General features: G+C 43.2%; 4 protein-coding genes, 5 long non-coding RNA genes and 1 pseudogene across 9 annotated transcripts; 3 read left to right on the plus strand and 7 right to left on the minus strand.

The window, feature by feature from the left end:
* Positions 1–21,432: 21,432 nt before the first annotated feature.
* LOC120812490 (cadherin-13-like) lies at positions 21,433–171,688 on the plus strand. Its single transcript, XM_078097984.1, has 11 exons — positions 21,433–21,447; positions 21,896–22,048; positions 35,539–35,683; positions 70,188–70,366; positions 97,154–97,294; positions 116,860–117,042; positions 117,128–117,381; positions 127,144–127,286; positions 144,600–144,833; positions 147,539–147,757; positions 170,171–171,688. Exons 1-11 carry the CDS (start codon positions 21,433–21,435, stop codon positions 170,176–170,178), a joined length of 1,674 nt encoding a protein of 557 aa, XP_077954110.1. The 3' UTR covers positions 170,179–171,688.
* LOC144391036 (uncharacterized) lies at positions 40,002–40,885 on the minus strand. Its single transcript, XR_013454897.1, has 4 exons — positions 40,817–40,885; positions 40,635–40,712; positions 40,422–40,536; positions 40,002–40,322 (listed from the first exon to the last, which is right to left on the minus strand). It is a non-coding gene; the product is annotated as an uncharacterized LOC144391036 (long non-coding RNA).
* Positions 105,808–109,602, minus strand: LOC144391329 (uncharacterized). The gene is made up of 2 exons (XM_078097952.1): positions 106,031–109,602; positions 105,808–105,880 (listed from the first exon to the last, which is right to left on the minus strand). The coding sequence occupies exon 1, from the start codon at positions 109,514–109,516 to the stop codon at positions 106,595–106,597; it is 2,922 nt and encodes a 973-aa protein (XP_077954078.1). The 5' UTR covers positions 109,517–109,602; the 3' UTR covers positions 105,808–105,880; positions 106,031–106,594.
* Positions 111,044–113,389, minus strand: LOC144391338 (uncharacterized). The gene is made up of 2 exons (XM_078097958.1): positions 113,150–113,389; positions 111,044–112,999 (listed from the first exon to the last, which is right to left on the minus strand). Exon 2 carries the CDS (start codon positions 112,340–112,342, stop codon positions 111,044–111,046), a length of 1,299 nt encoding a protein of 432 aa, XP_077954084.1. The 5' UTR covers positions 112,343–112,999; positions 113,150–113,389.
* Positions 159,995–160,875, minus strand: LOC144391339 (general transcription factor II-I repeat domain-containing protein 2B-like; annotated as a pseudogene).
* A 22,664-nt stretch (positions 171,689–194,352) lies between the features above and the next one.
* On the plus strand, positions 194,353–202,926 carry LOC120812562 (uncharacterized). Its single transcript, XR_005710662.2, has 2 exons — positions 194,353–201,544; positions 202,681–202,926. It is a non-coding gene; the product is annotated as an uncharacterized LOC120812562 (long non-coding RNA).
* Positions 202,927–203,845: 919 nt separating this feature from the next.
* On the minus strand, positions 203,846–204,167 carry LOC144391039 (uncharacterized). Its single transcript, XR_013454902.1, has 2 exons — positions 204,122–204,167; positions 203,846–203,993 (listed from the first exon to the last, which is right to left on the minus strand). It is a non-coding gene; the product is annotated as an uncharacterized LOC144391039 (long non-coding RNA).
* Positions 204,168–205,025: 858 nt separating this feature from the next.
* LOC144391040 (uncharacterized) lies at positions 205,026–205,406 on the minus strand. The gene is made up of 2 exons (XR_013454903.1): positions 205,310–205,406; positions 205,026–205,171 (listed from the first exon to the last, which is right to left on the minus strand). It is a non-coding gene; the product is annotated as an uncharacterized LOC144391040 (long non-coding RNA).
* Positions 205,407–245,122: 39,716 nt separating this feature from the next.
* Positions 245,123–255,902, minus strand: LOC120812502 (malonyl-CoA decarboxylase, mitochondrial-like). The gene is made up of 9 exons (XM_040168578.2): positions 255,310–255,902; positions 253,151–253,263; positions 252,551–252,707; positions 251,987–252,139; positions 247,638–249,903; positions 247,140–247,289; positions 246,885–247,040; positions 246,605–246,700; positions 245,123–246,270 (listed from the first exon to the last, which is right to left on the minus strand). The coding sequence occupies exons 1-5, from the start codon at positions 255,853–255,855 to the stop codon at positions 249,358–249,360; spliced, it is 1,515 nt and encodes a 504-aa protein (XP_040024512.2). The 5' UTR covers positions 255,856–255,902; the 3' UTR covers positions 245,123–246,270; positions 246,605–246,700; positions 246,885–247,040; positions 247,140–247,289; positions 247,638–249,357.
* A 4,235-nt stretch (positions 255,903–260,137) lies between these two features.
* On the plus strand, positions 260,138–268,703 carry LOC144391042 (uncharacterized). Its single transcript, XR_013454904.1, has 2 exons — positions 260,138–265,322; positions 265,529–268,703. It is a non-coding gene; the product is annotated as an uncharacterized LOC144391042 (long non-coding RNA).
* The last annotated feature ends 15,376 nt before the right edge of the window (positions 268,704–284,079 follow it).

Consider the following 284,079-nt stretch of genomic DNA (forward strand, 5'->3'; position numbering starts at 1 on the left):
ACCTCTAATCCCATGTCATGCTGATAATCTTGTAAACAACTTTAATTCCAAAATTTTGAATGTTATAGATGACATTGCACCTGTTACGGTTAAAACCAGTTCTAGTAAGCAAAAGGCACCTTGGAGAAAAGCTGCTGCTGTAACAGCCCAGAGAAGAGAGTGCAGGAAGGCTGAACGAATCTGGCGGAATACAAAACTTCATATTCACCATGACATCTATAAAGAGCGCCTCCGGGCCTACAATTTAGACTTAAAAAGTGCTAGGGAAACATTCTTCTCCAACATCATTAACAACAACACTAATAAGGCAAAAACCCTATTTGGAACTGTTGACAGACTGACCAACCCCCCAACACAAATACCACCTGAACTCCATTCCACACAGAAATGCAATGGGTTTGCGTTCTTTTATACTGATAAAATTGAAGGCATCAGACGCGCCATTAATATCTCAAACAAAAATGTTGGATCACCACCCTATTTAGGCAAAAGTAACACAGCAATGATGACAAGCTTTAATGCCATAGACTCTCAAACTCTAGTGGAAACGGTGACAAATTTAAAACCATCCACCTGCTGTCTTGATGCTCTACCTACCAACTTCTTTAAGAATGTTTTTGACTGCCTAGCAACAGACGTATTGCAAATAGTTAATAACTATTCAGACAGGCCATTTCCCAAAAGCTTTCAAAACTGCAGTTATTAAACCTCTCCTAAAAAAGCGGAGCCTAGATGCCTCTATTATCATCAAAGACAGACCAATTTCAAATCTACCTTTCATAAGTAAAATACAACAGCTTAATCACTTCCTGGCTTTAACTGGCTGCCACGACAATTTCCAGTCAGGATTTCGACCTCTTCATAGCACCGAGACGGCCCTTATTAAAGTTGTAAATGACATCTGTCTTAACACAGACTCTGGCAAAACTTCAATATTAATGCTATTAGACCTCAGTGCTGCATTTGATACTGTCGACCACTCAATACTATTGGACAGGTTGGAAATCTGGTTGGGGCTCTCAGGCACAGTCTTAAGCTGGTTCAGGTCATATCTACAAGACAGGAAGTATTTTGTTTCCATTGGTGACTTCGTATCAGAAACAACCGACGTAACGTGTGGAGTCCCCCAAGGTTCGATCTTAGGGCCGACTTTATTCAACATCTACATGCTCCCACTAGGACAAATCATGCAAAGAAATAAAATTGACCACCATTGCTACGCTGATGACACCCAAATCTATGTAGCGCTATCACCAAACGACTATCGCCCCATAGATCTTCTGTGCCAGTGCATTGAGCAAATCAAAGACTGGATGTGTCAAAATTTCCTACAACTAAATGAAGACAAAACTGAGATCATTGTATTTGGTGCTGAAAAAGAAAGGTTTAAAGTAACCCAACACCTTCACTCTCTGTCCCTGAAAACATCAAATAAAGCCAGAAATCTGGGGGTTATTATGGATTCAGATTTACACTTGGAGAGTTACATCAAATCAGTAACAAAATCGGCCTACTACCACCTCAAAAATGTAGCACGACTTAGAGGGCTCATGTCAGCTCAGGACTTGAAACACTTGTACATGCCTTTATAACTAGTAGGCTAGACTATTATAATGGTCTCCTTGCAGGTCTTCCAAAAAAAACTGTCAGGCAGCTCCAGCTTGTTCAGAACGCTGCTGCTAGAGTTCTAACAAAGACCAAAAAATGTGAGCACATTACACCAATTCTTAAATCCTTCCATTGGCTCCCAGTATGTCAGAGAATTAATTTCAAAATCCTACTGCTCACATATAAATCACTACATGGTTTAGGGCCAAAGTATATCACTGATATGCTTCCACTACATAAGCCTTCAAGATCACTAAGATCTTCTGACACCAATCTGTTAGTGATTCCTGCAGTAAATACAAATCATGGGAAAGCATCATTTAGTTACTACGCAACAAACAGCTGGAATAAACTTCCTGAAGATTTAAGACTTGCCCCAACTCTGACCACGTTTTAAAACAAGACTGAAAACTTTTATGTTCAGCTTCGCCTTCTGCTAAATTTGACCTACATTGCACTTTTAACCTCTGCCTTTAATTAAACAATTTAAATAAGATTTTAATTTATAATTTTAATTTGCTGTTTTGAATTGTCTTTTAATTCCTGCATTTTATTTCACTTTATTGTATGTGAAGCACTTTGAATCTGACTTGTGTATGAAAAGCGCTATACAAATAAAATTGCCTTGCCCTGCCTTGAGGGATGTTGATCGTCATACCCACTAGTGATCAATGAGGTCTGGACTTTTATTAACAGTGCCAAGATATAACTAAGTTGAATTTTGTGCAGTAAAATATACAGTATTGTGGTGACCCACAAGTAACGCTGGAGAGACATTCACCAAGGGACTGTACCTTTAAGGGAAAGTGTTTTTGATGTGAGGTTTTAACGTGCGTGACCACGGTAGTTCTCACGTGTTGCGAGTTGATATGTATTATTGAAGTGGAGACTAAAGTGGACTCAACGCAACGACTCCGTCTCCTGTCTCGTCACTTTTCACTCTCCACATTTTGGTGACCCCGACGCTTGAACACGGCTGATCACGTCGAACAACGACGGTGGTGAGAATGCTGCTGCTGCGGTGCCGGCCGCTGTTAGCGGCGCGGCTAATGTCGGCGCTATCTACGCAGCCACCATCAAGCTACCGGACTTTTGGCAGTGCAACTTGCGGCCGTGGTTTCAACACATCAAGGCTCAGTTCCAGCTGAGAGGAATTACGCAGGATGTTACTAAGTATTTCCACGTTGTTTCGGCCTTGGATGCCTCGACGACGGCCAGGGCTATGGCACTGTTGGAGCCTCCTCCAGCTAACGGCAAGTACGACGCACTCAAAACATTCCTGTTAAAACTCTTTGAACTGTTTGAGCCGGAGAAAGCAGACCGTCTGCTGTCCCTGAATAGCCTTGGTGACGGCAAGCCGTCCGAGTTGATGGAGAGGATGCTGGCTGGGCTGGGCGCCGCGGATCCCTCGTTCCTCTTCGCCCACATATTCCTGCGGCAGCTTCCAGCGCCCGTGCGCACCGCGCTGGCCTGCTCCGCCGTCACTTCCTCCATGGACTATCAGGCGCTGGCTTTGGAGGCAGACAGGATTTTCCTCGCCAACCGGCAGAAGTTTGTCCACGCGCTGCTACCCCCCCCAGCACACGTCTGTTTCGATCCACCCCCGGAGGACGGCCTGGACACTGCAGCGTCTGTAACGGCCCGCCAACAGCGGGAGGACGGGTGGTGTTATTACCATTCCAGGTTTGGGGCCATGGCCAAGCAGTGTCGCCAGCCTTGCAGTTTTGGGGCCCAGGAAAAAGCCAGGGCCGGCGCTTATAAGCAGTTATGGGCGCTGGCCGTGACTGCAAGCTGTTATTCGTCGCTGACACCTTGTCCGGCCGGCGGCTGCTGGTCGATTCGGGGGCTCAGCGCAGCATCCTGCCGGCGAAGCCTGTGGACACCATGGCTGGCGGGCATGGCCCCCCGATGGACGCCGCCAACGGCACGCCCATTCGTACCTACGGCACGAGGTATGTGGAAGTGTGTTTACAAGATTTCTCCGCCCACCTAGCTGGTGCCACAATCTTTTCGAAGGTGGACCTGGTGCGCGGTTACCACCAGGTGCCCGTCCGCCTGCAGGATGTTCCCAAGACGGCAGTCATCACGCCCTTTGGCCTTTTCAAATTCCTACGGATGCCTTTCGGCCTCAAGGGTGCGGCGCAGACTTTTCAGCGCCTCATGGACTCTGTGCTACGGGACATGCCGTTCCTGTTTGTTTACTTGGACGACATTCTTGTGGCCAGCGCGTCCGCAGACGACCACCTGACGCATCTCCGGAAGCTGTTTGGCCGGCTCAGTGAGCATGGTCTCATCATCAATCCGGCCAAGTGCGAGTTTGGCCAGTCGTCCATCACTTTTCTCGGCAACCACGTCACCCCGCAGGGAGCCGTACCCCTCCCGGCCAAGGTGGAGGCCGTCGCCGGTTTCCCACGCCCGCGCACTGTGAAGTCCCTGCAGGAGTTCCTGGGCATGGTGAATTTCTACAACCGTTTCCTTCCCCATGCGGCACAACTCATGCGACCATTGTATGACGCCTTGCGGGGTCGGAGGCCGGCGGAGGTGTTGGATTGGTCCGCAGGGATGGCTGCTGCTTTTGATGCTGCCAAAACCGCGCTGGCCAACGCTGCTCTGCTGGCACATCCGTCTCCTACCGCCCCAGTTGCTCTTACGCTGTGGGGGCTGTGTGTGAACAGTGGGTAGGCGGAGACTGCCAGCCGCTGGCCTTTTTCAGCAGGAAGCTCCGTGACAACGAGAGGAAATACAGCTCCTTCGACAGGAATCAGGAATCAGGATCAGGAATCAGGAAACATTTATTTGCCAAAATATGCTAAACATACAAGGAATTTGTCTTGGCGGTTAGTGCGCGACAGTAGACAGACAAGACAACAGTGCACAAGTAATAAAATAAAGTAGAATGAAATGCTAATGCAATGGGTTAGTAGAATAAGGCTATGGGTTAGTATAAAACAAGGGAATAAAGTTAAAAATGTTAAATATTAAAAAAGTTGAAAAGAAAAATATTAACGAACGAACAAGTAACAGACAAGTAACAAAGTGACGAGTGACGACAAAGTGATGAATGGCAGTTAAAGTGGCATGTGCAGTGTGGAGGGGAGTGACCGGTGGAATGTTATAGTCAGTCAGTGGGGGACCGGGCAGATTGCAGCCGATCACCCTCTCTGCAGAGCGGATGACACGCTGCAGCCTTCCCTTGTCCTTGCCTGTGGCTGCAGCATACCAGACGGTGATGGAGGAGCAGAGGATGGACTCGATGATGGCCGTTGTAAGAATACGTGTTCAAGATTTGGAGCCTGGTCGGGGTTATCAAAAATTCAGCCGAATGACTTCTCTCGTTCTGGGAAATTTATTTGTCAGATCACAGGTCAAGTATCAGCGCTGCGTTTGCAAAGGCAGGAGCAGTTCAGGCAGCACACAGGCCGGAAGAACAACTAACTAAAATCAGCAAGAACATCATGTTTTATAACCCTTGAAAGACAGAGAAGGAAAGATTTCTATTGGCCCTAAACTGGCGTAGAGGAGGACCTTCCACCTCCCGCATCTAAGATCCGGTCACATCCAATGTCCAGACTCCTGACTTAACGTAAACATCGTAAACAGAGTGTGTATGTTGAATAGTGTTGGTGTGTCTCTAACCCCCCTTTGGCTGGTAAATCTGCTAGTTGACCCGCAGACCTTACATTCCTCAGCCAGGACATAAACTGACTCCCCATCCTGTCAGACTCGTGTCTGCCTGCTTGGCAGATCCTGCTTCCACCTTACCTAACTCTTAAATCAAGACAAGACAGCGAACCCCCAACTAAGCCCATGAAAAGAACTTGATTATCACCGTGTAGAAGTGGACCATCATCGTCTTTGGCAGGTTGAATTTCTTCAGCTGCCTCAGGAAGAACAACCTCTGCTGAGCCTTCTTGGTGATGGAGCTGATGTTCAGCTCCCACTTGAGGTCCTGGGTGATGATGGAGCCCAGGAAACGGAAGGAATCCACAATAGTGACGGGGGAGTCACACAGGGTGATGGGGGAGGGTGGGGCTCTGTTCCGCCGGAAATCCACAACCATTTCCACTGTCTTTAGAGCGTTGAGCTCCAGGTTGTTCTAACTGCACCACGACACCAGATGGTCAGACTCCCACCTGTAGGCGGACTCATCACCACCAGAGATTAGTCCAATGAGGGTGGTGTCGTCCGCAAACTTCAGGAGCTTGACGGACTGGTGACTGGAGGTGCAGCTGTTGGTGTACAGGGAGAAGAGCAGAGGGGAAAGAACGCAGCCTTGGGGGGAACCGGTGCTGATGGTCCGAGAGGCTGAGACATGTTTCCCCAGCTTCACGTGCTGCTTCCTGTCAGACAGGAAGTCTGTGATCCACTTGCAGGTGGAGTCGGGCACGTGCAGCTAGGAGAGTTTGTCCTGCAGCAGAGACGGGATGATGGTGTTGAAGGCAGAGCTGAAGTCCACAAACAGGATCCTGGCGTAGGTTCCTGGGGAGTCCAGATGCTGGCGGATGAAGTGGAGGGCCATGTTTACAGCATCATCCACAGACCTGTTGGCTCTGTAGGCGAACTGCAGGGGGTCCAGGAGGGGGTCGGTGAGGAACTTCAGGTGGGTCAGGACTAGCCGTTCAAAAGACTTCATGACTACAGAGGTCAGGGCGACGGGCCTGTAGTCATTGAGTCCTGTGATCCTGGGCTTCTTGGGGATGATGGTGGAGGCCTTGAAGCAGGCTGGTACGTGGCATGTCTCCAGGGAGGTGTTGAAGATGTCAGTGAACACCGGAGACAGCTGGTCAGCACAATGCTTCAGGGTGTGAGGGGAGACCGGCTGCCTTACAGGGATTTAGTCTTCTAAAGAAGACGGTTAACGTCTCTCTCCAGAAAAGAGAGGGTCGTTGCTGGTGGGGGAGGGGAAGGTGATATAGATGAAGAGGCGTGAGCACCTGATGGGCTGGGGGAGGGAGGGTGGGGGACTGCAGCAGGTTGGTGGAGCTGTGGGGGATGGGATCAGGACATTGTCTTTCAAATCTGCAGTAGAACTCATTCAGCTCGTCTGCCAGGCGGAGGTCATTCATGGAGCGGGGGGTTTTTGGCTTGTAGTTTGTGAGGTGTTTGAGGCCTCTCCAAACCGAAGCAGAGTCACTTGCTGAGAACTGTTGTTGGAGTTTCTCAGAGTACAGTTGTTTAGCATCTCTCACCGCCTTGCTAAACTTGTATTTTGCCTCTGTGTACAAGTCTTTGTCCCCACTCCTAAATGCCTGATCCTTTTGCAGGCGTAGTGTTCTGAGTTCTGCTGTGAACCAGTTTGTCGTTGTTGTAACTCACCCTGGTGCATGATGGTACACAGCTGTCCTCACAGAAGCCGATGTAGGAAGTTACAGCCTCTGTGAACTCATCCAGACTGTCAGTAGCAGTCCTGAAAACATCCCAGTCTGTGCAGTCACGCCCGAACATCCTCCAGCGCCTCACTGGTCCACTTCTTGAATTCCCTCACCACAGGTTTGCAGAGCTTTAGTTTCTGCCTGTATGCAGGAATCAGATGGACCATGACGTGGTCAGAGTGTCCCAGGGAAGCACGAGGGACGGCGTGATAAGCCCTGCTTACTGTGGTGTAACAGTGATCCAGTGTGTTCTCCTCTCTGGTGGGGCATTTAATAAACTGTCTGTATTTAGGAAGTTCATGGGTGAGATTTCCTTTGTTAAAGTCCCCGAGGACAATAACTAAAGAGTCCGGGTTGGTCCGCTCCACACGCCGTATCTGGTCGTGACATTCAGCATGTGGCAGGCAAAGACAATTTCGTCGCCGATTGCCTCTCCCGAGCCATCACTGGGTCCGTCCACTTGGGCCTTGACTGCGGGGCCATGGCTGAGGATCTGGCCGCGGACTTTGAGGTGCAGGCCTACAGGACGGCCCCCACGGCGCTGGTCATGGAAGATGTGGTGTTCGACACAGCAAACGCTACACTCCTCTGCGACATCTCCACTGGCCTACCGCGCCCCATGGTACCGGCTGGCTGAAGGCGTAAGGTTTTTGACGCCATACACGGGCTTTCCCACCCGGGGGAGAGAGCCTCTACCAAGCTAGTGGGGGCTAAATTCGTCTGGCCAGGCCTGCGGAAGGACGTCAAGGTCTGGGCTGCGGCCTGTGTGGCGTGCCAGCGTGCGAAAGTGACTCGTCATACGAGGGCCCCTTTGGCACCTTTCAAAGTGCCTGAGAGGCGTTTTGATCATGTGAACGTGGACCTGGTGGGGCCACTTCCCCCCTCCCGTGGTTACACCTACCTCCTCACCATGGTGGACAGGACCACCAGGTGGCCAGAAGTGGTTCCCCTGTTCTCCACTACAGCAACTGAGGTGGCCCGGGCGTTCGTTATGGCTTGGGTGGCCCGTTTCGGCACACCGTCCGACCTCTCCTCGGACAGGGGTCCGCAGTTTACATCGGAGCTTAGGACTGCGGTCGCCGAGGTCCTGGGGGTAAAGGTCCACCGTACCACGGCCTATAACCCACAGAGCAACGGACTTTGCGAGCGGTTTCATCGTGACATGAAGGCAGCGCTCAGGGCCAGCCTTACGGGCGTCGACTGGGCTGACCGCATCTCGTGGATCATGCTTGGCCTTCGCTCTGCCCCCAAGGAAGATCTTCAAGCCTCATCGGCCGAGCTGGTGTATGGCCAGCCGCTGCATGTCACGGGGGAGTTTCTTCCGGATGCCACGGCCCCATTGTCAGTTACCTCCCATCTTGCTGTGTCCCGGGACGTTGCCGACGCTTTCGTTCCTATTCCGACGTCTCGCCATGGCCTCCCCCAGTCCTATGTTCCCAAGGATTTGCCGTCGGCAAAGTATGTCTTCATCCGCCACGATGGCCATCGTGCCCCGCTGCAGCCCCCTTACGATGGGCCCTTCCGTGTCCTGGTGGGAGGCTCTAAGAACTTTGTTGTGGATATGGGGGGTAGGCCTGAGCGGGTACCTATAGACCGTCTCAAACCTGCTCATGTGGATATTGGCGAACCGCTTCAGCTGGCCCGGCCCCCACGCCGAGGGCGGCCCCCGGCGGCGGTCTCGGCCCCTGCTCCTGCCCTGCCCCCCGCCCTTTGCCCTTCTCCTGTTAAGCGCAGTCGTCATGCCCGCCTGGTCCGCCCCCCTATACGTTGACCTTCTTTGGAACTGTTATGAGCTGGACTGTTCTGCGCTAGCAAGTAGTGTCCTATGTTCTCTGTGTGATACCTGTTCGGTCTGGGCCTGTGGTTATGGAATTCTGGGGGACCCTGTGTGGTGACCCACAGGTAACGCTGAAGAGACATTCACCAAGGGACTGTAAGTGTTTCTGATGTGAGGCTTTAACATGCGTGGCCGCGGTAGTTCTCACGTGTTGCAAGTTGATATGTATTATTGAAGTGGAGAGTAAAGCTGACTCAACGCATCTCCGTCTCCTGTCTCGTCACTTTTCACTCTCCACAGTATCATCCTATGATTTTCACCACCGGGTACAAATTCCTCCAAAAATTAGGGTTTGTGTAATTTTTGTTAGTCTTCATTTCATGTGTGATGAGCGGGACCAATGACTCAAGAGCAGATGTTACAAATCAGGGAATATGTGCCAAAATTCCAGGTTGAATTGAGTCCCAAACGCCAGCCTTTAGCGGAAAATATATACGACGACTGGTGTCAAAAAACCAAAAAGGCTGGAAAACCTGAGAAGCACAAACCAAAAAGAGGCATCCAGCGTAATACACGCAAGAAAAAAAGCCTGAACAAAACTAGAAACCACGCTCGGGGGTTCAACAAAAAACGATTCAAGGAAGCACAGGGGACAGAAACTGATTAATTGCTCCTCTATGGTGATAAATGAAAAATCTGGCGTGTGATTGGGGGACAGCTGGAGTTCAAATACAGGTGAGGTCTGATGAGCAAATGGAGAAGCGATGTTAGAAAAGAACAGGCAGGGAAATAAACAAAGGCAGGATGATTAACTTAGGACAACACCTGCAGGGAAAGTAGAAGTATAACCGAGAACCAACTAAACCAAACCCAAGACTGACAATATGTGTATTTTATGTGGGAGAATGTTTTCACACATGCTAGTTACATGTCCATACTCACACTAAGGTGAATCCTCATGTAGGAATGAAAGCTATTAAACCAACGTGTTGCACAAAGGCTACGCGCCATTAAGAGCAACACCTCAGTGGCTCATATGTTTCAATATACAATGAGATTCCTCTCTAGGTTATTTTTTTTTCATTTTAATATTATTCTAGCAAAGACTGATACACACATATCATCTGACCAAGAAACACGGAAATGGAAAGAGTCTTGATAATCAAAGCACAGCTCTGGGATAGAAGAGATAAGTGACAACATGAAACTGGGCTTAAGGCTGCGCCTGCAGCCGGACGGGGCATTTAAAAGCCGGACTGTCCGGCCTAAAGCCAGACGAATGGCCACCCTATTGATAGGTGGAGCCGTCGATTAATACTTCTCAATCAACCTGTCAAATTAAGTGATCCAATTCCATGTGCTGCAGAAGATATGTTTTCCCTTTGAGTACAGCGTTTACCCGTCTACATGTTGAAATTGTCAATCTACAAAACAAGACCATTTAAAAACCCAGTGAAGCAGTGTTCTTCCCTGTTTAAGGTGCAGTGGTGAGATCCGAAGCTCCAGTCATAAAAACATCTAATGACTGAAGTATAGATGGTGTTTCTTGCCTATAAATATTACAGCAGTCGAATACATTTGGGATTGTGTTGCCTTCTGAATTGAAGAAACGTTATAGCTCTCATTTTTATTTTTAGTCATGAGTTGATGTTCACCCCAGGCATTCAGCGTTATGGAAAAAACAGCTGACAGCATGGATTTCATTTAATAGCAGTTAAAGATAATGAGAGCCTGTCGGATCTTGTCATCTGCCACGGGATTGGAGTTTGTTAAGTATTCAGCGAGAGTTATTTAGATCGAGAAGCATGAGTCCCAGAACAGCCATCATATCCCCGTAATAAGGTGCAATCACTAGTGTAGCTCCAACAGCCAGTGCGCAATCGTGTGATGAATAAGTGGTATGTAACGGCGTTTCATTATTAACAATACAAAAAAGTTAACTGCATTTCATTTCCATTCAGAACATTTTTGTAAGTGGCCATTTTGAAGGAAAATAACTACACTAAATAATATCTCACTGTGCTGTTTAAAAAAATGCTGTTTCAATAATAAACAAAAGAAGGACACACGGTTTTAAAGGTTCCGTTAGACGCCCATGAAGTAATACATTTTCTATACGTCATGTATTGTTGCAGATGATGGATGATGAAACACTGATTTCCCACACAAAAATTTGAGGTTGAGAAATATCAGGGAATCTGGGTACAACTACAATGACCTTTTTCAGAGACTTTTTTCTTGAATGCCCCCTCGGTTCATAATAATAATAATGCCTATTGCCTTATCTATTTAAAAAAAAAGTATCTTTTTACTTTTTACGGAACCTTATCACTTGGTCCACTTGTTTCGATGAAAGACCAAACCTTTTGTTACAGATGAATATACATGTTTTTGTTTTCGAACATCTAAATCATCGAGTAATAAGCGGTTACAGCTGATGGCTCCCTCTGTCTGTCGCCATGTCTAAGGCTCTGTTGAGGCCGTAGATTTTTAGGACAAAAAGCTGTACCGTTAGATGAAAATAATAGTTCCCAATGGAGATGAAGCTCTTATTCTCAGTTTAGCTGATCAAAGTCTGACAAGAGGAAATGTACATCAGTTCTCCCATTTGAAGATAAAAGTTGCATCTCAGTTTGTGTGTTTTTGTCCCATTCTCTCTGCAAGGATTTATTAATTGTTTTGTCACTGTTGACGGATTTTACTTGTCCAGTTTGGCTCCTGTTGAATTTGTGACAAAAATAATAGCAGTAATGGCAGATAATACATTTTGTGTGCTTACATAACGCACAGAACTTCTCTTACAACTCTTCAGTGAATCTCCTCTCAAACAAAAGAAGCATTTTCTGCGGTGAGAAGTGTCTGTAGCAAGTAGATCACGTCACCACCATCGTCAAATGGTCAGACAACAACCGTACACTTTGGACCCCGTGGGCTCCACATTTATGGTACTCTGGGTTGCGAGGCTTTGATGCATCCCTTTGTGTCAAGCAGCTTTGTTCTAGATAAGCCTCGGCACTACACGAGATCAACCACATCTCTCTACGCCCGCAGAGAATAACATCAAGATACATGTTCCGCGCAGAGCCCCGCACACAATGGATAATTGATCCCTGGAGATCAGGACGGCAGTGTAGAGCCCGGGGATCCTCGACCCGGTCCGCGTGTGAAGTAAGACCATGGCCTCGGGACACCGGTTTGGCTCTGAAGGACAGTGGAACCGAGTGTGCATGTGTCTAACCATTAGGTGGCGTTTTCGGGGGGAGTAACGTGTTCCATGGTGGGAGGCGGGAGGAGGGTGTTGTACTGCAGGGAGATGACAGAAAAGACAACAGTCAGGAGAAGCGCGTGGTCCATAAGGGAAACCAATTTACTTTTTGAATATATTCATATGAGGAATTCGACGTGGGCCTGTGGTACCCACATGCGGTGAATTATTTATTTCTCTCCATTCATTGTTCTACAGAAAATTTAATCCTTCCTCTTATCACGGTATCCTTCCATCCTCCCTCCCCCTCTACCTCCACATCCAGCTTTGCATGAGAAGACAGGCTAATGTGGGATATTTTACCCAATGGAGGCTATACGTCAGCGACTTGGTTAAATTGATTTTCCACACTAACGGCTCTTCTGTTCTTAGTAACCTACAATTTCCATATGGCAGCCCCTCATTTTCCCATGCCCCCTCCTCCCCTCTCAGAGATAAGCGGTAGGGAGCCGGGGAGAGGTGAGATTGCGGGGCTAGGTTTAACATTTATGTGTGTGCGTTTGTACCCTGCGTGGGGTGACGGTGGGTTTGGCTGTCAGCGGGACCCACAGGGTCGGGGTAAGAACCTGCTTCTTTATGTCACACCTCCTGCCAGGAATTGTTTTGATACCGAGGTTTTTCCCTTAGGGTGGGGGGGCTCACAACAAAACGGCTCACAACAACTCGCACAGCGTCTGGAGCACCCGATGAGATAGATTTGCTTAATGCTGGTACGCTCAGTCACAGCTGATAGGACTGTTTTTTTATGCTATTCATGTATTGGGGAGGCTAAATTAATCATAGCTCAAGTAAAATGAGAAGCTATATCTGAGGCGGCAATCCTTTCATCAAATTCAAATCACAGTAGTCCAAATGTTTGAAGAAAGAAATGGTGAAAAATGTAGGAAATGATTATTCCTCCCAGCTGTTTCGCTGAAGTCTGCGATTATTTATGAGCTCAATTTGAGACGGGATGTTGAGGGAGCTCAGTTTTCAAGGCGTAATTTGACCTTCTCAATACCTTTCAGGGATTCTGCATAATCAATCTGAGGTATCGTGATTGCGTCGTTCTCTGACGGTGGACTTTTATCATCAATGCAATAAGAGAACAGAAAACAAAGTCTTTAGAAGGCGCTGCATATATTACAATAAGCATTGCTCACCAGGCTCTTTTTCAGGGTTTGAAGTTCAGAAGTTCCAAGTGGCCATCCATTACACTCATTAAGAAACTGCCTAGCTGTTTTTTCCTAAACATATGGCGGCAGGGAGTTGGCTTTTCGTATCCCAGAAGTTGTGAGCGAAGAAAATGTTGAAAGGAAACTGTATAAGTTATCTTTGTAGAAAGTTTCGGACTGCACCTTTTCCCAGTGTCAATGTTCTTTGGCACCCGTTTGATTGTTTAATGACAAGCCATCGGCTGGCTAGCATTTTAAACAGTTTCTTCATCTAATTTCATGAGCTTTCAAATAGCAATCGTCCCAATGTCAAGTAAACTAAGATTCTATTCAATCTTGTGACAGACCAATCACAGGTGATGACCAAAGAGTGATGGTATGACAGAAAGCTGTCAGAACATATTTATACCATGAATATTTTAGTTTTTTGACGCGTTTCATTAAAACCGGCCGCAGATTCACCTCATTGCAGCCAGAAAATACAGTAGTGAAAAGTTTTTCTGAACCGAAGCCTTAATCATATAAACTTTAAACATATAAGCAAAATTGATCATTTCTCAAACTGAGCCAAAATAAGTTGCCAGAGGAAATGAACTGCTGTCCAGCAGATTGGGGTCACTTTGGACTTTGGACGGTTTGGTGTGGTGGCTCAGTGAAAGTGCTCTATCGTCAAAGTGAAAAGGTTGTAACACCAGACACAAGATAAAATGCAAACCTGACAGAACACCTCTTTGTGGGGGTTCCTGCTAACAAATAGTGGAAGCAGAACCACTTATGAATATGTGGTTGTCAATGCGTGTTAGCCGTGTGATGGACTGCTGAACCACCAATCATCAATCCTTAATCTCTCACTCATCTGGAGAGTTTTATGTAGAGGGCCGCAAGCTCATTGGCGAAATGAAAAATAAATTATTTTCAGACAGCACTCATATATTCTGTGCGCTGTTAATTACGCCGTTGCTGACAAATCTATAACGCATTTCCTCGCAGTGAATTTAAGTTCACATAGTGAGCAGTGGTGCAGCAGATATCTTTGAAATGATTCCATGTCTTTATTGGATGTTTATCCATCAAATAACAAACGGAAACCTCGGATGTGTCCGTGTGGAATCTCAAACCGCTTCCCATGCTTTACATTACATTACCTTACATGTCATTTAGCGGACGCTTTTATCCAAAGCGACGTACAATAAGTGCATTCAACCATAGGGTACAAACTCAGGAGAACAAGAAACAAGAAAGTGCAATTTCCTCAAATAAGCCAATTTACAATTTGCTATAGATGAGTGACGTTACAAGTACAATTTAAGTGCTACAATTTGTTAGTCTTTAGTCGAGGTAGAGTGTGAAGAGGTGTGTCTTTAGTTTGCGGCAGAAGATGTGAAGGCTCTCTGCGGTCCTGATGTCTTCAGAGAGCTCGTTCCACCATTTCGGCGCAAGGACAGCGAAGAGTCAAGATCTAGTCGAGTGATTTGCTCTTAGTGGGGGAGGGACGAGTAGTTTTGCAGATGCAGAGCGGAGAGTGCGGGTCGGGATGTAGGGTTTGACCATGTCCTGGATGTAAGCTGGACCCGATCCATTTACAGCATGGTACGTAAGCAATGTTTTGAACTGGATGCGGGCGGCCACCGGTAGCCAGTGAAGAGAGCGGAAGAGTGGAGTAGTGTGGGAGAATTTCGGAAGGTTGAAGACCAGTCGAGCTGCTGCATTCTGAATGAGCTGCAGAGGTCGAATGGCGGTGGCAGGGAGACCTGCCAGGAGGGAGTTGTAGTAGTCCAGGCGAGAGATGACAAGAGCCTGAATCAGTACCTGTGCTGCCTTCTGAGTGAGAAGGGGACGTATTCTCCTGATGTTGTAGAGCGTGTATCTACAGGATCGCGTTGTCGCGGTGATGTTGGGAGTCAGGGAGAGTTGGCGTTAGTACAGAGTTCCCAAAGTTGACTGTCAGGTCCTGGGTAAGCGAATCTTTTCCGGGAAAGAGAAGTAGTTCAGTCTTGTCGGGGTTGATTTTCAGATGGTGGGCGGACATCCAATGAGAGATGTCAGTTAGACAGGCAGAGATCCGAGCCGCCACCTGGGTGTCCGAGTGAGGGAAGGAGAGAATTATTTGGGTGTCATTGGCATAGCTGTGGTAAGAGAAGCCATGCCAGTGAATGACAGCGCCAAGAGAGTTGGTGTAAAGCGAAAACAGGAGGGGACCCAGCACGGAACCCTGAGGAACTCCAGTAGTAAGAGGACAAGGTTCCGACACAGATCCTCGCCAGGTTACCCGGTAGGTGCGGCCGTCGAGGTAGGACGAGAGAAGGGAGAGAGCAGCGCCTGTGACACCAAGTTCCTGAAGGGAGGAAATAAGGATCTGGTGGTTGACCGTGTCAAATGCAGCAGAGAGGTCCAGAAGGATGAGGACAGAGGAGAGAGAGGCGGCTCTAGCAGTGTGGAGTTGCTCTGAGACAGCAAGGAGAGCAGTCTCTGTGGAGTGGCCTGCCTTGAAACCCTTGAAGGAGGTTGTTACAGTGGAGATAAGAGGAGAGTTGATTAAAGATAGCACGTTCAAGGGTTTTGGACAAAAAGGGAAGAAGAGAGACCGGTCTGTAGTTGTTTTCTTCAGAAGGGTTGAGGGTGGGTTTCTTCAGGAGAGGGTTGACTCTTGCCTCCTTCAGAGAATTGGGAAAACAGCCAGATGACAGAGCGTTGTTGATGAGACAGGTTAGGAACGGAAGAAGGTCAGGTGCGATAGATTGTAGAAGATGTGATGGAATGGGGTCAAGAGGGCAGGTGGTCGGACGGGCAGAGGTTACTAGGGTAAGAATTTGGTTAGGAGAGAGGGCGGTGAAAGAGGAAAGTGAGGGCGAAAGAGGTGAGGTCGGTGGGACGCGAGAAGTAGGAGGTGGGTTTGAGAAGGAGGAGCGTATGTCAGCTATTTTCTTGGTGAAGTAGTTGACATAGTCTCCCGGAAGAAGGGTGGAGGGGGGAGGAGGGGTAGGGGGTTCGAGGAGATTGGAGAAGATCGAGAAGAGTTTTTTGGGGTTAGAGAATGAGGATTCGATTTTGGATTGGTAGAAAGAGCTTTTGGCAGCAGCGATAGAAGCAGAAAACGAGGAGAGGAGAGATTGAAATTCAAGCAGGTCGTCAGGTTGTTTATATTTACGCCATCTCCTTTCCGACGCTCGCATGGTGGCTCTCATGGTGGCTCTCATGGCACGGACCGGTTGAGACAGCCACGGAGCTGGAGGGGATTTGCCAGTCCGTTGTGTCGTAAGAGGGCAGAGAGAGTCTAGAGAGGAGGAAAGAGTTGAGAGGAGAGTCTCTGCAGCAGCGTTCGGATGCAAGAGTGAGCAGGAATCAGTTGAAGAGAGAGCTGATAGAACAGAGGATGCCAGCGAGGAGGGAGAGAGGGAGCGAATATTGCGACGAGCCGGTATAGAGTTAGTCAATGACGGAGGTTTGTTAGTTATAGAGAGTGGAAGGGAGTAAGAGATGAAGAAGTGATTAGACACATGAAGTGGAGTTACAGAGAGGTTAGTGGTAGAGCAGTTTCTAGTAAAGATGTAGTCAAGATGATTGCCGGCTTTGTGAGTAGGAGGAGAGGGACTGAGTGACAGAGCGAAGGAAGAAAGTAGGTGTAAGAGGTCAGATGACTTCTCTGTCTGGATGTTGAAGTCACCCAGGAGGATGAGCGGAGGTCCATTTTCGGGGAAATTAGACAGGAGAATGTCCAGTTCTTCCAAGAAATGACCTAAGGAGCCTGGCGGACGGTAGAGAACAATGATGGTTAATTGTACAGGGTGAGTGATTGTTACAGCATGGAATTCAAAAGACAATGGGGTGGATGGTGGTAGAGGGTAGAGAGAAAAGCTCCATTTGGGTGAAATGAGTAGACCTGTGCCACCACCCCTACCAGTGGGCCTGGGAGTGTGGCTGAAGGAGAAGGCGGAGGAGAGAGTGGCTGGGGTGGATGTGTTCTCAGGTGTGATCCAGGTCTCGGTGAGAGCGAGGAAGTCGAGTGACTGCTGGATCGAGAAGCCGGAGATGAAGTCAGCCTTGCGAGTCGCTGACTGGCAGTTCCAGAGACCTCCTGTGACGAGGTGCTGGACATGTGTGGAGCGGGTGGGATAGGTGAGAGAGGAGAGGTTACGATAGAGAGCATATCTAGCCCGAGGCCTGTAGTATCTGCGGGAAGAGATTCGAACAGGCACGGGTAAAGGGGTCAAACACATTATTAAAAATAGCAGAAGAAGGCGCCGCATTCAGCCGCCCGAAAGACTCCACGAAAGACTCCCTTGTCTTTGTTCTGCTCGTCTTCGTGCTGCAAGGATAAGCAAACGCTGAAGCTAACGCTTCCCACGATTTCTAGTTAAATACTCCCTCGTTAGTGGAAGTCGGCTGCGGCTGCGCTGGCCGCTCCCCCGTCGTTTAGGAGACAAAAGGTCGATTGGCCTCGACAGAAACTCCTCAAAATGCAAAGCACCAATAGCTTGACACCCTAATCAGGGGACAATCACCATGTGGTGTTTTGACAAAATGAGAGTTTAAGGATACAAGTCTTATTTGCTTCAGAAAACAAGGCAAAACAGACTTAGATCAGGTCAAAACCTAGCAGAGTTAGGAGGGCATACTGGCAGTTAACTTAATAGTAGAATATAGAACACAAACTGGCACTAAAAGACTGAAAGAGCTTGAGCAAACTAGCAACCAAGATAACTTCAAACAAAGAGAACTGGCCATGAGACGACAAAAACTAAAGCAAATCAGCAATCATATTAACTGCTGCACCTGTGTTGATCCTTCCTTTTCCCCCTAAAAGGTCATCACAAAGTGTCCGACTTGACATGACAGCTCCAATAAAGTGCTGCCGCTGAGAGGAATGAGGGCCAGGCTTCGCTGTGGCTCCAGTTAATGTAGTGAGGGAAATAGACATGTCAGGCACCTTTTGTTTCAATCCCGAGCGCTCTGAGATTTCCTCCGTCTGCTCCACCGTCTCCGCCGTCTCCCGTCTCCGTCTCGCTGCCCTCCGCCTGGTGTCCGTCAACTTTCTTTTCCCTTCCCATGTGACTGTGTTCCTACGGCTTTATTCTCACCCTCCCGCCTTTATCCATCCCTGTCTTGTTGCATTGCTCCTTTTCTCATGAAAACGGGACAGGGGGTGGGGATCAGGAGCTTCAAGCAGGAAGTGAGCAATCTGTGTTTGCAGACGTTACACCATTAGAAAGCACGGTGCCCGGGGGCCTCGTTATTTCGTCTAATTGATTCTCTTAATTGTCTCGCTCACTGTCTTTCTTTCAGCATGTTAATCATGCCCGTTTGTGGCAAATGCGCGTTGCCGTTGAGTTCAAGCCGTATTGACGGAACTCCCTAATTATGCCCGGACCCATTGACGCATCAAACAGATGTCTTTCAAAGCCGATCAAAGCATATGTGGCTTTTTTTGTGACGGGTCGCCGTTTTAAATGGAGAGTTCCAGAAGGAGGGTGACTATCAGTACAAACATTCAGGCAGAACATTGAAATGAAAGTTGACATTCTTTTGTAGTGAATACCCAAGTTGTCATAGACAAGCAGGACTGAATCAAAGCTCCTTTTCAGAAGCATCATTTCCATCCGCACCAGCCCCTGCTGACCCTGTTTACACACTCTATCCACTTAATGACCCTCCTCTCTTCCTGTTGTTTTTTGGACCAGGGTCCTTCCTGATAGTTGCCCCTCTCAGGCTTGCGGTGATTGGCTCATCACAATGATTAGGCCGCCCAATCAAAGCCAGTTAATTAGCGATATGGCTATCCAATTGTCCCATGATGAGAACTCCTTTCTTTCTTTCCCTGTCTTCACCAGGCGTTTCCACCTCGCCGCTTCCCTCTCATTTATAGGCTGGAGTGGCGGCACAATCGCACAATCTCTCTCTCTCTCTGCTGTGTGTGTATATACAAATATAATCAATTAGTGTCTTGATATTTTCTTTGCAGGTGCCTGCGTGCACGCACTTGTGCGTAACTGTGTTGCTGCTCTGCGGGTATTTGTTTGTTGTGGGCCTCATGACAACTGACAGGAACACAAACGGCAGGCGATGCTATCAAACCCTAAGGGGCCGATGCATGATTCTGGTGCTCATTCGCTCTGCATGCTCGGAGGTATTTGGTGTTGTGGAGCTGCGCCACACCTCCTGTCATCCTTCCCGCTGTATCACGAGCACCACGGTCTTTTATGCAGATGGAACGAGGTGAGACTCCCCCATCAGTCCTCCTACACACACAGGAGGAGACAGAACTCAGCAGAGACAAAGCCACTGGGTGCACGTTTCCATGCCAGCATGCACGCAGATCGGAGTGTGTGTGTGTGTGTGATGCAGATTATCACACTTCTCCTGTCAACACAAAACTTCTCCCAACTCTTTGTTTACTGTCTTCATCAGCAATCTTTAAATCTCCCTTTCTCGTTCAGCGAGAATCCAACTAATGCATTAGTTGTCCTGTCTGCTATTGCACCCGTAAAAGTGTGTGAGCGTGTGTGTGTGTTCAATGTACATGTCCGGATAACAAGATGTGGAAAATAAGTATACTTACTCCATGAATGGGTCTACGCTATCATAGCTGGTAATAAGGGAAACAAAATCTGTTACAAGGAAAAGAACAAGGCTGGGGAAGACGGAAGAGGATGAGGGAAGGAGAAAGATTAAGAGCCAGAGAGGAAAGAAGAAGAAGAAGAGGAGGAGGATATTTTCCTTGCATGCTAATTACTCCGAAATGACTGCTTTTGCTGTCCTTTTGACATTTCTTACTCTTATCGTTTGTGGCGGCAAAACAAAAAGAGCCACCAGAGGATACAGTACAGAGAAGCGGAAGATGATGAATGGAGAACGAGATGCGGATGCTTAGCAGAAGAGGGTGGACATATTGCAGAAAGTAACAAGCACGCAGAACAAGGAGCCCGAGAGGGAACGGAGGAGGAAAAGATGAAGCGGGGCAGCGAGATAAATTGCCACAGCGCTTTGGAGGGGCTACAAGGGCTCGAGCTCCGTCTGGCATTAGGTTGTAACACTCCAGTCTCATATCTCATGCTCTTTCAAGTGGGGGAGAAGAAAGGCCGTGGTTTCAGCTGCCACTCCGTGGAAGCGCGCTCTCATTAAAGGTGACCTCGTGGCAGCGGCCCCGACGGCAGCCGCGCAGGTTAACTGCCTGCTTCCTTTGCGCACGGATGCCGTGCTGAGGCCCGGCAGGGCGTGGGGAACGGGGACCACACTGTGCGTCTTCATGTGGGTGCTGATGAAAACCTGAGTAGAGTTTGAAATGTATTGACTTTCGGCTTCAGTTTGAGACCGCTCACATGCAGAAGTGGGAAAAGGAACACCTGAAATCGGCGCGCACTTCTGTGTGAATCTTACATGCTTATCTTCAGGCTCAAAAATAAGTTGTCAGCTATAATCCTGAAGAAAGTTGTGATTTTATTTCCACCTTGAAGAAATCATTCGTCATTCATTCATGTTTTAGCCATGAAGATGAGAGAAATGATATCGCTGTCAGGTCAACAACCAGCTATCTCAGCTACAGCTTGGTCTTCATCAAAGGTGCAGAAGTAGTCAGGACATAACCTTCATTTTTTTGGAAAGATTAAATAAACAAAAGAGGAAATGGAAGTCAGTGAGCTTTGAAGGAGGAGTTAGGCAATTTTCCTTAATAAGCGTTGGACAAACACAGGCTTTCTACTTTTTCTAATCTTTAAGCTGTAGCCATATAACGTCACTAGCATATTTACTCAGCAGGCATTGGAGTATAAATCACAGCTTCATTAAACTCTCAATCAGAGAGTTAAACCGATAAATATATATCCCCAAAAGCAATCTATTTCTTTAAAGCATGCACATTGTTTTGTTCTGAACCGCTTACTCCTCACTTTGCAGAAAAGACAAAGTGTCGAAGGATAAGAAGAATATCTTATCAATATCTTCAAAACATGAAAACTACCTATATGCTGTGAATGTGTATTTAGGCATTATGTATAAAGTAATACACGTTGTTAGCGTTTTTGCAGTTTTGGTTGACACCAAAGATTTACATGGTCAAAGACTGTCATTGCTTCTTTCATTTGCTGTAATGGGAACCTAACACACTGTGTTGTGGGTCTGTTTCTCTTTCCAATCTCCTGTCGCTGGATTACCTGTGGATGCTGCTGGCCGCTGCAGTCTCATGTGAGTATATCCATCCACAATGTCCCTAGTCCTGATCACTCCTGTTGGCCGACTGACTTGGCAGCATTCCTTTAAGCAATGTTTCAGCAGTGGGTACTGAGTCTACATAACATTTACACCTAATTATTAAGGAATATTTTTAATATTTATTTAACTGTTCCACTTTCCTTATCTGAGAGGATTCCCACCGAGCATTAACAAGTCGTGACAGCAGGGATCCAACGCTCTGGGAAATTATGGTAACTTTGTTGCCAACCGATGAAATTCAATCAAAGTCTTTTCTCAATACATATTTAATTGCTGGCTATCAGGGATTTGCATCACCATTTTGAGTCGGAGTGAACTCCTTTTGCTGAGATGCGTTTTCACAAATTCTACAATAAGTGTTTTCCTGTGTGCTGAGCTCGGGTAAAGGAAAAAGAAATGGAAGCAGTAATTCGGCAGTTCTGTGCCTCGGGAAATAAGCTTGCTCAGAATGAAATGGGAAAAGCTTGCAACTGTTGTTGATGCTGTTAATGTATGTGTATGTGTGTGTCTGCAGGTGATTTCAACAGAGAGGTTGGGGAGCCACATCTTCCGTCTGACAGGCCCCGGTGCCGACCAGGATCCCAAAGGTCTCTTCACCATTGACATAGACACGGGAGAAGTGTCAGTCAGCCGATCACTGGACCGGGAAGCCATTGACTCCTACCAGGTTTGTGTTTGTGTGCGTGGTCATGTATGTTTGTGCATTTTTCTTTTAAAGATGCAGTGCTTATTTGGTTTCTGTAGAACTTATTTTTCTCTCTTTTCTGTCCACTGGCCCGTCTCTTTCTCTGACACGTTTATTGATTCCTCTTCGATTTTACCTTCATAGACTTCATAGACATGAAGGATTCAGTAGCTGTTGAAATAATTCCATTATTGTTGGAAACACTTCAGTCTAGTTTGCCGCTACTTAAAAGGCCGAGGGTGAATTTACCTGCCATCACTAATGAGCATTATTTCAAACCTGATACTTTTAAAACCTAAAGGCAAGCTCTCTAATGTTTACAATTGCATTTTCACGCAAGTTATCCACACGGGCTTTGCATTCTCTGGCTGCATTGCTTCTTCCCTTCGTTGCCCCCCTCCTAACCAGTCTTGTTCAATATCTGATCCGTCTCCTCGTAGGAGGTATTACCCTATCATAAGGCGATAAGTCAGTACAATCGTCTCCTTTTGCCTTTTTATCAATGGTCTAAGCGCATGTACAGAATCAAGACTGCATCACTTTTATAGTGCACAGTGGTCCTCTCAGGTAGTCCTAGTCACATTTCTTAAGGGTGTCTCATTTCCTGCTGTAGCTTACGGCTTGCATGGGGATGAAAAATGAAATATTCCGATTAAAATTGCCATTACTCAAGAGGAGTTTTATAGACATAGTGAAACGGCTCATAGACTTTCACTGTCATACGGTCCGGCCTAAATTTAATTAAAAGAAAACAGACGGACGTTCGTCATCTGACACGTCGTTCTTACCACTTCCCTTAAGTTTTAGTGTCTTCAAATTCTTTTTTTGAGTTTCCTGGCTGCAACTTTGATGGTTTGTTTCAGCTTGGTGACGTCCACAAAGACATGCGACATCAGAGTACACTAGCATGAAGATGCAAAAGATTTCGCCTCTTCAAGTTCTTTGACTTCTATATTTTCTCTTATATTTATTTATTATTTTACCAGATGTTTTTTTTACCAGATATCCTTCTCTAAATACATTTTAGGTGGAAATGAAGTACATTTTAAGGAAGGATGTGATATAAAGGGTTAGGTTTGAACAGCCATGTTTATTTTCAGTATGTATAATTAGGACACTATACCATTATTTGATACGCTACCTACAATAAAAACTTGTATTTACCGGCTCCAAAATAGTCTATGAAGGTAAGTTACAACAGAGGTGTAAACAACAGAAACTCTGTTAATGCGGCAGATGGTAGGTAGGTTGGTTGGTGTGTTGCCAACCTACCACATCTGCCGTGTAATTCGTGTGAGTCAGATTGTTAATGCAGAAGAAAGGAAAACTGGAATCCTCATTTCCTCCCCGTTTTATTTTTCCGTTCGACAACTGCTAGTATGCAAATCATCTTGTGTAATGTGATTGTGGGCGAATTATGTACAATCATTCGTTGTGTCAACACATGCTTTTCCATTTGACACGTAAACGGCACCAAAATCACGCAGGGTTGGGAGGTCTGGATATACAGGACCAATCTGACATCACTGCTTCAAAAGGCAACTGGGCAGACATGTTGACAAGTTGTTGAAAATTTTTTCCTACTAAGAAACAAACATGTCAGATGTTCATGATATAAATCTAACTGACTTGCAGTCACATTTGAAAGGAACTGGCAGTAATTGTCAAGTCTATTTTCCATCAAGAGGGATGATGTAACACCATCATGTCTCTGATCTAGGCACTGTTGTTTTGGAAATTTAAACCATCTTTCTTCTGTCAGAGCTTATATGTTTGGGGTTTTGTATCAATTCTTGTGCCGGTACAGCCCGCTGCAACTCAATGCAGATCCTTAAGGCTCCATGCCTTGCATCCTATTTCAAGTTGTGCACTCTTTCAACAGAGGATATTTTTTTAATATTGTGTTTTAGAGTCATCCAAGGTTGTATAAAAGACACTGCACTTCCTACACATTCCCTTACTTCCATCATCCGTCCTAATTTACGGCATGTTGATCATGATTGATTGATATTGGCGAAGGAATACTTCCTTACCCTTCCTCAGACAAGGTCATTTTATATCAAGATGATATTATTACAGCTTTGAAAATCCTAAATCAGTTTGGTTGACTGTCTTTGTACATCACCTGTGTGTTCAGATTTCTAAGGGGATTTTAAGCACAGTCCATCTTCAGCACAGCAGAGAGCTCAAGAAAGATTGGCGTTCAATTCTTTAATAGGCTATTACGAGAATGACAAGCAAGGCTAACAAACAAACGAACCCCCAACAAAGTAAACATTCACTGTGGAAGAACAAACAGACACAGCTCGGCCACATGTTCACAAGGATTTAATGTCAAACATTATTTTCTTATTAAGCTCAATTAGGGTGAAAGTGAATGTTAATGACATGGAAAATGGAGCGGAAGGAAGCAGGAGGCGCACATGGCTCATCCCCGCGGTTATGTAAAGCTTTGGTCGGGACGAGAGTGGCGGGCAAAAACCCTAATTGCCTTAGAACAGGGGAAGGATAGAATGTGAAGCAGTCAGTGTGTTTACATGATGGTATAATTCGAATCTTTGCTTAGTCGGACTATGCTATCTTTTGGGGGGAGGTGCTATTATCCCAATATACATGGCAGTGAATAAATCGAATCATTGGCCAAAAGCATGTCATATCCAATACAATAGGTGGCGCTGTTTCATTACAACTAGTTGTGATACAGCCATTTCCGCTTGACCGCTTCACCACTACCAACAACAACCAACAACAACAACATCAACATTACGAGAAAGATGGCGAACGGAGAGCAAGGTGAAGCTACATCGCTCTACTTTTTTGTGGCGCTATTGGCTGATTTGATAACGGAGAGAAGACGCGGTCGGGATCTCAAGCATGCGCAAAGACACAAAGTCCAGTTCCTTATCCAATTCACCGTTACATGCCGCAATAGTCGAACTATCAACTGGATCGGATCGAGTTATCCAGGGGTGTTAGTCGGATCGTAGTCGGACTGCACATAGTTGTTGGAATGCATTAAGCATTCCAGGTATTGTTCTTTGAATCTTTATTCCACATTCTTCTTCTTCTTCTTCTTCTATTTCTTACGTCGCACCTTTCAACTCCTGCACACTTTCAGCTATTAAAACTGTTCAAATTTTAAAATATTCAGCTCCTTTCTGGCTTTCCAGCTATGACTTTTCAGCTTTCTACCTCTTATGCTTGAATTTATATAAATCAATAATCATCAATATTTTAACATGGTTTTCCAATGGAGATCGTTTTCAACTTCTTCAACTTTCAGATTTTTCAGCTCCGCCAATCTTTCAGCTACAGACACCATTTAAACTTTCAAATGTTGACGCAAGTCACAACTATTTTACGAAAAAAACTGCTTGTTGATATCTATTCTACTTTTTTCATAATCACTGATTATGTTTCTCTAGTTCTTCGCTCCGTTGCGTTTCTTAGAGTGAGACCTGGAAATGCTAGAGTGTGGGGCAGCGTCAAAATATGGTTAAAAAAATATGGAACTTCGGTCTTCAGAGCCAAAGTATACACTTTTGAGTCTTCATTTTTAGCTTAACGTGATGGCATGGTTGTGTTGCTTGTAGTCATGTGGCTATGGAATCCCAGAGTTCTTTAGTTTTGGCCTATGGAGATCAACAGTCACACAACCTCTGCTAAAAGCCCCATAGGCTCCAATACAAATCTGCCGTTATATTTTTCAAAAAATCCAGAAGGTACACGTTTTGTAAACTGCGACAGGAGTCGTATTTATTACCGGACAGACATAAAAAATGCATCCATGGGTTCGGTAGAGTCTTGGGTCTCGTATTTTTTAGATAGCTATTATAATTTTGCGCTGGTGAACACTTGTTTGAGGTGTGGATTTTGTGTAACTCGCTGTCCTGTCTCTGCGCTTTGCAGCAGCTCGTTAATGTTGCCGTGGTTACTCGCACACACACACTGCAGTATCTCCTCCTGCTCTTATTACCTCATTAGTGGAGTCACATGACGCAGCTATGCTTTTTGTCAACAGACCATGATGATAAAGACACTCGCCCCCCCTCCCCCCTCCACCCTGACCTCTTCTCACTGTTAATAACTCACTCAGTCTGTCTGTCTAATTATCCTCCCCTCTCCCTCTCTATGTCTTCCTCACCACCCTTATTTTTTAGATAGCTGTTATAGTTTTGCGCTAGAGGACACTTGTTTGAGGTGTGGATGTAACTCGCTGTCCTGTCTCTGCCCTTTGAGCAGGTGCTCCGTTACCGTGGATACCAGCACACACGCTGCAGTTGGTCAGTTTGTGTCACACAGATGATCCATAATAGTTGATTAGTGGAGTCACAGAACACAGATATGCTTTCCCCCCCTCATTCTCCCCCTCTCTCTCCTTTCCTCCTCCTCTCTTTTCTGTTCCTCCCCTCTTTCTTCCTTCCTCACTTTCTTTCTCCTCCACTCTTTCTATTCTTCCCCCTCTCCCTTCCTCACTATTCCACCCTTCTTCCTCCTCCTTTTCCATTCCTCCCCTCTTTCTTTCTCCCCCTCCCTCTTCCTTCCTCCTCCCCTCTTTCTTTCTTCTCTTCTCCTCCCATTCTCCACCCTCTCCTTTTCTCACCATTCCACCATTCCTCACCCTCTCTTTCCATTCCTCCCCCTCCCTTCCCCTATCTTTCTTTCTCCCTTCCTCCTCCTCTCTTTTGTTCTCCTCCTTTTGTTCAATTCCTCCCCTCTTTCTTCCTCCTCCGCTTTCTTTCTCCCCCTCTCCCTTCCTCCCTCCCTCTTTCCCCCCTCTCCCTTCCTTACCCTCTTTTTTTATCCTCCTCTTTTCATTCCTCCCCTCTTTCTTCCTCCCTCCTCCTCTCTTTTGTTCTCCTCTTGCCATTCTTCCCTTCTTTCTTCCTCCTCCTCTTTCTTTCTTCTTCTCTCCTGCCATCCCCCCTCTCCTTTTCTCACCATTCCACCCTTCCTCACCCTCTCTTTCTCAGTTCCTCCGTATATATCCCTTCCTCCTCTTCTCTTTCCGTTCCTCCCCATCTCCCTTCCTCACTTTCTCTGCCTTTCTCTCTCTTCCTCCCTCCCTCTCTTTCACCTTTGCTCTCTCTAGTGTGCTCTCTCCTTGTACCTTCCCCAATGCCAACATTTTAAAATATAACCCCCATGGAGGGAATTTTACTGTAGTGTTTGTGATGAGGTCTATCGATTAATAGTTTGAAGGACAAACATTCTGCCCCCCCACCCCCCACAACTACTAATAACACTAGTACAACTAGTAGTGCTACTTCAACTAATACTGCTACTACCATTACTACTACTACTACTACTACTAGTATTTCAACTGGTATTAACACTAAATGACTCTTAATACTACTAATACTTATAGTAGTTGTACTAAAAATACTATTTCTACCAGTAGCAGTGACCCAGCAACTGATATTACTACTCTTACTACTATAAGAAAACATACTACCAGTATTTATACTGCTATTAATACCACAACTACTACTCATTTTACTACAAATACTACAATGACTAATAGTTTAGTACTACCGATGATAAAACTAGTAGTACTACTAACACTATTTTTCTACTGCTATTGATACTAAAACTACTACTTATTCTAATACTAATTTTATTACTGCCAAAAGTACAATTACTACTAATATTACTACAAAAATATTTTTTTAAGACTCCACTCAGCTTTTGTCATTTCTGAATTTTCAGCAATATTTAAATTTATAATTTTCTTTAGTATTTTTTATTCCAATATTTTTTTAGTCCATTTCAGATTCTTCCATTTCTGTATTTCCACCAAATACTGTGTATTTTCAGCAGATCTATTGAAGTTAATTTCAGCTTTTCTGATGTCTGTATTTTCATCAATATTTTGACATTATTTCTTCTATAGTTGTTTCATTTCTTTATTTTCAGCAAATCTATGGGAATTCCTTTCCGCTTCTCCCATTTCTGTATTTTCAGCAATTTCAAATTAATTTCAGATTTTCTAATATCTGTAATTTCAGCAAAAATTCCCTTCAACTTTCTGTATTTTCAGCAAATTTCTGAAGTTCATTTCAGCTTTCAGCTTTTTGCTTTCCAACACATTTTCAGCAGGAAATTCATTTTCTAGTTGGACAAAGGGGTTTACATGAAACGGATAATTCGATTTCAGTCCGACTAAGCCAGTTATTCGAATCCATGTAACCACGCTGAATGAATAACAGTCTGGTTTACGCACGTAGAAGAATGACGTCAAGTAATCACACAAAAGGGTGTGGTGAGTCCGCTGTACATGCTTACCTTGGAGTGGCTGAAATCTATGGTGGTCAAAAAGCAAACAGCTACAAATGTTACTGATGACATAATTTACACTTTAAAAAGTTTTTTTCTTTGTGATCCCACAGTCTCTGATTGCAGCCTTATTATTACTGTGTTCATTATTTGAAATAATTTAATTAAATCAAACTGACAGGTATCTTGAAAAGTCACTTTGCCTTCTTCAGGCTGTGCGCCTCAAAGTTCATTTTTACCTAGATTTGCCTATTTTTGACAGTGGAGACACTGAGAGATACTCTGTGACCCTTGACTGACTGATACTATTGTAAAAACTTGTTGTTTGCTGTCTAGCCCAGGCACAAAATTAATTTTGTTTAGTTTAGTAAAAGCCAAATTATATATGTGTTATGTTTTATTGCAAAAGATTCATTAAATTCCTAACATTTTAAGTTTTAAATTGCTTCATGCTTTTCATTTTTGCAGACATGCAGAACATATAATTGCCACGTTTGCAGGATTTCATCCCAATACCTTTCGGCACAGATCGCAGGGATTTGTACTTGAATCAAATTTACAGCCCCAGTTATTATCCGTCCTTTTGGCTCATACGTGCTCCACCGTGGCTCCGTTCTCCTGCTTATGTGTCAGAGAGGATTGGTGATTAATCTGTCATGTTGCTAAGGTGGAGTAAAATAGACTGTAGGTGAAAGCAAACATTTGACCCATTGGATGCATATTTTCCATGTTTGTTAGCCTACGTTTGTCTGTGTGTATCTGTGTGTATATCTGTGCGTATCCGTATATACGTTGGATGATCTTGCTCATCTTATTGTACATCTTTATGGATGCTAATATAATCTTGTATAGCAAATGGGACTAAACTTCAAAACAATAATAATTTAAGGAGCTTTGAAATATGAATAGAACGAGAATGGATGCAATTGGCAATTGAAATATTACGTTACATACACACGCAGACACACACTATCAACACCAACACCACCACCTTCCCCCAGAGCAAGCAATGCCCAAGCCACCACAATTGCTGTTACCTTTAAGAAATACGAGCGACAATACTTTTATGCCACAGGTTCACACGCGGTTGCGCTCCAAGGATTCTGCCGCTGGTCAAAATAATATATATCACATGCATAATTGTCTAGTTAACTGTGTTTGCAACACTTTTTTTTGCCAGAGGCACAATACTGTACACACACAAAAAAAATCCTTTGCATCTGAAGTTTTTTTTTTTCAATCAACTGCTTTTTTAACAAGATACAGATTTTGGAAGATGATGATGCATGAATGTTTAACTTTGACTTAATAAAATCAAAGGACAAAAACTTTCTTTGAAACTATTTGTTCAGTGGCAGTTCGGCGAGATTATTCTTTATCCCTAGTTTCCTCCAAAATATTATTTCTTGTGTGATTGTTCAACTCTGAGAGCTGGTGTCACTTGCCTGCCGTCCTTCCAGAAGCCCCCTTAAAACCCCACCGACAGACAAACTGCCCTAACCCTATTCCCAGAGTCCCACATTACCTGATTAAACACTGAGTGCCCTGCCGCTTTGCCTCGAGCATTACCGCTGCTAATTCAGCCTGTCCGCTGCCTGCTGAGCCACATGGCCCAACCCCAAATCCACTTTACTTTAGTTCCAGGGCATCTTCACATTGCGCCATATAGACTGGAGACAGAAACCCTCACCGCTGAAATGGCTGACATTGACCACGAACGACGGGAAATGGACTCAAATTGGTCTCTGGAATATTAGAATCTATCCTGGGGGAAATGCTACAGTAAGTTCAGTAAGAGGAGACAAAGTCACCATCAAAAAATGAAAACCCACTTTTGGGTATAGGTTGTATAGGATCACTAAACACATTTGAAGGTTCACTCCCATCTTTTCTTCAAACTGTCAGACTCAACAACCTTTTATAATGTTGTATATCGCAGCTTTCTGCAGATGGACATGAATTGTTACAGTAGACGTTGATCCATGATGAGGTTAATCCTTTTCAGTGAGGAAATGTTCAGTGAGATGTGCTTGTACAAGTTATATCATACTTTTTTAGGCCCTGATCACAACCTGATTCTTCAAATACTGAAGTCAATTTACACAATCCACAACCTGACATGGACATTAAAGTTAATTTCTCATTCCTGACTATGAAGTAAAAACCGTAATCTATTATTATAATTATTATCCCTCCATAGAGTTTGGTGGAAATACAGAAACACTTTCACTTTCGTGTGCAGCTTCTTCTCTGGCAAATCTTTGTCGCAGTGCAGCCACAGACTTTGAGCCACCACACAAACCCAATCCTGAAAAGTTTCAGTGTTATAAATTATATTAATATGTAGTTTTACCTGGCGAAGGCAACGGTCGGTCAAATATGAGATGCTGTGTCTTATATATTTTGCTCTCACAATCATCATCATAATCAGTGACAAAAAATGGTCTGAAAACTACAATAATATAAGTTATTGCAATTCATTTCGGTGCAATATATTGCACAAGAAAAGATGCTTAAGTAGTAGTATTGTGACAGCCAGATCACAGTCATAAGCAGGAAGGGCAGTAGCAGGCGAGCAAGCCGTTTCCTCCGGCCTTCCTAAAAGAACCTTCAGTGCCAGACAATAGGAGATTGAATTATACTTTAGGATTGGAGGAGGGGGGCGCTTTTGTACCACGATACACCAGGGAGAGCCTTTGTGACTCTTTCAACGCCTTTCTGAGGCAGGATTATTTTTTATCTGGCTCAACAGCCAGCTGAATGAAAGATCGTTTCTATCACTTTCTATTTGCTCTATACTTTTAACTCCCCCACTCTTTCTCACCTTCCATCTTTTGTTCAATCTCTTTCACTCCAAAGAACATCTATTTATATCTTATTTGACATTCCGTGGCTTTTATTCTTTTGATGTAATGAGAAACATTTCAGTTACGCTAGGACAAAGTGACAAAGAATTCCAAATCCAACACAATTCAGTATTTCAAGAGCAGTTCACTTAGTTGAAGAGCACATTTGCATTTTTTCAGAGAAAATGTATGGTTTCTGAAATGTTCTTGCTCATAATGACTTGAAATGAAGGTTTGAAAATCAAAAACACTGAGTGACATTATAACTACAAAGACTTAGGGCTCACAGAAAAGAAGACACGAAAAGCCATGCTGAGAAATATTTTTCAATAAAATGCATGCAACGTTTTGAGTGTACAATGTGCCTCATTGATGTCTCAGCATGCAGCCAGACTACTTGAGATGCTACTGATATCATATTAAACTACAATAGTGCCAAAGTTCAATAAAATGTACTTACTGAACTGCACATCGTCCACCAAACAATGTGGTACAAATACATGCACCATCACAACTCCTAACTAATGTAATAGCAAAATAGTCCCCGTATGTGCATGTAAACCGCATTGGGTCTCCTTGCAAGATCTCGCACCATCTCATTCATTCACATCGTTGATGACGTCCGCCTTAATTGTCCGATTGCGAAAGCTTGCATTGCTCGATTTGTGGGATTTCCGGTGTTTTTTCAGTGATCGCCACCAAGCTAAAAGCTGAAATGACAACTAATGGTCACGCAAAATTACTTTGAGTGTGCCGTGACATGGAACGCTCGGGTCAATGTGAACAGGTACTGTATATTATCGCTGAATCTACCTGTATTATAATTGCTAATGTCCAATATCTCCTTGGGTGGACCAACTAACCAGCATAACAACAGACGGTTTCCTGAAACAGACACAGCCAGTATTGCTAACAATGTTTGGACAAAGGCCTGTCCCTACAAGTGGGGAGGGGATTGGTGTACCTTTTGCTACGATTCCACAAAGTTGTTGTTTCACTTCAGAGTGCTCTTCAGCATGAAATTCCAGTCCCTGGTGGTTCTCAAGTGCTTCCCAGTGAGCTATGGTGAGAGCATGAAACACACTTGGCTCTTGACAGCCTTAATTTCATTGGGTTGGAATGATTCAAGCTTTTGAAAGTAGATGCAGCAGGTACGGGACCGGTGAATTAACCACCTCGTATCCCTGCGGAGGGTTCTAAGTGAGACTGATGTCTTGAGGTCTATGCCATGAGAGCAATAGAAGAAAAAGGGATGTTCTTTTGGGAGGCTGAATGATAAAAAACAAACATTCCTTTGTCCCATTTCGCTCTACTTGAGAAGAAAGTATATAAAAATTGAAAAAATGGGCTTTTCCATATTTACATTTTTCTGCCCTTCAGCGTGATGCTGCTTTCTCCTGGTTCCATGAAACAAAAACATTACTGGGCTTAGAAAGTAATATTTCAGGTTTATATCTTGTCTACATGTCTAAGTATACATTGTCTATAAAACCGTCACAACCTCAGTAAGATATAAAGTCTCCATCCTCATGAATTAAATCTTTGTCGGCCTGCACTTCATGATGGGCTATGCTGGGCCTTTTTTTGTCACGTTGCTAATATTTTTATTAAATAAGTTTCTTTTTTTTACTCAAATGTTCCTTTTTGTTTAATTATGAAGCAAAGTATAACATTGAATTGCTAATGGGTAAAAAATGACAATGTAATTTTGGATCCCATCCTGCCTTTAATTCCAAAGGCCGCTTGAAAGCAGCGGGAATCAAGCAGATGGACTTCGTTTTTAAATTCCTCTCCCCTGTAATCTACTCATCTGGCGGATGCCGTCGGCCATAAAGTGTGTTAGCAAATCTAATCTGTCTCCATTCACATAACCTTAAATGATGGTATGTCAGCATCACCGACATACCATCCATCAACTCTCTCAGTTGCTTTTACAGCTGATTGGCAACCAGCAAAGAGGTTTGGCCTCACGTTGGCGTGACTGACTTGCAACATGGAGTGGGGTACGAAACTACTATATCTGCATATGAAATTCTGTAGAGCTAATATAAGATAATTATATAAATCCAAAGCTATTCATAAATATCTTACTCTTTTTTTTCTTGGCAGTAAGAAGACATGGTTTGACTTTGTGTGTCTGATGGGTTATTTCCTTGTTGCTGGTGTGATCGCCCATTCAAATGTGTTAGGAGGAAGAGGCAGACTTTGTGCATTGATTGAAGTGTTTGCGACAGTCTTAGTGAGGGAACCCATGCGTACATATGCTTGTTGGCACACGTCTATAAGCCAGTGTGTTTGTGTGTTGTGGATCAGATGGAATTACATGTTGGCTTGTGAACACTTTTTAGTTGATAGTCAGCAGTTTTGCAAGATGGAGACAAGGTGGGACATGGTCCCTCTTGAGAATCGCCGCCCGCTGTGTGTTGTCAAGGCGGAGAGGGAGATGATGTACGAAATCATTAGGCTCCTAACACCTAAAACATTTGTGTGACGTAACGCAATATGCTCCAGGTTCCGTGGTAAGGGACAGATAGAGGCGACAAAAGAGAAGAAGCAACATAGAGGTAGAGGAGCAGAACGACCTGATCGCTTGATGTTATGCATTACCGATAGGAAGGAGGAAAGGTCAGTAATGTGATGCCACAGACAAAGGAGGAACCTCCCTCTCTCTCTCACTATAACGCTCTCATTCTCTGATAAATCTCTCCGGCCCCGCTGCAATGTGAATAAAGGAAGTGAAGTGATCTCTTTAGCCACAGATTAGGATTGGAATTGAGCTAATGTCTTTACATGCAGTGTCTTTAGGGGATACAGATCACTCACATAATAGGGGGTACCGCCTCATCTGCTGATGGGATTTCGAGGAGCACGCGTGCTTCGATGGTATCAAAATCCATCCCAATTGGGTAAAACTCAGCCCTATCAAAATATAGGCTTTTATCCTTCCAGTCATTTGTGTTTTGAGGAGCAGTTTTTCTGTGTATTCTATGCGGTGGGGTTCAGTTTGTCGCCTCAATTCATACATTGTACCCATTTGTCCGGGATACAGCACCCCAAAATCACCACATTCTAAATGTAGACATCAATACGTGTAGTTGTATTTAACGAAGGGGACCACTGCTGTCTAAATAATAAACTAGATAAAACCAACCAGCTCTCCTTCACACTGCACATGTCACTCTAACTGTAATTCATCACTTTGTCGTCACTCGTCACTTTGTTACTTGTTCGTTAGTGCACTTTATGCTTAATATATCTTTTTTTTAAACTTTTTTAATATTTAAAATTTTTAACTTTATTCCCTTGTTTTATACTAACCCATAGCGTTATTCTACTAACCCATTGCATTAGCATTTCATTTTACTTTATTTTATTACTTGTGCACTGCTGTCTTGTCTATTGTCACATTGTCTACTGTCGCGCACCAACCGCCAAGACAAATTCCTTGTATGTTTGGCATATTTTGGTAATAAATGTTTCCTGATTCCTGATTCCTGATTGACTACAGTTTTATTTTCTAAGCGAATCACACTAAGCCATCCCAAAAAGAATAAAAGTTGCACCCTTGATCTCCTACTCATGGCTGTTGGCGATGGATCAGAAGCTCTGGGGTTTGACATCTGACCAGCTACTGGCTGCACAAAACAAGCCGAAAAGGGAGCGAGCGTCTTTTAAGTCTGTATTTTTAAACAATGTCGGACAGCTTTCCGTAATGTATTTTTAGTATTTAGGTAGACTGACACGGTCGTTCCACTCTGAGTTGAAAGCTTGTTCGCCAAATTGATACTGTGCATATTTTGACTGTACTCTGTTAAGCCGGCCGGGTCCCCGAGGTAAACCGGGGGATGACGAGCGAATCTGCAGAGCAGCAAGAAGACGAAGGCATAAATATGTGATGTGGGTCGATGGAGGTAGAGGGGAAAAGGAGATGAAGGGAAAAGTAATCCGAAACGGGTTTACTGAAAGGTTTTTTCTGTATATCTTTAAGTGCCTTTAAAGGCTGCAGGAGAGTCTTAAAAATACAAAGATACGATTAGATAAAGTTTGAGGCAAAACACAAGCAAACCCAATGCAGAGAAACTTTTCAGGGATGTTTAAGTTCAAGGGATTGCATGGAATTTAAATGCAAAGATTAAGGTATAATGAATGGTCGGACACTTGATACCTATTTAAGAACAATAATTGTACTATTGTAATTCATGGAAATGTCCCACCCCTCGTAGCAAAGACGAAATAATTGCTTCCATGTACTTTTGGACATTTCATGAAGATTGCTGTAAAAAAGAGTTCCACACAGAACGCCATCCTCATCTCTGAAAGAAACCTCCTTCTGTCTTTGTACCCACACAGCTGGAAGTTTCTACCACCGACTTCGCTGGAAACCTCTTTGAGGCACCGGCCCTACTTGTAATCACTGTCATCGACCAAAATGACAACCGGCCCATCTTCAAAGAGCAGAGCTACACAGGAGAGGTGCTCGAGGGATCCCCAAAAGGTAGGTGACTTTGTTATACCGAAGGGCCCTGGAGAGAAATGGGCCTTTATTTGATTCAGTTGAGAGGCAATGTCACACACACTGTGACTGTGAGACTTGAGGTGTCTCTGATCCGAGGCTACGTGCGGTTATATGGATGATGTCACCCCCTTGTGTGTGGGTGGTTGGTGTGCGCTGTTGTGGTATTGGAGTCAAATGCATAAAAATCCAACAATTACCCCCAGCCAATTCGCACGGTGCCAGTTTGCATGGTATTCTCATTCTCAGGTCGAACTCTGTTGCTTTATAACACTCCTCTACCTCTATGTGGATGTGTCTCCTTGTCTCCTGGTCGCCTATATGATGTGTTGGATTGGTCAGGTGATTCGGCGAAGACATAGAAAGTCCAAAATAGGATAAAGTTTGCCTCTTTCCGAATCCGACACCTTCCCATAGGTTTGATGGGAGGTGTAGATTGCAGTGAAACAAAGTTTTTTTTTTCTAATTCAAACCTTTGCTCTCACTACAGCAAAATTATTAATAAAAGAGGGGTTCATTTTTAATGATGGGTTTACAAACTAAAAATGGGACTACATTTGATACCTTTTGGAAATGGGAAAATGTATTGACAATTTATGTTTGACATCCCACATATCCGCCAAATTTGTTAACTTCCTTTTCTCCTTCCTTGTTTTACTTCACTGTTCTAGAGCTTTAATAGGATTTTGAAAGTTACCTGGCTCTAATGATCAATATGGAGAGACTCATTGTTCCTTTACAGACTATTATTAGGAGGCTCATCACCACCTTTCTTCCTCATCTCATGGTTGAGTGTTTGAGAATGAATCGTTTTGAGGCAAAGCTGGCAGAGCACCTAAGAAGACTCGCCATCTTTTGCTGCTGCTGTAAATTCCAATGTTCTCTTCAATGCCTTTGTCCCTTTTTGCCAGGGGCTTCTTTTCCTGACTCATCACCGTTACAGTTGTGCCTTCACTGGTCTGAAATATTGAATAATTCCTTGAATGTACAGCGTCTTTGCTCACCTACTAAAACCTTTTAACAAGCTGAGAATTTTTGTGTGTTTCAGTCATTAAAGCAGAACAAATTAATTCGAAAATATACTTGTTTTGTTCTCTCCACATAGCTGTCATGTAACTCGCTGTCGTCCACCGTACAATAGTCATGTATGACGTTGGAGTAGAATTGTGGAGGCGCTCACATCCGGTCTTCACTCCCACGTTTAACTTGTTGCTGATACATGGGACAATACATGTTGATTTACATAATACACGTAAAAATTGAATTTGTAAAACAAAACTTAATGCATTTTTCCCCACTGTTTTTTTGTCATGAATACTTTTACACCAAATGAAACCATGTAAAAAAATCTCTTATTTTTGGAGATTAATCAATTTTCCTGAGCTTATCTGAATGGGCAAAAAGGGATATTTTCAAAAGATACACTTTATTGTACAAAATACGAAGGCTCCCAAGTCTTAACCAAGACTGCAAACATCATTACTGCTTTCCCCCAATGAAGGCAGCGCATACTGGATTCCTTCATGCTTGGCCCTCGCCATAAAGGACTTCCCATATACACAACAAACTTTTTACCAGATGGAACTCACATTATCTCCGAGCATTTTGCTAAAAGGAAAATAGCTCACAATAACAAAGCTTAAACACAGATTTACCTCAGACAGACTGCCAGACGCCGCTCTGGGTCAATAGCATCCCAACAGTTGGTCAAATCTATTTGAAACTTTCATTTGAAAAGGGCAGTTTTAAAGTGCTGCAAGTATGAATGGTTTTGAGAAAACATATTTCCAACCAAGTTATTGTCATTTTTGTATCTTTTTTTTTTTTTATTAGTCACACCAAAATGTATCCCTCTGAGCTCCACAATATGTCCAACTGCAATAGTCGCACCACGCGGCGCTAATGAGGAAGTTAGCAGAAGTCAGGTGCTACATCCTGTGTGCTCCCGCTGTTTACTTTGAACTGCGTTCCACTGATTCAGTGAATAAAAGAGCGCTCAAGGTCTCCCTACCAAGTGTTTTAAGGGAACAACATGTTGGGGCTGGCAGATCGTTTGGTAAAATATGTTGAACGTGATTCGTAGAAAGCCCGGGCAGTAAAAAACAAGAGGGAAACAAAACGCTATGCATTGCCGACTCCGTGATGCTTCTTCTCACTGTTTGTTCTCACATCATTAGCACAAAAGCCAACAGACAAAAAAACCTTAATCACCAACAGAGCTTCGTAGATGAGAGGGATCAGTCAGCAGGCTGGCAGAGGAAAGACACACACACACACAAACAGCTTCCCATGGAGACATTTTGAGCAGTCGTCAACTTCATGCTGAATTGTGTTATGAATTACTAATACAGAAATTGCTGATGCAATGGTGCACATTGGGTACTGACTGTGCAGCCGATGGTCAGAGGCTGACAAACTCTTGTTAGAAATAATACAGTCAAACTGAAAGTGTGTTTAATTGGTTTTGGTCCTGAACTAAAAGGGAATCAATGGTGGAATCCAATTGTCACTAAAAAAAGAAGTAATTCATTCGACTCCTCCGATCCTGACACAGACAGCGTGTGCTTTTACTATGATTGTCTACATTTTGGTTTGCCTGCACACTTGTTGTCAGACTACAGATGCAAGCTCTGGACGCTTACATAGAAAAGAGCCCACCAGGAGAAAGTTAGAAAGATGACAGAAGTGTATTCTTAATTTAGGATCAGACCTCACAAAACACCTGAATCATCAGAGCAGCTCTCTGCTTAACAAACTAATTAACTGAAAGCTGAGCAGCGACACATTTAAAAAGGAAACTGATATTGAATTACTGAGTCCTTAGACCTTCTGACTCAATGGGATGTAAAGAGATTTAATTTGTAATTATTTTATTTAGCGCTTTTTTTTAACAACTTGCCAGTTTGCCAATGGTTTCCTAGTCAGCAGTGCTAGATTTTTAAACAATTGTTTTTATTAAAAGTAAGATATTTAGATTGTCGTTGTCAAATGTCCATAGTTTTTGTGGTCTTTCAGGAAGTTTTATATCTTCCTCAGTACTCGCGATAACATTTCTCACTTTTTAGCGAGTTACTAAGAGTTAATCCTCTAGTCGTGGATGTGGAGACGTTGCCCATTTATACTTGAACAGTTACAGAACATCATCATTCATTCGGAGTCATGTGTCGTATGCATTCCACCAACTCCTGATGGAAGGCTTTTGTATATATATATATATACAGTCTCAGTGCTACAGTTCTCTTCTTTTGTTCACGGAAACATTTAACCTCTACCTCCAATCTTTCTCCTTTAAAGCATTTTATCCGGCCAAGTAAATAATGCTCACTGTATGTACTTATATAGAGGTTCCTCCGTATTGTGTGTGAATCTATGTGCATATGTTGTGTTAGTGTTTGTAGCCTGTGTCCATGCACCTTTTTCAAGAATAGAGTAACACTGGCTACCTTTTGTGTGTGTGTGTGTCATTTGTATGTGGGCATATTTGTGTGATTTTCGGCTGTGTGTGTGTTTTACACAGTAGCAATTGGGCAGCAGGAGACGCTCTGGGGAGGGATGTCACAGTGCTCTGACATTTCAGTGCAGACTGATAACAAAGCAGCCAAAGCCTGTCTCCTGGCATGCCCTCTCCATCCACTGTTTGCTCCTTTTCTCTTTGTTTGTGTTTTTTCTCCTGCGGTCGTCATATCTCGCATTCTCCTTTCCCTTCATGCCCTGTAATACCTTGGGTTTTCTGTCCATACCATCCTGCTCCCCCACAATTGCTGTTTTGCTACACTGCATGAAAAGTGAGATTTTCGTCCCCGTAAACGCCCGGAAATCTCCCTAATTTCCGACAATTTCCGACAATTTGCAACCGTCGCACGTCGCGTTTGTCTGTGTCACAAATTGAAACGAACCATGACGTATGTGGAGAGCTGGCGGAGGTGCGAATGGCCCGAATTAGCATATGAATGCAGCGAAACCGCGGGTGGCCGAGCGGAGCGGGCTTGAATAACCTTACTCCTTATTGGAGGAAACCACAACTTACTAACAAATAAAATCACTCGTGATTGGCAGCAAAACCACACGTGGGCAGACCAGGCTTGAGTTTCCTTGTTCATGATTGGATGAAAAGAACTTTCAATCACTCATGATTGGTTGGCAGATCTGTCGCTATTGGTCACCCGCCTCATTTTATTTATATATTCATATTATGATGTATATTCATTTCATAGTTATCCTATGTAGGCTACTACACTATTATTAGGATACCAACCAGGACATCAATGAATTTATAGAGAAAATGAACATTTGCCACATGTTTATGCAAAGAAAAAGCTTTATTAACAACACACAAACAACAACTACATACAAAGTGAGGATCTGCCCACACTTGGGTAACGGCGGTTTAAAAACTACAGCTCAGTAAACTGTCCGTTCGCCTCCTCGGGGTTGTAGACCGTCACTGGCGCCGTGTTTTCCGAGGCAGGTCTGTTGTGCAGGCGCCTCGTGTGCGTGTGGCGACCGTACAATCCACCCCGAGACCCCGCCAACAACGCCGTCCCCTCCGTCCGACGTGAGCTCTACGGTGGCGGATTTCCACCTCGTCATCAGCCAGCGCACTTTGTCTCGATTCCAGCAGCTGTAAAAACAACAATGAATCAGTACTGTGCGATGCGATGCGTACGGACACAACATATTGATCAATGCACCTGAAACAAGTCAGCAAATAAACTCTGACCGTCTTTCTTCTCGCTCGACTCCGCGCTGGATCCTTCGCAGCTTCAGCCCGCAGTGAGTGTTCCGCCTGAACCTGAAGCTCCTGCGTCCCGTCTCAAAATACGTCTCACAGGCGGCTGGAAAACAATTAAATGAGTGTGGTATGAATACAAAAAGAAAATCAAACGCAAGTCACAGTAACATTTAACAAGGAAGGAGAAACAGTATCACTTACACATAATGACGTCGTCTAAATCTGGACTTTTCCCGGAGCAAATACGAGGTCACCGCCTCATTATGAGGCGAGATTAGTCTGTGAAAACAAAATGTACAGTTATGATCGGTATCCATCCTATGGTATCTATACGTATATATTCCTTTATACCGCAGAATGAAAGCATATTCTTTAAATCTGACCCTTGCTCCGGTTCGTGGCGCCTGTAGTTCGTCTCGGAGTTGTGAAGATGGCGCACCGCTTCCTGTAAAGACACGGCAAAGAAAACACACTTTAATAAAGCGGGTTCTGCTCACTTGTTAGGCTACTAGGCTACTCTTAGCTTAGCTTGAGGCTACGCTGCAGTCATCGAACGTATTCTTACCGCTATCGTGGGATTGTGCGCCCGTCTCCTCTTCTTTGAGTCGGTTCCTCTGATCTATGGACAGAAACCCGCAGAGTCCCGAACGCTCCAGTGGAGCGAACCGCTCGTTGATATCGGCAGTTTGTTGTTGGAGTTGACGAGACGATCCACTGAGAGCTTTCAGCAGCTTCTTCTCGTCTGTCTGCGGACTGGCCGAAAGTTGGTGACCGCGGAGAGGAGTTGAAGGCGAGTTGAACGCGAGACGTCGTCCCGCCATTATTCACGAAGCAGCAAAAACCAAACAAAGGAACTGGAGATACAGTTCTTCTGAATATAGTAACACACACGTGTCTGTTTGTATGCTTGTCTTGCAAGTACTGCTGTATCAGTCATGCCTATGACCTCACACGTGATTGGACGAGGAGTCTAAGGGTCCTCCAATCACATACGAGGTTATTGTTATACGGAAGGACCAGTATTTTAGGAAGACAAATGGTTGTTTTGGTGTCAGCAGAACGACTTTCCCTAGAAACTGTACAGTGGTGCCTCTTCTCCATTCCACCAGACACTCTTGAGTCTGACATACATGCAATGTTGACAATGTATCATCAGATGTACCCTTGTGTCACTGAGGTTGAATGTTTTGCCATGACATGTAAACGGGTAACATATATGAATGTAACTATCTCAATCGATAGATGCAGAGCATAAAGGTCAGCATATGTTTATGCTAAGTGGTGTGGAAACACTAACAGTTTTGAGGAACCCGTCCTTGACCCTCTAGCAGAACTACGACCAGCCATTATAAAGCAGTTTATAGTTGTTAATGTTGGGTCAAAGGGTACGGCATTGAAACATGTTCTTGCACAAGTCAATTCAAGCTACAATGTAAGAGTCTATAATTAGGCTACTGAGCCTGATCTATTTGTACCAGAGATTTTCTTACCTTTTAAAAAAATGTCACCTGGGCTAAAACTCCCTCTGCGACCCTGATTTGCATTTGTATAGCTCACAGCATTTTCATTTACATGTCAAAGCCTCCCCTAGAAATAGGAGGAGGGGGGTCATGGGGGGACAACTGCCAAGGGAGGCCCACGTCAATTTCTGACAATTTACGGCAGTTTTCGGCGTTGCCCGCAAATTGCCGCAAACCTGAAATTCCACGACAATTTACAGTGCCGCATACTGCCGAAAATCCCACTTTTCATGCAGTGCTACTGTCTCCATCTTTGCCTTGTCTACCAACTTTTTCATAACTGATGACATAGACTGACTGGTTCTAGCCCTCACTTGTGTGTTGTGTGATTTTTGACAGTATTATAACAGCCTCACGCCAAATTCGGACTATGCTTGCAATGACATTGAGGTGCAATTTCTACACAGTTTTTGTCTGCTTATCATGCTTAAATGTACCGTATGTATTATGTGGGCATCCACAAATGGCTGTGCACCTCTGTCTCTTTCCACAGCTAATCTCTTTTTTTTTCTGCAGTAAACTGCATAATATGTTGAGGGGCCAGTCACGGCTGCATAGCCATGGTCCTATGGTGGTTCCGTTGACTCCTACTAATTTCTCAAAACACCATATATTTTTGCGCCACCGGATGAATCTTAGCCAGGAAAACTAGCAGGTCAGTAAACTCCTCAGTCAACCCGTCTAGTGCTGATGGGTTGAAGAACGCCTTGGGTGTGAAATGCAAGCATCTTGCAGGGTGAACGTGTGATTTTTCCATAGGGCGACTGAATCTTCAGGAGCATTCAGTATTTTTTTTATTTTTAAATAATGCAATTACAGGTTGGTCTCCTCGTGCCTCACCGGACTCCCCCTTTTTTTTCTGCTGGATATTGGACAGCAGGCCATTCCATCTGTTTATCATTTTCCAGACCCTCCTTGATCTTCCGGTTGCTGCTGCTCTGGTGCCTGGACAAGCTTGCTTCTTTGGTCTACTCTGTGAAGCTTACTCAGATTCCTGCGAAACCTTTGCCGTCACCTCATTCTCCATGGTAACAAAAGTGTCTTTAATATTGTACAGAGGAGTGTGGCAGCGTAAAGGACATTCACTTTCCTTGCTTATCTAGCTGTGAAGTCTCCTATTATTATATGTTTCATGCAGTGCTGTAGTGGTAAAATTAGAGGTGGGTAAACTCTGAATTTTGTGATCATACAGACCTCGACGCGATGAAATTACAACAAGTTTATTTCGGATTATTCCAAGAATACAAGGCGCAGGAAACTTTGAGGTGCGTAAACGCCACTTAGAGGTGCGTAAACGCTATTTATAGGTGCGTAAACGCTGTTTCCAAAATTCCAGAGGTGCGTAAACGGCGTTTACGTGCGTTTACCCTCCACTACAGCCCTGGTTGGAATAATCCGAAATAAACTTGTAATTTTAAAACAGCTAAGACTACGTTTCCTATTGTTGAACATATAAATGCCGTGGTCTGAATCATTTCCATCTGCGCTGTATAACGGTCTGTGAGCATCCAATCAGTGCCTTGCGGCTGCAGCAGCGACCAATCACGATCCAGGAGGTGTGTAAACACACGTTGTGGATCAGCCCAGTGGTCCCCAACCTTTCTTATCTCACGGACCGGTTTCATGTCAGACAATATTTCGCGGACCGGTCGAGAAGGTCCGACGGGGGGGGTAGTAGTCGTTGCGGGCGGAACGACCAATGGAGGGGGGGGGTTAGTAGTCGCGCGCTCTGTGTTCGCTGGTCGTGCACGGTAAAAGGACAAAAAAACGCCTGGTGACGCGTAGATTAGAAAACAAGTCAGTTCTCAATGTGAAAAAAGCATGCTGTATAGGCTATTTATGATGACGTAGGTAGTACATGAGTGTTCCTTTAACTTATGTTGTCAGTGTGATTGACAGGCTGCTTAACTGGTTAACTCTTAAATTCAACATATTTGTTCTGGCAGTGAGAGGACAGGCAATGATGCAGAGAGCACAGGGAGAGGAGAAACACCAGGTCCAATAGAGAAAGGAGAAGCACAGAGGAGCCATGAACCCCAGAACGCGTGTTCTGCGGTTCATGGCAAGGCAGGACCTGACGTGGAGGACAAGGAGGCCCTCTGGGCACTACTGTGAAAAGGAGACTCCGTATGTAGATAGTTCTTAATATGCAATTGTGTTGTTGTGTTGTGTTGACATACTTTTCTTTACTGTTTTCTTAAATTTAATAAACTACAAACTACTAACCCATTTATTCACTGTCATTGATTGTATATGACTTTTACTGATAACATAATGCAATATAGCCAGGACAGCCTTACAGAGTCGCAACGCTTTGTGTTGCGTTGCTTCGCATCGCGTCAAGGTCTGTATGATCACAAAATTCAGAGTTTACCGACCTCTAATTTTACCACTACAGCACTGATTCCAACGGAAGAATACAAGGCGCAGGGAACTTTGAGGTGCGTAAACGCCACTTAGAGGTGCGTAAACGCTATTTATAGGTGCGTAAATGCTATTTATAGGTGCGTAAACGCTGTTTCCAAAATTCCAGAGGTGCGTTAACGGCGTTTACGTGCGTTTACCCTTCACTACAGCCCTGGTTTCATGTTTCAAGACAGCATGTGCTCCTTCTTTTCACTTAATGCATCTTTGAAGCTGTTTAGTGGGCCAAAAACCTCCAACAGTTTCAGCATACCTTGTTCAGCATATGGGGTCATTTCTTCCTTTTCTTTTTTTCCGAAACTGCAAAGCAACATGCTGTTGTTCAGATGATCTGTCCACCATCCCAAAAGGTGGGAATCCAGTGTGAAGACTGATCAGAGATCATCTCATCCAGGGGTTTATGGAAACCGTCTGATCTTAAAATGAAGCCGAACATCCTAAACACCCGCACTGTGTTCTCCGGAATGCATTTTTTACTGTGTTGGGAGTCCTGCTCGTCCATATGTTAGTGCTTCAAGCTTAGCAAGGCTGGTGGTTGAGTTGTGTCTGAATTACACCTCCTGGTCTCAGTGTAGAGCTTCATGATTTCATTAAACACAAAATGGAAATCTGTTCTAACCTCTCTCCAGGAAACATAACACATGTATCACGGCTGAAAAAGGTTCTGAAATCCACTTTTCTCTACGTTGCTGGCACCTGATTAAGACATACGAGCAGCGATAAACTCAGTTGCTGCTTTGTTCAAAGTCTGATGCATCTTTCTGTTTTCAACAGGGAATAATCCAGGCTGTGTACGGTAAGGATGGGACCCTGTTGACTGCAACTGGGGGTGTTATTGGGCGGTGGAAGGAGCACTTTGAGGAACTCCTGAATCCAACTACTACGCCCTCCTTGACAAGGCAATTTTATTTGTATAGCACATTTCAACAACGAGGCAATTCAAAGTGCTTTACATAAAACCGTTAAAAACATCCAAACATAAAGCAAGGACATTTAGAAACAATTAAGAACATTGATTGTAACATAAAACTTCCAATGTAGTTGGAGTTTCTTTAAGAATTCCGCAAAGCCTCAAGGATTGATGAGATTTTTCCAGAGATTCTGAAGGCAATGGGTGTTGGGGGGGTGTCTTGCAGGACTCGCATCTTTGCGCGAAAGTGTGGGACAGTGCCTGAGTGGCAGGCCGGGGTGATGGTACCTCTCTTCAAAAAGGGGGACCAGAGAGTGTGTGCCATTTACAGAGGTATCACACCACTCAGCCTCCCTGGTAAAGTCTATTCCAAGGTGCTGAAAAGGAGGGTTTGGCCGATAGACGATCCAAGGATGAAAAGGAACAATGCAGATTTTATCCCGATCGTGGAATGGAACAGCTCTTTACTCTTGCAGGGATCATGGAGGGGGGGCCTGGGTGTTTGCTCATACAGTCTACATTGGTGGACCTGGAGAAGGCGCAGGGCAGCTGAAAAGAGGCCTCGGGGAAGACACAGGACAAGGTGGAGAGATCTCCACACTGGCCTCGGAACGCCTCGGGATCCCCCTGTCAGAGCTGATAGATGTGGCCCAGGAAAGGGAAGTTTGGGGTCTGCAGGTGGAACTGTTGTTCCCGCAATACGACCCAGGATAAGTGGTCGAAGATTAACTATTTTTGTGCTCTGCATACTGTTGATTGTGATCATCTCATTTTTAGAAGCTTGGCAATTATGTCACTAAGTTAACGTTACGTCAGAGCGTTACAATGTGTGTTCACATGGTCAGTTAGCTAAAATCGTTGCATCAAACTTGCATGACGAAAAAGACTGCAAGAATGGAGATGAATTAAATATTAAATTGATATTAGACTATACCGCACGCTTATTAATGTTACATTCATAACCCGTTTCACCCGCGTTCTACCTCTTGTCAGGGGACATATAGTTTGACTTGTTTTGAACGTTGCTTTGGAGTCTCTGTGGCAACATCAACGTAACAGTCACATCATTGAAAGTCATTAATATTGTCAATGATTCGCAGACAAAAAATAGTTAAATCCAAATTTTTGGCATGGAATGGTGCGCCGCTGGAAAATGACTGTTAAGACTGTCGTGTTTTTGGTGATTTAAGTGTAGCTCACCCTGCCAACTCCATGCAGACAAGTTAAACCTAGCATCTTGGTGATATATCTTGTGTAATTGGACATGATGGGGTATAAATGAAGATATTCCTCATAGCTAAGTCTCTGTTTGTGTTCCAGACTAATTTGTGTTCGCATCAGAGGTAATTAAGATACAGGTTACTGCTGTGGACGCAGAGAAGGATGGATCCGGTCTTCTGTTCTGCTCTGCGTTCTTGCCTGCAAACACACACACAGGCTGGATAAATACATCTCAGGGGTGCGCATACTGAATAAAACTTCTATCACATTAAATTTAGTTTTATAGCATGATGTAGTAAATGGTTGCGACAGGTTTTTTTTTTACAGCAGAGGTTTTTTACAGGCCAGGGATGAAAAAAAACAATGAAATAATAGCAGGGTAAATTATGGCTCTGTTCCATTGAGGAGAGCTAGTTACAGGGTCTCCATGTCGTGCATTCTGGCTCACTGACATGACTTAGTAGGGTGGTTATTTAAAACCAAGCTAAAATTATTGTTATTACTGTAGTTAAATGTGAAGAAAAAGAGGATTCCACCATCTGGCAAAAATTGGCCACAGGCACAGAAATAGACCCCAGTCATCCATGACACATGAATTGCAGTTGATTGAGACTTGCACACACTGTTGGGTCCTCCCACAGTGGTACAATTACCTTCACAAAAACAACCGGCACAAGAAAAACAAATGTTTGCAATGAAATATCACCAAAACCCAATTTGCCATGATGAAATCCGGGCATATGCAAGGCATCTTGTTTGCTGAACCACCTTATGCAAATTGTCCAGAACCATCCATCCCTTGCCTGCACTTTGACCTTTTCAGCATTGTCAGAGCTGCACTCATCCACCGGCCCCGTTCTTTGTCCCCACTCCCCTCATCCTTCCATCTCATAGCAGATGGTTGCTCCTCTGCTGCCGCGTCGCAACTGCTACATACAAAGCTGGGTTTGACCGTACCAGCGTCTCTGTAAAAATAATAGGGGGACCACATCTACAGCTAACTTGGCACCTTTGGTGAATTCGGACATGGGCTAATAAAGGAAGTTGAGGGAAATGGTTGGTGTGGTGCCAACAGTTGTACTCGGTGTAGAAAAAGCCATACGGAGACAGATTGAGGAGATAGATAATGATTTAACTGCAGATTGCAACCAAACTGGCAGGTAATTTGTAGCATGGTGGTGTCCGCTTGTCCGGTTTTTGTCTCCGGCTCTACCTTTCCGTGTCGCTCTCACCCTTTGTTAGCAGGAGAACGGTCGGTCTAACACCCCACCAGGTGTCCCGCTGTCTCACGATGCCTCATTATCAGCTTGTCAGACGGAGGGAGCCTGGACAATCAATGTCCAAGGTAGCTGAGGCTGCTTCCCAATTACCTGGAATATTGTTGTGTTAAGGTAAATGAATATACCCCCAGTGCTCTTATGGTTGTGTATGTACATTCTCCCAATTTGTTTAATGAAGCAATAAGCCTAGCAGGTGAACATTTCTTTTCCTTTAATTAATTGGTGGTTCTTGGTGGGTAACGGGGTCCAAAATTAAAGTGTACGGGAACATACTGTACCTGTGACATTTGCATCCAAACAATTGTATTCTGAATCATTGATTTTCCTGGACCTTCTTAACTGAGCTATCTTCTTTTGAATTACCATAGGGAGCAATATGCATTACACCACTGAGAGGAAAAAATTGCATTCAAAATGGGCTTTATTTTCAACAGTGATTTGTTCTGAATATATGTGAATAGCACTTTTTTGAATACATTTTTTTTTGGTTTGGAGTAAATTATTATTATGTGGTATTATTATGGTATTATGTGGTTCGCTCCGTCATTCCAAAGCTAAACAGCATCTACATCCATCTCGCTCACGAAGCCTTCTGTCAATCTCTCTTTCACCCTCTCTTCTCCTGCATGGGTGTAATGCAGATGAGAATGTATTCCTAATTTCAGAGGGGCTTGTCTAAAAGCAGAACGTGAAGCCCTGGAGCTATGGTCGTACGAAGGTGTGAAAACGGTCGGGAATTCAAGGTGTGACAGTGGCTCAACTCTCGGCCTCCCTGGTGGCTGTTCCAGTACTTCACCGCTGCTAATCTATTAAAGAATTTCTATTCCTCTTTGCCCCCGACACAAAGTCCCGCGTCAACTCTGGCTTGATTGTCTGTCCCACTCCCCGTTTCCGCAGGGATCTGCTTCTCTAACTCACACACTCACTCTCAAAACCTTCTGAGTCCAACCAGACAAACCAATCAATCCCCATCTCCAGAAATATATTCTCTGTAATAGCTGATCCATCTGATAGAAAAAAGGTTTCCTAGGAGACTCCTCCTGAGCACACAGTGAATAATGTAAGTAAAGTTGGCCGGTTGTGGTGCAGCCGTTTATAGCACATTACACAGTGCAAAGGAGGGATAGGCTCACATTCTTTCAAGTCTATCATTTCTGTGTGCATAAACATGTTTTAGTCCTGTAATTAATCCTCACCTTCAAAACCCCTTTTTGACACAAATTAAAACTAAGATGTGACCAACCGAAATCCATATTCAGTTTAAAAATGTATTCCCAAATTAAGATAAAGCTACTGTGTGCATCATCGATCAGAGTTAAATCTCGTGGGTGTTTAAGTGAAAGTCTTTTCAGCAGACTATTGCCTCCTTTGTTTTTAATCCAGTTGGTGCTTTAGGCCATTATTTGGGTCCAGACCGCAGACCGTGAAAAATATGAAAGTAGTCCCTGCGAATTCACCAATAAGTATGTGAAGAGCCGTTGCGAAGTTCATCATCTTGGCAGAGACAACGTACCCTGACTCCTGGCTAATCCAAAAATGTGCAAAAAAGGGGAGGATAAAGCTAATGTTTAGCTGGTGGTAATTAGATGAAAACATTGTTCTGCACTGCTGATTACAGCCTCACAGAATTGCGAGAAATACCATGGATCTTTGGTTTTATTGTTGTACGTACCTAATTTAATTCACCGCAACCCCAAAACTGAAACGAATCCCAGCTAAGTGCTCCAAACAGTTTCACTAATAGTCCACAATATCCAGATGGCCCAGGTCATAAAAAAGGAGTCTAATTACAGCATATCTCAATTTCATATCCTCTTGTCTTTACCATCTTTCCACATAATATGAAAATGACTGCAATTCTGAAGCAAGAACGATTCATCGATAGTTCGTTCGGGTAAGTAAATAAAGGCTTCAAATTTTGTCTTATAATTGAATCTACAATTTGTATTCAAATTAACCCCTCTATTACACACATACATCACTGCCACTGATTAAACTGTGATATTCTTGTGTTTAAAACAAAAGAAAAGAAATATTTGATCAGGGCCCAGCACACTAATGGAACTGAAGACAGCATTCTCCATCTTTTCCCTCCCGTGTCTCTTATTACGAATCACTGACCGTGTGCCATACCGCATGGCACACGGTCACCGCCTGCCCCCCCGACTCCTCCAGTTCCCCCCTCCTCTCTCGTCCACTCCAACAGGCCCGTGGCGGCTTTCTTGGCTTTCGAGCCCGACAAGCAGCAAGATCAGCCCGAAGGCTAAAAAACTCTTTGATGGAGTACTGATCTGGGATTGTCAGACAAGCAGAGATGACAAAGCTCGCACACGAGGACGAGGCCGGCCGCCTGCTGTGCATTTTCTGCCGTAATCAACACTGCAAGGCAAAGCGATGTATCTATCAGTCAGGAGCCACAGCGACTTGCCATCATCGCGGTGTGCTGTGATCTCGTGGTTCGCCGATGTTGTCAAAATGCGCGCGCGCTGCGCTAACAGCAGTAATGGAATTGTCAAATCTTTGGTATCATAGCACATGGTATACATCACCTTTAAGCAATGGGGTTTGTGTTTTATGTGACATTTGACGCACTGAGTGATGAAAACGTGGCTATAAAATCAATAGGAGTGGGACAATGTGAAAGACAGGTGATCCTCAGACATTAGCTGTTGTAGAGGAATGGCTGTATTAATTAGAAGTTCAGTTTCTTCTCTTCATTTATTTTTATTTTCTTGAAAAACAGCTTGAAAAATGGTTTAGAGATGAAAATAAAACATAGTGTTTGATAAAAATAGATTGCTATCAGAGACATATTTGCCTGAAGCTGAATAAAAATGTTTTTTTTCTGTATTAATATATCAAAAAATGCAGTGGCTTGTTTAGTGCCATGAGGGAAGCATGCAGTAATGAGGTGCAGTATTCATGTTGTAGACACACAACAGAGAACCGTCTAATTGCACTGAGGTAATTTCGGCATCTAAATCGATTCCCGGAAGACTTGGACAGTAATTGGTTGATACGGCAACTCCAGTGAACCCAGCATCTTTTATTTCTGATTATTGGCAAGTAAAGATCATATATAGTGTTTTTCTAGCTTTTTTGTAGCATCTGACAGTGAATGTTATTAAACAAATAACCTGATTCATATGGTCCTGATCCAGACATTATAATTCAAAATACATTTGTGCTCCCACAACAAAAATGATCCTTATGAAACCAATATGTCTGTATTTTGATAAGCAATATAGTCAAATCAAGATGATAAATTACTGGTGCTGGGGGAAAAAGTAATAATAGGCTACAGAAAATAATACTACTGTGCAATGTGCTAAAACATTAAAAACATATATCTCCGAATCTATCCTGTTTTGGTGAGGCCAAAGAGTTTGTTACCAAACAAATGATTTGAATCAATCTCCATGAAATGTTGTCACTTGGTCCATTCAAGATGCATATTTCCTTCTAGCGTCAACAGCATGCGAACATTTTCCCACATCTTCTGAAATATCCAGTGAATAAATTAGCACACAATATTGCACATCTATTGTTCCAATAAAATGTATCCCTTTACTTTTCCTGTATCATCAACATGAGGTTACCAATTATTATTTTGAGTGCAATGTTTTTAAACCAAAACGTTGAAAGTAGATGCAGAAGCTAATGACATTCCCATTAAGCTGACCTGGGATGGTGCTAAAAAGCAAATGTTAGCATGACAGTTTAGACATTTAAAGCCAAGATGGCGCATTCGGTAAACATTATACATGCATTGCATGTTGCATGCTTGCTTTAGCCTTTAACCAACTCACTGCGGTGCCTTAATAACATCTTAATTCTGATGTTCTTACTAGTGTTTTTCTGGAGGAAGAAACAAAAGTAGTAACATAATTCACCAAAGGATTATAACTTTTGCCAAACTACTATAACTCCCATCTGGTGGTTAAAGTGTTTTGATTTGCATTTAGTGTACGATAATCTATATTTAATATTTCATGTGCACCGCTCGTCTTTCTTTTAAAATTTCCCTCTTGAGGGATCAATAAAGTATCTATCTATCTCTATCTATCTATCTATCTAAAAGCTCTTATAGTGTACTTATCCACCTTCATTTTGAGATCATCTGTTTCATTTGACAGCTTTCTTTGTTTTGTTTGTGTTATCAAATACCTCATCCAGGATATTTTCCCACGGAGTGCCTCCAATATGTCACACATTTAAATAGTAGGATATTACATATGAAAATAACAACAGTGAATATGATCGTCCTTAACGTAAAGTAAGGAACACAACAAAGAACATTTTGTTATAAGGATTATCACAGAGATCTGCTCACAGACTGCTAACCACTTTTTTCCCCTTTTTCCTTATTAACCAAACATAATTGTGTCCTGTTGAACTCTGTAATCTTTACTTTTCCACTCAAGGCCTAACAAAAAAAAGTGAAAAGTGCAGAGATAGAAAAAGAATGTCAACATCTTCCGACTTAGTGCACATGTATTAATAATGCTGACACAGAAATGACTTCCAGAGACCTTTAGGAACAAAATGTAAAGGCCCATAAACAGAGAGCTACTGCAGAGACATGTAAATACACATACAGGAAGTGGACAAAGTGACAAAACACGTGAATCGATGTTCATCCACAGCCCACCGGTCTTTGCAGCCAAACAGTCTTTGTGACTATATCCTCTGCAGTGACAAAAAGCGTGCCGGTAGGCAGTGGGAAGGAACACGTAAGATGCTTCTGACCTGTGATGTCAAGAAGCCTCTACGTCTCCATCTCATACCGATGAAGGTGGCGACTGGACTGATCAGATAAGTAGATTCCACTAAATTGCCTCATTCACTGTCATCCAAAGCCAGAGCAACTATGAACTCAAACCCCTACGCGATCATGAAATTATGGCATTTCAGATTAGGTCGTTTCTGTCTTTTAGTATCGCATTCTTGCCAGAGTTATGAATTATCGTCCGTATTTCCTACATTTCCACCCGTTGCAATATATATATATTCATATACTGATTTTATTTTTGTTGGACGTGAAGAATTGAAAAACATATGACGGCTCACGGGTTGAGGAGGCTGCGCTGTCTTCTTGATGGATCCGAAGATTCAGCCCGCCATGGCTGATATGTTTTTGAGTGACATTTTATCTTTGCAATTTCGTTGATCTTAATGAGATTTCTGTCCAACGTTGGCGCGCGTGTGTGAATCTGTGCATGTGCGTGTGCGTGTGTGTGTGTGTGTGTGCGTGGTGGGTGAGGGGCCCCTATCAAACAATTTATTTCTGCCATTGGAGGCTTACAGCCTGGAGGAGGCGGGCCCTCTGCTGATCTTGGGTCGCTGGCTGAACTAAGGAGGTTTAAATCACAAGATTGTCTCACTAACACCTCCTTCAGGTTGATTGCTCAAGTCAGGGAAACAACTGATGTGAAGTACAAGTACTTTTATCTGGCAACTTACCCAGATCTGTACTTGAACTTACACTTACTCTTACAATGAAACATGTTTACTTTTCCTCATTGAGTTAACAACATAAAACATAAAGCTGACATTTTAACATGAAACATTTATTTTTCCTCATAAAGACAAAACATAGTTTGTATGATAGAGGTTGATAATTTGATGTTTATCCATGCATGTTCATAAGAACAGCTCCACCAAAGATTGCCCCACCTTGGGTGCACATAAGCTGTTGCTAACTTTGGGGCTAACCCTTTTCACTCTAAACCGCATGGGGCAAGCAGGGCTAATTATCTTGGGTCTTTGCTCGTGTCTTGACGAGCAGTATACAACTTGAACAGTTGGGGATATCTTCAACATTTCTCTCAGACAAACCACGCTGAACTCAGAGTACAAAAGCCACTAAGCCATCGAAGCGTTTGAAATTACAAATGTCTCTTTCCTTTGTTGGATTTTAATGCAATTATGGAATTAATCTGGTGTTTTTGCAATGGAAACACAGCCACCCGCCGTCTTACACAGCCCTACACAGCCTCTCGCTATTGGGATCTCATTGTTTTGTAGGATTTATAGGGCTGTTTGTGACATTGTGATTATAATAGAGATTGTAAACATCTGTGCATATAGTTAAATAGCCTTGTCTTATTTAAATATCTTAAGGAAACAACTTAAATCCTACAAAACAGTTTCAAATTCAACTAAATGAATTAGTTGAATTTGAAACTGTTTTTGGTCGACACACTGTGAAAGCCTTCGAACGGCCACATGTCGACCGAGTTTATTTCCCCAACACGGTTAGAGACCATGTGACCAGTGAGCCTGTGCTGCGAACAACATGTATGTACAGGATGAAAATACACAAAAGGAATAAAATGAAGGCAATAATCAGTGATTACTTTTGAAGCTACCACAAGTTTTAACAAAAGGAGGTAAAAGTCAAAAGAGACCCATGAAGATGAGTACGTTTTATGCTTGAAAGCCCATGAAAGGTCAATCTCGTGGACAACGTTCGTTAGACATGGGAGGAAACTGAGTGAATAAATATTTAAATACATGTTGCACTACACTGACACCAGGCCCCCACTTACCTATGTTATTGCAAATATTTGCATCCAGAAAGTAATGTAGTATAGCACTACGTTTATATGTTGTTGTTTTTCTTGGCTTGGCTCCTTTTTCGGAGGAGGCCAAAAGGTTTATCCTGTTGTTGTGTGCAGGACGGCGTCTAAGACCTCACTGTGATCCACAACGTGGTGTCCGGTGATACACAATGGCCCCTGGTTCTCGGATCCCCCCACGGATTACAGAATGTGCACAATCCAATTTGTTTCCACAAACACCAGCTCGCCCTCTGTGGGGTCTGTGTCCATGCAGCATCCATCCCCCGTAACTGTCAGTCTGAGCCTCTCCAGCCCGTCTCGAACGTCCCTGTGACTCTCGCACAGCCGTGCTATTTAACTCCAGTAAGCTGTTGTTTGTCGCCTGTGCCCTAAAATCCACTTAGCCACGTGTTGCCTTTCACACGCCTCAAGTTTGAAAAGATAAATTGGCAATGTTGGCAATTGGCAACATCATTTGAGTGTGGCTGTAATGTTGGGCAACACGTTGTGTAGTATATTTGAATGTGAAATGAATTCATTGATTTAAATAGTAGAAATATATTCATGTCCAACATCGAATGTAAAACTGGTGGGTGCTCGCCAGCATTATTTTCTGGCCTAATATTATTCTACAAACTTTCAATCCACGATTTATTATTCACCATCACTTACTTTACAAATGGATTTAATTTCTGGGAGTATAAGCAGGTAGTTTTCCCCTAAACTGCTGACGGAACGTGAACTTGTCCGTGGAGCCTTTCTCTGTGTCATGGGTTGATTTGTTGAAGTATCGTATTTACTTGCCCTTTGGCTCTGGTTTGATCATCCGGCTCTTGAGAAAAGTATTCTGGTATTTTCGGGCTGCTAGATTAATTATTTACCCACACATTTATTTCAGTCCTCCACTTTCTGTTGTACAATAACCGTTCGTGTTGAATGTGGATTCACTGGCGGACTGAGCAGCATGAGCAAGCAGGTCACGCAATGCATTATGCTGCAAACCCATTCAGGAAAACTTATGAGATATTAGAGAAATACAACTGGATTGAATGGCTTTTACTGTCATTTGAAAATAATAATGTTATCTTGAATATAAACGGTATATTTTCACAGCTCCCTGAAGCAACATGTGTTGGTTTTGATGGTAATAGACCTTTATTCCTCGTCTTTGACGGTTGACGGGATCCAAGTTGTGCTATTGCCTTTTGCTTAAAAACTGTTATAAATATGAATTCTTTTAAATACAAATTAAAGTCCCTTTTCAGTGTGTTTATTTTATGTCATGCACAAGGATGAATTGAACATTACTCATCATACATCACTCTACAGCGGCGGGCAATATCTCTCTTTAAAGATATCCGGGCATCCGTCACGGCGGTGGTACGTCTTTGAAGTCAGACTGAAAGATGAAGAACACCTCGTCCCACAACAGTATTCCGAAGAAACAAAAAGCTTATAACGTTGAATTTACCTATTTGACCTCTTTGCATCAATGTGTTGCTCTTGCCATGTCTCATCGTTCATCTTAGTATTTAACAATCATATCAGCGTAGTGTTGTGTTTTAAGACGCTTATCTCAATTGTTTTACACTTACATAAGGTTTATTTTGTCCATTTATTAACCCCCACCCCCCTCCTGCTGTATTGCGCATCACCGGCGTCATACCTCTATATTCGGTTCAGGTCACGTCGGTTGCTTCTAAGCTCACATGGTTAAGAGTGGCAATCTGTGGAGTTTATGCCGTTTATAAATTTGTGTTTGCCGCACAGATTACTTTCAACAATAATCCAATTGGCTTTTTGTCAAGGGAAACCGTAGATCATCCCTGCAGTCTTCGATAGCACAGTCCCCGAAAAGTATGAACCGCTTGCCAACAAGCACACGGTTTCTCTCTGGCATGTTGCCCCCCCACCAGCAGTGCTCCTCAACGCAACCGTTCCTACAGCGTACACAAAACTCCAGTGCTCGAGTTGCCAAGTCGGACGCTTAGATACAGTTTACAACATCCTCCAGATTAGGAAAAAAAAAACCCAACATGTAAGTGTTTTCCGATCTCACATTTAGTCTCTGAATATAGCTTTTATTTCACATCCCGCCAAGCACTCTCACTGTTTCACAGAAGAGCCTAAAGGCATTTTATTTGTAAAAAAGGCTGCTATTTCATACTCGCCGTAAGAGTGCTGTCCTTCAACATCCCGTACTCCAGCAGCGGTGAGCGCCGTGGATGGCCATGATCACAACCCTCTAAGTCAAGGACAAACAAATAACAGTGGAGCGCTAGCAGTCTGTTTACTTTTAGCCCGCGACTGCAAATGCTGCCGTAAGTGCTTAAAAAGGATGAAGCTGACAAACCGATCCAATGACATGCGCACTGAAGAGCGTGTGAAATCGAGGGATGTACTCCACACAGAGTGTTTTATCTAGTGGCGGTTGTTTTGATGTCACTCATTGCGCCGCTGCGGCGCATAAATCCGGAACAATGGTCACACAAAATATTGTTCGAACAGCCACTAAGTTCACAACTTTGTCCTACTCTCACAGACTCATCCCTTGTCTCTCTATCCTTTGATTCACTGGTTATTAAAATAGGCAGATCATTTTACCTTTGTCAGTGTTACTATTAAATGTTTTGTTGTGTATTTCTGACCTTAAACATGTATGCTTTCTAGCTGTGGAAGTTTGTTAGTTTGAATACATGCATAGATCTCCATTCATAGAGCAATAAAAACAATAGTAATGCAGTGTACATCATAAACGTTCAGTGTTGTAACCCGTTAAGGTTTTGAAATTATAGTTTCTCAGGAGTCATTTTCAGTTTTAAGCTTATGAAAGATTATTCAGGCGGGACCTTTCTAGAGAAACTGCAGCGCCAGTTCAAACAGGAAGGCTGTACTCATGTATGCCTAAGCCTGGAGCTCATTTCTCACACATATATATTTCTTTAAGTATGTTTCTCTCTCTCGTTCAATAAGTTCATGCCGCCGTTTTTGCATCCCTCCTCCTCCTCCATTTTCACCCAGTCCTTCATCCATCAGCTTCATCAACTCCTCATCAGAGCAGCCTCATCAGCCAACGCCACCAAGGTCCGGACTTGGATTTATCTCGCCGCTGCTCGAAGCAGAAGACCATCAATTGCAAATCTCCCCGTAGAGTCCGAGCGCCAAAGACTTCAAGACTAATAAACCGTTATCTTTCTTTATCACATTTTCGTCTTTCCGGATTGAACCGCATTAGTACAGAATCAACCTTTTCTTTGGGAGAACTCCTCGCTAATGGTCATTGAATGTTTAAGGGATTCCACGCTGGATGAAGTCTGATGAACGTAGCTGACACACAGGAAGCCTCCTCAACCTCCACGGCGGCTTTAGTTATGCTACAGGATCCATTCAAGCCCTGCATCCTCTTCTTCTGGTCCCCGCTGGACTGCTGTACAGTAGTTGGTGGTTCCACACTGATTGCCCCTTTTTCCTGGATGAGATCAGATGAATGCCCACTAATAGGTTTTCAGTTTTATTCACTGAGCCCCTGGTACAGAATTACAGAATTAGATGGATTTTCTGGGGGTAATTCATTGAAGTGTCCCTTTAAAGGGGAAGCATCTTTTGTCTTGATTTAGTGAGTGGAGTCATTATCCGGAACTTCAATGGTGGAGGGAGCTAAGAGATTATTGATTGGTGAATCGCACATTCCCAGTTGAGTTACAGAGACAGTTTGAGAATTATATAAAGGGTTATCACCACTGGAGACACACTGCATGGAACATTATTGTTAATCCTACATGTGGAGATGTGACTCGTATTGCGGCCGAGCTATGTGCGTTTTTTAATATTTACATGCAGTGCAGTTTCTTCAGACCTGTCCTGAAGGTGCGAGCGTGTGCATGTGACACAGATGTGGGGAGGCTGAGTTGTACCGCAGATGTTCCCTCTCGCTGCACTTACAGTCCTCGGGAAGCTGTGAGCCAGCGGCGTCCTCTCATCGCTCCAGAGCAGTGGCTGCTGCCTCACTCGAAGCTCAGCACTCAATCTTACTAACAGATGTTCCACATACAGACACACATAACATGACTGATTAGGTCCCTCACTAGCACACTCAATCTTTGGAAGCCCTGTCTTGTATACATATAGTCCATGGTAGCAACAAAAAAAAAAACAATGTATAGGTTCTGCTGCTCTGTCCGTTTTTTTTGATAAATAAAGTTGAATTACCTATAGATTGTGACATCTTTGTCCTTCCAGGATTGTTTCACAGTCGACACCTCTCACTAATATTGCAGCAATGATGATACATCCCGTAACTTCAATCTCATTTGAAATCCCAATAATCGAGACCAAATCTTCCAAATTCCATCTATTGCAACACACACAATTTTATCTTCTTGATGGATGAAATTGCATCACCTTACCTAATATTACTGTGTTTAATGTCTTTGAGAGGTGTTCATTCTCAAACCATAATATAAATGCTTGCTGTGCTTCGAAACTGTCTTGGATATTTCCATGCTGGATATAAACACAAAGTTTATTTATCGAGCCAAATCCTCCACATTAAACTCTTCAAAGGAAAACTGAAACGGTGTCTTCTCAGGTTGCCCTTTTGATAGATATAAATGGGTGCTGGGCAATGATTCAAATTTTGAATTGTGATCAACGATTGTGCTTCATTGGCATACGCGCCAGAAAACCGCAAACTCATTCTGATACCAATCCAGAGCCGTGTGAGATACACACTCACGCAGCACTGACATGATTATAGCATACCGCAGGAATTAATGCAAATTAATAGCATCGTTATCTAGAATATTCAAAAGTAGTGCACTTTCATTTTAAAAGTACTAATGTAATACCTTTTTAATATATATATAAAGTTTGGACTGTTAAAATAGTTAAAAATCACTTAATTTGTTAAAAACTTTGAATTGTTTATTTATTCATGGAGATGGAGAACTACGTCTTACATGTTCATCTAAAATTGTATGCCAGTGTTTAGTTTGTGGATATCCAAGTATTCTCATACTCCTTCATTTAGCCATGCAGGTGTTTCCCTTTAACTTCCCACCTGAATAGTTTGATGAAAACAATACTAACTGATCATTGATTTAATCAATGGAATTAGGGCACAGGCGACAAACAACAGCTTACTGGAGTTATTTATCAATGGAAATGTGTTGCTTGAAATAATCAAACTAAACTCCTGTCTCTTTTGTGTAATGTGTCTCTGAACAGTTGATGTCTTTCCAGCATCAAATCTTCTGTGAAAGGTTGTGATCTTTCTTTTAAATATCTCCCCCGGGGTCTCACATTTTAATGAGTTGGCTTGAGCCTTTAGTCCATATTCCAAGTCTTAAGGTGGATTGGTTCACGATTAAAGCTGACCTAACCTTTAAAACCTTTCAAGCCAAGCATGAAGACAAACAGAGGTGGACACGGTACACCAAATACTTGTATCCTGTCAGCCGAGCGTGTGCAAATATCTCGGCCGGTGTAGATTGGATAAGTTAACTGGAATATATTTGTACAGCTCTTTTCCAGGGTTCAAAGCACTTTAAAAAAAAACATTTCATCAACCAATTCACACACGTTCATACACTGAGGGTCGGGGTTACCGTGCAGCGTGCTCCAGCCCCGTCACGGAACAACATTTAGACAGCTATGGCAGGAATGTGAGGTTCCGCGTGTGTCCTGCCCAAGGACATATCGGCATGGACAAGTCCGCCGGCAGATTGAAGAAAGACTCCCGCACCCACACACATTCGATATGACTGCCCACTGTATATACACCTCTTACTATCCACTCACCGCCTAGCAATAAAGATGGCATCCGTCCCCAGTGGAGAGCATCTGTCTAACTGTACATCAATCCAACATTCCTTAAAGGGAGCTTCAGCATGATGAGCGTGAGAACGATTGGACGTGATCTACTGTCTAATTGTGCACAGAATAAGACGATAAATTAGGCTCAAGAAAAAAAATGCAATATTCTGGCACTTCCCTGATGCCTCGGATCGATGCCTACTTTTTTTTTCGACTTTGGCACAACATTGAAAGCATGAACCTTTTGGACACGCCTGGTGGCATCAGAGCCATGGGGTCATTTTTCTTTAATGAAGGCATCACGTGGTGCGGCTGCTCATGTTTTTCCTTAATCAATACACCCCAGGTTGTTATTGAGTTGGCTGATTGCAGCTGCAACTCCGTGCTGTGTGAAAATTGCGGTTGGAGCAAAACACATTCTTTACCAGACTGAACGTAGTCGGAAGCCATTTCAAACACGTGGTCTACAAACAAAAAAATATTTTTGTAAAAAAGCAGCATTGTTTTGTTAAAAAATGCTACTAATTGAAAAGAGTAAAACATTTGGATAAGCTTAGGCAAGAGAATCACTAGGTTCACGCCTCCTCAGGGAAGTGCCTGTTTTTAAACTAATTTCTGATACATCAGAAGCAAATGTCAAAACAAAAAAAGTCAGATTTTTTGTTTACTACGCAACTGTGTCTTTGCTCAGTTCTTGTCACATGGCTTTTGCCTCCTATTGGTCATATTCGTCCGGAAGTGGTTCAGGCGGTCATTATTCTCCGTGGACTCTGCTCTGCTTAATATGATTAAAAAATGTATGCCTCAAACAAATGAAAGAGACAGATAAATGTATTATCTTATATAATTTTAAATAATATACGTATATTAAGTAAATAATGTTGCATACAATATTCACTGTTTTCCTTCATTTAAAACAGCCTGATGGCTCTGTCATCTGGGTTTACGTGTCCTTCGCGAGGCACAATTGCCACTAAATTGCCAATGAACAAATTAATGATGAATTAATGATTGAACACTACAAATGGAATTATTTTAAACACAGTGCAAATTCTTACCAAAACAGGAAATACAAATGCTTAGTTTGGGGCAAATATTTACCAATAACTTACCAACAGCAAAAAACAAAACTATTTTAATGGACTTCATTAGGTTTGTGTGTCAATAACCATCAGAAAAACTTCATGGACTCTGTCAACTGGACGCAGGAGTTGAATGAGAGCACAACCTACTTGGTGAATTGTGTTAAACCTTAAAGCAGCTGGTCGGCTGTTCCCCTGCTTTCTTCAAGCTTTACAAGATTACAAAGTAATACAAGTAAACATACTGTTAATTTACCATTAATACGTGTCCCATGACCATGGAGAGATTCCAAGAAAGATTCAAACAAATCGAAATTAATGTACTGATGATTCAAATACTCAAGAGATCAAGAGGCATCTAGCATAAAATGAATTATACTGATTGTAGTATGAACTTTCCCTTTACTGAGGGGTAAAACAACTGAACGTTTTAGGAAGACCATTTAATTTGCCTGTCAAGCACCAAGTTTGGAACTAGTTTTCTGAAACCAAGTAGAAGTTTTGTGAAAATGATTTGTTTGGACTTTAATTTGGATAAATGCATTGAATTGTGAATTCAGTGAATTCAACCTTTTCAGAGCGGATAAACATCTGCAGAGTAAATGTCTCATGCACTATCGCCTCCCTGTCTTTGTCCCCCTGTCAAAAACTACTTTATACAATTCAATTACTTATTTCAATTATCAGTGATTTCATTACCAAGCTGTGATTGTCATTGTTAAGATAGAATAGTTGTTTTTCAGGTTCTTCTGTTCATTAACTTTTGCGTTATTTATTCTCTCATTAGACAGTCATTTATATTCTCGTGAGCACACGTGTCACTGCTGCGCTGTTATGAAAGCATTAACCGTCCCCCTTCAGTCCGCGTTTGTAAACTATGCATAAGCACAAATTGATCCTACAGTGTCAGGATTGTAATGGATACGGGGCCAAGAAGAAAGAATGGGTGGACGGCATCGAGGAGGGAGCTGAAATGCGTTCTCCGTGCAGCGGAGCTGGAGAGAACCGTTCTGTACATTCTCAGCTTCAAAATCCCAGAATCCCATTCTGCCTCCGTCCCGCTGGCTCCTGAATAGGTGTTTCATCAACAATGCATTGTGACGAAAAATGTTTTACAGCTTCCCAAACAAACATGAAGTTATTCTCTTCTACGCAGAATTCAACCAGGTGAAAGTAAACCTGCTGTTTTCTACACCTGGCCGTCGGCATACTTGTTGTTTACTCATGCCACTAACGTGGGGCTGTGCGGTCAATGCACTTTTGATTAGTTTGGGTAGTATTTCTCCTTTTTTAATGGCGGGGCAGCTTCAGGAGGGTGGCCTTCAGCGAGTATTAACACAAATTCAGCCATAACGGACCCCCTCACCAAGGGTTCCATCCCGGGGGGGGGACCACCTTGATTTCCTGCGGGTCGTGACCAGTGCTGTAGTGGTAAAATTAGAGGTGGGTAAACTCTGAATTTTGTGATCATACAGACCTCGACGCGATGCGAAGAAACACAACACAAAGCGTCACAACTCTGTAAGGCTGTCCTGGCTATATTGCATTATGTTATCAGTAAAAGTCATATACAATCAATGACAATGAATACGTGTGTTAGTAGTTTGTAGTTTATTAAATTTAAGAAAACAGTAAAGAAAAGTATGTCAACACAACAACACAATTGCAGATTAAGAACTATCTACCTACGGAGTCTCCTTTTTACAGTAGTGCCCAGAGGGCCTCCTTGTCCTCCACGTCAGGTCCTGCCTTGCACAGAGGAGCCACGAACCCCAGAATGCGTTCCTCTGTGCTTCTCTCTCTATTCGACCTGGTGTTTCTCCTCTCCCTGTGCTCTCTGCATCATTCCCTGTCCTATCTCTGCCTGAAAAAATATGTTGAATTTAAGAGTTGACCAGTTAAGCAGCCTGTCAATTACACTGACAACACAAGTTAAAGGAACACTCATGTACTACCTATTTCATCATAAATAGCCTATACAGCATGGTTTTTTTTACATTGAGAACTGACTTGTTTTCTAATCTACGCGTCACCAGGCGTTTTTCTTGTCCTTTTACCGTGCACGACCAGCGAACACAGAGCGCGTGACTACTACCCTCCCCCCGTCGGTCGTTCCGCCCGCAACGACTACTACACCCCACCCCCCCCCCGTCGGACCTTCTCGATCGGTACGCGAAATATTATATTATTATTATTATTAATAAACCAAGTTTATTTCGGATTATTCCAATGGAAGAATACAAGGCGCAGGGAACTTTGAGGTGCGTAAACGCCACTTAGAGGTACGTAAACGCTATTTCCAAAATTCTGGAGGTGCGTAAACGGCGTTCACGTGCGTTTACCTTCCACTACAGCACTGGTCGTGACGTGCAGTGACTCCGGGCGCCTTTACCGTTAGCACTGGCCAAATGCTAGTTGCTACAGCCAGCCACCAAGTATTCCCTTGTTGGTGGCAAGGACTAAACAATGTGTGGTTTTTTTTGTGATTTCTGAAAAATATATCCAGATATAAGGGAAAATAGAATCCTTTCATTTCCAAACTTTTTGATCATCTTATGACCCCTTGGAACAGATCCTGTGGTGTCGTGGAGAAAAAATACTTTCTTTCTTCGTTTATTTACATTTTATATTAGATCAGTTGCTTGCCCAACTCGCTATGCCAAGATGCCGCTGCATCGCTGTATGAGCAAGAGATTTTCTGGAATTTTTTCTGGAAATATATTGCAAATATTGAGCGACGCACATGTTCACCGCATTACACAGTCGCTTGACAGCAAGTGTGTTTACAGACTCTCCCCACTGCCTCCATCGTGATTGTATCACTATTCTCCTCATACAGTCCGAGCTGTTGTCATCCGGCGGCGTTTGAGTGATGGCGAGGTAATGGCGGCGCTGCGCTTTCGCATTCTGTCCCACTATCCGATGCAATTCAGAGGGACCGGTCCGTGGGTCCGAGGGGACGGGGAGGCGGGAGTCCTCGCCGAGGGCCCACCGGCCACAACGCCATTAGGCTTAAACACAAGTGACATCAGTGTTAGTGATACCCGGCCCCCATTGTCCCTTCACAGCATGCTGGATGTTGTATGCTGATGCCGCGTTGTGTCCTGGAGCGACGTTACTTTACACCCGTTTGCGTGCAGAATTATAGTATCTGATGAAGACGGTGAGTTTCGAGAGGGCCACTGCGATATCGTATGAAACATGTAATGTGATTGCGTCGCATTGGAAGGCACCTTTGTGAGCCAGCGGGATGAGAACAGAATTTATTGAGATCTGTTCAGGATAATCAATTCAGTCATCGTTTCTTAGCACTAATTTGCTGGCGGTCGGCGCAGTGGCGTGCAAAACGGTGCGTGTTTGTGCACAGGCCTCACTGCGTCCGCGCCGACAGTGTGGCTTGGCGAGGTGTGAAGAGTAAAGGTAATGGAGGAGATGGGACTGTGTAACTATTCTGCAGGGGAAGGATTACTAGTTTACTTAACCATTAGTAGTTCACCTTGAAGTGCAAATGCCAAGAGGATAAAACCCACGCGTCTCTGCCCCTCATTACCTTCAACCGGACGAAACATTTGCCGCGGGCGAGGTTTCCATTTTTCCTGTTGACAAATCGAATGTACCATGAAAACACATCATTTGGATAAGCTAACTTTTTAAGGGGCTATTAGTAGTTTGGGATTGCTCTTTTTCGAACATCTGCGGCTACGATTGCTCTCATTTTAGATCCCCCAAACACAACGCATATCATAATACCCATTTATATGAAATATCAGCCAGTCGGTCTCGGTTAATGCCTTGCCCAAACTGTGTTAGCATGAACATGTGATCCACTAATGGTTAAAATGCATTTGGCAATGTAAAGCTTTTGAAACAACAAATGTCAAAATGTTCATACCTTTAGAACAGTTGTGCCCAACTAGTCAATCGCGGTCTACCTGTCGATCGCGTGCTGAGTTGCAGTCGATCGCGGGTAATTTTGACCCCAGGACACTTTGTTGAGTCGTTGAACACAGAATTTCACCCACAGCCATAGTAAGTTGGGTCATGATGCCCACACTCTTACACATAAAACTGTAACATTTGAGCACAACACAACAGAACCTAGAAAAACACACATAAACTTAAACACTAGAACATGAACATAACAGTCCTATGTTTCCTGCTGCGATTCCCGGAGCTCTTTCACCAGAGATGAGCTCTTGAACATCCTTGGAACAACTCCAGCGGAGTTACTTCCAATTTGCTGCTTTCTTCCGTGGAATTACTGGACATTATAGTCAAAGGTGCGCTTAGCTTTCGTCACGCGGTGAGACGCCGTAGGAGAGGAAAACGGGCCGGCTCGCTGGTGAGACTCCGCAAGCGTGGTTCTCGCACTCCGCTGCCAGGCATCTTTCTCTCCAACGTGCGCTCACTGTGCAACAAACTGGACGAAATTCAGCTGCTGGTGAGGAGAGACAGAGACTTCTCTACATCCTCCGTCTTGTGCTTCATGGAGACATGGCTCTGCGGATCGATATCGGACTCCGCGCTCCAGCTGGCGGGCTTCCAGCTGCTCCGAGCGAACCGCGACACGGAGCTCTCCGGCAAGACAAAGGGTGGAGGAATCTGCTTCTACTTCAACAACAGCTGGTGCAACGACGTAACGGTGATCCTAAAACACTGTTCTCCTGATCTGGAAACTTTCTTCATCAACTGCAAACCCTTTTATTCCCCCCGTGAGTTTGCTTCATTCATCCTGGTCGGTGTTTACATGCCGCCGGCGGGCAACGTGCACGAGGCACAGCGGACACTCGCCGACCAGATACGGCGTGTGGAGCGGACCAACCCGGACTCTTTAGTTATTGTCCTCTGGGACTTTAACAAAGGTAATCTCATCCATGAACTTTCTAAATACAGACAGTTTATTAAATGCCCCACCAGAGAGGAGAACACGCTGGATCACTGTTACACCACAGTAAGCAGGGCTTATCACGCCGGCCCTCGTGCTGCACTGGGACACTCTGACCACGTCATAGTCCATCTGATTCCTGCATACAGGCAGAAACTAAAGCTCTGCAAACCTGTGGTGAGGGAATTCAAGAAGTGGACCAGTGAGGCGCTGGAGGATCTTCGGGCATGCTTTGACTGCACAGACTGGGATGTTTTCAGGACTGATACTAACAGTCTGGATGAGTTCACAGAGGCTGTAACTTCCTACATCGGCTTCTGTGAGGACAGCTGTGTACCATCATGCACCAGGGTGAGTTACAACAACGACAAACTGGTTCACAGCGGAACTCAGAACACTACGCCTGCAGAAGGATCAGGCATTTAGGAGCGGGGACAAAGACTTGTACACAGAGTCAAAATACAAGTTTAGCAAGGCGGTGCGAGATGCTAAACCACTGTACTCTGAGAAACTCCAACAACAGTTCTCAGCAAGTGACTCTGCTTCGGTTTGGAGAGGCCTCAAACACCTCACTAACTACAAGCCAAAACCCCCCCCACTCCATGAATGACCTCCGCCTGGCAGACGAGCTGAATGAGTTCTACTGCAGATTCGAAAGACAATGTCCTGATCCCATCCCCCACACCTTCACCAACCTGCTGCAGTCCCCCACCCCTCCCTCCCCCAGCCCATCAGGTGCTCACGCCTCTTCATCTATATCACCTTCCCCTCCCCCACCAGCACGACCCTCTCTATTCTGGAGAGAGACGTTACCCGGCTCTTTAAAAGACAAAATTCCCTTAAGGCAGCCGGTCCTGACTCCGTCTCCCCTCACACCCTGAAGTATTGTGCTGACCAGCTGTCTCCGGTGTTCACTGACATCTTCAACACCTCCCTGGAGACATGCCACGTACCAGCCTGCTTCAAGGCCTCCACCATCATCCCTGTCCCCAAGAAGCCCAGGATCACAGGACTCAATGACTACAGGCCCGTCGCCCTGACCTCTGTAGTCATGAAGTCTTTTGAACGGCTAGTCCTGACCCACCTGAAGTACCTCACCGACCCCCTCCTGGACCCCCTTCAGTTCGCCTAAAGAGCCAACAGGTCTGTGGACGATGCTGTCAACATGGCCCTCCACTACATCCTCCAGCATCTGGACTCCCCAGGAACCTACGCCAGGATCCTGTTTGTGGACTTCCCGTCTCTGCTGCAGGACAAACTCTCCCAGCTGCACGTGCCCGACTCCACCTGCAAGTGGATCACAGACTTCCTGTCTGACAGGAAGCAGCACGTGAAGCTGGGGAAACATGTCTCAGCCTCTCGGACCATCAGCACCGGTTCCCCCCAAGGCTGCGTTCTTTCCCCTCTGCTCTTCTCTCTGTACACCAACAGCTGCACCTCCAGTCACCAGTCCGTCAAGCTCCTGAAGTTTGCGGATGACACCACCCTCATTGGACTGATCTCTCGTGGGGATGAGTCCGCCTACAGGTGGGAGTCTGACCATCTGGTGTCCTGGTGCAGTCAGAACAACCTGGAGCTCAACGCTCTAAAGACAGTGGAGATGGTTGTGGATTTCCGGCGGAACAGAGTCCCACCCTCCCCCATCACCCTGTGTGACTTCCCCGTCACTATTGTGGATTCCTTCCGTTTCCTGGGCTCCATCATCACCCAGGACCTCAAGTGGGAGCTGAACATCAGCTCCATCACAAAGAAGGTTCAGCAGAGGTTGTTCTTCCTGAGGCAGCTGAAGAAATTCAACCTGCCAAAGACGATGATGATCCACTTCTACACGGCCATCATCAGGTCCATCCTCTGCTCTTCCATCACCTTCTGGTACGCTGCAGCCACAGCCGAGGACAAGGGCAGGCTGCAGCGTGTCATCCGCTCTGCGGAGAGGGTGATCGGCTGCAATCTGCCGTCCCTGCAGGACTTGTTCGCTTCCAGGTCTCTGAAGCGAGCTAAAAAGATCGTGGCCGACCCCACTCACCCGGGACAAAAACTGTTTGTGCCTCTTCCATCTGGCAGGAGGCTGAGGTCCATCAGGACTAAGACCTCCTGCCACACGAACAGTTTCTTCCCGTCGGCAGTCGGGCTCATCAACAGAGCCCGGTCCCCCACTGTCTGACTATAACATTCCACCGGTCACTCCCCTTCACACTGCACATGTCACTTTAACTGTAAATTATCACTTTGTCGTCACTCGTCATTTTGTTACTTGTTCGCTAGTGCACTTTATGCTTAATAATTAAACTTTTTTAATATTTTAAATTTTTAACTTTAACTTCATTCCCTTGTTATATACTAACCCATAGCCTTATTCTCTTTTTTTTTACTAACCCATTGCATTAGCATTTCATTTTACTTTATTGTATTACTTGTGCACTGCTGTCTTGTTGTCTATTGTTACACTGTCTGTCATGCACCAACCGCCAAGACAAATTCCTTGTATGTTTGACATATTTTGGCAATAAATGTTTCCTGATTCCTGATCTTGATAACAGATAGGGATTTAAATGGATCCAAATATTGTCCCATAATGCAATGCGCCTACCAGCGCAGCCTAACGCGCTACTGTAGCAACTCTCGATAATGGAACCCGAGACATCAATTTGATTTTAAAAGATTTATTTAGAAACAGGGAAACAGAGCTGCCGACTTTTCCAAAAACCTTGGCGTGAGACCGGCCGGGGGGATGCAGACGAACACCGGCGACGCGCTTTCTGCTCGGCTGATGGGAGCGCGCGGACATATCCGCGCAGCGCGATACCGAGCGCGTTGTAAACGTGTCCATGGACAGGAAAGGGAACCTTACACTACTGTTGTGTTCTGGCGCCCCTCTTTTTCAATGGTAGTCTCACAATTTTTGGGGCGTGAGAAATCGGAGGTGTGGCGTGAGAGCGTGTGAAACCGATCAAATGCGTGGGTCTCACGGCCAATGCGTGAGAGTTGGCAGCCCAGGCTGTGGGCAAAGACTGGGCGGAGCTTGAGGATGCACGTTATGATGAGCAAGTGCAGAGCATCTTGTCAGAATTTGACAGGCGCTTCACTGACTTTCCATCCATTGAGCCTGTTGTCAGCTATCTCTGTTTTCCATTTGGGGAAAATGTAGATATGGATTGTATAACGTCCAAAGTGGCATTACTCTTCAACCTGGATAGCTGTGCTGTTGAGAATGAGATCCTCACACTGAAGAATGACATTGAGCTCAAATCCAGAGCAACACCTGACATGAATGTCCAATTCAGTAATCTAATGCAGAAAGAGAAGTACCCCAACCTCAGACAAACTGCAGAGAATTTGACTGCACTTTTTGGATCAACATATTTGTGTGAGTCTGCCTTTTTACATATGAAAATCATCAAGTCAAAATACAGATCCACCATGACTGATGACCACCTTGCAGTCTGCTCACGGCTGGCACTCAGCTCTTACTGTCCGGACTATGAGAGACTAGCTTCCTCCTCTCAGTGCCAGAAAAGGTAGAGAAATGCCACTTTTCCAACTTGAATTAGTTCTTATAAAAGTTCAAAGAATTAGGCATTGTATTATTTGGGTTGTTTGTCTGTTTTGTTGTTACGGGCCTCTTCTAGGCCTACTTGTGCTTATTCTTTGCAAATTCACATTTACTTCAATAAATGTATTATGATTGTTAAAACTGTATCTAAGTGTCAGAAAACTGTCCTATATATGTGCGCAATAAATTGTGGCTACGCTATGGCTTTCGATAAGGCTTGGTAGATCTCGATACACTATCAACTTTAAAAGTAGATCTTGGTTCAAAAAAGGTTGGGCACCCCTGCTTTAGAAATATGTCAAATTGTTTCATTTAATTTTAAAACAAGCAAGTGTTTTGGTAACACCTTAAAAAAAACCTTCAGAATCCCCCAAAGCATCTCCTGCTGTATCTTCTAACATACTAAACTGGCTCCAGCGTTTTTCTGCCTCCCGTACACAACGCAGTGTTTGAGTCCAGACGCTCACCACTCCCCCCCCCCCCCCGCCTGTGTCTGCTCCAGGTACCACGGTGATGGCCATGACGGCGCTGGACGCGGACGACGCCGGAACGGACAACGCCGCGCTGCGCTACAACATCGTCCGGCAGTCTCCGGACAAGCCGTCCCCCAGCATGTTCTACATTGACGCCGAAAGAGGCGACATTGTCACCGTCATCTCCAACAAGCTGCTTGACAGAGAGGTGGGTCGACCCGACAAACGTCTGCAAATGGGTGGTAATTCCCACGAGCTTTTCTGTGGTACATCTACTCTTTTTAAAAAACAGTGATCAGAGTGAAGAAAAGTGTGTGTGTGTGTGTGTGTGTGTGTGTGTGTGTGTGTGTGTGTGTGTGTGTGTGTGTGTGTGTGTGTGTGTGTGTGTATTTACAGCATGCGTGTGTTTGTGTGGCACACGCCACCCACACGTGTGAGATTAAGCGCTGATGCATTCCAGCGAGCGGGCGCAGAGGCCAGATGAGAGTCTCTCCATTTCCCCCGTCTAAACGGAGCGAGACAACGGGATGATTGCTTTTTCAGCAGCGCGGCGAAAGCCGGGACATCGATTGGGTTCGCCGGTGGAAGAGGAATATTAGCTGTTGTCAGACACTTAGCGCATAGTTTAATTGAGGCGGGACACACTCCTCTGGCGGTGTCCAACAAGCACCGGCTGAAAAACCTCCCATCCGGAACTGCTGGTACCACGGCGACTTACCGCCCTGACGAGCCGCTCCCCGAGCTACAGTAGACCGTTTGATGGAGGTGTAATTGATTAAAAGTACGTGAAATGAGATGTAGTGTAATCAACCCAGTGAGCGCTGCCGGGGCCGCTTTTTTCCGATGCAATTGACAGATTGAATGTTTCAAGGGATGAATTCTGCTACGCTGTGATAGTGAGCTCTTTGAAAGATGTCATACTCAAGGATTTTTCAGAGAAGGACCTCCAGGGAGAGAAGAAAAAAAAACACTAACACTAAGTATTCCTCCATCTCATCTCTGATCCCTTTATTTCAAGTCCTGCCAAAGTCCACACGACAAGAGACTTATTGATTCACACTGAAGTCAAGTTTAGATTTTTTTCACTCACACAGCTGATTTAAGCGGCCACACTGATTTTTTCCCCCGATTTTTTTCAGATGACACTATTTTGAGTTGATTATTTTTGGGATCTGTCTGGAAGGAGCTGATTGCATTTGTTCCTCTCTGATTTTCATCTGTTTTTTGACACAGCGATATGGAGATTTCTTTTGTTATTACCTCTTTAACCTTTGGGAGGCTGGGTTTCTGGCGTTTGATGAGAACTGCCTGGGAGCAGACTGTACTTGTTCTACATCAATTTTAGATGTTTACTAAAAGTTGTATGAGGCCTGTTTTGGCTCAAGAGGGGGCTGCATGGAGTAGGAAAACTTGCCTAAAGTGATGTCACCTGCGAAAGCGTGGTCTATATACAAGTCTAAAAATCAGAGGTGTCAAACATGAAATTATATAAATGAAATATCTGTTGTGTTGACTTAGTAAAAATTGTAAAGTCTGAAGATTTCATCTTCTCTTATCACTGCTGTAACAAAGACCTCTCTGACATTAGTGTCTCCTCCTTGCATTTCTTTTGCAATGCCATTTCATTTGTGTTCTACATTACCTGAAACACAGACACAAGTATTGATAGTCCATGCCACCCAAGCAGCTGTATGAGCGCGGAGCTCCGTGTTGTCTTTATGTTCTATCTTCAAGTATCTATACCCCCCTCTAACCCACCATTATTTATTGGTGTGCTGGATTTTTCAAAAATGTCCTATGGGATTTAAGCAGTAGTCCAGCCGCAGTGCAGCATCTCTTTAAAATAGAAGTGGGGGAAGAAGTAATACTCCTCCAGTCTTCAGAGCCAGAAAGAAGTGCAGAAGGCAAAGGTTCTAAACTATACTCGCCCGGGTCCGGACGGATTTCAGCACAGCCACTTCAGCACATTCCCATAAATATGGCTCTGTCACATATCGATTCCATCTGTCGTGCAGTGTATATATATATATATATATATATATATATATACATTTTCATCCAGCATGAGGGTGCAGAATATATTTGACAGAGAGACAGGGAGAGAGTTTTACACACAAAGCAAAGTGGCAGAAAAAGAAAGTGAGAAATCGCACAGCAACTTTGTCGCTTTGTCCCATAATTTGGGCAGACATTTGGGTGTATTTGGATAGACATCTCACCTGCTTCTGGGGAAGCAGAATCTACCCTGTGGAAATTGTAAAATCAATTTTGTTCCCTGGAAATCTGTTTGATTTCCACTCTGGTGTTTTCTCTTTGGTGTAAAATCTGCTCTTGATATGTACTCCGAGAGTTTTTCCGCTCATTTCAATTTGGGCAGGTTTCCCCTCAGTGTCTGATATTATTCTGACACACAACGCTGTTGGAACAATTGGAGGCTGTAATTGTTGACAGCCAATATTGCTTGGAGGATGAGGCCATTTTTGTAAGCCTGACAAGACAAAATTCCTGTCTTCCTCTGAAAACATGTAAAAGATGTCCACTAATCAACGCTGTTAGAAGAAATCCATCGACTTGACAAAAAGCTTCATCTCCACCTGTTGTCTTGGAACATGGGAAAGTGAGTTGAGGCTGTGCAGCGTAGATACCACCCGAAAACCCACGCCTGAACTACACCACCTGCGATCAGAAGATGCCAGATCAGAGATCGGGGAGCATTGCCACTGCCACTAAACACGTGTCAACGGCCTGCGACAGTTAACCCCGTTAAACGGCCCTGACGGTGTCTAACTGAGGGGGGAGTGGACGCTGCTGCTGCAACAAAGCTGTCGGTCGGGCGTTGCAATGTTGTCTGAACCATTGGGGCACACCCACATGCATTGATGTGGTGGCCTGACTATGTAAACAAAGGAGGAGCTCTGATAACGACACACAGAGGAAAAGGGACTTTGTTCAAATGTAGAGTTGGATAAGAAAAGCCAATATGCTGACATACATCTGTTTGGTATTGTGACAAAGGGTAGAAATCTCTCATCAGCATATGGCAGCTTGACCGTCTGTGAGAGGTCATGTTATCATTGTTGATGTGTTAATTCAGCCTCTTCCATCATAGAAGCATCCAAAGTAGGCAGTTGGTACATTTCTTCCACTCCCCCTAGAGTGGATTGCATGACTTCAGAGAAATAATCCCCATTACAAAACCTGTCCGCTACTTCAGCACCACAGACAGCGCCGTGGGTTTTAGGCTGGTTGGGGCCATAGACATGAATTTGCACCAAACTCATTCTGGTAAAAGCATCAATTAGTCAGATTCTTCTGTGTCTGATTCTTAAAACTCAGCTCATAGATGTGGAAAGCATGCCTTGACGTTGAGACGAGGATTAGGTTTGAGAGCTTATAGCGCACACTAAAAAGAAAATTCATAGAAAGCTGATGTTTTTTGCTTGAACTTCATGCAGAATATATTTAAAGCTACTGCAGTAATAGAGCGATCACATTCCCTAGTCATGAGCACAGCCATCTGCCGACGCCAAACACACACACACACACCAATCTTTGTGATCTATTTCAGTCTACGGAGTGTCTGTGTGTGTCTGTGTGCAGACAGACTGTAACCAGAGAGGACACCCTGTTAATGGCAGTGTGACTTTCTGACTCTCTAATGCTCTTTGGCCAATCTGGGAGCTGTCACTGCTAAGGATAGCCAATCGATGGAGTCGGCCCGACCCCTCCACCACCTTTCCATGTTCTACAAAGGTGAATTACATGGAGATACAGTGTGTGTGCGTTTATGTGTGGTTTGTGCATTTGGGATATTTATATCCAAACAGGTGAACTCACATATGTGTTTTCCTGCTCAGTTCAGCTTTGTTATTTCCCCCCTCCATCCGTGGAGATACATTGTGAGAGCTTGTTAAAGGCATTGTTTTCCCTGTCAGACTGAAAGCACATTTTAACAACCAATACAATAACAATAGGGATTTTGTACTTTTTATTCTTTCTTTGACTTTTTACCTGAAGGTGACTTTGAAATTGAACAGTGGCTCTTAACGGTCTTTGTAAAAAGAAAAAATATATATTTTACCTATAAATCTGAGAACTTCTGCATGGAGTTTGCACCGTGTGCGTAAACGACAACCGGGACGCGCTCCATTCTTTGCTGAGGTTGCACGCGTTGTCCGTCAGCATTATATCCGGGACCTGGCTTCCATTCGCCTGGAGTGTAAATGTGTTTACTCAACATCACCTGCCCTGTCCCGTTCAACGGAAGAAAATCCAGATTGACATGTAGATGAACAGATGTACACAATTATCTCTGATCGGCATTATACTACGTCGTGGTGGATGTAAGCAAAGTGACCCGCTGTTTGTTTGCTGTGACCTTGGCAGTGTGCTGCCTGACGGCGTTTGGCTGATAAGGGAGCTTATCCTGTATAATGGCTTATTTGGCTCGGCTGCACGCGCCTGTGGTCTGTGCTGTGTTTGTGTGAATGACAACTGAAGCTTTGACAGTTTCCACGTGGTGGAAATCACTTTCTCTACTCTCATTGTCGTGATTCTTCCCGCCTTTATTGTTTTTTTAAAAACTTGTCATTGGGACCTGTAGACGCATTGTCTCCTCACTGATTTTCTGACATTTATTTTCCCTCTGTGTCTCCTCGTTTCAGCGTCCGTCACTCTCTTTGTTTCTATCAGCCTCGCCTCCCCTTCTCCTCCGTCAACACCTCACTTTGGACATCCAATTACTCGCAGGTCGTAGCACAGTGATTCCATTCAGAGCAGCGCCATTCAGCTCGGGCCTCTCGCAAGCCATTCAAATTACATCCTCGGCTGCCTTCAGAGTCGCCGCCTCTGCAAAACGTTGTTTTCAAACATTTCTGGAGGGGCACCACCTAATCTGATCTCCCCGAGCATAATTGAATGTCAGTCATCGCATAAAGATGCTTTCCTCTCTTCAATTAGCGTCTTGTTTCCTCGCGTCACGGCGATGAGACAAAGCAGAGAGATATTTACTCCTCCCAGGTAGACGCCCGAGAGACTTATTATATTAGGTCATTTATATGCAAATCAACACAGTGAGGGGAACACATTGATAAGATTTCATTACAGCAGATCTGATGTGCACCTCAGTTTATCAACTCCCTTTCATCCCGCCATTACGATGCGTAGATTGGAATGGTGCGAGCAGGCGAGCCGCGTGGTGGGGAGATGCCGGTGGGGCCGGAGCGGTCGGAGTTGCAGGATACCCGTTCGTCGGCGGGCTGCGAGGTGGCTGACAAGAAGAACGAAATGATCAGAGAAGGCGAGCGATTGTGCGCCGAGATGCAGCCTCTGGTCGGGCCGGCTAAACGGGGGAGTGGGGACCCTAGACGGCTCGTGGGGGCGAAGAGACTGTAGCGCGACTGATAATCATTTTAGCGACGGCACAGTGATTTTATTTCATATCAACAAGAAAGTAACTGCGGCACTTTGAATTTGTTGCCCGGGTGGAGGCTTTTTCAACCGTATCTGTGCCTTGGAGTTATGTGGAAGTCATTTTGAGATAGCGGTGCGTACGTACGAGAACTGAGAGCATCAAGACCTACAGTGTATACTGTAAGTGCACTACAGCCCGTGTGTATACACAGACTGAAACCCAAGTGGTGTGAAATATATTCATAGGTTTTTCTACCCTTCAGAAGAAGTTCTATTACCTGTTGCCTACTGTGCAAAGTGTCTGATGCTGTGAGGTCATTTCATTTGCTGATTAACACAATGATTTTGAGATTGATCTACATTTGGTGGTGCACAATGTGTACGTATTTGCTTGTGTGTGCAGGTGTGCGCTTGTGTGCGCTTGTGTGCGCTCTCCAGTCTCAATAATGTATATTTTTCTATATTTTACTATATTATATTAACAGAGGACATTATCTACAAAAAAGGAAGACTTTTATACGCATATACATCACATACATAAGATGTCGTCTGTTTTTTAATGACTTATTATTGAAATGAATTGAATTGAAAAGTCTTCAGGTAAAAAATCTTAATATTTCAATATTCAATAAGAAATCTTTTGTAAACTGAAACAGCCATATGTAGAATTTATAGGCAGAGGGACAAGTTATTTCTGCAGGCTGTTATTGGTTTAAAATGAACTGCCATGTGTAAGAATACGTGTTCAAGATTTGGAGCCTGGTCGGGGTTATCAAAAATTCAGCCGAATAACTACTCTCGTTCTGGAAAATTTATTTGTCAGATCACAGGTCAAGTATCAGCGCTGCGTTTGCAAAGGCAGGAGCAGTTCAGGCAGCACACAGGCCGTAAGAACAACTAACTAACATTAGCAAGAACATCATGCTTTATAACCCTTGAAAGACAGAGAAGGAAAGATTTCTATTGGCCCTAAACTGGCGTAGAGGAGGACCTTCCACCCCCCGCATCTAAGATCCGGTCACATCCAATGTCCAGACTCCTGACTTAACGTAAACATCGTAAACAGAGTGTGTATGTTGAATAGTGTTGGTGTGTCCCTGACCCCCCTTGGCTGGTAAATCTTCTAGTTGACCCGCAGACCTTACATTCCTCAGCCAGGACATAAACTGACTCCCCATCCTGTCAGACTCGTGTCTGCCTGCTTGGCAGATCCTGCTTCCCTCCTTACCTAACTCTTAAATCAAGACAAGACAGCGAACCCCCAACTAAGCCCATGAAAATAACTTTTGATTATCACATGTAAATCTCAAACCTCAACTCCGAGTCCAGTCACGCAAGTTGCTAATCAGAGTTTAAACAATAAGCAGTAAATGGAATAGGAAGTATTGCCCGAGTGTGAACACTTCTGTTGATGGACAGAATATTCTCCTTTATTTTATGTTCATTAAGGCCTGTACATTTTACGCATATATTGTCTGTTCACACTCTCGACATTCATTATGAAGTTACGGTTCAGTCATGGTAACATCTATGGCTTGGTACATGAATACAGCTTTAGTGTTTAATTTGTACTTTTGAGCGACGCAAGATTGGTGTGAATCACTTAAATTGACACATAATTGTTTGCTGCACAGCAAGAACACAAACTAACTGGACAACACTCCCTCAGCAGAAAAGAAGTCCAGAAAAGAAAGTCCAACACTTGAGTACATTACCCAGAGATCCCATTATAAGGAGTGTTTCTGCTCATGTGAAGGTCGGTAGCCGCGGCATCGGGAGCTGTCATTGATACGCTGTAGTTAGTCTGAACCCAAACACCTCGCACGCTCTTTTCTTCCCTAAAATGAACAAGGTGGACCCCTTTCACAGGCATCAATGACATATGTTTCCCCTTTATTTACCCACCCATCTGAAGCCTTCCTCCTCCACCTCCTCCTCCTCTGCCTCCTTCCTTCTCTCCATCCCTCCCCTCCTCCCTCCTTTCCCTCTTCGATCATGCCTCTGTCCAGTTGCATTAGTGAGGAAATGAGATTTCCCCTAATTAATTAGATCTCCGAGTGCTAAAGATGAAGATTACATTCCAATGAAGGTTAGAGGTGTCAATCATATTTTTTAGGCTGCGCATTTCTCAAGACAAATTGAGTCCCCTGGCATTGTGGGTAAAAGTGTGTGTGGTGAATCTCGTTTCTTTATTTTATTTTCTCCATTGCTGTAAATGAGTCTTGCTGACAGAAGTCAATGAAAGCCGGGGACCAGAGAGAGCAGCGCGGCGGACGTTCGCTTGGATGAGAAGAGTCAGAGAAAAGGGAAATGAAAAGCGGGGGAAGTGGAAACATTTGGTTATTAAGAAACCAAGAGGAATCAGGCAAGTCTAGTAATAGAATAAAACAATTAAGAGGGATGTCGGACGGAGTTGTTAGAGAAACATTATTCCGTGTTTGGTATGAAAAAAAACTATTCAATGTTTCCCCAATTTGGTAGACTTGTAAGAAAGTAAATCAATAATAAAAAAAGAAATGCTTGACTGATTTGTCAACCAATAATTGAAAATGATTCTGTTTTTTAATTCTTTGACGCATTTGGGTTCCTCTCTTTTTGCATGCTCTTTGATTAAAACGTCTTCATGGATAAACCCAATAAGCTAACATTCCACAACGAAGAGAAGCTGTAGTTAAAACAGGCAGCCTTTATTCTCTCCTAAGATAAACATTAGGCCACTGCACTACAAATTCGCTCGGCAAAAAGTCGCTTTCTGCTGTATTATTGGCTTCCATATTTTGGACTTTTACACTGGATTCATATTTCCGTTGGTTGTTAAAAGAAAGTACCAATGTTTCAGCATTCATGGATTCTTTTTCCAAAGTCCCACAATTAAATAGAGGATAAAAAAGAACAAAACTGTTGAAACCGTCTTTACTGTTTATTGAGTCCAAAACAGCGTCATGCATTGAACTGACATGACTAACCTTGACTTAAATAATAAAATTAAAATAAACATCAAAAATAAGGACTAGGGATCATAGGGTTCAAACCCCTTTCTACCTAATTTTAGGAAGATAAATGATGTATTAATCACTTAGTTGAAGTGACCAGCTGAATGGCGTGGTCATCTACTTCATGATGCCGACACTCTCTATGACAAACATGATGTATTATACCTACTAGCTGTGATAACTCCTTATTTGACAACACTTTCATCCTTTAGAGGGACGTACACTTTGAGAAGAGTTCCATCCAACCAAAATGACTAGAAATTGGTGATAATATATTAACTATGACATGACTTGCAGATAAGACCCTCAATAAAGAGGCAGTGAGTGTAGTTTCTTTACCCTTTTAATAATTTATTATTATAATTTATTACAACACCATTGCTTGAAACATTCTACTTCTTGACGTATGGAGGAGAGATTGTGTGACAAAAACTCCCTAATTGCCAATGCTGTTAAAAGATACATATGAAAGTAGGAAGCACAGACATCACTGCACTTCTCTTCAAAGTGTCTGTGACAGTAAACCCACATTGCGTTTTTTTTTCCTTTTCTCCTTTCCCTTCCTGTCTGTTTTACTGAAGTGGGAGGAGAGACTTGAAGGCAGCGTGTCTTCAACGATCAGACAGTGCAGTTTAATTTTGGTGTCAAGGATTATGGAGATTTGAACAGATCCAATTCAAAAGCTTATATACTCTTTGTGGATGATGCGTTGGCCAATTTGACTTTGATATAAATGCCTCAAAGAGAAAGAAAGAGAAAACTTACAACGTTTTTCATCCGAACTATATAATACACATGTAGCTGCCGTGTGAGTAATTATCAACCAACACTGAGCTCTCAGTGCAGAATAAGTAAGCTGCAAATCTGTGGAGGAACTCGACTCTCGTCTGATGTACTAAGCAGGTTGATGAAGCCTAAATAATCATCATCATTAAATACAACAGGCAAAAGTTCTACTACTACTACTTCTTGCAACATTGTCAAATGTTGTTGAATAAACAAGTAGTAAACTGTACTTGACCCATGACCATGACCCAACTGCCAACTGCCCATCAGGAACGTTGGACGTTCATGCAGCTGGGCACATCTGCAGGAGCAATTTGTGGTTAAGAATTTGGAATTGATTCCCTTGCCCAAGGGCACATCGACATGGTCTCCTCCAGTAGAAGGACGACCCTGCTCTGCCACTGAGCCACAGAGCCACAGCGAAATCAGAAAAAAAATAAGGGATATTTGATTTGGTAAAATCCATTACAAAGTTACTAATTACAATAATTACAATTAACTGGAGTCATTCAACACAAGATTGCCATTGATCTTTATACAAGTGAAACAATGCCAAACAATTTGGCTACTGTCTTAAAAACTCAATGGGTAAATTAAGCCTGCGGCAGGATGTGATGTTGGCTGCAACAGCTCTAATTACAAAACAGACAAGCTCCATTGTGCGCATTGAACCTGAACTCATTACAAAGTTCTTACTTCTCACTTCCCCTGCACTATAGGAGGGGTCATTATTTATCATTTAGATGAAGATGTCATCGACTTTGGCGCACGCGAGAGCGACTTTTGCTCCCGACTGTTTGAGTCGGTACTTCTGTGACTATCGCATTTCAATGGAAGGAAGAGACATAGTTAGTTCCTCCTTCAGGCCGATTACGGCTCTTCCCGGTGTCTCACTCTGATCCCTCTGCCGCCTGTGGACCACGCTGTAAAGCCCCCCGCTGCACCTCATGGGACGAAACGGCCCCCAGACCTCTGGCCCATCCGTCAGTGTGCAGAGCAAAAGGAGGAGAGAAGTTATTAGGGGAGTGGAGGAGTGGTTCCCCACAGAAAAACACCAAGCTGCTCCGACCACTGCACCGGATCTCCTTGACCACCGGCCGCTGGTCAGATCTGCAAAATGCGGGATGATGAACCGCCGAAAATATGCCAAACTAATATTTTAAGTGCAATTAGTAAAAAATAAAAAAAAGAAGTCACGACCCATTTGTTCTTCAAATATCACAGGGGTGTCTCAACAGAAAAGGGTTTGGGAACCTCTGCCCTTGATTATAGTCACACGACTCCACTTACAGGGTTAAAATCCCGAGGCTGAAGCTAATTTAGAGCAGCGCGATTCTGAATATTGATGAGCAAGATCGCCAGTGTTTGGGGAGAATCAATCTGGTTGAAGAATGGCAGCGCCGGAGCTGCTGTGGCCAAGTTGTTGTGCTGCTTCTTAGTAGGCAGACGTGAGGAGCCTTCCTAAATGCGTATATGCCCGCATCTGTATTCCCTGCCTGGCACCCACCAGATGCTGATGGACTCGCCAAAATCAGGCAGATTTACATATTTAATCCAAACAAGTGCGTGTTAAAATAAAGCATGGCGTGTCAACAACTCCTTGAAGAAAACGTTGTGCTTGAAGGGACTAAATTATCAAAGAAATGGACGGCAAACTGGGGCTCTGTATGTCAAATTACACCTTCAAGTGTGTGTCCAACATTATTAGAAGCCTGAAACTACTAAGCACTGTAACATTGATTATGTATGTAACTCATCATTTTGCTAATAGGGTGTTAAATACTCATGGCCAAATTCTAGGCATGACCAAAATCATATATGTCCTTTTAGCAGTCGGCGTTGTTTGTGTCCTTTTGCACTGCAGGCCAAGCAGGATGTGTCCCAACTTCAAATATTTGAAAATAAAGTAGGTGTTTCATTAAATTCTCCTAGTCCCAAACAGCTGGGACAGAGAAGTCTCAGTGCAAACAGTTGATCTTCATTTTTATACCTACTCCCAAGATTTGAAACTACTAATCGGCTCATCGTTTACTGGTTTTATAACCACAATGACTGCTTGGCAAGAGTTTAGTGGCCTTCTATGTGGAATTAAACATCTTAGTACAGAGAATTATTCCAGTCTAATTATTTCTCCTACTTCAAGCAAATGTTAATGAGTTGGATTTACATTTTTTTTCCTCTTATGTTCTTGTTTATTTCGTTTTTTGTATGTATTAGTTTATTCACTGCAATCAAAAGAACCGTATCCTCTCACATGAAATTAAAAAGAAAATCTAAGAGACACCTTTAATTTGAATGAGGATAAAGTCATCGTAGGGGAGACCTATGCAGTGCGCAAGGCATTATTTACGTTCATGACCTGTTTCTTTATTCTGTAAGGTGCACACACTGTTAACTTACAAGTCAAACTCAGGGCTTTCTAGGTGTCACGTTTAAACCTTATAATTCACTGATTGGCCAACTTAACTCATCGTAGACTGTGGAAATGACCTGGAGGAACTAAACCAACATAATCCACATTGATCACCTAGCTGAAGGAATGACAATTATATCAGTGTGTCATTCATTAGGATAACTTCTTCCTATGCTTTCGCTGACTTGCACCATGAATTTGCATGTGTTTACCTGAGTAAATAGAGCGGAATTAGATGCCTTCATTAGTATGCATGAGCCTCATTAAATATGCACTCATCAACTATACTTTTTTATTTGTGTTCCCTTTCCAGTTGTGCAAATCAATGGTAATCAACTCTGGTGACATTTCCCAGCAATTATAAGCAAGCTGTCCCCGTTGCAGCAGGAGCCGGGGACGAATCACTCCATTTCCTCCCCCAAGTGCCACAGTGACAACATATCAATCCACTGAGAGATGAGGACATTTCATATGAGCGAAACCGAGAAAATAATGTTTTTACTGTGGAGAGGATCATTACCGCCAAAGAATTTGTTAGGAAAGAGTGGGCATATCACTGCTAACTTTGTGTTTGTGAAATGCCATAAAAAATAACCATGACATTGTGTTATTTTTACTAAACTAGAAGAAGTTAAGTTAAGTAGATGTAATTTATTTAAGCATTGCAACGCGATCATGGAAAAGAACTGCAGGAAATACATTATTCCAAACAGGTTTACAGGTCAATTCAGTAACTAAATTAACTATTATTTTGTATAGAAATGTTCTTTTTTGTATTTTGTGTGTTTTATATTTTGAATTGTGTATATAGAACTTTGTGTTAATGTTTAGTATAAATTTTCTAGAAATGACTAAATAATGTCCTGACTGAACTAATTAATTAAAAGTGAAAAGTAGGACATTGTTATCTCGTGAAGAGAAGGAGAGGAAGGAGAAGAGGACATATGGAATATGGGAATATAAGGAGGTATTTAGGAAACTGTCACTAATCAAACAAAAATGAATAAAATGCTATAAATGCCCGTGTGTGTACCATTTCATGTATTTAATATATATATTTGTATATTTACACTGTCCTATATAGATTTTCTGTGTGTATTAATACACTCTTCTCTCTGCCAGTCCCCTTTTCTTTTCCCGTATTGAAAACAACCTCCTTGGAGAAACAGAATCAAGCTCTCAGCTTGTGGTCCTTCCACCTTTTCTCCCTGATGGAAGAGTGCTTCAGTAGTGAGGAGAAGACAAAAAGCAAACCGCAAGCTCCCTAGATTAAAAGCTTCTGCCTTTTGTGATGGAAGTACAATATAATTGGCTCCAATGTTGTGTGCAACATTTGCATGATGGTTTGGAAACGCATTCATAGGCATAATATGTCTTTTACAAATGTGAATAACATTGTGAAAAGCACATACACCCTGATTAAGTTTGAGGAGGTGTATTGTTGATAACTACAGATGCACTGAGTAATAGAAAATAATACAAAAAGCCAATCACATTGTAACCACACATACATACATACATACATACTGTATCTTCACAAATGGCTGCTTTGTTTAGATGATTAGTTCAATTAAAATGAAGATTCTATATTGTTTTGTAACTATTAGGATATTTATCAGACAGCTCAACTGTCAACATGTCACCTATTAATTCCAGTAAAGCTGCATGGTTTTTTTTGGTTGTTGCCCACTTTTACATGCCAGTCATGTAAAAGTGCCAGAGACATGTCAGTCAATTGCACAAAAAGTCAATGGAAAGATATTCCCATTAAAGCGGATGTAGGAATGGGGCGGCGCGGTGGGGGTTTAGCCAGAGAATCCTGCCTTCGATTCCACCCAGCGGCCTTTCTGTATGCAGTCTGCATGTTCCCTCGGCATGCCTGCGTGGGTTCTATCCGGTTACTCCGGCTCCCTCACACAGTCCAGAGACATGCTCTGGGGGTCGGGTTAATTGGTCTCTTTAAATTGCCCGTAGGTGTGTGAGTGTCATTGGGGGTTTTTTTAATTCGTGGAAGCCCCTCCATTTGACTGTCAACAAATCCACAGTGTACCGCGAACCTTGTACGAAGGATAAACGGCTATGAAGAGGACTGATGTTTAAAATCTTTCATAGGAAACTAGAACACAGATAACACATCCAACTCCAAAAGTTCTTCTTTGATGAGAATGTAGATTGCTGCGGTCCTGAGTAGCATGAAGAACTGCACCGGTTTGTGTACGTAAGCATTTTAACTTCAGAAGCATGCAGTAGGTTCTCCCGATTAGTCACAGTAGTAAGTTGGCAAAGGAAATGCGTCTCCCTTTAAATACAATTTGAAGTTCGGTTTCAGTGGCTGTCAATCCGCTAATATGAACCTGTCAAACACATCATGGCTGCATTCGCTCACACTGTAAGCTCATAGTTTCAGCATTTCATCAGTCTCATCAGTCGAGTCTTGCTTCAATCCTTCTGCCTCCTCGAGATGGCAGAGTTAGGGCCTCGAATGTGTGTCTAACTTTGAGAACATTGTTCATATGGACAGAGGTGTCAAAAGTATTTACATTCATTACTCAAGTAGAAGTACAGATACTAGGGTTTAAAAAGACTCCTGTAGAAGTTGAAGTATCAACTCAAGCTTTTTACTTAAGTAAAAGTATAAAAGTACTGGTTTCAAAACTACTTAAAGTAAAAGTAATGTAAGAAATTCCACTAAGAACAAACTCTTAATGTGTAACCTCGCTCACACAACACGTCAGTCCGTTACACTCAGCGTGGTTACATGGATTTGAATAACTGGCTTAGTCTGACTGAAATCGATTATCCGTTTCATGTAAACACCTTTGTCCGACTATGTGCGGTCCGACTACGATCCGACTAACACCCCTGGATAACTCGATCCGATCCAGTTGATAGTTAGACTATTGCGGCATGTAACGGTGAATCGGATAAGGAACTGGACTTTGCGTCTTTGCGCATGCTTGAGATCCCGACGGCGTCTTCTCTCCGTTATCAAATCAGCCAATAGCGCCATTCGCATTGCTGTACTCCTATTAACATCATGCAAACATAGTAGAGGGATGTAGCTTCACCTTGCTCTCCGTTCGCCATCTTTCTCGTAATGTTGATGTTGTTGTTGTTGGTTGTTGTTGGTAGTGGTGAAGCGGTCAAGCGGAAATGGCTGCATCACAACTAGTTGTAATGAAAACAGCGTCACATATCGTATCGGATATGACATGCTTTCGGCGAATGATTCGATTTATTCACTGCCATGTGTAGCCGGGTGAAGTGGGGGCAGGGAGGTTTTTGGACTGCTAGATGGTCCGCACAGAGGGTGAGGGCGTACTGCCCCTTTAAGTACATTGGCATGAGTTCACGTGGGATTTGGAGCTGCAGAGCGGGACCTAGTGGCTACTAACACGATACAGTGTTAGCGGTTAGCATCGGAACAGCGTTAGGGAAATACCTGTTCAGCGGGTCAGCGTAAGTGTTCTCACATTAATAAACCTGACTCACCATGTAAATTGTGATTGATTGCCTGTACTGAGTGTATGTTCTTGGGTTGTGCACCTCTGCTTTGTTTAGAGGGGAGTAACAAGCTGCTGTGGGTTGAGGTTGCACGTGCATGGAGCCGTGCGCGCCGGCGCTTGAGTGAGTTTATTGTTTTCGGGACTTTTTGGAGGAACGACAATGGTGTGGGGTTTGAACAGCATGAGACCGATGTGCATGTTCTTTGTTCTGTTTAACAGGAAGGGGTCACTACTGTTGTTTTTTATGTAACTGTTAGCTTCATGTCATTTCTAGCTTAAGGTAATTGTTAGCTCTATTCTATGACATCCTGTTCTAGTTAGTGAAGCGAAGCAACTGGTTATTTGTTATTTGTACACTGTTCCAAGTGCCTCCTTAATTTGACATATTAAGGCTGTGCTCCAGGAGTGCAGTCGGGGGAAATAAAGAACCCACATTAAAGAGAAATACATGTATCTTAGTGTCCTGTCATCATTTTAATCAGGCTACACATGTATATTGGGATAATAGCACTTGCCCCCGAAAGATAGCATAGTCCGACTAAGCAAAGATTCAAATTATACCATCATGTAAACACACTGACTGAATGTGATCAGAAGGTGCCTGCAGATCACGTGACCTGCCGTTGGGATGGTGGAAACATGGCGACATTCAGAGACACAACACCAAAACAACACGTGTATCTGACTTAAACAGACAAAACCACAACCCATTTTCCAGTGACACGAGTCACACACGCGTTGTTCGCATTGATGAGGTAGACTGCAGTGTCTCCCCCAGGTTCACTACGTCATGGGGGGGGGGTGGGGGTCATTAAGACACACATCACTTTATTTAATACGCTGCTTGCAAGTCGCTGAGTTGTGCCAAACTCTCAATAAAGTTAGAAAAAACATTTAGGACAAACCCACGGTCATGAAGATACTCATTTAACGTTACATGGAATCTGCGTGAGGAAGAGGAGGAAGAAGAGGTAAATTTATTTACCATGTCGATAAATACCAACGTTCCACCGACCACTTTTCCCACCTGGTGTCGCTCCAATTTGCCGGCGCATCGCGGAGAAAACCAATCGGGTGTCTGGATGCTAAATGTTTATACTTCTCATCCAAACACAATCACATTCACTGTCACCATTTATCTAGATGGGGTTTTGTGTTTGTGTTTTTGAAATGCGACAAGCCAGAAGCAACGAGGCTGTTTTTAAAGTGTAAGGAGTAGAAAGTACAGATATTTGCGTGAAAATGTAAGGAGTAGAAGTAAAAAGTCGTCTGAAAAATAAATACTCCAGTAAAGTATAGATACCCAAAATTTCTACTTAAGTACATGCACCTCTGCATATGGAGGTAGATGTTGGTCACATTCACCAAGGTGTTTACTGTACGCTTATTGCGTCAGCTTTGCTCCTCTGTGGGAATCTGGATCCACAGTAGGGTTGTTATAAAAAAGAAGAGATATGTGGAATGGTCGGATTTGCGGTGTGTATCTCGTGTGTAGTAGCTATGATATTTGATGGTTTGGCTGTCAATGAGGAAGTAAGAGAAAAATGTAGATAAAAAAGAAGCAGGAGGTATTTATTGTATGATCACAGTGTTTCTTTAAAATAAAGCATCTCTCCACAGCGTAATTCCACTCCAAGTTGGTGAATAAGGAAAAACATTTTAGCAAACATCTGTTGTCATTCCCTGTTGTTCAGGGAATAGCAATTCCACATCAGTAGCTGCTACTTGATGTGGAATTGATGTGCGTTAGTAATTTTGTTTCTTCGTGTTCCTGGTCCTCAGTCCCATATGGCTCTGTGGGAACACAGGAACACTCCACTGGCTTTGTCTGTGAAATGTTTCTGGACTCGGATGGAGGAAAAGGCAACCCGCTGAGATAAACTCTTTGTGTGTGTGTGTGTGTGTGTGTGTGTGTGTGTGTGTGTGTGTGTGTGTGTGTGCGTGTACCGTTCTCTGTGTTATTTCTTAACATGTATTTTAACAGGCTCACTTAAAACATGTCCATAGAGTAAGTTCTGCATGCAAAACCTCAGTACAGCTCTTCCTGCTGTTGTTACTGTACTTGTTGAAAGTGGATTCAATTCATTTCAGATATGTGATCCGCGGAAGGAAAAAAAAAGAATGTGCTTTCTTTTTTTAAGCAATAAGGTACGAGAGGCTGTACTTTATCGTCCAATAATGTAACAGTTGCTTTTTACTTGTTACTTTTTGTTGTTGTTAGTTTGCTGAATCTGTTTGGTTAAAACAGAATGAATGAAGAGAATGACGGCTGTCATGACAGAGAAGTTCATTGATCAAAGTAAAAGCAACATTCGTTGGTTAACTTTCCTTACTGGGTTGCAATGCAGTCCAGAGGAACCAATCAGGCGAGTCCTGTTATTGATTAATTCATCCTAGTTGGTGACTGACGAGGAGCTGATGGAACCGTTGCCCAACCACCTCTGGTCCCCTGCGAACGCCACCCTGGTTTGATCTGTACTAATCTAATTAACACCTTAACAGGAACACCTGGGCTCTGATCTGATGGTGGCAGGCGCAGGATGGTGATCGCTCTTAACTTTAAACAGTCTCACACACAGACACGCACAAACACATTAGCGGTCACACACGTGGAAGCGATGTATGTTTTGCTCCTGGTGTGGGCGCCCCGAACCTAGGTATATAGGAGGCTATTTCAGTCCCCAATATACATCTAAGTGCTCGCTAAAAGACGCAATTAGACGGTGGTCTGATTAGATTAGCCCCAGCTCGGGCTTTCTGCTCCAACTCGCCGCAGCCTTAAACCCAACCTTGACCCCAATTATCCCCCACACATCAGAGGGAGCTGAGGGACAACGGCGCTGCAGCTCCTTAATTGGCCTGATGAGGTGGGATGAATGCGGTCAGCGCTGCCCCATCCGAGTCAGTGTGCACATTCTAAATGTAAAAAAAGGAAACGAAGCAGCAGAGAGGTGGTGAGGCAGAGAAAACAGAGGACAGCGCTTATTTATAGTCACTAAAAAACAAAACAGACCAACACGGTGGCGTGTCATCCGTCCCTGGATGCGCAGGAGGGACAAATGCATTCTGCATTTAGTGCAGCTTGTATTGAAGGAATATGTTTGACATTTTGGAAAATTACTGTTTTTCGCTATTTTGCAGGGAGTAGATGGGAAGATTGATGCCACTCTCAAGTCTGTGCGGTGAATATGTTAACGGAACCAGCAACATGGTTCAGTATAAAGATTGTATATTCATACCAAAAACAGAATCATGAATCTATGTATATTTTATGGGCAAAAATACCAAACTATTCCTATAAATACTAATATTCAGTAAATCAAAACTGTCTTATGCCATACAAATTCTTGGGCAATTTCCAGGGTTCAAACTCGGGTTCGATATCCCTTCAGTAGAAACAAATCCAATGAAACTCCTGTATTATAAGGTTTTAAGTGGATTCTTAGTAACGTCTTGTATGTGTCCTTTTTACAAGCAACTGCCTGCAGTAGACACAGAGTGAGATCATCAAGTGTACAGTGATTGGTCAAATAATATTGTGTTATGTAAGAGTACATGTTGTTCATTTATTCTGGTACTAAACAAACTGACATGCAACACACACACACACACACACACACACACACACACACACACACACACATATCACTACATCTTACATCCTTTGCATAAAACCTCCTCACTTGTACATGCCTTTATAACTAGAAGACTACCTCTTCATAGCACCGAGACGGCCCTTATTAAAGTTGTAAATGACATCCGTCATAACACAGGCTCTGGCAAAACTTTAATATTAATGCTATTAGACCTCAGTGCTGCATTTGATACTGTCGACCACTCAATACTTTTGGACAGGTTAGAAAACTGTGTGGGGCTCTCAGGCACAGTCTTAAGCTGGTTCAGGTCATATCTACAAGACAGGAACTATTTTGTTTCCATTGGTGACTTCGTATCAGAAACAACCGACGTAATGTGTGGAGTCCCCTAAGGTTCGATCTTAGGGCCGACTTTATTCAACATCTACATGCTCCCACTAGGACAAATCATGCAAAGAAATAAAATTGACCACCATTGCTACGCTGATGACACCCAAATCTATGTAGCGCTATCACCACGACTATCGCCCCATAGATCTTCTGTGCCAGTGCATTGAGCAAATCAAAGACTGGATGTGTCAAAATTTCCTACAACTAAATGAAGACAAAACTGAGATCATTGTATTTGGTGCTAAAAAAGAAAGGTTTAAAGTAACCCAACACCTTCACTCCCTGTCCCTGAAAAAATCTAATAAAGACAGAAATCTGGGGGTTATTATGGATTCAGATTTACACTTGGAGAGTCACATCAAATCAGTAACAAAATCGGCCTACTACCACCTCCAAAATGTAGCACGACTTAGAGGGCTCATGTCAGCTCAAGACTTAGAAACACTTGTACATGCCTTTATAACTAGTAGACTGGACTATTGTAATGGTCTCCTTGCAAAAAAAAACTGTCAGGCAGCTCCAGCTTGTTCAGAACGCTGCTGCTAGAGTTCTAACAAAAAACAAAAAATGTGAGCACATTACACAAATTCTTAAATCCTTACATTGGCTCCCAGTATGTCACAGAATTAATTACAAAATCCTACTGCTCACGTATAAATCACTACATGGTTTAGGGCCAAAGTATATCACTGATATGCTTCCACTACATAAGCCTTCAAGATCACTAAGATCTTCTGATACCAATCTGTTAGTGATTCCCAGAGTAAATACATATCATGGGAAAGCATCATTTAGTTACTACGCAACAAACAGCTGGAATAAACTTCCTGAAGATTTAAGACTTGCCCCAACTCTGACCACGTTTAAAACGCTTCAAAAAAGACTGAAAACTTTTATGTTCAGCTTCGCCTTCTGCTAAATTTTACCTACATTGGACTTTTAACCTCTGCCTTTAATTAAACAATTTAAATAAGATTTTAATTTATAATTTTATTTGCTGTTTTGAATTGTCTTTTAATTCCTGCATTTTATTTCACTTTATTGTATGTGAAGCACTTTGAGTCTGCCTTGTGTATGAAAAGCGCTATACAAATAAAATTGCCTTGCCTTGCCTCAGCAACCTGTTGGCAAAATGGGAAATCATCCAAGTTATTTCAATCCACAATTTTTTGGTCAATATGAAAAAAAACATTGCTGTATGCCATATGTTTCTGGATGATTCCTCCTACTCTGTTTAATCCCTGAAACTATCCATTTAGCTCTTCTCCACACCAGCTTTGTCCTTGTCAGGGTGTTGAAGAACTTAAAGCCGCCCCAGCAAACATTGGGGCTCAGGCAGGAAAATACTCCCGACAGGTTGCCAGTCTATTGCATTCTGTTTACTGTTTGTCGCAGGATACTAATAAGAGGAAATTGTATCCTGAGCTGAGACATATACGCTGTATGTGGGATTAACACGTCAGGGTTTCCAGGGGTAGCAATTTTTTTAGGAATTGTTTGGAGGAGATGGAGAATTTTATCAGGAAGCTGCACCATCTCAATAAACATCCCTGTATCTCAGAGCCAACGCGGACCCTTTGCAGTGGGTCTGGATGTTGGCTCAGCGTACTTAATGTTGGTGTTAGATTATGTTGAGCTTATATGAGTCCAAAGCCATGTCAAGTAGCAATCGTAATGACGTCACATTATGACACGTGTGCCTGCGTGCACCTGGATACTGATGAAAATAAGCGCGAAATAATACCGGTCAGTGCGAGTTCTCAGACCAAAGAGATGATGGCGGTCTGTCTTTTTTCCTCCCGAGAATAGTAATACTGGGACGTATTAACTGACCACGTTGGCGACTGTGATAACGATAGACTGCTGCAGGAATGTCTAACGCTACAGATTCAAACTAACTAAATGGCCAAAGAAAATCCGATGGCATCCGTCTTCTGAATGAAATAATAACCAACTCGGACCTGGAAAAAGCTTGTGTTCAAAGAGTGCAAACAGAAAAGGAAACGATGAAATCCTGTTAAATCAAATCCTGTTGAATCAGATGACAGAGGAACTGCACAGCACACTTAACATCTGTTTTTGAGAATCCGCTGTGGTGGAAAATTAGGACTTGAATGCAAGTTGGTCCTCTCCGTTTTGTAGAGTTTCTCTGCAGTAAATGATTTGAACTATTCATTTAGTTCTCTATGCAGAAGAGCTGGCATGGTCGACACGTGCACTTGTCAGTTCCACTGTGTTGTACAAGTAAGGTAGATAAAAAGTAATCCTGGTGGCTAATTAAAGGCATTTGTTGTCAATGTTGTGTGATTATGTGTCTTGTGGCTGCTTCGATCTAGTTGAGCTGCAGTATAAACCACTGGAGGAAAACACTGTAAACTATGCTTTGCTTTAAGTCTCATCAATGATGCAATTAGATTTAAAATATTCCATAAAGTATTTGCCTGAAGAGGACCTTAAAACAGCTCCACTAATCAGCCAAACACTTTTTAAAATCTTTTTCAGCACAACAAAAATCCGGAAACATAAAAAACATCACTGAAGAAATCCCCACCTCACACTTTACTCATACTATACTATCTCATACTCTACTTTACTCATACTACACTATGCTACCTCATACTCTACAGCATTTGCAGTGTTTATTAGAAAAAGAATAACTAGTTTTCATTTAGAACCATGTTTTCCTAAAAACACTGCCAGATGGGAAACTAGGGATTGAAACGTCGCACCGAAATTCAAACCAGGATTACTTTCTGATGGTTCCACAAATTTGTTTTCAACGGCCCATATATTAAAAGAGCAGTTCACCAATTTCTCACTTTAATTCTCTCATTACACAGCAACGTATAGTGCACGAACAAGAACCATCTCCATGCATCCTGAGTGAAGAAAATTGAAGCAGAGTGATGCAAAATTACCCCAAGATGTCCTTTTCCAACTCCAGGTTGGAAAGTGGAGCCAGTTTTGCGTTTTCAAGCCTCTCACCCGTGTTGCTCAAGGAGCTTATTCAAGAGTGAGCTTCACTGCTTTGAGTGCAGCTCATGCTTTAAAATGATTGTGCTGAAATATAATGTGTTGCTTTGGTATTGTTGCTGTGCAGAGATTGTATGATCTTTTTATCTCATAAAGTGTGACTGGCAAAAGCCACAAAGCCGCATGTTTGTGTCACTGCACTGATTACTGGACAGTGACTGGACGGGATAAATCCCGCTGAACGGCTACAGCAGAATCTGCCCTGAAGGATTTGTAGCTTTTGGTAGTTTAACAGCAATGATCAACACAATTTAAATGGAATTCAAGATGATTAACTTGTCTGTTCTTTTTCTGGATGAATATTACAAATTGCACTTCTGTCAAATCCTTGAAATTATGCCTAATGCAGTATGGATCTTGGCGATTTACATATTTAATCTTCGGAACAGTAGCTTTTTATGTACAAAATATATTACTGCTGTGTCCATTAATCACAGAAGATGAATGTGGGGCGTATAAAGGACTACTCCTGCTTTGCCTTCATTTATTTACTCGTTAAGTTTTAGGCTTGCGCTAAATTTAAACAGTGCCCTTCTACAGCTTTTGCAATGCTGTCTGATAATACGACACCAAAACGTACCAGTATTGAGCCCTTTCAATAACAGGTCAAAACCATCTCTCACCACTGGTACTTGAAATCCTTGAATCCCTTTAGATATGCATGGTCATTTTTTTTTTATATCAGGGACATTTGGGAGTTTCACAGTTGACGACCCCTTTTCATCTTTGAAAATGATTGATCTGTCATTCATTTTCCATCTTATATTTTTCTTTAGTTCAATTGTAAGCAAGGTGCCAAGTCAATGCTTAGTGTTGTGCAATCACTGCAACAAAACATCCTTTCTATACCAGATGAACCTTGAGGACTTCAGATTCAATCAAACGAAGCACTGGTATGAAAGTGTTCCTCTCCCACTGCCTCCCCCCATGTGTCTCTTGCTCTCCTCTCCGGGTGAACGCTAAGCACGCCTAAGAGGCCGATGAAGGAAACAGATAACTGTGTAGGTTGCTAGGTCTGCTGGACTGGAGCCACGAAGCCCCCCTACTGGTATGACAATGTTGTGATAGCAGCTTGAGGTGTGCTTCTGTAAACTGGTTCCACTGCACATGTAACGAGCTGTCTGCTGTCCAGCAACGTGTTCCACTGCAAGTTCTGGGCATCTTGCAAAAGGTTTATTTCACACCCGAGAGGTAGAATGAAAAAAATGAGTAGTTATATGAGGGTTACTAAGGGTCGGTTGGTTTTCAGCCTGCTGGATATCTCAGTAATGACTGAATGGATTTTCAACAGACTTCAGAGGAGGAATCCTAGATTTTGGTTTTGAGTGAAACATCTCAACAAGATTATCATGAAATTTGGTACATAATTCACAAAAAATACAATATCAGATATTCATGAATGGATGGTCAACCTCACATCTTGAAAAGTAGCATCTCCACATGAAGAAGAAAAAGGGAAGAGGAAGAATTAAGATGATGATGGCATAAAGGTGAGAGGAATAAGGTTGCTCTCGCAGAATTACTGTCAGTAATGGATTATTATATAACTCGGTCTTCATTTTTTGAAAAGGGGCCCCGAGCAATAGCTGGTAGTTTGGTGCTGAGAGTGAGCACGAGTGAAAAGCCAGAGGAGAGAACCCAAATCTCTATGGCAACTTTATAATATCACACCTATTCAGAGACTCCGGATCAGCCCTAAACTAAAGGGCTCTGTGGAATCCTTTCAGAGCCCGATGCTAAGGTATCAAATGTCCTCCTCGGATCAGATGTGTCATAAACAAGGCATGCCACATCATATGCTGCACTCGACCCAATTGGCTGTTTGTACAGCGCACTCGTCACCTTTCACAAACTCCATCGCTCAATGAAATCACTTTTTTTTTCTTTTTCTCCTGTTTACTTTTGCTTTCCGTGAAACGTATCCAGTCGGAAAGAAAGCAAAGCTACTTGTCAAATGGACGCGGTGCTTCATCTCAGGGTGACATCCACCTACGTTTCCTCTGAAGGTCCCCGCCGTCTTTAATGAAGCAAGTGGCTTTGAGTAGACAAAGGTTATGCTAAATAAAGAAAGACGGTGCATGTAGGTATTTTTACTGTGATTACGTTGGCGTGCTGGTATTAGTGTTTAGCTCAAAGTGCTGATGTTTCTAATATAAGTACACTTTTCACAGAGGCTTAAAGTAAATCTTGCAAACACGCAACAAAGATACAAAGATGTTAAAAGTATTTAACTGTTCAATAACTTATGACTTGCTTGAAACTATTCATTTGAATACAACTTTTTTATAAAACAAGCAAACATCATGATGATATTACAAATATCCTTGATGAAGTGATACCTGCAGATTACTGCAGGTATCACTTCATCAAGTGTACTTATTTGGTCCTCTGAAAAATACATAAAAACACAAAAAAGATACACAGGCCTACTGTATGGAGGGAATATACTGTAGATGTTGTCTATTTTGACTCAAGGAAGAAATGGAGTAATTTTTTCTTTAACACTTTTGCAGCAACCAAAAGTTTAATCAAGTATTTCCAGACAAATTAACAACAAGCTGAATAAAGGGGTTTGTACTTTGGTGAATATCTCAATCAACACTTTTCCAGTAGACGTTTTCTCACGGCTGGAGGGAAAATACCCAGTTGTTGTAACTGTCTCTAGTTAATATCAACCAATCTTCTTGGCCAGGTAGTTCCAGGCAGTTTATAATTGAGTTGAGACTCAGGAAATACTGATTAAGACATTGTCAGTCGCAAGAGGAGGCGTTTAGACGCCACTGAGACTGCAGGTATTCCAGAGTCTGCAGCTGCAGGGGAAACGTGTACCTCTGTCTGCAGGTGCGTGTGTGTTTTACAATCACCGTGTGTGTGTGTTCACATGTTGTGTGCATGATTTTAATAAACTCTCAGGTCCCTGGAGCACCATCTGCCTGCACATTGTTTGATCGAGCAGGAACTGGTTTTGAGAGACACCCCCTGTCTCCACACAAACCGCTGATATAAAAACCTGTTTATTCTCTCAGCGTTTCCACAGTCTAACCTGGAGCGCTTGATTGAATGGAGTATAAACAGAGTTCAAAGCATTCAATTGGTATTTCAAAGGCCCTTTTTGAATTGTGACTTTCTTCCATGATGTTGCATCTCATATGTCCTCATATTTCAGTCTAGTTTCTCAGTTGTGTGATAGTTAACAATGTCCTAAAGATGTCTGCCTATCGATCGTTTGATCCCCTGCATTAGAGCGCTATTTTTGATGAGGCAAATGTGGAACACGCACAAACGTGACAACTGACACAGACGCTCAGTTTGACACTGAGCAGAACAGAGAATTTCTGTATTGGTTTTATGTCAGGTTGCACATCTTTGTCAGCAAACAATATCATCTGCAATTATCAGGTTGACTGTCCATGGGTATGAAGATCAGGGCCACGATAAGGCAGAGAAACTGAAATGTGCTCCGATTATGGTAGTTAGTGCGTGTTGTAAACATCGATGGAAATGTAAAAGCTACATGTAAAAGACGATGAATATTCCAAAAATAATTATAGACTTACCTTTTATTACTGCCAGCCATGAGCCGGCGTCAGTGAAAGCATAACAAATAGACATGAAATCACAAAAAATACATCACTAGTATTGTTTCCATGCTAATGCTTAAATCCAACCATGTAATACTGCTACAAAGACATGAACAGTTAACTACATTAAAACGGGCTCAGCTGGAGGAGAACCTCGGTAGCCAGCAGGGATCCCATACAAGGGCTGGAGGAAATACAGCAAAACACCAGGACGCAAGAGTGAAAATAATCAAAATTGTTGTCCTCATCTGTTGCATAAAATATCATTTTTGATGATTTAGTTTTGTGCTTTGTCTCCTCTGTTCTGTGCCGGTGTCCATGGGGTGTCAGGTGAATCTACCATGCAGTCGAGATCTCCAGAAGCCTCATCTGTGAGACAGAAGAATGAAGTTTAATAAGCATGTGACAGTCAACAGCCCCCACTAGGGAGAAAACACTGCAGCAGATGAATAAATGTTGGTTTACAGCCCCCAACCTCCAGTTATTTATATACCGGTCAACATTTCAATTAGGCATAAATCATGGTACAAATGATTATCCCCGATACGATCCCTAGGGATGCTTTACTCAGGAGCAGGAGTTCTCCAATTGTTGTACTACGAATGCTGCCTGGCCACTAAATGAATTACATTTCTAGTTTGGATGCTCCTGGAAAGCTACTTAGCAATCAAGGACGGATGCCTCTCCCTAACTTGAGTACGGATGTAAAATCAGCAGACTTGGGTGCAGTTTGGGTTTTATTGGTGCACGTTCTTTCATCTCCAACATCGAATCAACCACAATAATATCTGTGAAGAAGCTAGAAGCCACAAAAGCTCTAAATGCCTCAATGGCCCCAAGTTTTTTGCAGATTACTTAAAAGGAAAATAGTTTTTGTCTATTAATCTTCACTCCACTGGAATATTTCAAGTGGATCAGCTGAAACCGCACGTATTATGCTTACGTTCCAGCCCATACTGCATGGCTTTAGGGCCCTGTTTTCTCTCTTTTTGACTACCTCATCTATTCTAATGTAGGTGTAGGTATGTGGATTTCAGACCTTTCCCTAGAAATAACATGAGGACACATTATGCCCATGGACTAGTGTGTGCATGGGTTTGTGTGTGTGTGTGTGTGTGTGTGTGTGTGTGTGTGTGTTGCAGATACTACCAACTTGTCCTTCATTCAGAATTTTATCTGTTAAAGAAATTGTACTCAAGCTGCTTCTTTGTCGTGCCTGTGACCTTACGCCGATGCCCTTTCTGTATATTTGAGGTATTAACTTCACTATGTGTTTATTTTCCAGACTCTACCGACCACAACATATGAGTTGGAGATCGTGGCCAAGGACATGGCGGGCAGCGAGGTGGGCCTAACGGGAACAGCCACAGCTACCATCACCATCACGGACAAGAACGACCACGCCCCCGAGTTCACGCGCACGCTGGTGAGAAAAGTTTTCATTCCTTTCTACTTCTTGCGTTTTATTTGCAAAATAGTCACTTTCCCCATTCTTTTCAACTGTGTTAAGCTGCTGTCAACGACGCGGTCAGTTGTCTTTGACTCACCGGAGCGCTTTTAATGTGAAACAACTGTGCAGGAAGTGACAACCGGTCGGCAGAGTAGATGCAATGTCTGCACGGAGCATGTGACATGTATGTAACTGGGTGGTATCGGTGGAGAGGAAGCATAAGGGAAAATGGCCGAGTATATGTTGTGATTCGGTGATGGTTTGTCTGGTCAGGCGGTAAAATAAAACCTAGAAATTAAAATGGCACACAATGAATTGCTCCTTTTGACCGTTTGTACAAACTCATGACGGATTTGTCAAAACCTGCTGCCAAAGCTGTTTTTGTTTCCCCTCTCCTCCCTCCTCCCCTCTGACAGAACGAGTTCATGTAGAAAAAGAGCCTCCGTGTGCCCTGAAGGTACAGTTGTAACACTGACTTGTGTTGTTCGTAATGGAAACACTGGCAGCTGTTGTCAGGCACATACCAATTTGCCCAAACCAAACCAACCCTGCAGCCCTCCCATGATGCATCGGGGTGTCAGGGGCACTTGTAAGGTGCGGCGACAAATATATGAAATGTTTCAGCTCAGAGGTCAGTGCAGGGAGCACCGCGTTCACGTCCCCCCCGTTAATGCTCCCATTTCTCACAGCGGAGAGGTCCGCTTCACGGCACGGAGGATCGGAGCGCGTTCGGACGCGCTATAAGCTCGCAGTTTAAATTGCTTCCTGCCGACTCGTGAATCTTCTCTGACCTCTCTGATGGCCGCCATGCCAGCACGGGAGGGTTTGCTTCGGCAGCTCTCAACTAAATTATTCAAATCTTTTCATAGAACTTTACAAAATCCCTTCCGTCAGAAAAATCGTGTCTTTTCCTGAAGACACCACCTCCTGCAGACGAAGTGTAAGCTTTGAAAAAGCTCTACTTCCAGCCTGTGCGGAGGAGTCAAGCAGAGAAAGATGGAGGGGAGGATAAAAGATGAGTGCGAAGAATCAACATAGAAGGAGACAGAGAGAGCGATGGCTAAAGGAGCAAGCAAATGAATGATGTGTTCCTTCCTGTTATTATTCATTAAATCCAGTCTGGGTTTTGATGAATTGATGAATTCAACAAACGTAATCCCCCACGTAGGGTCCCTGTGTTTTTCCTCGGACCTACCAAGCAGGGCTTTATGCATAGAAGCAGACATTCCTAATGCTGCCTCTGCGTACATCCTCAGATCCGCCTGCAGGGAGTCAGCTCTCCCTTTCCTCGCTAATTCCTCTTTCTGCATGGAAGTTTCTGCAGTTACACTTTATGTAAAAGAATTATAAAACAAGGGAGCGTTAGTTTCATGCTTTGAAAATGATTGATAAAGTTGGGGGACGGATTCAGCTAGGCAAGTTAGTTTTAATAAATTCTCAAAAGTTGTCAAAAATACTTGAATATCACATTAAAACACAAAAGGAACACCATTTAAAAATCTGTACCGTGATTTTGCATCATTCTTTTGAGTTTCCATTTTTAGATAATTGAATTTCTAAATGTCCTTGGTTTCTAGTTTGTGATTGTAAAGTTACAAATATTCCCCACAGGTAATATAATAAATTTAATTCTTTAAAAAAGCTCTCACAACAATGACTTCTAACTGGGAGCCTGAAGGTCTCATGTTGCCATTTATACACAATTTATGCCATTCATGCACAGTTTAGAGATGCCAGCAAGCAGAAACATTGAAATAAACTGTATGTCGAACAAGCAACGGTAACACAGGTCCACAGCAGGCAAACGGCTGCAAGACATTTCATTCACATGAAGCGAATCTACGTGTGTAAAAGGAAAACCTCCGTGTGCTACGAGCCCATTGTTAAGCTGGATCTTACGGTGGGAGGTCAAAGGACCCCTTTTAAAATGGCCCTGACAGTTTTTTATATAACTGCATAAGTTGTTTTGCCATTCCAAGCTTAGAAACAAAGTCTGGTACCCCCCCTAAGAGAGAGTAATGTCAGCCTACAGAGGTACACAGGCTGCTATTTTCCTCTGCTACGAACGGGAGAACGCGCTCTGCCTGAAATCCATCTGTCCCGCCGATAAAGACGTTAGCGGTGATGGGTGTAGCACCAGGCGCAGGGCAGCAGGGCGCTGTCAGGGCCGGTCCGTCTCGGGGGGGGGGGGGGGGGGGGGGGGCTAACGGGTGTCACGGATGAATCCGGGGCTTGCGTGATTGCTTCACTAGCTGTGAGATGCGCACGGCGCTCACCCCGGCTGATACGGTGGCCCGGTTGGCTAGAGATCTCTGTCGAAAAGAGGAACGATTTCAAGAACCGTGTGTGTGGGTGTGCGTGTGCGTGTGCGTGTGCGTGTGCGTGTGTGTGTGTGTGTGTGTGTGTGTGTGTGTGTGTCTTAAATTCTAGGATTTGGATTTAAAACCATCCACCTGCTGTCTTGATGCTCTACCTACCAACTTCTTTAAGAATGTTGTTGACTGCCTAGCAACAGACGTATTGCAAATAGTTAATAACTCTATTCAGACAGGGCATTTCCCAAAAGCTTTCAAAACTGCAGTTATTAAACCTCTCCTAAAAAAGCAGAGCCTAGATGCCTCTATTATCAACAACTACAGACCAATTTCAAATGTACCTTTCATAAGTAAAATAATTGAGAAAGTTGTCCTACAACAACTTAATCACTTCCTGGCTTCAACTGGCTACCACGACAATTTCCAGTCAGGATTTCGACCTCTTCATAGCACCGAGACGGCCCTTATTAAAGTTGTAAATGACATCCGTCATAACACAGGCTCTGGCAAAACTTGCTGACACCAATATGTCAGTTGGTGAAAGTGGATTCAATTCATTTCAGATATGTGATCCGCGGAAGGAAAAAAAAAGAATGTGCTTTCTTTTTTTAAGCAATAAGGTACGAGAGGCTGTACTTTATCGTCCAATAATGTAACAGTTGCTTTTTACTTGTTACTTTTTGTTGTTGTTAGTTTGCTGAATCTGTTTGGTTAAAACAGAATGAATGAAGAGAATGACGGCTGTCATGACAGAGAAGTTCATTGATCAAAGTAAAAGCAACATTCGTTGGTTAACTTTCCTTACTGGGTTGCAATGCAGTCCAGAGGAACCAATCAGGCGAGTCCTGTTATTGATTAATTCATCCTAGTTGGTGACTGACGAGGAGCTGATGGAACCGTTGCCCAACCACCTCTGGTCCCCTGCGAACGCCACCCTGGTTTGATCTGTACTAATCTAATTAACACCTTAACAGGAACACCTGGGCTCTGATCTGATGGTGGCAGGCGCAGGATGGTGATCGCTCTTAACTTTAAACAGTCTCACACACAGACACGCACAAACACATTAGCGGTCACACACGTGGAAGCGATGTATGTTTTGCTCCTGGTGTGGGCGCCCCGAACCTAGGTATATAGGAGGCTATTTCAGTCCCCAATATACATCTAAGTGCTCGCTAAAAGACGCAATTAGACGGTGGTCTGATTAGATTAGCCCCAGCTCGGGCTTTCTGCTCCAACTCGCCGCAGCCTTAAACCCAACCTTGACCCCAATTATCCCCCACACATCAGAGGGAGCTGAGGGACAACGGCGCTGCAGCTCCTTAATTGGCCTGATGAGGTGGGATGAATGCGGTCAGCGCTGCCCCATCCGAGTCAGTGTGCACATTCTAAATGTAAAAAAAGGAAACGAAGCAGCAGAGAGGTGGTGAGGCAGAGAAAACAGAGGACAGCGCTTATTTATAGTCACTAAAAAACAAAACAGACCAACACGGTGGCGTGTCATCCGTCCCTGGATGCGCAGGAGGGACAAATGCATTCTGCATTTAGTGCAGCTTGTATTGAAGGAATATGTTTGACATTTTGGAAAATTACTGTTTTTCGCTATTTTGCAGGGAGTAGATGGGAAGATTGATGCCACTCTCAAGTCTGTGCGGTGAATATGTTAACGGAACCAGCAACATGGTTCAGTATAAAGATTGTATATTCATACCAAAAACAGAATCATGAATCTATGTATATTTTATGGGCAAAAATACCAAACTATTCCTATAAATACTAATACTCAGTAAATCAAAACTGTCTTATGCCATACAAATTCTTGGGCAATTTCCAGGGTTCAAACTCGGGTTCGATATCCCTTCAGTAGAAACAAATCCAATGAAACTCCTCTATTATAAGGTTTTAAGTGGATTCTTAGTAACGTCTTGTATGTCTCCTTTTTACAAGCAACTGCCTGCAGTAGACACAGAGTGAGATCATCAAGTGTACAGTGATTGGTCAAATAATATTGTGTTATGTAAGAGTACATGTTGTTCATTTATTCTGGTACTAAACAAACTGACATACAACACACACACACACACACACACACACACACATATCACTACATCTTACATCCTTTGCATAAAACCTCCTCACTTATACATGCCTTTATAACTAGTAGACTACCTCTTCATAGCACCGAGACGGCCCTTATTAAAGTTGTAAATGACATCCGTCATAACACAGGCCCTGGCAAAACTTTAATATTAATGCTATTAGACCTCAGTGCTGCATTTGATACTGTCGACCACTCAATACTTTTGGACAGGTTGGAAAACTGTGTGGGGCTCTCAGGCACAGTCTTAAGCTGGTTCAGGTCATATCTACAAGACAGGAACTATTTTGTTTCCATTGGTGACTTCGTATCAGAAACAACCGACGTAATGTGTGGAGTCCCCCAAGGTTCGATCTTAGGGCCGACTTTATTCAACATCTACATGCTCCCACTAGGACAAATCATGCAAAGAAATAAAATTGACCACCATTGCTACGCTGATGACACCCAAATCTATGTAGCGCTATCACCACGACTATCGCCCCATAGATCTTCTGTGCCAGTGCATTGAGCAAATCAAAGACTGGATGTGTCAAAATTTCCTACAACTAAATGAAGACAAAACTGAGATCATTGTATTTGGTGCTAAAAAAGAAAGGTTTAAAGTAACCCAACACCTTCACTCCCTGTCCCTGAAAACATCAAATAAAGACAGAAATCTGGGGGTTATTATGGATTCAGATTTACACTTGGAGAGTCACATCAAATCAGTAACAAAATCGGCCTACTACCACCTCCAAAATGTAGCACGACTTAGAGGGCTCATGTCAGCTCAAGACTTAGAAACACTTGTACATGCCTTTATAACTAGTAGACTGGACTATTGTAATGGTCTCCTTGCAAAAAAAAACTGTCAGGCAGCTCCAGCTTGTTCAGAACGCTGCTGCTAGAGTTCTAACAAAAAACAAAAAATGTGAGCACATTACACAAATTCTTAAATCCTTACATTGGCTCCCAGTATGTCAGAGAATTAATTACAAAATCCTACTGCTCACGTATAAATCACTACATGGTTTAGGGCCAAAGTATATCACTGATATGCTTCCACTACATAAGCTTTCAAGATCACTAAGATCTTCTGATACCAATCTGTTAGTGATTCCCAGAGTAAATACATATCATGGGAAAGCATCATTTAGTTACTACGCAACAAACAGCTGGAATAAACTTCCTGAAGATTTAAGACTTGCCCCAACTCTGACCACGTTTAAAACGCTTCAAAAAAGACTGAAAACTTTTATGTTCAGCTTCGCCTTCTGCTAAATTTTACCTACATTGCACTTTTAACCTCTGCCTTTAATTAAACAATTTAAATAAGATTTTAATTCATAATTTTATTTGCTGTTTTGAATTGTCTTTTAATTCCTGCATTTTATTTCACTTTATTGTATGTGAAGCACTTTGAGTCTGCCTTGTGTATGAAAAGCGCTATACAAATAAAATTGCCTTGCCTTGCCTTGCCTTATTTGCGAATGTTCATGAGAACGAAGGAAAGGTCTGGTTTATTTTGCTTGAACCGGGCTCTCGTCCGTCTTCCTGTCTTCATCCCTGTGTGTGTGTGTGTGTGTGTGTGTGTGTGTGTTCACAGCCTCGCAGGCAGACAATTTAAAAAAGGTCTCAGCCAGTGGTTTGAAAAAAGCAAACAATGCAATGAAAGACACATTAAAGGCCTGTATAATAAATATTAGGCAATTTCCATGGTAGTGTTAATGAGGCAGAGAGCTTTCGGCGTTCGATAAAGGGGACCTATGTGTCTTTGCCGTCATGTCAGGCTTCTTTTTGCACCTCCATCAAAATCTCCTGCTTACACTACACGTCATTATTCACCCATTCACTCATAATCAAACACTAAGGAAACGGCTGCGGGGAGAAAGACGTTGTCTTGCCCAAAGGACTCACTGGTAGTAAGATGGGAGCTGGGATCGGACCCTCACTCTTCTGATTTGGAGTATGACCCTCTCTACCTCTATCACGCCGTACTGCTCTTTCATGTGGGCTTTGCTATGACTAAATTAAACCAACTGCTGCAAGCGAAAGGTCCAGGGATCCAAGTCATTAAGATTTGTCCTCCAGGCGGTGTGGGTATCTGCACCCAAGATATTTCAGTCTGAGTTAGAGTGTCAAAAATTGAGCACCCTGCAGAGTGAAAGAGACATTTCTAGAACCGTGCTGTTAGTACGGCCGAATTATACTGTCATCTCTGGCCTTGTAAACGCTAAAACAAGAACCACTCGGCACCAACACTGTATCTTATAATACTAACTACCATATACATATATACATTTATATATTTGGCAGTGGCAGGTCAGTGTCCACATTAGGATCTGATGATGCAGACAGGAATCAGCACCTCCTCACTTCCCCTCAGAGAGAGGTGAGACCATGTGACTCATTAGTTGATTGGTTGTCTCATCGGTAGGAGGAACTATCTCACCAGTGAGTTAACACATATATCTTGATATAAAAGGAAATATTTCATTTGTACGGTGTATATATGACAGTCGTTTTCATACATAATACATTTACATAATACAGATGATGTAAAATGCTAAATATTTTCAACCACTACTGATGACATACTCAGGTGTGTATCATATGTGAGGTTTGTCTAGCTGTTCCAGATGCTCTGGTTTCCATTCGCTTTGGTTTGGCGTGGAAATCAATCATTATTGATAAAGTAGTTTCTGTGTTAAATAATTGTTTATTATTCTATACATTTGGTGCCTTCCTAGCAATGATACAACATACAACGTTTATATCGCATAGAAATTGATGCAACTCAATTTACATTTTAAGTAAAATTAGTTAAATTTCTTAAGCGGAGCAGCAAAATAGTTTACTATGATACTGTAGAACAGCGATTCCCAAAGTGTGGGCCGCGAAGGTACTGCAGGTGGGCCGCGAGAGGTCATTTACAATAAATGAAGTTTTTTAATTTTCAATTTTTAAAAGTTTGAAATTAATAGAAAAATATTTATGATGCGGCACATTAGTCATGTGAAACATTAGTTGATTAAGCACAAACAATTTAAATGGACAGATTAATAAAACAATAACGCTCTCGCTCGAAACGGCTGCTCTTGTCCGCCTGTCGTTGTTCAACAAACGGGGCGCCCTTTTGTAGTATTAAAGTCAATATACCGTATTTTCCGCACTCCAAGGCGCACCTAAAAGGCTTTAATTTTCTCAAAAAACGACAGTGCCTTATAATCCGCAGCGCTTTATATATTTGGATTAATTGGTTAATCAGTTGATCCATACTGGTTGTACATGGCGCTCAAGGCGCTCAAGGCGCTCTGCGACGGCGAGATGCTGAGCGGCGCTCAAGCGCGTGAGATATGGAGCTTGTTTCAGGGCGCGTCAGAGAAACAAAGCTGTCGTTCTTGCCGAGCACTTCATGAGATTAAAGAGCGAGAGACGACGCCCTTTTCTCTACAGTAGCTGAACCATCTTAACGGGGAAAATAGGTTATTCTAAAAGCAGCCGAAGATTTAAGGCGTGGATGGCGAGGGGGGCGGAGGGAGCGGACGCACCTCGCAGCATCGATCGGACCCTGAAAGCACCGTCTCCACCTTACTGTCAAAAACAACAACAGCGAGCGCGTAGAAAACTCCTTCCAGCGCGAGCAGAGATTCTCCTCGCAACAAAGTTCATGTTTCGCAAGCGAGCAAATACCTCGCGGAGACGGACTTTTGCTCGCGGATGTTTGATTTTGGTAAAATGGTCATTTAATCATTATGTTTTGATCATAGTTGTGATTAAAGGTTTGGTTGGGCCGCGAAAGATTTTCAGATTTCAATTTGAGCTGCGGCATTCTTGAGTTTGGGAACCGCTGCTGTAGAAGATATTCTGTAATTAGGAAATATGAAAGAATAGACGCAGACGCGACAACGCCAATAGCAGGAAATGTGATATGGTGCATTTATTTTTAGGAACAGTGATTAGTGATTCCAAATCAAATGTTCCTATAACCGGTTCACGTGAATCACGCACATATTTCAGACCGTAATGACGGACAAACAAAGTTATAAACAGCGTTGTAGCATCCCTTCAACTTGGAATAAACAGGCTTGGGAGTGTTTCCAGACGGGTGTACTTTAATTCAGATGAGTGTGCATAGCACCAACACCAACATCAACACCGTGAAAACTAAAAAGGGAAATAACAAAGGCAATTTAGCCAGATACAAAATAATCCTTTGACAAATGCACTTTAGCATACATGAATAACAGCATAGCAGGCAACAGTCATTATATAAAATGAATTTTCATGAAATACAATTACAAATGAACCACATACCTCGCTCCGCATATCAAAGGGTGCTATAAAGTGGTAATCCAGGGAAGTCCGCCGCCATTAGCTTAATGTATTAAGTTGCTAGCTAGCTTCTCGTGTCTTCTATTAAACAGATGTGAGCACGAGCGCGGGCGATTAATCACGTGAGCGGATAACATGATGTCAAAATAAAAGTCACATAAAATCTAAGTAGGAAAAGGATCATCAAAATAAAAGAACACTGCTAGTGGTCATTTACACTCCCACCACTCATGTTATGAAGAGTGAAGACAAGGGTCAACCTGGCTGAACGGATCATACTTGAGTCCTGTCTGTATCAGTATTTCTAGATGTGTGTAGGTGAGTATTACTTAATTTCTAGTAGAGAATAGACTGTCATGAGGAAATAAATGGTGCAGACAACAAGACTGATTACTCACTCTCGAGGAGGAGAACTAGTTTCTGAATGGGTCTTTCTATGATCAAAGGTTTGGTAGGGCGATCTTGTTTTGCTGATGTTCTTTCCCCTACTAACACCTTGACGCGACGCACTAGACCATCGCTCCCCTTTGTGGTTTCAACCACTCGTCACAGGTGCCACTGATTTCTAGGGGTGTCTTCCCTTATAATGACTAAGTCGTCTACCTTAAGGCTGCGTCGAGTCGTATGCCACTTTTGGCGTGTGGAGATGTTCATGAGATATTCTCTCTTCCACCAGCTCCAGAACTGTTCAACAAGGTACTGGACTCTTCGCCACCTTTTAGTTGCATACACATCCTCCTTCTCAAATTTGCCAGGCGGTGGAAGTGCAATCTTGGACTTCATCAGTATGAGATGGTTTGGAGTTAATGGTTCGAGTGAGGTAGGATCATTTACTCCGTTTACAGTTAACGGGCGGCTGTTCACAATGGCCATCGCCTCATAGAACAGAGTTCGAAGGGAAGAGTCGTCGAGTCTGCCTAAGTATTGACAGAGTGTGGCATTTAAGACATTACGGACAGTCCGAATCTGGCGCTCCCACACGCCGCCAGCGTGACTTGCTGAGGGAGCATTGAAGATGAACTCACACTGCTTTTCTGCGAGGAAGCTATCGATTGTTTTGGTGTCACATTGTTTCAGTGACTCTTGGAACTCATTTCTAGCTCCCACAAAATTGGTTCCTTGATCGCAATGGATTTGACGAACAGCTCCTCTGAGACTAATGAAGCATCTTAGGGCGTTGATAAATGCATCTGTGGATAGGTCCTCAAGCATCTCAATGTGAACAGATCGAGAGGCAAGGCAAGTGAAGATTAAGCCATAGCGCTTTTGCTCTTTGCGGGCTTTCTTAGTGATGAATGGGCCGAAGCAATCGATGCCACAGTATGTGAAGGGAGCAGAGACTTCCACACGTTCCTTAGGAAGCTCTGCCATGCGTTGTTCTTCTACAGGCCGTCTGAGTCTTCTGCACTTCACACATCTGTGTATCAGCTTAGCAACTGAATTACTTCCACCAATGACCCAAAACCCATTGGCTCGAAGTTCTGTTAGAGTTTGATTACGTCCTTGGTGACAGATCCTCTCGTGGCAGTGGGTCAAAATCAACTTGGTAATATGTTCTCCTTTGGGTAGAATCAAAGGGTGTTTGACTTCTAGGCTTAAGGATGACTGATCCAGTCTTCCACCAACACGAAGTGCTCCTCCTTCTAAGATGGGATTCAAGCGAAACAGAGGGCTGGAGTTTTGAAGACTTTTTCCCTTTTGAAGTGTCTCCATCTCTTGGGAGAATGCTTCTTCTTGTACAAGCTTCACTACCGATTTGGCAGCTCTTTCGCGTTCTTCTACACTCACAGGTTTGCCAGGATGAATTTGCCTTGAGTTCAGCCTCTTGATTCTTGCAATGACTTTCAGGAGTTTTGACCAGGAGGAGAATCGATTTAGACGGGTAAGAAAGTCTGACTCGGAAGGTTCAACCTTAGTTGTGAACGCCTGCATTGACCTGACCTCAGGATCACCGACAAGCAATTCAGGAGTGAGGCGAGACTCTGGATGTATTTCTTGTTCCCACAGGAACTTGGGTCCTGATAGCCAGTTTGTTGAGGAGATGTCCACTGCGTTTAGACCTCTCGACGCATGGTCAGCAGGGTTTTCTGTTGTGTCTATGTAGTGCCATTGGCTGGGGCTGGTGTGCTCTCTGATCATTTGCACACGATTGGCAACGAAGACATGGAACCTTCTTGCTTCATTACTGATATAAGCCAGGACAACTTGGGAGTCAGTCCAGAAGAATTCTGCATGGATCGGCATTTCAAGCTCGTTTCTCAGCATGACACTTGATCTTGCGGCGACCACTGCTGCTGAAAGTTCCAATCTTGGAATGCTTGTGAGTTTTGTAGGCGCAACTCTAGCCTTTGCCATCACAAGGCTGCAGTGAACTTCACCATCTTCATTTTTGCTTCTCAGATAGGAACACGAGCCATATCCTATATTGCTGGCATCGGAAAAGTGGTGCAGTTCCCTTGTGACAGTTTTGCAGAAGCCTTGTGGTTGGTAGCATCTCGGTATTGAGACTTCCTTCAGCCTTTGTAGGTCGCTCTTCCAACTCTCCCACCGTCGACTTAAGTCTTCGGGAAGTGGGTCATCCCAGTCAATGCCTCGACGACACAGTTCCTGGAGGATGCACTTTCCAGTTAAGATAAACGGAGCCACGAATCCGACTGGATCGTACAAAGAAGCAATGACGGATAGGATTCCACGACGTGTGGATGGCCTGGGTTGTGGGTTTACATTAAAGCTGAAGGTGTCGTGTTCAAGGGACCACTGGACACCAAGAGCACGTTCTGCTGGAGCTGCATTTAGGTCCAGATTTAGGGGTTCAGATGTGACTGCTCTCTCAGTTGGGTCCACAGAGTCCAGAACTGATCTTTCGTTTGAGTTGAACTTGTGTAGACGCAAACCTCCTTTCTTGCACAACTCTTGTGCTTCAGCAATTAACTCCTTTGCTTCTTCTACGGAGGGGACGCTGATAAGCCCATCATCGACGTAGAAGTTCTTTTCAACAAAGGCTGATGCTGATGGATAATCTTCCTTGTGTTGACGTGCCAAGTACTTCAGGCCAAAGTTGGCACATCCGGGTGACGAAGCGGCACCAAATAGGTGGACAGCCATTTGATACTCTTGAGGCTCTGCTTCGAGGTTTCCATCCTCCCACCAGAGAAACCGTAAGTAGTTCCGTAATTCAGGAGAAACGTAAAACTGATGGAACATTTTCTCGATGTCGCATATGATGGCTACAGCCTCTTTCCTGAAACGACAGAGCACTCCAAGGAGAGAGTTGATCAGGTCAGGACCTGTTAGCAATGTATCATTTAGTGAGACACCACGGAACTTCGCTGAACAGTCAAAGACGACCCTTAGCTTCTCTGGCTTCTTGGGGTGGAACACCCCATGGTGTGGTATGTACCACGTAGTCTGTTGTTCTGTCGCAGGAGAGGCTGGCTCTGCGTCGCCTTTCTTTATCATATCCTTCATGAAGGCTTTGTACTGTTCTTCATACCGCTCGTTATTTTTCAATCTTTTCTTTAGGTGCTGCAGTCGAACTGTTGCCAGCTTCTTGTTGTCTGGTGGCTCTGTGCTCTTGAAAGGAAGGGGCATTTCATAGTGTCCATCTTTCCTTTGAGTTATGTTGTCACTCAGGAGCTGAATGAAGCGAACGTCGTCTTGTGACACATACTTGTCTTTATCTGCATACTTCCTTTCATTGAAGTCTGATTCCAAGACCTTCAGCACGTCATTGGTTGATGGCGCTGGTATTTCCTTCACTGTCACTCGATGGACGAATCTCTGGTTTCCCTGGCGATCCAGATGTGGATTGGATGAGCCTACGATGCTCCAGCCGAGTTCCGTTCTCTGGGCGAACGGATCATTTTCGCCTCCTATGACAACTTCCTGGGGGGCTAGCGCCAACGGGCAATCATTTCCAATTAACAGTCCCACCTCACAGTCCTTCAGCAGTGGAAGTTTGTTTGCTAGATGCTTTAGATGAGGCCAGAGCAGCGCTGTTTCGGAAGTCGGAATGTAGGACTTGTCGACCGGGATGAAACCACGAGTATAGGCTTGGCGCAGCTGAATCTGTTTTCCAGACTGTAGTCCTCGAACTTGTAGACCGCAGACACTTTTGCTTGCTATGGGTGTGTCAACAGCTGTCATGGTGCTCAGTTTAAGCTGTACTGGTTTCGTCTCCACGTTCAGCTCTTCGAGTAGGTCTTCCAAGACGAATGTCGAATCACTCTGCGTGTCTAGAAGAGCATACGTTATAACTTCTTTCTGTGGTTCATTTGCAGATGACATGAAAACAGGGACGATGCTTGATGTGGCAAAGACGCGCTGCGTCACTGCATGGGACGTCACTTTGATTTCTTCCTGACTAACGTCTTTATCTGTGGAAATGGACTGTTTCTCTTTTGCTTCCACAGATCGGTTCTCTCTCTCTTCATGTAGACAGGTGGGGTGACGTCTGCTGCATATGACACAAGTGTGTCGCGTTTTGCAATCCTTACTGTTATGTCCCTTTCTCAAACATCCGTAGCACAAATTGTTTTCCCGTATGAAGGCTTTCTTATCTTCCAGAGATTTTGCTGCAAATGTAGGGCACTTTACGACGCCGTGCATCTCATCTTTGCAGATAGGACAAGGTGGCTTCGACTTGGTGCTGAACACTTTCTCAACATTTTCTGTGGGATTGTTCCTTTTAGTGTTTGTGTGAAGTGCTCTAGCTCTCTTGGGCTGCCTGTCATCTGTGGCCTTGATCAGAAGTGGAGAGGCGACAGGGTTACATGCTATTCGAGCCTCCTTCTGGATGAACCTTGTGAAACAGGAAAAGCTTGGGTAATCCCCGGATTCGTCCAACCTTTCCGTGACGACTCTGCTCCATCTTCGTGTGATCCAGTCAGGTAATTTCTTCAGCAGCTTGTGGTTCTCTTCACAGTCGTCCAAGATGGCCAATCCCTTCACATGAGGCATCGCTTCAACGCATCCTTGCAGGAAGTCAGCAAACTCTCAAAGTGCAGCAGGATCACTGGTACCAACCTTGGGCCACTTCATGAGCTTGTCTCTAAAAGCCTTTTGCACAATGAAGTGGTTTCCGTACCTTTCTTCCAGGACCTTTAAGGCCCCATGATATGCTTCTTCTGAGTTTCTATAGAAGAATCCCTCTACAGCTTTACGTGCTTCTCCACTCAGATAGTTTTTTAAGTAAAACATTTTTTCGTGAGCGGGGAGAGGCTGGTGGTCTATGAGGGCCATGAAGGACATCTTCCAGTCTACATACTTTAGGGCTTCTCCAGAGAACTTTGGTGGCTCAGGAGCAGGCAGGCGATTCATACTGAGTGAGTTAATGAGAGCTTGAGTAAGGCTATCTTTCTCATGAGATGCTAGCGCTTTGGCGTGCGCTTGTGGAGGCTGGTATGCGTTGGCCATTGGATTAAGCTGGCTTTTGGATTCAACTGTGAGATCAGTCTCTTTTAGACAGTCTCTGAAGTCATGTTCAAAGCTCTCGTATGCGTTTACTCTCGCCTCTGCTATTCTTACTTCTGACTCTGCTTGAATTTGCTGTAGTCTTTTCTTTTCCTGACGCATATTTGCCTCTATCCTTTTAAGAGCTACTTGCCTTTCATCTTCTAACCTTTTGAGAACTAGCTGCTTCTCTTCTTCTAACTTGCTTAGAACTTCTTCTTGAGCTTGTATTTGATATACTGCTTTAGCCTTTTCTTGTTGCGCTGCGAGTTCTGCTCCTGCATCTAGATGTTTGCTTGAGCCCTGGGAGTGGATGGAATTTTCTGCCAGAGAGAGTACAGTATCTGTCTTTGTGTGTCCGAAGATAGATCCATACTCATCCTTCTTAAGTGCCATCCTCACTCGTAGTTTCTCAAGTTCAGGATTGAAGACCTCATCTACAGTTTCAAGCCGCTTCTCTATTATTTCGCTGATCTCTGCAGTGAGTGCTATACAAGCATCCATTTTCGGTACAATGTCTGGTGTGGCATCATGGTTGCGCTGAATGGGCTCATAACGTTCACTTACTGCACTGTGTCGACTTTGGATTTCTTCTCTGATGTTATTTAGTTCATCTTGAGAACAGAATGATTTTAGTGCGGTCCTAATCTCTCCTGCAACTTCTTTCCAGTGGCCATAAGCTTTCATGAATTCTTTCTTGTGTTTAATGGCTTCCTGCTTGTGCATTTCTAATCCCCTTTCTGTAAACGTTCTTTCACGTGAACTAGACCTGACTGGCTTTGGGTTATCCGTTTTCATCGGTGGATCATGTGTGCTAGCTACCTCCTCTCCATTAAGTGACATTTTTGTTGAAGTTGTGTTGCGGTTTGGTTATCTTGAACTACTACACTACAGTTCAATTACTGAAATAGACTAATAGCTCAAGTACTTAATATCAAACATGCACTGGGGCGATTATCATCAACAGAAAATGTAGGCTAACACACAAACAGCTTAGCAAAGAATGCTATCATACAGATTTACCCATGAAAGAATTTACATTTAACAGGTTCGATTTGTTCAATAGTTATTCAATAGTGTTTTCTAAAGTTGCCTTTCTGTATCTTTAAATGCACCTTTCAAATGTACGATTAGCTTAGAGCATCAAATATGCAGTACATTGTTCATAAAAGGTGACTTCAGTCCCCCACACAAACATCACTGTTCGTAATCAAAGAGTCCCTGTGGTTGAATGCAGCAATCAGCAAACAAAGAGGACCGATCTTGCCTGGGTGCCGGTTGAAGTGAGGGCGTTTGAACAGCAGGTGGCAGTCTTGTACACAAATGGCGGACGGCAATCCTTCTAACGTTGAGTTGAATTTTCACTCCACATCATGGTCGAGTTTTCACTGTAGCATCCCTTCAACTTGGAATAAACAGGCTTGGGAGTGTTTCCAGACGGGTGTACTTTAATTCAGATGAGTGTGCATAGCACCAACACCAACATCAACACCGTGAAAACTAAAAAGGGAAATAACAAAGGCAATTTAGCCAGATACAAAATAATCCTTTGACAAATGCACTTTAGCATACATGAATAACAGCATAGCAGGCAACAGTCATTATATAAAATGAATTTTCATGAAATACAATTACAAATGAACCACATACCTCGCTCCGCATATCAAAGGGTGCAATAAAGTGGTAATCCAGGGAAGTCCGCCGCCATTAGCTTAATGTATTAAGTTGCTAGCTAGCTTCTCGTGTCTTCTATTAAACAGATGTGAGCACGAGCGCGGGCGATTAATCACGTGAGCGGATAACATGATGTCAAAATAAAAGTCACATAAAATCTAAGTAGGAAAAGGATCATCAAAATAAAAGAACACTGCTAGTGGTCATTTACAAGCGTCATCAGAATGACAGCTTTGAAAATCATGGGAGTAACTTTATCCATTATCCATTCATTTATCCATTCATTTATCTTTTTTCTCTTAAGCTCCCCTGCATCAAATTGTTATCTTTTGGCAGGATGGCATTACCCTGAAGATCTATGGGAGAATGGAGAAAGTCAGCTATTAAAGAGACGGGAAGCAGAAAATCAATGCAACGCTAGTTTTTTCTTCTTGAAATCCAAAATGTCAAAGTGTGAGACACTGTGATATATGCCCTCAGTCAACTCTGCATCAATCTGTGTCTCTATGCACAGCGTCTCTGTGTCTGTCCGTCTGTATGCTTATGTTTACCTCACAGTAATCGGCATGCATTGATGTGTGTGTTGTTCGGTGTTCATTATTTCATCTACAATTAGTCTACTTACACCTTTGTGTGGGTGTCTGTGGGAGGTACTTATTACTTGAGCTTTGGGCTCACATTGTGGGGACTCGCCAGTCTTTTGGGGACACTGTCACGGTGTGGTTTTATTTCCTGCCTTATTTTGTAGTTTCTGCTTCTTGTCTATGGTGGTTAAAAGTCTGTGTGTGAGTCCTGCCTTTCCCCGCATCCCTGACAGAAGTTTGCGACCTTCTGTCAGGAATGGTTTTCAAAAAGCAAAAGGCCAACGGGCAAAAACGCACACAGGAACCGGGGCAAAAGGCGGGCAGGAACGAGGAACATCCAGGATCATAGACAAGAAGCAGAAACTAAAAAATAAGGCAGGAAATAAAACCACACCGTGACAGACACGTCTCCGTAACCTCAGGAGGGGAAAACTTGGTTAAAGGTCAAGGGCAAAGTTCAGGATTAGCCAAGTGGTGGTTATTGTCAGTTTTAGGGTAATTCTCTAAATCAGCGATTCCCAAAGTGTGGGCCTACAGGTGGGCCGCGAGAGGTCATTTACAATAAATAAATAAAATGTTTTAAATTTTAAATTTTGAAAAGTTTGAAATTAATATAAAAATATGTAAAATGTAAAAATGGGGCGCCCTCTTAGTAGTAGTAGTATTAAAGTAAATATATATGGCATACAAAACATACATTGTCAGTTAATACATTTTGAATCCGTTAAATTCTTAAGGTCATTTAATCATCCCTAGTTTATGTTTTGATCAGAGTTGTGATTAAAGGTTCGGGTGGGCCGCAAAAGATTTTCAGATTTTAAATTGGGCTGCGGCATTCTTGAGTTTGGGAACCGCTGTTCTAAATATGTGTCAGTAATTGTATGGTCCTGTGAAGTGTTCGTTTCACTCTTGGTCCTCCGGTCATCATCTTAATCAAAGTGAACTCAGCAGGAAACACTTTAGTAACTGACTTACTAACGGATTAAATCAGACTTTAAGGCAGACCCTTTTTCTTCCCATCCTCAGCCATCTCGGTCATAAAGCGTTTACGTCAGTCCGGACTCGACGCTCCGCCTCATTTCCTTCAAGTCTTCTAGGTTGCTGGCTGCTTTGTGCTCCAGGTGGGGTTGAGGCCTCATCAGCAGCTGGGCAGGAGCCTGGTGGCCACATCCCACGCAATACACGTTTCCTCCAACGGCATGACTGCCCCACATGATTAAACCCAATCTAAGTGGCTGATGTCTGTGTGTCTGGGCTATATAAATATATATATAGAGCTTGCAAATGCTGTTGCTCTTCTGATGTGCAGAAGGGGACGACTAGCGATGACGTGCATTTGTCTCTGATCCCGATACATGTGTCTTTGAGTACAAGCAGTGGCGGCATGTAAATGTCTCTTACCACTTCAGGGTTCTTTGCTTAATCTAAGGCGATGGCTGTTAGATTTTAATTCTAGTACATCCCACTTGTTTCACAATGAGCAGGGGGCTTTTTTTTAACGTTTCCAACAGCCTCCTAATTTTCACATGGTGCCTTTGTGCCAGTCCGCCTCGGGCTCGCAGGACAAAAAAAGGCCAACGATGCCCATGTGGGTACAAACATCCCCTTGTACGAACATTGTGTGCCTCCTAAATGAGTGTTCAATGGTTCCATGTTTTTTTTTTTATAAACGAGCTTTGAATGAATAAGAAAGGAAGAAAAGAAAGCGAAGAGGTCATTCAATGTTTCTGTCTTTTAAGATAAATGCACGGAGCCAGGCGGTGTAAGGCAGTAAAAGGGTAATCTGTGAAACAACAATACCGGGGGCTGACAGGAGACGCAATAATCTAAGCTGGACCAGCACTACCCTTAAACAGAGTGTTCTGTGTCTGAAATATTACACTGTAAACTCTGACACCATAATGGTCCTGACACGCACACACACACATAGCCAGTCAGAGCGTAGCTTGTGCCTGCAGCTTCTGCAGGGGTACCCCTGTTCAGGATGTGGTCTTCAGTGAAATCCTTGCTGGCAGGATGCATCGATTGGGAATTTGATTGAGGCTCGCTGCCAACAATGATCAGAGAGGTGAGGAGTGATTGACACTGAAAGATAGATGAGATGCAGTGTGGAAAATCCACAACAAGTGTGTATTCTGATGCTTGTGTGCTTTTTTTGCATGCATTTCAATCTGGAGAGTTTGTTTGTTTTTTGATGGGGCTTGGACTCCATCATGCCGCAGGAAAGTTTTTAACGTTTGCCTGCACCAAGGCGATTGGTTTACGGTAACGACACCCACGTCTGATACTACCCGACCCCGCCCCTAATCAGCTGGCTGTGCGCCCCCAGGGAGAGAGGAGGCCACCAGGGAACGGCACAGCCTGTCCAGTCTTCCTGACTGAATTTTCACCTAAGCTTCATTTAAACAAAAAAAAAGCTACTTTCTTAGACTCGGCTCCAGATGATGGGACATTGCATTCATTCTACTTCATTTCTTTTTTGTTTATGTTCATAATTTAATTCCCTTTTTTAAGTTTTTTAAGAGTATATAAACAGATTTTTCATTTTGCAGCTGCAATAGTAAGACAAAAACCAAAGGATGGACACAAAGTGAGAAAACTCAATGAAGACAGAAGCTTGACAGTATAGTCCTCTCCCTTAAAACACCAGGGTTTTTTTTCAAAAGGGAATAACATTTTAAAAAGGTGCACAAAATCGGTTTGCATCAGTGTTTGCCACAAAAATGCAACGAGTTTATGCTTGCAGTTTAACAAATGTTGAGTACATTTCCATCCTCATAAAACCTCTTCGAGGCCAATTGTTGAGAATTACTCTATCCTGCATAGTTGACGATACGTAGTTTTGTTCCTTGCAGCCTTCTTTTTTTCTTGTCTCTGTTGCCGCATTTCAACGCTTCTTCATGCATTTCTGACACCAATGAGAAAAGCAAGAAACCACCAGAAATAGTCTGTGCAAAATGCAAACCACTGCAAAATGAGTAGTCATGAACTCCATAGGGTACCTTAAATGAACACTCTGGCAAAGAAGATTGTTCTATTTCCTCAGTTCCTCAGTTCATCCTGCCCGCTAACGGGGATCCGTCTGTTTGTCTCCTCTAACAGTTTGAGGCGCACGTGTTCGAGGGCTCCAGTGGAGTGGTGGTCAACCTGACAGTGGACGACAGGGACGACCCAGACACGGGGGCGTGGAGGGCGATCTACTCTATAATCAAAGGAGATCCCACGCTGAGCTTTAAGATCCAAACCAACCCGGACAATAACGAGGGAATGCTGTCCATCTCCAAGGTAAAGAACGTCAAACTATGCAACGCATTCATATGCCGCAGTCTGTAACGTCATCACCCTTCCCCTACACTCCCTTTTTCCTCAGCCTTTGGACTACGAGGCCAAAGCGCCCCACACGTTACTCATCAAAGTGGAGAACGAGGACGCTCTGGTTCCCGATGTCGGGTATGGCCCCAGCTCCACGGCCACCGTTCACATCGCGGTCCTGGACGTCAACGAGGGCCCGGTCTTCTTCCCCGACCCGCTGATAGTCAGCAGGATGGAAAACATTCCTATAGGCAGCTTCGTGGCCTCACTTAACACCACAGATCCAGATATTCTACAGATCCAGAGCATCAGGTAAGCATGTGGTAGAAATCCATGGAGGTCACGAGGAGTTACAATAGTGAAGGATGCAGTGCAAAGAGACACAATCAACATGTTTTAATTCAAACTACACAAAACACTAAAGCAATAAAGAACAGTACTAAAGACATTATGGAATCCAGAATAACTGAAACATTATATATAGATATATGGCTATTATAACTCTGCGTTAGCTCACTATTGTCAGTAATGAGCTTCCCAAGTTTCTCTCCTCTCAGATTAGAAACATAATTTAGTCTTGTCTGCTAATGGGACTCTTTGAGAAGCACTTAATGTTCTCTCATGTCAGGGAGCTTTTAGATATTTAATGCCACTCAATCCGATCTCCTTTGTCCCTGTGTACACGCTTTTTTCCTTCGCCCGCTAGGCTGCTTTATCCGTCTGTGCTTTTGCCAGTGCAATTTGCAATTTACTGGCACAGGTCTGAACCATCGCCTCCAGTCAACTGGAAAGTCACAGAACGGGACCACTCATTAACTTTAACTATGTTACAGAAAATGCCCTTCACTCAAATATTGCCGTCTTCATAACAGGATGGCTATTAGTTTCACTATGTTCTACAATAGAGCGCATTCATCTTGCTGCGAGAGGAAGCCCCACTTTCTTTTACAAGATGGGAAAACTCATCATTGCATTTATTGGATTTCAGGCCTAATTTGTTCTCGATTTAGATGGCTCCCTTTCTCCATCCTTGGAGATATGTATCATTGAAAGTAAATACATTGGCCAAATAATGACCCGGGGGAAATAAAACTCACCACATTGTGGCTTTAATGCTGAAATAACTGACGCCGCTTCCTGTGAGGACCCAGCCATCGTGTCCCTGTCAAATGCTACATAATGCTACATAACCTGGAGATGCTGCAGGTATCTGCAGTCTGCGGCGTCTGCAGCTGTGCCCTCAAAGATGTGACAAGCGGGGGGTCTGAGACCACCGGTCAGCTCACATGACGGATTGAATTCCAAACACAAACCCTGGATTTAAAATCCAAACAACGTCTGTTCATCAAAAGTAAGCAGAGATGAAAGCCTTAGTATATAGACATAGATAACAGATAGAACCACGCCACAGAGGTTTAAGAGATCTTAGATCATTAGTGCTTTGTGGCTTCGTTCTGAATAGATACCACTTAAATTAGAAAGATAGAGAGTGTTTTATGTATTTAGAAAGATATTTTGTATATTTCACTTTTCTTACTGCATTCAGTCTGGATCTTTTCTGCCTTTCTTAAGTGACACATTTACCACATCAACTGTGAATAATACTATTATACTACAACATATATAATAAGTATGTTGCCATGACATAAAAATAATAAATTCCCATTGCTCGCTCAGAAAAGGACCGTCTATGTTTGTAAGTGGTTTTCTCATCTTCAGCAAACCTTTCTGTATTTATTTCATGTCCTCCGTGTTTGTAGTTATGTCATCCTGTGACATTTTGCCAGCACCAGTGACTTTGAAGCCTCATAACTGTGAGCCACGGATAGGTTGACGACATTGGGAAGGCGGACGGTTGGAGATGTGGAAATAGGGAGACAGGGTGCACGGTATGAAAAGGAATAGGAGGAGATCTGTTTACCGTCACCTTTCCCACCCTGTCCGTCTCTGCGTGCGTGCGTGTGTGTGTGTATGAAGGGGGGGGGGGGGGGTTTGTGCCCTCTGGGATGCATATGTCAAATGCATTTGACATGAAACACGATCGCTGCGACTCTGTTGCCAGAGTGAGCAGCACACCGAACCCAACACACACACACACACACACACATGCATTCTTGTGTATTTGTGAGGACTATTTGAGATTAATGCATGTATAATAAACAAGCCCGCTCGTGTTTATTCTCCACTTTACACAACGCATGTGAAGATACATCTGCTGAATTTGAGCAAATCAACACATGAAAGATTTCATTAGACTCGGCAGCTTATACATATTTGCAAATAACTTTTGTTACCTGGGGTCCTTCTGTGATTTATAATAATTCAATTTAATCTTTGGCAAATGTGCAACATTTCTGGACAGTAGTTCTACCCAAAGAAAAATCAGGCCCCATTCAGACAGTGTTAATGGGGAGAGAGGGGGGGGATTTACCAGTTGGGGCTTGAGAAAGGGTGATTAAACTCAATAAAATTTTATTTTAAAAAAAGACACACTACGATGCACAAGTTCTGCCGAGATGCAATTTTTCAATTAAAATTGTGGAAAACAGTTAAATTCAAATCCTCAAGATGTGATCGGATTCACCCAAATGAAATGTCTTGGCACAACGTCTCCTCATACCACATAAAGTATGACGGCGAGAGTTGTCGGATGCTACAAAGGCTGACCTGCGAGGGGTCAGACGGGGTGCTCACAAAGAGTTTCAAGGGTTTGAATTGTGGGGTTTTCCTCTAGTGTCCCTCTGCAGAGCGAAACAGGCGTGGTCTTAGTCTCCTCTATTCCCTCCCTTCGCTTTCGTCTGTCCCTCACAGATGCGGAATGGCTGATTGCAGGCTAATCTGATTTTTTTTCTTATTCATAGCAGCTGGGTAAAGGCTTGCCAGGCACGTGGTGCAGGAGGAAGGAGAGGGGCACAGGCTTTAGTTGTAACGTCAGAATGCCAGGAAATAATTAAAACAATCCCCAAAATATGCCGAGAGGAACAGGCAGAGTGATGCTGTGCTGTGAAGCGGTTTGCAAATTTATGAAAATGATGTTGCACCCAGTGAGGAGAGCCCACTTGTGCGCTCACACACACTCCCGCGCCTTCTCCCTCGTGTTTCAAATTAACGTCTTTGTATACCCTTCTTTGCCCCTAACCAAATATTGATAATGCAAACCTTTCGTCCTCGTCTGAGAGCTCCGCTGATGCCGCTAAGTAGACATGAGCGGCTTCAGCACACTCGGCGGACCGCATGCTGTTGGTAGAGGGCCTCCTCTGAGACTCTAGCTGGCCCGGAGAAAACAGTGAGCGGAACGAACAAAGGGAGCCTTTGAGGTTTTGCGAAAAAGGTAAATCAACGCGCACAGCGCGTTTTTGGTCACACTCTCTCAAGCCTGATTGGAGCCAGGACCGTGGAGTGAGACAAAGCAAAGGGACGGCCCTCTTCGGAAAAAGAGGAGATCAGAATGTAAAGAATATAATAAAAGATGTCACGTAACATCAAGGACTTTCTCTCCATCGCTCAGTGTCTCTCTTTCTACTTTTCTCTCTTTTAATTCACACACGCGACGGCCTGATCCGCCTGTTGCTTTGTGCGTAACTAATCTATAACCGGGGTTGTTGGCGAGCGGTGTAGTTTAATGTGTTCATCTAACCCGCTCCCCGTCTACTCACAAGTTAAGGGGATGGCTTGACATTTTATGCATGTAAGGATGAAGATGGACAGCAAGAGCTTCCCCCCCCCCACATCTAGTGAAAACATGCTCTGAAAGTCTGCCGTGATTGCCAATTAAACCCCTCGGCCTTCTTGTAATAAACGCATATGTGCATCCACTACTGTGGATACCTGAAGTAAAACTCCACCTGGCGCTTCACACCTCCGTTTACACCTTTTTATGCAAGTTCACGTACTTTCCGCGCTGACACGTAAAAGACACACCCTGACTGAATCTCTGTGACAGGTGATTGATGCAACAGGCGGCAAGGTTTGCTTTGCGCTTATGTATGGAGCCGCTGCACGGCGCTGATACAGAGCGGAGAAATGAAGAGGTGTGACGTGGGTAATTTGTCCACATGGCCTGCAGCAGCAACTGGGCACCTCAGCTCCGCTCAGTACAGCTCAAGTTGAAATCCAGCCCGGAGCGGCTGACCGAGACAAAAGGAGTCCTTTTATTTTTCAACCACAAAGGCTTCAAAGCCAATTGTTGTCTATCTTTTCCTTCCTCTGTAAATTACACTTTTTCGCCGAAATTTCAATGCACCCTCCAAGTTTTGTCACTGCCTAAAAGCAACACAAATGGTTTTGACCTGTTATATTACAGTTAATACGTCACTTTAGCTCAATGACGTGTTCAGAGTGAACGGCAGAGGTTGCTTCTGTTCCTATCTTGGAAGTGGGAGTTCTGGTCCAGGTCTTATGCCAATAACTGGCTCCAGATTCTTGCAATGAATGTGGTAACTTCAGGTTCATGGTACTTTAAGGGAAGGTCTGCAGGGGAAATAAACCAAAGAGCATTTGTATGTTTATCTTCACCATTTTATTAATAGACAGCAATTATATTGATACTTAAATCTCAATATGATGTTTGGAGATGTCGCTTTAGCTCATAAAACAACAGCAGTAATTTGGAATCATGTTGCTGACAGTGGTGAGTCCTCTTTAAGCTCGGGTTTTGGTCCCCACCAACTGCCGAGGGAAATATTTGGCAACTAAAGTAAATGCTTGACTTGGTTGATTATAGCAGCGCTCACTGTCTGTCTCCCACTGGAAGCAGGCCTGGTGACGTTAAGTCAGCTTTTACACTGCTCGCTGTAACAGTGAGACCAAACTAAATGTTGTCGGCCCAAAAAGAGTCACGGCAAAACGTCCTGTAGGTTTGTCTCTACGAGTGACATCTTTCACGTACAAGTAGCTGTGGAATCAACTAACCCAATGAGCAGTGAACTAAATGCACACAGTCCATTTTAAACATCAATACTTCTTTTTTCTTCAGATTTAAATATCTACCTACTGTATTTACCTTCTCTATTAACTGTGCCACCCTATCACAGTTTAGACTGATTGACTTATTTAAATGTGTACAAGTCACGTCCTAAATAGACGCAGGAATCATTGGGTTCGGCCAGTTGACGTTGGCATTGACGCATGTTGGCTTTGCAAAACTGGACCCGCACAGAACTCTGACGAACGAGGGGATAATTCATTGGCATTCCACATTTATTACACAGTCCCAGTCGTCATGTGTCCCTGTCATATCTCCATTCTCAATCCCTTTTCTCATCTTGCTCTCTCTTCCCTCCTGCTCTCGCTTCACCAGCTGTGGATTTGGATGAGTTGTACGTTTGTTACGGCCAGACACAATTGGGCGCAACCTCCTGCACCTTTAGTCCTTTTAGTTCAATTGTTCTCCTATCGGCTGCTCACTCTCACTTAGGAGCTCTCAGATAGAAACACACCGTGAGCATCCTTCCTCTCTGTAGGTTAGACTTCAATCACAGGGAGTTCCTGCGGACAGGAGAGAGAAAAATAAAGTGATAGAGGGACATTTAAAGATGTGATGATAATGTAAAAGCCCCAAGAGGGTGGGGGCTGAAGACGAGAGGAAATTGGAGAAATTAGAGGAAGAGAAAAGTGCTTAATAGGTTTTTCTAGAATATGCTGCCATTGCCGTCAAGTTTGTGAGTATGCACTTGCGTAAGTTGCAGTGCACTGCAGAAATCTGTAAGCGCTGAAAACACAGACACTTGAAATAGGAAGACTAAGCTTTTATGTGGTACTGAAACACACACGCACACACACACTCAAAAGAGGGTCTGGTATTTTATAATAGTTTCATAGGAAACAGACAGAATAGTCTGCTTTTGTAGTGAATTAATATAGCAGAGGGTCATTCCAGTCTTCTCTCTTTGTGCACCCCGACAGACACATACATATTCAATTTGGATAAATCATGCTTTCAACCTCGATAGAAAGACCTGGGAATCTCACTACTGCGTCGGTTGTGTTTGAGCGTCGTCTCATTCTGCCTCATCATCTCTTCCTTACTGCTGAGCTCTGCAATCTGCCGAACGGGGGTCTGGATTTCGACCTCTCCGGTGCCCCTACTTGTATTCACTGCGTACTCCCCAACAACGCGCGGCCCTTTGAATGCAAAGTGACGCCTGAGTAACCCGACACAGGGTTGTTGGTAGTGAGCTTCATCATCTGATGGTTGGAAAATGGTTTAAAAGACGATCCAAAGTAACGTTGCAATAAATAATAATCAATCCATATTGCTTTGATATTGTATGAATATACTGTATATTTATACAAGAATACACGTGTATTTTAAACTACCCTTTTGAGATCACATTTACGCAAACATTTTGGTCGGTTTAGTATCGTAGTCAATCACACAGGTTTGATCATATCGTCAGCGTCCTAAAAAGCTGGAGGCGACTTCAAGATAGGAATCAATTAAACCAAATTAAAAAGCACTTCAATGGTCAACATTTTCATATAAGAAAAGTGTGATTTCCGATGTAGATAGTACATTTTTCAACCCAATTTCAGTATTCCTGAAATTGATCCTTCATCAATATTAGGTATGTTGGATTAACAGCATTAACTATGTGCATTAGAAAGATGAACCACGGAGCTACATAAATGCATCAGCTCTTAGAAGTCGTGCAAGCTACAGATCTTACTTCAGAGAAATAACACAAGAGCCATAAATTTATTTGTGCTCACTTCTCCCTTTCTATCTTCTTACTAAATTAGCTTGACTTGTCTGTTACTTATTCAGTGTACCGCCGCACCTGCTTTTGCCACAAAAACACACAGATGAGCACAATGAATGCAAGCACTTTGCTCCTGACGTAATGGGATTATGAGTGAGCGGAGAGCCTCTTTCTCTCTCTCTTGCTACCAAATCCCCTTTGAGTTGTCTGAGAAAACTGAGGAACGAGGCTCAGATCAGAGTGAGAAAGAGCTTGTCTGTCTTAACACACCCACAAGAGCAACGGGGAAGCTCTGTTCTCATATAGAAAGCAATGACTTGCATGCTCGATACATATCGGCTGAGACATTCCTTTGAGTTTTCATCATGCACAGTTTTGTGCCATCGTGTTGAAGCATTTGCTTTACAGAGTTTTGTCGTTTTTGTTACCTTATTTAAAGCCGGCAAATTGATATTCAGCCTGTTTTTTTTACTGCTTGACAAAACGTCAGTGCACACATTTTTCTGGATCCTAGTATTTAAACAATCAAATGATAATTGGAATCTAACCCACAATTTTAGCCAATCGGTTCTTTTAAAGAAACGGTGAATTGCTTCTCAGAGGCTGGTGTAAAATAATTGACCCTCGTAGGTTGGTATTGTATTATGTTTTTGGCTCTGGATCACTTCTAATGAGACAGCTGAACCTGAGACAGATGCGACTAGACTCATGCCAGCTCTGTTCAAGCTCCTCTGTGTCCTCTTACAGCTAAGTGCAACCTGTGCTGCACACACACACACACACACACACACACGCGGGCCCTGACTGCCCTCTGATACCAACAATAGCCACAGTGGTCCCTCAGGGTACGGCTCTGCAGACCGGGGGAAGACCAGCATGGAGGGCACTGTGGGTGCCTCAAGAGACGGCTTTCGCTGCCACTCAAGCAAAAAACATCTGGACAAATCCTTCTTCTTCTGCCTTGAGAATTATTCCACACTGCAAACAAACAGTGCTACACTACAACGGAATTCAGCTCCCCGTTGTGTGTTCTACCTTTTTGAACGTGTGTATTTGCAGCTAAAGGAGGACATGTGTGACCATTGTGTTTGGGCACTGTCTCATTTGTTGACTGATGTGTTTGAGCCCTCTCTGGTTTTGGAGATAACAACGTATAACCAGATGAATATTCCTAATGGATTTTTAAGGTCTTTCTAATTTGCCCCATAAAGGGCTCTAATGACCTGTCCCCATGTTTGCACATGGGGGAGGAACAGTGGATCCAACTCATTTAGCGGTTACCCTTGAGCCTGCACTAAAGCAGACAGAAGCATTACACTTCTTTGCATCTTCAACTTAAGGAAGAAGTGTCATGGCCTGTTATTTAACAGTCGTCACAGCTCTGTTGTGTTTGGCTGCCAGCGATGGGAGACAATACGTCTCTGCAGGACATTCGCAGCTTTTGTGCTTCAGAGTGTAAATATATACATTATGTATATTTTGCATGCATTCATTTGTGTCTGCGTGTCTCTGTGTCACAATGTGGGAAGTAACACAATGTCTGTCTGCCATTAAAGCCGGTGATGGGAGGAGAGAAACATGGAGGTCAATAACATGTGAGCCTGGCTCTGTTTTATTGGAGTAGCCGGGCTTATAAATCATGTGGTAGATCGTTTTTGTATTTGTGTGTGGGTGTAGGAAAGCGCACGTACAATGGAATATGTGGCATTATTAATAGCACATCAGGAAAAACTGCCTTTTTTTGTGTTACAATACATCTGTGTTGGTTAGTTATAACTGGCAGGGAAAGTGTGTGTGAGTAAGAGGGAGAAGGGGGGAAGGTGTGAGAAGAGGCTGATTGCAAAGCTATTTCCCAAGGCTTTGTTGCGCTCTGTTAGCTGAAGAGCTCCATTTCAAAGACAATTTGTCTACCGCTGAGCGCTTTGGCAAAGCGGAGAAACTCTGTGGTTTTGTGTGTGCCTGTGAGTGTTTGTTTTATCAACTTTTAGCTCCGATTTAGCTCCGATTTAGTTTTCAGGCATTAACAGTATGAGCTTCCTCTGCATACTGTTACCTATTCTGGCCGCGTATAAGATGTTCACAACAAATAGAGATTTAAATTAAATCCTTTATTTTAACCAATCCTTTTCCTCCAGAACAGTGAACAGGCACACACACACACACACACACATTACACTCAATGACATTCATTTCCTGCAAGCCCTCAACCCAATCATAACCGCCACTTGTCTAATACCCATAACCTCGCTATGAACATGACATGTAACGTCATGGGCACACGAGTCTTGCTCTGAATGTGAAGTTGTGTTCGCGCAACACCAGTGAAACACACTATGTATGTTTGTATCTGCCAAAGAAACACAGAAGCTACTTGTTTGTGAAAATATATGAAACGGTCCCATCTTCGATGTCCATGGTAAATTGTTTCTCAGAGCAGCTAAAAACAAGCCTGCCTGTTATACTCAAATTAAGGAAACATATCTGGATTTGTCTTACTTTTTTCATGTATTTGTTAGCTGCTCTCGTTTCTCCAGGATCTGACAGATTTGGGTCAAACATAACAAAACAAATGTTTACTTACAATTGTTTCTTATAATTCTTTTTCCTGAGCATAAGCATTTATCACCTGATTTCACATGCTGTCTTTTTTATTAAAGCAATAAGGTACGAGAGGCAGTACTTTATCGTCCAGTAATGTACTGCAACAGTTCGGTTGTGTAGTTAGGCCAGACGCACACCGACCGGCAACCCTCAGTTACATTATTGAAGATAAAGCGAAAGTATAAATAGTAAGTAAATAGCTGCCTTTCAGCAGAAAATAGTTTTAGCCACCAACCGTTGTGTAGTTGCTGTAAACAGCATCGGGTCTCACACCACCTCATTCATTTACATCGCTCATGACGGCCACCTTAATTGTCCGGTTGCGAAAGCTCGCATTGCCCGAAACCGATCATTTGTGGGATTTCCGCCATCGAGCCAAAGAGCTAAAGAAGAAAATGTCAATTAACGGTCGCGCAAAATCTAACCTGCTACTTTGAGTGCGCAGTGATATAAAACGCTCAGTTCAATGTGAACAGCAACTGTACATTATCGCTCAATAATGTACACCCCCGTATTATAATAATAAATACATCACTGGTGCTCGTATGGTCACAACTTCCCGTAGCTTTCCCTACGGCGTATGAATGGGTGTGAACGATGAGTCCTGACAGCAGGTGGTATCATGAATAGTGGCCCCTGCCATCAGGGTCTGAATGAGTGTGAATAGATGAGTGGCAGCTAGTTTGAAAGCACTTACAGTGGCTGTAGGACTAGAAAGGCACTATACAATCACAAGTCCATTTACAACTTTTCGTTATCAACGTTCTTGCAGGTACGCTGTTCTGCGAGACCCGGCTGGCTGGCTGAGTGTGAGCCCAGTCACAGGAACCGTCAACACCTCGGGCTCCCTGGACCGCGAGTCTCCGTATGTCCACGACAACAAATACACAGCTGTCTTCATTGCCACCGATAACGGTGAGTACAGGGACCCCACCGTATAAAGACGAGGTTGGAAACAGAATACGATGTGGTTAAATCATTATTTCCAAGGAAACAACCAAAAAAAAAATATTACTGCTTGTTTCTTCAAGGTCTGTTTTTCAACAATTGAATGAGGACATAGAAGCTTTAACAGAAAATTAAAGTTTGTCCTTCACTTTTTCATTTAAATGTGTAACACCAAACGGCTTAGTCTACCTTAGTTACATCTTAAATAAACTATTTAAGGTGTTCAGTTCATTTCAAGGGTGTTACTGTATTCTGATTTTATGTGGCAGCTAACAAAGCTTCATAGATCCGTTCTCGCTGAACGGATCTATTCTAAAGAATCCCTCGTGTGTGACGAGTATCAAGGCAGAAATACTGCAGCAAATGTAAAAAAAACAACAAAGCATAGTTCCTTCTTAGTACGGACTCCCGGTGAAAGTGACATTATCCCGCGGTCACAATGCGATGGCCTTCGGGGGGGGCAGCGCTTCTAATGGAACATATGGTCGCTGGTTGCCTGCATGAGTGGATCTGCTGCTCTGAGACTTTCAATGGCGCAGATGAAAGTGTTGAGAGCCCCAGCGTGACTCTCCTCCTTTTTTCCTTTTTTTTTTTTCTGGGCTTCTCTCCTCCTGCGTCTCGCTGTCCTCTTTGTCCCTCTCTTTCAATGTCTCTCTCCCTTCTCCCCCTATCAATCTATCTGGTCTGCCGTGCTGAGTGAGATTCTGACAGATCCATTAAAGGAACTGAGAGATTCTATTAGTAGGCAGCAGAATAGCACTGTTGTGCTGGGGGAATTTGGCAGCCTCAGAAAGATGAGCGTTGAAAGAGGAGTAATGATGGGGCAGGTGGAGGAGGTGGAAAGGGTCAAAGGAACGAGAGAAAGGAAGGGACATGAGAGGTGATAACAGGAAAACGTTATAAAGCCAGGGGGAGAAGAAGAAGGTGGAGAAGAGGAGAAACGATGAAGGTTATGAGCGGGCAGGGAGTAAGATTGGTGTTGGAGCCAGAGGAGGACACGGGGGAAGAAGATGGGTTACAGCTTCATGACGTTTGTTAGACAAAGATTGCAACAGTTTGCTGTATCTGCTTCAAAAGAGATCCATTCTGGGATCTTTGTGTTTTCTTTCTTACCGAATGTTACACGAGAAGATTGATCGCACTCTTGAGTCTTTGTGGTGAATATTAGTATTTATTAAAAATTATATATACGCTCTGACTCTTTTATTTTAGGACTTTGATCTTTGAAATGACAGCGACATGTATAATTTATTATATTAATAAAGTAAAAAAATAATATTGTTTAGTATGTGATAAACTGCAGAAGAACGCCAAATGCGTTGGCCGTGGCCCCAGAGGCTAAATCGACGTCAGAACAAGGCACTGGAGCCGCAAGATTGAGTCCAAATTGATGCACATGTAAGAGTTTTGACCTGATTAAAGGTCAAGATTAAAAGTTACAGTATCACAATGCATCTCGAGGGAATTCATAAATCTTTGTACTTAATTTCATAGCAATAACTGGTCGTTGAGACATTTCGCTAAACCAGGAAAATAAAAACAACTCTTGGTGCTGGAATAAAAGTCACAGATTGAATGTGGGTTCTGGTTAACGGCATGAGGGCAGGTTGGCTGAAGCGGGCCTCCGTGCTGCAACAGATGGTGAACAAAAGAGCGCACGTACTATCGGAAGGGAGGGTCTGGCTAGGAGGGAGGACTGAAATGGGAAAAAAGGAGGGTGAAGGGAAGAACCGAGTATCTGGAGGGCTTAAAAAAGGTAGTGAGGTAGTGAGGTAATGATAACGTTGGCGCCAAGGTCAAGGATCATCTCATCTGGAGAGTTTACAGCAGTGAGTCTGCAGTCTGGAGGTTACACTCTATTGCCAGAGCGGATAACACCGTTTACAGGGGAGGCAGGAAGGACCGTTTGTCTCTCCCAGGCGTGAGAAGTTGTGAACTTGGATAAATGTGTGACTGTCACACGTGTGTGCCGCCCTGATGCATTTGCATGTTTGTTTGTTTGTTTGTTTGTTTGCATGCGCCGGTGCATCTTCATCTTCACCTTCATTGCTGCATTTGCGTTTTTTTGGAGTGTCTGGTTCCTAAAAGCCACAATCAATTTCCGTCTGGCGTGGCAGGAACCTGGCACGCTTGCAGAGCGCCGCGGTATTGTTTGAGGAGATACTGTTCGAACCAGAGCAGAGGGCTTGACAGGCTGTTTGTATAAACTCTCATCAGTAGCTGCTGGTTTTGCGGTGCCAACAAACTCTCTTCTGCTCCATGATTCCCCGCCGGGACGCCAGCTGTTCCAGCGTCTCACCCCCTTTCTCCTTCACGTCAGTTTTTTTTCCCGTATTCCGTGTCGTCAGGCCTGTGTGTTTGTGCGTGTGGGTGATTTGAAGTTGTGTGTTCGGCCTGTTTTTTTTTTTTGTCTGGGTACAAGCAGCGGCTCACTCGCCGGCGTATCCTCTGCTGTGGGTTCTGGTTCAATGTTTTTTCTCCTGCTCCTCATGTAAATGTTAAACCGCCTCCTGGTGGGAGCCATTTGTCATTGGGAGGCATGAATCCATTATCACGGCCCTGATCGTGTGAAATGCTGCGGCGCACACACACACACACACACACACCCATGCTTACACAACCGCAATCTGCAGTGAGCGCTGCCACCATACCCCCAATTAAATACTCCTAAATTATGAACAACAGAGCTGAGCAGTGTTTGCTTTGAACTCATGGACGTACGGAGGAGTGACCTCAGGGTGTGTGTGCATGCGCGTTTCTTTACACCCCCTTCCCTCTCTCCCAAAAAAGAATAAAGCCCACTGAGCCAGTGTGTCAGCCCGGTTCGCTGAAATCCTCCCGCCAAGAGTAGAATACAATGTAGGGCTTTTCGGGATGACTGTCAGTGTTTTTCAGGTATTTCAGTCTTTGTATTTCCAGCTACAGCCTTTGAATATAAACTAAGAAGCTGATTTAGATATTAATGCATTTATTTTTGATTAATGGAGCATTTGGGACTGAGCTGTTTGCCGAAGGAGACACTGTAAATGTCAGAAATAAGCCATGACGGACTTCTCTAACATTCCAAAGAATCCATTATACAAATACCCAAAGAGCAGGAGCCGAAGAGTAGCCTCAGTTTAATAGAATAGCAAATATAGTGCCGAAAGTGGCAGTGACGTCAAGTGGACAAAAGGGACAAGAAAAGTGAAAGGTGGAAGTGAGAGGTGAAAATTGAAAAGGCTGAACAAAGGAATGAAGTACCTCGAAAATGAGAGGTTAAAATCCAAAGGCCTTGTCAGATTTAATTTTACCTAAAAAAAAAAAGACTAGAAAGTTTGGTGTTTACTTGCCTTTTCCCTTCATTAAGGTCCCTGACTCCCAAATATTTATATAATATATATTATATGTATAATTGCGAGTGAGAACATATATGTCTTGTGTCAATCCCTTAATGGAGACAGAGACACATACTGAAATGTGTCCTTGCCATCCATTAGCCATTAGACATTATCATGTCTCGACTCAAACCTGAACAGGCCCACTTCCGTGATTAAAGAATACCATAGTTCGGCTTTGCCAAGAAGACCCTCTCCCTCTGTTGTGGCTGTTATCAGGCTCGGCCTCTCTTGTGTCCTAGGAATACTGATGGGATCGCTGGGCCTGGCCCGCCAAGACCGACGCGCCCCACCTCCCCATTTTGCGAGAGAGGCTCTCAAAAACAAGACTGCAGGATTTTTCTTTTTTTTAAATTTGATCTAGAACGACATAGGAAATATGTCAGAGGCTGTATGTTATTGTATGTCATTGTGCATTCTCGTCATTATGGGCTGTGTGGTGGCCGTGTGATATGCAGGGCTTTACGGTGTGTTAATTATACAGCCTCTCAGTTTCTTGTTTGTGATGAGGCCAACTCAATTAACACCTTTTGTGCAGAATCAACACAGAATCTCTCTGGCCTGGCTGAGCTGTCATGTCAGCTTCAACAAACGCAATGTTTACATCTTTGACAAACTCAAAATAATGACAGTACTCGATTGAAAGATTGCTTTCTTCTCCCTTATGAACGTACAGAGTGGCCAGAAATTTGAACTTAATACCACGTGGAGATGGATACTCACCTACGGCGCATTCATGTCATCTCAACGTAAGCCGGCCTGACACAGAAACGGATGGCATTCAATCCAGCTGTAAAACAGCTGTTGGATTGAACACTGTAATGTAAACCACATTCTTGTTTAGCATTGGCTCATCCCGGACTTCTCCTCTGGTGCCATCTGCTTGACTGATGGGGTTGTGTTTTAAATAAATCTCAGCTGTACCATCTATTGGTACAGGTATTAAAATATGGTACATTTTATAATCCCCCGATGTTTTTCTCTTAAACCAACGTCAGGTCTATGATCTATATTTCTTCCAAATGCTTTGGTCAATACACAAATACTTTAAACTAAACTAATTCACCATTAATTCATTCATCTATGTGATTAATGCAGATTAATGCAATAAAATAGATCGATAGATAGATTGATGCAATAAAACAGGGGTATTCAACTAAAATGTTAAGAGGTCCAGTTAGAGAAATTTTCTTGAAGCAAAGGTCCAGAAGATCATAATGTCTAACTATTTAGTGTGATATATATTTAAGTAGCCTGGTAGTTGTATAAACATCTGCATATAATCAATACCTTTCAAATCAAAGGAATTCGGTACGATTAAAACACTTTTTAACAATATTTATTATCATGTAACATAGAACTGGACTTATGTGTGACTGCAGATATGTATAATGCTCTCTCATGAACTAAATAAAAGTAGGGCTGCATTTTTAAAATAAAATAAATGCTAAATGGAAATGGTGCATGTAATAATAAATAATAATAATCAAATAAAGTGCTTAACTTCAGAAAAAATAAATAAAGGGAGGAAAAGCTTAAATGTCCCCGTTTCTGTTTCAGTCTCAAACGATTTTACAGATAATAAATCTTAACACATCTTAACAATTTAACAGTTTTAGAGCATTAGTCTTGCATCCCACTCACCCACTTTGTTGGTCAGTGGGAGAATTGAGCTCTAGCTTGTCCTGTCAGGACTTTAAACCTGGGCTTGAATGGAGTCAGGGCCATCCGCATGCACATGTGGAGGTGCTCATTGGTGAGCCTCGAACGATATTTATTTTTGATGATATTCATCGTGGAGAAAGCTGCCTTGCAGTTGTAGGTGGAGCCAAACATGGTCAAGATGTATATGGCAACTTTCCTCAGACCTGGAAAAGCTGTCTCAGGGACCGTTTGGAGCCAGAAAGTGGAAGGGTCAGTTCTTAGAAACTGCTCTCTCAGGGACACATCTGCTTGGAGATCAACCAGTTGCATCTGGAGAGGCCCAGGATTTACCCATTTAAAGTGCTGTGTGACTTCCTCTGAGAACCCCCTGACATCCGTGATGATAAATGGGTTCTGAATGAACATGGTGAGCTGCTGTCCAAAGCTGAAGCTGTCAAAACGGTTGCTGAAGTTTACGATCAGCTTATCAATGAAGTCAACAAAAGAAGACACATCTCTCTGTCCCTGTACCTGTTCCTGCACTGCTGGGAAGTGTGCACAGTCTCCCTGCAGGTCTTCCTTGAACAACTCAAGTTTATTTTGAAAGGAGCGGACAGCGGTCATCAGTTCACAAATTGAATTGTCCTTGCCCTGTAGCCTCAAATTCAGTTCATTCAGATGTGTAGTGATATCAACCAAAAAGGCCACATTATCCATCTGTTTCTCATTTCTTAAAAAGAGAGAAAACTGCGTTGCCTTCTGATGTCTTAGCTCTGCCAAAAAAGATGCTACTTCCCTGCTGATGGACCAAAAGCGCGCTAAGACTTTCCCTTTGCTGAGCCATCTCACATTATTGTGCAGCAAAAGATCATCAGCATTGGCATCAACTTCTCTAAGGAATTCCCTCAGCATGCGATGCTGGGTGGAAGAGGATGCCCTGAGAAAATTGATCATTTTCATCATTGTATTCATCACTTCAGCATGCTCATCTGACAGGGAGGCACAGAGGACAGATTGGTGAATGATGCAATGCTAAGCTATGAGCTCTGGATTGTCCTCTTTCAGTCTTGCTACAGCTCCTTTCTCTCTCCCTATCATAGCAGGGGCTCCATCTGTGGCTATTGAAACCACTTGTGTTGGCTCTATTCCTCTCTTCATTAACATCTCCTTAATGGCCAGGTAGATATCTTCTCCTCTTGTACTGGTTTGAAGGGGAGTGACACCTAACAGGTCTTCACAGAATGCTTTCTGGTCTGTGTTGAAAAACCTGACATACACAAACAGCTGAGCATTGTCACAGATCTCAGTGGACTCATCCACAGCTAAGCCTACACATGGTGCCTTATGTATGGCATCATTTAGCTGGGTTAGCACATCCTGAGTTAATATTTCACCTTTCTTTGTGGCAGATGATGCTGACATGGGTATTTGCTTTATCTTATCACAAAGCTCTTGTTTTGGTTTTCCGTCAAGTAATGTTTCAGCGACGACACTCATGCATTCTTTGACAAGCCCTCCATCAGTAAATGGCTTTTTGTGTTGCCCCAAAATCCAAGCAACTCTGAGGGAACACTCATGAGCACGTTGTTGGGCAGTGAACGTGTGGCTCAGGATCCTGGTTGACTGTTCATATTGGGCTGTGAGGCCACTTATTTTCTGTGATCTCACTTCGGATTTGAGTGGGTATGTTTGTTCAAAACCTTTATGTTTTGTCTCATAATGGCGTTTCACATTGCCACTTTTAATAAGTGCCACGGTTTCTGAACATATAAGACACACTGGTTTTGTGCTCCCTGTGGGAAGTATGAACAGAAATGAGTCTGTCCATTCCGGATAAATGCTCTATTTTCGCTGTCAACTTTTCTTTTTTTGGAGAACGACATTTGTTCCTTATGTTTCTCTCCCTTTCTCTGTCTCACTCGCCTTTTCCTCAACTTTCTCCGGCGCAGTTGTCCGTTTCTCTCCCTTTGCTGTCTCAATCGACTTGTCCTCAACTTTCTCCGGCACAGTCGTCCGTTTCCCTCCCTTTGTTTTCTAAATGTGTCGCTATCTTTCTCTAACTTTCTCATCTCTCAGCGCGGCCGCAGCGCTGTCTTGAGACGTAATGTTTACCGCCGAGAATGCATAGATTTGATTGGCTGAGTGGTATCACGTGGGATGGCTTAACTCGCATGCAATTGGTCTGTGCGTTTCCTCATCCGCTAAACCACTACCGTAAATACTGCAAAAGCCGCGCCGCGCCGCCGGGTAAAAAAAATAAAAACGCCGTCAGGTTTTAAATCACAACCTTCTGTTTTGGCTGGCGGTCCGGGTCCGGATGGGACGGCCTCTGGGTCCGGACCCGGACCGCGGTCCGCCAGTTAGTGACCTATGCAATAAAATAACAGTTAACCGGAAATTGACCGTGGAAACAAAATGGCCGCTAGCTGCAGTCAGTTACATGAAGATGGAGAGAGCTTTTTGCATTTCAAGTAAAACGAACAGTGGTGCGACATACAGCGGAGAACGGTGCAGAGGGATTACTCCACGTGTCAAACAGAAAGGAGGTGGGTGTCAAACCACTTAAAGCACCTCTATGTTAAGCTAGCTGCGAGGCTAAGCTAGCTGCTAGGCTACTCAACATCTAACGTTACCCTGCGTGGCACACAGTCTGCAGAGGACCACTACTGTGTCCCTAAAAGACGGTGGTTTGAAAACGTTCTGGCTAAATGTGGGGAGATTGTTGGCACTTCAAACAAAGCCGTTAAACGATGGAGAGTTGAGAGCAAAGTACACTAGGAGAACAGAGTCGCTAGTTCAACATGTTCCACCCCGTGGAATTCTGCCTCAAGATTGTTGTCAAGATGATCAAAAACAAAATTTTTTTTGTTTAAACCAACATGAATAATTGAACAACAGTGTCTGAAATACACACTTTCTAAAGTGATTACTCATTACTTTTAAGATTTAGTCTTTAGAAGAACAAACAAACATTCATTATAAACAACATTGTAACAACAACATTCATTAATCTCCATTAATGAATTTCAAAATGTGCAATTAATTAGTTTTTTTTTTAAATCCATTGACAGCCCTTCTAAAAAGCTTCAGTTGGTCGTTGTTGAGCGCTGAATATTGTACACTAGGGATGGGGCCGATCCGATCCAGTATCGGTATCGGGACCCGATACCAGAGAAATTCGGGTATCGGATTTTCCGATACAACCTTTGGAGATTTCCGATATCAATGAGCCATGTCTGCGCTTTAACGTCGTCTGCTGAAATGACTCCAAAAGTGATCCCCGCCTGCTAGCCTGCTAGTCTGCTAGCTGGCTGCAAACTGTGGAATGGATTTCCTGAGCGTGTCTCATAACTGTCTCATTGAGCCGCGCCTCCGTTCAGGAATCCATTCCACAGGTTGCAGCCAGCTAGCAGACTAGCAGGCTAGCGCTGAGGCTAGACTGTTTAGCACGGCAGCCAATATAGTGGATGAAAAAAGGAAGCGCACTGCAGAGAGAGCAGAAATGCTCATATTCCTCAAGAAGAACCTGCCGATGTAAGATTTGTTGAACACTACATCACTTCCTCAGAGTCAACTTTGAGATATTCAATTTTTGTTTTCTTTTAAAGAATAGTTAGACTCTGTTGTTTAGTTTATTCCAGGTCATCTTAAGTGCTGTTCTGATGCACACTGTTTTAAAACTTATTTTGTGTGTGTGTGTGTGTGTGTGTGTGTGTGTGTGTGTGTGTGTGTGTGTGTGTGTGTGTGTGAGAGAGTAAGTGTGATTGCGTGTGTGAATGAGTGAGTGAGTGAGACTGTGTGTCAAGCGTGTATGTGTGTAAGATGTTTACAGATATTTTATTATACTTCTTCAGATATTTGACATGTTGTTCATGATACAAGTGTCAGTATACTTGATTTGTGCTGTTATTTTTGTGAACGAGTGAGTGAGACTGTGTGTCAAGTGTGTGTATGTGTGTGTGCACTTTTTTGTGTCACAAATTTTAAGACTTATTAAAAATAAGTCTTTCACATTTGACATTCATGAAATTAAATAAATATTGACAGGACAATCAATCTGAAACCCTTAGTTTCAAATTTGTTTTCAGAATTTTTTCTGTTAACAGGATTTCATGTTTTTCAAACACAGCTCTGGTATCGGAATATTATCTGTAACGGCCGATATCCAAATTTAGGTATCGGGATCGGATCGGAAGTGAAAAAATGTGGATCGGTGCATCCCTATTGTAGACGTTAGAATAATGACACTTATTGTCTATACACTCGATGGTGTGTACTGTTAACAATGTACTCTCTTTACATCAATATCTTTGTCATTAGCATTCTCATTGTGAGTATTTTAACAGGCTGACATTGACATTTAGCTCAAAACGCCTCTGTGCTTAAGTACTGCTTGACAGATTGTGTAGCATTGCCGAACACTGTTATTAAAACACTTTCGCTAAGAAGAACTTTTTAGCTGTTGCTACTTATTATAGCTTTGGCTTTTCAAGCCATCAAGAGGGAGTATAGTTAGGTGACCTTTCAACCTGCTTGGCATTTCCATATATATATAATCCCAAAAGAGATATGAATGACGACAAAAGTCAGTGACACACCCCTTTATTGATAACCTGTTTGTGATTGGACTGAAAAAAAAATATTATTATTAGTATTATTACACTTTTTATTTAGCCATTTTGTTTTGGAAGGCTAGTCGGTGCAAAACATAAACCTGAAACCAAAGAGGTTAAATGGAATTCGGCCATTGTTTTTCCGTGTCATTTACATGTGAGCGGTGTCAAAATGTTTGCTGTGGAAAAGACCTGGTGCTTGTAGAAGGTATTGTAATTTGTAACTCATTTTTGAAGTTGTAAAGTGAGCTTTTGTTCAATCTTTGTTTGAGTTTGACAAAGTTAATTAAAGTTGTCTCACTTTACTTTGTAGACCCTTTATTTGTTCGTTTTGATCCATCCCCGTTATCACAACAGAAATCATGTCACTTAGTTTTTTTTAGAGCAGATCGAAAAAAAGGTTTCTCCTAATTACCACAGAAAGAGCTTTCAGTGTAAGCCTACATCAAACCATATCAATACCCTCCTTCTCCTATCACTTGGCATAATAGCCAGCAACTGATAACCCAAACCCTATTTTGAAAGTAATTTGCCATGCACCTGTCCCCAGCACCGCCTCCCTCCCCGAAGTCATCTCTCTTAATGACTTGTGCCTTATGTAATTGGCTCTGGCTGGGTTCATTTACAGTTCTGATCAGCCAATAAGATTAGCAGGGCGTCATGTGATAGTGTTTGCCGAAGCCCCGAGGAGACAGATGAGTGATGGGACAGAATGAATTGGGTTATCTGAAGGGAGCTTTAACAAGGTCTGGGACTCTTGCAGTGGCAAGACGGATGGACGGGAAGTGAAAAACACTAAACCAGATAGGATGCTTCAGCCTTACAGTGGGAGCAGAGGACGGTGGAGGTAGCTCACAGACGCATACAAAGACATCCAACTTTGTTCTAAATGCATATATTCCTTGTTCTCCTTATTTCTTTGATCATGTGTACTATAAAAAACGTAGATAGGTGTAGTAGTAGGCGGTGGGATACATTTGAAAAAATATACATTATAAAGTCTTCCCCAAGCATAGATGAATATTTTTTTTGCCTAAACACCATGGAGGGTTAATATAGCGTGGACTCATTCTGGCCCATACTGCAGCTGCATGTGTTTGAGTAGAGAGTGTTTTTTTTAAAATAATGGATGCAGAAAGATGTTTATATATTACTTCCAAGTTGTGATAAAAAGCGAGGTATTGACTGTTTTACCTTATAACGTAATGTGGATTGGAATGATCTCAATTTCAGTCAATTGTGCTGGAATTGGCGCACATCTCACACAACCATGTAATGCCGCTCTCATCACTTCTCACTTCAGATCTTACCTTCATTCTTTCTGTCTGCTTTGCCTTGCTGTCGTCCACTTTTGAATTAGTCTTCCTGAATGTTTAGCTGCAGCGTGATGCATTGTGACATTTCCCAGTGAGCCATTCCTCATGCACGGGCCGGCGTCCTCTAGTCCCTGCTTGTTATTTCATTTTCTTCATCCCCCACTTGTAATGTCGCAAGAAAAAATTATCATAGTAATAACAATGCTGAACATGTCTTGCCAAGGGCATCATCCACCGGTTGTTTGTACCGAGTATAATGGTCGTTCTAATGAAAAAAGAAAAAGTAGCCGGATAAGAATAATCTTGTTTTAGCCATGACCTTGAGCGAAACTCTGTTTTTAATCCTGGAAATTCACTCATGATCACAGCTAGGCTTGCAGAATTCCATCAATATTCGAATATTAAAGGAGGGGCAATTAACGTGAATACACAGGAAAATATATATGAATAAACGGGAACTACTGGGAATAAACTTGAAATTTTGGGGTAATTTAACTGCATTTACCTTGTCATATATGAAGGAAAAACAGTTTGTTTTGTCATATATGACACGGTAAACACTGTTAAATCACCCCAACAACCGTTCGTTTGGTCGTAAGCCGACATTCATTTCTAAAAGAAATTAAAAAATGACATTTATGGCTTAATCCATTTGTGAGTAGAACTTAATTCTTCCATCCGCTCTCAGTCGGCTGGTGGGAGCGCGCTCACGTGTCTGATGGTGCTCATCTGTACAGAACTCCCTCGCACGCAGAGATCAGTGGATAATTGTGAAAGTTAAAAAACAAAACTGACTTTCCTGCGGCGCCTATTTAAGGTATGGGAAACACTGGTGTATTTTTGTGGGCACATGCATATATACATCCTACTCTCAAGCTTAACCTCCCATGGAGAGTTCCTGGAAATTTACCAAAAACATTCTGCCCCTTTGCCGCCCTAATCGGAGCGCTTGCCAGACTCATTTCACAGTAAGAAAAGATGGAACCATGAACCAGAAATGAAAAGGGAACTGGCTGTAATTTTTCCCCCCTTCACATTTTTTGTGCACTTTGCCCTGAGCCCCTATCATTAAACTCTGCTGCAACACACTTTCTCCCCAAGAGGACAGACGGGGCGCAAACAGATCATGGATTTCATGCCCTCCCCACCGTGCAGGGGCCAAAATCGGCACATTTCAAACCGCTGCTGGTCACAGCGCTGTCTTTCCTTCTTCTTCTTCTTCTTCTTCTTCTTCTTCTTCTTCTTCTTCTTCTTCTTCTTCTTCTTCTTCTTCGTCTTCTTCTTCTTCTTCTTCGTCTTCTTCTACAACAGAAAAGACGAAACGTCAGAAAACAGAAAGGACAAAATGAAGCATAGCAACGGAAAGTGACAGTCAGACATAAATAGAGCATTAGCCTAGAGCCAAAGTGTCGGGAGAAAAGCAGTGTTTTGGGGTTAGATGGAGAGACAGCAGGGAAGCGAGTGAAGGAAAGGTTAGTTTGTAGTCTGTGGCGGTGGATTAGCCCCGACGGCCCTAGGAGTCAATCAGTCGGCTCGCTCCTCTCATCTCTGGGCAGACGGGAGAATAACAGGGCTGTGTAACTGCCCGGAGCAGTAGTGGACGATGCAGACGGAGCAGCGGGGGGCGAAGCCTAGAGGGAGAGGTTGGAGGTGATGGTGGAATCGCGCGCAGAAAGGCCTCTAGGTACGTCTTTGGTGAATTCATTCCGTGGATGTGCTGGAATGATGTTATTGTGGTCAAAATATATTATCACAAATAAAAATGATATATGTGTTCACAAATGTATTGGAAATGATATTCACTGTCACAATGTTTTTGTTCAGTGGAATAACTGGACATTCTGTTATTCTCCAGTGATGCAGTATTATCTCATTTGTTTTGTTCTTCACCAGATTACTTAATTTACGGGTTTTTTTAAAGAAAAGTGAGTACAAAGTGCTCAAGTTCATAAGTTCATAAACACATACTGTATACAACCCAGTTTGTTATACAGCTTAAGAGGAGTACAAAAATAAAGGGGAGCAAACTGAAGAGAATAACAGTGAGAAACGGAAGTCCTGCAAAATATATTTAGATGTGTGTGTGTGTGTGTGCGTGCGTGCGTACATTTTATGTGTCAGCTTAGTCGGTGTAGATTGAGGTCCGCTTTCGATCTAATACAGGTCTACGCATGAAGACATAAATACATAGAGATAGCCCTATAAATATAGATTGCAAGCATAAGTTAATCTCAAAATGGGGGCAAAAACGTATAGGAAAATTGAATAAAATAAAACATAAATAATAAATACAAAAAAGAAAGCAATAACTGGGATCTAATGGAAGTCGGCTGAGCAGGAATAAAATAAGATATAAAATAGACCAGTTTAAAGTTTCATATAAAGGTTCATCATCATCATCATCCAAGGCTCATTGTTTTGAAATATATTAATATTACATCAATATTCTGGAACAGAAAGGTATCAGTACACCGTGACCTATTGTATGAGTAGCTCCTGGTACTGTATATACAGAGGTTGTACAGTATTCAATGTCCCGTCTTTGACCTCAACACTCCCGACAAGCACAAGCTAACTTCAAATGAAAACCTACAGCTTGCATGTGCTGCTTTGGAGACACTGCAGGAGCAGCAGAAGCATTTCCAGATGGTGTTTTGCAGAACTTGTTTGCAAATGATTAGTGCAGTAGCAGCAAACCAGACCGAATAATTCTAATTGACTGCCATATTGCATAGCGTGTCATGAATTGTATATAATGCATTTACTGTTGTTTGGTTTCTCATGTGCTAGTGTAGCGTCGGTACTGGAGCAGTCTGCCCGACCCGGCCCGAGTGCTTTGCTCCTTTTAATATCAAACTTTAATGGAGACAATTAAACCTAATCTCAATCCTTAATTAGTGCAATTCCTGCTCTGACACCATTTTATGAGAATCAAACCCTACATGTTTAAAGTTAATTTTAGCTTTGGACTGTTCAATTTTTCATTGGAAATAACATTGTTTATTACCTTTTCTCTACAATTTGCTTTTAAATTTGAAAGCATTCTGATTCCATCCATGCAATCCAATCGAAACCTGCATAAAGAAGGGCAAAAGGGAAGGGCAATGACTTCTGCATTCATTTGTTATCTTAAACCTGCAAGATATGCCTCAGATATGATTGGATGCACGTTTGAAAAGCATATCTGAAGCATGTTTTTACCCGCCACTTCAGTGCCGAGGGTTAACCGCAGCCGGCAGGAGATGGACTGTAGAAGCAGGAAAAATGCGATGCAGAAAAAGATTCTTTCCTGTTATAAACCCTGTGTGGATGATGCAACGTATATGATATGTCACCTGGTAACGAGTGTCACCTGGGGGGGCCAAAAGTCTGTGTACCTCCTAAGAATTATTGTCTGGATTGCCTCAAAGTTTTGATCCCAAGTTGATGAAGCGTACAGATTTACGGACTGTGACCTCTCCGCTTGTGCAGGAGGATTGTTTGGTGTGAAGGGAAATATGGTTACAGAACTGAGCACAGCACCAAAACAGCTCGCTACTTATTTGCTGTGGCTGACGCTTCATAACGTGGCCATTGAGACAGACAATTTGCATTTTTGAAATGCAGCAATTACCAAAAGACAAAAATAATTGAGCAAGTCACTCAGGGTGTAATTGTTACCTGAGGTACTAGAGGCAGAGAGTGCAACCCTAAACAACACACAGACACAACCATACAGGATTACACACACACGCAGACGGAGGATTCTGTCCTCGATTTTTGTTGTTGTGCGAAGCCTCTCTCTCCTGGACAGGAGCCGCCAGCAACGTTTGATATCTTGATATCACAATTCATTTTTTGACACAACTATCCCAATAAGAAAGGAGATGACAGTTTTGACATGTTATTTGGGCATCACAGCAAATCCTCCCATGTCCTTTTCCCTTTAAAATGACCTACTTCCCTTCTCGTGTAACTTTTAGTGCCCAACAAGTGCAGCTCGGTGGATCCGTAGCGGTGAAGATCCATAATTTGTGGGCTGTTTAAGTGACAAAACGGTGTGAAGTAAAGGCCAGCAGCCGTGCTCCGCTGGTGCCGTGGCAGGCTGATGATGACAGGCATGATGCAACGGTGATAAGGGGGAGGAGCAGAAGAGAGGAGCGCGGCATTAGAGTGATTGGGTGTGGGGAGTGTTCGCGTATGACAAACAGCTTCATTTAAAGCTAGCCAAGCACAGAGAAGGCCTCTTCCACCACAGATGGGTTGAAATTTTATTTTTATTTCCATCTGAGCCCGTCCTCAATCTCTTGGCGTGGAGCGGTAATAGAGTATATAGAGTCCCCCAAGAGCCACTGTCTTTGATTTGATTTTCAACAGTAAAAGTAATTCCTCTGATATTGTCGCAGTCGTACTTCTCCGCAATAAGGCCTGTTTGCTGTTTTGTTTTCGTTCTTTGACTCCACAACCCCAAAAAAACAGCAGTCATTTTACGATTATTATACCGTTGAGATGCCAAACACGCAACCGTTTCATCCAATTCCTGTTCCCATCTAATGCCAGCCTGCCGATGGCTTCGCGGCCGAGAATGAAATTAACGTTTTTGAATCCAGCAAACAAAGACATAGTGAGGATTATCTGATAAACTCTTATGTTAAGACTCCCTGTGGGTTGCTATGAAGCGGAAAATGTGTTCGCAGCAGGTGTTCATAGGACAGCGTGCCTCTGCCATCCATCACGCATTTCTCCTCAGACATATTTCCTACAGCCAACCTTTAAAACATCTGATGGATGTACATCAAGTCACTTTCATCACGGCTTATTTTGCTCTGACACGGCGTTGTTATTTGGGTCGGGGGGGATGCAGTGAGGATGATTAGGTGGAGCGGGGGGTTGAGAATTATCTGAGACTCACGCCTTTTAATGCCTCTATTACACTTGTCATGCAGTTGTACGACTAGTAAATGTTTGGCCCTGAGACACTTGCCTCCATCACCCCACCAGAGGCATTTAGCAGCCCGGACAACTTCAATAAAAAACATATTGTTTATATTATAATGTTACAGTGCGTGAGTCCCCATTCTAAGTCGATGTAAAAGAGCAAACTGCCAAATGTGTTGAAGTTTGAAATCCTCTCAGGACAATTGATTGGCCAATCAGAACACACCAGTGTCAATTAAATACGCTTGTGCCGTCGGACTGATCCGCTTTCCCAACACTAAAAACAGACAGGCAGAGGTGTAAGTCATGAATAATAGGTTTATCTGATCTTTAACGGTAATCTTATTCATTTGGTTGTCATTTCAGGGGGCAAAATCAATGGTTGGATGAATCCTGTCTGTCTGAAATGAAACCCACTGTTTTCATTCGAATCATTTACGTAAAACTGACCGTAGTAAAACTTGAAGTGGTACCCCAAGATATTTACTCAGGATATACATCGACTTTAAAACACCCCAGTGATTTTGCCTCATCAGGTTCTTTTTTGCTTTGTTTGTTTGTCCTAAAAAGTCAACCATTACCTAATCAACAGTTAATGGTGGGAACACTTTCTGCTCCTTTCTCCGACGTTAGCGTATAAACCCAGACTGGGTTTCATTCTTGACATTTATTGCACATTTATCTTGACTTGCTTGTTCTCTGCTCTCAGCCTCAAAATTGTCTGCAAATTATATATATATATATATGTGTATATATATACATATATATATATTTTTTTTTTACCATGAAAAGGTGGAGACCATTTTCCAGTTACAGATCTTGTCTTTTGCTGTTAATTGCTGGCTGACCTCTGGGGTGTTGTGGATGCCGCATGGATTTTTTTTAATAACCTGTAATCGGGGTGAAACAGAGAGCCGTAATAAAGAAGAACCAGGCTGCTTTTTAAGCCTGTATCTTATAATAAGGTGTAATCTCATACACGCACACAAGCAGGCCATGCGCCCAGTCAAAATGTTGTCTTCCACAACCCAAGCCACTGTGATTCCTGCTCCTTCCGCCATAAAATTACAGACGGTTTCCTTTTATTCGGATCGAATTAGGTCGGCGGAGTTGAAAAGTTTAGGAAAGATCTTAATAGCTTCATTGACATTTTGTTTTTTTTAAAGCATCAGCTTTAACACTTTTTGTTTACGGCAGAATCCAAAACATCTAAAGGCCGATTAACCTTGGAATAATGACGAGGATCACGAGGTTTTACTCATCATTCATATCCACCAGGATCAGTACTGTTTACATAGGGAGGGGCATCACCAGCAAACTGCTGTGCACTACATGCGTTTTGCAATCCGTGAACTCAAGACTTTTTTTTCTCTCCCCCTTCCCCCAATATGTGTCTGTTCTTCGTGTTTGCAGGCAGCCCTCCAGCAACGGGCACCGGCACGTTGGTCATTCACCTGGAAGACTACAATGACAACGCCCCCTACGTGGTACCATCGATAGCGCGGGTGTGTGAAGACGCCCACGACATGAACGTGGCGATAGTCGGGGGGCGGGACAAAGACCTCGCGCCCAACGCCGCGCCCTTTAAAATAGAACTCGGAAAACAGCTCGGCCTTGATAAAACATGGAAGGTCACCAGCGTCAACTGTGAGTATTTTCTTTTTGTGTGATGTGTGTCACCTATTAGAAAATAACATTCACTAAATCTTTAATACGTTTGTTCACTGACCTTGACAGGACAAACTTGTTGGATTTGCATATGTCACTTTTCCTTCCTGTATTTTATGAACTTGCGTCCATTCTCACAACCAAAAGAACCCTGGTGAATGTCTGCATACAAAACTAGGAGTAAGTAAAAGAAAACGAAAGAAGGATAAGAGAGATAAAAGAAGGCAAAAGTCAATTTCCCTGCAACAATAAGCCATCCGTGTTGAGTAAAGAGCAGATTAACTAGCACGGATCACACGATGAGGATGAGGAGTAAAACAATAGAACCATGAAGATGAGGATAGACAGACAACCAAGACGTTGGTTCAGGCTTTTACGACCGGCAGCGCTGCCTCCGTTTGTTTGAGTGACAAAGCAGTGCCAGAACCCGCCCACAGGTATTCACTGTGAGTGACAGCGGGAGAAGGAGGTACCGACACTCCTCAATCACCACTGCTGGAAGAGATAGACGGGGCCAGCAGAGAAACAGCGCGCTCCCACTGACATGGACTGGCGCTGTGCTCGTCTCGTCTGAGTGTGTGTGTGTGTGTGTGTGTGTGTGTGTGTGTGTGTGTGTGTGTGTGTGTGTGTGTGTGTGTGTGTGTGTGTAGAACCACAGGAAGGTTACACCTCAACAGTATGTATCTCTATAAGAATGAACTTTTAAAAGCTTTTGCCGAGCAGCAATTTGTAACCCTTCTTGCTAAGATTGCCAGTAGGTCATTAACATATTTAATCACAACTTTTTTTCTTTTTTAAATCTTTGAGCAGAATATTTAAGGAAAGGTTTTACATTTTGACCCATGCACTTATTCGTTTTCCTCAGATGTAGCGTTGGAAGTCTACATTTCCTGAATAGCCAGCAGCCAATTCAGAATAAACACTGGGAAACTTTGTCCGGAGGTATCGAAATCTTTAAACGCTCGCCAATTGTAATGTTATATCTCAGCGATTCCCAAAGTGTGGGCCGCGAAGGTAATGCAGGTGGGCCGCGAGAGGTCATTTACAATAAATAAATTGTTTTTTCATTTTCAATTTTTAAAAGTTTGAAATTAATAGAAAAATATTTCATGATGCGGCACATTAGTTATGGGAAACATTAATTGATCAAGCATAAACAATTTAAATGGACAGATTAATAAAACAATAAGGCTCTCGCTCGAAACGGCTGCTCTTGTCCGCCTGTCGTTGTTCAACAATGGGGCGCCCTCTTGTAGTATTAAAGTCGATATATCGCATTTTCCGCACTCCAAGGCGCACTTAAAAGGCTTTAATTTTCTCAAAAAACGACAGTGCCTTATAATCCGGAGCGCCTTATATATATGGATCAATTGGTTAATCGGTTGATCCATACTGCTTGTACACGGCGCTCAAGGCGCTCTGCCAAACATGCCAAAGCTCATCTACGACGGCGAGATGCTGAGCGGCGCTCAAGCGCGTGAGATACGGAGCTTGTTTCAAGGCGCGTCGGAAAAACAAAGCTGTCGTTCTCACCGAGCACTTAATGAGATTAAAGAGCCCTTTTCTCTACAGTAGCTGAACCATCTTAACGGAGAAAATAATTTGTTCTAAAAGCAGCCAAAGATTTAAGGCGTGGATGGCGAGGGGGCGGCGGGAGCGTACAACAACAGCGAGCGCGTAGAAAACTCCTTCGAGCACGAGCAGAGATTCTCCTCGCGAGCAACGAAGTTCACGTTTCGCAAGCGAGCAAATACCTCGCGGAGACGAACTTTTGTTCGCGCAAGACAGACTTTTGCTCGTGGATGTTTGATTGCGGTTAAATTCTTGTCATTTAATCATTATGTTTTGATCAGAGTTGTGATTAAAGGTTTGGGTGGGCCGCGAAAGATTTTCAGATTTCGAAGTGGGCCGCGACATTCTTGAGTTTGGGAACCGCTGTTCTATCTCATTGCTAAAAACAAACACTGAATCTGGCCTGGAGGCTACTGGTGCAACAACTTACCAAGACACTTGAAGGACAGACAGATATATACTTTATCAATCCCCAGAAGGAAATTTGTTAATTCCAAAGTGTAAGGTGATAAATGCGTCATCAGATTAGCGCATTAGATTTTACGCAATACGAATACAAATCGTTTAAACTTAAATAACTGTGAAAAAGCATCTGTCTGAGGGAAATTGGCTGGTGCTGACAATTTGTTGGTTGATTTGTCACATGCTGATCAGTTTTTGTAGAAACTTTGCATACATATTTCTCCATGTCCTACCACACATATCAAGATAAAATGATGAGACAAAGAGGTGGGGTTGAGTAGTACAAAGAAAGGCCTCTGTATTTACGAAATATGTATGACATTGTTTTTAGTTGGACAATACAAAACTAAAAGTCACCTTAACCGTGGCAGACGGGACAGATAAATGTGCAGCTTGGCATTCAGTGGTACAAAACAGCCCTTTTCTTCTTCTTAAGAAATGTCAGTGTCTTTCAAGGAGATGTAACAACCTTAGTTGTGACATTTTGTGTCGCCTCAGTTGTCGTGAATGGCGCAGGCAGACAGTTCGTGGTTGTATAAGGTATACGTATTCAGATCGGCCTAAAAAAAAATGGGCTGCTGTAAAAAGCAGGACGGAAGAATTTACCGGGCTCTTAAATCTCCGGCTCTTCTTCTGCGTGTCTCCCACAGCCACGCACTCCCAAGTCATGCTCCTGCAGCCTCTGAAGATGGCCAACTACCAGCTGCCGCTGCTCATCACCGACTCGGGCGTGCCCCCTCTGTCCAACAACACGGAGATCAAAGTCCAAGTGTGCGTCTGTAAGAAGAACAAGATGCACTGCAGCTCCGGCCCCTCCCACCGCGCCAGCCTCCCAGTGCTGCTCACAACACCCCTGCTCGTCCTACTCTGTAAGTACCGGAGCAACAACCGATGGACCAACCGACTGCTCGAGACGCTGCCGTATTTTCTGGCATCCTCGTTTAAAACACAGTTTGAAACTGAAGCCGTGCGTCGTGTTGCTTTCAGTTTTATCAGTTGCCAGGAAAATCGATACAGACGTCAAACGGTGCCGGGTAAGAGAACTGTGTTCGGGAGGGAAGCGATCCTTTACACCCGGTGAATAGGAGTTATACAAGTGTTTGGTGTGTGTTTTGTGCATGTGCACTGATGAACAATTTAAATCCCTTCACACGTTTGACAAGTGAGATTTTTCCTCATCTATTTAACAAGAGGATGTCTGTTTTGTTGTTTGACGCCGTGCCTGCAGCACTTCCCGGGAAGACCAACTTGAATTTACTCTAAATATCTCATTTAGGCCATTAGCAATATAGCATGAATAATTCAGCCCCCTCCGCTCACAGCGCCAATGCAGCAGACAACGTCCAAGAGCTAGTTTGCTGAGAAGAAATGTCATTTCCAACTTTAAGGCCCGAAGATCCCATTTCCCCATCTGAGCTTGTTCTCTGTTGACAGTGGAGGAGGAAGAGGAGGAGGAGGACGAGGAGGAGGAGTAGGGAGAGATTGTGTAAGAATACGTGTTCAAGATTTGGAGCCTGGTCGGGGTTATCAAAAATTCAGCCGAATGACTTCTCTCGTTCTGGAAAATTTATTTGTCAGATAACCCCCCTTGGCTGGTAAATCTTCCAGTTGACCCGCAGACCTTACATTCCTCAGCCAGGACATAAACTGACTCCCCATCCTGTCAGACTCGTGTCTGCCTGCTCGGCACATCCTGCTTCTCTCCTTACCTAACTCTTAAATCAAGACTAGACAGCAAACCCCCAACTAAGCCCATGAAAATAACTTTTGATTATCAATTCCCCCTTTTTACATAATTCATTATGTAAACCAAAAAAAATCAAAAGAAACCACCAATCTAAACGCTAAATATCTATATCAGTGAATACGGGTGAATGCAGCAGTCATGGAAATCCCTAAACAGTACAAAAAATCTAAACCGAGTATAATAGACACAGAATACATCCTAGCCTAGAAATATCACACCATCTACGTGTATGCATCCACTATATATGATGTGTGCAACAGTTAGCAGATCACGCGGACAGGAATGTTGAACCTAAAAGGATTTCTTCTTCAGGTCCCTCGAAGTCGGTTCTTACCATACCTATCTCCTCTCCAATCTCCTCCGGCCCTAACAATTGGATCCTTTCATGTAACAAAGCCATCTGGTATGGCAGGGGTATTTTAGCATCTATTGCAGAGGTGATGCGTCGGAGACATAGTTGTCTGATAAAGGGGATGCAGCAGCATCCACTAAGGGCAAAAACCACTATTGCGATTACTAAGGTCAGAAAAACTGACAGGAAGAAGCCCTTCCATTGTCCAAAGTATTTACCAAACCAATTACCGACGGTGCCGTCTATACCAGAGTGTTCAGCTAATTCAACAGACATGGCTCTGAGTCCGTGTAATGCTCTAGTAAAGGATCCATCTGGGGCGGTGTTATTGGGGATAAAAGTGCAGCACGCTTGGCCAAACATCGCACACACTCCTCCTTTTTCAGCTAATAACATATCCAAAGCCATCCGGTCCTGGTAAGTCATCAATGAGGTGGCCGATAGTTGGCTGTGCACCCCTTCCAGAGCATCTCTCGTCATATTGGTGAGCCGCTGGATATTGAAATGTACATAATTTAGTCGATCCACATTTTTGTTTACAGTTATAAAAAGGGAACAATGATTCCCATCCGGCCGCTATCTGATCCGTTAACTTGTATTGATCAGGTACCCCTCTCGGCACACTATCACACAGTGCGTGGTTACTTCTGCAACTTTGTATGGACCTTCCTAGCGGGGATCAGTCCAACTGAATCTGGCTACTTTACGTAGTACCCAGTCATCCACCTCCACTGGTGAACACTCTCCTTCTTCTTCAGAAAGGATCTCTGTCACCTGTTGAGAGATACTCATCACAGTATTATTACACATTCTCATATAGTCAGATGTTTCCACATGTTGGTACTGCAATGGGCTGACAGTGGTAGGCAAAGTGGTTGTTAACGGACAAGGCATCTTTCTTCCCGTTAATACCTCATGGGGGCTTATCCCTAACTTAGAGTTAGGACATGATCTTATCCCATACAGCACTATCGGCAGGGCTGCCACCCACGTCAGCTTCGTTTCAGCACAGACTTTAGCCAAACCTTCCTTTATGGTTCTGTTAGCTCTCTCAACTAGCCCTTGAGACTGAGGATGATAAACTGCCCCAAATTTATGCTTGATCCCAAACGTTTTCTCTATTTCTTGTAGTTCAGCGTTCGAGAAGTGTGAACCATTATCCGATCGTATGACTTCTGGAATACCAAATCTGGGTATTAGTTCTCTGGTCAGCCATTTTTCTACGTCTGCTGCTCTTTCTGATGTTGTGGGGATCACCTCCACCCACCTAGAAAAAGGATCAACGCATACCAACAAATACCTCTTGCCCTCAACTTGGAAACTTCCAAGTCCAGCCTTCAGTGTTAATGTCCACTTTTATTGCTCTTCAGCCCAAAAGCAAAGCAGAGGGTGGGAGACATGTCTGTAACTTGCAGATACAACTCACCTCATGCTCAGTTTGATCCAATGCATTCATTCATTACTGATAGATCACCAACCTCTCATGGTTAGCGTATCCAAATGTAAGGGTGTACTACTTGTTGAACATTACAGGATGACCGTCTGTAACAAGTTTCCATATTTCGTGTACTGGTGCTATAAATGTTCCTTTGATCAGACATTTGCTTCCATCATCAAGATACTGTATCAAGTGTATCGTGCACTATACACTCAATAGCAGCACTCAACAATTTACCGCCCATCTCTGAATTTAGGAGAAAACTCGAAAAACTACAAACATTAATCCAAAAAATGGACAATATATACAACAACTCTCCTAATTCCTTATCACCTTCATTCCTCATTTAAATCTTACACAACCGTATCTCTTAATTTTCAATGACTGATTGTCTTGCCGTGGAAAGTGTGAACGCGTTTGACTGTAAGAACGCAACTATTCCATGCGATGTGTGCACAACAGTCTGGTGTTCCATTGTTATATGGGCCGTTTTAATCAACGCTCTTCCAATAGCAGCTACGTTTCTGACACACGAGGGATGCCCTATTTCCACGTTATCCAGCTTACCACTATAGTACATCAAAACCTTATGATCTGTGTTACCCTCCCCCTTTTGAAACAGAACGGAATTCACAAATCCGTTCTTTTCATCAACATCCAGATGGAAGGGTCTCGAGTAGTCAGGGGGGCGCACCGTGGCTGCGCTGGCCATGGCCTGCTTGGTGGCAATAAATGCAGTCTCCGCCTCCCGGGTCCACACCAAAGGCTTTGAGTAGTTTTTATAGCCTGCACCCAATATTAGCGCCCTCAAAGGAGCGACCTGCACCGAGAAATCAGGTATATTATTCTAGCTCCATGTTACAAGTCCTAAGAATTTCATCATTTCTCTAACCGTCGTGGGCCGAGGATGTTGCAAAATGGACGACGTCTGTGTGTCAGTCATAGCTTGCCCTGATGGTGACACAATTCTCCACAGAAAATTCACCTTCTGTCTCCCAATCTGCAATTTCGATTTAGACACTTTGAAGCCATTTTCCTGTAACCACTGCAGAACCGTTCTGGTAGCGGACATAATCGTTTCTGAACTTGTCCCTGCTAGCAGGATGTCATCCACATATTGTAGTAAAACAACTCCTTCTGGTAGTTCCAACTCGGCCAAAATGGTCTTCAGAACATGGTTAAAAATCATAACCGCGTATATGTATATTGGCGCCCCTTATACGTAAACGCAAACATTTGTCTCGAGCGCACAGCTAGAGGGACACAGAAAAAAGCATTCGCCAGGTCAATGCAGGTGAACCATCTTTTATCAGGGCCTATTGCATTTAACATTGTATAAGGATTTGGGGTGTCATAGTGAGTTGGTACTACAACTTTGTTGACGAGCCTCAAATCATGCACCATTCTATAGTCAGGCTTTCCGGGTTTAGGGACCGGGTTAATCGGGGTATTCCAGGGGGACCCCGTCCTCTCCAATACACCTGCCTGCAGCAACACTTCAATTGTTTTTTCTATCCCTGCGATTTGTTCCTCCCTTAAGGGGTACTGAGGACGGTAAATTGGGACCGTTCCGGTTTTTAATTCAATTACCACTGGGGCCATTGGAATCAATCCCACATCAGCTCCCCCTTTTGTCCAAAATGTATCAGGAAAATCAACTAGCATGAGCTGTGTGTTCTCATGGTCAGTATTTTCCCTACCATGTGTGCGGCTTAGCAGGTGTTTCTCTGGTATAAGTTTTACTTCTGAGGTATGTGCAATACGGTACATGTCATTAGCCTGAGAGTAATGTAAGTTAACATTTTGAGTGGGCACCCAGTCCGTGGCATCAACCCCCGCTTTAACCATCGGCCCCATGTTCTCGGCTTCTCCTCCGCTTTGGATGAGCAAGGTGATGAGAGGAGCAGAGGTCTCTTGTAGCGCATATAGAACTTGTAACTCAGAGGTTAGTTCCACCGCAGCTGCCACACCTTGTTTCCCCACATAGATCTCTCGGACCTTAACAGCAGGATGTCCATGGACCTCACTTTCAAACTCAAGTCCACTCCACAGGGTGTCATAGTTCTCATCAGGAGACAGCGAATAGTTCATCGTGCAATGAGGAGGATCCGCAGGTGGTTCAGTCGGGTGTAATACCTTGAACCATGGGCCCCAACGGCAGACAGTCTCATGCAGAACAGTTCCATCATAGTCCTCCACTCTCCCCCACCAGACCTCTGCATTCAGCGTCTGTTGAACTTCAGCTTGCAGCAACTGGTGGCCATAAGAGTGGGGTGTGGCACATCGTTGCTGTGTCCCATCCGGGAATGTTACAGTGATACATCCCTTCGTCATTTGCATAATGATATTTTGGGAACACAAAATGTCTCTTCCGTTGATTGTCAGAGTCACCATGGGTTCTGGGAACAGGTTACCGTCAGCCGTCGGATCTGGGCACCCCTATGGCATTTGCTGATGACCTGGGGCCTGATGCCGCAGGCTATTACCCTGTTGTAGTGTATGCGGTGCTTGTGGTGGATAGATATCATAAGGGTATTGAGCTGGGTTGGACTGAGGCCTCTGACCCTGAGGTGGATGGGGGCATGCGTCGGACCAATGTCCAATCTGCCCACAGCTGAAACAAGTATTCTGTCGTTGTCTAAACTGCCCTAAATTGTTTGGAACTCGGCCACGATTTCCCCCTACCCACTGTCTTTTCGGTTGCCTGAAGCCACCGTACAGTGGGGCCCCCATCATGTGTTGTGGTTGCGGGGCATAAGGTTGGGGATAGTTAGCCTGTGGAGGAGTGTACACGGCCTGTTGTGGTTGCTGGCAGGCTGGCGCACATGGGAAGGGAGGGGGGTCTGGATAAGGGTCATATTGAGGTGGCCCTTCCCCCTGAGATGGCGCTGTTGTTTGGGTCATCTGTTTGGCTTCACTCTTGCCCTGGTTCAACTTCTCTCTGCTTTCCTTCAGCTGTGCTTTCGCCAATTGTAACTGAATATTGTTTAATTCACCCTTTTCCTTATCATATTTTTCTTTGCTCCGGTCCACATAGTGTTTAATCTGTGAGGACCAAGCATCAAAATTCATGTCAGACAACCCCACTATTCCTCTTAGTTGGGTCTTCATTGTCTCCGAGACAGCTGACTCTATGGCGCCGCGAAAAAGAAGCTTGGTTCTGTGATCATCCATGACATCTTCCCCTAACTTGTTGTCCCATAATTCTCCGACTCTCCTTAAATAACTATTTCCACCCTCACTGTCGTGTGGGGGAACATAAGTGAGTTCTGTGGTAGCCACCTTCACAGGATATTGGAGTCTGAGCTTTGGCCAGAGCACTGACACCCAATTTGCCAGAGGCTCCCCGTCAGGGAGGTCAGAGGTCCCGGCTTCCCCCTCTAACTTCTGGAGGTCAGCTAGTGAGGCACACGCCAAAAAAAATTCTTCTAAGATCCCCCAAACCGGGAACACTACCCGCACACTGAGCAAGGAACCCACGAATCCACGCTGCACCACCCTTCTCTATTTTAGGTAATGCGAGCTTCATCATGCTTAGGTCTGACAATGCGAGTGGCGCATATGTTGTTTTTTCACTTCCGTCTCTACAAATAGCCGTTAACAGTGGTAGTTGATGAGAGGCCTGAGCATCCCGTCTGATTTAGGTTTCAAATCATTACATTGATGCACATTCGCTCTGGCTGCATTCCCCTGATAATATCTGTTCCTATTACCTCTTAACCCCCTGTCTCATGGCGCTCCATCGGAGTAGATGACTGTGGTTTTTGTGACTCTAGCTCTGCTCCATGCTCCTGAAATTCCTCGTCCCAATCATCTGCAGGGCCAGGCTCATCTTCCTCTGACTCAACCTGCCTCCCCCGCTCATCCTGTCCACGCCGGGTGATTGATTGCCGCTCTGCCTGCTATGACTTCTAACAAAGTCTCTTCTCCTGCAACTCTTCCTCCCCCTACATTAAATGAGGTCATAGGTCTGTGCTCGGGTTGCCGCTTCTTTACGACTGTCGAGTGACCCTGTGGTGTGTTTGGATTACTCCAATCGACAGGCTCCAACTGGGGCCTGTCCTCCAAATATTGTAGCGTCTCTGAGAGAAAAGCAGAAACCTTCTCCACCCCATCATTCTCTTCATGTGGATATGGAGTTACCTGTAACAACCCTTTTTGAACTACCAAAACCTGAGATTCTCCTGGATTAGTAGCTTTCCCTTGCCTCAGTGGCATCTGATGTGGTTCATTTAACAACCGATTAGCCTCCGCATATGGGCCTGTCGAGTAGGGAGGAGGCGCACTAGATTTACAACCGGTCTCATGCACTTTCTCTTCTCCTGCTTTGGTTTGCGGCAACTGCATTGCCGTCTTACTCACGAATACCGCATTTATTTCTCCCAGAAATGTTCTACAGTCCACTAAGAACTCTTCTGCCTTTTCTGCACTTTTCTTCTCTTTTCCACAAAATCTCCCCTTAACGGCAAGGAGCGCATGCGCTTGGTCTTTTCCTCTTCTCGCCATCCTAAGATGGTCCTTCAGCTGCTCGCCTGTTGGTTGAGAATCTGTCTCCCTTCCAAACATTCCTCTTTCCTGCATCTGTGCAACCCACTTCACATATTTTTTTGTTACACATTTCCTATCTTTTTCTAGGGTTTTATCCATATGTCTCTTATAAGTCTTAAAGAGGGCGAAACCCAGAGTGCCTTCTTTACACCTTTCCCATATCGTTATGGTTTCCTCCATTTTCATCACAGGTTATTTATTTATTCACACGTGGTTTTTGAACACAAGAGAAAGGACTCAATGCCCAATACTGTGAACCCAATCAAGAACCTTCTACTGTATTAGAGGAATACAGCGCTCGATTGTTGAGGCTTATAACACCAGTTCACTCGTATTGTTTTATTTCTCTCGTATTTATACCACCATCATTTAACTATGATTTTCCCTTTTACCCTTTAATACATATCCCCACAGATGTGTAATCCGGTCAAACACTTTTCACTGTCGGATTCTCAGTCCTTTTTCAAGTCCTGATACGCCCAGCTTCCAGGTTCGGTAAAACACCAGGAGTTACACCAACCACCCACACATTTCCCAGTATGAAAAACAACAAATCTTTCCCTGTGTCCTTATTTCTTCATCTAATATTCTAACCTGCCAGTCCAAGAATCACACGAGTAGGACTGCAGGACCAGAGGTATCTACGTACCACACGGATTGCAACTTGGATTTCTACAGACTAAGATTAACATAAATCCCTGCTCTATTCTAAACTGCCAGCCCACTGCATGCAAACGTGGGACCCCAGTCACCAGAGGTATCTACGTACCACACGGATTGTAACTTGGATTTCTACAGACTAAGAGTCGACCTCAGGGAACTCAAGTGAGCCCCGTCATTCCTTTTTAAACTCCTCATATATTTACCTAAGTCCCTAAACCTAAACCTAAACCTAAACCTAAACCTAAACCCCTACACTGTCTAAACTGCCAGTCCACTGCATGCAAACGTGGGACTGCAGTTACCAGAGGTATCTACGTACCACACGGATTGCAACTTGGATTTCTACAGACTAAGAGTCGACCTCAGGGAACTCAAGTGAGCCCCGTCATTCCTTTTTAAACTCTTCATGTATTTACCTAAGTCCCTAAACCTAAATCCCTACACTATTCTAAACTGCCAGTCCACTGCATGCAAACGTGGGACTGCAGTTACCAGAGGTATCTACGTACCACACGGATTGCAACTTGGATTTCTACCGACTAAGATTATATATATTTTTACCTAAATCCCTAAACCTATGGACACTTATTCACTTTCCCTAACGTTGAATTCAGTGTGAGTATGTGCTTATACTTTACATGTGATCAACAGGAAATTTTCAAATTTAGTTTTAAATTTAATGGTCTTATAACGACCTTATTCAGTCAATGGACAGAGACGAATTCTGCAGTTGACAACAAATCTTTTTAGAAGTATCCAATCACAGACATTTTATTCATTTAGAACAAAAGGTTGTCTGCTCACCTGATTCTGTTTGCGCGCCTGTTGTCAATGCTGAACCACGCCGCCGGTCCTTTCGGCTCGGTCCGGAAAACGGACGTCCCCGTCTTTCTTTGTCCAGGTCAGCAAATCACGTCGGGGTCACCAAATTGTAAGAATACGTGTTCAAGATTTGGAGCCTGGTCGGGGTTATCAAAAATTCAGCCGAATGACTTCTCTCGTTCTGGAAAATTTATTTGTCAGATCACAGGTCAAGTATCAGCGCTGCGTTTGCAAAGGCAGGAGCAGTTCAGGCAGCACACAGGCCGGAAGAACAACTAACTAACATCAGCAAGAACATCATGTTTTATAACCCTTGAAAGACAGAGAAGGAAATTTTTCTATTGGCCCTAAACTGGCGTAGAGGAGGACCTTCCACCTCCCGCATCTAAGATCCGGTCACATCCAATGTCCAGACTCCTGACTTAACGTAAACATCGTAAACAGAGCGTGTATGTTGAATAGTGTTGGTGTGTCTCTAACCCCCCTTGGCTGGTAAATCTTCCAGTTGACCCGCAGACCTTACATTCCTCAGCCAGGACAGAAACTGACTCCCCATCCTGTCAGACTCGTGTCTGCCTGCTTGGCAGATCCTGCTTACCCCCTTACCTAACTCTTAAATCAAGACTAGACAGCAAACCCCCAACTAAGCCCATGAAAATAACTTTTGATTATCAATTGTGAGAAAGGGGTGAGAAGAGGAGGGAAAGGAAAGGCAAAAAAAGGAGAATGAGATTTTAGTCACGTCTCCATTTCTCCCTCTGTAACGGAGTTAGAAATACACCGTCATTTTCAATGTATTGTATCTTATTTTTGGTTATTATTCAACAATCTTGTTGAGCGTGTGTGTGTGAATTTTATTTTGATGAGTCAAATTTGCGGAAATTGCGATTCATCTCTCCTGCGCCTCCTAGGCTTCCGTAGTCCCGTAGTCCCGTTTTTCCTTACCAACTTACCTTCAACAGTGTTACTCTGTTGAGAGAAAAACGATGTCGCACTATTTCGCTAGGTTCTTAAATATAACTGTTAACATCAGCTACCATTAGCGTGGGTAACATGACCACGGTTCTCAGCTGTGGTGCGTCATTATTCTAGACGATGGAGTGGTGATAAAAGTATACGTTTGGTCATGGTTTAATTTCGCGCCGTTTGTACTCCATCCGATCGTCCTGACGTATACGTTCCCCTCTATAGACCCTGTGTGTAGGGAGCTGATGTGCGGATAGACCATTAGCCACGGTCTCAGTGCAACACACTAATCATGAGCATGAGCTGTTGCTGTGTCAGCATCCGCGGGCGAGCCGTCACCTCCCCGAAATGTTTACTGCGGTCAACTCAGCCGACGCTCGGATTTCCGTGGTTAACTCAGCCGACGCTTGAATCTTAGTGCACTTGTGTGCTGATACTTACGGTATTGAACAAGTAACCCCAAAAACAGGCTATTTAAATAGCAAGTTCCAGACAATGATAGAACTATGTGTGTACAGGACTATTGGTGTACAATAAAAGAAATATTTGTACAGTAAAAATTTGGAGATTTCTCCAAAGTAAAAGCCCTATAAGTGAAATTTCAAAAACATAATTTCTCCATATTTGAGCTGTAATAAAAACAGATTCCCCAATAGTTCCAGGCCAGTTCAATGCACCTGTGTTAAGGACCTCTCTGACTACTACCATGCTGAATTTGAAGCATTTTTACTGTACATTTTTGGAGATTTCACCAAAGCAAAAGCCCTATAATTGCACGTTCCAAAAGACAGTTTCTCCATGTTTGGACTGCCATAAAAACAGATTGATCTATAGTTCCAGACCAAGACCAATATACCTGTGTTAAGGACCTCTCAGACTACTACCATGCTGAATATCAAGCATTTTTACTGTACAACGTTCAAAAAGACAGTTTCTTCATGTTTGGACTGCCATAAAAACAGATTGATCAATAGTTCCAGACAAAGACGTACATTTATCCGTACGACACTTTCGCTGAATTCACTGAATATTTTGTATAGATTAAAGATTCTCGAAAGTAAACATTTGTCTAACATTTATACATTCATGGACATCTTTGATCTTAGTATAAAAATAAATTGACCTTTTAGTAGGTTCTTTGACACAATTAACAAATGTGAATGCTAATATGGGGGGTCTAGACGGAACAGACCTGGGCAACAGATGCTGGCTCTGGGGACAGGGAACGTAACCTCTCTGAGGGGGAGGGAGCCGGAGCTTGTTCGGGAGGTGGAGCGTTATCAGTTGGATATGGTGGGGGTTACCTCTACGCACAGCTCTGGAACCACACTCCTGGATAGAAGATGGACTCTATTCTACTCCGGGTGTGGGGATACTCATAAGTCCCCAGCTGAGTGCTGCTACATTGGACTTTACCCCAGTGGACAAAAGGGTCACCTCCCTATGCCTTCGGGTTGTGGAGGGGATAGCTCTGACTGTTGTCTTTGCATATGTACCAAACAGCAGCTCAAATTATTCAGCCTTTTTGGAGACTCTGAATGGAGTCCTGCATAGGGCTCCTGTAGGGGAGTCCTACTGGGAGACTTCAATGCGCATGTGGGCGACAATAGAGATAACTGGAGAGGTGTGATTGGGAGGAATAGCCTCCCTGATCTGAACCCGAGCGGTTGTTTGTTATTGGACTTCTGTGCTAGTCACGGATTATCCATAACAAACACCATGTTCGAACATAGGGGTGTTCATATGTGTACGTGGTACCAGAACATCCTAGGCCAGGGGTAGGCAATTATTTTTCCCAGGGGGCCAAATGAGAAACTGAAAATATTTTGGAGGGCCAGGCAAAATGCCGAACTCAATTATGCATAATATACATTTTTTTCTATATTAAAAGCAGTAAATGGCATTGTTTTGACCACTGGTAAGAGTGTATGTTATTATTTGGCAATTCAAAGGTGAGGTTAGCTTTCAAAAGTATAATTTATTCAAATATAATTTTCAAAATGTGAAACAAAATGTGAAACATTTTCAGTCACATTAATAACAGAGGGCATTTTTAGTTTCATATACTATTGAAACAAGGATTTTCTTAGCTTTCTAAAGACATCACATCATCACTCCCAGTCCCAGTTTCGTAGCCTTTTTGACTTTACATGCCTGTATTAAAACATTTTCAGAACTGTGCAAAAAAGAAAAGAAACATATCAAGTGTCCCATTTCACTTGTTATATTCCCACATTTTAGTGTTCTTCAGTTCTTCTTTTCTCATTCAGTGTGAGAAATCCAGTCTCTGTGGAGCTGTAACAAGTCCATCAAAGTAAGGTTGAATGTCTGAGGTGGAGATGCGAAGCACAGCTGACAAATGTTCATCAGTGAGAGAGGATCTGTACCTGGATTTGGTAAACTTCATGACTGAGAATGTCTGTTCACATATGTAGGTGGATCCACAGAGAACCAACATCTTCTGAGCACGTCTCCTCATGTTTGGAAAGTTCTCCTCGTTGAGAGCAGAGTAGAACTCTGGCAGTGATGCTGACTTAAAGTGCTCTTTCAGTAGTGAATCAGACTGCAGGTCAGTGAGTGGGTGCACTATCAACACTGCAGGTAAAGGGAGAGGAAACCAGCTGCATTTCATCCTCAACCTTTTTGAAATCTTGAAAACGCCTTAAAAATTCATCACGCAGTGCTCCTAACATGGATGAGTACCTGTGCCGGTGATCAGATGATGGTTTGACTTCTTTCAGGGTTTTCACGTGTTTGACATTGTTGCTGCCTAGTTGCCTTGAAATGAATTGCAACTTTGTCATGAAGGCTTTCACATGGATGTGCATTTCATGAGCAAAAAGGCCCTCGCCCTGCAGCTGTGTGTTCAGTTCATCACTGCCGTCACATCAACAGCAAATGTTCAATCTGCCACCCAGTCCTTATCAGACAGCTCTGGGATGGTTTTGTCTTTCATCTCACAAAACTCTTTTATCTTTGATTTCAGAACTCAAAACCTTTTTAGCACTTTGCCCAGACTGAGCCATGTGACAGCTGTGTGGTACCGGACATCACCATGTTCGCTCTCTTGCTCCTCCAATAGTGAAACAAACTGCCTGTAATTCAATGCTCGCGCTCCCATGAAATTAACTGTTGTAACAACATCAACCACATGCCTAAGTTTAAGCACTGACATACACAACGCTTGCTGATGAATAACACAATGTATGAACACCAATTTCTGCTCTGCAGTGAGTTCACTCACTTTATCTTGCATTCTTTTCAAAAGCCCAACATTCTTCCCAGTCAAATTTGGACATCCATTCGTGGTGACCCCTGCCAGTCTGTCCCATTGGAGTCCCAGTTTGTCCATGCATGCGTTTACCTCGGTGAACAGATCACTCCCCGTTGTGGTTCCTTTCATTGGCCGCATTTCTGCCAGCTCTTCCGTAAGCTTGAAGTCGCTCGTCATCCACCGGGGAGATATGAGCAGCTGGGCCGTGTGACGGACGTCACAGCTCTCATCCAAAGCTTCACACTTCACCTTGCAGCTGAAACTCCAGATTCTCCGCGATGTCCTCCACCCTCCTCGTCACGGTGCGGCGGGACAGCGGGATGTTTGAAACGCTTCTTTTTTCTCTGGGCAGCAGCGCTGCAGACTCGACCACGCACTCTTTCACAAACTGCCCCTCAGAGAATGGCTTAGTGTTCTAGGCGATTTTGTGGGCCATCACAAAGCTGGTTCTGGTCGCTGCATCTCTGGCTGCGTGCAGCTTTGTAAAACAGCCGTGTTGTTTTTCTAGCTTTGCTAGTAAATCCGTTAATCTGCGCTCGTTCGGCATCAGTCAAGTTTTTGTATTTACCGCCATGTTTGGTCTCGTAAAGCCGTTTCAAATTGTACTCTTTAAACATGGCGACATGCTCCCCACAAACCAAACACACAGGTTTACCTTTAACTTCAGTAAAGAAAGAAATAGTAGTCCATTTTTGTTTGAAACAGAAGGTAGAGAGTTCAGGGGTGACCCGGAGGGAAGACAGGTTGTCAATCACACGCATTTCACGTGCACAGTTGACGTGCACGTGAAATGCATGCACCGTGAGAATAAATGGGCTTCAAAATAAAAGCAATGCGCTTTTATTTTAGAAAATATGTTTTTTTTTCTAAATCATGTAGTCTTTCGCGGGCCGGTCAGAATCACCCCGCAGTTCGTATTTGGCCCGCGGGCCGTACAATGCCCAGGTCTGTCCTAGGCCAAAGATCAATGATCGATTTTGTAATCGTATCATCTGATCTGAGGCCGCATTTTCTGGACACTTGGGTAAAGAGAGGGGCAGAGCTGTAAACTCAGAGCATGGGTTATATCTGGTGGGACTCCGGAGGCGTGATCGGTGATCGGTATTATCGGATCGGCAGATACTGATTTCAGTGATTGGTGATCGGCACCAAAAAACCTGATCGGAGCATCTCTACTGAGAGCTTTGCATAATTGAACAAGAGAATTGACTAAACCATTTTATTGGCGTTGGAGAGAAAGATCACAAGCCCCACACGCTGTTTTAGTGCATCTACTCGAGGCCTCAGGGGCTTAAGTGATGTGGAGTGGTGGGGAACTGTACTACTTCCTGTCACTATATCATTGGCCTCGACCCGATTTCTCCTTTGCATTCGTACCTCAAACCGCCACACTTTTCCACCCCCAACTCCTTCAACAGTGCTTCAGTGTGCAGCAAAAGTAGAGCTGTGTCCTCGCTGGCTTTCTGTCCCTCCTCTCATCCCTATTACACTCCGCTGGCTTTGCTTTTCAAACCCTTAAATGATGTACGTTACCCTGCGGGATAGATGGGGGGGCGACATGTACTGTGTCTCCTGGTGCTTACGAGACCTTTTGTTTGCTGTTGCAGGATTGGCAGTTAAATCTTGGGGCTTTGCAGGGGCCTACTTTCTCTCCACTCCCTTGTAAGCCCTTTCTTTTGTGATCAGTGGACCCTCACACACATCCTCCACACCACACACACACACACACAGATTACTACAAAGTAGGGAACAATTACGACTTTATCCTGCAGTTTTGTGAAGGGGAAATGCTTGCAGATATAAAAAGAAGACGAACACGTGTAAACGCTCAGATTCAGAGTGTTAAAACGATACGTGAAGGCATCCATTGTTTACTTAAGATGCGACTTTTGGACAAACTAAGTGCAGTGAAGACGTGCTCGTATGGGCTGCGAGGGCACGGAAAAAGGATGCCTGCCTACTCGTGAGAATGATTCCTAATTTTAAAATGTAATTACAAGGAGGCGTGGGCTTTTGGCGGCAGTACAGCGCCACGGGTAGAAAACCAACACGGATGACCACACTGCCCCCTATCAGTGCACACGTGAACTGACGTGCACGGTACGGCACATGCACTCCTCGGAGCAGCCACACTGCTGCTCTAATTGACATTCTCTAACTTGATGGTGTGTGTGGCTGGAGAAAAATAACTGTGCTGGTTGGACAGTATATAAATCATTAACATGTTACACATACAGGTGCAGTGGACGTGGCTGGGCTCTGAAGGTTAATGTATGTTTCTGCCCGTAGTGGCTGTGTGTGAACAAGGCTTAAGAGGGAGGAGAAGAAATAAGGTGGTAAAATGAACATCTTACTTGTATTTTCACATCTTTGCACAACCATTTCATGCAACACTGGAAGGTAGGTCACAGGAAGGTCTGCTTGCTCAAACCGGCTGGTAAAATCTTCCTGTGCACAGCCGCTCTGACAGCCACTTTTCCTCTTCCTTCTGCAGCTCTACGCTAATCTCCTCCCCGCTATACAGGCAGGATGTTTAGGGGCAGATTATTTACTCTAGTAAAATTACAGATTCTTCACAGCTGCCTTTTGAAGATGCCTTGCATCAGACCGTAGTGTTCGGTGGGTGCGTTGCTTTTGGCCCTTCGGATCAACCTGTCCCGGGTTATTTGATCTCTCAGCTGTTATGTGTGGGACGGTAGTTTAAAGGGGTGTATCAAGTTATCTCTCTATGAAGCGGAAGGCTCAGACAGAGGCTAGTGTTTGTGTTTTCATCCTGGATTAGTCAACAATTCTCAAAAGTGGGTTAAGGAGAGTCCGTGACACTTTGTCGTGAATTAACACACGAATATGTACAGATGGGGCGCACTTTTCTTCAAATAAACAAGCACATTGTGTCCATTGCTCCAAGTCACATTACCTCCAGGCCAATAGAAACTTATTTTGATGCAATTACAACAGGTTTTTCTACTTTTCACTCAAAGCTTTCAATATCACCTCCATAAAATCTAGGTTTCTGTTTAGCGCTATGAAATAGGGTTTAAGCATGAAGGTGAGAAGTTAAGAATATATGAATAGTAGTGGTAGTACGTAATGTCAGTAAGCATACGTTTTAGTGTTCTCAGAGATCGAATCTTGCTCTTGACCTTTAAATATTTATAATCCCTATTTGATCACAAAGATGAAAGGCTCGACGGGTCTGTTGCGTCTGATTATGATTTTAAATAATAACACCAGATGGAAATATACTAAAAATTAGCTCTTAATATATTCTGATGCTTTAATATTTGTGTACATCAAAGATGAAGGAAAAAGATCTGTAGTTGATCAGATGATTTTATCAGTCTACGCATATAAACAGAAGGATTTATTAAGGTATACGGAATATTATTAAACTATACATTAACATGATCAAAATGATTCATTTTGACCCTAACATCGATGAAACACACTTAAAAATTGTTTTCACTTAAGATAATCATATCATGAAGTAATTTCTACTCATCTTTTCACTAACAAATTCTGGTTCTTTTCTTATTGTTGGAATGCATTAAGCATTCCAAGTATTGTTCTTCTATTCTTTATTTCAACTTATTTCTTCCGTGGCACCTTTCAACTCCTTCACACTTTCAGCTATTAAAACTGTTCAAATATTAAAATGTTCAGCTCCTTTCTGGCTTTAGGGCTATAGCTTTTCAGCTTTCTACCTCTTATGCTTGAATTTCTATAAATCAATAATCATTAATATTTTAACATGGTTTTCCAATGGAGATTGTTTTCAAATCCTCTTGAACTTCTTCAACTTCTACAGACACCATTTAAAATTTCAAATGTTGACACAGGTCTCAACTATTTTATGAAAAAAACTGCTTGTTGATATCTATTCTACTTTTCTCATAATCACTGATTATGTTTCACTAGTTCTTTGCTCCGTTTCTGACTTTTACATGAGTGTGTATTGCGTCTGCTAGAGTGAGACCCGGAGATCTTAGAGTGTGAGGCAGAGTCAGAATCTGGTTAAAAAAATATGGAACTTCTGTCCTTACAGCCAAAGTATACAATTTTGATGCTTCATTTCTTCAGATTAATGAGGGCATGGTTGTGCTGATTGGATTAATGTGTTCATAGAATCCCAGAGTTCTTTAGTTTTGGCCTACGGAGACCAACAGTCACACAACCTCTGCTAAAAGCCCCATAGGCTTCAATACAAATCTGCCGACATATTTCTCAAAAAATCCAGAAGGTACATGTTTTGTAAACTTCGACAGGAGCCGTATTTTTTACCAGACAGACATAAGTAACACCTCCCTGCGTTCCACTGCATGAAAAGTGGGATTTTCGGCAGTATGCGGTACTGTAAATTGTCGTGGAATTTCAGGTTTACGGCTGTTTACGGCAATTTGCGGGCAACGCCGAAAACTGCCGTAAATTGTCAGAAATTGTCAGAAATTGATGTGGGCCTCCCTTGGCAGTTGTCCCCCCATGACCCCCCTCCTCCTAATTATAGGGGAGGCTTTGACATGTAAATGAAAATGCTGTGAGCTATACAAATGCAAATCAGGGTCGCAGAGGGAGTTTTAGCCCAGGTGACATTTTTTTAAAAGGTAAGAAAATCTCTGGTACAAATAGATCAGGCTCAGTAGCCTAATTATACACTCTTACATTTGAGCTTGAATTGATTTATTTAATTCAAATATGCTAGATTACTATGTACGCCATTAGCAATGGCAAATGTTATGTAAAAAAGATACACAAAATAACTTCTTTAAAAAATTAGTTTTAATCAAGGCAAAATGAGCATTCCATGCAAACAACATTTGAATCAGAATGATGGTCTGCAGAGATCACAGTCTCCTGGAGCTCAACTACAGTGCATAGTGGCAGGACTACAGTGACCTTTTCTTTGGTCTTACTTAAATGCACAGAGGATGTGTTAACCACACATCTTCTAGCAATGCGCTCAATTGGCAGAAATGATGCTGGGTATGACGAGTCTGTTCCCTGCAAGCCCCAAACTTCTATTGGCTTTCCATAAAAATGTCTGTCCGGGTGGGGATGAAGCCAGGAAACTTGTGCAAGAACATGTTTAAATGCCGTACCCTTTGACACAACATTAACAACTATAAACTGCTTTATAATGGCTGGTCGTAGTTCTGCTAGAGGGTCAAGGACGGGTTCCTCAAAACTGTTAGTGTTTCCACACCACTTAGCATAAACATACGCTGACCTTTCTGCTCTGCATCTATCGATTGAGTAAGTTACATTCATATATGTTACCCGTTTACATGTCATGGCAAAACATTCAACCTCAGTGACACAAGGGTACATGTGATGATACATTGTCAACATTGCATGTCTGTCAGACTCTAGAGTGTCTGGTGGAATGGAGAAAGAGGCACCACTGTACAGATTTCTAGGGAAAGTCGTTCTGCTGACACCAAAACACTGCTTTACATAAAGCATATCAGCTGTTTCAAAGTCCCAACCATTTGTCTTCCTAAAATACTGGTCCTTTCGTATAACAATAACCTCGTATGTGATTGGAGGACCCTTAGACTCCTCGTCCAATCACGTGTGAGGTCATAGGCATGACTGATACAGCAGTACTTGCAAGACGAGCATACAAACAGACACGTGTGTGTTACTATATTCAGAAGAACTGTATCTCCAGTTCCTTTGTTTGGTTTTTGCTGCTTCGTGAATAATGGCTGGACGACGTCTCGCGTTCAACTCGCCTTCAACTCCTCTCCGCGGTCACCAACTTTCGGCCAGACCGCAGACAGACGAGAAGAAGCTGCTGAATGCTCTCAGTGGATCGTCTCGTCAACTCCAACAACAAACTGCCAATATCAACGAGCGGTTCGCTCCACTGGAGCGTTCAGGACTGCGTTGTTGGCGGGGTCTCGGGGTGGATTATACGGTTGCCACACGCACACGAGCCGCCTGCACAACAGACCTGCCTCGGAAAACACGGCGCCAGTGACGGTCTACAACCGTCACTGGCGGAGGCAAACGGACAGTTTACTGAGCTGTAGTTTTTAAACCGCCGTTACCCAAGTGTGGGCAGATCCTCACTTTGTATGTAGTTGTTTGTGTGTTGTTAATAAAGCTCTTTCTTTGCATAAACGTGTGTCAAATGTTCATTTTCTCTATAAATTCATTGATGTCCTGGTTGGTATCCTAATAATAGTGTAGTAGCCTGGATAGGATAACCATGTAATGAATATACAGCATAATATGAATATATAAATAAAATGAGGCGGGTGACCAATAGCGACAGATCTGCCAACCAATCACGAGTGATTGAAAGTTGTAGTTTCATCCAATCATGAACAAGGAAACTCCAGCCTGGTCTGCTGCCCGGTTTCGCTGCATTCATATGCTAATTCGGGCCATTCGCACCTCCGCCAGCTCTCCACCTACGTCATGGTTCGTTTCCGACAATTTGTGGCACAGACGAACGCGACGTGCGCGGGTTGCAAATTGGCGGAAATTGGCGGAAATTAGGGAGATTTCCGGGCGTTTACGGGGACCAAAATCTCACTTTTCATGCAGTGTTCGGTAGAGTCTTGGGTCTCGCACAAACAGCGTATTTTTTAGATAGCAATTATAGTTTTGCGCTGGTTGTCATTTGTTTGAGGTGTGGATTCTGTGTACCTCGCTGTGCTGTGTCTGCCCTTTGCAGCAGCTCGTTAATGAGCCCATGTGCGCCGTTGCCGTGGTTACTCGCACACACATGCTGCAGTATCTCTGTCTGTGACTCACAGCTGCTCCTATGACCTGATTAGTGGAGTCACATGACGCAGCTATGCTTTCTGTCAACAGACCAATATGATAAAGACACTGGCCCCCACCTCCCCCCTCCACCCTGACCTCTTCTCACTGTTAATCGCACACTCAGTCAGTCTGTCTGTCTATTTCTCCTCCTTTCTCTCTCCCTCTATCTCTTCCTCACCACCCCTCCCTCCCTCTATCTACACCACCCCACACCACCCAGTCCAATAATTACAAAATAAAAGTAAAATTTTTACTGTAATGTTTGTGATGAGGCCTATTAATTAAAAACTTCTTAGTTTGAATAACAAACATTCTGTCTCCCAACCCCCCCTCACCTAATTCCATCATTACAAAATAAAAGCCTCAATGATTATCTGTACCTTAACCATGAAACGGTTTCGTTGAAATACGTATTGCTCTTTCAAATACTACTACAACCACTACGAATATTACTAGTACTTCTAGTACTACAACTGATACTTCTACTACCATACTACTAGTATTTCTACTGCTATTAATAGTACTACTAATGTTATTACAAATACTACTATGGCTAATAGTATCAGTATTACAGCTGTTTCTACTGCTATTGATACTAAACCGACTTCTACTGCTAGTACTACTAATACCACAATTACAACTATAACTACTACTACTAATATTACTACAAACAATTTTAAACCTCTTTTTATTCATCTCAGCTTTTGTTATTTCTGTACTTTTTTAAATTCATTTAAGCTCCTGCAACTTCTGTTTTGTTTTGCAATATTTCACATTTATTTCAGCTGTTTTCATTTCTGCTTTTTCAGCAAATCTATTGAAATTCCTTTCAGCTTCTCCCATTTCTGTATTTTCAGCTATTTCAAATTAATTTCAGCTTTTCTAATATCTGTAATTTCAGCAAATGTATTCAAATTCCCTTCAACTTTCTGTATTTTCAGCTCTTTTAAAAAGTTCATTTCAGCTCTCAGCTTTTTGCATTCCAACGCATTTTCAGCAGGAAATGCATTTTCTAGTTATTATTTATTATCTTTAACTCATTCATCATTCAATTCTGGGTTGGTGAGGATCATTAAGTGTCATTATAGTCAGTGTAACCCTGTCAGATTTCTGTCTTCTCCTCCAACGTTTCCTCTTCATGCTGCAACGGCGCTGTTTCTGTGTGGCGCCCGTGACGTACCTGAGCTAATCAACTGTCACCCTCCTTTCCTCTCAGCAATTAGAAAGGCTGGGAAGTGGTTACTGTTCCCTCCGGTGTCCTGTTTGATTCCTCCTCGCCTCCAGCAGCTTGTTAAATCGACATTTTACGCATTAGGCTTTGGCTTTTACCTCGATAGACTTACAATAAGCGCAGACGGCGGGATGAGTCGACACGGGTGGATCCCCGGGATGCTCCATCAGGTCATCCGCAGACCTCCTGTGTGTGGTCCTGCGATATGCAAATAGGCTCATTCTCCAGCACACGTAGCGGCACGTTTATGTGCTGGTTGTAAGGGGATGGTGGGAAAGTTGTGTAAATATCATATACACACTCACAGGAGTCTATGCTGTATAAATGAGACCATTTCTCAGCAGTGAGGGCGTTATGTTAGCTGTGATCAATGCAACAATGATGTGTTACATTAAAAAGTGGGATTTTTTTATTTTTCATGTGACAATCACAGCAGCAAATGCGCATGTACGGGAATAAAGGGGGGTTAACAGGAATCATTATGAATGTTCCCGCTGTAATTCTCTATAGCAGCACAGCGGGCTAGTACGGCTAATTCTGCTATCTCAGTGACTCATTCATAACGCGGAAGGAATAGCGTTTATATTCTGTCCCCCCCGCTTTTCTCACTTTGCCGTCTTCCTACATTAAATTCTCTCTTTCAACCGTTCCCGACCCATGAGTAGCATGGTAGTAGTGTCTGCGTGGTGGCCGAGGTGAATTGATTTGGAAATGTATTTTCATGCCAAGGTCTTGACTTTTTAGCCAGAGGGGGAGCGTTGGCTCCTCACGTGAGCTGAAACGGGGCAGCCGGAGTTCTCATTAGATTTGCAAAAACCAATATCTGGGTCTTGAGTGCCTTTAGTGTTTCTCCATTTTTATTTCAGTTTCAGGGGGATGGAGGGGTGCGGGGGGCTGCACTTAGTCCTGAGCTTTATGAAAAGAAGGCATTTGAGGAAAAACAAAAGAGAAAAAAAAACGATTTTCGCAGTCGCAGTCATCAGCATCCACTGCGGGAGGTGCAGGGTCTCTCCTACGTCATTTCATACTGCGGTGTGCACGCTTGTCCGCTTGTCCGCCGCACAGTAAACTAAACTCAAGTATTCTAGTATTCTAGGTACGCGTCAGTAGCCAATTCAGGAGCGTCTCCCGATTCATCAAAAGCCCGCCGCACTTGTAGAGTTTTGGAGATAGTTGCGTTCAGCCACACGGATTGAACCTCCCACGACATTGAGGAAGGTCCACGCTGACACACTTTCAAATGGGTTTTCACATTAAAGCCAATTACTTGGGTCGCGAGTACCTGAGAGCGAACCAGTATAACTCGTCTGTCCTAACTGAATCTTTAATGACGCCCAATTGAGTGCATTTTATCTGGTTCAGTGATGACCAATACTTGTCTTCTTGTCTTTTCTTTCCCACACATTCCTTCTCTTCTTCCTCCCCTCCGCCGTCTCCTTCTCTTCTTTCATCTCCTCTCCGCTCCAGGCCTGTAGATTCTGCTGAAACCTCCCGTAGTCCTTTTTGCAACACTGAAAAGCAACGACTTATCTCCCCCACGCAACCCAGGCTTAGGAGAGGAGTAGGAGGAGAAGAAGACGGAAAAAGATGATGAAGAAGAAGCCAGAAGAAAAGTGTTCACCGCCAAAAAAAAATACAAAATCAAACGAGGAGACAGTTGCCCACTGGCAAAACTGCTGTATGACAAAGCTCACGCTTTTTTTTATACATATCTCACTTATCCTTTCACTGCTTTCGTTTCCTTTTCCTCATCTTTTCTTTCCTTGTGGCATGTCTTTCCCCAATTGGGTCTTCTCTAATCTCATGTTTCTTCTGACTGTATTTTAAGTTTTTCTCTCCTTTCCTCTCGCCGGTACGCCTCCCCTCGTTATCAATTATGCCACTTATTTCTCACAGTTTTTCATTTTATTTCCGTTTTGGCAGCACGCCATCGCATTGGCAGAGAAGCGTTGCCGTGTTAGCCGTGTTCATGGCAACATGCCGCATCTTGTAGGAGACGCTTGAAAACAATTTGTTTATTGACATCATAACAAAACAAAGCTACAAAACAGTTTTGTATTGGAGCTCACCTTACACCTCCGGTTCACCCATCCTTTTTTTTTCTCCTTACCCTCATTATCATCCCCACAGCTGCCACTGTTTTTGTTCCGTCCCTCCTTACCCCGGCCTCATGCATAGACGTCATCTCTCTGCCTCTTCTCCCCCATCTCCCTGTCCATCCTACTGACCCGTGTGTCTCTCAGCGGGCCGGGCAACACTGCGAAGGCTGAGTTACTGTCCTGGTTGGGGAAGAGCATTGACTTTTTGGTGTGTTTCTTTCTTTTCTCGTTGCAGACTGTGTTTGATCTCGTTTCCCTCCTTAAGCGGGATAGCAAAGCCTGTTTCTTTGTATGGTCGTGGTTGTGGTCTTTTAGGACAAGGTGGTAGCCATAAGCCTTCAGAGTCAGATGCTCTCATGAGTCCTTTCTACGATTTGCTTCTGTTTTTATTGCATTAGTTGTCATGGAGTGGGGAAAAAAAGCATATCTTTATAGTAACGGTGTAAACCTAAAAAAAAAAAGTACTATTATATAGATATTTTATTTTTTAACCATTGTATAAATACAGTATTGATTAACTTATGTACTTTGATTGCAAGTTCACCCACACCGTGAGTAAATAAAAAAGGGGATTTCTTTTTTCTGTGAACTTTAGGCACTATTTCTAATGCTATTGATGTGTTGACAATTTTGTCTTTTCTTTGTTTTTTTTGTTTATAATTTAAAATCTGTGGTTAATTGCAGAACCAGGAGTCTCTTTTTTTGATGGTTGCCTGGTGTCTAGTTTTTTATTTTGTCTCCCGTTGATTATTTCCTTGCCATCTATCATTACATGTCACAAGAAGATGTGTAAGAAATCAAAAGCTGTTGTTTTGTTGGATAGTTTTACATTTTGAATGAGTTATGTCTGTCTTTTGCACTGATTTAATAAAGCCATTACTGAAAATTCAATGGCTCAATTCCTCAAAACACCTCCCAGGAAATGGCTTCATCACACATCCAAGTTGGGGCCACTCAGAAGCACTGATGACAGGAAGTCTGGTTCACAGGAAACATATATATACATACATGCAGTACAGACCCAAAGAGATCACTGATTGATGGTTAATGTCCGTTGCCACATTGAGTTGTTTTGAGGGATCTGATAAGGATCTGATGTAACTTCATTGTTTATAAGATGGTTGTCATGAGGAAAATAATGGTTTCAATTTACATAACATAACATCAGAGCAGTTTATAGTTCACGTACGATCCGTCAACACTTCCCACATACTGTTATGTGATGCCTTGGCACATATTTCCATATGCACATCTGTTAGGGCTCGGCTGATTCCTGAATTGTGTTTTTATTCTGGTCTATGGCATCAAATGCTCTTGGGTAAAAAGTAGCTAAGGGAAATATTCTCTTAGATGCTAGAGACGGTAAAGCAAGACAAGGTGACTACTGAAAAAAAACACAAAGAGAAACTTTTACGTTAAGAAAGTGGCTACCAAGTTGAAAACAAACTTTAAATGGCAGAAAAAGAAATGTTCTTGTGTAGAGCTGAGGTGACTTTGCCTACGCCTTGCTGGGGCTTCAAAACAAAACCATCCATTGCTTGAGCATTTTACTGTCCTGTACCTATTTAGAAGTCTCGCTGAACAGCTTTGCCAGGGTGGAGGATTTCTTTCTAAAAGCTTTGTTTGACTCTTAATTTTTGAAATGCCAAAAGCAACCATATTATCGAAAAATAATGATAGTACTATCCTTCATCCACCCTCTCTCAGCCATTCAGACTCATTTATTCCCTCCTGCATGATCATTTAGTACCTATTAACACAAGATCCTCATCTCTAATGGCCACTCAATTATCATTTTCCCTCTCATTCTAATTAAGCTTAGCAAGGTTAAGTAACGCCCTGAACTCGTGACGGGCGTTGAATGGTCCATTGGCAGATATGGGTGGCAATTACAGTGGCAATATATTCAACCAGGCCTAAAGGGTCTTTTTATTCTCTCCTTCATCCATCAACTGTTATTTTCCCTCGCTTATCATAATGTAGCGTCGCCTCCCTCAATCTGCTGGCCGCGTCACCCTGATTCTCGTGAAGGCCAAATATGGCTGCATGTCTGCGGACATCCCGCCTCAGTCAACTGAAGACTCGCAAGAACTCTAACACCAGTGTCCCTCCCTGTTTTATTCTTTCGCCACACACGTAACCCTCACAAACCACCTTACTTCCCGTCTTGGTTTAGTTTCCCGCCCTTCCTTTCCCGCTACACCTGAATTCAGTTGATCATCACCGTACCTGTACTTAAGCCCCAGTTACTCGATCCGTGCCAGTTTATCCACGGATCCACATCCGACCCCCGTTTTGTATGCGTGTCACTCCAGTAGTTGGCTTGAGGTTTTCTGGTGTATTGTATTAATGTGCATGTGTGGAAAAACGTTGCACTTAAACCGTAATCCCTCAGTGGGGATGAGGAGGAATCTCTTGCTCTCTGACTGGCAATGTCTGTCAGTTGGTCCACTGCAACTGCCCAAATATCTCTACAAATATCTTTATAACGATTTTTGCATTGATTCATTATTTCAAAAGATGCAACTTGTTATTGAGTCCAAATCTGTAGGAATGATTACCTCTCAATGGTGACGGATTACAATAACATTTGGTCACCTTAAAGACGGTTCCCTCTGGACGAATTGTGCCAACGTTTTTAATCCCGTTATTTGGTCCCTCCGCTGTACATGTGTTTTTACATACTTGTGTAAACTTGCTGCTATGCGAGAAGGTAAAAAAGCTAACATGCCAATGTTAGCGATAACTACTTGTTTCACCCCAATACTAAAATAAACTCTGACTCTAACCAGTGAATGAACAAATATGTTTGTTAAATATAATCCCAGCTGTATTACCAACCTTGACCCAGCAGGGATGTCCTTCTTAACGGCTGCAGAAATTTACGTCAAAGGATGCAAAAAGTGAGTCACAGCCCTCATCACCCTTACTCCTTGCTGAGATGAGTGTACCTTCCTTCCTCCAGCTTGTATCTGTAATTAGTTTTGATAAAGAGTGTAATAAGAAGTTTTTCCCCCCCGCTTTCCTTTCACCGAGCGTAACGTAAACAGATGGACCCACTCTGCTATTTCATTCCTTCACATCTCCAGCAGACACCAGGGTCATTTATCAACTGAAACTAAAATTTGCATTGCAACTGGTTAATTAATGACCACGGATCCTCCTGAGCTAGAAACCTGAGTAAGCAAATACACCACAGTCTTCTCTGTGAAATGTAGCTAGACACAAAATATAAGCAGTATTCTGGAAATATAATCAACGCTCAAATTAAAATGATCGGACGAGGATTCATCAGAGCAGGAGTCTGTCGCCCGTCTTGATACGTTGTGGTTCGGAATAAGTGGTTCATAAGAGACCTGTGATGGAGACAAATTCCTAAATTTAAATACTCTCACGTTTAAGAGTTTGACGGTATATATCAGATGGATCTGCTGAAGCTCCCCAAGCTGCTCAGTCAATTGTTAATCAGTAAGACTGTTCTGAATTCAGGCAAGTTGTTCCATATTTATGTGAGGTTTTCAACAGCCACTCCTCAATTATGTTGAATTTCATCCCATTTGAAACAGTAACAATAATATTATACTTGTTTTTAGCAGGTACAAATGTTACGTTCATCTTCACTTGAACCACTCACTGAATATACAAACATTAATAATGCACCACGTGTCTGAAGATCAGCTTGATTGGTGACTAATTTGCCTGTTAATGTTTGCATGTCTCTGTGTCGTCCCTGCGACGGACTTCCAGGGTATAGCTCGTCTCTCGCCCCATGGCGGCTGGGATCGACCCCGCGGTGACCTTGTACGAAGAATAAGCAGTTTTGGAGATGGATGGATGGACAGTCGTGAAAGTCGTATCAATCTTCCAATCTAGCTCTGAAATAGCCAAAACGGAATAAGCACTTTTCTCAGGGTGTTCGACCATTTCAATGATTTGCATTCAACAGGGTTTTTTTTCTGTCTGTCTGCAGCAGTGCTAGCTCGTGCTAACCAATAGCATAACAGAAAAAGTAGATCCTTATCTCATTAAGCAGCCCCATTCTAATTACCAGGATATCTAGGGTAACAAAAAACCCTAAGAAAGAACAGCCTCCCTTATTACATTCAAAGGTGCACAACTAATGTGCTGTAAATATTGTTTATAATAGCCTCTTTAAGTTAAATATCCATATTACCGAGTAACCTCAATAGAACAAAACACCACCAAGTCTCGATTAAACATTTTCCTGCTCCTGTCAGTTTAACATTGATGCATTTCCAGGCTGCTAACAAACTACTCCCTCATTTTCTCTGTTGTCTTATGCACAGAAAGGTGTGACGCAATAGGCCTTGATATGCAGATACGGCAGCAAAAGATAAATTGAGGGTGTGGATGCCTATGTATGTGCCTAAGTAAATCTGTGTCATCGGATTTTAAAAGAAAAGGGTGATTGAATTTTTTGCAGTTGAATATTTATGCATTGAAATCATGTATCAGAATGTTTTTCAACGTTAAAATATTCAACCACAAATAATTGAACCGCAAAAATTCAACCGCAAAAAATTCAACCGCAAAAATTCAACCGCAAAAATTCAACCGCAAAAATTCAACCGCAAAAAATTCAACCGCAACATCCGGGAACCCAAGGAAGAGCAATCGATTCTAGATTCAAGATCGGGAGCGTGCGTCAAGCAAAAGGAGCGAGTGCCCCAATACAACTTCGGCTTGTCGACTATGATTTCAGCCATGTCCATTAATAATGGGGCTTCGTTGAGTGTTTTAACTTTAACTTCATGGCATCAGTGTGGTTTGTGTCTGTAAGATTCAGTAATAGACTGCTGATGCTGGGATGCTTTGACGAGCTATTAGGAGTGATTGGCGGAGTTTTGAAACCATGAACGCGCTTGTAGAGCGCATAGGAGCCGGGGGGGCAGCGGCTTTAGCGGAGCGTGTGCAGACGCATAACCCCGACAGTACGTGCAGGTTATGCTGTTTACATGCACGATCATTACATGTCCAACAGTGATGGGGTTTGATAAAGTCAAACTAGTATCACAACTTCTACTCAACTGTCTTTTAAGAACTTTATTAAAATTCAGTGACAGATCACAATCTCTGCTTCACAACTGTAAGGTCGTATGGGACAATAAACCTTTGTCACACTATAATGTGTATATGTCTGATATGTTCGTGTTTCGGGTTTTTTTTAATGATACTGTATAATATATGACATCGTACTGAGAGTTTGAAAAAACAACCACAACCGATCTCGTTTAACTTCCGCTTATTTCACGTCCAATGTACAAATGTCAGCTGTCTATTACTGAATCTTACAGACACAAACCACACAGATGGCATATAATAGAGTTAAAACACACCGAAGCCCCATCACCGTTAGACATGCAATGATCGTGCATGTAAACAGCATAACCTGCACGTACTGTCGGGGTTATGCGTCTGCACACGCTTCGCTAAAGCCGCTGGGTTTGCGGTTGAATTTTTTGCAGTTGAATATTTTAACGTTGAAAAACATTCAGATACATGATTTCAATGCATAAATATTCAGTGCTAGAAATTCAATCACCTTTTTCTTTCAAAATCCGATGACACAGATTTACTTCCATAGATGCCGGTGTGTGACGGCGACAACGCAGCATCTCTCTTTGTGTGATACACCATCATGCATCACTGGCGAAATTAAAAAAATATGAGAAGACATATTGTTGAACTGATAGCCTGTGTGCAGTAACCATGCTGTGATTAATGGTAGAATGAAGCGTGGCTGATCGAGTGTTTCGTTTTTTGTGAGACTCTCTGTAACAAGTTCATTTAGCTTTTTTTTTGAGGACTTCAAACTGTTTACCTTTTGGCTTATAATGTGTTGTCTCATAGGATTTATCATTAAGCTACTTAATGCTGTTGAATCTAGGTAATAATTTGCAGCATTGCAGTAGTGTTTATATCAATTCAATTGGGGTCGTCGTGGCGCAGGGGTTAGAGAAGGTGTGCTGGGAAGCAAAAGGTTGGTGATTGGATTCCAGGCTTCCATTGGATTTAATTTTCTACACAGTATCAACATGAAGCTGTATATTAGTATGATGCATATCAGTTTGACTGCTGGATTGTTTTTAACCTCCTAATCTCCTGATATCAGAAAATGTTTAGCATGCAAAGTGATTGCTGTTCCTGTTATTTATGCTTCAAACACACACGCACACAAAGAGTCCTCTGCACCATCAACCTCCATCGCACCAGCTGAAATATGTTTTATTTTTTTAAAGTCGTCCCCACAACACCAGGTAGCAAAAAAAGAAGCATTACAGCTCCCCAGAGTACCAATTTGTTTTCACTGCTTGGCTCATTGTGTCTCTTTGCGGTCGGATGCCTGTCATTTTCTCCCCAATAACTATGAGGAGCAGCGGATGGACTCAGCACATTCACTCACAGGGTAGATCCACAATGGGGCAACTCAATGGGTGTTTGCATGCCAAAAGGAAACACATTAAGGGCAAATGTATGGACTGTGGGCTTTGATGACTACTTATGCAACAGAAATAAGCCAACAAATACAAAAACAGGAAAGTGAATTACTACGCTGCATGAGTAAAAGGATTTCACCACCTTCTGTCGGTGACTGTTGGACATTTTCTTTTCTCTGCAGGTGGCGTCCCCCCACGCGTAGCATCTGGGGGGGAAAGGTTTTCAGCCCCTTTACCTTTTCGTGGGATTTATGGACTAATCATATATCATCATCCACAATCTTGGTCCCTGCAGCTTCCTCGTAGTAATTTTCGTAAAATAAAAGCCTGTGAAGGTAAAACACTTTGAGTTTCACCTTAAATGGTGTAAATGTCACTTTAAATAGTGTAGACAATGCGCCTCAATAAGGTGAAAGCAAAATGACAAGAGAAGCTGTCAATCCAGTGTCCATGTGTGTGTGTGTGTGTGTGTGTGTGTGTGTGTGTGTGCGTGCGTGCGTGCGTGCGTTCGTGCGTGTGTGTGTGTGTGTGTGTGTGTGTGTTCTCTGGGCTGTTTAACTCCATACAGGTAACACTTCCCAGTTTATTGAGGATTTCCAACAATGTTGATCATTTAAAGTGAATGAGGGCAAATAAGAAAGTAAATAAAATTCTTACGTGGCTTTGACCTGGCTGATAATCAAAGTGAGAGAAGAGGTCTCATTTGCCAATCATGATCTCGTGTGAAAGATAATTCATTGGGAGGAAACCTGCATGTGCGTCTAACTGGGGCCAGCAGGGTCTCTAATAGATGCAGCTGTCTGTCCTTTACTCTTTTACCTTATTAACTGTGGAGACAGAGTCAATTCAAAGGAGTTCTGGCCTCTTCACCACCCCAATAACTCCTGGTTCCTCAATAAGCAGTCTATCCGAGCCCAGAGTGAACCTGAGGCTGTGTTTGTTCACTTGGACGGATAAAACTGAGAGAATAGCGTTCACATTACCAGGAAGACGGCGACCACACGGGGCTGTAATAGAATGGAACACGTTTATACGTCGGAACAGACTTCGCCATGTCCACTTACTTGGTCGGTGGGGGTTGATTGAATGTTTGCATGCTTAAGGTTTAAGAAATATTTTCAAGAGAGAAAATACAATATACTGTTCAGGGGCTAAAACACTGTGCAGTCTCAATTTAAACATGAGAAAATGAGAACATCAAATTGCACAATAAAACTGGAAGAGATCCAATCTTCTGTTCCTTCACCACTTTCTGTTCAATACGTGATTGACGGGCTGCAAAACATTTGTTCCATCCGTGGGACCTTCCATGCAGGGTTTTAGGATGGACAACTACATTTCCAATGTTTACACAGTACTGTTACTGTTGTAAGTACTCAAGTACGAATTGTTGGTTTATTAAATCTTACCTTGGCACGCATGCACTAAATAAGAGTGTTGCTTTTTGAAAATGGCCACATTCAACACTTAATCCCCAATAATACCATGAATGCTGCGTTCACTGTAAGCCTATATTTAGTATTGCCAATTATTACATTTTAAGCACTTAGTAAAATGCCTCTGTATACTATAAAAACAGGAGAGTTCTGCTGCTCTGCATTTCCCTTTAATGTATTTAATTCTATATTATAAAATATACAGTGCACTTTCTACTTGCAGCATGTCTCAAGCCTAATCTAGCATCACCTGGGGGCTTTAACATCAAACCTCTGCCTGCCTGCTAATGCCTGAATTTGATTTGAGACAGGAAGCCCTGAAGTCGAGGCTGAGGATTTGGGAGACCAGTTTACGGGTTGTGTGTCAGCAGAGTGGTTTGCTAAGCTACTTATCGTATTATACAGAGTTATTGTAATGTTTGGCTTGGTTCTGTCTGAGAGGCTTTCATTGCGAGCACTTTGCTGTCCTCCCTGAAGTAATAGTGTGCCAAGAGTAAGAAAAGGCACACAAAAACAATACGAGATAATTCCATGGCGGTGTGGTGAAAGGAAATTGCAAAATCTACAAAAAAAGATTACGCTTTTTTTTTTCTTTTTTACGGACTGCGGAATAAAAGTTAAACCAGTGCGGCACATCAAGGTCACATTGAGACTTTTACATGTTTCCTATTCTTAATGGAACTCCAAGTAATAAAACATTTTCCACTATCTGATTTTTAAACAACCATCTGTTTACATTATTAACCCAAACTGCATTCCCCCTCTTCAGTCCGTGTCAAGTGCAAATCATTATTCATTCATCAAGTTTTTCCAGAGAAATGTTAAAAAACAACTAATGACTAACTCATTTACTGGCGCTTCTCATGAACAAAATAGTCGTACACGTCCAGCACAACGTATTCAGCCTGCTAGCGCCGCCAGCGCCGCAAAATCCACGAGTGAAAGAGAAACAAGAAGAGAGCATGAAGAGTTTACAAAACGACCACAATGAGGAGAAGAGAATCAAAAATGTCAAAAACCTGACGACAAAGAAAGATCATGAAGGTCATGAACATGTCCTCAAATCTAAACAACAGAACATAATTTTCTCCTTCGCTCCCGTCCAAATCATTATGGCAAATGTAGACCAACAACAAACATAAATCAGGTCATATTGTTACGCAGAGAGACCAAAGAGAGACCATCCTTCAACCGGACCGTAATGGAATGTGAATTTAGACTTCTTTCATGATGGCAGCTCACTAATGGAGGAGGGCAGCCCTCTCCTCAAATGCCCCCTTCTCTCCTTTGTCTGCGCTCAGAACATTTCTGCAGCGAGAGGAGGAGGAAGAAAGAGGGAAAAGAGACAGAGAGAGCGATTAGATCCGCTCGTTGGCTCGGTTCAAGAGCTCGGTGCTTTAGGCAAAGATGGACACTACCGATATGAGAGGCAACAGTTAAGTTACTACTCCACTGGGGGAAAAAGTCCCCATAAATAAACTGACACCCATGATCTTATCCCTTGTGCAGCAAAGCCAAGAGACCGACCCAAAGGTTCAACTTATTTGTTATATCTAAGCGAACCCATTGCATTGACTCAACCTCTAAGCCTCAACATTGCTGTGTCCTGACAGTATTTGCATGAGTGAGGAAAAGTGAATCAACTGTGTTAACCAGACCAGACCAATGCGGTACGGCAGTAATGCGCCTATGGTGAGTACACACACGTACACAAAGAGGACCGATCCTGTGTTCACACGACAACCGAAATCCCACCGTTTACAGGATCTGATATTTAAGACACCGTCCGTACTTTGCAAGTCATCACGTTTGGCCAGTGTGTCGGATATGTGTGGCCAGAATCCTCCAACATATCCACATGGGTTGCCGTGGCAACGGATATGGCGTCAGTACACCCGAGGGGACACGGCTCGCCAATAACGGAAGAATGCTTGAATGGTGGTTCATCATTTTGCCCCCCCCAGTGAAAATCACGCTGGCGACAAATTGCACCACACAGGATCAGTGACGGTGGTGAAGACACATTTCTGACAGGAAATCCTGGCGGGCGTCACTGCGTATCCTCTCAAAAGATAGACTGGTAATCCCTTTGTAGTTACATTTCAATCCACCTGAAAATGTGGTTTGAAAAAAAAAAAATCCATCTGGAGAAAGGTTTCTGCTCGGAAAATGAACAGAGTGGGATTCCCTCAAGAGGATGAAATATCTCATTTCAAATCGCTAGTCAAGAAAGTGGCCAATCAATAGCTATGATGCATCTGCGCTGTGACACGGAGGCTGTGTGCGGGTAACGTTTAATATATACGGATTAACATTTCTTTATGTGGCACTCTCTCTCTCTCTGAAGGGTCAAAGACACATGTGCAAGGACATCCTCTCTGTCCTATTACCAGGTTTATTAAAATCAGCTCTGGGATTTATGGCAGCGACACAAGAGCAATTCTCAGCCATCTATCAATTGGTGCAACGCTATGTGTCTCTCTTCTCCTCCTCCTCCTCCTCCTCCTCCTCCTCCTCCGCTATCTGTGCTGGTGGCAGCAGCGGTATGATGGATGAGGTTACCCAGCAGGGAGGCCGGCAGACGGTATTATCATAGAGTATTAGGATGGAGCCTCCGGGTCCCTCTTCGGCCCATCGATTTGGGCCACTCTCCTGATCCTAACCTCCTAAAGGGGCCTTCAAGCTGGAGGAACAGAGCCACAGAACAAGCCCCGGGGATAATCTCCGCCCTGATCCTGGTCCTTCATCATCCTTATTCATCCCTTGCTGCCCTCCACCTCCTAACTTCCTTCCTGTTGTAGCCTCCACGCTATCTTTTACTCGGCCTGCCTCGCTCATCTCCAGTTTAACAGCCATCGGCAAATATTCAGTTCTTTTTTTCCCTCAAATCCTCAAAAAAAAGATGCATAACACGTTGCCGTTAACTCATAACTGAAAACAATTTCCATTCTTTAGTGAATGAATTTATACCCGAAAGGCATTTTTCTGTGGTTTTGAATTTCAATGGAAAGTAGGATATCATCACCGTGATGTTAATAGAGATCAGCAGAAAACAAAGTCCTTTTCCTTCTTTGCGTGTGTGGTTTTCTGAGAACAGCCCAACGCTCTCTTTGCTAAGTTTCTCTCCCATCTCCGGCACCGGGGATAAAAAACATTTGCATTATGTAAGTGGTTTTAGATTTACAAACACAGGCAAAAAGCGCTAACTCAGCATTGGGATTATTGCTGCTGTGTGGAAGCTGCTCCGCTTTCTAAGCTGAAGGAGAGTTAGGATTTCCCCGACGACGTTTGCAAGCAGCTCATCTACAATCCTGCAGACGAGCACGACCCTGTAGTCCACATTGTTGAGGCTGGGAATGAAAAGACACTAAACGTATATGCCAAGATGCAACACAAGTTTTTTTTACTTTCCATGCACTAACATGCAGTTTTCCAATGAGGGGACTTTAGCACATTGTTAAAAGCCCCTTGATGTCAGCTGTGTGTGGTGCTGGAGAAGATGCTGAATTATTTGTCTGTAAGCCATACTGTTTATTAAAATAACACGCCCTGCATAAGGAGTGTTGTCACCCATGCAAAGTACAAACTAAATCGCAGCTTAATAAAATTACCTTTAACATACAAATGAAGCAATGACAGTTCTTTGTGTTACATGAACGTAAGCATCATTGAATATAGACCCACATGAGCATGCCAGAAAATCAACAGAAATAGTAAAAATGGAGAAATGAGAACCTTACTTCAGTACAGTGGCATATCAAAAGGGAGGAAGATAAACATGTATTTTTAATCCCTCCTGAAGATTCAGGATCTAAGACCCTCCTAGCCTTCCACAAATGTGTGGGACGCTCATTAATCCGCATCCCCGTAGAGTATGTTGCATTTAGATCATGCAGCGTTACCGGGTGTTAAATCCTGGTCTCCGCAGTTTGCTGGCCCCGGATCCACCGACGCATGACCATCACACGCAATGCTATTCTTAATTGCTATGAAACGTGTACCGTACCAGTACGGGAAAACATGCCTAACATGCCACAGGCAAGTGCTATTTAAACACAGAGATTTCTGTGAAGCGTGAGACGTGATTTTGGGTGATTTAAAGATAATTCCTGGAGGTCAGTATGAGCCGTGCCCCAAAGTGTTAAGCATTCCTGTACTTTGCCGAGTGAGAAACGGTGACACTAAAAGTGACAAATTGTAATCACACTTTAATTTACGACTCTCCTCATTGTTCCCATACAGAAAGATAGAGACAAGATTAGTGAGAAAATCATGTATTCCTTCATTTAGATCTAATAATCGCAGAACAATGTGAATATCAAACTGCAAATTTGATGAACGGAAAAAATGTGCAACGATAAGGCGTCAAACCTACCGACCGTCTCTGATTGGATTCTTTTCTTTAATCCTTTTGAGAAGGAAGAAAGAACACAATTATGAGGAGACAATGCCCTTTCATTGCAAAATTTAACACTTCTCAACTCCAACTTTCATTCTAAGCACACGTATCCGCAAATAAAGTGAAGCTTTTTGTGTGGCACAATGTGTTATTATAAAACAGACATACAACATATATATGTGTATATATATTTACACTTCTGGAAATAACTATGCTATGCTGTCCAAATCCATGGATGGCATGACAATAATCCATGAGCAGATCACTGTAAGATCACTGATTTATTAACGTGATTAGAGACATTCCTTGCACAAAAGATATTAGTAATATTGAGAAATGCTAGAAGGTATATTTTTACATTATTTGTAATGACTGCATTGTCATTTTGAAAATAAAATATCTGTTAAACATCGTTTTGAGTTGATATGAGATGGCTACTTATTAGCAAGTCACTTACCTGGTTTCTAAAGAGCAAAAGCATCTTTTTCTTTTGTTCCTTTTGTGCTAGCCCAACATATGCCACTACATACTGCTACAAAAGAACGCTGCACCACCCAAAAAGTGAAATAAAACAAGGCAAAAGCGTGACGGTGCACCTGTATCGATGAATTACAAGTTCTCCTCACCCGGTTACCGGCAACTGAACCATGCATGCTGACAGATAATTATTGCGGGGGGAAGCAGGTGACAGCTTGAAGGAAAAAAAGAGAAAGAGACGCTATCTTGAAGAGAAATAACCACACTGGTCCTTGTGTTTGTATTTATAGTTGTAAGAATCTTCAGAGTCCCACTCATTCGCTGACTCTGTCCTATAGGTACGTCTTTCTGAAAAGGGCCATTCTGAAGCATGAGAACTCTTCTCACTCTTTTTAGGTTACTTCAGATATGTGGACAGCAATGGCGGAGCAAATAAAACGCCCTAAATACGTTGTCATGTGCTTTGCCTCAACGCGTAGAAAGATCTGCAGCTTGGCAGACCCCATGTGTTGTCTCGCTATGACACGAGGGGCCCAAGGAAGAAACAAAAATAATTGAGATTAAAGCAAGCGTCCAGTTTCCAGTCTTTGAATTAGTAGTCCTGCACATTTTCGGCCTGTCGCTCATCAGGGAGCATATGTGCATTTCCATGCAGTGCAACAACCTTACCAATCTTAATCAAGGAAACAGTCTTTTGCCGTGTCAAAGAAAAAAACTCCACCCGGTGCCTGGTGTTTTCTCTTTTTCTGGAGTACAGGCGGACAGGCGGAGCGAGGGAGGGGCTCGGCAGATGCCGCGTCGTCCCTGACCGAGCCGGCGAGAAAAGAGGCAATGATCCCGCGGCCTGATTGCAGCAGCCAAAGGGGAGCAAGGCCAGGAGACTTAATTAAAACACATCTAGATGGAAAATGCGGTTAAAAAAAGAAGAAGAAAGAAATGGCATTTGTTGGGGAGTTGCTGAAAGCTAAAGGGCTGTTGGTGGGGGGGGTGGGCTAAAATACGAACTCACAGGCCAACTGGGTGAAAAGTGATCATGATTAGCTGTTTCTTATTTATCTATTTTACCTTGTTCCCTACTCATCCGTTCTCTCACTGTCGCCATGACGCGACAATAGTTGGAGCACATCCTCATCCTCATTGCGCGCCGCTGCAATGGAGCCCGTCTCAAACACCCGTTAAAAATAATGAGATGGCCATTTTCCTCTGCCTGTTACTTGAAAACAATCACGGAGGGAGCCACAGGCAGAGACTCAGGCGGGAGCCGAGAGGAAGGAAACAATTGCTTAGTAGATTGAGTTAATACCCGACCTGACGTCTGCGGGTCGGACTGCAGTGAGCTGTCCAAAAGACAAAAGGGAACTACTGGACGATCCTCATCTGTTCACCGCGTTAAACGTGCCGTCATGAACTGGTTCATGTGGCAACGCACGGACAATTGTTTTCTCCGACTGTCTAAGAAACGCTGCTGATCAGCGACCCTGAAGGTCTCAGGGGACAAAGGGACAAAGGGACAAAACTACTTTAGATTTAAGGTTGTAGTTTCCGTTAACAGATGACATGGAGCCTCGCACGCCCTCTCCCTCCCCCATTGTTATTGTCTTGTTACTACCGGCTATGCAAAGGGCATGCAGCTTAAGGCCGCTTAATTGGTTTATATAGATTAAGTTTACTTGACATTTAACAAAGTAAAAAGTTTGTTATGCGTGGCATACAGCTTTGATTTTTTTTGTGTAGTGTTACACACACACACACACACACATTGTCATTCTCTAAACTGCACCTCTAACATCCATCCAACTTGTTGTCAGATGTTTGTTTTCTTAACCACACCTCTATTTTAAAATAAAAATCAGTTTTCCATATAATCAGGAATCAGGAATCAGGAAACATTTATTAGCCAAAATATGTCAAACATACAAGGAATTTGTCTTGGCGGTTAGTGCGCGACAGTAGACAGACAAGACAACAGTGCACAAGTAATAAAATAAAGTGGAATGAAATGCTAGTGCAATGGGTTAGTAGAATAAGGCTACGGCTATGGGTTAGTATAAAACAAGGGAATAAAGTTAAAAAATGTTAAATATTAAAAAGTTAAAAAAAAGTATTAAGCATAAAGTGCACTAACAAACAAGTAACAGACAAGAGACAAAGTGACAAGTGACAAAGTGATGAATTGCAGTTAAAGTGGCATGTGCAGTATGAGGGGGAGTGACCGGTGGAATGTTATAGTCAGGCAGTGGGGGACCGGGCTCTGTTGATGAGCCCGACTGCCGACGGGAAGAAACTGTTCGTGTGGCGGGAGGTCGTAGTCCTGATGGACCTCAGCCTCCTGCCAGATGGAAGGGGCACAAACAGTTTTTGTCCGGGGTGGGAGGGGTCGGCCGCGATCTTTTTAGCTCGCTTCAGAGACCTGGAAGCGAATAAGTCCTGCAGGGACGGCAGATTGCAGCCAATTACCCTCTCCGCAGAGCGGATGACAACGCTGCAGCCTGCCCTTGTCCTTGGCTGTGGCTGCAGCGTACCAGACGGTGATGGAGGAGCAGAGGATGGACTCGATGATGGCCGTGTAGAAGTGGACCATCATCGTCTTTGGCAGGTTGAGTTTCTTCAGCTGCCTCAGGAAGAACAACCTCTGCTGAGCCTTCTTGGTGATGGAGCTGATGTTCAGCTCCCACTTGAGGTCCTGGGTGATGATGGAGCCCAGGAAACGGAAGGAATCCACAATAGTGACGGGGGAGTCACACAGCGTGATGGGGGAGGGTGGGGCTCTGTTCCGCCGGAAATCCACAACCATCTCCACTGTCTTTAGAGCGTTAAGCTCCAGGTTGTTCTGGCTGCACCACAACACCAGATGGTCAGACTCCCACCTGTAGGCGGACTCGTCCCCACCAGAGATTAGTCCAATGAGGGTGGTGTCATCCGCAAACTTCAGGAGCTTGACGGACTGATGACTGGAGGTGCAGCTGTTAGTGTACAGGGAGAAGAGCAGAGGGGAAAGAACGCAGCCTTGGGGGGAACCGGTGCTGATGGTCCGAGAGGCTGAGACATGTTTCCCCAGCTTCACGTGCTGCTTCCTGTCTGACAGGAAGTCTGTGATCCACTTGCAGGTGTAGTCGGGCACGTGCAGCTGGGAGAGTTTGTCTTGCAGCAGAGACGGGATGATAGTGTTGAAAGCAGAGCTGAAGTCCACAAACAGGATCCTGGCGTAGGTTCCTGGGGAGTCCAGATGCTGGAGGATGTAGTGGAGGGCCATGTTGACAGCATCGTCCACAGACCTGTTGGCTCTGTAGGCGAACTGCAGGGGGTCCAGGAGGGGGTCGGTGAGGGACTTCAGGTGGGTCAGGACTAGCCGTTCAAAAGACTTCATGACTACAGAGGTCAGGGCGACGGGCCTGTAGTCATTGAGTCCTGTGATCCTGGGCTTCTTGGGGACAGGGATGATGGTGGAGGCCTTGAAGCAGGCTGGTACGTGGCATGTCTCCAGGGAGGTGTTGAAGATGTCAGTGAACACCGGAGACAGCTGGTCAGCACAATGCTTTCATGGAGTGAGGGGAAACGGAGTCCGGACCGGCTGCCTTACGGGGATTTAGTCTTCTAAAGAGCCGGTTAACGTCTCTCTCCAGAATAGAGAGGGTCGTTGCTGGTGGGGGAGGGGAAGGTGATATAGATGAAGAGGCGTGAGCACCTGATGGGCTGGGGGAGGGAGGGGAGGGGGACTGCAGCAGGTTGGTGGAGCTGTGGGGGATGGGATCAGGACATTGTCTTTCAAATCTGCAGTAGAACTCATTCAGCTCGTCTGCCAGGCGGAGGTCATTCATGGAGTGGGGGGTTTTTGGCTTGTAGTTGGTGAGGTGTTTGAGGCCTCTCCAAACCGAAGCAGAGTCACTTGCTGAGAACTGTTGTTTCTGTGAGTTTCTCAGAGTACAGTCGTTTAGCATCTCTCACCGCCTTGCTAAACTTGTATTTTGCCTCTGTGTACAAGACTTTGTCCCCACTCCTAAATGCCTGATCCTTCTGCAGGCGTAGTGTTCTGAGTTCCGCTGTGAAGCCGGGTTTGTCGTTGTTGTAACTCACCCTGGTGCATGATGGTACACAGCTGTCCTCACAGAAGCCGATGTAGGAAGTTACAGCCTCTGTGAACTCATCCAGACTGTCAGTAGCAGTCCTGAAAACATCCCAGTCTGTGCAGTCAAAGCACGCCCGAAGATCCTCCAGCGCCTCACTGGTCCACTTCTTGAATTCCCTCACCACAGGTTTGCAGAGCTTTAGTTTCTGCCTGTATGCAGGAATCAGATGGACCATGACGTGGTCAGAGTGTCCCAGTGCAGCACGAGGGACGGCGTGATAAGCCCTGCTGACTGTGGTGTAACAGTGATCCAGCGTGTTCTCCTCTCTGGTGGGGCATTTAATAAACTGTCTGTATTTAGGAAGTTCATGGCTGACATTTCCTTTGTTAAAGTCCCCGAGGACAATAACTAAAGAGTCCGGGTTGGTCCGCTCCACACGCCGTATCTGGTCGGCGAGTGTCCGCTGTGCCTCGTGCACGTTGCCCGCCGGCGGCATGTAAACACCGACCAGGATGAATGAAGCAAACTCACGGGGGAATAAAAGGGTTTGCAGTGGATGAAAAAAGTTTCCAGATCAGGAGAACATTGTTGTAGGATCACCGTTACGGCGTTGCACCAGCTGTTGTTGAAGTAGAAGCAGATTCCTCCACCCTTCGTCTTGCCGGAGAGCTCCGTGTCGCGGTCCGCTCGGAGCAGCTGGAAGCCCGCCAGCTGGAGCGCGGAGTCCGGTATCGATCCGCAGAGCCACGTCTCCGTGAAGCACAAGACAGAGGATGTAGAGAAGTCTCTGTCTCTCCTCATCAACAGCTGAATTTCGTCCAGTTTGTTGCACAGTGAGCGCACGTTGGAGAGAAAGATGCCTGGCAGCGGAGTGCGAGAACCACGCCTGCGGAGTCTCACCAGCGAGCCGGCCCGTTTTCCTCTCCTACGGCGTCTCACCGCGTGACGAAAGGTGAGCGCACCTTTGACTAGAATGTCCAGTAATTCCACGGAAGAAAGCAGGAAAGTTGGAAGTAACTCCGCTGGAGTAGTTCCACGGATGTTCAAGAGCTCATCTCTGGTGAAAGAGCTCCGGGAATCGCAGCAGCAAACGTAATTAACAACAAAAACAACAAAAAAACGAAGCGCACCGAAGCACCGAGGCGGCCATCAACGGCGCCATCTTGGAGCTGAAACGCTCATGATCCAGTTTTGCAGCATCTCATGAGCTTCGCACTAAAGTTCTTCCATGTCCCACATTGTAGACAAACACGTCCATCACAAGGTACTTCGGCAACTCGCAGCTTTACAAGATTTCCAAACTGGCCGGAAACATATGGAAGCTGGAGTATATTATCTCCCCACAGCCTTTGTCATAATGATTACAGAGAAGCACATGGAAGTAAGTGATAAAAGTCTCCACTGGAGTAGCGAGGATGACCGGACGAGGTCAGCTTGTGATGACTGAGTAAGTTGATGAGCAAACTGAAGTGGAAAAGTGAGGCAATATTTACTCATTTTAAAATGTCCGAAGAGTTTATTTGTTATAATGCTAATGGATTGGTTACTCAAACTGGACTTTCTGCATTTTGCCAACATTGCGATGGTTAAAACTGTCAGAGACATTTTTACACATCTGTTACGTTCCAGCTACCAAAAGGGAGGGGAACATGACAACCCACTGCTCTGGCCCACCAGTGCCAGCAAAAGGGGTATGGAGTCGCCGTGCGAGAAAAAACACACACACACACGCACCTACAAGTAATCCCTGAATTGGAATCATTATACGAACCCAGATTTCTGGGGACGTAACACGCCCCCCCCCCAAAAAAAGTGTGCAAGCCACCTTTTGCACACAACTAGTCCTGGTATGCACGGGACAACGCGTCGGCCACTACGTTGGATGTCCCTTTGACGTGAGTGATACACACATTGTATCCTTGCAATATCAGAGCCCACCGCATAAGGCGACAGTTCTGATTGTACATTCTTTTGAGGAATGTAAGAGGATTATGGTCTGTGAATACTCTTACAGGCCCAACACTAGAACCGACGTATACCTCAAAGAACTGTAAGGCCAACAATAAAGCAAGAGTTTCTTGTTCAATAGTATCGTGACTGGCACGGATTGAACTTCTTGGAAAAAAACTAATTGGCCGATCTACTCCTTCCTCATCTTCCTGTAAGAGGACCGCCCCAGCCCCCACCATACTGGCGTCCACCTCCAGTTTGAAAGGGTGGTCAAAGTTAGAAGCTCTTAGCACAGGAGCTGTACAAAGCAGTGCTTTTGCGGCCTCGAAAGCAGAGCTGCACTCTGCGGACCATTTAAAAGGTAGTTTGGAACTGAGCAATGTAGTTAGGGGCGCTACCACCGTTGAAAAGTTTTTACAAAAAGTCCGGTAGTAGCCCACCATTCCAAGAAATCTACGTAACTGACAGCGTGTTTTAGGAGCAGGGTAACTAGCAATAGCATCCACCTTGCTAGCAATAGGACAGATATGTTACAGTAGCTTTGCCGAATTCACATTTAGCAAGTTAAGGGTTAATGAAGCTTTTTCCAAACGCTGGAACACCAACCTCAACGTGGAGAGGTGTTCAGCCCATGTGGGTAAGTGTATTACTACGTCGTCAAGGTAAGCCGTACAGTTAGGAACGTCATCAAACACCATGTTAACTAAACGCTGAAATGTAGTGGGTGCATTGCACATTACAAATGGCATAACTGTATACTGTACAAAATTATCGGGTGTCACAAAAGCCGAAATGTCAGAAGCCCGTGGGGTTAGAGGCACCTGCCAATAACCTTTAAGCAAATCGACTTTACTTACAAACACAGCTGAACCAATTCGGTCAATACAGTCTTCGATCCTGGGCAGCGGGTAGGAATCTGGCACAGTTACTGCATTTACTCGACGGTAGTCCGTGCATAAACGGGACGTACCGTCTGGTTTCGGAACTAGAATACACGGGGAGCTCCAAGCACTGTGACAACGTTTTGCCATGTTATGTTTTAACAAGTAGTCCACCTCACCTTTCATTAACTCTCGTTTTTTTGCGTTTACCCGATATGGATGCTGGCGAATAGGATGTGTACTGCCGACATCCACGTCGTGCGTTAAAACAGACGTGCTCTTGGCTCCATCTTGGAACACTGTAAGAAACGTCTGTATTAGAGACACAAGATCATCTTTTTGACTGTCGTCCAAATGTTCTATTAATGAAGGTAAGTTTTCTAGCATCTCTGAATTACCGAGACGTTTACACTGTTGTAATGAGTGACGCAATTCCAAACCATCAGTATTGTTCTCCTCTAGGTCCACAGCAGGCACAGGCACCACCAACGCCATGCTGGAGCCCGCAGACTGAACAGGAGCACTAGAGGGGCTGTCGGAAGAATCGCGCACATGATAGGCTTTTAACATGTTCACGTGACACAAACGAGAAGTGCGCCTACGATCTGGTGTTTTGATTATGTAATTTGTGTCACTGACTTTGCGCTCCACAACATACGGTCCAGAAAAACTGGCAGACAGTGATGACCCTGGGATTGGTAACAAAACCAGTACTTGATCTCCTGGCACAAATGCACGGTCTTTTGCTTGTTTATCATACCGTTTTTTCATACGTGTCTGAGAGGAAGAGAGAGACTGCTGAGCTAGCATGCAGGCAGCATGCAGCCTCTCCCGTATCTGACTTACAAAGTGTAACACATTCTTAGGGGTGCTACTAGGCACATCAGATAGAACATGCTCTTTTAACACTTTTAACGGACCCCTAGGCGTGTGTCCGAACACGAGGTCAGCAGGGCTGAACCCCAATGATTCCTGTACAGTTTCCCTAACAGCAAACAAAACAAAGGGCACCCCACAAATCAGCACCTGTTTCCATACAATACTTCCTCAGCATGGTTTTCAGTGTCTGGTGCCAGCGCTCAAGAGCCCCCCGACTCTCTGGGTGGTAGGCGCTTGAGAGCTGGTGTGAGATGGACAATGTTTTTAATGCCGAAGAAAACAGTTTGGACATGAGATTAGTGCCTTGATCCGTCTGGATCACTCGGGGGAGACCAAAGGTGGAAAAGAACTTGATCAAACTCTTAATAATGGTCTTTGCTGTAATTGTCCGGCGGGGAATTGCCTATGGATACCGAGTGGCACTGCACATAATGGTATGCAGAAACTGGTTACCGGTTCGAGATTTTGGGAATGGACCCACACAGTCAATACTCACCCGCTCAAACGGTTCTCCAATCACCGGAATCGGGTGAAGTGGCACACGAGGAACAGGTTTGTTCACTTTCCCTGTAAGTTGACACACATGACAGGTTTTGCAGTATTGCACAATGTCAGATTTTAATCCTGGCCAGAAGAAATGTTGGAGGACTCTGTTGTATGTTTTAGTTACCCCTAAATGTCCGGACCATGCAGGGTTATGAGCCAGCGACAGTGCTTGCTGTCGCATTGGTGACGGAACCACTACCTGCCAAACTGTATCCCAGTCCTCACCTGTTTTATGCGCAGCCCATTTACGCATTAAAACACCAGCATCCACAAGGTAAGCAGTCTTCTGTACTTTTGCCTTTTCAAAAGAGACCACAGAATTAAAGCATTTATCGAGACTGACATCCTCTTTTTGCCACTCAATCAGTCTCTCTGGTGTGATGGATGACAACACATCACCTAACTGGGGATTGACTCCGCTTCCCCCTTTTACAGCCTGCAGAGAAGGTCATTTCTCTGCTTTAGGCTGGACCTCTACAGTTTCAACCTGTTCAAAAATAGTTGACAAATTCACTGTATCCCCCTGCATGCGAGCTTGTGCCCTTGTTAAAACACATGCAGGGAACACTTGAGGGTATTTTTGAACCAAGACAATGTCAGAACCATTAGGTTGTGGCCTGTCTGTTACTTCTGGTACTGGAGACACCTTACCTCCAGCAATGTCGTTTCCAAGTAATAGTGCTACCCCTTCCACTGCTAGTGTAGGCACCACCCCAACACGGAACCGACTTGAAACTAAATCAGAATGCATATGAACCCAGTGTAAAGGCACAGCAATTGGGTTGGCTTCAATGCCACACAAAAGGATGTGTGAACCACAGTATGTCTGGTCAGACCAGGGTAACACATCTGCAAGGATAACTGACTGAGCCGCACCAGTGTCACGTAGAATTTTAATTTCTCTTTGGTCTTCAGTTCTTCCTGTGCATGAAACACTCCCGACAGACACAAACGGAGCATACACCAGGTCTGGTTTTCCTGCAAGAGCCTCGCTAGCACTTGTAGCTTGCGGGTAAGAAACAGACTTTTTCTTAGAGTTAAACCAACACTCTTACGGGACAGCGGGGGTGACTTCTTGTTCTTGAGTAAGAGACAATCTGCGATTAAATGGCCTTTCCGGTGGCAATAAAAACATTCCGTCATCTTTCCTGGGAACAGTAGGAGGGTCTGAAGAGCGTGATGTGTTAGGGATTTAAGCCAAAAGTGCACCCCTAGTCAGGAAATTATAGTACGTGTAATAATGTTTAGTGTTAGAATTATAGTTTGTGTGTTATTAGATATTAGTTATTACATTAACATATTAGATGAAGTGAATGCAATTTCAATCAAACACAATTCATAGTTATTTAAATCATATAAACACTGTACACATTAACATTCTGTCACAATGTGATGTTAAAACCTGGGGACGGATGCTAATTGCCGTCCTTTGTGGATTTCTCCCAATTTTATCCCCAAAGAGGGTTTTTTGGGAGTTTTTTCTCCTGTCAGGTAGTAAATGAACAACTTAATGTAAGGCAGGCAACTGGGGCAAATGTCTTGAGAATTGAACCACATGAACTGTCTTAGATCTTATGATGAAGTGTGACGAACGGGGATCATTAATGATGGGTTGTTGTAATTAAAGTGTACTAGTTATAAGATGAAGACTTAAACGATGTATGCTTTGTTAAATTCACTCATTGAGGCATAAAGCCAACTGTATCTACATTGAGTGCATTGGAATGTGAGGGACAGATAGTACAGTGAGGTTTCAGGTTACAGCTGCAGCATCACACCTCGACGTGAAGGGGACAGTCCAGGAGGTGACTCTTTGAAGAAGAAGCCAATGACAGGACCAAAGCGGGGAAAGGACTGTTAGAATTTTCCTGCAGCCGCTTTGATAAGTCGCTTTAGACTTGCTCAGAGGATTCTCTATTTCGCGAAATATTTTACTGTTCGCTTAGTATTTCACTTTGTGCATTCAACCATAGGGAATTCTGTGATAGGTAGATTTAGGAAAATTTAGAGTGGTGCTGGCAGTCGGCCATGAGGCAAGGCCTTAGATGCTAAAGACTAAAGGCTAGTGCATTAATGACAGAATAACAATAGGGGCATACTTTTGCAAAGTGAATGCGAATGGGAGCCGGCTTTTAGAAATTCCAAACACGTGCGTTTGGTGCGTTCAGGTACACACTTTGAGCGTTAGAAAATCCAGTCATCGAACTGGTCTGCTGAGACATAAAGACCAGCAGGATAAATTCATACAAGTAGACCCGTATGGGATTGGTTAGGGGGTTCGCATGAGGTGTGACGTTGCGCATGTTGTCCACTAGGTTTCCCACAATAATTACGGCGTCTTTAGAGAAGACTCTTCTCTTCATTTCCCCTCTCTGTGCATAAAGTCCTTCACAATTAGGTATTGCAGGATTTTAATAGATTGGGGGGGGGGGGGGGGGGGGGCTTGCTCTACAGGATTGGGATACGGGAAAATTACATTACATTACATGTCATTTAGCGGACGCTTTTATCCAAAGCGACGTACAATAAGTGCATTCAACCATAGGGTACAAACTCAGGAGAACAAGAAACAAGAAAGTGCAATTTCCTCAAATAAGCCAATTTACAATTTGCTATAGATGAGTGACGTTACAAGTACAATTTAAGTGCTACAATTTGTTAGTCTTTAGTCGAGGTAGAGTCTGAAGAGGTGTGTCTTTAGTTTGCGGCGGAAGATGTGAAGGCTCTCTGCGGTCCTGGTGTCTTCAGAGAGCTCGTTCCACCATTTCGGAGCAAGGACAGCAAAGAGTCGAGATCTAGTCGAGTGTTTTGCTCTCAGTGAGGGAGGGACGAGTAGTTTTGCAGATGCAGAGCGGAGAGTGCGGGTCGGGATGTAGGGTTTGACCATGTCCTGGATGTAAGCTGGACCCGATCCATTCACAGCATGGTACGTGAGCACCAATGTTTCGAACTGGATGTGGGCGGCCACCGGTAGCCAGTGAAGAGAGCGGAGGAGTGGAGTAGTGTGGGAGAATTTCGGAAGGTTGAAGACCAGTCGAGCTGCTGCATTCTGAATGAGCTGCAGAGGTCGAATGGCAGTGGCAGGGAGACCAGCTAGGAGGGAGTTGCAGTAGTCCAGGCGGGATATGACAAGAGCCTGAATCAGTACCTGCGCTTCCTTCTGAGTGAGAAGGGGACGTATTCTCCTGATGTTGTAGAGCGTGTATCTTCAGGATCACGTTGTCGCGGTGATGTTGGGAGTCAGGGAGAGTTGGCTGTTGAGTGTGACGCCGAGGTTCTTAGTGGTCAAAGTGGGCGTTAGTACGGAGTTTCCAAAGTTGACTGTCAGGTCCTGGGTAAACAAATCTTTTCCGGGAAAGAGAAGTAGTTCAGTCTTGTCGGGGTTGATTTTCAGATGGTGGGCGGACATCCACTGAGAGATGTCAGTTAGACAGGCAGGAGATCCGAGCCGCCACCTGGGTGTCCGAGTGAGGGAAGGAGAGAATTAGTTGGGTGTCATCGGCATAGCTGTGGTAAGAGAAGCCATGCGAGCGAATGACAGCGCCAAGAGAGTTGGTGTAAAGCGTAAACAGGAGGGGACCCAGCACGGAACCCTGAGGAACTCCAGTAGTAAGAGGACAAGGTTCCGACACAGATCCTCGCCAGGTTACCCGGTAGGTGCGGCGGTCGAGGTAGGACGAGAGAAGGGAGAGAGCAGAGCCTGTGACACCAAGTTCCTGAAGGGAGGAAATAAGGATCTGGTGGTTGACCGTGTCAAATGCAGAGAGGACAGAAGAGAGAGAGGCGGCTCTAGCAGTGTGGAGTTGCTCTGAGACAGCAAGGAGAGCAGTCTCTGTGGAGTGCCCTGCCTTGAAACCTGACTGGTGGGGGTCAAGGAGGTTGTTACAGTGGAGATAAGAGGAGAGTTGATTAAAGATAGCCCGTTCAAGGGTTTTGGACAAAAAGGGAAGAAGAGAGACCGGTCTGTAGTTGTTTCCTTCAGAGGTGGGTTTGAGAAGGAGGAGCGTATGTCAGCTATTTTCTTGGTGAAGTAGTTGACAAAGTCTCTCGGAAGAAGGGGGTAGGGGGGAGGAGGGGGAGGGGGTTCGAGGAGATTGGAGGAGATCGAGAAGAGTTTTTTGGGGTTAGAAAATGAAGATTCGATTTTTGATTGGTAGAAAGAGCTTTTGGCAGCAGAGATAGAAGCAGAAAACGAGGAGAGGAGAGATTGAAATTTAAGCAGGTCGTCAGGTCGTTTATATTTACGCCATCTCCTTTCCGACGCTCGCATGGTGGCTCTCATAGCACGGACCGGTTGAGACAGCCACGGAGCCGGAGGGGATTTGCCAGTCCGTCGTGTCGTAAGAGGGCAGAGAGAGTCTAGAGAGGAGGAAAGAGTTGAGAGGAGAGTCTCTGCAGCAGCGTTCGGATGCAAGAGTGAGAAGGAATCAGTTGAAGGGAGAGCTGATAGAACCGAGGATGCCAGCGAGGAGGGAGAGAGGGAGCGAATATTGCGATGAGTCGGTATAGAGTTAGTCAATGAGGGAGGTTTGTTAGTTATAGAGAGTGGAAGGGAGTAAGAGATGAAGTGATCAGACACATCAAGTGGAGTTGTGGAGAGGTTAGTGGTAGAGCAGTTTCTAGTAAAGATGTAGTCAAGGTGATTGCCGGCTTTGTGAGTAGGAGGAGAGGGACTGTGTGACAGAGCGAAGGAAGAAAGTAGGTGTAAGAGGTCAGATGACTTCTCTGTCTGGATGTTGAAGTCACCCAGGAGGATGAGCGGAGGTCCATTTTCGGGGAAATTAGACAGGAGAATGTCCAGTTCTTCCAAGAAATGACCTAAGGAGCCTGGCAGACGGTAGAGGACAACGATGGTTAATTGTACCGGGTGAGTGACTGTTACAGCATGTAATTCAAAGGACAATGGGGTGGATGGTGGTAGAGGGCAGAGAGAAAAGCTCCATTTGGGTGAAATGAGTAGACCTGTGCCACCACCCCTACCAGTGGGCCTGGGAGTGTGGTTGAAGGAGAAGGCGGAGGAGAGAGCGGCTGGGGTGGATGTGTTCTCAGGTCTGATCCAGGTCTCGGTGAGAGCGAGGAAGTCGAGTGACTGCTGGATAGCAAAGCCGGAGATGAAGTCAGCCTTGCGAGTCGCTGACTGGCAGTTCCAGAGACCTCTTGTGACGAGGTGCTGGACATGTGTGGAGCAGGTGGGATAGGAGAGAGAGGAGAGGTTACGATAGAGAGCAGATCTAGCCCGAGGCCTGTAGTATCTGCAGGAAGAGATTCGAACAGGCACGGGTAAAGGGGTCAAACACATTATTAAAAATAGCAGAAGAAGGCGCCGCATTCAGCCGCCCCGAAGACTGCCACGAAAGACTCCTTTGTCTTTGTTCTGCTCGTCTTCGTGCTGCGAGGACACGCAAACGCTGAAGCTAACGCTTCCGAAAATTTCTAGCTAAATACTCCCTCGTTAGTGGAAGTCGGCTGCGGCTGCGCTGGCCGCTCCCCCGTCGTTTAGGAGACAAAGGGTCGATTGGCCTCGACAGAAACTCCTCAAAATGTAAAACACCAATAGCTTGACACCCTAATCAGTGAACAATCACCATGTGGTGTTACGACAAAATGAGAGTTTAAGGATTCAAGTCTTATTTGCTTCAGAAGACAAGGCAAAACACACTTAGATCAGGTCAAAACCTAGCAGAGTTAGGAGGGCACACTGGCAGTTAACTTAATAGTAGAATCTAGAACACAAACTGGCACTAAAAGACTGAAAGAGCTTGAGCAAACTAGCAACCAAGATAACTCCAAACAAAGAACTGGCAGTGAGACGACGAAAACTAAAGCAAATCAGCAATAAAATTAATTTGAGAAAATCCAGCATCGACTGGTTAAGTTTATGATTACGGGAAAATCCAGCATCGACTGGTTAAATTCATGATTACGGGAAAATCCAGCATCGACTGGTTAAGTTTATGATTACGGGAAAATCCAGCATCGACTGGTTAAGTTTATGATTACGGGAAAATCCAGAATCGACTGGTTAAATTCATGATTACGGGAAAATCCAGCATCGACTGGTTAAGTTTATGATTACGGGAAAATCCAGAATCGACTGGTCAGGTTATGGTTAATGTAAAATCCAGTGGTGACTGGATTGATTCTGCTTAACATTTTCCACTCTCTAGAAATCCTATAAAATTAGGTAGATAGAATATTTAATAGAGGGTGGGTGGCAGATAAGCGCTTTTAGTGTAAATGATAGTGTATATATATTTGCATGCTGGTGTGAGTGTTTGAGCAACGTGGTGCATGCGCTTGATTGATGAATAGATGTTCCGGATTATGACTTACTGTGTGTATGTGATTGCTTAACATTGTATACTGTATATATGTATAGAATCCGAACTGGAGACTGATCATCTCCGGCGTCGGGTTATAAAACCGTAGCATATTAAGGTGTTGGTGAACAGTCCAACCTGGACCACGTGAGGCTGCATTGCTAGCGGCTAACGGGGTCTCATGGTAATTCCACTGGGGATATAGCGTGGGTTAGCAGTTAGCTTGAGCCCATTGTTCTTTGCTACGCCAGCACACGGCATTTTACGATCCATGTCCGGAAGCGTCGAGGCACTTCCTCTTTGGTAGTTCTGTGTTCGATCTTCAGCTATTGTCTGAACAGCGCCGCATGTGGCTTGAGTAAGTGCACATCGTGAGGGGGAAGCCCCCGAGTGTGCCATCTGGTGGATGTAAAGGTAATTACAAGGGGGAGTTCAATTTCTGAAACCAGATTGACTGTCATTGCATTGTCTCTGGGTTGTGGGTGGATCATTGGAGGGAGACTGTAACAGCGAGAAATCAAGCCACTACGGCTTATGTAGAAGCCGGCCAATTAAATAGAAAGAGTGAGAAGAGAGCCCTCAAAAGAAAGGATAAGAGATGTGTCCGCACCAAGCGGCTGCTTGCCTACTGGACTGCAGTCGACCCAAACACCCCCAAACCTGCTGTTGACCTGACAGAAGAAGCTGATTGTGAGCCCAGCGTATTTCTACCCTGGAGTCATCGAGACAGGGAAACGCTGTAGAAGGCATTGCCGCCATTGGATGGAGGAGCTAACCCATGATCCTGCTCTTTGTAAGGCACACAATAGGTGATGAGTTGGCTCTTGGAGATATGAGAGCCTTAATAGCCCACATGGAGGGTACTGACAACCTAAGAGCCTTAGAAGCAAGAGCGGGAACCACCAACCAAGAGGATGAGGCTCCATTTGATAAGGTCAGAGGAGTATTTTGGGCCACAATGCGAAACATCTGGCCTACAAAGCCAAGTATGTCCATCCTGATGGGTCTGAGTATGAAACAAGGTGAAGACATGTCTCAATATCTGAGGAGAGCAGAAATGGAATGGCATTTGGCCACAGGAGAAAGACATGACAATAACAAACCTACTGCTGTGATCTGGCGACACACTGTGCTGCAAGGCTTGTCCCTATTAGAGGGAGTAGTGGGACTGGACGACATGGATGAAAGCACATGGAGAGACCGTCTCACCCATTACCACCAGAAACAGCAAGCAGAGGAGACGATCGAGCGGGGAAAAATCAAGAGACTGACGAAACAGCTTCTGAAGGTTCAACTGGCAGCAGCAGATGCAGAAGCAAAGGAAAAACGGAGAGTCAGGAAACAACTGTCGGTGAGTGATGAACAACCCCAATACCCTGTTCCTCCAGAAGCCACATATCCAACCGTAGGTCCAGCAGTGAGAAACCAATTGAGAGGATACCAGCAACCACCACAGTACAGAGGGAGAGGCAGAGGCCGTGAATATAACCGAGGGAGTGGATACTACCAAGGAGGGTGTGGGGGTGATGTGTGTTATATATGTGGGCAGGTGGGACATTGGTCAAGAACGTGTCCAGTGAAATATGAAGGGAACACACGGTTGAATGCTCCTCCAGGAAGGTTTCCCTACCCACTGCAGCCCAGGCAGAACCAGAGACTGGGCACACCCCAGCCTCCACCTCCCCATATGTGGTGACCACAGCAACAGATGCCACTTGCGTTGATGGAGACAGAGTTCTGACAAGCCCTAAACAACTGACTGGTGACACACCGACCCCCGCTGCTTTCCAACAGCTCAGATAAGCACCCTAAGCCTCTACGGTTTACGACTCACATTCCAGGTAGAAAAAGGGAGACTAGAGATTATAGACTGCTGAGAGTGTCAGCTGAAACTAGACTTAAATCCGTAGGGGAGATTGATTAAAAAAGGGGGAAATCAGTCATTGAAAATTAAGACACAATATTGTGTAAGATTTAAATGAGGAATGAAGGTGATAAGAAATCAGGAGAATTGTTGTATATAATGTCAATTATTTGTATTAATGTTTGTAGTTTTTCGAGTCTTCTCCTAAACTCAGAGATGGGCTGTAAATTGTTGAGTGCTGCTATTGAGTGTATAGTGCACGATACACTTGATACAGTATCTTGATGATGGAAGCAAATGTCTGATCAAAGGAACATTGATAGCACCAGTACACGAAATATGGAAACTTGTTACAGACGGTCATCCTGTAATGTTCAAAAAGTAGTACACCCTTACATTTGGATACGCTAACCATGAGAGGTTGGTGATCTATCAGTAATGAATGAATGGATTGGATCAAACTAAGCATGAGCTGAGTTTGTATCTGCAAGTAACAGACATGTCTCCCACCGTCTGCTTTGCTTTTGGGCTGAAGCGCAATAAAAGTGGAGATTAACACTGGAGGGGGTTTGGAACAGATGGGTCTGATGCTAAGTTGATTTATTATCTCCTGGTACTTTTTGGGATCAAGGGACTCACAATCTTCATTGTTGTTTTATGACCCTGAAGGGTTTGGAGAACCTTTGGTGATATCATCGGGGTTTGAGGTTCACATTCTGAACAGTCATGAACTGTCTAAGATCTTATGATGAAGTGTGATGAACGGGGATCATTAATGATGGGTTGTTGTAATTAAAGTGTACTAGTTATAAGATGAAGACTTAAACGATGAATGCTTTGTTAAATTCACTCATTGAGGCATAAAGCCAACTGTATCTACATTGAGTGCATTGGAATGTGAGGGACAGATAGTACAGTGAGGTTTCAGGTTACAGCTGCAGCTTCACACCTCGACGTGAAGGGGACAGTCCAGGAGGTGACCCTTTGAAGAAGAAGCCAATGACATTCAAATGCACCAAGGAAGACACACCTCAAGAGTTTTCAAAGGACCAAAGCGGGGAAAGGACTGTTAGAATTTTCCTGCAGCTGCTTTGATAAGTCGCTTTAGACTTGCTCAGAGGATTCTCTATTTCGCGAAATATTTTTCTGTTCGCTTAGTATTTCACTTTGTAATTGTGTTCCTTATAACGTTGTTAGTTATTAAATACTTTTTGATTTTTGAATTTAAGCAAGCTGACTCTTTTGATTCTTCGTTTCCGGCCGGGACGAGAACAAGTGAGTGAGGCCTCCCTCGAGAGCTTTCCGAAACCCTAACAGATGCACCAGCTGCTGGTGAAACATGTCCTGCTCTGACTGGACGCTGTAAACACAGTTTTATGCGTTAAGGCATATTCATCGGCCAGGACCGCTGCCTGACTCAACGTCGCCACTTTGTTTTCACTAAGATGCTTCACAATTCTTTCAGGTAAGTGGTTCTTAAAATCCTCCAGCAAAATCTGATTTCTCAAAGCCTCATAAGTAGATGTTTTATTGGCTGCACACCAGCGGTCAAACAACAACTCTTTGTCCCTAGCAAACTCAACAAATGTTTTACTACTGTTTTTCTTGTAATTTCTAAAGCGTTGTCTATAAGCTTCTGGCACTAGCTCATAGGCACGCAGCACGGTAGCTTTGACCACATCATAATGTAAACTGTCCTCTATAGAGAGAGAGGCCATGACCTCCTGGGCCTTCCCAGTTAGCTTACATTGTAAGAGTAGAGGCCAGACATCTTTTGGCCACTGCAGAGCAGCAGCTACCCGCTCCAAGGCAGAAAAATAAGAGTCTACCTGTAAGAATACGTGTTCAAGATTTGGAGCCTGGTCGGGGTTATCAAGAATTCAGCCAAATGACTTCTCTCGTTCTGGAAAATTTATTTGTCAGATCACAGGTCAAGTATCAGCGCTGCGTTTGCAAAGGCAGGAGCAGTTCAGGCAGCACACAGGCCGGAAGAACAACTAACTAACATCAGCAAGAACATCATGTTTTATAACCCTTGAAAGACAGAGAAGGAAAGATTTCTATTGGCCCTAAACTGGCGTAGAGGAGGACCTTCCACCTCCCGCATCTAAGATCCGGTCACATCCAATGTCCAGACTCCTGACTTAACGTAAACATCGTAAACAGAGTGTGTATGTTGAATAGTGTTGGTGTGTCTCTAACCCCCCTTTGGCTGGTAAATCTTCTAGTTGACCCGCAGACCTTACATTCCTCAGCCAGGACATAAACTGACTCCCCATCCTGTCAGACTCGCGTCTGCCTGCTTGGCAGATCCTGCTTACCCCCTTACCTAACTCTTAAATCAAGACAAGACAGCAAACCCCCAACTAAGCCCATGAAAAGAACTTTTGATTATCATACCTCAGACTCACGAAATGGGGGAACCACCACAATATTCCTTCTCACATCAAAATGGCCGGTCTTACCCACTGGGTGAGAAGATCCCTCAGCATCAAGCTCCATTCGTCGAATGTGAATACGAGCGTCCTTGTCTGCCTCTATTTTTCTCATTTCCATCTCATATCTCCTTTTGTCTTCCCTGTCTTTTTGGTCTTCTTCCAGCCGGGCCGTTTTCAACTTTAGCCGAGCAACCTCTACAGACTCTGAGAACTCAGGAGACGACAGTGCATACTTTGGCAGAGTTTGAGGCACTGGGGCTTCCCAATCTCCAACACTGCCCTTTGGCCTTGCGGGCGAGAGATTCTCTACAGGGCCCTCATCCTCCTCATCCTCTGTTTCCACATCCTCCACAGCCATAACTCCTGCCCTAGACAGACTCAATAAATGGCTTTTGATCACCATTACCAACTTCTCTTTACGAGCCTGCTTTTAAACTGTAAGATTGTAGTGGTCCGCTAGCGCTAACAAATCCACCTTACGCAGGTTAACCAATGAACCCAACGAGGGCTCCGAAATAAAGCCTGCCATATCCGAAGAAGTTGCCATGCTCAAACCACAACCCTGCACTATTCAGTGCACAACGACCACTACAAACTACCAATACTACAACCGATAGGACAGAACAACTACCAGGCAAGACAAAAAAAACCTAAACCTTACTCACACCCCAACACCACACCCCAATCACCAACCACAGGGTGGTCCGAGCAGCGGGGTGCCAAGATCCCGGACGAGCTCCCTGTCACCTCTGTCAAGTTGGACTAACCTGGATTTTGTGTGCATTCAATAAGCAAATAGTATCAATTCTTACATATTCAGCCAGGGATGAATTTTTGATGAATATTTCAAAGTCAACAGAAAAGATGCAGTTATTGACAACCAACTAGCCAGTGATGGAGGTGATTTGTTTCTATATTCTCTTAGCATTTAATCAGTTGTATTGTTAATAACAGTATTACACAGTAAATCGCCAGGGTCAATACAACACTTAAAGAGTCAAACACTACCTCAGTGAACATATGGTCCCTATCTACAGAGTGTAAAATGTACACTGAACACAGAGTTAAAATTTTACACTAGGTGCAGTGTAGTGTAATAATATTAACTCTAAGAAGTGTCAATCAAGTTTTACACTATGTAAGAAGTAACACCCATAGTGTTATTTACATGTAACACTAAAGAGTTACAAAAGAAATAACTTTTCCAGTGTTAAACCTACTCTACACTATGTTGATCATGAAATCACTCCAAAGAGTGTTGATTTTTAACCAACTCCTACTAGTGTTGCATATCTATGCAGGGGGAAAAACACACAGACAATTGTATCCATACTGTAATACCTATTTATTCCAAGTAAACATGAAAAATTGGCATCAAAAGTAAACCTAAAACATGTAAAGCTCACATCTTATCACAGTGGCAAAGATCTTGGTTGGTGCTGGATGACAGGAATGTTTTGATCAACATGATGGTATCTGCAAAGACAGCAAACTGAAATCAACATTATGATCTACAACACCATACAAGCTGACAACCTGAAAATACCCTATTTCAGCTTTAAAGATCACAAACACAACTAAAAGTACATCAACGTATTACTTACCACCAGAGCACCACAGTACATTAAAGAACAATCTGAAAGAAAAAAGAAAATATACATATTAAGTAACTACGTAGACCCCTCCGCCGTAGCCTGACGTGCACCTCCAAAAAAATCTAACTGCGAGTCGAGTTGACGTGGAAGTGCTGTGATTGGTCCGCTCAGAACATAATTTGCGGCAGTTGCTGACATTCGAAAGTATCGAAAGTGCACTTGCTCATCCAGGTCACTCAGTGGGTGAACCAGTGTTGTAAATTCACGTCTTCTTCGTAGCCTGCGCTTCAATATGAGCATTTGTTCTTCGGCTCACCAAGGATTCGGCAACCGCAGAAACACACAGCCACACACCCTAGCGGCATGGGGGGGAACTGCAGAGCAACGGAGAACTTGCTTAATGACGGGGTTACGCCGCTGCCGTAACGTGGAAGCATAAATTAAGCTTAACAGCAGCTACAGCCATAGACATAAAGAATAGACATCGACCGCTGCTGCCTACACAGTAAAATCGCCAGTGTTAATACAACACTTAAAGAGTCAATTTTAACACTACCTCAGTGAACATATGGTCCCTATCTACAGAGTGTTAAATGTACACTGAACACAGAGTTAAATTTCCAGAGTCAATTCTACTCTGGTAAGAGTTAAAATTTTACACTAGGTGCAGTGTAGTGTAATAATATTAACTCTAAGAAGTGTCAATCAAGTTTTACACTATGTAAGAAGTAACACCCATAGTGTTATTCACATGTAACACTAAATAGTTATAAAAGAAATAACCTTTCCAGTGTTAAACCTACTTTACACAATGTTGATTATGAAATCACTCCAAAGAGTGTTGATTTTTAACCAACTCCTACCAGTGTTGCATATCTATGCAGGGGGAAAAACACACAGACAATTGTATCCATACTGTAATACATATTTATTCCAAGTAAACATGAAATATTGGCATCAAAAGTAAACCTAAAACATGTAAAGCTCACATCTTATCACAGTGGCAAAGATCTTGGTTGGTGCTGGATGACAGGAATGTTTTGATCAACATGATGGTATCTGCAAAGACAGCAAACTGAAATCAACATTATGATCTACAACCCCATACAAGCTGACAACCTGAAAATACCCTATTTCAGCTTTAAAAATCACAAACACAACTACATTTTCGGTCAAGTACATCAACTTATTACTTACCACCAGAGCACCACAGTACATTAAAGAACAATCTGAAAGAAAAAAGGAAAATATACATATTAAGTAACTACGTAACTACGTAGACCCCTCCGCCGTAGCCTCACCAAGGATTCGGCACCCGCAGAAACACACAGCCACACCCCCCTAGCGGCATGGGGGGGAACTGCAGAGCAACGGAGAACTTGCTCAATGACGGGGTTACGCCGCCGCCGTAACGTGGAAGCATAAATTAAGCTTACAGCAGCTACAGCCATAGACATAAAGAATATACATCGACCGCTGCTGCCTAGTGGTGCTGACGAGCCGCGGGGCCGCCAGCTTGGACCGGTCACCCGCTCCACTCAGTGCCAGCTGGCGCAACGAAGTGTCAGCGCATCACTCGCTGAATACAAAAGCGGATGTTCACGGGATTTTGTAGGCATGACACCGAAAACATGATTCGGCGTATTTTAATATTCATAGTAGGCGTAACAGTAATACTATTCTGGTATATAATATAATAAAAAATATTTGTTTGCGCCTCAGCAGCCAATGCAGCGTCTACTCTTTATATGTCTATGGCTACAGCAGCAGCTAACGTGAACGGAGCCTCTCGGAGCCGCGGCTCCGTTCACGTTAACTGGGTCGACTCGGTGCATTCCGCCGTCTGCCGGTGAACTAGCGGGTCCTATGAGCACGTCCGCATGTCCGCGACATGTCCCGCTATGCTCGACCAAAATTGTGACACTAAAGCGATTTGCTCCGGCTCAAATAGAAATAATAAATATGACTGCTTCAACGAATTTTTGTCGTCATTTTACTGTAATAAATGTGCAAGCATGACACATAACACACCAGGACAGCTCGTCCTCGCTGACATTAACGTTAACTCGTGTCGTTTTTGTTCAGTTTGGTGTTGCGTGGTCAGACATTTGGCTGCTACATTTAAGCTAACCGCCGACCCGATATCACGTTAGCCATTTGAAATTCGGTATTTGAAGACACGTACCCAACATTGACTAGTGTGGTGAATGAATACGTCCCTTTATTCTTATACAGATTCTACTCGAATGAAGAAAAACAACGGGAATAGTTTATAGTAGAAAGACTTACCACAGTATTTCGATGCGAGGAAGATGGCGATGCCAGAATCCACATTCTGAGTTTGACCGGGAAAGTTGGTGTGCGGGGCTCTCCAGAGTATTTTTTGTGATACTCTGGAAGGTATCTTGCTCTAATCAGTGTTGAATCAGGGCCTGAGAGAGTCAATAACACTGACAGAGTAAAACCTCTGTTAACTCTGATTATTTTCACCAACACTGGAAGTTTTCTGGTTCAATTTTACTCTGTCCATTGTTGGAAGAACTCCGGAAGAATTAAAATACTTTGACACTGCCTTTTTGACACTGGCAAATTTACTGTGTAGTGTGGCCTCAATGAAATGAAAAAAACAGTATGTATACAGTATATATATATATTTTAACATTTCCATTCCCATTGGTATATTCCACTTGACTAACGATGTGGCTGCAAAGTTCTCTGCACCGGTGCCTCTTCAACAAGTGAATCAAATACGCTACTTGTGGGGTGAATGTGTTACCCAACATGTGTACTTAGATAGATGTACCATGCATTGCTTCAACCTGAACCCATGCATATGCCATCCAAACTCACCCAATATAAAATGTTATTATTACAAATGTATTTTTATTTGGACTGCTGCAGTGTGGTGCTGTTCGACCCCTCTCGGCCCTCTATGCTGGAGACTATAACAAAGCTGGGATCTCCACTTCGGTGGAAGCCACAGCAGCTGGAGGCTTGATTGTTGATAGACAAAAACAAACATGGGGAATGAGCTCTATCCATTCAGCTGAATTATTTCCTCATATATGTTATGATAATTTACGTAAAGATACTTGAGAGTTTTGCGTCATTGTTGTTTCTCACAGGGAGGTTAAAAAAAAGATGAATTTCCACCACACTGATCCTCCCCGTGCAGTTTACCGAAATGACCACGAACACAGTCGGACGCATGTGTGTTTTCTGTGTGTCTAACGAAGTAGGAAAACGGGGCATGCACAGTTGGCACCGGACCTCTCGCCAACAAACAAACAGCCTAACATCCGACAGGCTGGTCCCATCAAGCGGTCACACACATCCATACGCTGATCTTTCTACGTGCCCTCGTGGTGTGTGGGAAGTTTGGCCTCCCACGCCCTTTAGCGAGACTGAAAATACAGTCAGTTCCTTTCTCAGGGAGTATGCAGGGAGTTCACTGATCCCAAGTGACCACTCAACTGAGGCTTTAATGCACCTGCAGACGCCTTGTCACCTCATCGCTTCGCAAGATAATCACTCGTCAGAGCACTTTGGTTTTATTGTGAGGGCAACCAGCTGAAGATGATGGAAAACATTGAACTTGTTGGTGGATGAAAATGATGGAAGCTATTTCTACCAAAAAGGACCAAAGGCAGAGTGCGGAAGATAAACTGCTATTTCATGTACCATACCAGCAACCAGATGGATTGTGTGTGTGTGGATACTTGGATGTTGAAAGGACATTAACTTTTCCAAAGTTTTGATGTAGCATTTATATGTTCACTCTGGATTAAATTTGGCCTTGTAAATTCGGATTAATCTAGAATGTAATTCACACACCGGTCATAATAAATCCTCGACTTTGCTCCTGGTGTTTTTATCCAGAACTTAATAATCTTAATAATCAATAATCAAATAACAATGGAGTCTAACAGACATTGTTCTTTTGGATATTGGGTGAATCATCACTCGATGGTGTTCACCTTTTTTTTTGGAAGAGGAGATATTGGATGTCATCTAAGAGTCTTTAAAAGTGATGTTAGATCAAATTCATGATGTGAATGGCGGTTGTTACAGTTGTCCAAAAGGAACTGATAAATATCAAAAGAAGCTTTAAAGTGTTTTAATAGAGGTCAGTGCCTGGTGTGCTGTCATGTGTCAAAAAAGCCTTGGACCGCCACTGACTTGGACTGTAACATCCGTAGTACATTCACATACACATCCCTGTGAATCATAAAGCACCCCTTTACATTGCATTAACATCTTACTTAGAAAACAAATGAAAATTTCATCAACTACGATGGGCCATGCACTGTCCTTCCCTGGATATCCCGGGCACACTGGAGCTCATTCAGTTGGGATGAAGATCACCGCTGTCAAGTCTGCAGCCAGCACGGCCCCTGAGAGCCGTGGCCTGAAGGTATTATCCGCTATAAGATCTGACTAAAGACCAACAGAGAGATTTAAGCAGCCAATGTCGACTTTGCAAGCTGGGTTCACCCGTTGGCACTGGTTGAGGAGCTTTGATATCTGATTGCAGTTCAAAAGCAGAAGTGAAGGTGAGCCAGTTCAGTCGTCTGATCACGGTGCCCTTCTGGTCGCTGTGTTCTGGTCCATTCAGAGGAGACCATTCATGGTCCATTCAGAGGAGACCAAAGGCAGACCCGAAACGCGCCTGCAGGGATTGCATGTCCTGTGTGGGCTGGGATGCCTTGGGCTGTCCCCGGAAGAGCGGCATGACGTGACAGGAGAGACAATCCTCTGGGCTTCAGTAGTAGAATATTTCCGGCCAATATGTGTCTGTCTGTGTTATAAAGCTTTGTGACACGAACGCGAGCCTCCTCGCTAAAAATCATCTCCCGGTGCATGTAGTCGTTCTCACTTTTAATACCACTTCACTTCGTATGCACTTACAGCAGAGCAGATTAGGGATAACCCCAAAGAGATACCTGAGCTTTTTGTGTAACAAAGCATGGGACTTCACTTTCTTTTATTTACTGTGAGAAACTAAATATAACAGATAAATATGTTGTGCACAGTTTGGACCGTGTTTGGTTTGTAGCAAGTATTAAAGTTCAGTTATTGACATCAGTAGAATTAATAATGTCAGTAAGATTATTCACAAATATTAATAAAAATGGGGCACCACCGTTGAATTGGGCACTAATAACTGTGTGTTATTAGCTATAGATTTACTCTCATAACAAAAATCTCATAGCTTTCATAATGTTCACTTAATATGTAAGCAGTCAAACTGCTATTCCACATTAAGAGTGAACTATAATGGTTGGAATTTGAGCATAAAGGGCATAAATACCAACCGACTAGAGAGACTATGAAAAAGCAGATGTTATATATGAACATGAGAGGCTACAAAATGGCAGCGGGGTCACGAAAACTGCCTGAGAACAGGAGTTGAATCGATACGCGTCTCGTTGGCAAAATTCAAACTATGTCTTTGGATTAGTGAACAAAGAAAAAGAAAATAACTCAAAGCAAAAAAGTAAATCTTTACTGCCGTAAGACACAGAAATTGTTACTCTATCAATCAGCTGCTCCCACTATTGACCGCAGCAGCAGAATGTAATACAAAATCATCACTACAAAGCGTCTCGGCAGCTTGAAAGCATGCGCAATGTACAATACAGTAAACTTAAAACCAACAAAACTAAGTTATGAACTTATCTCTGCCCTTATGCAAGCCTCTTATGCGGGATGAGCGTGCAGGTCGGCCTGTTCCTGGGAGCTCTCTGGAAGTGAAGGGAATGAGGAGGAACGGGGCACAAAAGTGATCTAATCCCTCCTGCTCGCATGCAAACCGTTGTTTGTGCGAAGCTCGGACGCCAATTCAGTCAGGAAGACGCGCTGAAAAGTCGTGTGAATGTCGCGGGTTTCCGCCTCTCTCCCCGTGCTCACGCTTTCAGTCGGGGGCCGGCGCTCGTTTGGAACTAGCCAACCAGTGTCGCATCGGTGCTGTCAGAACTGTACTCCCTGCTGCCATCAGTGTTTCATTTCAGCGAAACCCTCCACTCACCCAGACACCTCAAATTAACAATCAATTCAAAGAAGTCTCTCCTCATTGAATCCTTCTCACACTGATTGGGATTGGACCAAAGATGGCTGTGCGTCCACCCCGTTTTAAAGTCACAGTTACGCCAGGGAGACATCCGCCGTGTCTTTGTCCCTCGTCCCATCAGACTGTGGTAAGTGTGGCTGCTGTCTTATGGGTATTAGTATTAGTAGTGTTGGTGATCCTCAGTAGCTTACTGACTATCTGGTGTAAAATGACAGGAACTGCGAGTCGTGTGACCGCCGCCATTTTTAAGTCATGCCCGGAAATGCGTCATTTTACGAATGGAAACGTAAACCATTTTTGACGATGACGGGCGTGGTTTTGATTGGAAATTTGCCATTTCAGGGGGTGTTTTATGCGATGGGCGTTAGTTTTGACCGGAAACACGGGACTGTAGGAGGGGTTTCATCATATATATAGATGTGTTATTCGCCTCCACCACCAACGCACTCATTTTGGACTCATCCGCTGTTGCTGCTGCTGTTGCTGCTGTTGCTGGTTCCGCTACTATTGCTGTGCACACGGATTCTTTGCAAAATGCAGGCTGCATATTGCATGGAGCAGGCCGCAGAGACTGACATAGGTAGGTCTACAGAAAATAGCCCATGCTATGCAGATGTAGATGCTTCCCAGCGCCGGAAAAAGCGTGAGGGATGTCTTTCTAGAGAGCCTGCTGTAGAGCTAGAGCTGGAGGGTGTTTATGGGTACGTGTATAATGTTAAATATTATGATGGCACGGTCACTATGATTTCTAGAATCAAGGCCCAAGACAAGCTAGGAGGGGGTGTTGGTGAAACAGTTGATGATGAGGCTGCTGTGGGGGGTCGACATGGGTGTATGTCTGTAAAAGATTGGCAGCAGTTTCGATCAATTGTCTGCATAGATCTTGAACAATCAGGTTTTCTAGAATCTCCATACTCTGTTCAGTGGTATAGTACAACAGGGCCTAAAATACACCATGTCATGGCAGATCGGTACAACAGACGCCCTGACGATTTCATTTTTTTAAACGTTTGTGAAGACAGAGAGTATGTGGTAGCTCAAAGAGGCCGCCGAGGATGGAGAGAGCAGCCGTACCCTCTTACCATTGAAGAGTTTAATATATGGTTCCCCCTCGTGTTCTTTGTTCAGTGGTGTGACTGGCCCGCTCTGCAAAAAGTGTTTAGTCAGATTGACAAATCTATCCAGAGAGACAGCGTCAGCAAGGCTTACGGGGCTGTTAGAAAACGTCTTGTTTACGACAATACACCGAGCGGTGTGCAACCTGGTATATCTACTACCATGTGTAGACCGAAAATAATTCACCCCTCAATCATCTAAAAGAATGACAGGTGGGTTATGCTAATGTTGTGTATATATATATATATATATATATTTCTGTCACTGATGTTGATTCATGCAGAATCATAAAAAAACTCAAAAAATAAATAAATAAAATTTTTTTAGACTCTGAAATCTCAGGGACTCAGGGGGGATGGACCCCACCCACTTCTCCTTCACCTCCAGCTCTGATGGTTCACACCCCACCTCAGACTCCGCCTCCCGGACCGACGGCCACACAAGAAAAAGAAGAAAAGAAGCTCTGTGAACCTCACGATGTGTTTAAGGATACTGCACGGTTCCTAGAATACCTTAGAATTGGGGTGCTACATCTGTTGAACAAGGTCTGGGTTAAATATAATATAGAGATCTGCTACGGCTGTCAAACAAATAATCCCAGTCAGAAAAACCATCCGTGTTTATATCCATGTGACTGGTTCTACGAACTACACTTTGATCCGCTGATGAAAAGGCTCTGGAATGACAACTTCATATCCGCCATCCTCCTGTTTATGGATATGAATGACCTTCAAGTCGATGCAGACCGCATCCAGGGGGGTGCGGAAGTACTTCTTGACGAGCTGAAATCTGGAGGCAATGCGGCTGAAAGTATCCAGAAAATGTATGATACACTGATCTGGGAAGATGAACTCAAAATGAACCAACTGAAAAAGCTTGGCAGGTTGTGGGGAGAAGTATCAAACCCGTATGAAGCATGGGAGGTACCCGATGATGATGATGATGATGATGATGATGATGATGCGACAGACATTGATGTGTAAAAACAATCTAACATGCTAAAAACAAAAAAATGAAATCGAAAATGAATGAAGTTCTTGAGTGTTTTTATAACTGAAAATGTATTTTTGCTTTTGCAATGGGTCGAAATACTACTGTACTATCAATCTGCTTGTCACATGTTGTACAAGAGAAATAAAATATGTTGTAACGAATTAACTGTCGGTCATTTATACTTTGGTATTATCATGGAAGGGACTCTACAGAAGATTTATCTAGACCCAGCCCATCCAGGAGGGTTAGGCAGTGTGTCTAAACTTCGCAATGCGGTTGGAGAATGTACCGGTGTGACGGCGTCACTATCTAGTGTTAACGAGTACCTACTGGCGCAAGACGTGTACACATTACACGCCAAGGCAGCCGTACATTTCCCGAGGAATAGGGTTTTGGTCAGCGGCATTGACAAACAGTTTCAGGCTGATCTAGTTGATATGGGTGAATATGCTGAGGAAAATGATACTGTGCGGTATTTACTGACGCGTATCGATGTATTTTCCAAATATGCGTGGGTTAGATGTCTTTCTAACAAATCTGGCCTCACAGTCACAAAAGCCTTTAAAGACATTCTGAGTGACGGGCGCATACCTGTGAAACTTCAAACAGATGAAGGTACAGAGTTTTATAACAAACACTTTCAGCGGTTAATGTCACAGTATAAAATTACGCATTTTTCAACATCGAATGAGACCAAGGCCAGCGTGGTGGAGCGCTTTAACAGGACTTTTAAAACCCGCATGTGGAGATATTTAACATCCGTTAATTCACGAAGATATGTGGATGTAGTACAGGAGCTTGTCGAGGCCTATAATAACTCACACCACAGGTCCATAAAGATGCAGCCATCAGCAGTCAATAAAGACAATGAGAAGACGGTCTTCATCCAACTGTACAAGTTGTACCCTCAGAAGCCAGTATGCTTTAAATTTAACAAGGGCGACACCGTGAGAATATCAAAACTCCGCGGGGGGTTTAGGAAGGGTTATAAACAAACATTCACCGATGAGCATTTTACAATATCAAGGTGTATAGCCAGAGATCCTCCGGTTTATAAACTAACTGATTGTGCAGGGGAATTGTTGAAAGGTACGTTTTACGAACCGGAGTTACAAAAAGTAATAATAGGTAAAAACAAGGTGTTTAAAATAGAAAAAATTATGGATAGAAAAATCTCCAGAGGCAAGAAGCAGGTCTTCGTGAAATGGTTGGGATGGCCCGAGAAGTTTTACTCCTGGGTCTCAGAAAAAGACATAACGGATGCTTGATAAAAGACACATGCCTGCATCTTGAGAGTTCACTCTTAAACCGGCCACCATAGGACACAGCACGATGACCCAGAATGGTTTTTATGTTACACTGCCTAGTAACGCGTCGGCTCAGGTTCATCCTAAAAATCAGATATGGAACTACAGGACAAAATTAGCCAAGGCCATTGTTCTGAGCGAACCACATGAGGTGGGGTTGGTAGAATTCCAGTATCCGAGAGTGTGGTACAGTTTTCCGAAAACAGATGCGGTTGTAAAAGTGTACAATGGTAAAAATAGGGTTAAATCGGCCTTTACTATGGACATTGGGGTTTATGAGTCTATACAGGCTATTGTTAAAGCGTTTAATGCTCGAATCAGCATTAACACGCAGCTGGAGGGGGTATCTATGCATTATAGTAGTGTTAAAAACCGCGTATACTTTCTGGGGTCAACAGAGGATTCAACTATAACCTTTGTAGGACGGCTCGCGACAATATTGGGGTTTAAAGATGGGGAGGCTTTTCCCCTACCGACTACTGAGAGATCCCACATCACCCCCTATCCCGCCGATATACATGCAGGTTGTTACACATTTTACATATATAGCGATATTGTCGACTATCAATTAGTGGGGGACAGCCATGTACCTCTTCTAAGATGTATAAATGTGGCTGCCGAACAACGGCGCATACCCACTCTGACTTACGACAGGCCGCAATACACATCTCTCTCCAAAAACGTTATTGATGATATTGAGATATCCATAAAAAACGATCAGAACGGATACATACCCTTTTTATACGGAAAGGTCATAGCGAAGCTACATTTCAGACCTATAAAACAGCGTTTCTAAAAAGAAAAAAACAAGTGGAAGATGAGGAATAGCCACTACACACACGATGACGGCCGATATATGGCATATTATATGAACCAAGCCGGCGGAGAACTACCGGGATTTATAGGATCTCAGACACAATATGGCAATGGTTTGGGGGGTATATTTCGGGGGCTGCTCAGGATGGCCTTGCCTCTTTTAAAACGGGGATTCAGCCTGGCTAAACCACATTTGAAAACAGCCGCTACTAACATCATCGGAGACGTTGTATCAAATATAGCCAAAGGACAGTTCTCTGGGGCTCAACAACAACCAGAGCAGCAGCAGGGTCACGGCATGCTAATACACACCCGCAGGGCTTTGAAAAGACCCCCCACAAGCAGGGGAGGTGCGGGGCCAGGGACCAAAAAAAGTAAAAGGGATGGTAGGAACAAGACAGGAGTCAAAAAGAAATCTGGCACAGCCCGAAGAGGTTCTCAGATAAAACGCGCCCGGATTTTGGCTAAAGACATATTTTAGAGGTAGAAACTATGGCGCTCATCCATAATCAGTCGGCGGAGTGTGTCAAGTCTGAACTGGATCTCTTTACTGTTCCTTATACACAAACGTCCATAGAGAAATATTCCTTCATCGAGATCCCGCCAGTCTCATCCATTACAGACAGAGGCCCTTTGGAGTTTCATATTTCGGCCAGCGGTGAAGATTACCTGGATCTGAACGATACCTTTCTGTATATGCGTGTAAAGATAACTAATGCGGATGGGTCCAATTTAGCAGCCGATGCTGATGTCGGCTTCATAAATTACCCCGGATGTACCTTATTCTCCCAGGTTGATATCATGCTAGGGGACAGGCTCATTTCACAATCTTCAAACACCTACCCATACCGAGGCATAATCGAATGTTTGCTTAATTACGGGAAAGACACCCTGGAGACGCAGTTTAGTACAGCTCTGTTTAGTAAAGACACCGCGCAGCGTATGGACGAGACGTCTATAAAAGGGCACAACGAGGGGCTGGCCGCGCGAGGAGGACACACCGTTGAAAGCCGTATAGTGGAGTTAATTGTACCAATACATGCCGATTTGTTTTTTCAAGAGGAGCTGTTGCTTAACGGCGTTGATATTTCCTTGAAATTTATACGGTCAAAAGACGAATTCTCGCTGATGACGGCTGCAGCGGCTCAATACAAGGTCAAGATAGTCGCCGCTAGTGTATTTGTAAAAAAGGTCTCCGTAGCTCCGACGGTCCGACTGGCGCACAGCAGGGCTCTTCAACACACAAACGCCAAGTATGCCATCGACAGAGTAGCGCTGAAAACATTCTCCATTCCGGCTGGGACCCGAGTCTGCAACCAGGAGAATCTATTCATGGGACAGATCCCTAAGTTTATTGTTTTAGGGTTTGTTGACAACGAAGGATACACGGGTAGTTATACACGGAATCCCTTTAATTTCCAACACTATGACACCGAGTTTTTAAGCATTTACGCTGATGGCCACGCATATCCAGCGAGACCGCTACAGCCACTCTTCCAGAGCGGCCAGTACGTGAGAGAATATTACCACATGATTCAAACAACAGGTCGACATTTAAAAGACAGATCGCTGGCTGTAACACGGAGTGACTTTGGTCACGGTTACTCGCTGTTCTGTTTTAATCTGGAGCCTGACGACGGGCAGTCGGGGAACGTGTCACTAATCAAGACGGGGAATGTGCGCCTGGAGGTCCGCTTCAGAACGGCCCTTCCTCGTACCATAAATATCATATGTTATTCTGTTTTTGACTCCGTTATCGAGATATCAAACCAACGCCAAGTCTTGGTGGATAACTTTTAAACACCATGAACACCATAGAGTTGACGAGTATTGTTCGAAAACGGGTTGTTAGGGGGGTCGATTTTATGGGCGTGTTAGCGTGTGACCAGCTGCCTATGAAGGCTTTGCGCAAGTATCCGGTGATGACTATTGTAAATACGCACCCTTCCAGCAGCCCCGGAGAGCATTGGTTGGCGATTTATATCACAAAATACAAGCATGGCTTTTTCTTTGACAGTTTTGGAAACCCTCCTGATTATGAACAGTTTCCAAAAGAAATAGTTAATTTTCTCAATTATAACTGTACGACTATGTCTTATTCTAGGAAACAGGTTCAAAATAATTTTACTACAACCTGTGGCCAACATTGTGTGTTTTTTCTATGTTATATACAAAAAGGATGGTCTTATTCACGAGTTTTAACTTTGTACGGACCTAATCTAGTCAATAATGATGCGATGGTCTGTCGTTTTGTTAACAAAATCCAACCCTCAGGGTGTTGTGAGGATGCTTTTACGTGTGTACAATGTGTGATCTAATGATAAACTATCCTGTGACGTTTTATGAATAAAATATATAAAGACAACTTTCAGCAGTGAACACCAATTTTATTTTCCATCCACAAAGAACACACTAACAGATAATACAAAAGCATTACAAACACTTGTAGAAAGTTAAAAAACAAAATAATAATAATAATACAAAATAAAATAAAAATAATATGCATCCAGTACAAGCTTAAAAATAAAAAAGACATGTGTCACACAGTAATAGCCCAACACATCTTAAAAATCTTCCCACGAATCATCACTCCTAAAAAATTTGGTCTTTAGGGATTTAGGTGTCTTAAAGGGGGTGCTGTCTACAGATCGGCTGGTCCTAGTTTTTGTTTTGAATGACCCCGAAACATTAAAACCCCCGTCATAAACTGCATCACCACCCTTATATTCAGCAATAGACCTCCTAACCTGCGTGTTGGGGATAGCGGATAGGGGGATATTTAAATCAGCTAGCGTTTTTAAAAATATCTTCCAACCGATAGGTCTAGATTCGTCTAAAACATTATACGAGGACGTGACACTTTTCACCAGATCATACAGATGTGTGCCTTTGATCGTTTGATTGTTGACAACGATCTCCCCTCGGTCTGTCCAGGATATGCCGTTTTTTGCGTGGTTCAAAGCATCCAAAATATATTCGGCATGTTTTTTACTTTTTTTAGGTATGTGCCTGATCACATTGCCTAAAATCACATCTTTTCCTGGTATGTCATCTCACAGTCACTTTCACCGGAGGGTAGTGGTAAAGGCAACGCCACCTTCTCACGCTCTCCCTGTCTCACCACAGCCAAGTATCTTTGTAAAATAACGGAATATTTTTTTGGCTTTTTCGTACATGTCTGTATCAGGTTGATTCAACACGTCAATCATAGCTCTATCAAGCTAATTTTGCACCGCCTGTCTTATAGACCCTCGTTGATCCTGCTCCTGATAATGAGGCTGCTGCTTTACTATGCCAATCTGATGCGGAGGGACCAGAAACATTTTTTGGGTGTGCTCCATTTTTTACCCCCGCCTATTGACAAGACTAATTGTAAACGGAATAGCAGCCCCTAATAACGGTAATAAAAAGCCCCCCGACTGGTTGAGGGTCTTTTTCTTCTTGGTCCGTTTAACTTTTTTATCCGCCACCAGCCGGATAATCTTCTTCTTCTTCTTTAAGAGGGCGAATTGTTTGTCGGTCAAAGGAATGTTACCTCTCAATACATTGAGTGCGATCTCACACAGAGAGTCGATAAAATCCGTGCTGGCGTTATTAACAATGACACGCCGCACACGAGGCGTAGATTTATATATCAACTCCAACAATGACAAATTCCTCTGCATGCGTGATGACATTTTAGCGTTATTAACGCCTGTTTTTTTGGGGGGGGGATATACACAACCTGTTGGTCCGATAGCAAAGCCGTTCTGAGTCTTAAATGTTCGGGGGTCAACGCTTTATAATCTATGAGAAGATAGCCATATGATTGTTGGGTCGCATCATTAAAGGCCTCTAAAAAATATTTAGTATTACCCGGAAACATCTGTCTGGCCAGTAGTGTGACTTGATATTTATCCCTAGGGTTTTTAAACAGAATGAGATAGTTGGTGTTTAAACTAATAGTGCGACTAGATTTACCCTGAATAAATAAATTTTGTACTAAATATATACAACTGAGATTTCTATGATGTACATATTTGGTAAAAACATTTTGAACTTCTATATTATTCCCGGCATCATTCATTAAATCGTCTATAATGAGTAGATTGTTTTTGGCAGGAGGTAGTAAAACATCATCGCACAGAGACTCTGGTAAGCCCTCTACAAAGTTAATGTCTCTTGTTTTAAGCAGTTGATCATATAAAGGCTGCCAGCATGAATAAATGTAGACGACATTGTCAATACGATGTGAAATAACCCTCTCAGCATTTGCAATAATATCCTTGACAAAAAAAGTCTTTCCACAGTTTGAAGGCCCACTCACTACCAAACTAAAGGGGTGTTGTAGTCGTGCATCAAATCCTTGATCGCTGTTAGTATCCATAAGGAAGGGTCGTATAGTCAGACAACACCCTCCGCTTATTGTACACCACTCAGACTTGCTTAAAAACTGTCTCGTTTTTAAGATGGAACTTCTTTTTATCACGCCTGATAGTTTCAGACACTGTGGTCAAAGTGTGTGTGTTGTGATTGGTTACATAAGCCTGTACGAGGCCAATCAGTGACTGGGGGGTGACGACGGAGGCGTTTCTAGCGTTTAATGTGACGCCTTTACATTTGACAGCTGTTTTACCCTGTATCGTGTTATAGGCATAGCATTTGGGTCCTCCTGATACAAACTCTGTGATGTAGTCTTCACTAGGCAGCCCGCATATGTCTCCGCTGTTTAACTCATCAGTCAGGTCACCAAGATATGCCCCCAGGGGCGGCACCCAGTCGCTCCCTCTCGATGTAAAGACAATGCTGTCTGTGTCACAGTACAAGACCCTCTCCTGCAGTTTGTCTAACAAGTCGTAGAGCATCAATCTGGCATGGGCAGTTGTCAGGGCTCCTATAAAGACGTTTACGTCTTTTATACGGGAACCGCGGGCGTCTGCATGTCGCCACTGTACCAAAGCCACGTCATCTGAGATGAAACAGAATTGTCGCACATCAAAGTGGTCACTAAACATCAATTGTGTGAACCGAGCCAGATCTGTGATCAGCTCGCATGCAGGCATATTATTGCGCATACTAAAACGGCCCCACAAAGAGTTTAGGAGGAGTTTGTTGCAGCTTCTCATGGCTTTGTTGACCCTGATTTTGTCCGGGTTTAATTGAATGCCTTCCTTTTCAAAATAGTCTTTGACATATTTCTCCTTCTCGTCGGGGGTTTTGACATGGCCAGGGTAGCCTGACGCTTCCTGTTTACACTTCATGAATGTCTTCACATACCCGCTGAACAATGTGTCTGTTTTGTTGGGGAAATGCCAAACTTCATCAATGGACACAAGCCTGTATCCCTTTTCCACAGCCTTCTGCAGTTCAATTGACACCCAGACCCCCGCCAGCAGTCTGTCTCTGTCTCCGTGAGTGCACTCGCCACTCTGATTCAAATCCTCAGCACATTTGCAACACAAGGGGAACATGAGTTTGTCATGACATCTGTATGGTAGGACCGGGTGAAACAGCCCTCTGGGCGGTAGCACTGTGCACTTTATGAGTCCAAAATACTTGTCAATAGACTCAAAATCCTTCAGGATAACCTGAGGATGTCCAACGGGAACTTTCTACAAGTGTTTGTAATGCTTTTGTATTATCTGTTAGTGTGTTCTTTGTGGATGGAAAATAAAATTGGTGTTCACTGCTGAAAGTTGTCTTTATATATTTTATTCATAAAACGTCACAGGATAGTTTATCATTAGATCACACATTGTACACACGTAAAAGCATCCTCACAACACCCTGAGGGTTGGATTTTGTTAACAAAACGACAGACCATCGCATCATTATTGACTAGATTAGGTCCGTACAAAGTTAAAACTCGTGAATAAGACCATCCTTTTTGTATATAACATAGAAAAAACACACAATGTTGGCCACAGGTTGTAGTAAAATTATTTTGAACCTGTTTCCTAGAATAAGACATAGTCGTACAGTTATAATTGAGAAAATTAACTATTTCTTTTGGAAACTGTTCATAATCAGGAGGGTTTCCAAAACTGTCAAAGAAAAAGCCATGCTTGTATTTTGTGATATAAATCGCCAACCAATGCTCTCCGGGGCTGCTGGAAGGGTGCGTATTTACAATAGTCATCACCGGATACTTGCGCAAAGCCTTCATAGGCAGCTGGTCACACGCTAACACGCCCATAAAATCGACCCCCCTAACAACCCGTTTTCGAACAATACTCGTCAACTCTATGGTGTTCATGGTGTTTAAAAGTTATCCACCAAGACTTGGCGTTGGTTTGATATCTCGATAACGGAGTCAAAAACAGAATAACATATGATATTTATGGTACGAGGAAGGGCCGTTCTGAAGCGGACCTCCAGGCGCACATTCCCCGTCTTGATTAGTGACACGTTCCCCGACTGCCCGTCGTCAGGCTCCAGATTAAAACAGAACAGCGAGTAACCGTGACCAAAGTCACTCCGTGTTACAGCCAGCGATCTGTCTTTTAAATGTCGACCTGTTGTTTGAATCATGTGGTAATATTCTCTCACGTACTGGCCGCTCTGGAAGAGTGGCTGTAGCGGTCTCGCTGGATATGCGTGGCCATCAGCGTAAATGCTTAAAAACTCGGTGTCATAGTGTTGGAAATTAAAGGGATTCCGTGTATAACTACCCGTGTATCCTTCGTTGTCAACAAACCCTAAAACAATAAACTTAGGGATCTGTCCCATGAATAGATTCTCCTGGTTGCAGACTCGGGTCCCAGCCGGAATGGAGAATGTTTTCAGCGCTACTCTGTCGATGGCATACTTGGCGTTTGTGTGTTGAAGAGCCCTGCTGTGCGCCAGTCGGACCGTCGGAGCTACGGAGACCTTTTTTACAAATACACTAGCGGCGACTATCTTGACCTTGTATTGAGCCGCTGCAGCCGTCATCAGCGAGAATTCGTCTTTTGACCGTATAAATTTCAAGGAAATATCAACGCCGTTAAGCAACAGCTCCTCTTGAAAAAACAAATCGGCATGTATTGGTACAATTAACTCCACTATACGGCTTTCAACGGTGTGTCCTCCTCGCGCGGCCAGCCCCTCGTTGTGCCCTTTTATAGACGTCTCGTCCATACGCTGCGCGGTGTCTTTACTAAACAGAGCTGTACTAAACTGCGTCTCCAGGGTGTCTTTCCCGTAATTAAGCAAACATTCGATTATGCCTCGGTATGGGTAGGTGTTTGAAGATTGTGAAATGAGCCTGTCCCCTAGCATGATATCAACCTGGGAGAATAAGGTACATCCGGGGTAATTTATGAAGCCGACATCAGCATCGGCTGCTAAATTGGACCCATCCGCATTAGTTATCTTTACACGCATATACAGAAAGGTATCGTTCAGATCCAGGTAATCTTCACCGCTGGCCGAAATATGAAACTCCAAAGGGCCTCTGTCTGTAATGGATGAGACTGGCGGGATCTCGATGAAGGAATATTTCTCTATGGACGTTTGTGTATAAGGAACAGTAAAGAGATCCAGTTCAGACTTGACACACTCCGCCGACTGATTATGGATGAGCGCCATAGTTTCTACCTCTAAAATATGTCTTTAGCCAAAATCCGGGCGCGTTTTATCTGAGAACCTCTTCGGGCTGTGCCAGATTTCTTTTTGACTCCTGTCTTGTTCCTACCATCCCTTTTACTTTTTTTGGTCCCTGGCCCCGCACCTCCCCTGCTTGTGGGGGGTCTTTTCAAAGCCCTGCGGGTGTGTATTAGCATGCCGTGACCCTGCTGCTGCTCTGGTTGTTGTTGAGCCCCAGAGAACTGTCCTTTGGCTATATTTGATACAACGTCTCCGATGATGTTAGTAGCGGCTGTTTTCAAATGTGGTTTAGCCAGGCTGAATCCCCGTTTTAAAAGAGGCAAGGCCATCCTGAGCAGCCCCCGAAATATACCCCCCAAACCATTGCCATATTGTGTCTGAGATCCTATAAATCCCGGTAGTTCTCCGCCGGCTTGGTTCATATAATATGCCATATATCGGCCGTCATCGTGTGTGTAGTGGCTATTCCTCATCTTCCACTTGTTTTTTTCTTTTTAGAAACGCTGTTTTATAGGTCTGAAATGTAGCTTCGCTATGACCTTTCCGTATAAAAAGGGTATGTATCCGTTCTGATCGTTTTTTATGGATATCTCAATATCATCAATAACGTTTTTGGAGAGAGATGTGTATTGCGGCCTGTCGTAAGTCAGAGTGGGTATGCGCCGTTGTTCGGCAGCCACATTTATACATCTTAGAAGAGGTACATGGCTGTCCCCCACTAATTGATAGTCGACAATATCGCTATATATGTAAAATGTGTAACAACCTGCATGTATATCGGCGGGATAGGGGGTGATGTGGGATCTCTCAGTAGTCGGTAGGGGAAAAGCCTCCCCATCTTTAAACCCCAATATTGTCGCGAGCCGTCCTACAAAGGTTATAGTTGAATCCTCTGTTGACCCCAGAAAGTATACGCGGTTTTTAACACTACTATAATGCATAGATACCCCCTCCAGCTGCGTGTTAATGCTGATTCGAGCATTAAACGCTTTAACAATAGCCTGTATAGACTCATAAACCCCAATGTCCATAGTAAAGGCCGATTTAACCCTATTTTTACCATTGTACACTTTTACAACCGCATCTGTTTTCGGAAAACTGTACCACACTCTCGGATACTGGAATTCTACCAACCCCACCTCATGTGGTTCGCTCAGAACAATGGCCTTGGCTAATTTTGTCCTGTAGTTCCATATCTGATTTTTAGGATGAACCTGAGCCGACGCGTTACTAGGCAGTGTAACATAAAAACCATTCTGGGTCATCGTGCTGTGTCCTATGGTGGCCGGTTTAAGAGTGAACTCTCAAGATGCAGGCATGTGTCTTTTATCAAGCATCCGTTATGTCTTTTTCTGAGACCCAGGAGTAAAACTTCTCGGGCCATCCCAACCATTTCACGAAGACCTGCTTCTTGCCTCTGGAGATTTTTCTATCCATAATTTTTTCTATTTTAAACACCTTGTTTTTACCTATTATTACTTTTTGTAACTCCGGTTCGTAAAACGTACCTTTCAACAATTCCCCTGCACAATCAGTTAGTTTATAAACCGGAGGATCTCTGGCTATACACCTTGATATTGTAAAATGCTCATCGGTGAATGTTTGTTTATAACCCTTCCTAAACCCCCCGCGGAGTTTTGATATTCTCACGGTGTCGCCCTTGTTAAATTTAAAGCATACTGGCTTCTGAGGGTACAACTTGTACAGTTGGATGAAGACCGTCTTCTCATTGTCTTTATTGACTGCTGATGGCTGCATCTTTATGGACCTGTGGTGTGAGTTATTATAGGCCTCGACAAGCTCCTGTACTACATCCACATATCTTCGTGAATTAACGGATGTTAAATATCTCCACATGCGGGTTTTAAAAGTCCTGTTAAAGCGCTCCACCACGCTGGCCTTGGTCTCATTCGATGTTGAAAAATGCGTAATTTTATACTGTGACATTAACCGCTGAAAGTGTTTGTTATAAAACTCTGTACCTTCATCTGTTTGAAGTTTCACAGGTATGCGCCCGTCACTCAGAATGTCTTTAAAGGCTTTTGTGACTGTGAGGCCAGATTTGTTAGAAAGACATCTAACCCACGCATATTTGGAAAATACATCGATACGCGTCAGTAAATACCGCACAGTATCATTTTCCTCAGCATATTCACCCATATCAACTAGATCAGCCTGAAACTGTTTGTCAATGCCGCTGACCAAAACCCTATTCCTCGGGAAATGTACGGCTGCCTTGGCGTGTAATGTGTACACGTCTTGCGCCAGTAGGTACTCGTTAACACTAGATAGTGACGCCGTCACACCGGTACATTCTCCAACCGCATTGCGAAGTTTAGACACACTGCCTAACCCTCCTGGATGGGCTGGGTCTAGATAAATCTTCTGTAGAGTCCCTTCCATGATAATACCAAAGTATAAATGACCGACAGTTAATTCGTTACAACATATTTTATTTCTCTTGTACAACATGTGACAAGCAGATTGATAGTACAGTAGTATTTCGACCCATTGCAAAAGCAAAAATACATTTTCAGTTATAAAAACACTCAAGAACTTCATTCATTTTCGATTTCATTTTTTTGTTTTTAGCATGTTAGATTGTTTTTACACATCAATGTCTGTCGCATCATCATCATCATCATCATCGGGTACCTCCCATGCTTCATACGGGTTTGATACTTCTCCCCACAACCTGCCAAGCTTTTTCAGTTGGTTCATTTTGAGTTCATCTTCCCAGATCAGTGTATCATACATTTTCTGGATACTTTCAGCCGCATTGTCTCCAGATTTCAGCTCGTCAAGAAGTACTTCCGCACCCCCCTGGATGCGGTCTGCATCGACTTGAAGGTCATTCATATCCATAAACAGGAGGATGGCGGATATGAAGTTGTCATTCCAGAGCCTTTTCATCAGCGGATCAAAGTGTAGTTCGTAGAACCAGTTACATGGATATAAACACGGATGGTTTTTCTGACTGGGATTATTTGTTTGACAGCCGTAGCAGATCTCTATATTATATTTAACCCAGACCTTGTTCAACAGATGTAGCACCCCAATTCTAAGGTATTCTAGGAACCGTGCAGTATCCTTAAACACATCGTGAGGTTCACAGAGCTTCTTTTCTTCTTTTTCTTGTGTGGCCGTCGGTCCGGGAGGCGGAGTCTGAGGTGGGGTGTGAACCATCAGAGCTGGAGGTGAAGGAGAAGTGGGTGGGGTCCATCCCCCCTGAGTCCCTGAGATTTCAGAGTCTAAAAAAAATTTATTTATTTATTTTTTGAGTTTTTTTATGATTCTGCATGAATCAACATCAGTGACAGAAATATATATATATATATATACACAACATTAGCATAACCCACCTGTCATTCTTTTAGATGATTGAGGGGTGAATTATTTTCGGTCTACACATGGTAGTAGATATACCAGGTTGCACACCGCTCGGTGTATTGTCGTAAACAAGACGTTTTCTAACAGCCCCGTAAGCCTTGCTGACGCTGTCTCTCTGGATAGATTTGTCAATCTGACTAAACACTAACAAAGTACAAATACTTTGTTACTGTACTTGAGTAGAAATGTTGGTTATCTATACTTTACTGGAGTATTTATTATTCAGACGACTTTTTACTTCTACTCCTTACATTTTCACGCAAATATCTGTACTTTCTACTTCTTACATTTTAAAAACAGCCTTGTTACTTCCGGCTTGTCGCAGTTCAAAAACACAAACACAAAAAGAACCTATAAATGGCGCTATCCGGACAAGAGAATTTGATTGTGGCTGGATGAGAAGTATAAACATTTAGCAGCCAGACACCCGATTGGTTTTCTCCGCCATGCGCCTGCAGATCAGAGTGACGCAGGGTGGGAAAAATGGTTAGTGCAATGATCCTTTGTCAGAAGCCACAAGCCGATCTCAGTTGGTATTTAGCGACATGGACCCTCCTCCTCTTCCTCACGCAGATTTCATGTAACGTTAGATGAGTATCATCATGACGATGAGTTTGTCCTAAATGTTTTTTCTAACTTTATAGAGAATCTGGCACAACACAGCGACTTGCAAGTAGTGCAGCGCCTTAAATAAAGTGATGTGTGTCTTTATGCGGCTTTGGAAATGAACACAAAGGGATTCTTTATTTGCTCATGAAGCCTGAACATACTGGTTATTTGGCCAATGTTTTGATAACCGACCGCTGCCAGTTCAGTGTTTCCATCAGTATAAACAGGGGTGCGCACCCGTACCCCCCGTAAAAAGTCAGACCCACCCCCATGACCTAGTGAACCTGGGGGAAACACTGCAGTCTACCGAATCAATGCGAACAACAATACATTTGTCGTTGTTGTTGTTGTTTCCACCATCCCAACGGCAGGCCACGTGATCTGCAGGCACCTTCTGATTACATTGTAACGGACTGACGTGTTGTGTGAGCGAGGTTACACATTAAGAGTTTGTCCTTAGTGGAATTTCTTACATTACTTTTACTTTAATACATTAGGTAGTTTTGAAACCAGTACTTTTATACTTTTACTTAAGTAAAAAGCTTGAGTCGATACTTCAACTTCTACAGGAGTCTTTTTAAACCCTAGTATCTGTACTTCTACTTGAGTAATGAATGTGAATACTTTTGACACCTCTGGGTCTGATGAAGGTTTACGTGCATTTGGGGAAATGTAGGATGTTGGATCCAACATTTTGGAAGCATTACCTTTACTGCAGAACTTCTTGGCCTCTGCTGCTTCAATTTTGATCTTTCCTTCTTATTAATTTGTCTCTTGCGATTGATGCAAACTAAATTGTACCACTTTTAGATTTTAGTAAATTAAATGTCTATAGTGGACTAGATATCTAGTGTAGGTATTTTTTGCATTAAGCATTTTTTTCCGGCCTGTAATTTGTTAGTTTACTGTTCTACGTTTTGGAAACAAACCAGTAATATGAGGTGCATCATTTCAATGAATAGTGGTACAGCATCCCAATCAGGACTCACTCGCTTTATGTTCAAGCTCTGTCCGACCACCAATGTAAGATTTAAGAGAGAAAGTTAAAGTTTACCAAGCATGATACATAAAATAACGCACATTATGTAATTTTATATATGGAAAGCAATATCTTAAAACAAAATGCTAATAGTTCAGTGCAGCTTGTGTGAATCCCAGAAATCTGACGAGCTTCGTCCAGTGGTTAACAATCTTAATGCTGACAGAGAGGGCAATAAAAATGTAAAAGACAAGCGAGACGGGGTGTTGATGTGCTACGTGGAGGTTTAACGCTCTTGTGCTTGATTAATTAATTAATTGATCAATTCATTAAATGATTGATTTAACGCTCTCTGCTGAATCGTGTGTGCGCCGCACTGTGACACTACATGGCAATACAATTAATATTCCTAATCTAATTAAGCAGAGTGACTAAACTGAGATAAACCCATTGTGAGGAGCAGTCTAAATTCCTCCTGGAGTTTTTTTTTTATGAACGCACGTTTTTGTCTATCATTTTTAAAGTTAATTTAAACCGCTGAGGAGCCGAATGTGAATCAGCTTTGTCTTGAGTACATTAACGAGCATTGTGTGCTAAGTGGTTTGAATATTTAAGAGAAGAGAAGGGGGGTTTAATTGTGGTTATTAAATTGTTTTCCGACCCATACACATAAATTGAAGATGTCAGCCAGCAACAAAATCGTCTTTTGGAGGAGTCACTTGGCTCGTAATGTAAAAGACCCCATTATAGACCCGAGAGACAAGTCCACCTAATGGACTTATTGATTGACAATCTTGTTTATTTGTTCATTAATTTGCATGTAATTGTGTAATGGCCAAATCCTGCTGAGAGACATGTATTGGCACCGTTGCCACGGTGATTTGCATAGACACAAAATAAAACCATTTCATTTCCATGATTTGTAGCGACTCCCCATGTAAGACGGTCTTCAAGAGGGGAGTAAGACGTAATTTACGTAATTTAATTACGTAAAGATTTTTTTTTTTTGCACAAAGAGCTGGAAGTTGTGTTCAAATGTGGAAATCCAGCTGTGTCCGTACACTGACTGATGTTAAAGAGCTGTGCTGCCTGTTCAGGCCCCCACAGAGGGAGGAGCGGGGGGATAAAGGTGAGGATGGGGCTCGAGGTACTAGAAGGCCTTTCCTGATCTCCGTTGTTTCATTGCTTTAAAAAGCCGGCGATTGCCAACAGATACCCAGGGATTAATGCCTCGCTCCATAGGACGAGGTTCTGTCCAGTCTTTCGCCCCCTGTACACCATATATTGCAATTGTGGGAGCTGTATCCATTAGGCAGAAATAAAACCTTAATGTGGACTGTTTACTCACCCACCGTCCGTCACTTTTGCCACAGCGTTATTAACAAGTGGGTGGTCTCTCCCTTCTCACCGGCAGTAAACCCTTTGAAACGTGGTCCCACAACCTTCGTCCGTCAGCCCGGAGGAGAGGAATTGTGCTCATCGCAGTTCCAAATATGGTCCTGCACATTTTCTAAGCCCAGGGATTTAATGACTTTTTTTATAATCTCTCAACCACTTCATACCTGTTGGGCAGTTAAAGCCGGCTGCTCTGGAAGACCCTGAGCCTTATTAGGTCAGACTTTCATTCCAGGAGCCCCTGAGACCAAGCTTACCCAGCTTTTTGGTTGCAAAAATGGCCTTCCTCCCTTTTAAGCAAATTGGAAGGTGAATTTATGGATATCTTTGCAAGCTCTGCAAGGATATTCCCATTTTATTGGTAGATAAAGGGCTATATTCTGATTGTGTGCTCCTGGACCCCTCTGCCTTTATGAGAAAAAGAAGCTGAGAGACGGTACCTGCCTCCCTTGGCAATCTGTATTCAGCTGAAGCTCCATTCCATTATTGGTCCATTGGTTCATGGGTCCATTTCCTTCTCTCTTCCTTGTGCTTTCTCTTGACTTCCTCTGACGCGGTTTTGCCGTTGAATTTTGTAGCATATTTCATTGAGGTAACTATATGTCATGGATATTGTGTATTTAGTTTAGCTGACTAATGACTTTGTGTGTGCAGAGTGCAGTGTGTGTGTTCAGACATTAAGCAACCTTAGTAAATGCATATTTCTCCCATCTCAATAATTTACACGTCCCAGATCACCCGAAGAATGCACATTCTCAGTCGTAATCATATAAAGCGGGACAACGGGGAAAAACAGGAAAATAACTAACACAACTCAGTTTTATTGCTTAAATAAATAAATCAAAAATTTAATAACATTTAGCAATATTTGTTTTTTATTCATGACATTATTTATTATGTTAGAATCCTAGAACTAAGATAATCCTTCGTCTGGTTCAGGAAATCAACATTACAATGCATCAATATTTACAATTTGCATTCATTCGGGGCGCTGTTACGTTATCGTAACCAAGGCAACGAGTGGTCTTAGCCCATATTTGCTAAGCTGAACTTAAACAGGAAGCTATTGCATCACTTATCTGCGTTTTATGACTAAACCAATTACAACCAACAACACTCGTACTCTTAAGGACAGAGTACAGGATAGTATAGGATAGTATTGTCACATTTTGTCAAAATATGAAAAGAAAACTGCAACAGTCGAGGCATTATTGCCGCAAAGTTGAGGCAGCTGTCGTGAAGTTGTGGCCGCTGCCACGACTCGCCACGGCAACTCAACCTGCAGAACAGTCGTACTTAAACTGTATTATACTGTCACATGTTGTATACATAAGAATACTAAAATTAATGGAAACTGCCGCGGCACCTCTCCCTTAAACTCCCAGTATCTACATCAGCCGTGGCGCAGCTCCCTTAACAGTCGTGGCACCTCTCCCTTAAACTCCCGGTACGTCTATCAGCCGAGGCACAGCTCCCTTAACAGCCGAGGCACCTCTCCCTTAAACTCCCGGTACGTCTATCAGCCGAGGCACAGCTCCCTTAACAGCCGTGGCACCTCTCCCTTAAACTCCCGGTACGTCTATCAGCCGAGGCACAGCTCCCTTAACAGCCGTGGCACCTCTCCCTTAAACTCCCGGTACCTCTATCAGCCAATGCACCGCTCCCTTTGGTTGTTACATGGCTCCGTTAGGTCGTGGCAAGACTCCTTTAACTCGAGGTACCGCTAGAGGTACCTCTCTCGACCGATGAACCGGTCCCTGAATTCGTGGTACCGCTCGAGGTACCTCACTCAGCCGAGGCAACAGGCGAGGCAGTTGCCGTAAATTCGAGGCAGCTGCCACGATTCGCCGCGGCACCGCAACCTGCAACAGGAAGTGCCTCAGCGAGTTGCCGGTGCCACGATTTGCGCTAGCCCTCTCTCTAGTTTCTTTGCATATTGTAGGGTGGGTGTGTTGAGAAAGCGCGCTTGCTCTGTTCTTCCATTATTGCTTGTATTACTCAGACCACAGGAGACAAGCCAGCGCCTTCTTAGCATCAATCAGCTGGGTTTTTTAAAACATCCTGCAACATTTTAGTCTGTTTGCCTGTAAATACAGTCCAGTTAGCAGAAATGGACTGTGGACATTAAAAATCTTCTCAGTGCACTTGTGAAAATGTTGCTCGTAGTTCACAGCGATATATTTGTATTTCAAACATGAAACTGTAGATCGAGTTATTGAGATGGCCTGTTTTTAAGGACAAATCCATTACGATAAAACATTTCTTGATAACTATGTACCACAGATTTTGACATGCAGCATTTAGAGATGGAGCAATTTGCTGTAAACCAGTAAAAAATAGTGTTCAAAGGTAAATTTGTATCTGGTCAATCAGAATCAGAATCCGCTTTGTTGGTCAGGTATACTCACTCATACATGGAATTTGAATCCAGTTTCCACTCTGTTCTCTGGATACAAATAAAAACGGAAAAAACAAAGTCCGCCCTGCCAACATTACATAGTTTGAGGGGAATACAGCAGCTATTTGCTGAAGATAACTCTCACTCAGACTATACACAACGTGCAACATTCATTCAGTTCACACAGATAATGTGGATGTTAAATAAGAGACTTTTCTTTTCCAGTTCACACGCAATCAGGGCTGTAGTGGAGGGTAAACGCACGTAAACGCCGTTTACGCACCTCTGGAATTTTGGAAATAGCGTTTACGCACCTCTAATAGCGTTTATCCACCTCTAAGTGGCGTTTACGCACCTCAAAGTTCCCTGCGCCTTGTATTCTTCCGTTGGAATAATCCGAAATAAACTTGGTGTAATTTTAAAACAGCTAAGACTACGTTTCCTATTGTTGAACATATAAACGCCGTAGTCTGAATCATTTTCATCTGCGCTGTATTATGGTCTGTGAGCATCCAATCAGTGCCTTGCGGCTGCAGCAGCGACACCAATCAGGATCCAGGAGGTGTGTAAACACATACACGTTGTGGATTAGCCTGCCTGTCTACCTGTTCGGAATGTGTAATAATCGTGTGCGTGCACTGACATTTAATTGTCTAAGTACGACACGTACCAGTGAGTTTCTTTTAGTCGGCGCTGTATGCGTCCATCTTTATTAGCGCATATTTACTTCTGCGCATGAACGCGCACCTTGATGACAAGATTTTGCACAGACAATCGTTAAGTAAGAAACAAAGGCTCTGAGTCAAGTATGTCTTTTCTCCTTTCATTTCCTTGCAAGGGAAAGAGGGTCACAACAGCTACGTGGTCAGTAGACTGTCAAGAACCTCTTTCTGCCCCCAACACATCGAGGCAGTTTTTATACCTAAGTTTAGATATCGGTGGCGTCAACAGAAACCTTGACCATCTTGTTGAGTATCTACAGCCAGGGTACAGGGAACATCTTATCCATGTAAGACACATCAGTTCTTTGACCGTGTCCTTGCTCTCCCAACATGCTAAAACAAATGTGGTCATACACATAACAAACACTTTGTTCAATCTCTACAGCTATGACGCTGGAAACATCTAATCCAAATGGGAGACGTCAGTTCTTATGTCAGGGCCTTTGTCATCTAAGCACTTGCAATTAATAAACTGGTTATACAAAATGAAGCATTTAAAAGGATTACATATCATTTCCCCATTACATGACCTCATCACACCATGACAGACATTTGAACCGGAAGTATCCAAGATACTACAGAATGGATTACCGCCGGTAATTAGAAATGGATATCAGGCGATATTTGTAGAGACCATCGAGTGCTCCCACTCCCACAGATGCCCACAAAAGGCCTCAAGTACAAAGTAAGACTGAAGAAGATCAATTCACGTTTTTAAACGTTGTTTTGGTTCGCACAAACATCGCATTAAGACAGGGACAAACGCTATTAATAACGTGCTTTCAAATACGATGATGCAGGTAACAAGCCAGCCTTCCCGGTCCTATCTAAATAGGCCTAGTAAAATTAGTAATTAGCATATTGCTGCAGATTAGGCTATGTTACGCACGCCTCGTGGAGGAGGGAACGCAACGACCCGCCGCTCGTCATCTCAATGTGGTAATGGGGGAAAGAGGTGTGGTGCGTGTAGGTACACGGACGACCAGAACACATATAGCCCGTAAAAAGGAATGTTTATTAATATATGTATATATATATATATATATATATAAATAAATGTATATATATATATATATATATATATATATATATATATATATATATATATATATATATATATATACGGGTTGCTTGGGAAAAGGGGCTGGGCGGAACCAAAACAATGAACAAAACAAAATAGTCCCTCTTGCCTATCTGACCTGAAACACCCCCCCCCTAACCTAGCTTGAGCACTAGCAAGGCTCACTAACCAAATACAGAGGGTGGTCCGCCCAGGTCTTGCCTAGTGTTTCTAGACAGGAGGATGACTACGGGTGGTGTAGACCCATGGGCAGCTTGCCTACGCACTCCCAAGGTGCTTCCCCTTTTCCCTGGGAACAAAAGACAAAAAAAAACAGGATTAAACACAAATGAGAAGAGCGCTTTCACAAGCACACAGAACAAGATTTAACAGAGACTCCAAGTCACTCCCTGCTCTACAACCCACACCCAACGAGCGAGAGCTTCATAACAAAATGGCACCACTTTATGTGTTGCGAGGGAAGGAATCCAGGTGCAGCCACTGACGAGTGGGTGGGGCCAGATCTCCAGTCTGGGGACTGCTGCTCCTGGAATCAATCACCTGTCAAGGCACAAAACAAAGCCACCAAACACAGAAAACTGGGGAACGTAACAGGCTAATTCATTGAAAAATTGTCAACAGATTATGTGCAAGCCAGTTAGACATAGCTAAGAGAAATGCTAAGTGAAATGTTTTAGTTTAGCTATAGAATCTTCACAATTCGCGGTCAAAGTCAAATATATTAGTTTTTTACTTTCATGTTGGCATCATGTCCTGCTCTCGCATAGAAAACGTGAGCGGGGAGGAAAGCTGTTGCTTCACTGAATAGGCCTAGATGCTTAATCAATTATTTGAAGTCATGAAAGGTGTAGAGTAGCCTGTAAGCGAAATGCAGTTCTTAATGTGAAAAACAACATGCTGTATAGGCTATTTATGATGACATAGGTAGTACATGAGTGTTCCTTTAACTTATGCTGTCAGTGTAATTGACAGGCTGCTTAACTGGTGTTCTCAGCCCCACAACTCTTAAATTCAACATATTTTTTCAGGCAGTGATAGGACAGGCAATGATGCAGAGAGCACAGGGAAAGGAGAAACACCAGGTCAAATAGAGAGAGGAGAACGGCTGATGAGAGAACAAAATCATGACAGTGGAGAACCAAAGAGTGGAGAAGAGCAAAGGGGAGGAAATGAAAGAAGACCAACAAAGAATGAAAAAACAGAGAAAGGGGAGACAGAGAAAGATTAAATAGAGGGAGGAGATGAAGAAACACATAGTACGCTTTGTGTTGCGCTGCTTCGCATCGCGTCGAGGTCTGTATGATCACAAAATTCAGAGTTCACCCACCTCTGATTTTACCACTACAGCACTGCACGCAATACTTAAAAATGAAGAATTTGCCATCCCGCGATTCCCAACTACATTCTTACTGTGTAGATGGACTGTAAACTGCTTCCTTGAATAAAGAATATTATCTTGTGATGCGATAAGGAGATTATCTGAACTGAAGTGAACTGATAGAGAAACATTGTTATAACACAAATGTGGATAAGTGTCCATAGGAATTGTATAATCTCTATGGTTTCCCTCACAACCGTTATGCTTGTGTACTCAATAACGCAGTCATATGTGCACGTAGTTTCTAAATCTATCCACTCGCCTCAAACATACAAAGCCGCTTTACAATAACTGAACATGGAGATGTAGTGCCGCTCTCAAATATCCACACTCATCATAATAATTGAAATATTCATGAATACTTTGTTGTATAATGAAGACCTAAATTCCCCGTTTTTTTTCTCGCAGTCAGGACACGTAAAACTAGAGGAGACAGTTGTTTGTACAGATGCCCACAAACATGAACAACAAATTGCAAACAAGACCAATCTGACATCAAGCACATTTACGGGGAACAGGAGACAAAAAAAAACAGATGTCCTCTTTTTGGGAAACTCATCTTGCTTTAAAGAGTCTCTCTTTCTTTCATGGATCAGGAACTTTTCTCTTCCTGTCTATTGTTCAGCATCACATGAATTCACCTGCTTTGTCAGGAGAATGTTACATTTTCCAGTGAAGGCGGCTTATTAGGGCTCTGTGTGGAAAACGTCACAGGCCGAGGGAGTGAGGCTTGGAATAATAGAACGAAACAACACGCTTTTCTCATTCTTTTAGTGTCAATAAGGTATCTATATAATAAGGAGTTGAATTATACTTGAACTATATTATCTAACAGACTTCATGTAATTTTTTCTCAAAGTCGAACCAACTCTTTTTTTTCCCAGAGAAGTGTGTGGTTTCAGCCATGTTTCATTTATTGAAATACGTAAATACCAGTTGCATAGTCATTTCAATGTATATTGGATATTGCATGCTGTAACATCCGTAGCTCCCTAGATACAGGAACATCCTTTTTTATTTTAATGGAAACAGATGAAAAGAATGTGTACGAGCCCACACCATGTTTCCAGAGCTTCATCTGATGCCTTTATGATTTTGCCATTTGGTTACAACTCAATAGTTTGCGGATGGCTTTGCTGGTGTTGGACAGAGGAGAGGGAACATTTGAGGCATGAAGTGTGCATGCTGTGTATATTCCACGTCCCACCTCAAACCGCGACAAGGGCGTCAAGTCGACGGCAACTTGCAGGATTTGATACGCTAGCGCTGAGTGTCTTGCATGGACGTCACAATGACTCATTTAGCGCCCAACTTGTCCTTTCTATCGACACTACTGCTTCATCTGTTGGCAGGAATTTCCCGTCTCCTTGAACTCATTCTTCATTGAGTAACTGGATCTCTCTCACACGTTCAGTGAGTACACAACGTTTTGGTTGCTGCTTGATGTTTTCTTTTGTTGAAGTTGAGAAAGACTAATCGTTTCAGTCCTGTATGTTGAGAAACTGGCTGGCTTGGATCACCACGTGTCCCTAAAGTAGCAATTAGAGGAGGATGTTCTACAATTGTCAAATCTAACAACGGCGTCTCTTTGCACAAGCAACACGCTGTTAAATAAAGTAAATAATAAACACACTGGACAGATTTTTCCATAACTTTAGTAAGACATAGTTGCTAAAAAGGTTATAGCATATTCTAAAGTAATGGGTTGTTTTCATCATATGCTATACTGAAGTAAAATAACCATGCAAGAAGTGGGCTGGAAAGGAGGTGGAGTCAGAGAGAAAAGACACATTAAAAGGCTGATAAATAAGGAAAGGCCAAAAAGTTGTTCTTTATTCAGTTAGATTTAGATGCGTTTAAACTATTGCAATGAGTTGAGATGGGAAGAAAAAAATAGAAATGCCTGTAAGGCGGCACGTTAAGAAATGCAATATAAAGCATTAATAATGCAGTACTTTGTGTTTGCGTGTGCGTCTCTGTGGCCAGATGCTGTTGGATCTGTCAAAGGATCATATTTATGTGAGGAAGCAACAATGCATGACATGATGACATTAGTGAGGCAAATGTATTTTGTATGGTTCACTGGTTGATCTGCACCGAATCTCTGTATCAAGACTTCTGCTGTTAGGGTAGCCAGCTGCGACTGTTTGGGATTTGCAACATCTGCACACTGAAAGAGCCCACTTGATCTCATTGCCTACGGTAATATCGGATTCATTATATGATTAAGGATGGAGTTAGATGCCTAAAATATGCTGGTTGACGCAAGTTTAAAACATAATATAACGTTGTTTTTACAATATACAGATAGATGGATAGAAGACAGGACTGAATAAGCCATATTTACAGTTAGAAAATGTTGCTTTGGCGTGGACCCAACCAAACCTTATCAGGCCGTGTTATGGTTTCTGCACAGTGACGAGTTCAATTGGGCTTTTTTTAGTGAGTGCTCAATTTAATGCAGACTTCCTGGACAGTCGAGACAATCTCACCTGAGAAAGTGTCATGGCTTGACTCAAGGCAGCTTAATAGAAAGATCTTTTTATAATATTAAATGTGTGGAGCAAAGTTGCTTATAAACTTGTTCTCGTTCATCCTGTGATCTCTATGAACAGATTCCATTTGTAGTCCCTGCAGTATTTCCAAACACCCTTTGAACAGCCTTTAGTTGAACGCAGTTCAATAGAGAAAAAGAGACGGGAATAGAATCTGGAAGCCCACCAGTTATTTTCCCACGATGATATAGAATTTGATTGTTCTAAAATTGGCTTGTTACCGGATACCATGCAAAACAATCTGGTTGTGTATGTTGCCTTTCAACTTTAACTCAATAGTTTTGCATCTCAAAATTGCGCATTGGACCGTCGAGCAGCGCACTGGAAACAAAGTCTCTGCCCAGATATCTGCCGGCCACTCCAGAAGCCCCAGAGACACGGTTCCTTTACCCGGAGGCTTATCCTCCGCAACCACCACCACTTCCAAGATTGTTTGCGTTTCCTCTGATGTTGTTCCTCTTTCCCGGCTCTATTCTCGTCCCGTCTCTCCTGCAGACTTGTTTATTCCCCTGCTTTGCCTGAGATTGGTCAAGCTGTTGTGGTAGAATAGCAACAAGGTTGTTTGTGATGTCTCTATAGTCGGAAAAAAGACAGCGAGCGCCTTGATAGATCCATTAATGTTCCTTTGGTCTTCCATTTCAATGCTCTGCCAACCCTTTCATGCATATCTGTGTCCCTGTGGGAGTTCTAGGACATTTTGAGAAAATAATGCATGGGCAAAAACCTACTGTGTGTGTGTGTTGGTCGCTGTGAAAACCCTTAAGATGTCGTGACAAATATTTCTAATCGGCTGTTTTTCTGAAGCTCCGTCTTCATGACAAAGTCTTGTTTGCAACACACAGCATGCTGCGTTAATGATTGTTTAAGTGTTGTGTGATGTGAGACATTGTTGTGTACATGAAACCGTCTGTTCCTTTTCATAAGAAAAATGTTGGGTTGCATAATTTGTATTGCATTGGGTATGTGGCAGCAGAACCATGAATAATTTGACACTTCCCTGACAGCAGTGGCCATCAGGCCACCTTAAGGTCCTGTCTGCTCAGGATGAATTCAGAGAGAACGACTGGCAGACTGTCAGCGCATGTGTGCACCGTCATGCATTTTTATTTTACTTAAGAGTGGTTCAGGGTTCATCTTATGTTACACTAACAATACCATAAATTTAGTGGCTGACCAAACTATAAAAAAGATAATAAGCTAATAGTTGTTGTTGTATAGATCTTCTGTCACTTTTACAGGATGCACTTATGTTATGAAAAAACAAAACCGGTCTAATGTCCCTCAGCTGTGGTCACCGTTATTGTTCTGTCTGAGATATTAAATTAGCATTTAGCCTTGATGCTACAATGCAATGCTAACTTCATCCCTCCAAAACTAAAGAGGCCATCTGTGTAAACACTAATCAATAATTAACCATGACAAAGAGTGCGATCTCCTCCTGTCATGGTTTGGGTTGATTTCCTTTCTTATTTTGTAGTTTTCTTCTTCTTGTCTCCCTGGGTAACTTCACTTCCTGCCTTGTCCTGTCATCCCCTGTGATTGTCTGATTGTTTCCACCTGTGTCCAATCACCTGCACCTCCCTTGTGTATTTAAGCTGTGTGTGTCTCTTGTCACTTGTGGCGTCATTGTAACAACATTGTAACCGCTGAGTTCCTGGAGCTTTTGGATTTTGACAATTAAAGTGTTTTTGTTTCCTTGAACTCTGTGTTTTGAGTCCTGACTTCCCCGCGTCCCTGACACCTCGCCTCAGTATCTGCCACAGCGGACAATGTGTCTCCCCGTCTCCAACACCGGGGTATGACCACAAACGGTGTCCGCCTGCGCACGGGAAAATCTGGCTCTCGCTTCACAGCTCCATTCCTTTGCTGTGGGCCAATGTGCCTGAAGTGCCGTAGAAATAGAGAAGATCACAGAATTAACTAATGAAAGCATATTCGTTTGGGAAGTTTACCGAAGGTCTGAGCCGGGGACACGTTCATTCCACTGCAAGGCCTCTACTCTCTTTTTCTGCCGCCAACTTCGTGTTATTCATCCAATTCAGCTAGTTCAGTGCCATGCGCCTTCCAATTCCAGAATTAGCCCTGTTGTATTCAAAAATGAAGAAAATCTTGGCTGTATTCTGGTGTACACTATATGCATTTTATTAATTTTATGAACCGTGTCGTCAGTTTATTTCTAATATCCTACAACCCCCTTAATGATTCTTTGTGACTCATCAAACACATAATCACCAGGTGAGCTACTTGAACTGTATCCCCGTAGCTGTCAATTTGTGTCCAGGGCGACAGAGAGGGCGCGCTGGGAACCGCAGGGTTGGCGGTTTGAATCCCGGCTACTGCTCCTTTACAGCATCACACTGCTCCCGCTGTGTGGGACGAGTTAGACGCGGAGAATATCATTGAAAGTCGCTTTGGATAAAAGTGTCAGCTAAATGTAATGTGCAGGTAACACCTCTATCAGGTGATACTGGTAACCTCGTACACATGTGTATTATTCTTATTGTGCTGAGCTGCCGCTGACTGCTGAATATTGGCATGTACAAATCTGGGTTGTTCAAAGCAATGTGTGTTGCATTAGTTCTTTCTTTATGCATGCAGTGATTGGGCTGAGATCGGATCAGCCCACATTCCTGCAAATGGATGGCAAATAACCCAATAATGGGATGCAAAGCATATGGTGAGTAAGATGAAAAACCCGATGGGAATCCTTTTCCAAACATTAAAATGAATTTGTTGACAGAGGATGTAAAGATATATCATTTTTAGCTGGTGTTATATTCTAAAATACTAATGCAATATGTGCAATATTTCTAAGGCTAATGCTATAATGTTCCTCTCTTATGTTTCTCTTGTGCTTATTAAACTGAGGGATAACTTTCATCCTACACACTATGTGTGTGTGTGTGTGTGTGTGTGTTGAATTTCTTTAGAGCAACCAAGGTCATAATAGGCACCACGTGAGCCTGTGTGCTCTTAGCAAAAGCTTTCTCCAGACTCCAGTGAATCCAGTTGTCCTTTCTGTGTGTGTCTTGTTTGTCTGTTAATGGACAACCTGGAGGCGTACTTGTCATCCGGGTCTGTAATGAATCTTTGACACTGACGGTCTGTCAGCGTTTCACCCGAACACCTCACCACCAATCAAAAGCTCACTGATATCACTCACAAACGCACGCAGAGAGGCACAGTGAGACAAGGGCCAATAGTCAAGAAGAAAAAGCTAATAGATGCATTACTAGTGAAATGAGCAGCAGTGGTGAATGGAACATAATATAATGATCCACTGAATCCATCCATCTGGCCGCTTATCCATGTCTCTCTGCTGCTATTGATTTAATCAAGTACCCACCAACACTCGACTTCCATACAGCGTGTGGGTGGATGTGTGTGTGTGTGTGTGTGTGTGTGTGTGTGTGTGTGTGTGTGTGTGTGTGTGTGTGTGTGTTGGTGCAAGTCTACCCAACCCTGTGCTTACGGAGTGAGCCAACAGGGATTTCATTAACTGTAAAAGGCTGAGATTATAGTGATCGATCACCCGGAGGAGCCCATCTGACCGCAGAGTGGAGATGGATGAAGGGACTGGAAAGGGGGGAGTAGCTGAGATTGAGCGGAAATAGAGAGGAAGGGAGTGGTATTGTGTGTGCTGATGAAAGTTAGGGTAAATAGGAAGAAAGAGACAGAGGAGGATCACTGGATTGCACTGAATACCCCTTTTGTGCACAGAAAACCTACTGCATTTACACTCATTACTGTTCTACTATACTACCACATTTTCATAAGCTGTATTGAAGTTGACCACCACACGGTTCAGACCAGACCAGGTGTTTTCCAGAAACCAGACTGAGCATTTCGTCGCCTCTCCTCTTCTCCTAACTTGTCCTATCATTCCCTGGAAATGCAAATCATCTCGGCTCACGGATGGCACACAGTATCGGAGTGAGATCCCTGAGTAATTGAATAGCTCGAAAGGTGTCGGTGTGTGTGTGTGTGTGTGTGTGTGTGTGTGTGTGTATAAAAGTTTCCATGTGAAAGCTGTCCCAGGCAAAGAGGTCTGCGCGGGGACGATTTCCAAGTAGAAAAAGACTGTCTGTGAGCAGTGCTGTAGTGGTAAAATTAGAGGTGGGTAAACTCTGAATTTTCTGATCATACAGACCTCAACGCAACTCAAAGCGTCGCGACTCCATCTCTCCTGCCCCTGTGTCTTCTCTTACTCCTCTCTTACTACCTGTTTCTTCATCTCCTCCCTCTATTTCATCTTTCTCTGTCTCCCCTTTCTCTGTTTCTTCATTCTCTGTTGGTCTTCTTTCATTTCCTCCCCTTTCCTCTTCTCCACTCTTTGGTTCTCCACTGTCATGATTTTGTTCTCTCATCAGCCGTTCTCCTCTCTCTATTTGACCTGGTGTTTCTCCTCTCCATGTGCTCTCTGCATCATTGCCTGTCCTATCACTGCCTGAAAAAATATGTTGAATTTAAGAGTTGTGGGGCTGAGAACACCAGTTAAGCAGCCTGTCAATTACACTGACAGCATAAGTTAAAGGAACACTCATGTACTACCTATGTCATCATAAATAGCCTATACAGCATGTTTTTTTTCACATTGAGAACTGACTTGTTTTCAAATAATCTAGGTTTACATTGCATTTCACTTGCAGGCTACTCTACACCTTTCATGACTTCAAATAATTGATTAAGCATCTAGGCCTATTCAGTGAAGCAACAGCTTTCCTCCCCGCTGACGTCTTCTATGCGAGAGCAGGACATGATGCCATCATGAAAGTAAAAAACTAATATATTTGACTTTGACCGCAAAATTTGAAGATGCTATAGCTAAACTAAAACATTTCATTTAGCATTTCTCTTAGCTATGTCTAACTGGCTTGCACATAATCTGTTGACAATTTTTTAATGAATTGGCCTAATCTGCAGCAATATGCGTGAGGATAATTACTCACTTTATTAGGCCTATTTAGATGGGACCGGGAAGGCTGGCTTGTTACCTGCATCATCGTATTTGAAAGCACGTTATTAATAGCGTTTGTCCCTGTCTTAATGCGATGTTGTGCGAACCAAAACAACGTTTAAAACGTGAATTGATCTTCTTCAGTCTTACTTTGTACTTGAGGCCTTTTGCGGGCATCTGTGGGAGTGGGAGCACTCGATGGTCTCTACAAATATCGCCTGATATCCATTGCTAATTACCGGCGGTAATCCATTCTGTAGTATCTTGGATACTTGGATGGTTCAAATGTCTGTCACGGTGTGATGAGGTCATCAAGGTGCGCGTTTTGCGCAGAAGTAAATATGCGCTAATAAAGATGGACGCATACAGCGCCGACTAAAAGAAACTCACTGGTATGTGTCGTACTTTTAGACAATTAAATGTCAGTGCACGCACACGAATATTACACATTCCGAACAGGTAGACAGCAGACTAATCCACAACGTGTATGTGTTTACACACCTCCTGGATCCTGATTGGTGTCGCTGCTGCAGCCGCAAGGCACTGATTGGATGCTCACAGACCATAATACAGCGCAGATGAAAATGATTCAGACTACGGCGTTTATATGTGCAACAATAGGAAACGTTGTCTTAGCTGTTTTAAAATTACACCAAGTTTATTTCGGATTATGCATAGTAGGAGGCACGTTATTTTACCAGCATGAGCAACAGAACAGGACAAGGAGGAGGAAGGACAAAGGAAAAGTGATTTTGTAAGTGATCATCACCTCTGGGTCTCTGTCTATTTACCTGATCATTAAACTCACAGAGCCAACTTGTACGTATTTCTCTCTTTATCTTCTCTTCAATGTCTTGCAAATTTCTCACTGATCCAGGGAAATGTTAGAATTAAGGCACAGTTTGTGTGTGTGTGCATGAATGCAAGCATTCATGTTTGTGTATGAGAGACTGACAGGGACAGAGAGGTTTTCACACTCTCATTTGAGGCTGGCAGCTGTACAATACCTGCAGTGGCTTTCCCCTCGGGTGATGCCACCGTTGCTAAGCCTGTTTACCTCCTTTTCATTCAATAACCTATTCTGATACAAGACGTCGGGTCAGCTAATACCGGCTGATTGCAATGGCTGAAGGAGTGTGCGGAAAATGTCATCAGCAAGACAAATTAGTTTCAATTACAGCATATAACCAGATATAGCAGATCTGTCAAACTCCAACTCCCTCCTCAACTGCGACGCAATGGGTGGGGTGAGCTGAAAGGAATGACAGCAATAACAGAAGGAATGTCAGAAGAGAGAAAGAGAGGTGTGGGAATTAAGAAAGGCAAGGAATGTGTTGTGTTGTGTGTATGCGTGTCCAGCGACCACATTAGGGAATCATCTTTGCAACTACCGTATGTGCCAATTCACCCCGAGTGAAACTCTGCTGCCCTCTAAAGGTTACATCTTGCAGCGTGTGGGCCGATTCGAAAAGGCTGCATGTGTACCTGCAGGAGTGTGTGGCTATTTGCATTTGGAACGTGCGTGTATGTGTGTGTCCTGATTGCTTGTAAAACCGTGAAGCCCTTTGAAGACAGGCGAAGACAGACAGGGGGGCAGGGCCGGGTTACCAATGGGTGGAGAAGGTGGAGAATGGTGGTGATCTGAGGTGAGAAGCATGAAGGAGGGCCGGCGACAGCAACCAGAATGGATTAACACACTTGGATGAATTGTGCTAACTAGTGTGCATTGTTTGGTCCGTGCGCACTTTTGCCATAGTTAGCACCATTAGCTGTTAGCACCATTAGCTACCGGCTTGCCGTAAACATGTTCAGAGGCGATGTGATAGCAATGCTCCCAAACTCGTATGGAGCCTCATAAAGGTCAGATAATCAAAAACACACATCTGTTTTTAACACACAGACGAGTCAGCGAGCTTTAAACATTTAAACTGATAACAGCTTTAAAATGCAGAACGCAGTAATCTTGAAATGGCCAAAGTTTACTAGATCTATCTAAATACTTGGCAACTTGTTAATGTATTCTGTTCACTGGATAAAAGCACATGGACCTGGATGATCAACATCTTCAAGGTCGTTAATGCACTTTGTAGAGCTCCACATGCTGTTCCACTCTTCTGTACTTGAATACGTACGCTTGCGTGTGTAATCATTTATTAACGTTCAACCAGAAATCTTATTTCAATAATCTGTTGTCTGTGAGCGATTGGATCCTAAAACCTTCTGCCAAAGTCGTCTTTGGTGTTACACATAAGGGACTTCTCTCCAAGCGCTTCTTTTTGTTTCCGAGTGGGCCGGCCTCTGGTGGGGAAAAGGTGATGTCACATACTTTTCATCACATACTTTTCATCACAATCAATCAGAATTGAGCAACATTCAAGTTAAAATGTGATGACAGCTGTCATGACGGATCGTTTTAAACTAGTCCTAATAGTCCTGATGAAACAGATTTTTGAGTGTTAAATACTACGTAACAATAACAAAGGTGTTTCCCCAGGCTTTAGTTTTTTTATAAAGCTGTTGATGTCAAAGGAATAATTTGTAAGCATAGCTGCGGTTCGGTGGATTTTGTATTGCAATAAAAGGCAAGAGGTCACAACTTGATATTTCCAAGACTGTTCAGCTCACATGGAAGGTTCAGTGATAGGTTTTCCTTAATGTGTGCATGTCAAAAAAGTACACCTGTAATCAAATGAATCTGATGTGGCACGATTGTTTTCTCCGGTGGCACAGCGATCACAGGAGATGCTGGAAGGGGTTTGCTTGTGTTAAAACATTTAAGCAGTCACAGATTTTGCCACAGATTTTGTATAGAAATAATTTTCAGGCTTACAAACTGGTTGTATAGTTGTGCTTTAAAATTGCTGTGTAATGAAGAAAAAAGGGTTAGGGTTAGGTTTTATATCTCAGATCTTGAAAATAAAAGCACCACTCTGACTTTTCTTGCTACTTTGATCTGTAAAAAATGGATTAGCTTCATTTGTAAGGCAATTTCCTACAAATGAGGGATAAGAAATGAAATATACCACGGCCACGCACACATGGACTCATCTTTAAAAAAAAATTTGATTGTCTAAATTACTGAATTATTTTTAGCAGAGGCATGAATTTTCACAGCAGACACTTTCTAATCAATTGTAATCAGGTCTTATGCTGCTTTTTGGAAAGTATTGCCAAGACTTTGTCTGACAACGGAGCAGTACAATATTGAACTTGGATGTGAATCCATTATTAACATGTGCTGAACATCATCAATCTAACCGTTTACTACTACTTTATTTCCCACTCCATTAGTTTCTAAGACACAGAGTTGCACAATGAGAGAGAGAGAGAGAACAGGGGTGAGACTGGGTGCACTGAAAAAAATGATGTGTTGAATTTACTTAATTTTTTTTAGGTAAGTAAATGCACGACATAAATGTATCTAAATCCAGACATATTTTTTAAGTAAATTGTACTCATTATTTTCAACTAATTTTAGCCTACTTTTATTTATAATTTCTGCTCAACTGTTTTGAGTAGAGTTAACTAAAATTTATTAAGAAATTCCAACTAAACCAATGTTCAGTTTAATCAAATGAATTAGGTAACTGTAACTATTCTTTTTATTTACATTCTAATCAATTTATTGTTTAAATTATACATACTAAAATTAAGTTTCATCAAATGAAATGCCATTAGTCAATATCAGTGTATTTTATTCAAAAAAAGCAAAGGGCATATTATAATACACCTTACATAATAATCTAAACAAAAGAAAGAACATTCTTTTCCACAACTGGATGTATATATACACACACATTACCTATACATTACATACACATTACATATATATATATATACATTAGATGTTTATATGTACATTACATATATATAAAAACCAGTTGCTTTAACGCTAGAAGCCCCTCAACACAATCCAACAGACTGAGCAACAAAAAAACGACACTATCAAAACCTTGTGCTACCACTTATTCATTTTTCTTTAGTTGGATATGTTCTTCTATTTTGTATGTTCTATAAATGTGTTGTATTTATTATCTTATCTTCAGTGCTTCAATGAGGTGTTGCAGAATCTTCAGGAGGCTTTAAAATCAAAAAGTTCCAACAGAGCTGTGTGTGTGTGTACTAGAGTACCAGTCATAATATATATGTATATATAAAAATAGAAAAAAAATCAACAAACAAATCTCACATGCGCAACTAAGGCACAAAAAAAAGACCAAGTGCATTGGGAACAGACTTATTCGTCAGCGAATAAATCAAGACATAATGAAACATGTGACTTAAACCTCCAGAAACTTTTACTCTCCGATACTAGCGGAAGACGAAAATAGCAAATCTGTGTAGAGCCAGAACGAGACTAACTGTCACATCAATAAATGGAACAAACATCTTTTCAGTGTGCCATATATATCGTTTACCCGGGTTTGACTGGTGCTTTTTAATTACGTCGACTCTTTTCTTCTGCAATGCAATGAGACCAGTTCACAAGAATGGCTGAAGATTTCCTACAGTCCAGCATCTATTTTGTTCCTTAGTCCAAGGATTTTGGGGGAAAGCTTTTCAGCATCCATTCGAAAGAGCACTTTCTGAAGGAATTCGTAATAGTATCTTAGCTCTTTGGGGTAAGCCATGTTCAGAGCGTAGATGACTCCCAGCATCATTGCACAAGTGCGGGCCACAGATCCACAGTTGTCGAGAATGATTACTCCTTCAACGAAAATTCCAATGTCATCACAATGTCGCATTTCTCCACCCTCCTTGTTGATGACATATATACCCATGGTATGCTTTTGCAGGTCTCTCAGGATGTCATTTCCTTCAATGTCCTGTATGTGTAAAGAGAATAGGAGAAAAGAACACGATTCATGAAATGTATTTAATTTCAATGACGTATACTTTACTGTATGAACATTGCCACCATACATAATAATCTCTTAGATGAATCTGATCCCATTTTCTATGTATTTAAATAAAACTATATATCTGTGAGGTGTTATTAAATATGTACATAGGAACGACGATACTGTGCAGCAAGTTGTTAATTTTATATGAATATTCTCAACCGTCTGTCAATGATAACATGAACCTCTGAAAACGTATGTGGGTGACATTAGGATCTTAAAACAACATGTGACAGGCAAATCAATCCCAATTACTTACTATATACTCCCGAACGAGATGTCCCTCGTTCTCACCCAGGTAGTTGCAAAGATCCTTTAGGATAGCTGTCCTTTTCAGATTGACATCACTTGTCTCCTGTGTTAAAGAATTACAATTATTAAATAATAATAAGAAATACATAAATAAGTACAACAATTTCAATAAACTGAACAATATTTATAAAATGTTATAACCTAAATGTACAATATAACTTAATGTTTTCATCATCACATATATACATGACATTTTACATGTCATAATGATTGGTGTACATATTTACTTCTTGCAAAATCTCCAGATGTTTAGCCAGTTCCTGGCCAGCAACTCCTCCCTTCATCTGGAAGATGGATGTCAATTGGGCTAAATGGCTGTCCAATCGTGCCATGAAGGAAGATTCCAGTGGGATGGCTGTAATGCGTTAGAATTCAGCATGTATCTTATCAAAGAACAAAAAGACAAAATACAGAGTATTGGTGCAATATTCTGTTGTACAAAGACACGAGGCACATTGGGAAAATAGCTAGCATGTGCTTACCTCATCGATATGGAAAAGTGCAGGCCAATCAGGATATACACACTTAATATGAAGGCCACGTCCAAAATGACTATGTTTTAGTTTGTAATGTTTAAGAATCTCTGATCGCCTAGACACTTCAGCGCCACAGTCTTTACACTGCCACATAAACTAGACAAACAACAAAGAGAGAAGAAAAAAAAATAATTAGTGATGATGTTTATACAGTCACCCGTGGTACTTAAAACTCCGGCACTGTAGAACTAACAAAAGATGAGTAATTAATTTAACTCATTGTTTGTCCCAGGAAATGAAATATTAAGCTGACTAAAGAGGACCAAAATCATTTGCACAAAAGTTGTTGAGTGCCTACATATGATCAGTGGCAGATTTACTTTGCTCTCAGCGATAACTGCCCTATAGAGAGCAAAAATATCACAACATTACAGAATATTTATCCTGAGCAGTACTGCTGGGATCAGCATACCTGTGAAGAGTTTGTTTGTTAAATGTACTTACCAAAACTTTATGAGGTCCCCAAAGAGTTCCACATCACACCAACATCAGATAGAAAAAACTGCAAAAAAAATACATATATACCTGAAAATACAATTCAGGTATTTATTTTAGGAAAAATAAGTAATGTTCAATAATCATTACTGACTTGGGTTAAGATAATGACTCAAATTAGATCCCAACAAACATATTTTGTATTTAAATAAACCCTCATAATACTATAGAAATGAGCAAGAAATGGCAGAAAGGTTTCTTAAACATGAATTATTCATATATAATTTTTTTTATTCAAAAAGAATATATGTATATATATGATTAGTATCAATTCTCAATTATTAACAGACAAAATACTGTGGGTAGGCTACAATAGTTAGTTAATTTCTAATGAAACCAGAGCTGAAAACAAAGCTAAACTATTTTGGCACGGCAGGCAATGCCAATATTATCCTATCCATTTAGTTTTTGGCCAACAACTAAAAAGTATTTTTTACCGGACAGTGGTCATGAATCGACCTTGCTTGTCCTCCTCTGTTATCTACAGAGCAGCTGCAGCTTACATTTTCCCCCGCTTGAAGCGCATTTCCTCCGTGCTCTCAGAGCTACCTACATGTTTAAGCTAACGCTAGCTCATTAGTGTATAGCCGAGAAAAGGCACCACGAAGGGAAAATATACCACAGTAAAGAGTTGAGCAGAGCCGCGCGCGACTCACGTAATGGCTGTTAACATTAACCCATTTGGCGCCAGAGAGCAGCAAGCGCACTTTTATCAATAGGATTTCAGTTTAGTTATTGTTCCTCCTAATATTACCGCACTGATAGGTTCAAGTTAAAAATACACTTAAAGTGGGTCCGTAACGTTAAACCTTTATACATGCCGAGAAAGCCGGGAAGGTGAAGCTACAAGCTATTAACATTAGCTAACATAAGCTATCAGCTAGCGTTAGCTAACGTTAGCTATCAGCTAGCGTTAGCTAGTCATTTGACATTGGTTAGGTTGGACTTTTAGTGGCCACAAACTCACGAGAAAGTCCAACAAGAAAAGCATTTGATGCATCACGCATTTATATTGATATCATCGGCACCAGTTAGATAATTATTTTCACTTAAAATGAGTCTACTACCTAACGCTTTAGTGAGAATGATTAACCAAATTTAAAAACAGTCCCCTAGGACAGTGTTTTTCAACCTATTTTGCGTCAAGGCACACTTGAGACACAGAAAAAATCTCATGGCACACCAACAACCGGAAATGATATGAAAATAAATCCCAAACATAGTTTCAGCATGAGCATAATATACTCTAAGAAATCAGGGAAACGCGTGTTTCCCTGAACGCGTGTTCTATTTGTTGATTTAAGAACTTTTGTCGGAAGAAATGCGTAAATAAACATAATTTATTCCAGTAGCTGCACTCCCTCATTGCTCCCGCTTCACCATTACACACACACAGTTATCCAAGAGCATGGAAAAGCATTGATAGATGTCTCGTGCTACATTAGCCACAGTCTCCCTTACACAATATCAAACACATTCAACCTGGACCTTTTCACAGCACACAGACGCGTCATGTGAGCAATGGGCTAATTTCAATTAAAAAACAATACCAGCGGACATTCGTTGAGCGGTGTCTTCGTCAAATAATATATTATTAAGTCGGCCAGTTGGCGTACGAATGATATCACGCGCCAACTAACCGAACCCATTTTTGTATTTGTCTCCATCGTCAAAGTTTGCTGCTCTTCTGAAACTGGGACACCAGCCCCACCAGCTGCTCCGACGCACTGATGACCTTGTTCTGCAGGTAGAGGGCGCTGTTTTTGGACGTCTCGTTCAGGTAGTAGCGATAGTTCACCATGATGCCGCAGGAGTTTGCCACGCCCCTGGGGCTGGTGTCGGCGCTCCAGTTGAGCCGCCACATGGTGGCGCCGTTCTGCAGGTGGAAGTTGGCCACCGGGTTGAGAGCGTAGTCGCGCCTCTTCTCCCCGTACAGGTACCAGGCACACAGGCGCATCAGGACGGGCTCCAAGACGCGGGTCAGGCGCTCGGAGCGCGTCCACTCGCCGGTGGCGATGAGCTTGCGGAGGGCCTCGATGGCCGCAGGCCCCGGGGCCGAGTCGACGGCCTGTTCCACCTGCTCCCACTCCTGCTCGGACAGGAGGTCGGAGCCCCGGCCTTCCTTCTTGCACTGGCCGAGCAGACCTTGGAGCCAGGAGGAGAAGCCCGGGATCGGAGACAGGCTGGAGAACTGGGCCATGTGAGGGAACTCGCTCTGGAAGACACGAAGAGGGGCGGCGCTTCAGGTTGAGTATTCATTAACTGGGCGAGTGCGTTCTCGGACATTTCTGGTTTGATGTTGGTGGTGATTTTGGAAGCTCGCCGGGGGCAATAAAGACGTTGACCACTGCAGGCATGACGCACTCTTTTAAAAAGGTGTTTAGTTTTCCCCAAGAAGAAGGGGGCCGAATCGTATCCATCCGGTGTAAAAATAACACGTGTGTTTAATAGGTCTGAATGCTGTGCAAATATGTAATTGTTGCATTAGGTTCGAGCGCATTTCTGAGATCAGTAGCAAGATCGTCCCTTCATTGATTAACTCGGTGTGATTCAGGGTTTGATACTTTTCTCCCGGTCTTTAGTCATTGTAGAGCCAATTGGAATAGTTTTTCATTTGTGATCTCTCCTAAGATGTTGGATGCTTTACAGATTATACCATGGTAGCATGAAAATATCTAAACTTTAAAAAAGGAAATCGCAGAATCCTTTGCATGCATGCGTAGGCACTTAAATCCAGAGCCACCTCAAAAAGCTCAGAGAGAAGAAACAGAAGGGAAAGAAGCGATTTGATCTTCACTCACAGGGGCACTAGCTTTGCAAAGGTGGAAATAAGCGAGGCGAACCCTCAACCTCGGTATCAAAAACCCTTTTCTTTTTTTTTTATTTGTGCTCGGCCTGCAGCTCCGGCCTTCCACTCCATTGCCCCCCCCCCCACACTCTCCTCCCGCCAAAACCCTCTTTTTTTTTACTGTCCATCTTTGCACTCCGGTCTCTGGGTATATAAGTGACGGATTGATGTGGACGGCAGAGGGGTGAAAGTCGCCGTGGATAAAAGTGTCAGACACCCCCTGCAGAGCTGCGCTGCTTCGCGACATAGTCTCCTTTTGATCATCCTTTTGAATTGGTCCTCTCACTTACATGTATTCTTGTATCGGGAGCTTCTACTTTTAACTAATGGGTGCTCACAACGGGATGAGGAGGATGGAAAAGACGGGTAGTTGGAAATAAGGAAAGAGGTGATAAGAGAAGTAATAAAGAGAAAAAAGGGAGAAACCGCAGCGCCGGACATGTGCTCTGGGGGCCAATCGATAAAGACAAGAAAGACCCCCCCGTCCCTCCGCCTTGACCTTTTCTTTTTCCACTCTATCATCTATCCATCAGCACAGTGGTCCCGGTGTGTCTCCGCCACTCTTTCTCTTCACCTTTACATAAAACCCTGTCAGAAAGCCAAGCCCTCTGCACAGTACAAGTTTGCGAAATACAAATTTGTGTTGCCGAGTCTCGAGCGATGCACTTCCACTGATGGGGTTGAGTGATCGTCTCCCACTACCGCCATGAAAAAGTAAGAACAGTGGTGGAGGGTTTTGGATAAAAGTGTCCAGAAAAAGGAATGGAGGATCTAAAAGTTCAAGTTCTCTTTTTTTTGCGTGTTAGTAGCGACATATTACAACCAGAATCATCTGCTTTAAAATGTTAACGAGTCTTATTCTATAGGATGATTTTTTTTTAATCTACCAAAAGAAAGCTAGCTAGTTAAGCAGCTATATTGACTAATTGATTTTTTCATTGGCTAATAAAAATAAATGAACTTTGATGAACCAATATCTTGGTAATTCCTTCATTCTTTCAACATTCCAGCACTTTAGTAACAGAAGCTACACATTCTATACAGAAAAATACTTCTTTTGCAGATGCAATTTCATGAGGTTACGAGCTTGATTTCAACATAAACATTAATAAAAAAGCAGACAGCCTCAGAAAAAAAATGAATATGGCCTCATCGGGTAGTGGGTCTACTTTGCACTCCGACACAAACAGCAAATGCTGAAGCAGAAAATGCAAAATCTGCTGAGCTTACTGGAACGTATTTTTGCCATTAATATAAATGGCGACGAGTAAAAAAAAAGCTCAATCAAAACAGCTGTTGTTTGAAAAACTAAAGCGCGCGATGCTTAAAGCATTGAAACGTGTTTTTGGATGTTTACGAGTCAGCACTGCGACTGAAATTGAAACTTTTGAATAGTAAATCAAACAGAAACTGAAGCCCCCCTCAAAGTCGTCCCCCCCCCAGCACTCACCTGTAGTTCTCGGACCACCCTCTTGATGAGGTAGTTGCCGAGCTCCACCCCTTGAAGGCCAGCTTGTGTGGAGGAGATGGAGTAGAAGATGGCCGCGTTGACCTTATTCACGTCCTCCTCGGAGTCGAGAGTTGCGAACTCACGGACGATACTCTGGGGAAAGAAATTATATATTTTTTTCTCCCCCCACGGACGACCTGTGCATCACCCAGACAGAAGCACGTTCTCACTGTGGCTAGATAGCTGCCATCAATGCAGGGCTCTCCTGCAGCGGAGGATGGCGTTGTTGTATCTCACACCATGCACTGTTCTCAAACTGCAGAGTTGTCAAAAGGGCCGTTTCCACGCTGTAAATACCAAGTGAAGGAAGTCGGCAGCGCGCCCAGAGGGATGTGCAGGTTTAAAGGTCTCAGTATTGTTTTTTTCACACAAGCACAAATCCATTTGTCAGCTGAGAAGAGGAACAATGTAATCCTAGATGCTTAACTACCCCCCCCCCCCCCCCCCAGGTGTGTAGAAGTGACAGACAACCCATTACCACAGCCTGCAGCTATCCATTCTCACCTGGATGTTATCAGAGATGTCTTCAGTGAGGGCCACGTGTAGCACAACCAGGGGTTCCCCCGGCATGGTTGCATGGGTGAAGGCGTAGCAGCGGCGGTACGGCCCAACTCTGCGCTTCAGGTCTGTCCAGTTCCTTACAGGGTGCACGGCCTCGTACCTGGTGGGGGGGGCTGAGGGTTAGTCTTTCTGCTTTCAATTAACCATTCACCAAGTCCTGCCCTTCTCAGCTTCTGTCGCTACACCTGCCAAGCTCTCCGTTGTGTGCGATACATGTGCACTTGACAGTGATATCGGGGGAAATAAAACTATTTGTAATTTTTGGCTCATAAAGAAACTGACTTTATGACGTTTCCAGCTGGTGTGACTTAAATGTGCCCTTTATGGCTGTGATAAGAGTTGGATCTCACATTTTGTCCATGTTCAATATTAGGAAACCCTGCCTGTATTGACCTACAAAAAAAAACAGTATCCCAGCAGCGCGCTAACTATGTTTGTTGAGCTGTGATTGGAGAATCTGTGTTCAGAGGGCGGGTTTTGCATTGCTGCACAACTGTATGACTCAAGAGACTGTGATAACAGAAGGAGGGGAAAGCTGCTTACTGGCTGATCCTCTGTAGGATGTCACAGGGAGACTGCCAGGTGATCCTCTCCAGTCGAAGCAGACCCACAGAGAACCACTCGGACAGAAGGCTCTTCAGCGTGCCGTTCAGGTCCTGGCAGAGGAAAAAAAAAAAATTGAGTTAACATCCACAACCAGGGAGGATTATTGAATATTCACCACGTTCTTTCCTTTGTTGGGCAGCGCAGGCGCCTGTCCTTCAGGAAAATGAAAGCTGAATGGTACATTGGTAAAATAAAACAATAATCTGATTCTTGTGGAAAGGAACGTTATGCTCTCCACTACATTAGCTTTTACTTTGCTATGGGGGATTTTTGGGGGGTTATTCCTGTATATTTCGTGAAGAAGAGACACCAAAAGTGTTTTCATTAAAAATTACAACTTTTACAGGACGATAAAAAGCGGTGGATGAACACAGTCCTCACGGGCCTTATAGACCTTTTTATTGAGAGAACTTTATTGACTGGCTTCCAGCTCGCTCGAGTTAGTCTGTTGGCTGTAAACAATTCCAGGCCGCTTTCATTCAGTGTGTTGAGGCGTACGGCCCTGTAGACGCTTTATAAGTGGTGCTATTTTTGAGCTTGCGACGGGTAGAGACGAGGCACTCCAATAAACAACTTGCCATTTCAAAGCAGGCCCGTCGTCTCGCGAAGGTCAGACTTCATTTAAAGCAAATCTCTTGCAAACACACAAACAAGCGGATGCACCGCAGCCAAGCAAACACACTTAGGCACATACCGCTTAAATTGGCCAATTCCTTGCATCCCTTTAATAACAGCTTGTCAGTCATAATAATGGCTAATATAATCAAGCTCCATTACCGTCATGGTGTAAACGCCACTGGCTGCGATTCTCTGCGAGCCACTATCAAAGTATTCCCCACATCCACGCATTAAACACTGCATTATGCAGCTCTGTGGTTCACAGGTCTCCCGCTGGAAAACTGCGAGGAGACAATCAAAAGTTTGAGACACATTGCTGCTTGTTGTGAATATGTGTGTATCGGGAGTTCCTTTTTTACCTCACAAACTACCAGAAGTGAAATAATCTATGAAAAACAGCCGGTAATCCCAGCGCCGCATTTCTGTGGGAAAACGCGGCGGATAAACAACCCACAAGAGTGCAGCCGCTGGCCAATTCTCTCCCACTCAGAAGAAAGGCCCGACCGAGGTGTGTATTTCATTGACCTAGCGTAAGGCGAAGACGTGTACGGGTCGGGTCTCGAATCAAAAAGCCTGAGGTTAGGACAGAAACGGAAAACCGAACAGAAGGGAAAAGACTGATCCTGCACTCCATTAGAAAGAGTCTGCATTCTTTTGGCAGTCGGGCAGCAGAAATGCAGCGAGCCACAGGATAGCCTCACTCAAGCTGTGTGCAATCCAAAATGATGCACCGGACTTGTATTAACATCTTTCATCTGCTGTTTGTGGAAAGATGAACAAGTGACGGCTGGCCAAATTGCCCGTCGTCGCACGTCCCGTCTTCAGGCAGGTCTAAGGAGCACTTTGCACCAATTGCTGATCAAATAAACAATTTTTAGCCAATCAGCATCCTTAAATAGACTCACCTAGGGGCAACATTGGTTTGGGCCCAAGTATGCGCGTTCTGTTGTCAGGGGCATCAATAAGAAAAGGTCTTTGAATTAAAATAATTATAAATAACCATGTTCAATTAAATGATATTTATATATAAGAAGAAACATCAGGAATATTTCAGAAATTGTATAACCCCTCCGGCATGTTTTTGTCGCCAGTAAGTGGATACAGTGCAGAATAAATAAAAGGAAGCCCTGCAATTTGGCTCTAAAGATTTGTGTTGTCCATTTGTATAAGCACCCAAATCAACGGAGGGAAAAAAACACATTTTGCACCAAGAGGGAAATCTGGAGCAAAGGTCGTTGCCACAAGTTGTGAGGAAACGTGAGCCACTTGATAAGAACATGAGAGTGCGTCAGTGAGGCCTGAGTTGTGTAAGCAGCTATACTCAGCTCGCTGTCAAATATAGCACAGATATAATCTTTTAAATAACTGTAACATTGAGGGTCAGCTGTTTTCAGGCTAGCGATGCCAGACCTCTAAACGCGAACGTCGCTGCTTTGGCACACGCGGGCATCCATAGATATTGTAAACAAATCAATTACCCTTATTTGCGGGGTCTCGCTAGCTTTGGATGAGATCATTTCCAGCACATCGGCTCGGAGATCCACCAGAAACTTCACGCCACCTTCGACCCTGCTTATATGGTTGAGCAGCTGCTTATAACGGGGTGTCAGGCCATATAGCAGCCGGTCTTCCACTTGCAGAATGGTCGCCAAAGCTCGTAGCTGAGCGTCCAAAAGCCTCAAGGCGAGCTCGGAGATGCCTTTGTGGTCCACTCCGAAGTCGTGCGACAGCTTCGTCAAGAAGCCGAGTTTCTCCTCCTTCTCGAGACCCGCGTAGAAGTGCATGAACTCCAGGCTGTTGGATTCGGGGGGAGGCGGGTACTTGTCTCTCGTCTCGTACGTGGGCAAAGGTGCAACGACCCTGGCCAGTATGTCCTCCATGCCCGCGACACCGCCACGAATTGGGGTCGAGTACCGACGGACACCGTTGACGTCCGGGGCCTTCAGAGCCCCTCTGAGCACAGCTCGGTGTCGCCAGCACCGCACACCGCCTCGGAAAGCCCAGTTGGCGGGGAGGGATAGCATGATCAGCTGCGTGCACCGGACACGCGACTCGCGATCACACGGCGGGGAACCGTTTCCGGGTCTCTTAAAGAGACACTGCAGCATGTCGTGACCCCAAAGAAGGTTCATCGCAGCCAGTATAAAACATAAAAAGGCTCCCTCGTGTGAATGGAAATGACTGCATATCTGGGACATCGCATTTTGTAAAGCCTTATAGTAGTTACTAATTTGCTGCATGACTTTTATCAATATAACAAATTAAATATAAATATGTTTCGATGTTTTGTAGGTTTTTATACATTGTGTGCCTTCAATAAATTAATGTATTTTTTAAATAATTTTCTCATACTAATAACAGTGTTGATGGTTAAAGACTATGTGTGTATGCAATATATTTAAAAATCACACCCAGACTCAGTACATCAATAAAATACTCTGACCATAAATCATTGTTTGTTTTTCTGTTTATTTTGACATGTTTTATTACAAGATCAGGAACCTCCAAATTACACAGCAAATGACAACTTGGTCATAATATTGAGATATAAATGACAGCCTTTTTGAAATACTTTTCCCACAAACCACAGCTGTTTAATCCGGTATAAAGAGTAACAATAAGAAGCGGATCGATAATGGAATGTTGCTGATTTCTTTCAAATAATTAGTAGCCGTTATGTGAGAGTCTACTTCAAAGATGAATAAGACTTTACTTCTCTGAAAGAAAGGTCTATTCTTTAATCACTTAAGTAACTTGCCAACAATGTCTTGTGATTTTCCAATCCAGTATTATGTTCTCATTGTCACGAGACCCCAAATCATATTTTGATATGGCAGCTGCCACAATTGAAACCCAGTAGGCCGTCTTCATTACTTCACTTTTGAACATAAAAGAGGGAAAATAAAACATGTAATAATTCAGGTCCACTAATAACTGCCAGTATGTTTCACTAGCTAATAATGACTAGTTTACTATGTATTTGAATGAGAAGAACTGAGAATAGAGTAAAATGTTGTTTAACCAGCAGCATGCAATACCTTATTTTACTTTTTTAAAGCTTTGCTACATTAATGTAACCTTAGTTGTGATTAGGTTCAGCATCAGACTACCATTTAGGAAACTACACATTTGTTTTATCCTGAGGTTTCTCAAGTTTTGCTGCTCATCATCTACAGCAGTGTTTTTCAACCAGTGTGCTGCGGCACACCAGAGGCTGTCAGGTGTGCCGGCTCAATACTCCCCTCTGCGTGTGGGTGGCGGTACGCAGCGTAATTAATAGGCAGATTTGCTGAGGCGACAATTTAAAAAAGTGAGATTTAAGGCCGGCGCATGCTTCTGCGTCTGCGTCGTTGCGGCGACGCACTTGTTTCAAATCATGGTTCTGCGTGTGTTGCAGAGCAATTCACCTCCAGAACAACAGGCGGAGTAGCGTGTTTTTGTTGAAGATGACCTAGAGAGTCACGTCTATTTATTTGTTTATTTATTTATCATAGACTTTATTGCCCCGTGCATCGCTACTGCTGCTTTTCATCGCGGACACATTTGTCCCGTATTTTCCTCCACAACTTTGTGCACCTCTCGACCGGCAAACCGGCGTTTATGGCGATCTCCCTCCTAATCCAACCCGCTTCTACAACCCGCCAACGACGGCTTGTATAAGCGGTCATATTTGCGCATTTCTTCAGACAAAAGTTCTTCAATCTGATCCGTTCTCCCGTAAAAAATCTTCGTTTTAATAATGGCGGTATCGGGCTATGAAAGCGGAAATGTGAGACTCCGTAAAGGACGTAGTTAGCGGACCAATCGCAGCCTGGTGCACTGCGGGAGGCTTGCGTTGCTTGCGTTGCTTTCGACGCAAGCCTAGAAAAATGTCTCGACACACGCAAGGACGCAAGGAGGTGTGAAAAGGGACGCAAGGGAAAACGCAGAAGCATAAACTAGGCTTAAGAGATACCTGGGCATAAAGCCTGTGCCATCTTGGCATTAGGATGATGTTAAGTTTAATAAAACACAACAAATAGAACCCGCGTTTCCCTGATTTCTTAGAGTATATTATGCTCATGCTGAAACTGTTTGGGATTGATTTTCATATAATTTCCGGTTGTTGGTGTGCCGTGAGATTTTTTCTGTGTCTTAAGTGTGCCGTGATGCAAAAAAGGTTGAAAAACACTGATCTACAGCTACAGTAAAATTCTTACTGAAGCAAATTGATTAATTCCTATTGGCTCCCTATTGCTTTTTGATTTAGATTTGCCTCTTAGTAGAGAAGTATACTGTACTGACAACCTTCTTTTGTCCACCTTAGGAGACCTTTTATATCATGCATTATTGCTGCTTTCTACAGAACCTTCTTACTAAGTCACAGCCTTCTTCTCTGTTGGAATCCATCGTCCGGGTGAAAACATCCAGCATCTTCTGTTTGAAAAAGGTTGATTGCTTCCTTTTTGACATACTTTGGGTAAATTAACCACTTAATAATGTCATCCACTGAAGATTTTTTATAAGAATAAAGTATAAAGATATTGAAACTGTATTTGTTAGGTGCATTGACCTATTATGATATTTTGGTGTATTTCTTTTTTTTTGTCAAGTGAAGGAATATATAATAAATTATTTTGTTGCTAAATATATTTTATCCTCATAGATTAAGTCAAGAAGCTGAAATAATTTGAATTACACTGTTTTTAATGACACATTTTGTAATAGTCTTATGCTGATTTTTCCCTCAGACAAGAACACAATTATGGTAGGAAGAAAATTTTCTGGAGATAACAAAAATTGCTAAAATGTTTTAGAATGATCCATTAAAGACCCATAGTGAGACAAAAAAAATACTGCGGAGAATACGAGAACAATTAGCTGTAGAATGTGCTACCGTAATGTAAACCAAATAACTGGAGTAAATAGGATTTAATCAGGAGCCAAACTAAGGTCACAAATACCTTTGTCCCTTTTTATGTATATGATCTTTTCTGCCACTTTATAAACAATAAAAGGACACTGTAAGGCAAAACAATCTATAGTAAAAATTGTGCCTCATCCATTCAAGACGTATTCCAATTATTACTCTTATTAATCTTTTAAAATGTGACATAATAATATGTAGGTAGGCCTAAAAACCATTATTACCTGACCAATCAAAAATGATTAATAGTTCATTTCTGCGTTAACTAACGCCAAAGGGGAAAACGGACTCCAACGACAGACATGAAAGAACGGGTCACAGAATACGACATAACACCCCCGAAATCACACTCATCTGTCAACTCCCGGAAGTCCCTCAGCCAATCAGGATGCAGCTCGTCACCGAGGCGCGCCCAGTTCAACCCAGGAACTGCAAGCGAACGCAATCCGGGCGACCCGAGGTTTCCGCTGTGCGTCTCTGTGAAGGTTGAAGGGAACTGCCAAAAAGTTTGTATTTTTACGATACATAACGTTAGCTCGTCTTTTCTTGGCATTACAAGTGGCGAGCCAACAACACAGCCAACTCCTGTGTTACTGCAACGTCCCGAACACGCGTATAAGCCAATGGACCGCACCGTTAAAATGAACGCAATTAACGGCTCTGGCCGCGTTGGCTAACGTTCACGAGCTAGCTAAGATGCACCAATTATTTGACAAGAGCTACAGTTTAGCCTGAACTTCATCATAATCCCATCATAAGTCATATTTAAAATAACCGTTACTTTGCCATAGATGTTTAAGCAGCTCTCTTACAATACATGCCTATGACCCGACTCCAGCACAACGCTTCACATTCTTGCAATGGTGATAAATCGGGCAAGAAAGCGCGAGAGGCACGTGGGACGATGTGCTGGAGGATACACACATGAGTGTCTTATCAACAGAACGTTATGCCGGCCCGAGTTGCCGTGCAGGCCAGTGGCATTGAGAGCGTGCATGAAATTAATTTGAAGATGGAGTACAGTGGCCCCTGTAGGATATTAGATACAATATGTGACCCGGTTCATAAAATTAATAAAAATGCATATAGTGTATACCAGAATACAGCCATGATTCTGAAACTGTAATCAATAAAGTAATGACAATATTGTAAAACCACTGCAACTGTAATAGAATAATACTAATGCAGTTATGATTGTATTTAATGTAATCAACTGGAATGCATGCATGTAATACTTGCACAACAACTGATATTGACTAAGGATCATTCGAAATCCCGAGTTACATTGAACTCACCAGAAGACCACTCCCAGAGGTGTGGACACTAACTTTCACACCTTTAAGCATTGGTATAAATACCTTGTAGGAACCATTGTTCTCGAGTTCGCTGGTGGAGGCGACAGACGGCACTAGGGATGGTCAAAAGGACTGACCTGAGGCCTATTGGTGGCTGAGACCAGCGGCTCCTCAGCTGAGATGTTCTTTTTACCGCAACGCCATCTCCTTTGTGTTGGGGGAAAATTGTTGAGCCTGCGTGGGGTGAGGCTCTCAGGAATGTTACCTTTGATGTGAGCCGGTGACTTAAGGCAGTCCAGGGTGAGATAAGACACAGATGAAAACATACGTGCCCTGACTGACCTTTTAGATGTTGTTGATTGTCTGGGTCCATAAAGGGAGGGTCGCGGGGTCACCCCTACATCATCTGGTACTTTTCCAACACTCCTCTTTGAGGGGTGGGCTGTCCTGTCCTGAGGCAGCACAAACCTCCCTGAAGTGTATAGAAGCTCCTGTTCTCCTCTTCAACTTTGTCAGATCTTCCTGCTCCTTTTGGGGGAAGGAACATCTGTCCCTTTTCAGCTGAATTGTAGTCATTTGACTTCTGTCTGTACTTACGACTTGTGTTGATGATTTCTGTATTCTAATGATTTTTTCTATATCCTAGTTAGTAATAAATACTTAATCACAAAGCAAGCTCAAGATACTTTTGATTTCTCACATGGGCTAAATCCACAAATTTCCACCACAAACTTGGCGACGAGGATGGGATGGACGCGTGATCTGGACTCTGACGGACGGACAGGAGCCCATATAGTATAGGTGATTCCTCCCTGAGGGTGAGAAGCTGCCGTCCCGACGAGACCCGGATTGCCGATCCATCCAGTTCAAGAAAAAGAAACAACGAACACGCGGTGAGAGATCGAAATTATTTTAAGGCAGACAGAGTCATTGACAAAAGGGTTTTAGGCCTATCTCACAACGAGTGTGTTGTAGACAGACGTGTCTGGGTCACCTGTAGTATTTTCTCGAGTTGCATATCCTGTGTCTCCTGAAAATTCACAGGCCAACTTTGGATAAATGCAGTAGACTGAGTGGCCAGAGAAAGCAACGGTCACTGACTTGCCTTAGTTATACGTGTAGTATTTCTCCGTTTGTGCGCACCTTTATAGGCGCGTACACTCCTTGTGTACAGATACGGATATCTAAATGAGTAGTGTTCAGAATAAAGGGGAGACGGGTGAAAACCATGAGACTAATATCCTGCCACTATTGTGTAAATTTATGTCAGAGCGTTATCCTGGCAGTTTGAATCAAATACAAAAATGTGTTGAATTGGGGTTTCCTTCAAAGGGGAGTTTGAGTAAGAATCAATTGGAGCAGTTGGAATTGCAACTGAGGGGGAAGGAGAAGAACTATGCAGCTCAGCATGCAGGCCTGTCGAGAAGAAAGCAGAAAAAGAATGTGGTATGTAAGGCAGATTGGGAAGCTTTCAAGATGTGGAAGTATGAGTCGGAGAGAAGGGAGAGACAGAGGTTGGTAGCATTTAATTCATTAAAGACCAAAGATCCTACAAGAAGTTCTGAAATGTGTACCCTTCTAACCCCAAAACACTTTATCCTTGTTTTTATGAGTTCCTGAGGAGATTGGTGGACACGGATCTGGACTCCCCCCCTCCCCTCACTGCTCCTCCAGCTCCCGCCTTCATGAGCCCGCAGTCTCAACGGCAGGCCTTGCTCAGAGAAGAAAAAAAGACGTTGTTCGATCCTGCAGCTTCTTTTCCAGTGGAGGGGGTGCAAGGGCCGATGCTGGTTCTCAGACCCTGGTCAGATGCCGATGTGACCAAGGCAATGAGCCACGTCTGCAGTCCCAAGGACAATCTTGCTAAGTGGGAGACTGATTTTCAGCAATTTGTCAGAAAATACCATCCTAGCATGTCAGAGCTGCGACGTCTGATGTGCAGACTTCTGACACATGACTATCACAAGGTTCAGAGTGTGTTCAACACCACAAGAATGGCTGCTCGCCTTAAAGATCCTGATTGTGAGCACGGCACAGATGTGGACATTTGAAGTGTGTAGATGCTCTCATTGTGTTGGTAAAAGAACAATTTCCTCTGAGACTGAACCTCCCCATCGTCACCTCTATGACACAAGGGCCACAAGAAACATGCAGCTCATTCCTGGCACGCCTGACGACAGCTTTTGACACCCACAGTGGCCTGAAGCGACCTGATCCAATGGGGGCACAGCCCCTAATGCCATATGAAGTCCATCTGAAAGAACATTTTATAAGCAGAATGACCCCTGAACTTAAACGGATGGTGAAAAGATCATGTGCAACCTGGAAAACGTGTGCTCTTGCAGACATCCTTCAGCACGCTGAGCACGCTGAAGATGAGTTACACAAGAAAAAGGACAAACTAAAAGGTTTTGAAAAGGCTCAGTATGCAATGTTTACGTGCTTGCAGTGCCAACAATTTGCCCAAGGCCAACGTGGAAGAGGAAGAGGTTATGGAAGAGCTCGTGGCAGAGGCAGATCAGATCGGACTTACGGGAGTTATGATCCAAGCGTGTGTTACAATTGTGGACAACAAGGACATTGGCGAGCAGAGTGTCCTGAGCACATGAGGATGAGACACATCACACCTCTGACTGAGGAAGGCAGAGGGAGGGGCGGACCCCAGAGACGGAGCACCCCATCACGGAGGAGAAAGTAACGCACCCTACACACACTCATAAACGAAACAAAATAGTTGTGCACACACACACACACACACATCTTAGATTGCATGTCGAGTTATATTCAGAAATTCCCATAATTAACGTTGACGATTTGCCATCCGGTAACACTTGTAGTTGACTCAAGAGCATTTGGCATTGTGTTTGAGCTCAACATCAGATGGCACACACGAAAAAAAAAAAGAAAAAAAAAAGATTAAATTGCAATTATTTTAGATGTTTAACTACAGTCCAAAACCCCTCCTGTATGTATATGGATGAAAACTATTAGCATACCTTGATGCATTGATTACTCATGACCATGTAAAATTGCGCATACACACACGGTAGAAGATTACATGCATGCACAGTCATTACATTGCACATCCCATGTAAACACAGGGCGAGATAGAAGGTATGTGGACGTATGGCATGACCAAAAGTTGGAGAAAGAGAGATTATGGTTGAAGCATGTGTATTGGTCAGAGGAGGCTGCTGCGGTGTCTGTATCTCTCTCTCCTTCCCAAAAAAAAAAAAAAAAGAAGGTGTTCCTTGATTCTACTCCACATTTCATTGGCTAAACCATCTCACTGGGATACAGGATCTTGGTCCATGGTTGCAACAGCGTCTCGGCCTAAAGTTCAGACCGGGTGCAGAGGATCCTCATGAAGAGTATAGCGCTAGTGTGATAATCAAAAGTTATTTTCATGGGCTAGTTGGGGGTTTGCTGTCTTGTCTTGATTTAAGAGTTAGGTAAGGGGGTAAGCAGGATCTGCCAAGCAGGCAGACACAAGTCCGACAGGATGGGGAGTCAGTTTATGTCCTGGCTGAGGAATGTAAGGTCTGCGGGTCAACTAGAAGATTTACCAGCCAAAGGGGGGTTAGAGACACACCAACACTATTCAACATACACACTCTGTTTACGATGTTTACGTTAAGTCAGGAGTCTGGACATTGGATGTGACCGGATCTTAGATGCGGGAGGTGGAAGGTCCTCCTCTACGCCAGTTTAGGGCCAATAGAAATCTTTCCTTCTCTGTCTTTCAAGGGTTATAAAACATGATGTTCTTGCTGATGTTAGTTAGTTGTTCTTCCGGCCTGTGTGCTGCCTGAACTGCTCCTGCCTTTGCAAACGCAGCGCTGATACTTGACCTGTGATCTGACAAATACATTTTCCAGAACGAGAGAAGTCATTCGGCTGAATTTTTGATAACCCCGACCAGGCTCCAAATCTTGAACACGTATTCTTACAAGTGGTAATGTAAATCGCACTACGTTGATCACACGAGTAAGTGTACACAGAACAGTAGAGCTCGTTGAGGAATGCACACAACGCGCAGACTTGTATAGCCTCCCAAACAAGAAGACATAAGTTGGTTTGTTTTTTTTCTTTTTTGGGCGCGGCTATAAATGGATAGGATGTCCAGTGGGTTACCACAGAAGTCAGGTGTATTCCACAGACGCGCTTAGGAACATCTACATAATTTATAACTCCCTGCAGGGTCGGCCCATCTAAATTATGTGGCTGATATGATGATTTGCAGCCCATCAAAGGAGGCTTGTAAAATTGGTACAATTTGGCTACTTAAACACTTGGCAGAGAACGGACATAAGGCTTGCCTACAAAAAACTTAAATTTGCTCTAGAACAAGTGACTTATCTGGGACATGTGATCACAGCTGAGGGCAAAATCCCTCTCTCCCAAACGTATTGGGGCAATTCAATTGGTACCAAAAACAAAAAAAACAAAAAAAAAAACGAATGAGTTTTTGGGGGATGACTTCATACTGTAGACAGTGGATCCCTATTTATTCAGAAAGAGAGGCACCTCTCTCGTTCATGGTCCACGGTAAAGGCCTCAGCGCGCATAACAAACTGACTTGGACTACTGAAGCTGAAAAGGCTTTTCAGGACTTAAAGACTTCCTTATCACAGGCCCCGACTCTGGGCCTGCTGAGACCCGACTTACCGTAGACTCAGTTCATAGACCAGAAGGACTGTTAAATGACATCAGTTTTGTGTCATCTTCATGGAGGACAACTTAGGCCTGTTGCCTACTTCTCCTCAAAACTTGACCCTGTTGCTTCGGGTCTTCCTCTCTGTTTGCGAGCAGTGGCAGCAGCCGAGAGAGACATTTTAGCATCATGTGACATTGTGGGCTTCTGTGATGTCCCACTCATGGTCCCACTCACTGTCTCTCATATCTTATATGCCCAGAAGACTTCTCACCTCTCTGCTCAGAGATGGTTCAGGTATCCTACAACTTAATGTAATTGTCAAACGATGCAATGTCCTTAACCCATCTACACTTCTTCCAACTGCAGATGACAGAGAGCTTCATGACTGTGTCGAAGTCTTGCAGCAGACATGCATACCAAGGCCTGATCTGTTGGACACACCTCTTCCCAATGCAGATCTTGAGCTGTTTGTAGACGGCTCCGCTTCTCGCTCACCAGACACGGGCAGCGGTCAGGTTGGGTTTTCAGTGGTTACATCACACAGCACACTTGTTGGTGGCAGGCTTCCTTCACACTTCTCAGCACAGGCGGTAGAGTTGATTGCACTTGCCGAGGCATGTAAGGCAGCTGAAGGTAAAACAGTTAACATCTTCACTGATTCACGTTATTCTTTTGGTGCGGAGCTCTTTAGAGACACAGGGGGTTTCTCACGTCATCTGGCAAGCCTATTGCACATCATACCCTTGTGTCGGCTTTTCTGGATGCCATTTTACTACCCAGAGCCATTGCAGTCATTAAACGTGAAGTTCACACCTCTTCTCTTGACCCTGTATCTGTAGGAAACAGGGGCGCGGATGCGGCTGCGAAGAAGGCAGCCTCGCAGGGCTTCCTTTTCCCCCTGGCTCAAGTGCTTTCCACACCGACCGATCCTAGTCCTTATGCCGATCTTTCAACACTTCGGCCTCTTGCCGGTGCACAGGAGCGTTCCCTGTGGAAACGATCTGGTGCCATTCTTGAGGGCGGAATCTACACAGGGCCGGACAGTAGGCCCTGTTTGCCACGTGCTCTATTGCACATTTATGCTAAGTTGTCTCACGGAAAAGATCACGTGGGCAAAGGGGGGATGTGCACTGCTATAAATGAGCATGCTGAGATATTGTGCTAACCTCTCCCCTTCACTCTCAGCACTGCACGGAGAGGTGAAAGCGGCGCTTCCATCCACAGCTACAGCAATGCAGCACCACCTGAAACCAGGAGACTGGGTCCTCATTAAGGATCACTGGAGGAAGCACTGGAAGCAGAGACGCTACACGGGGCCCTTCCAAGTACTCCTGACCACGGAGACGGCAGTTAAGGTGGAAGGGAAAGCGACGTGGGTTCACGCCAGCCACTGCAAACGCATCCCGGATCCAGGAGGCGAAGGAGCACCTCCATCTGGTTCCGGTTAAGGGGTTGCAGGGTGGAGAGCCCTCCCCCACTGCAGTGTTCCAGGACACCAACGAGCCCGGTAGAGATGGCAGAGACGGCAGAGACAGCAAGGACGGCAGCCACCCGGAGAACAGCGATAAAAGACAGATCTCCAGCGCCAAAGAACACTTAGGAAGCATGGTTGGAGCCTGAGAATGAACATGTGCATATCACTGACGCTGGCCACATTTGTGCTGATTCCCCTCACGATCAATGAACTACAACCTCCTTATGTGAACATCACGGATTCCAGCGTTCTCCACCTCTCCAATAGAGAATTTCAGGAAGTTTCCACTGTCCAGCAAAACAATGCGACGAGACAGAGTGTTTGCTCTACACAATCGAACATGATGCATGGGTTAAAATAGAAAGTCACGTAAATGAAATTGTGTGTGTTGCCGGGTTGGGAGAAGAATATGTACCGTGTGGGTGCACGGAAGATTTGGTTTAGAAGATCCACCATTCTGGTGCAGTAAACCACGATCGTGTCAGGAGATACCAGCCCACACTGGCTCTAGCAACTGGAGGGAGGCATGCAAAAGAACTGCAGAAGAAGAGACACAGCCTAAAACAGTACCACCTGAAATCATTTACGAGGCCGTTAAACCACAGGCCCTGACCTCCTGCAGGCCAGAACAGCCCCCGCCAAAGCAACTTGGAGGCGAGGGTTGATCTCTCTCAATTGTCCGAGAGGGGGGACTGAGAAGGAGGGTTGTAAAGTTTACATGTCACGGCTGAGCACGCCGCACTTAGGTCGCTGGTCAGTCCTGGACTTGGAGGATTTTAGGACTCAGACAAACGACACTTGCACGGTGACTCTAAGCCCTAAATATGACACGAGTGGGGAATACCGTTCTGGTGCGCTCAACCTGCAGACTGTACAACAGAACCAGCCCATTTCACTCGGTTAGATTGGCAGTATGCGTGCAAGTAAGCCTAACGTTAAGAACTTCCAAACCGTACACCACCGTACAAGCATGATAATATTGCGTTGACTATTATGAATGAGTTTGCTAATGAAAGGAATGTCTCTAATTGTTGGATATGTCAGCATATGCCCATTTCATCTAGAGCACCTATGTTAGTTCCTGTTCCATTCACGGAAGCCAACTGGGATGTCATGGGTGGCCTGAGCTATCTCATCGATTTGTGAGTAATGATAAAGACTGTTACACTCCTCCACCGCACACGGCGACAACAGCGCAAAGCACAGTTGCCTATGAGGGTGAAAAGGGGGAAGTTGTACGTTTTGCGTTTAAGCGGTTTAATCATGAAAATAGACCAATAGATTTTAATTAATTAATTATAGGTATTAATTTAATAATATTAAAGTGATGTTGGTTAGATTCCGGTCCATCCCTTAACCAACGTTATCACTTCCTAGGTGGTTCCTCTCTAGGTACGAGTGACTGTAGTAAATTACATCAAACACATGGTACTACAAAATAGAATGGCTCTGGACCTCGTTGTGGCTGCACAAGGCTTGGTATGCAAAGCGATTCATACTGAATGTTGAGCTTACATCTCCGATGCAACGTCATCAGTTTATGATGTGGTGGCAGACACAGAACGGGGCAGTAAGGAATTGCACGACCACGACTGGAATCCGTTTGGGGAAATACAGGCATTTGTTGGATCATAGGGACCTTCTCTCTTCAAGGAACTGCTATGGGAATTAGGGGGCATCAATCTGTCTGTAATTGTTATAACCCTAATTGTAACTGTTTTAAAGCTCTTTGTAGGGAAGGTTGTTAGTACTCATGTATCAGTTGAACACACAAGTACTACTATACGGTGTCCGGTTCAGGAATGGACTCCACCCTATCCGTATAGCTCTGACAGTGATGATAAGTGTGAGGATTGTGTGTAACTAGACAGCATGTATGTGTTAATGTTGGCAAGAGTTCTCAATGTACCTAGAAGTTAATGATGTGATGTTCTGAATCTTCGTGAATTTACACCACTGATGTATGTTCTAAGCATTTTCTTTGTTGTTTAATTTTTTTTTCTTAATTTCAATTTAGTTGTTGTTTAGAGTTTCTTAAGTTGATTCCGGATTGTCAAAAATGACAAAAAGAGAGGGATGTTGGGGGAAAATTGTTGAGCCTGCGTGGGGTGAGGCTCTCAGGAATGTTATCTTTGATGTGAGCCGGTGACTTAAGGCAGTCCAGGGTGAGATAAGACACAGATGAAAACATACGTGCCCTGACTGACCTTTTAGATGTTGTTGATTGTCTGGGTCCATAAAGCGAGGGTCGCGGGGTCACCCCTACATCATCTGGTACTTTTCCAACACTCCTCTTTGAGGGGTGGGCTGTCCTGTCCTGAGGCAGCACAAACCTCCCTGAAGTGTATATAAGCTCCTGTTCTCCTCTTCAACTTTGTCAGATCTTCCTGCTCCTTTTGGGGGAAGGAACATCTGTCCCTTTTCAGCTGAATTGTAGTCATTTGACTTCTGTCTGTACTTACGACTTGTGTTGATGATTTCTGTATTATAATGATTTTTTCTATATCCTAGTTAGTAATAAATACTTAATCACAAAGCAAGCTCAAGATACTTTTGATTTCTCACATGGGCTAAATCCACAAATTTCCACCACACTTTGTTAAATACATTTGATTTTAACCTTTTGATCAGCGATGACCTCTGTCCGTCCGGCGTTTCTTCATTTTTGAACACAACACCACTCCATCTTCATTTGAATATATTAATTGTTGGAATGCATTAAGCATTCCAAGTATTGTTCTTCGAATCTTTATTTCAACTTATTATATTTCTTCCGTGGCACCTTTCAACTCCTTCACACTTTCAGCTATTAAAACCGTTCAAATATAACAAATTTCAGCTTCTTTCTGGCTTTAGGGCTATGGCGTTTCAGCTTTCTACCTCTTAAGCTTGAATTTATATAAATCAATAATCATTAATATTTTAACATGGTTTTCAAATGGAGTTTGTTTTCAAATCCTCTTAAACTTCTTAAACTTTCAGATTTTTCAGCTTTGCAAATCTTTCAGCTACAGACACCATTTAAACTTTCAAATGTTGACACAAGTCTCAACTATTTTATGAAAAAAACTGCTTGTTGATATCTATTCTACTTTTTTCATAATCACTGATTATGTTTCACTAGTTCTTCGCTCCGTTTCTGACTTTTACATGAGTGTGTATTGCGTCTGCTAGAGGGGGACCTCGAGGGCTAGAGTGTGCGGCAGCGCCAGAATCTGGTTAAAAAAATATGGAACTTCTGTCCTTGCAGCCAAAGTATACACTCTTGAGGCTTCATTTCTTCAGATTAATGAGGGCATGGTTGTGCTGATTGGATTAATGCGTTCATGGAATCCCAGAGTTCTTTAGTTTTGGCCTACGGAGACCAACAGTCACACAACCTCTGCTAAAAGCCCCATAGGCTCCAATACAAATCTGCCGCCATATTTCTCAAAAAATCCAGAAGGTACACGTTTTGTAAACTTCGTCAGGAGCCGTATTTTTTACCAGACAGACATGAATAACACCTCCCTGCGTTCGGTAGAGTCTTGGGTCTCGCACAAACAGCGTATTTTTATATAGCTGTTATAGTTTTGCGCTGAATGTCATTTGTTTGAGGTGTGGATTCTGTGTAACTCGCTGTCCTGTGTCTGCACAGGTGCGTCGTTGCCGTGGTTACTCGCACTCACATGCTGCAAGATCTGTCTGTGACTCACAGCTGCTCCTATAACCTGATTAGTGGAGTCACATGACGCAGCTATGCTTTCTGTCAACGGACCAATATGATAAAGACACTCACCCCCCCTCCACCCTGACCTCTTCTCACTGGTAATCACTCAGTCAGTCTGTCTGTCTGTCTATTTCTCCTCCTCTCTCTCTCCCTCTATCTTTTCCTCACCACTCCTCCCTTCCTCACCCTCTCACCCTCCCTCCCTCTATCTACACCCCCCCACCCCACCCAATCCAATAATTTCAAAATAAAAGCCCCATGGAGGGAATTTTTACTGTAATGTTTGTGATGAGGCCTATTAAATAAAAAGTTCTTAGTTTGAATGACAAACAGTCTCTCTCCCAACCCCCCCTTACCCAATTCCATCATTACAAAATAAAAGCCTCAATGATTATCTGTACCTTAACCATGAAGCGTTTTTGTTGAAATACGTATTGCTCTTTCAAATACTACTACAACCACTACGAATATTACTAGTACTTCTAGTACTACAACTGATACTGATACTTCTACTACCATACTACTAGTTTTTCTACTGCTATTAATACTACAACTACTACTAATGTTATTACAAATACTACTATCAGTGTTAGTATTACAGCTGTTTCTACTGCTATTGATACTAAACCGACTTCTACTGCTAGTACTACTAATACCACAATTACAACTATAACTAATACTACTACTAATATTACTACAAACAATTTTAAACTAATTTAAGCTCCTGCAACCTGTTTTTAGAAAATCTATTGAAATTCAGCTTCCCCACTTCCTGTATTTTCAGCAGTTCTTTAAAATAATTTCTGCTTTTCTTATGCCTCTATTAACAGCAATGTTTTAATATTAATTTCTGTATTCTTTTTTGCAATATTTCACATTTATTTCAGCTGTTTTCATTTCTGCTTTTTCAGCAAATCTATTGAAATTCATTTCAGCTTCTCTCATTTCTGTATTTTCAGCAATTTCAAATTAATTTCAGCTTTTCTAATATCTGTAATTTCAGCAGATGTATTCAAATTCCCTTCAACTTTCTGTATTTTCAGCTATTTCAAAAAGTTCATTACAGCTTTCAGCTTTTTGCATTCCAACGCATTTTCAGCAGGAAATGCCTTTTCTAGTTGTTGGAATGCATTAAGATGCATTCCAAGTATTGTTCTTCGAATCTTTATTTGTTGGAATGCATTAAGGATGCATTCCAAGTATTGTTCTTCGAATCTTTATTCTTCAGCTTCTTCTATTTCTTCCGCGCCACCTTTCAACTCCTTCACAATTTCAGCTATTAAAACCGTTCAAATATTAAAATGTTCAGCTCCTTTCTGGCTTGAGGGCTATGACTTTTCAGCTTTCTACCACTTATGCTTGAATTTATATAAATCAATAATCATTAATATTCTAACATGGTTTTCCAATGGAAATTGTTTTCAAATCCTCCTAAACTTCTTCAACTTTCAGATTTTTCAGCTTCGCAAATCTTTCAGCTACAGACACCATTTAAACTTTCAAATGCTGACACAAGTCTCAACTATTTTATGAAAAAACTGCTTCTTGATATCTATTGTACTTTTTTCATAATCACTGATTATGTTTCACTAGTTCTTCGCTTTGTTTCTGACTTTTACATGAGTGTGTATTGCGTCTGCTAGAGGGGGACCTCGAGGGCTAGAGTGTGAGGCAGCGCCAGAATCTGGTTTAAAAAAATGGAACTTCTGTCCTTGCAGCCAAAGTATACACTCTAGAGGCTTCATTTCTTCAGATTAATGAGGGCATGGTTGTGTTGATTGGATTAATGTGTTCATAGAATCCCATAGTTCTTTAGTTTTGGCCTACGGAGACCAACAGTCACACAACCTCTGCTAAAAGCCCCATAGGCTCCAATACAAATCTGCCGACATATTTCTCAAAAAATCCAGAAGGTACACGTTTTGTAAACTTCGACAGGAGCCGTATTTTCTACCGGACAGACATAAATAACACCTCCCTGCGTTCGGTAGAGTCTTGGGTCTCGAACAAACGGCGTATTTTTTAGATAGCTGTTATAGTTTTGCGCTGGTTGTCATTTGTTTGAGGTGTGGTTTCTTGGTAAAATCCGTTTACTCTGTGATCAGCCCGCGAAAACAGCAGCTGCGCCGTCTCCATGACGACCACACAGGCTCGTGCCAGCACTCACTCTCCCTCCCCTACGTAGTCTGACAGACACATAGACCTACGTGGGGAGAACACGGCGCTAGCAAACACGGCGCTAGCTAGTAGTGAGCCGGCTCTTTGACGTGAACGCCTGGAGCCGGCTCCTGATTGGGGAGCCGCTTTATTTTTGTTTTCTCTCTCTCTCTCTCTCTCTCTCTCTCTCTCTCTCTCTCTCTCTCTCTCTTTCTCTCTCTCTCTCTCTTCTCTCTCTCTCTCTCTCTCTCTCAAGCCGCATTTTGTCGGTCAATATGTGTGGTGGCGTCTCTGTGCCTGCGCTGAGCACAGGGGGAGGGGCGGGACTTACACACACAGCAGCACAGCACAGAGCAAGCACACAAACAGGGAGGCGAGTCACAAGAGAGAAAGAGAGCAACGGACTGGAAATGTAAAAAAAGAAAGTTAAGAAAATGAGTGTCAACAGGAAACCCAGCAAAATCTGGACACATTTCAATTACATTGACCTAAGGCAGAATGTAGAGTCTGCAAGACTAAAATCTCCGCACCCCACCCCAATCGAGCTGGCTCCACAAACAACCTGCACAGGCACATGAGAACTGTCCATGCTTTAGTGCAATTGGAAGACAAAAGACAAGAAAGTGAACCTGATAGTACAGCTTTTGTTATTTCTGTATTTTTTAAAATTCATTTAAGCTCCTGCAACTTCTGTATTTTTTAGAAAATCTGTTGAAATTCAGCTTCCCCACTTCCTGTATTTTCAGCAATTCTTTAAAATAATTTTAGCTTTTCTCATGCCTCTATTAACAGCAATGTTTTAATATTCATTTCTGTATTTTTTGCATGATTTCACATTTATTTCAGCTGTTTTCATTTCTCCTTTTTCAGCAAATCTATTGAAATTCCATGCAGCTTCTCCCATATCTGTATTTTCAGCAAATTCAAATTAATTTCAGCTTTTCTAATATCTGTCATTTCAGCAAATGTATTCAAATTCCCTTCAACTTTCTGTATTTTCAGCTATTTTAAAAAATTCGGTTCAGCTTTCAGCTTTTTGCATTCCAACGCATTTTCAGCAGGAAATGCATTTTCTAGTTGTTGGAATGCATTGAGATGCATTCCAAGTATTGTTCTTCGAATCTTTATTCAACTTCTTCTATTTCTTCCGCGGCACCTTTCAACTCCTTCACACTTTCAGCTATTAAAACCGTTCAAATATTAAAATGTTCAGCTCCTTTCTGGCTTGAGGGCTATGACTTTTCAGCTTTCTACCTCTTAAGCTTAAATTTATATAAATCAATAATCATTAATATTTTAACATGGTTTTCAAATGGAGTTTGTATTCAAATCCTCCTTAAACTTCTTCAACTTTCAGATTTTTCAGCTCCGACAATCTTTAAGCTACAGACACCATTTAAACTTTCAAATGTTGACACAGGTCTAAACTATTTTATGAAAAAAACTGCTCGTGGATATCTATTGTACTTTTTTCATAATCACTGATTATGTTTCACTAGTTCTTCGCTCCGTTTCTGACTTTTACATGAGTGTGTATTGCGTCTGCTAGAGGGGGACCTCGCGGGCTAGAGTGTGGGGCAGCGCAGAAATCTGGTTAAAAAAGTATGGAACTTCTGTCCTTGCAGCCAAAGTATACACTCTAGAGGCTTAATTTCTTCAGATTAATGAGGGTATGGTTGTGCTGATTGGATTAATGTGTTCATGGAATCCCAGAGTTTTTTAGTTTTGGCGCAAGGAGTGTTTGAGTGACACAACCTCTGCCAAAAGCCCCATAGGCTCCAATACAAATCTGCCGACATATTTCTCACAAAAATCCACAAGGTACACGTTCTGTCAACGGCCATAGGAGCCGTATTTATTACCGGACAGACATAAAAAGCACATCCACACGTTCGGTAGAGTCTTGGGTCTCATACAAACGCCGTATTTTTTAGATAGCTGTTATAGTTTTGCGCTGGTTCTCATTTGTGTGAGGTGTGGATTCTGTGTAACTTGCTGCCATGTCTCTGCATTTTGCAGCCGTTAATGATCACAGGTGCGCCGTTGTCGTGGTTACGAGCACTCACATGCTGCAGGATCTGTCTGTGACTCACAGCTGCTCCTTGTGACCTGATTAGTGGAGTCACATGACGCAGCTATGCTTTCTGTCAACAGACCAATATGATAAAGACACTCGCCCCCCCTCCCCCCTGACCTCTGCTCACTGTTAATCACTCAGTCAGTCTGTCTGTCTATTTCTCCTCCTCTCTCTCTCCCTCTATCTCTTCCTCACCACCCCTCCCTTCCTCACCCTCTCACCCTCCCTCCCTCTATCTACACCCCCCCACCCCACCCAATCCAATAATTTCAAAATAAAAGCCCCATGGAGGGAATTTTTACTGTAATGTTTGTGATGAGGCCTATTAATTAAAAACTTCTTAGTTTGAATAACAAACATTCTGTTTCCCAACCCCCCCTCACCCAATTCCATCATTACAAACTAAAAGCTTCAATGATTATCTGTACCTTAACCATGAAGCGGTTTCGTTGAAATACGCATTGCTCTTTCAAATACTACTATAACCACTACGAATATTACTAGTACTTCTAGTAGAACTACAACTGATACTTCTACTACCATACTACTAGTATTTCTACTGCTATTAATACAACTACTACTAATGTTATTAAAAATACTACTATGGATAATAGTATCAGTATTCCAGCTGTTTCTACTGCTATTGATACAAAACCGACTTCTACTGCTAGTACTAATACCCAAATTACAACTAACATTACTACAAACAATTTTAAACCTATTTTTATTCATCTCAGCTTTTGTTATTTCTGTACTTTTTAAAATTCATTTAAGCTCCTGCAACTTCTGTTTTGCAATATTTCACATTTATTTCAGCTGTTTTCATTTCTGCTTTTTCAGCAAATCTATTGAAATTCCTTTCAGCTTCTCCCATTTCTGTATTTTCAGCTATTTCAAATTAATTTCAGCTTTTCTAATATCTTTTATTTCAGCAAATGTATTCAAATTCCCTTCAACTTTCTGTATTTTCAGCTATTTTTAAATATTCAGCAAATGTACTCAAATTCCCTTCAACTTTCTGTATTTTCAGCTATTTTTAAATATTCAGCAAATGTATTCAAATTCCCTTCAACTTTCTGTATTTTCAGCTATTTTTAAATATTCAGCAAATGTACTCAAATTCCCTTCAACTTTCTGTATTTTCAGCTATTTTTAAATATTCAGCAAATGTATTCAAATTCCCTTCAACTTTCTGTATTTTCAGCTATTTTCAAATATTCAGTGCAGCTTTCAGCTTTTTGCATTCCAACGCATTTTCAGCAGGAAATGCTTTTTCTAGTTCTTCATCTTCTTCTATTTCTTCCGCGCGCCCTTTCAACTCCTTCACATTTTCAGCTATTAAAATCCTTCAAATATTAAAATGTTCAGCTCCTTTCTGGCTTTAGGGCTATGACTTTTCAGCTTTCTACCACTTATGCTTGAATTTATATAAATCAATAATCATTAATATTTTAACATGGTTTTCCAATGGAAATTGTTTTCAAATCCTCCTAAACTTCTTCAAATTTCAGATTTTTCAGCTTTGCAAATCTTTCAGCTACAGACACCATTTAAACTTTCAAATGTTGACACAAGTCTCAACTATTTTATGAAAAAAACTGCTTCTTGATATCTATTGTACTTTTGTCATAATCACTGATTATGTTTCACTAGTTCTTCGCTCCGTTTCTGACTTTTACATGAGTGTGTATTGCGTCTGCTAGATGGGGACCTCGAGGGCTAGAGTGTGAGGCAGCGCCAGAATCTGGTTAAAAAAATATGGAACTTCTGTCCTTGCAGCCAAAGTATACACTCTTGAGGCTTCATTTCTTCAGATTAACGAGGGCATGGTTGTGCTGATTGGATTAATGTGTTCAATAGATTCAGCAAATCTATTGAAACTCCTTTCAGCTTCTCCCATTTCTGTATTTTCAGCAATTTGAAATTAATTTCAACTTTTCTAATATCTGTAATTTCAGCAAATGTATTCAAATTTCCTTCAACTTTCTGTAATTTCAGCTATTTTTAAAAATTAATTTCAGCTTTTTGCATTCCAATGCATTTTCAGCAGGAAATGCATTTTCTAGTTTACCTTGATATCTGATGCGTTCATTACCATGCACATATGAGCAGACAAATGAATGTGGAGCGATCTGTCATTGGCTTGTGTAATTGGTTGGAGCAGAGAGATGAATAGACACCTGAAAGCACTACTGGCAGTGAAGCAGGCAGCTCTCTGTTACAGCTAGCCTCATGTCATTTCAAGGCACACTGACTGAATTACTGATTAAGTTTCCACTGATCCTCATCAGTTACAGGACTCAGGGAGCACATTTTCCTCAGCGTGAAAGGGCCTCTTTCCATAAATGTTATATTGCTGAAGTGTGATGTACCAAAATGGAAATTCTCAATTTAAAATAAAATTAATATGGCTGCCGAGTTTCATGTTAGATGTAGACCTGAAGGGTGAAACGGTCAAATTCTAAACTATACGGGGACTGTCAGAAACACTGCTTGTCTGATTGTGGTGGCATTTAATAATGTTGTCTTAGGAAAAGGATACTAACCAGATAAAGACATGAGTCCAACATCCAGCTGATATGTTTTCACCTTTCAAGCAGCAATCGGTAACGTTAATGAAAATATGGTAATGCTGACACTATATCCTTATCGTAGTATATGAGAATGTCAAAACATAATTCCACCAAAATCTTTGGCAATTTGGGGAATAAAACTTCAGACAGAAAAATAATATTTAAGAGAATGGATTACGTGCTCCAAATGACTGGGAATTAGACGTACGTGTGCTTTGAAAGGAGGAGTCTGCCCTATAATATGAATTGATTAGTATTCAGGAATCAGGAAACATGTATTGCCAAAATATGTCGCACCAGCTCCCTAGAAGGGAGGGGACCGTTGACACGCCGCTGCTCAAGACCCAAGTGTATCACTACAGGGGGCATTTGGGGGTCGTGGTGCAAGTAGGACACAAGAGTTTTACCGTGTATAGATTACTTTATTATTCTCTAATCACACGGATTGTAGGGAGAAGGGCTGGGCAGAACCAAAGCAATGAAACAAACAAAAATACACAGGCTTGTTCCTATATATAGTGCCGTAGCTTTGGCACGCTAACCAAAAATACAGGTGGTGGCCTGCCCAGTTCTAGCTAGTGTTCCTAGACAGAGACTCACTGTGGGTGATGTATGCCCATGGGCCTCTAGTCTAGCCACAACGGCTCCCTTCCCCCAGGGATGAAAAGGGAAAAGAAGAACACGGTTGTTAGTAAACAAAACGGATGTAATAATAATGAAAACAGATATCAAAAACTAAAACACCCACAGAACAGCCAATCCACCCAAATGCAAAACAAATGTCTGACCATACAGTATCACCCATGTGGTGCCGTCCCCTGGGGCCTGAAGACTGTGGCCTTTAGAGCTCCAGCCAGGTGCAGCCACTAACGATCCTGAGGTCCTCAGCCAATCAGGGGGGGGGGGGCTGGTAAATCCTGTCAGTTTGAGAGAAGGGAGATGCACACACACACAAGCAACCTCAACAAAAATGCACATACACACATGCAAGGCCCTGCTGTGGAACACAGGGCCGTAACAATCTCATACAAGGAATTTGACTTGGCGGTTGGTGCGTGACAGTAGACAGTGTAACAATAGACAACAAGACGGCAGTGCACAAGTAATAAAATAAAATAAAATAAAATTCATTCAGTTAGTTGTCTTGTAAAAGGAATTCTGCTATTTTGAGTTGTGAGGGAGCTGCTGTGCAACCTGGATCTCTGTTATAATGACTTTGTATCCCTCTGGTGGAAATGCACTTATTGTAAGTTGCTTTGGATAAAATGCCAGCTAATTGACATGTAATGATGCAACCTGAAGAAGGAGTTTGAAAATCCGCCACGTGGCAGCTGTTGATCTCAGTGGTTGCAAACCAAACCGAACGTAATATGACAAAATTTGTGTCCGAGAATGTTTGAGGCAAGAAAAGGCAAAACACTTAAAGTACATGAATTCACACTGGATCCACGCTGTTTAATTGGAGTGCATGAGCTTTGACACACATTTTGGGTTCTTGGCTCTCATAGGTTGTTTTTTCCTTTGGGCTCCCGGTGGAATCTTAAAACACAATGAGGAGCAGGAGGAGGAGGCACTTGTTTTCTTCACAGGATATCTGTCTCATGCACCGCTGTCAAGATACAGTGACTGTTTGAGCAAATGCGACACCATTGTGTTTATTAAAGGTTCCGAGTGTGGCTTGAAGTATGGATGTGCAACAGATATGAAACAAGGCCCTTTGGTTGCGAGTGTTTTCAGACTTTATGTATACAGATGTTTTTCTAAGCGTGACCATAGTTGCTGTTCATAATGTCATAAGCCATCTGCGTGCATTATAAGATACTTATGCTATGGGGGGCAGGCAGACGAGACAGATCAATGTGAGTCGCAAAGAAAACTCAAACTGCGCCAACATGGTGGATTTTAAACTGGTGAGCCGAGAAACAAATCCCTAGACTCCCTGTAGCGGTCGCTCAGTTCCATCGTGTAATGCTCGGGAGGCAGCAGCTGAGTCAAGTGTGACACCTTGTGGGAATTCTCCTTTCGCTGTGCCGATCTGGTCCAGTGTTTGGATTAATATCCTACTGCTCTGAAAATGTTTACACAGCTCCTTGCTGAAAAGTAACCATGGAGCCAGAAATCTTCCCGTTTCCCTCCTGAGGTGACTGAATTTAATTCCTGCGGTTCTAATGTTTTTCATTTTTTCAATAGTTCAAGCTGTCTCAAAGGGGAAATGTATTTGAATTTGCATTGAAGACAAATATCTGTGCCTCGTCAGGACCGTAATAATGCAAGGTTTTGGTCATTGGGCGCTCCGCAGGGTGCACCGCGGATGGCGGAACGTGGCCACAGACCTGCTGTGTCAAATCTCTCACAGTCTCACAGCTGGGTTCCTGCCGAGTTGTTAATGGATTGTTTCCCGGACCAGATGTGACAAGAGTTTCAAAGGAGATGTCTGCTGGAAAAACCAGGTTTAGCAAAATACTCTTTTTTTTATGTTTCCCTTCATGTTTTTCCCCCCCTCTCCTTAAAGAAAGGCTCAGGCGTACACTGTAAAAAGAAACCCCGTAAAAAGAAGGTCAAACGACTATTTAAAAAAGTGATATTACAGAAGGTTTTGCAGTGAAATACTGTTATTTTACAGATTTTTCCTGACCTATTACAATCAAACACCTTCAATAAAAAGGGACACCGCTAAAAGATCTGGGGGAAAAAATATATCTAGACGATTTTCAATGGATCAATTAAACTAGGGGTTGGACACTGAATTACAAAACAGTACATACCACTATTCATTTTAAAACAAATTTATTCAACCGATTATTTATAAACAGTTCTTTAGAGCCCTCCGGGAAGAATTAGAAAACTTTTCTCCATCTTGACTGTTAGTTTCTATCATGATTAGGTGTTGACTTCACCATTGAAACAGGTGGAGAAAGCAAAACATTGTGCTGATGGGATGGTGTTTTCCAATTCAGTATTATATGGTTTTCTTTAATATTCTCCAGATCCCAGGTCCCTCCATTTAATTCTAATTAGGGATGCACCGATCCACATTTTTTCACTTCCGATCCGATCCCCATACCTAAATTTGGATATCGGCCGATACAGATAATATTCCGATACCAGAGCTGTGTTTGAAAAACAGGAAATCCTGTTAACAGAAAAAATTCTGAAAACAAATTTGAAACTAAGGGTGTCAGATTTATTGTCATGTCAATATTTCTTTAATTTCATAAATGTCAAATACTTGTCAAAGTCTTAAAAATTTAGAAATATGAAAAGTGCAAGTGTGAACATCTTACATACACACTTGACACACAGTCTCACTCACTCGTTCACAAAAATAACAGCACAAATCAAGTAAACTGACTCTTGTATCATGAACAACATATCTGATATGTCAAATATCTGAAGAAAAGTGCAATAAAATAACTGTAAAAATCTTACACACATCTTACATCTTACACACACTTGACACACAGTCTCACTCACTCACTCATTCACACACGCAATCACACTTACTCTCTCTCACACACACACACACTCACACAAAGTTTTAAAACAGTGTGCAGAACAGCACTTAAGATGATCTGGAATAAACTAAACACCAGAGTCTAACTATTCTTTAAAAGAAAACAAAAATTGAATGTCCCAAAGTTGACTTGACTTGACCACACAGCGCTCCCAACTTGAGTTGAGGAAGTGATGTAGTGTTCAACATATCTAACATCGGCAGGTTCTTGTTGAGGAATATGAGCATTTCTGCTCTCTCTGCAGTTAGACGATTCCTTTTTTCATCCACGATATTGGCTGCCGTGCTAAACAGTCTAGCCTCAGTGCTATCCTGCTAGCCTGCTAGCTGGCTGCAAACTGTGGAATGGATTCCTGAACGGAGGCGCGGCTCAATGAGACAGTTATGAGACACGCTCAGGAAATCCATTCCACAGTTTGCAGCCAGCTAGCAGGCTTGCAGAGTAGCAGGCGGGGATCACTTTTGGAGTCATTTCAGCAGACGACGTTAAAGCGCAGACATGGCTCATTGATATCGGAAATCTCCAAAGGTTGTATCGGAAAATCCGATACCCGAATTGATACTGGATCGGATCGGCCCCATCCCTAATTCTAATATATGAGGACAAACATTACACTTTTAATCCAGAATCCCAACTAGGCAGTGTATTAATGAGTCAAATCAAAACATACCGCAAAAGGTCAATGAATCTTTACCAGAAGTGACAGTGCAGATAAAGAACAATCTTCCAAATTCCCAGTAATCAGCCCAATCCTTGGTGCATCTAGGGAAACAAATGAAAAAAAAGGGCAAAGATTCTTTGAGAATTCCTAGAAAGTAGGCTTTTATTTTTTACCATTCCTTTAAACACTTTTATCAGATGTAGAATAGCAAGGTTTACACACTTGTAGCTAAACAAAACAAAAAGAAAAAAAGATTGATCATGATGAAATGTCTTTGAAAGTATGCCAGCTCTATGGTGGCCCTGAGAGCTCAACACACTGCCACTTAAAACTAATCAAAACAAAAACATGCTGCAAATAAAGAAAACAGAACTTTTTCCAAAGGACTCAATTGCTGAATGCGTTTGTTGCTGCTACAGTTAGAGACTCATGAAGTTATTGAAGTCGGTTCCTTGTATTATCCGTTAATATTTACGTTGTGAACTGACTTTTGCTGAGCGCTGTACGCAACTCATAGGAAAACAAAGAGGAGAACTGTTTCTCATATAACCTCAGTTTTTCTTACTCTCCTTGGCCTACTGTAACCTATACCTTGGTATACTATTTTATTTAACAATGCCTATATGATTATTATGTAGGCTACAGGCCGATATTACTCACTGTGGAACCGGATAGTAAAGTTTCAAATCTGACAAATGTCCTCAAATGTAATTAGAATGATTGATAAAATTCTGCTTGGACCTAACTTCATGAGTCACAAACTGTAGCAACAACAAGCTTGTCCCAGCCGTGTTCATCACCTTTTAGTGTCCCCTGGAAACACTTTTGTCTTTTTCTTTATTTACTGTGTTGCCGGAATTTGCAGTGTGATTTCTAAATGCTGCACATGTATTGTCAATTGGGTGAAGTTGTTTTCTTAATTTGCTTGTTTTTTCTATTAGTTTTTTGTTGGTTGCAGTGCACTGAGCTCTCGGGTCCACCGTACAACTGAGATCGAGGAAGGAAAAATTACTACGGCCAGTGGGGGAAATGACTTGCAGATGTACTTTTCTGAGATCATTAAAGTTACTTAGGAAATCATACTTAATACTACATATGGTAATCACAATGAAAGGATCAGAACAAGTGGTTCATATTGACTAATATTGTGTCTTATATAGTTCAGTTGATACTTACTAGTGATGGACTTTTGGTGTTGTTGAGTGGCTGTTCTCCCCCGTAAACGTTGTTTCAATGCTTGATCTGAAAAATGTAAACAAGTTTTCGTAACATTAGCAGTTATCAGTGTTAGAAAGGAAATATGAAAATGACCCAGAAAAGATTTGCCACTACACATATTTCGTCCATAAAGTATTCAGACCCTCAACAATCTACACTCAATACCCCATAATAAAAAAGAGAAAACATAATTTTAGAAAGAGAAGACATACGTATTGAGACCCTTTACTTAATGCACCTTTGGCACAGTTACAACCGCAAGTCTCTCGCAATAAGCCTTACACACCAGGATTTTGGGGATTTTCTGCCATTCTTCTCTGCAGATACGCTCAAGCTTTGTCAGGTTGGATGGGAGACCTGGATCGTAGAACAGCCATTTTGACATCACTAAAAATTGATTAAAAACCTATTAGTAACTATGGATGGTGAACTGTTTTTTAAGGATCATATCACCAGTTTTGTATGCATGGGTGTTTCTATTCTATAAGAAGCACATATTTGCTGTTTTATATTGTTGTTATGTTAGAACAATTCCTATCTGTGTATGTCGCCTCTTTTGGCGCATCTGTACCTGGGTTTAATTCTGTACGCCACAATCCGGTGGTATCTAGTCAGTCCTTCAGCATTCTCATCATCTCACAGGCGATGCACTGCTTAGCGTCCTTTGCTGTGTGGAGTACAGTTTGAAACAGTGAAGAATACTGTCAATTATACCTCAAAACTGTTACTGTGGAATTTAAGACATGCATTGCATTCATTATTATAATAATACGGGTAGATGAAATCCAGCATTGTGATTGGTTGAGAGTGCACTCATAGTAACAGGTTTGATTTTGCGCGACCGTTAGTTGACATTTTAGTTTTTAGCTCGGTGGTGATCCAAAAAAAACCCCTACTAGACCAGGGATTCCCAAAGTGTGGTGCCCGCCCTAACCCTAATCCTAACCCCCAGGGGTGCGCGAGCTGAGACCAGGGGGTGCCCGAGAGGAAAAATATAATGGCGGTCAGTTTTTTTAAGTGGGATTTTTTCATTGACATATATAAAAGGATTTTTTCATACAATAAAAAAGCATGAAAGTAAGTAAACATTTCCTTTGTAATCGCTTTTATTTTAAATATTAATACTATAATATATTTTTTGATAGAAACGTAAAAGAAGACAGCAGCTGTCTTCTTCTAAGCATGCTCTTCTTTCATGCACTGCAGCCGCTCGGCAATATGCGCGCCAACTCGTTTCATTGATCGTGTAAATATGCTTAACTGGCTTAATCAGGGAAACTGTCAAGTGGGACGTCTTATAATAAAGTTATTAGTCACGAAGGAGGAGAGGGACCAAGAGAGAGAGAGGATTTGGAGGCAACAGAGACAGAGAGGATAGAGACAGAAAATGAGCGGGAGTCAGAAGATGCACGGGAGGAAACCGAAGGGCAGGGTAGGAGATGCCAAAAAAGAAGTGATGAGGGTGAAAACCAGACGGGAAAAAAAAGAAGAAAATATGATGACAATTATCTGGGTCTGGGCTTCACTTGGATCGGCAATACAGACTGTCCGAAGCCGCAGTGCGTGTTGTGCAGTGAGGTTCTAGCAAACAGCTGTCTGAAGCCATCTTATCTCCGTCGTCACATGCACACGAAACATGGCCATTTAAGTGACAAGCCCCTTACATTTTTTAAAGCGAAATTGGAGGAGTTGCAGAAAAGCCAAAAGAAAATGCAGTTTCATTCATGCGTTGGGTCTACGAAAGACGCACTACTGGCTTCATATCTGCTCAGTTACAGCGGCCAAAGAAATAGTGGAGTGTATGATTGGAGAGAAAGAGGCAAAAAAGTTGGACATGATTCCTGTGTCCAATAACACTGTGTCACGCCGCATTGATGCCATGTCTGAAGACATCCTGGCTGTACTGAAAAAAAGTGAGTTTTACTCTCTGCAAGTAGACGAGTCTACAGATGTTGCAAATCTGGCCAATCTTCTTCTCTATGTCCGTTACCTTTTTGAAGGATCGG

Source organism: Gasterosteus aculeatus, chromosome Y (genome assembly GCF_964276395.1).
Source record: "Gasterosteus aculeatus chromosome Y, fGasAcu3.hap1.1, whole genome shotgun sequence".
Lineage (NCBI taxonomy): Eukaryota > Metazoa > Chordata > Actinopteri > Perciformes > Gasterosteidae > Gasterosteus > Gasterosteus aculeatus.

Coding starts and splice junctions, on each gene's coding strand:
- LOC144391338 (XM_078097958.1), bottom strand. CDS start 112,342: ATGTCACTTAATGGAGAGGAGGTAGCTAGCACACATGATCCACCGATG.
- LOC120812502 (XM_040168578.2), bottom strand. CDS start 255,855: ATGCTATCCCTCCCCGCCAACTGGGCTTTCCGAGGCGGTGTGCGGTGC. Junction 252,140..252,550: donor ACATCTCTGATAACATCCAG/GTGAGAATGGAT, acceptor TTCTTTCCCCAG/AGTATCGTCCGTGAGTTCGC. Junction 249,904..251,986: donor GGGTGGTCCGAGAACTACAG/GTGAGTGCTGGG, acceptor CGTGTCTTCCAG/AGCGAGTTCCCTCACATGGC.
- LOC144391329 (XM_078097952.1), bottom strand. CDS start 109,516: ATGAAGGATATGATAAAGAAAGGCGACGCAGAGCCAGCCTCTCCTGCG.
- LOC120812490 (XM_078097984.1), top strand. Junction 97,295..116,859: donor CCGAGTTCACGCGCACGCTG/GTGAGAAAAGTT, acceptor CTCCTCTAACAG/TTTGAGGCGCACGTGTTCGA. Junction 144,834..147,538: donor GAAGGTCACCAGCGTCAACT/GTGAGTATTTTC, acceptor TGTCTCCCACAG/CCACGCACTCCCAAGTCATG.